The sequence below is a fragment of the Lethenteron reissneri genome, chromosome 1 (assembly GCF_015708825.2).
Source record: "Lethenteron reissneri isolate LAM-NWPU_2019-01 chromosome 1, ASM1570882v1, whole genome shotgun sequence".
Taxonomy (NCBI): domain Eukaryota; kingdom Metazoa; phylum Chordata; class Hyperoartia; order Petromyzontiformes; family Petromyzontidae; genus Lethenteron; species Lethenteron reissneri.
Window position 1 is genome coordinate 3,057,577 of NC_083779.1, and position 288,358 is coordinate 3,345,934.

General features: G+C 47.1%; 5 protein-coding genes across 10 annotated transcripts in view; 2 read left to right on the plus strand and 3 right to left on the minus strand.

Annotated features, from left to right (window-relative positions):
* Positions 1-36,357: 36,357 nt before the first annotated feature.
* SLC24A5 (solute carrier family 24 member 5) lies at positions 36,358-69,501 on the minus strand. Its single transcript, XM_061563719.1, has 10 exons — positions 69,220-69,501; positions 63,938-64,142; positions 61,282-61,461; positions 57,436-57,519; positions 56,616-56,719; positions 54,022-54,122; positions 47,811-48,154; positions 44,347-44,553; positions 37,176-37,277; positions 36,358-36,709 (listed from the first exon to the last, which is right to left on the minus strand). Exons 2-10 carry the CDS (start codon positions 64,092-64,094, stop codon positions 36,384-36,386), a joined length of 1,605 nt encoding a protein of 534 aa, XP_061419703.1. The 5' UTR covers positions 64,095-64,142; positions 69,220-69,501; the 3' UTR covers positions 36,358-36,383.
* Positions 69,502-72,434: 2,933 nt separating this feature from the next.
* STYXL1 (serine/threonine/tyrosine interacting like 1) lies at positions 72,435-88,626 on the plus strand. Its single transcript, XM_061572034.1, has 8 exons — positions 72,435-72,676; positions 76,527-76,588; positions 79,184-79,283; positions 80,106-80,239; positions 81,612-81,757; positions 84,236-84,333; positions 86,501-86,613; positions 88,355-88,626. Exons 1-8 carry the CDS (start codon positions 72,571-72,573, stop codon positions 88,484-88,486), a joined length of 891 nt encoding a protein of 296 aa, XP_061428018.1. The 5' UTR covers positions 72,435-72,570; the 3' UTR covers positions 88,487-88,626.
* A 3,941-nt stretch (positions 88,627-92,567) lies between these two features.
* On the minus strand, positions 92,568-123,941 carry LOC133344637 (protein unc-45 homolog B-like). 2 transcript variants are annotated; one of them, XM_061554783.1, is made up of 21 exons: positions 123,713-123,941; positions 121,566-121,727; positions 119,952-119,988; positions 117,738-117,913; positions 115,869-115,958; positions 115,205-115,372; positions 113,529-113,694; positions 111,784-111,954; positions 110,426-110,597; positions 107,950-108,250; positions 107,500-107,594; positions 105,576-105,717; positions 104,634-104,774; positions 102,458-102,585; positions 100,698-100,764; positions 99,268-99,381; positions 98,132-98,247; positions 97,517-97,634; positions 97,212-97,367; positions 96,385-96,670; positions 92,568-96,105 (listed from the first exon to the last, which is right to left on the minus strand). In XM_061554783.1, the coding sequence occupies exons 2-20, from the start codon at positions 121,725-121,727 to the stop codon at positions 96,392-96,394; spliced, it is 2,799 nt and encodes a 932-aa protein (XP_061410767.1). In that variant the 5' UTR covers positions 123,713-123,941; the 3' UTR covers positions 92,568-96,105; positions 96,385-96,391. The 2 variants fall into 2 exon arrangements, with proteins under 2 accessions (XP_061410767.1, XP_061410684.1); XM_061554700.1 differs by having other exon boundaries at positions 123,694-123,941.
* Positions 123,942-133,242: 9,301 nt separating this feature from the next.
* On the plus strand, positions 133,243-196,056 carry LOC133347898 (phosphatidylinositol 4-phosphate 5-kinase type-1 gamma-like). Of its 5 annotated transcripts, none has more exons than XM_061560674.1 (17): positions 133,243-134,671; positions 165,142-165,173; positions 166,356-166,436; positions 168,282-168,412; positions 169,790-169,907; positions 170,593-170,745; positions 171,888-172,187; positions 175,236-175,462; positions 176,253-176,336; positions 176,860-176,908; positions 179,157-179,241; positions 181,231-181,395; positions 182,863-183,016; positions 186,042-186,210; positions 187,974-188,042; positions 192,530-192,583; positions 195,379-196,056. In XM_061560674.1, exons 1-16 carry the CDS (start codon positions 134,596-134,598, stop codon positions 192,578-192,580), a joined length of 1,944 nt encoding a protein of 647 aa, XP_061416658.1. In that variant the 5' UTR covers positions 133,243-134,595; the 3' UTR covers positions 192,581-192,583; positions 195,379-196,056. The 5 variants fall into 5 exon arrangements, with proteins under 5 accessions (XP_061416658.1, XP_061416727.1, XP_061416816.1 ...); XM_061560743.1 differs by having other exon boundaries at positions 133,445-134,662; XM_061560832.1 differs by lacking the exon at positions 192,530-192,583 and having other exon boundaries at positions 133,452-134,671.
* An 11,348-nt stretch (positions 196,057-207,404) lies between these two features.
* Positions 207,405-288,358, minus strand: part of LOC133343849 (gamma-aminobutyric acid type B receptor subunit 1-like) — a 352,259-nt gene continuing 271,305 nt past the window's right edge. The window contains exons 8-25 of the mRNA XM_061553804.1: positions 258,729-258,863; positions 254,573-254,743; positions 249,255-249,356; positions 244,510-244,575; positions 236,540-236,731; positions 235,305-235,455; positions 234,193-234,284; positions 232,826-232,889; positions 229,533-229,610; positions 225,625-225,775; positions 223,614-223,746; positions 221,761-221,877; positions 220,894-221,001; positions 218,022-218,112; positions 211,203-211,330; positions 210,434-210,562; positions 209,008-209,151; positions 207,405-207,708 (exon numbers count right to left, since the gene is read on the minus strand). Coding sequence (XP_061409788.1) covers positions 207,412-207,708; positions 209,008-209,151; positions 210,434-210,562; positions 211,203-211,330; positions 218,022-218,112; positions 220,894-221,001; positions 221,761-221,877; positions 223,614-223,746; positions 225,625-225,775; positions 229,533-229,610; positions 232,826-232,889; positions 234,193-234,284; positions 235,305-235,455; positions 236,540-236,731; positions 244,510-244,575; positions 249,255-249,356; positions 254,573-254,743; positions 258,729-258,863 — 2,349 coding nt within the window. The 3' untranslated portion in view covers positions 207,405-207,411. The remainder of the gene's footprint in view (positions 207,709-209,007; positions 209,152-210,433; positions 210,563-211,202; positions 211,331-218,021; positions 218,113-220,893; positions 221,002-221,760; positions 221,878-223,613; positions 223,747-225,624; positions 225,776-229,532; positions 229,611-232,825; positions 232,890-234,192; positions 234,285-235,304; positions 235,456-236,539; positions 236,732-244,509; positions 244,576-249,254; positions 249,357-254,572; positions 254,744-258,728; positions 258,864-288,358) is intronic.

Sequence of the window (288,358 nt, forward strand, 5' to 3'; positions counted from 1 at the left end):
GCCGGTACATGGACCAATGGGGAAGCAGATTTTAATGTCATTTTAAGGTATTGCACTCGAACGGGAAACAGTGGCGATTCAGCATCCAATTGCTTAAACTCACCATTATATCTTGTACGTTTAACAAACGTGATTTTATTTTACGCGATAAAAGAATTGTCATCGTACGACACACGCGGCGTGAAATCAAATTGGACTTTTTAACATATCCTCCCGACACATAAGTTTGTAATTGGCGCAGCACTTACCGTTGGTGCGGTGTTTCCCATCCATTGTAATGTTCGCCGCTAAACCACAGTCAACCAAAAGCTTGTTAACTCAATGGATTTCACCGCATGCCTCGAACGCTTACGGTTTGCGTGCGAATTTAGAATCATAATTCTAAAATAGTAACGAATTGGCACAATGCACTATTCCGTTACAACGGCTTCCAGAATCCTATATCTAACGAGTCCATATAAAGACAACAGTTTGTTTAGCTATCTTCGATGCTGCGATTCTGTCAGGCCTCCTCCATAAGCACGATCATTTATCGGGTCAAACGAGGATGAGCGATTACCTTTGATTCTAAATCTTCTAATTGTTGGAAATGTTTTATCACCAATGTGAAGGCGTTACCTGGACAGGTGAAAAGAAATTGTTTTATTTGTATATATGTATGATTTGTTTACCCTTTCTATACTTTGCACTGCTGTCGTGTTTGTGTGTATTGTTGTAACGTTTTGACCTCCCCCGCCTGGACATGTGTGAAAAAGAGCTTTATAGCGCATCGGATTCCTCCGGTATGAATATTCAGATTCTGAATTGCTTTGTAAACCACGTCCAAGCAGTGTCGATGAACATAATTTTCGCGAACCGTTTCCCAGTACGCGTAACTAACGACCTATTAGCTAACATTGGTCTTCACTCTTGCCAGATAAGGCCCACTGAGCTAGGTAGCTTTGTTTCAGAAGCGGCCTGGCAATCACAAATTATAGCTCAACCAAGTGGGCTTCATCATCATCACGTGGCAATTATGGCAGCCAAAAAAAACTCTTTAAGCGCGTGCTTTATAACATCGTGGCCGAAGGTGAAAGTTGTTCATGGACCCGTTTGGACATGAAATTGTGTGGGACCTGTTGTCTTTTGAAAGTGCTCGATGCCAACCTGAGTGGAGCATTAGTCGACGGCACGGAGCATCGTTCCTGACTTTTTAACGCGAGGCCTTGATCGGTCGAATCACCGAGCTGAGTGACGTTGAGCCCATTCACGAAGGATAGAATCTCACCTGGAGGGCCTTTGAGCCATTCCCGGTTTAGATCTCCAATGACTCGATGAATCCTTCTTCTGAAGATCGCCAACGGCGGAAGCTGATCTATTCACCCCCGGCGGTGTACTCAGCCGCACTGTAAATGAAGGTTTGTTTGTCTTCTTTGTTCTTTCGGTAAAGTCACGTAGAAGGGAAGTAATAAACTAATAAAAATAAAACATAATAAAATAATTCTCACGACGTTTCGGCCACAACGCAAGCAGCCGTCCTCAGTTTGAAGGGGACGGCTGCTTGCATTGTGGCCGAAACGTCGTGAGAATTATTTTATTATGTTTTATTTTTATAATTTTATTATGTTTTATTTTTATTATTGTATTACTTCCCTTCTACGTGACTTTACCGAAAGAACCAAGAAGATGAATCCCTGCAGTCACGAAAGCTTTAAATCGAAATTTAAGGTTTGTTTGGTTGCGGGGCAAAGCGGCATTCACGGTGACTGCTTCTAGGTCGCCTCTTTTCTCAACGGAATGAGTTAGAGAGAGCGAAAGATATATAGTGCTATTTTATTGCGGATATAAATTGCAACACCACCACCACCGCCGCCATCACGACCTCTTGAACCCCCGATTTGTCTCCTCTTATTTTTATATTTATAAACTCTTTATCTCTAGGGGGCTCTGCATAGTTTTAAAAAAGCGGCCGCAAAAAAAATCGAGTGACTTAGTTGGCAGGGCCGTTCAAGGGCCGAGGAATGAGTGAATGGGGGACAGAGTGGAGGGGGAGAAGGGGGAGGGAAGAGGAAGGGAATGGGGCAATGGAAAAAAGAGGCGAGGCTTTGAGAGAGGACCGGAAGGAGGTTAAGGACGGGGGAGGGGGGGGCTGCGTAATGTACAGGGGCAGTGTTGAGTCTATGGGTAGTGTTGAGTCTATGGGTAATGTTGAGTCTATGGTAGTGTTGAGTCTATGGGGTAATGTTGAGTCTATGGGTAATGTTGAGTCTATGGGGTAGTGTTGAGTCTATGGGTAGTGTTGAGGTCTATGGGTAATGTTGAGTCTATGGGGCACGTGTTGAGTCTATGGGGCAGTGTGAGTCTATGGGGTATGTTGAGTCTATGGGTCAGTGTTGAGTCTATGGGTAATGTTGAGTCTATGGTGCAGTGTTGAGTCTCTGGTGCAGTGTTGAGTCTATGGATAATGTTGAGTCTATGTGCAGTGTTGAGTCTATGGTGCAGTGTTGAGTCTACTGGGCAGTGTTGAGTCTATGGGCAGTGTTGAGTCTATGGGCAGTGTTGAGTCTATGGTAGGTTGAGTCTATGGGCAGTGTTGAGTCTATGGGCAGAAGCAGTGTTGAGTCTATGGGCAGTGTTGAGTCTATGGTGCAGTGTTGAGTCTATGGGCAGTGTTGAGTCTATGGTCAGTGTTGAGTCTAGGTGCAGTGTTGAGTCTATGGTGCAGTGTTGAGTCTAGGGCAGTGTTGAGTCTATGGGCAGTGTTGAGTCTATGGTGCAGTGTTGAGTCTATGGTGCAGTGTTGAGTCTATGGGCAGTGTTGAGTCTATGGGCAGTGTTGAGTCTATGGTGCAGTGTTGAGTCTATGGTGCAGTGTTGAGTCTATGGTCAGTGTTGAGTCTATGGGCAGTGTTGAGTCTATGGTGCAGTGTTGAGTCTATGGGCAGTGTTGAGTCTATGGGCAGTGTTGAGTCTATGGTGCAGTGTTGAGTCTATGGTGCAGTGTGAGTCTATGGTGCAGTGTTGAGTCTATGGGCAGTGTTGAGTCTATGGTGCATGGTGCAGTGGTGAGTCTATGGTGCAGTGTTGAGTCTATGGGCAGTGTTGAGTCTATGGTGCAGTGTTGAGTCTATGGGCAGTGTTGAGTCTATGGTGCAGTGTTGAGTCTATGGGTGCAGTGTTGAGTCTATGGTGCAGTGTTGAGTCTATGGGTGCAGTGTTGAGTCTATGGGCAGTGTTGAGTCTATGGTGCAGTGTTGAGTCTATGGGCAGTGTTGAGTCTATGGGCAGTGTTGAGTCTATGGTGCAGTGTTGAGTCTATGGGCAGTGTTGAGTCTATGGGCAGTGTTGAGTCTATGGGCAGTGTTGAGTCTATGGTGCAGTGTTGAGTCTATGGGCAGTGTTGAGTCTATGGTGCAGTGTTGAGTCTAGTGGTGCAGTGTTGAGTCTATGGTGCAGTGTTGAGTCTATGGTGCAGTGTTGAGTCTATGGTGCAGTGTTGAGTCTGTGGGCAGTGTTGAGTCTATGGGCAGTGGTGAGTCTATGGTGCAGTGTTGAGTCTATGGGCAGTGTTGAGTCTGTGGGCAGTGTTGAGTCTATGGGCAGTGTTGAGTCTATGGGCAGTGTTGAGTCTATGGTGCAGTGTTGAGTCTATGGTACAGTGTTGAGTCTGTGGGCAGTGTTGAGTCTATGGTGCAGTGTTGAGTCTATGGGCAGTGTTGAGTCTATGGGCAGTGTTGAGTCTATGGTGCAGTGTTGAGTCTATGGGCAGTGTTGAGTCTATGTGCAATGTTGAGTCTATGGGTAATGTTGAGTCTATGGGCAGTGTTGAGTCTATGGGTAGTGTTGAGTCTATGTGCAGTGGTGAGTCTATGGTGCAGTGTTGAGTCTATGGGCAGTGTTGAGTCTATGTGCAATGTTGAGTCTATGGGTAATGTTGAGTCTATGGGCAGTGTTGAGTCTATGGTGCAGTGTTGAGTCTATGGGCAGTGTTGAGTCTATGGTGCAGTGTTGAGTCTATGGTGCAGTGTTGAGTCTATGGTGCAGTGTTGAGTCTATGGGCAGTGTTGAGTCTATGGGCAGTGTTGAGTCTATGGTGCAGTGTTGAGTCAATGGGCAGTGTTGAGTCTATGTGCAGTGTTGAGTCTATGGGTAATGTTGAGTCTATGGGCAGTGTTGAGTCTATGGGCAGTGTTGAGTCTATGGGCAGTGTGAGTCTATGGGCAGTGTTGAGTCTGTGGCAGTGTTGAGTCTATGGGCAGTGTTGAGTCTATGGGCAGTGTTGAGTCTATGGTGCAGTGTTGAGTCTATGGGTAGTGTTGAGTCTATGGTGCAGTGTTGAGTCTATGGGCAGTTGAGTCTATGGGCAGTGTTGAGTATATGGTGCAGTGTTGAGTCTATGGTGCAGTGTTGAGTCTATGGTGCAGTGTTGAGTCTATGGTGCAGTGTTGAGTCTATGGGCAGTGTTGAGTCTATGGGTAGTGTTGAGTCTATGGGCAGTGTTGAGTCTATGGTGCAGTGTTGAGTCTATGGTGCAGTGTTGAGTCTATGGTGCAGTGTTGAGTCTATGGTGCAGTGTTGAGTCTATGGGCAGTGTTGAGTCTATGGTGCAGTGTTGAGTCTATGGGCAGTGTTGAGTCTATGGTGCAGTGTTGAGTCTATGGTGCAGTGTTGAGTCTATGTGCAGTGTTGAGTCTGTGGGCAGTGTTGAGTCTATGGGCAGTGGTGAGTCTATGGTGCAGTGTTGAGTCTATGGGCAGTGTTGAGTCTATGGTGCAGTGTTGAGTCTATGGTGCAGTGTTGAGTCTATGGTGCAGTGTTGAGTCTATGGGCAGTGTTGAGTCTATGGGCAGTGTTGAGTCTATGGTGCAGTGTTGAGTCATGGGCAGTGTTGAGTCTATGTGCATGTTGAGTCTATGGGTAATGTTGAGTCTATGGGCAGTGTTGAGTCTATGGGTAGTGTGAGTCTATGTGCAGTGGTGAGTCTATGCAGTGTTGATCTGGGCAGTGTTGAGTCTATGTGCAATGTTGAGTCTATGGGTAGTGTTGAGTCTATGGGCAGTGTTGAGTCTATGGTGCAGTGTTGAGTCTATGGGCAGTGTTGAGTCTATGGTGCAGTGTTGAGTCCTATGGGCAGTGTTGAGTCTATGGGCAGTGTTGAGTCTATGGTGCAGTGTTGAGTCAATGGGCAGTGTTGAGTCTATGTGCAATGTTGAGTCTATGGGTAATGTTGAGTCTATGGGCAGTGTTGAGTCTATGGGCAGTGTTGAGTCTATGGGCAGTGGTGAGGCTATGGTGCAGTGTTGAGTCTGTGGGCAGTGTTGAGTCTATGGGCAGTGGTGAGTCTATGGGCAGTGTTGAGTCTGTAGGCAGTGTTGAGTCTATGGGCAGTGGTGAGTCTATGGTGCAGTCTTGAGTCTATGGTGCAGTGTTGAGTCTATGGGCAGTGTTGAGTCTATTGTGCAGTGTTGAGTCTATGGGCAGTGCTGAGTCTATGGGCAGTGTTTGAGTTTATGGTACAGTGTTGAGTCTATGGGCAGTGTTGAGTCTATGGGCAGTGTTGAGTCTATGGGCAGTGTTGAGTCTATGGGCAGTGTTGAGTCTATGGTACAGTGTTGAGTCTATGGGCAGTGTTGAGTCTATGTGCAATGTTGAGTCTATGGGCAGTGTTGAGTCTATAGGCAGTGTTGAGTCTATGGTGCAGTGTTGAGTCTGTAGGCAGTGTTGAGTCTATGGTGCAGTGTTGAGTCTATGGTGCAGTGTTGAGTCTATGGGCAGTGTTGAGTCTATGGGCAGTGTTGAGTCTATTGTGCAGTGTTGAGTCTATGGTGCAGTGTTGAGTCTATGGGCAGTGTTGAGTCTATGGGCAGTGTTGAGTCTATGGGCAGTGTTGAGTCTATGGGTAGTGTTGAGTCTATGGGCAGTGTTGAGTCTGTAGGCAGTGTTGAGTCTATGGGTAGTGTTGAGTCTGTGGTGCAGTGTTGAGTCTATAGGCAGTATTGCGTCTATGGTGCAGTTTTGAGTTAATGGGCAGTGTGGAGTCTATGGTGAAGTGTTGAGTCTATGGGCAGTGTTGAGTATATGGGCATTGTTGAGTCTATTGTGCAGTGTTGAGTCTATGGGCAGTGTTGAGTCTTTGGGCAGTGTTGAGTCTATGGGCAGTGTTGAGTCTATGGGCAGTGTTGAGAATATGGTGCAGTGTTGAGTCTATGGTGCAGTGTTGAGTCTATGGGCAGTGTTGAGTCTATGGGCACTGTTGAGTCTATGGGCAGTGTTGAGTCTATGGGCAGTGTTGAGTCTATGGTGTAGTGTTGAGTCTGTGGGCAGTGTTGAGTCTATGGGCAGTGTTGAGTCTATGGGCAGTGTTGAGTCTATCGTGCAGTGTTGAGTTTATGGGCAGTGTTGAGTCAATGGGCAGTGTTGAGTCTATGGTGCAGTGTTGAGTCTGTGGGCAGTGTTGAGTCTATGGGCAGTGGTGAGTCTATGGTGCAGTGTTGAGTCTATGGGCAGTGTTGAGTCTATGGTGCAGTGTTGAGTCTATGGTGCAGTGTTGAGTCTATGGTGCAGTGTTGAGTCTATGGGCAGTGTCGAGTCTATGGGCAGTGTTGAGTCTATGGTGCAGTGTTGAGTCAATGGGCAGTGTTGAGTCTATGTGCAATGTTGAGTCTATGGGTAATGTTGAGTCTATGGGCAGTGTTGAGTCTATGGGTAGTGTTGAGTCTATGTGCAGTGGTGAGTCTATGGTGCAGTGTTGAGTCTATGGGCAGTGTTGAGTCTATGTGCAATGTTGAGTCTATGGGTAATGTTGAGTCTATGGGCAGTGTTGAGTCTATGGTGCAGTGTTGAGTCTATGGGCAGTGTTGAGTCTATGGTGCAGTGTTGAGTCTATGGGCAGTGTTGAGTCTATGGGCAGTGTTGAGTCTATGGTGCAGTGTTGAGTCAATGGGCAGTGTTGAGTCTATGTGCAATGTTGAGTCTATGGGTAATGTTGAGTCTATGGGCAGTGTTGAGTCTATGGGCAGTGTTGAGTCTATGGGCAGTGGTGAGGCTATGGTGCAGTGTTGAGTCTGTGGGCAGTGTTGAGTCTATGGGCAGTGGTGAGTCTATGGGCAGTGTTGAGTCTGTAGGCAGTGTTGAGTCTATGGGCAGTGGTGAGTCTATGGTGCAGTCTTGAGTCTATGGTGCAGTGTTGAGTCTATGGGCAGTGTTGAGTCTATTGTGCAGTGTTGAGTCTATGGGCAGTGCTGAGTCTATGGGCAGTGTTGAGTTTATGGTACAGTGTTGAGTCTATGGGCAGTGTTGAGTCTATGGGCAGTGTTGAGTCTATGGGCAGTGTTGAGTCTATGGGCAGTGTTGAGTCTATGGTACAGTGTTGAGTCTATGGGCAGTGTTGAGTCTATGTGCAATGTTGAGTCTATGGGCAGTGTTGAGTCTATAGGCAGTGTTGAGTCTATGGTGCAGTGTTGAGTCTGTAGGCAGTGTTGAGTCTATGGTGCAGTGTTGAGTCTATGGTGCAGTGTTGAGTCTATGGGCAGTGTTGAGTCTATGGGCAGTGTTGAGTCTATTGTGCAGTGTTGAGTCTATGGTGCAGTGTTGAGTCTATGGGCAGTGTTGAGTCTATGGGCAGTGTTGAGTCTATGGGCAGTGTTGAGTCTATGGGTAGTGTTGAGTCTATGGGCAGTGTTGAGTCTGTAGGCAGTGTTGAGTCTATGGGTAGTGTTGAGTCTGTGGTGCAGTGTTGAGTCTATAGGCAGTATTGCGTCTATGGTGCAGTTTTGAGTTAATGGGCAGTGTGGAGTCTATGGTGAAGTGTTGAGTCTATGGGCAGTGTTGAGTATATGGGCAGTGTTGAGTCTATTGTGCAGTGTTGAGTCTATGGGCAGTGTTGAGTCTTTGGGCAGTGTTGAGTCTATGGGCAGTGTTGAGTCTATGGGCAGTGTTGAGAATATGGTGCAGTGTTGAGTCTATGGTGCAGTGTTGAGTCTATGGGCAGTGTTGAGTCTATGGGCACTGTTGAGTCTATGGGCAGTGTTGAGTCTATGGGCAGTGTTGAGTCTATGGTGTAGTGTTGAGTCTGTGGGCAGTGTTGAGTCTATGGGCAGTGTTGAGTCTATGGGCAGTGTTGAGTCTATCGTGCAGTGTTGAGTTTATGGGCAGTGTTGAGTCAATGGGCAGTGTTGAGTCTATGGGTAGTGTTGAGTCTATGGGCAGTGTTGAGTCTATGGGTAGTGTTGAGTCTATGGGCAGTGTTGAGCTATGGGCAGTGTTGAGTCTATGGGCAGTGTTGAGTCTATGGTGCAGTGTTGAGCTATGGGCAGTGTTGAGTCTATGGGCAGTGTCGAGTCTATGGGCAGTGTTGAGTCTATGGGCAGTGTTGAGTCTATGGGCAGTGTTGAGCTATGGGCAGTGTTGAGTCTATGGGCAGTGTTGAGTCTATGGTGCAGTGTTGAGTCTATGGGCAGTGTTGAGTCTATGGGCAGTGTTGAGCTATGGGCAGTGTTGAGTCTATGGGCAGTGTTGAGTCTATGGTGCAGTGTTGAGTCTATGGGCAGTGTTGAGTCTATGGTCAGTGTTGAGCTATTGAGCTATGGGCAGTGTTGAGTCTATGGGCAGTGTTGACTCTATGGTGCAGTGTTGAGTCTATGGTGCAGTGTTGAGTCTATGGTGCAGTGTTGAAGAGGCTTTGAGAGAGGAACGGTTAACGGGGGGGGGGGGGGGGGGGGGCTCTGCTTAATGTACAGGGGCAGTTTATTCCAGTAAAGGGGTGTTCATTACACATACGGGGAAGTTTGCCATTCTCAGGTGGTAGATGGATTGGCCCAGTGCTGCGGGATTAGAAAGCACCTTCACAGCTGATTTATTTTGGGTTAAGTCCCATTTGGGACGTAATAAATAAATGCGACATTTCACGGCGATTTTAAAGTAACAAAAAAAAATCATCATATTTATTTGCTCATTTATAAATACGGTCACACAGGTCTCTGTGGCGAAGCAATAATAATCCTTAAGGGGCTTTCTCCTGGCAAGATAGAGGGCATCAATGAATGAACCGATCGATTTATTGCGTACATGTGATTCAAGAGAAAAGCGGAATAATCAGCGCCGCGCAGAAGGGAAAATTATTCAGGCGATCCATACAATTATTGATCCCACCCTTGATATCGCCACGTCTGTTGCCCTTCGTTGTCCGGAGGTGCATTGTCTGACCCAAGCACGGATCAAGTTTTAACTTTTCTTGCAAAAATGAAATCTAGTTGTATTTTTATCGCCAATTATATCGGATGTGGAATTGACCACTGCATTTCAATAAGTCAGCAGTGTGTCGCGTCGGGAACATTGCCCCTGAAGTCGATATCACAGAAACACTTCTGAAATCACGGCAATAGATATCTGTTAGCACGTGAAAATACCAATTTAGAAATGTGTTTTGCCGCTTACAAATTTTAATTTTTTATTAAATCCACTGCTGGATGGAGGCTTACCCATACTGTGTTGGTCTTGGCGGTTGATAGACCATACTTCATTAAAAAAAAACATTTTAGTTACCTGGTACAATTAAAAAATGTTTAAGTTTAGTTTAAATATGAATGGGAAAAAAATTCTCTCCAAATAAAAAAACCCCCCAAAATTGCACACGAAAAAAAGAGTTTAACGACACATTTATATATTTACGCGATCTAACCCAAATAAAAACCTTAATAAAAACCTCTATTATAATCAACCTCTGTTAACCTACGTCATGCGCTCTGATAACAATAAAAGCGGACCGCGACGGCATCATCGATCTTGCTGCTGATATTAGCCAATCAAATGAAAGGGGGGGGGGGGTGGGGGGGAGTGTGTCACATCATAACTCGATCCACAGATGGATTAGCAATGAATGGACACGGCAATTTAATATTAACCCAGGTATTTGTTGACGTCTGTTTATTATGAGCGCGGAATCGATGCAATCCTATCTCAATTTAAAGCTCTCGTGACTGCAGGGATTCATCTTCTTGGTTCTTTCGGTAAAGTCACGTAGAAGGGAAGTAATAAAATGATAAAAATAAAACACGATAAAATAATTATCACGACGTTTCGGCCACAACGCAAGCAGCCGTCCTCACCTGAGGACGGCTGCTTGCGTTGTGGCCTCACCTGAGGACGGCTGCTTGCGTTGTGGCCTCACCTGAGGACGGCTGCTTGCGTTGTGGCCTCACCTGAGGACGGCTGCTTGCGTTGTGGCCGAAACGTCGTGAGAATTATTTTATCGTGTTTTATTTTGATCATTTTATTACTTCCCTTCTACGTGACTTTACCGAAAAAACCAAGAAGATGAATCCTATCTCAATTAAATATCTACAACTACAAATATATATATGGGCGAGGTGGGGTGGGGGGCCGCGGTGGGGGGGGGGGCAAATCTCTGATCGGTGATTTTTTTCGTCAGGTGTACGATCGTGTCTCTGTTACTGCACCGCTCTCTCCGCCCACTCAAAGTCGCCGAGGGGGGGGGGGAGGGGGGCGCAATTTTTAAAAGCCGGAGCAAAAAAATGAACAAACAACCCCTTACCAAGGCCGTAATTATAATATATTTTGGGTTGGGGACACACATCAAATATGCTCAAAATGCCCCCCCCCCAATATATTGCTATAAAATAATAATTTCTATGCTATGTAAATAAAAAAATAACAATTTGCTAAACCTTGGCCACAATATCTGGACTTGTCTTCATATAAATCAATGCACAGATTTATGTTTCTATGATTGTGGTTATGGTTTTACTTTATGAATCCCTAATCTCTGCCATTACATACAATGAAACAAGAAATGGTAAAAAAAAGTATAAAACAGAGCAATGTAATACAATACACTCCTAGACATTATTGTAAAAAATAAATAAAAAGTCCATCCCATGTGTTACTGAATTTTTTTATATTCTAGGCAGGAAATTAGTTTTCAAATGTAGATATTTTCTGGGCTGGGACCCCCAGACACCCTAGAAGATTTGCCCCCCCACCCCCCCAATATTGACTCCATGGCTACGGCCTTGCCCCCTACATCCCGAAGCAAAAAATAAATAAACACCCCCCCCTCCACGTCCCCCAGGACTAGACGATGTGTTTCCCCGGGGGTGTCTTCGGCACCGCAGCACCGATGTCGTCGCAGCTATCGACGAAGCAAGCGGCACCACGGCAGTCGAAGTTGCTCCACGCACACCCACCCACCCACGCTAATACCGGAAGGAAGAGCGTTCCAGACGGCCGCAGAAGCGCGTCTGAAAGCGCCGCGCGATGCGGTCACCGCCGCCGTCTTTGCTCGATGGCAAACAGCAAAAAGCCGCTCCTGCTGCTGCTGCTGCTACTGCTGCTGCTACTGCTGCTGCTACTGCTGCTGCGAGGATGAGCGGAGTTTGCGTGATGGTGATTTACGCTCCTGGATGAGATCAGCGAGGTGTATTATGGGTAATTTGTGGCATGAGTGCGACCTCAAAATGCACCTCGTAATTATCTCGGCCGACACGTGACGACAGCTACAACCAGGTAAACCTTCCCATCCACGCGACGTAATATATATGTATTTATACTCTTTGGTTATTTCGGTAAAGTCACGTAGGTATAAAATAAAATCCATGTATTTGCCGAATTATTTAATCATTTCTGTTTGTGTGTCCGGTGCTGCGTGTGAAAGTCACGTGTAAAAACACTCGCTAAATAAATGAATTAAAATGACCACCGTTCCATCTCACCCACGTCCCTCCCCTCCATCTCTCTCCCTGTTTCTCTCTCCCTCTCTTACTCACCTCTCATCCTCGCTCTCGTTATTACCGCCTCTCCCTGTCCAGTCTCAATTCATCTTGCCTCTCTCTCTCATCCTCCCTTCCCACTGCTCTTGTCACGTTCCCTCGCTCCCCCCTTTCAGTTTTGCTCTCTCTGTCTCTCTCCGCTCTCCGTTTCACATCCTCTCACTCTGCCCCCCCTTCCTCTCTCCTTTGCGTTCGTCTCCGTCTCTTCCTCCCTCCTCCATCAATCGGTGAACCAGGCCAATACCACCTGCAACCCCCCTGGCACCGGACAGCCCGGACTGATCAGAAGTGGTTGTGGAAGATTTGAACTCGGGGGGGTCTCGGCGGTTCTGACTGAGCGCCCCCCCCGACTCGAGTCACATCAGCCTGGGGGGGGGGGCAACCTGCACTCATCCTCTACCCCGTGGCTGCCACTCCGTCATCTTCAGCGTTACCAGCTCGGAGCTTATTCCGTGCAATCGAGTGGGGGGTGGATTTTTTTCTAAACCGCCACGAACGTGCGAAGGATGAACTGGCACTCGCAAAAGTAGGGCATCCGGTGAACGTGACAATCGGCGTCCCGCTGCCCAAATTAGCGCCGGGGTCAAAGTTCATCTCCGTCGGCGGCGATGAGCCAAGTGTTGGAAGTTCCACACCGCGATGGCAGTCGTTGAAAAAAGGGGGCAACCTCTGTTAAACTTATGCAAAAATATAACAATAGATTTGAAGCTTTCGTGACTGCAAGGATTCATATTCTTAGGTTTTTTCGGTAAAGTCACGTAGGTAAAAATTTTAAATTAATAAAAGTAAAAGTATGCACGCGCACAACCCATGAGCCAATCCACTTAGTGGATGAGGGTCTCCAGACGCCCTGTGGGTCGTTGGGGTTATTTGCCCATTCTTCACCACACTGGTCACGGTGAGGCATGATCAAACAATCCCCATTACTGCCTAGAACACCGATTAGCACGGTTGGCTACGTACGGTGCGAAAGAAGTTTAACGTACATAGGCATTGAGAGATCTTCATGCAATGGTTGATTGACAAAGGGTTGTAAAGTATTTTGTATTATGAATTTAACATGCCTTATAGTAGATAGATGCTCTAAAAAGTCATGGTATTGCTCAAACGGTCAACTAAAAATTATGAATTTTTTTTAAAGGGTCTCATAATATAACTCGAATTAATTTTGAGCATTCCACTTATCTGAGCGACCGGTGGAAACTCCACACTCCGAAGGCAAGGGAGGCTGCCCACCCCAGCGACGACCGCTGTGTTTCGTGTGTGTCCACGCGGTCATTTAGAATTTTGTTTTTATAATAACCATGACATCTGAAAATGCCACACCACCAAACTCGCGTTTGACCTCTTCAATGCTGACATCATCGTATATCACGACTGGGGGAAATTTGTTGGGGCGATGAGGCCCGTCTCGATTTGCGGGGACGGGGAAAAAATCCCTCAATGTTCAAGCACGGCTCGATTTGAAACAAGTAAATAATCATTTCGATACGCTTAAGGTCAAAAGGTCACAGTGAAATAATGTTCAGTTTGACACGTAGGTTTCGTATTCTTAGGTCTTTTCGGTAAAGTCACGTAGGTAAAAAATATAAATTAATAAAAGCAAAATAAAAGAAAAAAAATCACGACGTTTCGGAGGCAACACAATTTTCGTCTTCAGGTGGAACCGTCACAGCACGATAGCTGTATCCTCTTTACTTGATACAGTAATCGTGCTGTGACGGTTCCACCTGAAGACGGAAGCTTGTGTTGCTTCCGAAACGTCGTGATTTTTTATTTTACTTTTATTAATTTTTTTTTACCTACGTGACTTTACCGAAAAAACCTAAGAATATGAATCCTTGCAGTCACGAAAGCTTCAAATCTAGAAATATTTGGCAGCTCTACATTTCCGTATGATAAGCGGATTCGTTGAGCTTTGATTTGTGGCCAGGCCGCTTCTGAAAAGCAGCTACAAGGCTCAGTTGAGCCTTGCCTGGTAAAATAAAAATAGAAATAGTTGAATTTATCTTCTTGGTTCTTTCGGTAAAGTCACGTAGAAGGGAAATAATAAAATAATTAAAATAAAACATAATAAAATAATTCTCACGACGTTTCGGCTACAACGCAAGCAGCCGTCCTCAGGTGAAGAACAGGTCTGTCGGAAAGACAGCGTCTGAATGACGACAGACCTCTTCTTGGTTCTTTCGGTAAAGTCACATGACTTTACCGAAAGAACCAAGAAGATGAATCTCTGTCACGTGACTTTACCGATAGAACCAAGAAGATGAATGCCTGCAGTCACGAAAGCTTTAAATCGAAAGACGACAGACCTGTTCTTCACCTGAGGACGGCTGCTTGCGTTGTGGCCGAAACGTCGTAACAATTATTTTATTATGTTTTATTTTTTTAATTTTATTATTTCCCTTCTACGTGACTTTACCGAAAGAACCAAGAAGATGAATCCCTGCAGTCACGAAAGCTTTAAATCTATAATTTAGTTGAGTTTAGTTTTAGCCCGCATCTTGCTGTACCGCTTTCGCTCTGGCGAGCGCACGGGAAATGAGTGTCACACAGCATCTGTGCGGTGATCTACCAACCCTCGCTGCTACCTCCGCCGTGCTGAATTACAGCAGCCGCGTCCGCTGTAGCCGATTGAGAATCTCACACCGTACTTTCACCTGCCGAGCCGGGAGATCGAACGGGGGAGCTTCCGCTCGCAAGCCCGGTGCAGGAAACCCCTTCCCTGTACGCCGAGAGTAAGAAGCAACATTTTTCTGAACTCATCTTTACTTCACTTCGAAGGTCACGTCACCGCTTGTATTCAACTCCCATTGCAGTTACCGAGACAGTGCCGGATCATGAAAGTTGAAGGCGGTATTGTACTATAGTGATAGAGCAAGTGCAGAATCACTGAACCGGAATTGATATCTTGAAAGCATTTAGCGCGGGGCCCTTGAAAGTGCAGGGCCCATAGCTACTACACATGTAGCTACTACACATGCAGCTACTACACATGTAGCTACTACACATGTAGTAGCTACTACACGTGTAGCTACTACACATGTAGCTACTACACACATGTAGCTACTACACATGCAGCTACTACACATGCAGCTGCTACACATGTAGCTACTAAACATGTAGTAGCTACTACACATGTAGTAGCTACTACACATGTAGCTACTACACATGTAGTAGCTACTACACATGTAGCTACTACACATGCAGCTACTACACATGTAGTAGCTACTACACATGTAGCTACTACACATGCAGCTACTACACATGTAGCTACTACACATGTAGCTGCTACACATGTACCTACTACACATGCAGCTACTACTACACATGCAGCTACTACATATGCAGCTACTACACATGTAGCTACTACACATGCAGCTACTACACATGTAGCTATTACACATGTAGCTACTACACATGTAGCTACTACACATGTAGCTACTACACATGCAGCTACTACACATGTAGCTACTACACATGCAGCTACTACACATGCAGATACTACACATGTAGCTACTACACATGCAGATACTACACATGTAGCTACTACACATGCAGCTACTACACATGCAGCTACTACACATGCAGCTACTACACATGCAGATACTACACATGTAGCTACTACACATGTAGCTACTACACATGCAGCTACTACACGTGTAGCTACTACACGTGCAGCTACTACACGTGCAGCTACTACAGGTGCAGCTACTACACATGTAGCTACTACACATGCAGCTACTACACATGTAGCTGCTACACATGCAGCTGCTACATATGTAGCTACTACACATGCAGCTACTACACATGCAGCTACTACACGTGCAGCTACTACACATGTAGCTACTACACATGCAGCTACTACACATGCAGCTACTACACATGCAGCTACTACACCTGTAGCTACTACACACATGTAGCTACTCCACATGCAGCTACTACACATGCAGCTACTACATATGCAGCTACTACACATGCAGCTACTACACCTGTAGCTACTACACACATGTAGCTACTCCACATGCAGCTACTACACGTGCAGCTACTACACATGCAGCTACTACACATGCAGCTGCTACATATGCAGCTACTACACATGCAGCTGCTACACATGCAGCTGCTACATATGTAGCTACTACACATGCAGCTACTACACATGCAGCTACTACACATGCAGCTGCTACACATGTAGCTACTACACATGCAGCTACTACACATGCAGCTACTACACATGCAGCTACTACACATGCAGCTACTACACGTGCAGCTACTACACGTGCAGCTACTACACATGCAGCTACTACACATGTAGCTACTACACATGTAGCTACTACACATGTAGCTACTACACATGCAGCTACTACACGTGTAGCTACTACTCATGTAGCTACTGCACATGTAGCTACTACACATGTAGCTACTATACGTGTAGCTACTACTCATGTAGCTACTACACATGCAGCTACTACACATGCAGCTACTACACGTGTAGCTACTACACATGCAGCTACTACACATGCAGCTACTGCACATGTAACTACTACACATGCAGCTACTACACATGTAGCTACTACACATGCAGCTACTACACATGCAGCTGCTACACATGCAGCTACTACACGTGTAGCTACTACACGTGCAGCTACTACACGTGCAGCTACTACACGTGCAGCTACTACACATGCAGCTACTACACATGTAGCTACTACACATGCAGCTGCTACACATGTAGCTACTACACATGCAGCTACTACACATGTAGCTACTACACATGTAGCTACTACACATGTAGCTACTACACGTGCAGCTACTACACATGCAGCTACTACACGTGCAGCTACTACACGTGCAGCTACTACACATGCAGCTGCTACATATGTAGCTACTACACATGTAGCTACTACACATGTAGCTACTACACATGTAGCTACTACACGTGTAGCTACTACACGTGCAGCTACTACACATGCAGCTACTACACATGTAGCTACTACTCATGTAGCTACTACACATGTAGCTACTACACATGTAGCTACTATACATGTAGCTACTACACATGTAGCTACGTTTGCTACTAGGATAATCCGGCACTGTATCGTTGAAAATTCACATCCACCCTTAAACGGCAACTTCCCAGCTTCGAGTCCCAACTTTTTAACGAGTTTCTTTAAATTCAAAGTCCTTTGGTGATTACTTTGGAAGATTCCTACTCCACCTTCAATGGATTTCACCAACTTCACTTAAAAAAAGTTGCTTCACAAAGATGTCTTTGTGGTTTTTTTTCAGCTTCATAAACCACTCTACAACTAAACTAATGTTGACACCATTGGAACCTCATTTGCCAGTAAAAAATATCATAAGAGTTTTTTACCCTTCTATCTGGCAACAAAACTGACACATTTTTTACAAGGAGTCATGTTTACATAGACCATAATACCTGCAGTCATAATGCAAACAAAAAACATAACTCTGATAGTGCACATTATCAGAATTATGTTTTTTGTTTGCATTATGACTGCAGGTATTATGGTCTATGTAAACATGACTCTTTGTAAAAAAAGGTGTCAGTTTTGTTGCCAGATAGAAGGGTAAAAAAACTATTATCATAAACTAATGTTTTTAGTAGGTAAGGCCCACTGAACAATATAGCTCTTTTTCCAGAAGCGACCTGGCCACAAATGATAGCTCAACGAATTGTCGAACCATCGTGTGGAAATTTACATCAGCCAATTACGCTAAACTCGTGATTCTAAATGTGGAGGGAAAAACTGTAGGACCCGGGGGAAATTCCACGCGATTACAGGGAGAGCATGCAGACTCCAAATATACAGCAGGCGTCAGGGTCTGAATCAAACCCACGACCTCTTGTATACCAGGTGAGGTAGTCAACATCTTGCGAACACAGCACCCTGAAGAAGGCAGCAGACACTATATTAAAAACAATGTTGAATGCAAAAATGTGTTATCTAATTTATTTTTTAAAAATACCTTCCTGATAGATGCACTTGGCAACTCATCACTTCAAACACATTCGCTAGGATGAGCATTACAAACGAATCGCGTTTTACTCCTAGGCCAACACGTGATCAAATCCGTTTTTTGAAAGGAGTGTGCTAAGATTTGAAGCTTTCGTGACTGCAAGGATTCATACTCTTAGTTTTTTTTCCATAAAGTCACGTAGGTAAAACTAAATAATAAAATAAAATAATAATAAATGAAAATAACTCAATTAAATCACGACGTTTTGGAGGCAACACAAGTCTCCGTCTTCAGGTGGGACCGTCACAGTTAATTTACCTGTGGGACCGTCACAGCTAATTTACTGATACAGTAAATTTAGCTGTTACCGGTCCCACCTGAAGACGGAGACTTGTGTTGCCTCCGAAACGTCGTGATTTAATTGAGTTATTTTCATTTATTATTATTTTATTATTATTATTATTATTATTTTACCTACGTGACTTTACGGAAAAAAACCTAAGAGTATGAGTGTGTTCTTAGGTTTTTCGGAAAAGTCACGTAGGTAAAAAAATTCTATTAAAATTAATAAAAGTAAAATAAAAATAAAATAAAAATCACGACGTTTCGGAGGCAACACAAGCTTCCGTCTTCAAGTACTTGATACGGCAAGCGTGCTGTGACGGTTCCACCTGAAGACGGAAGCTTGTGTTGCCTCCGAAACGTCGTGATTTTTATTTTATTTTTATTTTACTTTTATGAATTTTAATTTTAATTTTTGTACCTACGTGACTTTATCGAAAAAACCTAAGAATATGAATCCTTGCAGTCACGAAAGCTTCAAATCTAGAAGTATGAGTGTGCTAAGATTCGGTGTCAAGGTCACCTCAAGCCACACTGGTCAGCCGGCTGCACCTCCAATCAGCACGGTTGGCTACGTACGGTGCAGAAGAAGTTCGGACCGCAGGTTTATTGTTGGGACGTCTCCATACGTCGGAAATGTGAATAACGAAAATCTCTTTACCGAAAATACAATAAAGACTCGCATCAAAGTGACGTGCACAGGCACACGTTAAGCCATCATTCCCGGGGATTTATATAGCCCAGGTAAAAAACAAAGTGGTACTTATATTATCGACCCTGACAGGATTATGGGCTGAGTCAAACCCCAGCCAGCAGTTCGAACTCCGCAACCTTCCGTTTTGCCAGCCCGCTCGTGTAACAAGACGCCAACGTTTCGATGTAAAGCTATCGTGACTGCAGGGATTCATCTTCTTGGTTCTTTCGGTAAAGTCACGTAGAATGGAAGTAATAAAATAATAAAAATAAAACATAATAAAATAATTCTCACGACATTTCGGCCACAACGCAAGCAGCCGTCCTCAGGTGAAACCAGGTCTGTCGAAGCGACAGCGTCATTCAGACGCTGTCGCCTCGACAGATCTGGTCGCCTCGACAGACCTGGTTTTCACCTGAGGACGGCTGCTTGCGTTGTGGCCGAAACGTCGTGAGAATTATTTTATTATGTTTTGTTCTTATTATTTTATTACTTCCCTTCTACGTGACTTTACCGAAAGAACCAAGAAGAAGACGCCAACAACCAGAGCGGGCACCGATTGACAAAGCGCTGCGACTTCATTGGTGTCGTTTTAATTGTCAAGTTGGCATCTCCCGTCTCTTATCACAGAACCTACCAACACGCAGGCTTGCCAGCCCCGGGTCAACGTGGACCAGAGACCACAGAATCCCATTACGCGAGCACACGACGGTTCGGGCGGCTTGATTAAAAATCCCGCTTGGAATATATCCGCACGTCGCGTGTGACCTCAATTAAATTGATGGATACATTTTGCCGCAATAACATCGGGCCACCAATTAAAAAGTGGGGACGACTTTCGCCTCCCCCGTCAGCGCGCGCGAGAGAGGCCCCCCTTGGCAATCGCGGCGTCGCCGCTGGGCAGTAATTCGTGCCGCTTGAAGCGACGACGTTGACTCTCATCCCTCCGTTGTCCGTCCCCTGTGACTCCGGGGAGTGGTTGATGTTTGCCGTGGGGGATAATGGTTAGCGCGCACAGGGCTTATACGTCAGAGACCCGACACTTCACTGTCTCTCCCCTCCACCCTCATCCATCACCTCTAACACCAACACTCCATCCAGCCAGGTGGTTATAGGATGTTAACGACCTCGCCTGGTATACAGGAGGGTCGTGGGTTCGATCTCGACCCTGATGCCTACTGTGGTATTTGGAGTTTGCGTGTCTCTCTCTCTCTCTCATCATCATCACGGTGGCTAGGAGTTGTTAACTACCTCGCCTGGTCTACAGGAGGTCGTGGGTTCGATCTCGACCCTGACGCCTGCTGCTGTATATTTGTAGTTTGTGGTCTCTCTCTCTCTCGCTCATCATCATCATCACGGTGGCTAGGAGTTGTTAACTACCTCGCCTGGTATACAGGAGGTCGTGGGTTCGATCTCGACCCTGACGCCTGCTGTATATTTGGAGTTTGCGTGTCTCTCTCTTTCATCATCATCATCACGGTGGCTAGGAGATGTTAACTACCTCGCCTGGTACGCAGGAGGTCGCGGGTTCGATCTCGACTCTGACGCCTGCTGCTGTATATTTGGAGTTTGCGTGTCTCTCTCCCCGTAGTCGCGTGGATTTTTCTCAGGGTCCTCTGGTTTTTCCCCTCCACATTTAAAAGCATGCGTGTAGAGTATTTAGCTGCTATAAATTGTCACATTGATGAGCCCCTTCGTTGAGATATGATTTGTGGCCAGGTCGCTTCTGAAAATTTGCTACGTAGCTCAGTGGGCCTTACCTGTTAAAATTTGAAAAAAAAGTTTAGATTGTAGCTCAATTTAAACGGGTTCATCACAGTCGACGGTGAGGTCGCGTGTGATGGTGGGGTAAAGTGTGGGCACTCCCACCCCTCTGGTCAGCGTGGAAGAGTAGGCACAAATACGACATATTTTCTGTATCGGCTCACCAGCCCTCCCTTTAGTCGAGGCCCATTCGCCAGCAGTGCTTTGAGAAAGTAATTGCAGGGTTGCACCTTAACCTTTTTGGTCCGAGATATTTCTGAGCGAATTCGACGCTTCAGGATGAAGCTTGTCAACCGCCGTTTTAATTTAATTACACCGTGAGAATTAATGCGCTGGTGATGTCAGTGCATCCTTCACTGTTACAAGTCCTCGATTAGAATTCCACTTTCGCCCCCTTAACGATTCATTATATGTAAAAAAAAAAATCCGCTTCTGCATTTTATGATGATGATAATACTTTTAACTTGCAACGAACTGCACAGTGTTCGCGCTGATCCTCCAAGCTCTGCGGTCCTCTATATATTAAGGTGTTTCCGCCAATTAATGAGTGCGTACTTGTGGGAGGACACTGGGACACCTGGTGAAAAACCCGCGCGCGCGAGGGAGAAACACTCTATCCCGTCTCGATGGAACAGATGGAGTTCGTACTGCACCGTCCTCTCCTGGCAAGCCAAGTTATGGGCACCTCCTGGACGCTTGCGGGAAGGCGATTTTCACAACATCTCTGCGTGTGCTCTTAGGTTTTTTTTCGGTAAAGTCACGTGGGGTAAAAAATAAAATTAAAATTAATAAAAGTAAAATAAAAAAAATCACGACGTTTCGGAGGCAACACAAGCTTCCGTCTTCAGGTGGAACCGTCACAGCAACGATTGCTGTATCAAGTAAAAACCTCTTTAAAAGCCTCTTTGCTTGATACAGCAATCGTTGCTGTGACGGTTCCACCTGAAGACGGAAGCTTGTGCTGCCTCCGAAACGTCGTGATTTTTATTTTTATTTTATTTTACTTTTTAATGTTTTACCTACGTGACTTTACCGAAAAAGCTTAAGAGTATGAATCCTTGCAGTCACGAAAGCTTCAAATCTAGAATCTCTGTGTGTGATTCACCAACCCTCGCCTCCACAGTCCTGCATTACAGGCTACGTGCGTAGCCACAACCTCCCAGCAATTCCAACTGCGCCGTCGAAATCATCACCGCACATGTCCGAGAGTGGCTGCAAACCCGAGTTATTCGTACACACATATTCAGGGAGTAATTTTAATAATAAGTGGCCGTTTTTGTCTTTACACAGGAGGACTTGCACACGCCTGCTACGAGATTGAAATGAATAAAAAAATAAACCTGGTTCTCACCTGCCCCTCACCTGTCACCACCTGGTCCTCACCTAGTCCCACCTGGTTCTCACCTGCCCTCACCCGGTCACCACCTGTCCTCACCTAGTCCTTACCTGTTCTCACCTGCCCCTCCCCGTCACCACCTGGTCCTCACCTAGTCCTCACCTGGTTCTCACCTGCCCCTCACCCGGTCACCACCTGGTCCTCACCTAGTCCTTACCTGGTTCTCACCTGCCCCTCACCCGGTCACCACCTGGTCCTCACCTAGTCCTCACCTGGTTCTCACCTGCCCCTCACCCGGTCACCACCTGGTCCTCACCTAGTCCTCACCTGGTTTCCACCGCCCCTCACCGGTCACCACCTGGTCCTCACCTAGTCCTACCTGGTTCTCACCTGCCCCTCACCTGGTCACCACCTGGTCCTCACCTAGTCCTCACCTGGTTCTCACCTGCCCCTCACCCGGTCACCACCTGGTCCTCACCTAGTCCTTACCTAGTCCTCACCTGGCCCAACGAAATAAACCCCTAAACACGGGCAACTTGGCACGTTCATCACAGTGTCACGGCCCATAATTGTACACGGGCACCTTGCTATTTCAGTGCTCGCTTGAGCAGGAGGAGTGGTTGTATTTTTTAAAGGAGGATATTAATACGGAACTCACAAAAAAAGAAACCGAACACCCGAACGGTCTCCACAATGACATTGCGCGCGTGTCTAATTGGACGCGCTAATTGCAGTCCTTGGTTTACCGCAGGGTATGCCTCCCGCAGTCGCGAGCTCTTCGCCTCTGCCAAGGACAGGGCTCGGCAAACTCGAAATGACAAGAATAGACATTTTGATTGAAAGCTTTCGTGACTGCAGGGATTCATGTTCTTGGTTCTTTCGGTAAAGTCACGTAGAAGGGAAACAATAAAATAATAAAAATATGAAACAATAAAATTCTCACGACGTTTCGACTGCAACACGAGCAATCGTCATCAGGTGTGAAATCCACAGCAAGAAACTTGAGCAGCCGATGGTTAATGCCCGACAAGAGCTTCATCCAGCAGTGGATTGATCATGACCAGGATACAGCGACGCATCGATGTATCGGCATCAAATCGCGCGTGCGAGAATCCATTCATCTTCTTGGTTCTTTCGGTAAAGTCACGTAGAAGGGAAGTAATAAAATAATAAAAATAAAACATAATAAAATAATTATCACGACGTTTCGGCCACAACGCAAGCAGCCGTCCTCAGGTGAAAACCAGGTCTGTCGAAAGACCTGGTTTTTATTTTATTATTATTATTATTTTGTTACTTCCCTTCTACGTGACTTTACCGAAAGAACCAAGAAGATGAATCCCTGCAGTCACGAAAGCTTTAAATCGAAATTTAATCCATTCAATGTTTTGTTGTTATGTATCTGTTCACGCTGCGCTTTGTGGCACAGCAAGTGATTATTAGCATGCACGGATTTCAAACAAAAACCGCGTTCCCCGTTCGGCACTCCGGTGCCTTAATAATAATAAGTATAACCCGTAAAAACAAAGTTTTTCACTATAAATCCTTTATATGCGTGGCGGCTAGAGTCCTCTCGTCCTCTGGCTTGAGATGGCTGCCACCTATGGGTCAGATGATTGTCTGCCAGTATTAAACAATTGGTAATTAAATATTTAATTTGTTTTCCCTAAACAGTGTAAAATTTTGGAAAAAAATTTTCACGAACATTAATTGTCTCGCACAACGAGTCTGTGTGCAAAATGTCAGCTCGAGTTGGATCACGGGAAGTGGGTTAAAAAACGACCGAAAGATTTGCACGGTCGTAAGCAAGCAAGCAAGCACGCAAGCACGCAAGCAAGCAAGCAAGCGAACTTAATATAAAGGATTTAAAAAGAAGTGACTTGTCATTGACACGTCGCAACATTTTTGTTTTTAACTCTTCCCATTGCAAATGTCATAACCCTGAGAGCAACTCGACTCCTCTCATCCCGAACATTTCAAAATCGGAATTTTCATTTGAATGGGGGGACGTATCACTAAACGTTGCGTTTCATTTAAAACGTTCCGAATTTCCACCACTCTCTCGCTATCTCTGTCTCTCTCTCTCCGGCTCTCTCTCTCTCTCTCGTCCGCCCCTTTATACATCGGCGCGTTCAGGGAATCCATGGGCCGTGAATCCAGCGCTGCTGTGGAGCGGCTACCTGCAGCAAGGTTTTGTCAAGGGAACACACATCCCCAGTGCACCCTCCTGCATCTGTCAGTCAATGCTATTTTTGTTCCTTTATTTCCGTTTGCCCAGAGACGAATACAAAGATCCCCCGTATAGCCTTAACAGACTGTTAGGGCAAGCGCTCATGAAGGTCTGGCACGGCGCAAGAAGGGACGAGTGAAACCAACAACTCGCCCCGGATGTCTTTGTCTCCCAAGTGGCGATGCTGTCCTTTTTTTTACGCACCGCAACCGGCTACTAATTTGAGTTCGAATCGACCTAGGGGAGGCCCAGGACCGGCTCAGACAATCGTGTCTCTCTCTCTATCACCATCACGGTGGCTATGAGATGTTAACTACCTCGCCTGGTCTACAGGGGGTCGCGGGCTCGATCCCGACCCTGGCGCCTGCTGCTGTATATCTGGAGTTTGCGGTGTCTCTCTTATTGGTCACTCCGTGCCTCTTATGAATCTCAACGTTCATCCTACAAAGTCACCATCCCAAGGGAAAAACACAAAAAATAGACAAAAAAAAGTTGCCCGTATCGAAACGGCTGTACGCCGTATGGACCTGCAACACTCGATTTCCCCGTACACGAATACGGGGTAAACCGTATGGGTTGACAGCTAGGAATTAAGATTAAAATTAAACGAATATGCACCGAATGGTACGGGCAAAGCGAACCCGCCCCCCGCGTCCCCGCCTCCCCAAGTATAGAAGTAAAATTCCACCCATGGGTTTAAATGCTCCAACACGCAACCTGTGTGCGCTGAACTAGGTAACGAATTGTCTTGCTTACGTGACAAACACCTTGCTAACTGGCCGTGTCGGTTGGCGGTGGTGGGTTTAACGACACCACGTTCACATTTACGCGATCTAACCCCACGCAACCCCCCCCCCACCCCCCTCTATTATGGAAAACAAAACGCTGGTTTATTATTGAATGTGTAATGACAGTAGAGTCAACCTGCAGTGCAAGGGGGCTAGTGGCAACGAGAATGATCGAGAATAGGGGCGTGGCCAGGTGATGTAATGGAACAGTGGAGTCAACCTGTAGTGGGAGTGGTCGAGGGCCAGTGAGAAGGTTCCGGAATAGGGGCGTGGCCACGGGACAGGGGCGTGTCCACAGGACAGGGGCGTGGCCAGGTGATGTAATGAGACAGTGGAGTCAACCTGTAGTGGGAGTGGTCTAGGGCCAGTGAGAAGGTTCCGGAATAGGGGCGTTGCCAGGTAATGTAATGAGACAGTGGAGTCAACCTGTAGGGCGAGTGGTCTCGTCCCAGTGAGAAAGTTCCGGAATAGGAGCGTGTCCACAGTACAGGGGCGTGGCCACGCACCCTATATAAGGGGAATGCGCGGGAGACTCGGGGCTGCTGCAGTGGGGTCTTCGCCGGTTCGACGGTGAGCACGTGGCTCCTTAATAAAGCATCATCTGCCGGACAAGTCCGTCGAAGTCATCTCGACAAATGTATTATTTACTCCACACGCGACCGCAGACGCGTCTGCTTGCAGAAACGACAAGAACCATACATAGAGCACGTGTTCACTCCGTCCCCGGGCTAAACAATCATTTAGTTTCGATAGGCTCACTTCAAAGTACGTTCGGGATTGTCCCGCTTGCTTGCCCATCGCCACATATATAACCTCTTGTTGTTGTAACAGCTCTCTCGCTGGTTCAGCAGTTCCACTGCCGGATTATATTTTTTTCCGCCTGAGGACGACCGCTTGTGTTGCGATCGAAACGTCGTGATTTATTTCATTTTAATTTTTACCGACGTGACTTTACCGAAAGAACCAAAGAGTATGGATCCTTGCAGTCGCGAAAACTTCCCCCCCCCCTCCCGATACGTTCCATTCATTGGCTACCACATTCTGATAAGCCCCCCCCCCTCTCCTCCCCCCCAACTTGTTTTTAAGGGCTTGCATGTTGAATCCCTGCCTCACTCGATGCAGCAAATCTGGCTGTGACGGTCCCACCTGATGACGGAGACTTGTGTTGCCTTCGAAACGTCGTGATTTTAATTTTATTTTTTATTAATTTTAATTTCATTTTTTACCTACGTGACTTTACCGAAAGAACTAAGAGTATGAATCCTTGCAGTCACGAAAGCTTCAAATCTGGAGAGTGATTGGCTGCGGTAGATTTTCCGCGTGGTAAGCCACAGACACTTCGTTGAGCTTGTCATTGCCGATAGCTCAGGTCGCTGCGGACAACAAGAGCTCTCGAGGTCCGTGGCTCTTACCTGGTCAAATAAAAAATAGTTTATAGCTTAGTTTTATTCCAGGTAGGTACATAACAGCACTGTAGTGGTTGTCCCACCTGATGAAGGACGGATGCTTGTGTTGCGTCCGAAACGTCGTGATTTCATTTATTTAAATTTCCACCTACGTGACTTTACCGAAAGAACCAAAGAGTATGGATCCTTGCAGTCACGAAAACTTCAAATATAGAATGAATACGGTACATAAATTTAAACGACACCACAAAAAGAAACCCCCGTTGCCCGAAACGTCGCCTATTATCTTGTCTATATTTGCATTATGTTTTCTTTTAAGAACACGCAAGTGCGATTTGCTCCATTCGGAGTCGGCGTTGCGCTGAACAATGAAACGTGGACAACGCGATGTCATCTGAGCAACAACAACAACAACAATAAACAAAACGCGTGCACGCGTGTGAGATTCAAACGAAACGGCTTTGGCACAAGAGAGGTCCATCTTCTTGGTTCTTTCGGTAAAGTCACGTAGAAGGAACGTAATAAAATAATAAAAATAAAACATAATAAAATAATTCTCACGACGTTTCGGCTACAACGCAAGCAGCCGTCCTCAGGTGAAGAATGACGGCTTTAAATCGAAATAAAATACAAGAGAGGTCGTTGGGACGTGCTTTCATTTTATTGCAAAGCCCAACAGGCCAAAAGGCTGCCCGCCCCTTCCCTCCCTGTATTTGTTGATTTTTTTTCTTATTTTGCAGCCGCAACGCAGATTCAGAAAAAAACCTGCGCAGCGGGAGGGTTCGATTTATGTATTTAAGCTCAGCCCCGTTCACGGGATCCCTGTGTCAATTTGGCAGGGCGGTCAAGAGATAAATGCGCAACGTTTGTGTGTACAAGATGATTTATACACACAAAGACCTCCCTGCCCTGGTGTAGCCTCAACAGGACTGTTGTGGCAAGTGATGCTATAGCGAGTAGCACCAATGAAGGCCGGCAAGGCACACTAGGGGGTTGGTAGCCAGCGTTTATATCCTAGATTTGAAGCTTTCGTGACTGCAATGATTCATATTCTTAGGTTTTTTCGGTAAAGTCACGTAGGTAAAAAAATTTAATTTATAAAAGTAAAATAAAAAATAAAATAAAAATCACGACGTTTCGGAGGCAACACAAGCTTCCGTCTTCAGGTGGAACCGTCACAGCACGATAGCTGCATCAAGGGTTCCACCTGAAGACGGAAGCTTGTGTTGCCTCCGAAACGTCGTCATTTTTATTTAATTTTTATTTAACTTTTATTAATTTTAATTATTTTTTTTTACCTACGTGACTTTACCGAAAAAACCTAACAATATGAAGCGTTTATATCCCCAGCGGCGACGTTTACGCACCCGCGGCAGCTACTCGTTTGAGGCTGAGTCGACCTAGAGGGAGACCCGGGACCGGTTCAGATCATCGTCACTGGTGTTGTTTGGCCGTGAGCGGGAATCGAACTCTGGTGGCCGGGTTCGTAGCGCAGCGTTGATCATTACCGATGCACCCACCCGCTCACACGCACGCAATTCTCGATACACAATCACAAGCACGCACGCCTACAAAGACAAAGGTCCCCCACGTATACCCACGCCGACCCTGAGGCAAGTGCTGCTAGCGAACACCACCACGGCGTGCGTGGGTAGTGTATCCAACACCACGCCCGGCCGCCTTTGTCTCTCCCCCAGCGCGACATCATCACCCGGCAGCTCAAGGTCACCCGGCAAGCTCAAGGTCACGCGGGGTTTGTGCAGCGCGATTGGACCCAACCGCTGCGCCACCACTCCCCCACCCACCCACACAGACAAGCGCTCTCTCGTCTCCCTTAGTGCACGCCAGCCGGTTGCCACGGCAACAGGCGACCGTCACCCTGGCAACAAGAGCATCTCAACCAACTCCGAACACGGAGGCGCGCTCTGGGCTATTCCCCCCCCCACCACCCCCCCACCACCCCCCCACCACCCCCCCACCACCCCCCCCCACCACCCCCCCCCACCACCCCCCCACCACCCCCCCACCCCCCCCCACCACCCCCCCCACCACCCCCCACCACCCCCCCCACCACCACCCCCCACCACACCCCCCACCACCCCCCCACCACCCTCCACCACCCCCCCCACTACCCCCACCCCATTGAACGCAGAGGCACAATCATAGGTACAGTGCTGTTTGTTTGTCTTACGGGACAGAATACAAAACGCGTAAAGGTGGTGGTGGTGGTGGTGGGAGGTCACCGATCGCCCGCCCGGTTTATTTTTTCGGACACAGTATTTTGTTGTTGTTGTTGTTGATGTTGTTGTGTTGCTGTTGTTTGAAGCCATCGTTTGTGATAGCCACGTCGCTTGCTGAACAAGAGCTATGCGTGTGTTGGGTGTGTGTGTTGTGTAGATCAGTGGGCCTGGCGTTACCTGTTGAAATAAATAAAAACCAGTTGGGAAAAATTCATACTCTTTGGTTTTTTTCGGTAAAGTCACGTAGGTAAAAAATAAATAAATGAAAACAACTAAATTAAATCACGACGTTTCGGGCGCAACACCAGCTTGTGTTGCCTTCGAAACGTGTGTTGCCTCCAAAACGTCGTGATTTAATTTAGTTGTTTTCATTTATTTTATTTTTTTCCTACGTGACTTTACCGAAAAAAACAAAGAGGATGAATCCTTGCAGTCACGAAAGCTTCAAATCGAGAATTGGGAACAATTGTCAGTCAACACAGAAAAAAAATAACCACTCCCCTTCCAGAAATGTCAAATTCGAGCCGTGACTTACACTAGCTTGCAAACTACATAGGGGTAGCACGTTGGCTAGGAGATGTTAACTACTTCGCCCGGTATTCAGGAGGTCATGGGTGCGATCCCGACCTAGCCTGACGGCTGTATATGTCTTGAGTTTGCGTGTTTTCACCGTGGTGGCGTGTATTTTTCTCCAGGCCCTCCGGTTTTCCCCCTCCACATTCAGGATAGACATCGCGCGTTTTAAAAGAAACATTTTGCCCGCTATAAATTTCCACGCGATAAGCGCGAACTCCATTGCGCTATCATTTGCGCTTCTGAAATAGAGCTATGAAGAGCTCGGTGGGCCTGAGCTGGTTAAATACAAAAAAAATTAACCCGTAAAAACAAAGTTTTTCACTATAAATCCTTCATATGCGTGGCGGCTAGAGTCCTCTCGTCCTCTGGCTTGAAATGGCTGCCACCTATGGGTCAGATGATTGCATGGCACCATTAAGCAACTGGAAATGAAATATAATATTTTTGTCCTAAAAAGTGTAAAATTTTTGAAACAAAATTTCACGAAAATTGTCACGCACAACGAGTCTGTGTGCAAAATGTCAGCTCGATTGGATCACGGGAAGTGGGTTAAAAACGACCGAAAGATTTGCACGGTCGTAAGTGCGCAAGCAAGCAAGCAAGTGAACTTAATATAAAGGATTTAAATAGTTTTAATTGTATAGTGTTAAAATCCCATCGGCTCGTCGTGCCTTTGCTCAATGTTGGGAAGTCCTCTTTCTCTCTCCCTCCCTCTCGATTCGTCAATGTAATTAATAAATAAATAAACATTTTCAGTGCTGCATGAACCCAATTAACCTCTAGCCGGTGGCATCCCAGTCAACGTGGAAGGTTGAGGCAACCACATGCCAACGTTGGGTCAACGATGGTTCAACGTTGGCATGTTTACTGGGACTGAAACGATTAAATTTTTTCTCAAAACAAACATGTTCATCGGTAAAACTGCCCTAAAGGGGTGGGGGGGGGGGTACAACATTTGACGTTTCAGGCAATTGTGCCTTCTTCCTGCTGTGGATACGGGCCAGTTTTATTGACAAATGTGTCGACTTAAAAAAAAATAGAAAACACAAGACGGGTCGATGCACAGCGGTGTGTAAAATGCGCTTATAGAACGGAGGCGCTTGGCTTAACGTTGTAATACATCCATAGTATAGGTTTTTTTTGTAAATATTGTGGATTCGCTCTCCAACACACCGGTTAGTGCTGTACCAGTAACGAATTGGCCACGTTCTGTTTACGTGACAAACCTTACTAATCGGCTCTGTCGGGTGGTGACGGGTTTAACGACACATTTATATATTTACGCGATCTCACCCAAAGAAAAACCTTCGTGATGGATATTGGTCGCGAACGCTTTGCGTGTTGTCATATATTCTTTGCATGCCTGGCTCCTTATTTACACGGAGCGATGATTGGCGTGCGGGATTGTATTTACGCAGGAAACTGGGCCATTACATCCTTTCTTTATTGCTCATCGATGGCTCTCTCTTCAAATGCGACGTTGGGACACACCCACCTCCCCTCCCCCATCACCTCAAACAGTCAATGTCCCATTTGTTAAATGGCCCTTTGAAAAGTAACCCCCATTTGTCAGGCTCAAAACTTCATTAAAGTGCCATTAGCGGACAGCTCCGTCTGACGGTGTCATTGTCCTCAATTCGCATCGTATGTCCCCACCCATCTCGTTACTCACACATCTCTTACCCACCCCTCCCCTCCTCCTCGCAAGGCTTTGCTATCCGCGGATTGCCCGAGCCGATGATCCTCCTTCTCTTGACGCTCATTTGAAAAGATCGCTGGCACGGAACGCAATGAGTCACCGCGGAGTCGTCAGAAAAATGGCATCAAAATCAATTAGCATCTTCGTTAAGGCCGCCCGGCAAATGAAGGATTTATGAAGCATCACGGTGGAGAATTCTTGATCCATATTCTTAGGTTTTTTTCGGTAAAGTCACGTAGGTAAAAAACATTAAAAAGTAAAATAAAATAAAAATCACGACGTTTCGGAGGCAACACAAGCACAAGCTTCCGTCTTCAGGTGGTACCGTCACAGCCACGATACAGCTGTCGTGGCTGTGACGGTACCACCTGAAGACGGAAGCTTGTGTTGCCTCCGAAACGTCGTGATTTTTATTTTTATTTTATTTTACTTTTTAATGTTTTTTACCTACGTGACTTTACCGAAAAAACCTAAGAATATGAATCATTGCAGTCACGAAAGCTTCAAATCTAGAATTCTTGATCGTTAACGGCGCTGATTTTAAGTCTTAAATAACGAGCGTTTGCCGGGCACGAGTTCAATTCTCAGCCAGGGTTATAACATCAGTGGCGAGTAATATCTAAACCTAATCAACTCTCTTCTCCCCTCACCCCCCCGCCCTCCCCATAACAAACTTGCATTAACCAACGTGGTGAAGTATGATCAAGTACCCCCCCCCCCCACCCCCATGATCGATTGTCGTAGGTCTGACGTCAGACCTGGAGTGAGCAATATTGGATATTGGTGAATCTCAGGAGTCTGAGCACGCTGGCTAACCAACTGATGATGCCCGGATGTAATAATCTACGCTCTGCAGAGAGATGTACAATTGGCTAACCAACTGATGATGCCCGGATGTAATAATCTACGCTCTGCAGAGAGATGTACAATTGTGACTCAACACGGTGGCTTGCCGGGAAAAAAAGAAAAAAATCCAAAATCAATTGTCACACTTGGCCACGTCACAGCTTCATTGTGAAAATAAAAACGCATCATCGGCGCATCGGATTTCTCCGACATGAGTACAGATTCTGATTCTGAGATGCTGGAGTGCTGTCGCCCGATCGATCCTGAAAGCGTGAAACGCTCCACAACGCATGAGGGCGTTTGTCTCTGCAACGTGGCTTCGGCGTTCTCTGCACGCATCGGAAATTTCTCCTGCACGGTATCCATGCCACGGGCTGAGCCCCCCACTTTCCCGGCCCCTGAAAGGCTCTCGTGTCCCCCAGGGGTGGGAGCGACGATTTTGCGCAATTGGCTACGTACGGTGCAAAAGAAGTTCAAAATACTTACTACGCACGATGCTCGCCAACGTGTGTCTAACTTATTTCGTAGCCAACGGTGCTAATCGGATGTGTGGGGAAGGACAACGAACTAAAAACATAAAAACAGTTCTACAGAAATGAGTTTTCAATTGAGATGTAAAGTGCATAGCTCCAGTGGCTTCCCAATATCGCAAGAGCGTTCCAGACGGCCGCAGAAGCACAATCCGATGCGGTAACTGTCCTTGTTCGATGGCCACCGCTGCGAGGGTGACCAAAGTTCGCGAGATGATGGTCTATGCTCAATTGACAAGATTAGCGAGGCATTGCGCCTAACTTGTGTGGCAAACGTTTTGCGTGTGACGAGCGCGACCTTAGAACGTATTCGCTCCGCAAACCGGACACGGTCGGACCTTGCAGGACCCCGTCACGGCGCGTGCCGGAGAATTGTATAGATGCTGCTGCTGCTGCTGCCAACGGCGGTGGACTCTTGCTCGCCGGAAAGTGTGAGCTGGAGCGGAAGATACCGGGTCAATCTCAGTGCGGGCGCAATTCGTTTTGAACACGGCCGGGTTAGCACCGCGCACGGATGACTTTTCCGACGATTACATCCGCGGAGCGCGCCTTCAAATCACGCTGCGCGTGATTAACTCGACGATCGCTTTCCAATGCCTCGCGTGGATGTGCGCACGGTGACATTTTTTAAACGCGATACGAATCGCGGCTTCGAAACAACGGGACTTCCCGCCAGCCCCCATCTCTCTTCCCCGTTCACGTCGAAAGTTGAGGTGGGGGTGGGGGGGGTGGTACAGCTTCAGAAAATGAACGCTGAAAACCGGAACGTTTCACGAACCGTTTCCGAGTCAAGTGATAAAACAAGTATAACCCGTAAAAACAAAGTTTTTCACTATAAATCCTTTATATGCGTGGCGGCTAGAGTCCTCTCGTCCTCTGGCTTGAGATGGCTACCACCTATGGGTCAGATGATTGCATGGCAGCATTAAGCAATTGGTAATTAAATATAATATTTTTGTCCTAAAAAGTGTAAAATTTTGGAAAAAAATTTTCACGAACATTAATTGTCACGCACAACGAGTCTGTGTGGAAAATGTCAGCTCGATTGGATCACGGGAAGTGGGTTAAAAAACGACCGAAAGATTTGCACGGTCCTAAGCAAGCAAGCAAGTGAAGGATTTAACAATAACAACAAGACAGCGAGTTTCCGCGAACTTCAAACGAAATTCCAGATTCATTGTTTCAGGTTATTTTTATTGTGTTTTTGTCCAGCAGTCGAGTTCACGACAGGTACTGTACATATTTCTTTTGTTTTTTTTCAATGAGCAACAACGATTTGCTCTTCCTGAGCCATCCAACACACGCCAAAGCTCAGAATAACGAGACCACGGGGCGTCTTCGGGCGGGCAATGGGAGAGACAGACAGTTCAAACACCAAGCGGGGAAGAGGGAAAGGTAGGAAGGTGCAAGTGAGGGAACTCAAGTGGAGGTTGTTTTCTCTCCAGCGGAAAGGCCAGGCTATGCCACTAACCTGGCAATCCTAACCAGAACAATGGTACACGCATTAGGTAGGGCGCCGTGGTGGTGAGATGTTAACTACCTCGCTTGGTATACAGGAGGCCGTGGGATCGAACCCGATCCCGACCCCGACCCCGACCCCGACCCTGACACTTGTATATTTTGGAGTCTGCATGTGTCTCTCCCCGTGGTCGCGTGGATTTTTCTCTGGGTCCTCTGGTTTTTTCAACGGTTTTACTTAACTTGATTCCTCCATTTGTCGTGGTCAAATCTTGTAATCAAAATTTCGTCCACTTCCCGTTGTCCATTCAATTTCACATTTTGCACACGTACTCAGATCAGGTGACAATTCATGCCTGTATCAAATTCGCCATCAATTAATCAATTAATTCGCTACTTTAAAACAATTTACATTTTGTGTGGACCCCTTATTATTTATATATGTGGAATCGGCTTGCACAAAACGCAGGTGCCACGTGTCTCAGGTGCCATTGACGTACTTCTCGACCATGAGTTAAACGAAGTTGTTGATAAAAAAAGTTTTTAAACGAGTATATTACCTCCGCATTTAGAAACACGCGTTGAGAGTATTTGGCTGCTGTACATTACCACGTGATGAGCCACTTCGTTGAGCCGTCATTTGTGGCCAGGTCGCTTCTGCAAAAGAGCTACATAGCTCAGTGGGCCTTAGCTGGTGAAATAAAAAAACAGTTCTAGTTATAATTTAAAAAATAGCCTAAAGCACGATTGTGACCTTGGGATTGATTCTCTGACCATGCCCTGCACATGTCACATGACCGCACTGCATTGATGACGCAAAATGCATCCCACACGCACCATGGCCATGCATGAAGCACGCAATGGATACTGCACGTATGATAGCCTTTCACATGAAGAAGGGCCATTACCCGAACCGTCGTCCGTTAGATATTTTTGTCATTGAGGGACAGTGTTGACTTTCTGTTACTTGTGCTTTGTGCACCACTGCCAACGCAGCATCGCAAACATTTTCTGCAGGGTGCAACGCACTGCGGGCGTTAAACGCACAACGCACTGCCACCTCATTGTCCGTGGATGTGACTGGGACACAATCGACAACAAGAAACTCCTGAATTCTGCCGGACTCTGGACAGGCTGCAGGCGACCGACCGAGCGACTGACTGACCGAGTGACTAATTGAACGAGCAACTGAGCGACCGACCGAGTGACTGACCCACCGAGTGACCGACTGAATGAACGAATAACCGAGCGAGCGACCGACTGACTGAATGAGCAACCGAGCGACCGACCAAGCGACTGATCGAGCGAGAGACCGTCCGAGCGAGCAACCGGGCGTCCGACTGACCGACCGACTCACCGATCAAGCGATTGACCGAGCGAGAGACCGTCCGAGCGAGCAACCGGGCGTCCGACTGACCGACCGACTCACCGATCAAGCGATTGACCGAGCGAGTGACCGTCCGAGCAAGCAACCGGGCGTCCGACTGACCGACCGACTCATCGATCAAGCGATTGACCGAGCGAGTGACCGACCGAGCGACCGACCAAGCGACTGATCGAGTGAGAGACCGTCCGAGCGAGCAACCGGGCGTCCGACTGACCGACCGACTCACCGATCAAGCGATTGACCGAGCGAGTGACCGACCGAGCGACCGACCAAGCGACTGATCGAGTGAGAGACCGTCCGAGCGAGCAACCGGGCGTCCGACTGACCGACCGACTCACCGATCAAGCGATTGACCGAGCGAGAGACCGTCCGAGCGAGCAACCGGGCGTCCGACTGACCGACCAAATCACCGATCAAGCGATTGACCGAGCGAGTGACCGACCGAGCGACCGACCAAGCGACTGATCGAGCGAGAGACCGTCCGAGCGAGCAACCGAGCGTCCGACTGACCGACCGACTCACCGATCAAGCGATTGACCGAGCGAGTGACCGTCCGAGCAAGCAACCGGGCGTCCGACTGACCGACCGACTCACCGATCAAGCGATTGACCGAGCGAGAGACCGTCCGAGCAAGCAACCGGGCGTCCGACTGACCGACCGACTCACCGATCAAGCGATTGACCGAGCGAGTGACCGACCGAGCGACCGACCAAGCGACTGATCGAGTGAGAGACCGTCCGAGGGAGCAACCGGGCGTCCGACTGACCGACCGACTCACCGATCAAGCGATTGACCGAGCGAGTGACCGACCGAGCGACCGACCAAGCGACTGATCGAGCGAGAGACCGTCCGAGCGAGCAACCGAGCGTCCGACTGACCGACCGACTCACCGATCAAGCGATTGACCGAGCGAGTGACCGACCGAGCGACCGACCAAGCGACTGATCGAGCGAGAGACCGTCCGAGCGAGCAACCGAGCGTCCGACTGACCGACCGACTCACCGATCAAGCGATTGACCGAGCGAGTGACCGTCCGAGCAAGCAACCGGGCGTCCGACTGACCGACCGACTCACCGATCAAGCGATTGACCGAGCGAGAGACCGTCCGAGCAAGCAACCGGGCGTCCGACTGACCGACCGACTCACCGATCAAGCGATTGACCGAGCGAGTGACCGTCCGAGCAAGCAACCGGGCGTCCGACTGACCGACCGACTCACCGATCAAGCGATTGACCGAGCGAGTGACCGACCGAGCAACCGACCAAGCGAGTGACCGACCGACTGCCCGCCCCGACCCCCCCCCCCCCCCAGCGGCTTCGTGCTCCAGGGCTGCTCAAGGTTCACTTTCCGCAGACGCGGGCGGCGGGGTCACCACCCAGCACGCCGACCTCGTGCAGGACGGCGACGGCGACGAACACGAGGTACGCGGCGAGGCACGCGGCTCCCAGGGGCCGGCTGAGGCGCCAGCGTGCCGCGTGGACGCACGCGAGCAGCAGCGCCAGCGAGATGAGCAGCGACGCCGCCGAGTAGACGAGGCCAGCGCTGCTCACGTGGGCCGGGCCCGAAGGGGACACGAAGCCAGTGCGCAAAAGCCAGGGAAGACCCAGGCACAGCATGTCGAACACGTTGGAGCCCACGATGTTGGACATGGCCATGTCGGCTTTGCCTGCGGCGGTAGCAGCGTGACGGAGAATGACAAGGGGAGAGGGTCGGTGGTGGTTGTGGTGGTGGTGGGTGGATAGGCGGAGGTTGGCGTCGAGCGGTCAGCCACCCAGCACGTGGCTCGCCAAAGTTGTTGTTGGTGAAGTTGTCTCGCTGGGGGGCTGGTGCCCCCCCTCGTGTAGCAGGCCGGTGCTGTGTGTGCCACACTCTGCCGCCGCTCAAATCACATTTCAAATGAAACGTGGCACGTGAATGAAAAGCATTTTCGTACAAATACATTTAAAAGCGAGTTTTGAATAAGCGTCTGCTGTCATTTTACACCGGTAGCTTTGGCCACGTGGGGGGGCGGGGGGGGCAAGGCAGCAGCCTCTTGCCCCCCACGATCGGTACGCCACTGGGCGGGCTGGCTGCGTTGTTGTTGTTGTTGTGGTCGTTGTTGTTGTTGTTGTAGTCTGGTGACAGCCACTTACCCTCTCTGGCCACCAGCAGGCTGGTGATGGTGTCGGGGAGGCTTGTGCCGATGGCCAGCAGGGTGAGACCCATCACCGTGTCCGGGATGCCCAGTGTCTCGCCTGCACAACAAGACAAAAGACAAAAATTCTCCCCTCCGCCCCCTCGCCCAATATAGCCGTAACTAGGAACAACATGTTCTACTGGTAGGAACCTCCTGGTTACACCAGCCCACAGAGGATTATTGTGTCCGTCGTGCAGCGAGGGGCTGGGTGGGGAGGGGAGGGAGGGGCTGGGTGGGGAGGGAGGGGCTGGGTGGGGAGGGGCTGGGTGGGTAGGGTGGGGCTGGGTGGGGAGGGACTGGGTGGGGAGGGGCTGGGTGGGGGTGGGAGGGGTGGGGCTGGGTGGGGAGGGGCTGGTCACCCCGTGGTGCCCTTATAAAACTCAACGTTTAACCTACTCACGCCGGCTTGTGCCCGCCCTCACAGTCGGGCATATTTGCGGAATACACCACGCCGCCGTTGACCCTGGCCATTGACCGAGCAACCCAACGTTCCTACCAGCTCCCTCCGCAGGAATGTGTTATTTTTCCACAAGCGACTGACCATCACAAATGCGAGCTCGACCAAGTGACTTGCCGTTCACGTGGCGATAGGCAGCAGCCGAATGCTCTGAAACCGCGTGATGTTGATTGTAAATGTGGAGGGAAAAACAGGAGGACCCGGGGGGAAAATCCACGCAACCGCGGGGAGAACACGCAAACTCCAAATATACAACAGGCATCTGGGTCGAGATGGAACCCACAACCTCCTGTATACCAGGCGAGGTAGTTAACATCTCCTAGCCACCGTGATGATGATGACGAGAGAGAGACACGCAAACTCCAAATATACAGCAACAGGCGTCAGGGTTGGGATCGAATTCACGACATCCTGTATACCGGGTGAGGTAGTTAACATCTCCTAGCCACCGTGATGATGATGACGAGAGAGAGAGAAACACGCAAACTCCAAATATACAGCAACAGGCGTCAGGGTTGGGATCGAACTCACGACCTCCTGTATACCGGGCGAGGTAGTTACACATCTCCTAGCCACCGTGGTGCCCCAGACTGTAGAGGCAAGTGCTGTTAGCGAGTGGCACCTATGAAGCCGGGCATTGTGACACACGAGGGGGTGGGTGACCAACATCACGACCCGACTGTGAGGGCGGGCACAAGCCGGCGTGAGTAGGTTAAACGTTGAGTTTTATAAGGGCACCACGGGGTGACCAGCCCCTCCCCATCCAGCCCCTCCCCACCCTCCCCACCCAGCCCCACCCTCCCCACCCAGCCCCTCCTCACCCAGCCCCTCCCCACCCAGCCCCATCCTTCCCACCCAGCCCCTCCCTACCCAGCTCCTTCCTCCCCACCCAGCCCCTTTTGTCACCCGAAGTGGCGATGTTTACACACCGTACCAGGTACACATTTGAGGCTGAGTCGACCTAGAGGAGGCCCAGGACCGGTTCAGATATTCGTCACTGGGGTTGGCCGTGAGCGGGAAGTGAACCCGGGTCGCCGGGTTTGTACCGCTCCCCACGCACACACACACACAGTCGTGCATTCAAGCATTCTGGGAACACTGAAATATACCAGCATGAGGCACACAGACACACACTCAAGCATGTACATACTCATGGCAACACACGCAACGCGCATGCTCAAACCCATGTGCGCACGCACGCACACACGCACATCATTAAAGACGAAGATCCCCTCCACATGCTCTTTGCGGGAAGTGCTTTTAGAGAACCCCCATGAAGACCGGTACAACACAAGGGGGGGGGGGGGGTGGTGCAATTGCCCGGGCACATTTGTCTACACCGTGCTGATGTCTACACCCAATGCACAGAGGAGGCCCAGAAACAGTTCACGCGATTTTGGACGATTTTTGACCCCCCCACCGCCCCTCGTCACACGGCGTCACAAAAAGTCAGACCCCCCCTCAAATATGACGTCACAAAGCTCTGCCCCCCCCCTCCCCAAAACCATATTTTCATTTTTTAAATAAAACATGCGTCAAATCGCTTTAAACTATTGTCATTGTAGTGCGTATTTAATGTGGTGCTGCACTCTGATGTTGTAGGAGTGTTGCTGTAACAATTAGTGTCGTTATAACAATTCTATATTTATTTAAAGTTGCGCATTTTGATGATGTGACGTCACATTTCTCAAACCCCCCCCGCCACCCCCTCCTCGTCACATTCGTCACAATTGTCTGACCCCCACCCCCCCCCTAGGTGCGTGACGTCATTTATGGACGGCCCCTTGGCCACTGATGTTGATCGTGGCCAGGGATCGAACTCGGGCGACTGGCTTCGCAGGAGCAGTGCGCTAAAACCACTGCACCAACCCTCCCCATGGCTCCTCCCACCCTCAACCAGTATATATACAAATACTGATAATTGTTTTTTTACCCTTCTATCTGGCAACAAAACTGACACCTTTTTTACAAGGAGTCATGTTTGCATAGACCACAATACCTGCAGTCATAATACAAACAAAATACATAACTCTGATAATGTGTGCACTGTCCTTGAAGTTGATTGGTCCACACCCGAGACAGCTTTCCTTAGAGCCTAGTCTCTCACATGGTGTTGGACCAGATGACGCCAAAAGGCGTGCTCCTTTATCAGAGTTGTGTCTTTTGTTTGCATTATGACTGCAGGTATTGTGGTCTATGCAAACATGACTCCTTGTAAAAAGGTGTCAGTTTTGTTGCCAGATAGAAGGGTAAAAAAAACAATTATCATATTTTTACTGGCAAATGAGGTTCCCATAGTATACAAATACTATTTTCTCGGAATTTCTCTTACTTGATGCAGCTATCGTGCTATGACAGGTCCACCTGAAGACGGAAGCTTGTATTGCCTCCGAAACGTCGTGATTTTTATTTTAGTTTTTATTTAACTTTTAGTAATTTTAATTTTTTACCTACGTGACTTTACCGAAAAAACCTAAGAATATGAATCCTTGCAGTCACGAAAGCTTCAAATCTAGAACCTCCCCATAACGCCACAGGACGAGCCCAAACACTGTGCACACGCGTGCACACAAATCTGTATGCACACACGCAGCCCTGGCAAGAGGCAACCCGAGTCTCTGTAGATGTTACAGTACCACAAATCAAAGGGCTTCCCTTTTAAGGGGCGCCAAAAAGGGACGCCCGGAGTTTCGAGTATGTCTGAAATCTTCACGTGATGTCTCGCATCCATCCCGTTTATAAACGAGATGTTAGCTCCCTCGCCCGGTATGCACGAGGTCGTGAGATCGATCCCGACCACCATGCCTGTTGCATACCGTATTTGGAGCTTGCGTGTATCTCTCTCTCTCTCTGTGGATGCGTGGATTTTTTTCCGGGTCCTCCGGTTTGTCGCCCTCCACGTTTAGAATCGACACGCGTTTAGATGATTTAAAAATGAACCTAAAAATTGATGTTACCTGTTCATCTTTTTGTTGTTAATTTCATATCAATAATGTTTTGACATTGGTCAAAAGGTCAAAAGTGATTAACTGCTCAAACGAGCACTGAGGCATCGTACTCCACTTCCGCTTACAACCCTGTGCTGTCAGCGGCTGTAAGTGCCTACAGCTGGAAATTCCACGTTCCTATGGCAAGGCCCCCGGAGGGTTTAGATGGGCTGAGTCAACCCACCCCTGTGAACGGGATTTTAATGATCATTTATCACTGACCTTACATTCATTCACGGTGGGGGTGGCCAACATGTAATGGCCAAAAGGCCCAAAACGTAACCACGAGTCCCTCAAAGCAATAAAGTATATATATATAAAAGTGTGTGTATATATACAGGGACTCCTGTACTTACAAACATTCGACTTACGAACTTTCAGAGATACGAACAAACCCTGTGCGTATGTCCAGTTGCCTGTTGGGACCGAGAGTCGTAAATTCAACCGCCGTGCAAGAGATGGCGGTGGTGGCATCTACATTTGCAGAACGTGAAGAACCAGTGGCATCTACATCTGCAGAACGTGAAGAACGAGTGGCATCTACATCTGTAGAACGTGAAGAACGAGTGGCATCTACATCTGCAGAACGTGAAGAACCAGTGGCATCTACATCTGCAGAACGTGAAGAACGAGTGGCATCTACATCTGCAGAACGTGAAGAACGAGTGGCATCTACATCTGCAGAACGTGAAGAACCAGTGGCATCTACATCTGCAGAACGTGAAGAACGAGTGGCATCTACATCTGCAGAACGTGAAGAACCAGTGGCATCTACATCTGCAGAACGTGAAGAACGAGTGGCATCTACATCTGTAGAACGTGAATAACAAGTAGCATCTACATTTGTAGAACGTGAAGAACCAGTGGCATCTACATCTGCAGAACGTGAAGAACCAGTGGCATATACATCTGTAGAACGTAAATAACAAGTAGCATCTACATCTGCAGAACGTGAAGAACCAGTGGCATCTATATCTACACATTATGCAACTTTTAAAGCCATTCCCCGTGTTTAGTGTACACGCCGTACCACACGTTTGGAATCGGCAGGAGTAAAGTTGGACTAACAACAAATCGACTTACGAACAGTACCTCTGGAATCTGGCTCGTTCGTAAGTGGAGGAGTCCCTGTATTGACAGTTTTCGGCACAGCACGAGACACATTCATTATTCTTTGCTACTACTGTGATTGCACGCTTCTACGTTATGCTCCTTCGATGGAACCGCGTGTGCTGGGTTTAATGAGCCGCATGCGGCTCGAGAAGACGCCAGTTGGCAACTGCTGATTTATAGCGATATTCATTCATTCACGTGCGTTTACAGCCCCCCTTTTTTGGGGGGGGGGGGCGAGTAGCGCAGGACTGTTTAAGGGATCGCTCGCCGTTCATTGATGTTAGTCATGGCTAGGAATCACTCATCAGGTTCATAGAGCAGTGCCCACTCGGCCACTTCTCCACCCGGACACAACCAAATCGTAGATTCCAATTTATACTGGTAGCAACCCACTGGTTCCACCAACCCATAGGGGATTATTGTGTCCGTCCATCGTGCAGGGAGGGGCTGGGTGGGGAGGGATTCTGGGTGAGGAGGGGAGAGTGGGGAGGGGCTTGGTGGGGAGGGTGGGGAGGGGCTGGGTGGGGAGGGGCTGGGTGGGGAGGGTGGGGCTGGGTGGGGGGTGGGAGGGGTAGGGCTGGGTGGGGAGGGCCTGGTCACCCCGTGGTGCCCTTATTAAACTCAACATTTAACCTACTCACGCCGGCTTGTGCCCGCCCTCACAGTCGGACATATTTGCGGAATACACCACGCTGCCGTTGACCCTGGCCATTGACCGAGCAACTCAACGTTCCTACCAGCTCCCTCCGCAGGAATGTGGCTTTTTTTGTTTTCCCCACTTGAAATTCACAACACTGCACCGGCCCGTTCACCGATGACTGCACAAATAAAAACAAAACCCATCGTACGAAGTTTCGGTCTCAGCTCTGACATTCGAAACGTCGGTTTATCTGCGACGAACACGGACGGCGCTGTCTTATGGCAAGCGGCAAGTGCCGCCCCCTTACTGCGCGCGAGGTGTCTAGAACCAGAGGCCACTTGCAAAAGGGATCTCGAAAGTGGCTCTGTGATATCCGCTTTTGTGGGCCATTCGCCAAGGCAACGGCTCGCCATTGCCCCGGGATAAAACGTGGGAGAATTAAAATGAGCGCGAACGTGTAAACAGAAAAATTAACATTCGTCATTTTGTCATACAAATTCCTGCAAGCAGCAGCAGCAGCAGCAAAAATGCCAGATTAAAAGTGCGAAAGCACTCAGCAAGAAGCTTGTGCTGTGATCCATTACACTGATAATTGCACGATTCATTTGAAGGGAAAAAAAAAGAGGGAGAGGGTTAAATGGCATTTTTATAATTTCAATGCCAGCTTACGGCAATACGGGACGGCCAATATTAATAAGGGATAAGTCGGTATTATAAATCATGCCCTTCAGAGATGTGCACCAATTTGGCCTTTTCAGCTTTCCCCACTGTTGAATTATGAATGTAGGCTTTTAAACTGCAAGCCATTGTAATAGGTAACGAAACAGATAAGCAGACAATACATCTCCTTCCCACAGTGGTCCCTCCACATGACATTTTTTTAAATATATTTTTTTGCACGCATCCAATCAGCCACACGACCTTTTATGGGAGTGCATAAATTCGCTCGCACCGATTCAGCGCAAGCAAAAAATGCCGGACCGGTTTCGACACGGAGCACGTACGTGCGTACGTCAAACTTCTTTCGCGCCGTACGTAGACAGCCGTGCTAATCGGAGAGGCGAGTGTCTCATTGGCAGGGTCAGGCTCCCTTGAATTCAATGCCGGTGAACTGACAAGGTAGGACCAAAACCCCCCTCGTTATAAGGCAACTGGATTTTAGGGAATTGGTTTCTCTTGATGGACAACTTGTCAGGAACGTATACGTTCCGTTTATATTGAAGGATGTCTGTAAAGGAAAATGCCTTCCCTTTGAAATATCGGTCTGAGTTCAAAGCAATGCTATCGGTGATCTGCAAGGAGCATCCGATCGATGTTTATATCAATGATGATCACTATCTGATGACGGTGATGATCGTAAATAATCTCACCACTATCAGTGACGATGATGGTGAGATCACTCACCCGTAACCGTAACCATCCTCGCTTTTGGCTGGTCGTCGAACAAAGAGGGTCACCGCACTTCTGTGGCCGTCTGGAACGCTCTTCCTTCCAATATGAGGAAGCCACTGGAAGCTGTGCAACTTTTAAATCATCATCTAGATTGACAACTCACTTCTTTAGAACTATATTTCGATTTAAAGCTTTCGTGACTAGCAGGGATTCATCTTCTTGGTTCTTTCGGTAAAGTCACGTAGAATGAAAATAATAAAATAATAAAAATAAAAGATCATAAAATAATGTTTTATTATTTCTTTCGGTAAAGTCACGTAGAATGGAAATAAAAAAAAAACATTATTATTTTATTATGTTTTATTTTTCTTATTTTCTTATTTCCATTCTTCGTGACTTTACCGAAAGAACCAAGAAGATTCTTTAGAACTACTTTTTGTGTTTAGTCTGTTGTCCTTACCCCCGCATATCCGATTATCCACGGTCGGCTACGTACGGCGTGAAGGAAAGTTCGACAATCGCGAGAACCCCGACTCACCCGTGACCGTGACCATCCACACGAGCAGGTAGGTGAGCGCGCTGATCCACACGGCGGCCATGAAGAAGGTGACGGGGAAGAAGCGACGCATGCGTCGCGCGCGGCAGTCGGGCACCGTCAGCGCCAGCAGCAGCAGCACGGGCAGCGAGAGCGCCCAGAGCACGCGCCGCCCGTCCCCCTGGGGCACGTGCAGCAGACCCATCGGCTCTGCGGTTGGGAGGGGGGTACAAACGCAGAGTGTTGGGGCCACGTGTTTTTTTTAAATCCTTTATATTAAGTTCACTTGCTTGCTTGCTTGCTTACGACCGTGTAAATCTTTCGGTCGTTTTTTAACCCACTTCCCATGATCCAATCGAGTTGACATTTTCCACACAGACTCGTTGTGCGTGACAATTAATGTTCGTGAAATTTTTTTTCCAAAATTTTACACTTTATAGGACAAAAATATTATATTTAATTACCAATTGTTTAATACTGCAGACAATCATCTGACCCATAGGTGGCAGCCATCTCAAGCCAGAGGACGAGAGGACTCAAGCCGCCACGCATATAAAGGATTTAGAGTGAAAAACTTTGTTTTTACGGGTTTACTTATTACCGGCTAAGGCCCACCAAACTGTGTAGTTCTCTGGGAGAATTGAGCTGGCCATCACGAATTGTCGGCCGTGGCAGAGCATGCTTGTCAACAAGGACACTCAATTGATTTTGATAACGTTGAAGCGTTGTGTAAAACTAATTATTACTGGCCAAGACTAATTAGAGAATCCGTTGAAATTGAAAGAAACAGAAATAATTTCAATCGCTCTGACAGCTACAGGCTTAGTGCGGCCTGGAAGCGTATTATCAAATAAATACAATTACAATTCCTTATAAGGGAAACAAATACCAATGAATAACAATTGAATGATTACCAATCTATATAATTACAATAACCTCCCCCCTCCTTGCCTCGAATCACTGCACCAAATTGAATTGAATGATGACGTCACCCTGATGCTGCTCTATTTAAGACCGGAAGCAACAGGAGAGCTTCACCATTCTTGCCCGATGAAGCTGATTGTAACTATCAGCGAAACGTCGAACTACTCAAATTTTAAAATGATGTTGATTCTCTCTTCAGCACACCGGTGGGCTAAAGAAGTCAATTATTTTGTCCTTTGAAAAAACGTGACACATGTTTTACTGTTTGGCCGTGTCGGGTGGTGGAGGGTTACGACACATTTATAAATAACGCGATCTGAGCCAAAAACCTTTATTGTGGACGAATGATAGCTCCAACGAAGTGGCCTGGAAATTTATTGCAGCCAAGAAACATTTCCATCAACGCGTCACGCTCTTGAGAACTCGGTTCTATACTCTTAGTTCTTTCGGTAAAGTCACGTAGGTAAAAAATGAAATTAATAAAAATAAAACAATAAAAATTGTTTTATTTAATGTTTTATTTTTATTAATTTCATTTTTTACCTATGTGACTTTACCGAAAGAACTAAGAGTATGAATCCTTGCAGTCACGAAAGCTTCAAATCTAGAACTCGGTTCTAATCACGTGCAGTGGATGAAACTCATCAACTCTTTGTATTTTACCAGGTAAGGCCCACTGAGCTATATAGCTATTTTTCAAAATCTACCTGGCTATCGCAAATGATAGCTCAGCAAAGTGGCTAATCACGTGGAAATTCATAGCAGGCAATTAATCTAAACGCCTCTTTATGTAATTAATTACATTTTAGAGGGAGTGGTGGTGGAGCTGTTAGCGCACTGCGTTACGAGTTTTCCGCTCACGTCCAAATAGCAGTTACGATTATCTGAAACGGTCCCAGATCTCCGCTAGGTCAACTCAGCCTTGAATTTAATTCGTACCCGGTGTGGTGTGTGTGTAAACATCAGCATTGGGGAGGGGAGACAAAGGCGGACGGGCGTGGTGATGACCACACCACCCCATCCCTCCTGCACTTCCCATTAGCACGGTTGGCCACGTATGGTGCAATAGAAGTTCAACAAACACACATACAACAAACATACGTGTGTGTGAGTCGATGTGTCTGTGTATGTCAGTCCATGTGTGTGTGTGGCTCCATGGAAGTGTGTAAGTCCATTTCTTTGTGTGTGTGTGTGTGTAGGTGCATGTGCGTGTGTGTTAGTCCATGTGTGTGTGTGTGTAGGTGCATGTGCGTGTGTGTTAGTCCATGTGTGTGTGTAACTCCATGTGTGTGAATATCTAAAGTCGATGTCTGTGTGTGTGAGTCCACATGTGTGTGTGTGTAAGTCGATGTCTCTGTGTGTGTGGGTCAATGCCTGTGTGTCAGTCGACCCGTGGCACCTGCTGGGTCTGCCCCATGACCTCCTGCCAGCGGGAGTTCGACACTTCACGTGGCCTCAAGGTGCACTTGGCCTGGCACAAGCGTCGTGGTGACGTCACCGCCACTTAGTGGCGAATGGCGGTTGTTGTTGTTGTTGTTGTGTGTGTAGGTCGATGTGTGTGTCTGTCGCCCGGGTACTTACCGCTAGTACATACATAAACGTGGCGGCAGTGTTCGTGCCGGCATTGTTGGTGTTATCCCTTCCACCACCGAACGACTTGATTGAATGAATAATTGTGACAATAAATTACAATCGCGTAGCGCCTCTGTGCAAGGCACTCGATGCCTTGTAGATCACAACAATAAATAAACAAATACATCGTGGGCCAACGGCCAGGCCGAGGAAACTGATAAGTTATAGGAGCCAATTATGAGAACGGGTTCGCGAGAGAAACGTAGCGCGTCTTGAGGCGGGCTTTAAACGGAATCGTGATATTTAAACAGAATCTGAATATTTATTTATCCTTGAGGAATCCGATGGATCTACGCCGCCGACAGATGTCCAGTTTGTTTTCACAGACGTCCAGCGGGTTTGCTCCTGCACGGCTACTGCCACGCGGCCACTGCGTCGATCGATATATTCTGAACCGACAACAACGAATCCCTCATCCTCATCCTCCTCCTCACGACGCCCCACTCAACTCATCTCAAACGGCCGGCACCAAACGTGTCACTACGTCCGCGTGCCCACACGAAAAAATTTAACCCGTGAAAACAAAGTTTTTCACTATAAATCCTTTATATGCGTGGCGGCTAGAGTCCTCTCGTCCTCTGGCTTGAGATGGCTGCCACCTATGGGTAAGATGATTGCCTGCCACCATTAAGCAATTGGTAATTAAATTAAATTTCTTTTGTCCTAAAAAGTGTAAAATTTTGGAATTTTTTTTCACGAAAATAAATTGCCACGCACAACGAGTCTGTGTGCAAAATGTCAGCTCGATTGGATCACGGGAAGTGGGTTAAAAAAACGACCGAAAGATTTGCACGGTCGTAAGCGCGCAAGCAAGCAAGCAAGCGAGTGAACTTAATATAAATGATTTAAAAACGACACCCGACTCGTGCACGAACTCGACGGGGGAGCGGGTGCGGTGTTCGAACTCTGACCCTCGTCCTCCAGCGACGTGAGGCCGTGCAGGCTGAGGGTCAACTGCGAGTAGTCCGAGTCGTCCTTGAGGATGACGCCGCTGTCCGACCTGGCGCGCCCGTGCAGGAAGTCGTTGACCCCCGTCGAGGAACGACGCGAGGTGCCGCCACTGTGTTCCTCGCCGGCCGCGTCGACGCCGACGAGCGGCTGCGTCTCGGGGTCGTGACCCGGCTGATGGCGGCGGTGCTGCCCGGCCGTGCGGAGGCACAAGCAGCCGCGTGTGAAGGCGCGGCGGAGGCGCGCGTCGAAGTGCAGAGCCACCACGTAGGCAGCGTAGACGGACACGAGCGAGAGGGCCTCGTACCTGCGAGAGAAGCCATTCGAGTTTTGACACGCGGGCTTCCGCGACCGATATCATCCGTGGTAAAGATTTTTTGTCGGAGGGTTTTTTTTTGTTTTGTTGAGTTAGATCGCGTAAATATAAATCGTTTGAGCTCGTGGCGCGTCGCCACCGCCGCCGCCTCCGCCGATGTACTGGAGATGATGTTTCCCCGAGGCGTTCGTGACAACAGTAGATTCGTATGTACGTTGAAACTTCTTTCGCACCGCACGTAGCCAGCCGTGACAATCGGAGGTGCGGGGGAAGGACAACGAAAGAGTTTTCTCGTCATCCGCGGAACTTTTTGGCTCTCCGCGAATCGCATCTGGAAACCCTCGCCGATGGCATGCGAGCGAGCGAGAGAGTGATAAGAGAAAGTGATGAGACAGAGTGATGAGAGAATGCTCGCGTGTGTGAGGTTAACTCAGCGGAGTAATCGCAGGAACAGAAGTTCATACTATTGTGCGAATTTCACGAAAACATTGCCGGCACTTGCGATAGATTTCACGCTGGACGATAATTCTTGAAACGCGCACGAGTGAGAATTTACATTGAGGATTTGTTTCTGTGTATAGACAAATTTTGTAATCTTATTGTAATTGCATCATCGGCGTTCACATCGTGAAACTAAGAAACTCTCGCAAAGCAAAAACAACATCCCGTAATCAGAGAACGACCCACAGAAAGAGACGTTACCGAACTACATTTGAGGCCTCGTCAGGTAACGGGTTCTCACCCGCTCCTATTGGATATCTGTGAAAAAGAACTTTATAGCTCATCGGATTCATATTCATAGGTTTTTTCGGTAAAGTCACGTAGGTAAAAGATTAAAATTCATAAAAGTAAAATAAAATAAGAATATGAATCCTTGCAGTCACGAAAGCTTCAAATCTAGAACTCAACGGATTCCTCCGGTTTCAATAAAGATTCTGGGGTGAATGTTGATGTGCACACACACACGAGGGACTGATGTTGCTCACGTACAACGCTGCAGAGAAGCGTTCACCGCATCACAGGCAAAACCAACAAATGTATTATTTTCGGCATTATCCAAGGTGAATTCTGACCACAGAAATCGGAAAACTGATTTAATATTTCATTGAAAAAAAAAAATTGGTGCGGTCATTTTTGACCAGCCTGAGACCACCACCTCCACTCCACTCGGCTCTGAACGATTTGGGGAAAATATCTAATTGCGATTTTTCTGAAAGATATTGCGGTTGCGATTTTATTTGCGATTAATGTTTTTTAAGGTCAAGCTTCAGTTCAATGTTCACTGTGTGATAGATTTAACACATGTGATGGAGCATTACCACATGATGCCATCAAAATATGAACTGCTCTATATATTCTAATGCAAGGATGAGAACTTAAAAGATATGAATTGCTTCCAACATGTATTTATTAAAATGTTTTAATTGAAATAGAACAATCAAACATAAAACAATTATTAAGTTAAATAAATAAAGTTATAATAATAAAAAATAAACAAATTCCAATAAGAAAGCAATCAAACTTTTCAAATCGCAAAAAAATCACAGCCTTTGCGATTTGCTAATCGCATTGTTTCAAATTGCGATTAATCCATTTGAAATCGATCAATCGATTTGAAATTGATCAATCGATTTGAAATCGATCAATCGATTTGAAATCGATCAATCGATTTGAAATCGATTTGAAATCGATTAATCGTTCAGCCCGACGCAACCACAGGGCGACTGAAGCCGGAAATCGCGAGCCAGGACCTCGGCGATGCTCCGACCCATGAGCCACGTGACCAACCTTATTGGTGTTGAATTTTGATCATTTTCAAGATAAGAGTAAAAAAAAAATGTTAAAGGGTCCTTCTGTTTGCATAGACCACAATACCTGCAGTCATAATGCAAACAAAAAACACAACTCTGATAATGTGTGCACTGCCCTTGAATTTGATTGGTCCACACCCGAGACAGCTTTCCTTAGAGCCTAGTCTCACATGGTGTTGGACCAGATTACGCCAAAAGGCGCACAACTCAAAGACAATGCACCATCAGAGTATGAGAGCTCGGGGTAAGCATTTACACCATTGGAACCTCATTTGCCAGTAAAAAAAGGTGTCAGTTTTGTTGCCAGATAAAAGGGTAAAAAAACAATTATCATATTTTTTACTGGCAAATGAGGTTCCAATGGGGTCCTCCTGATCATCTTATGAAGGCGACAGTCCCTGCCACATTCCTATGGCAGGGACCAGTACGTCCACAAAGGCGGCAGCTGGGCATCGCATTCTGAGAGATTGGCCGTCATTTTCAAAGGGGCCCCGGTAATCGAACACGCAACAAGAAAATAAATCTTTAACAAAAAAATAAATCTTTAATTCGATACGGTCATTTGATCGACCAATCGTCTCAGCGCCGGTTTATTTTATTGCAATCCGAGCCAACACAAAAACCATGTCGCCTGCTTAGAGGCTACATATTTAGCATTTCAAAGGTCTAATTCTGCACGAAAAACCCGTCAAATTTCGCTAAAAAACGTTGCCCTCCCTTTGAAGTTACCGGTGAGTCGTCTTCAGTCTCCGAGAGGTGGTGGTGGGGGCCGGGGGGGGGTGGCGAATCAATAGCACGGTGACACTAAACGGGGCCACGATCATTACCCATTCTGCTCACACCTGGATGGAAAGAAGAGAGCTGGGGGGGGGGGACGCATCACCCCCCCCCCTCCTCGCCCCTCTCCTTTCATTCCGTACACTCGTACAATGCGCGGTGCGAGATTTTTTTTTTGGCGGTGGCGGCGGCGGTGGCGGCCGGGTTTAATTAACTGAGTCAATGGACTAAATGGCAGCAGAGCTATCTGTCTTCTTACGTGGCCGCAGCTCGCAGAATGAGAAAAATAACTCAAAAGGACACCCCCCCCCCAGTAATTACTTCGCTATCTTTGCTATGATAGATTAAAAACGAATCTCGCCGCAGCCCAATTTTTTTTTAAAGCCCCCCACACTCGTGCACGAGGGGGCCCGGTGTCAAAATCTACTGCTGGGTGAACGCCTCCCCGACCCACAGCGTCGCTGGCCGAAAGGGAGTCAATTTGAACGTAAAGCTTTCGTGACTGCAGGGATTCATCTTCTTGGTTCTTTCGGTAAAGTCACGTAGAAGGGAAGTTATAAAATAATACAAAATAAAACATAATAAAATAAAATAATTCTCACGACGTTTCGGCCACAACGCAAGCAACCGTCCTTCACCTGAGGACGGCTGCTTGCGTTGTGGCCGAAACGTGAGAATTATTTTATTTTATTATGTTTTATTTTTATTATTTTGAAGCAGCCATCTTCAGGTTAAGACGGCTGCTTGCGTTGTGGCCGAAACGTCGTGAGAATTATTTTATTTTATTATGTTTTATTTTTATTATTTTATTACTTCCCTTCTACGTGACTTTACCGAAAGAACCAAGAAAATTTGAACGTACTTCACCACGCCGGTCAGCGCGGGTTGGCGAAAGCGGCGATGACCGACACGGGGCTGACCTCCCGTGGCCTGTAACACACGCGCCGCATGGTGCGTCCGATCTCCGAAGCTAAGCAGGGGCTAGGCAAGGAGAGTGTCTAAGTGCGTCATCAATGACTGCAGTGTAGATCAGGTGTGGGGAACGTCCGGGCCGCGGGCCGCACAAGGCCCGTGAAATCATTTGGTGTGGCCCTGCCAAGGCAACCGCAGGCGGGACTCGAAATTCAATAAATCTCGGAGCAAACCTGGAAAAGCAGTTGCGAGTAGCAGCAACATCATCATCAACACCAGCTAACATAACACGCCTCGCCAGAGAGAAGCAGTTCCAGCCCATCGCATTAGGGGCGAGTTCATTAAATGCTTGACCAAATATAACGGGCTCATTTTTAAGTTGATAATTTTGTATGGGCCGCGAATGATGTCACATAAATATCCAAATGGCCCTTGGCAGAAAAAAGGTTATTCTTTGGTTCTGTCGGTAAAGTCACGTATAAAGATAAAATAATAAATTAAATTAAATACTAGCATACGACGTTTCGATTGCAACACAAGCAATCGTCATCAGGTATAAATTAAATAGAAACACAAATCTAGTATACTTAGAAATGTAATGTCATACAACAGAGAGTCGGATAACATAACCAAAGAATAATTCCTGCAGTCACGAAAGCTCCAAATTAAGTCAGAAAAAAATTAACCCGTAAAAACAAAGTTTGTCACTATAAATCCTTTATATGCGTGGCAGCTAGAATCCTCTCGTCCTCTGGCTTGAGATGGCTGCCACCTATGGGTCAGATGATTGTCTGCAGTATTAAACAATTGGTAATTAAATATTTAATTTGTTTTCCCTAAACAGTGTAAAATTTTGGAACAATTTTTTCACGAAAATTAATTGTCACGCACAACGAGTCTGTGTGCAAAATGTCAGCTCGATTGGATCACGGGAAGTGGGTTAAAAAACGACCGAAAGATTTGCACGGTCGTAAGCAAGCAAGCACGCAAGCAAGTGAACTTAATATAAAGGATTTAAAAAGGTTCCCCACCGCTGGTATAGAAAGTGGTTCGGCTGAAAATGTACATGTACAGCCCTTTTGTAAATCCACTGCTGGATGAGGGCCTCCCGATTGCCGCATCGGTCGTGGGGGTTATTTTCCCGTACGTCACCACACTGGTCAGTGCGGATTGGTAAAGGTTAAGGAGCATAGAAGTACTGTACGATAAGAACTCGCTCGTTGCGTTGTCGCTGTGACACGGTTCTTCTATTCGGGGACAACTTTCGCACAATGCGGAATGTGGCCGTTGTTATAATGCGGGACCACGCCCGTTATAACGTGAAACGAGTTCCATTGTAACGTGAAACGAGCCCCGTTATAACGTGAAACGAGTCCCGTTATAACGTGAAACGAGTCCCGTTATAACGTGAAACGAGTCCCGTTATAACGTGAAACGAGTCCCATTGTAACGTGAAACGAGTCCCGTTAGAACGTGAAACGAGTCCCATTATAACGTGAAACGAGTCCCATTGTAACGTGAAACGAGTCCCGTTATAACGTGAAACGAGTCACATTATGACATGAAACGAGTCACATTATAACGAGGACCACGCCCCATTAGAACGTGAAACGAGTCCCATTATAACGTGAAACGAGTCCCATTATAACATGAAACGAGTCCCATTATAACGTGGATCACACCCCGTTATAACGAGGACCACGCCCCATTATAACGTGAAACGAGTCCTGTTATAACGCGGGCCGCGTCCCGTTATAACGTGGACTGCTTCCCGTTATAACGTGGATCACGCCACGTTGGCCCGCCAGGCTGTCTTCGCAGCGCGGAATGTGAATCAAATCTGCCCCCGTAATGCACATCAAGTAATTATTCACGCGTTATAATAATAAATAATAAAATAAGAAAGTAATAGGACTTTTCAAATCGCAAAAAATCGCAGCCTTTGCGATTTGCTCATCTCATTGTTTCAAATTGCGATTTCCATGTGAAATCGATTAATCGTTCAGCCCTCTTGCGTGGTATGTGTGTGTGTGTGCGGTAGTGTAGCGGTTAGCGCTACGCTGCGCTATGAACCCGGCGACCCGGGTTCGATTCCCCGCTCACGGCCAACATCAGCGACGATTATCTGAACCGGTCCCGGGCCTCCCCTAGGTCGACTCAGCCTCAAATGAGTACCTGGTGCGGTGTGTAAACATCGCCGCTAGGGAGACAAAGGCGGTCGGGCGTGGTGCTGGCCCACCCACCCCCTCGTGTACCGTTCCGGCCTTCATAGGTGCTCGCTAACAGCACTTGCCCCTACAGTCTGTTCAGGCTATACGGGGGATCTTTGTTTGTGCGGTGTGTATGGGCACGACTTACCAGTGCACCTTCCCATCGTGTATGCAGCCAATGAGCACGGCCACGCTCACAGCGTATGCCAAGGAGTCTCGCAGCAGGGGCCAATGTGAGAGAGGCGAGGCCTTGAACAACGCGGACGCACGCCGCCGATGAACGCGGCACCCAAACCAGGCATTGGGAAATAATAACAGCAACAGCAGCAATGGTCATTCACATTTCATACGGGGCAATTCGAGGCGTGTCAGTTTGCTGAATGTTACACCGGTGCGAGGCCGTGGGAAGGGCCTCGTATGTCAGCGGCAAATAACTTTTTTAATCCTTTAAATTAAGTTCACTTGCTTGCTTGCTTACGACCGTGCAAATCTTTCGGTCGTTTTTTAACCCACTTCCCGTGATCCAATCGAGCTGACATTTTGCACACAGACTCGTTGTGCGTGACAATTAATATTCGTGAAATTTGTTTTCCAAAATTTTACACTTTTTAGGACAAAAATATTATATTTAATTACCAATTGCTTAATGCTGCCATGCAATCATCTGACACATAGGTGGCAGCCATCTCAAGCCAGAGGACGAGAGGAATCTAGCCGCCACGCATATAAAGGATTTATAGTGAAAAACTTTGTTTTTACCGGTTATTTTTTTAAAGAACGTGCCTATGTTGCCCGTTTGACCGGGGGATGCAGCCAAGGCAAGCGAGCGTCGTATTACGGCCAGCCGGATAGAGGCGTATCCAGTAGAAACTCCTCTTAACGATCACCCCTGTTAACGACTAATCGCTTCACGACGGGCCCCCAGAAAGCCCGATGTGTAGTGTATAGTGTAGTGTATAGTAGTTTAGTGTATAGTGTAGTGTATAGTGTGGTGTAAAGTAGTGGAGTGTATAGTGTAGTGTATAGAAGTGTATATTGTAGTGTATAGTAATGTATAGTAGTGTAGTATATAGTAGTGTAGTGTATCGTAGTGTATAGTGTAGTGTAAAGTAGCGTAATGTATAGTAGCGTAGTGTATAGTGTAGTGTATAATAGTGTAGTGTATAGTAGTGTAGTGTATAGTGTAGTTTATAGTAGTGTATAGTGTAGTGTACAGTCGTGTAGTATATAGTAGTGTAGTGTATAGTAGTGTATAGTGTAGTGTATAGTGTAGTGTATAATGTAGTGCATAGTGTAGTGTATCGTAGTGTATAGTGTAGTGTATAGTGTTGTATAGTGTGGTGTAAAGTAGCATATGGTCTGGGACTGCTTTTGTTGTTGTTTTTGCTACTTTTCCCAAGCTTGATAACACCGGACTTATACACTCGATCAATGCATTCATCAATTTAAAAAAATAATTCATTAATTCAGTTTCGTGACTTGCTAACCATTTTCTCTATTTTGCATTCCGATCGTGTTTTTGTGTATTGTTTGCTGTTGTGACCTGCTGACCCGCCCGTACTGGAGATCTGATTCCTCCTGGAGTCTAAATAAACATTCTGATTCTGATCAACGGCAGCATAAACGTCAAAGGCGCAGCCGTCACGTCACCCGCTCGAGTGACCGCTTCTGGCAAAAGGGCCTCCACCACAGGGGGTGCTTTTGCCCACCCTTCGACGCCAGGCCAGGCGTCTTTGAAGATATTCTTAGGTTTTTTTCGGTAAAGTCACGTAGGTAAAAAACATTAAAAAGTAAAATAAAATAAAAATCACGACGTTTCGGAGGCAACACAAGCTTCCGTCTTCAGGTGGTACCGTCGCAGCCACGACAGCTGTATCAAGTAAATGAGAGATTGCAGAAGCTACCACTCCGTTTATATAATGGTTGGAGAAGGTGGTAGATTTTTATTTTATTTTACTTTTTAATGTTTTTTACCTACGTGACTTTACCGAAAAAAAAACACCTAAGAATATGAATCATTGCAGTCACGAAAGCTTCAAATCTAGAATCTTTGAAGATGTAGCAAACGCCCACTCGACACGCAGAGACGTATCTACAAACCTAACCGCCCCCAAATTGTCAAGGTTTTTGTTTTTGTTAAACAAGGCCCGATATTCACAAACAACACATTTGCCCCTATTCTTTGGGTATTTCGGTAAAGTCACGTTGATAGGTTCAAATTAATAAAAAAATTAAATAAACAAAAAACGACGACGTTTCGATCACAACACAAGCGATCGTCATCAGGAAAAAAACAGATCGCTTGTGTTGTGATCGAAACGTCGTCGTGTTTTGTTTATTTTCGTTTTATTAACTTGAACCTCTTCTTGGTTCTTTCGATAAAGTCACGTAGAAGGGAAATAATAAAATAATAAAAATGAAACATAATAAAATAATTCTCACGACGTTTCGGCCACAACGCAAGCAGCCGTCCTCAGGTGAAGAACAGGTCTGTCGAGGAGACAGTGTCTGAATGACACTGTCTTCACCTGAGGACGGCTGCTTGCGTTGTGGCCGAAACGTCCTGATAATTATTTTATTATGTTTTATTTTTATTATTTTATTATTTCCCTTCTACGTGACTTTACCGAAAGAACCAAGAAGATCGGGCGATTTGTTTCGAGTTTCTACGAGTCAAATGGGCAATAAATGCGGTGTCTCCCGGCGGCGTACGGAGCGGGGGGGGGGGCCGCGCTTATGTACCGACGGCGACAGCAGGCAGCAGATCGCGCAAATTCCCAGCAGGTTGTAGATGGCCGAACCCACGATCGTGCTGACTCCGATGTCCCCCTTGGTCACGAACACACCTGCGCGGAGACGGCAAAGGGAAACGCACGGGCACGCCGTGATAACCCGCGCGGCAGACGCACGACCCTTGCGTAGCCCCAACAGTATGTCGAGGCTATACTGGATGGGGTTATTTGTGTGTGTTTCAGTTTTCAGTTATTAGGTACCACATTCTGATGATCTCCCCCCCCTCTCCTCCCCCCTCAACTCGCTTTTAAGGGATTACATCTTGAATCATTGCCTCACTTGATGCAGCTAATCTGGCTGTGACGGTCCCACCTGATGACGGAGACTTGTGTTGCCTCCGAAACGTCGTGATCTTTGTTTTATTTTATTTTTATTAATTTTGATGTTTTACCTACGTGACTTTACCGAAAAAACCTAAGAATATGAATCGTTGCAGTCACGAAAGCTTCAAATCTAGAATTAGGTATAGCCCTGTGTGCCATTCGGCTCTTGAATCGGGTGCAACCGCAACAAAAAAAAATGTTTTTACAAAAAACATCTTAAAGTGAATATGTGACTAAGTGCAAGAAAGAACCAAGAAGATGAATCCCTGCAGTCACGAAAGCTTTAAATCGAAATGCAAAAAGAAATCCAAGAAAAGACAGCAAAACATTGCAGAAGAAAAATCACCGTACGTCAACGCCGTGTGCAAAAAAAAATCCCAGTGGGTACCGCGTCTCTCCCACTAAGTGCGCGTCCTACTAAGTGCGTGTCAGTGGCAGTGTCAGACCTAGGAATGCGGTAACCATCTCCGGTGCCGAGCTGCCAGCCGCCATGAATGTGGCTCCTGCCACATCCAGCGTGAGACCGAGGCCTGTGTCAGGAAGACAGAAAGATGGGGGGGGGGGGGGACAAAGCATGGTCAGGTCACGCAACGCACATTTGCAGCGATTTGTCGATCCACCGCTGGACGAAGACTACCCCGTGCTGTTGTTAGCCATGGGAGTTGTTTGACGATATAATGCGTTTATCAGAATGTTTATTTAGACCGGAGGAATCCGATGAGCCGTGAAGCTCTTTTACAACAGACGTCCGGTGTGGACGGGTCAGCAAGGGGGTTTTTAAAGTTCACGTTTATTTTGTTTCACCGGCTGAGAGCTCAATTTGCACGGTCGGCTACGTACGGTGCGAAAGAAGTTCAACACATACTCTTAGGTTTTGTCGGGAAAGTCACGTTGGTAAAAAATAAAATTAAAATTAATAAAAGTAAAATAAAAAATCACGACGATTCGGATAAACACAAGCTTCCGTCTTCAGGTGGAACCGTCACAGCACGATTGCTGTATCAAGTGCTACTTGATTCAGCAATCGTAGTATTACTTGATACAGCAATCGTGCTGTGACGGTTCCACCTGAATTTTTATTTTATTTTTTACCTACGTGACTTTACCGAAACAACCTAAGAGTATGAATCCTTTCCGTCACGAAAGCTTCAAATCTAAGTTCAACACACACACATACATTTGCAAGTGTGACCTGGGGAGTTAGTCTGCCAGTAGGGGGCAATGATTGCTTTGCATAGTCACATTCGAGTAATTTGCAGAAAAAGACGTTTGCTTTGTATTCCAGAGAATATGCCACGTGCATCTCTATAATCTTCATAACCACGATGACCTAGTACAGATAAATGTGAAGCCAAATTACAGCTTTTCAAAAGGTTTAATTATACCTCTTGGAACCGAGTTTCTTACAATTCTAGTTGTGAACGTACAAAAAAATGCTTCGCACGAAGCGTTTCACAAAGCAAAAATAAGTCTGAAAAGTCGTGACCGTGTGATTGTGTACTGAGCTCGCAACTGCAGAACGCTGCAGTGTATGCACTGCGATTACATGAGTAGAAAGGTAAAAGCGCAGGCCTGAAATTGCTCGCTCATGCCACTCCACCTGAGGACGGCTACTTGCGTTGTGGCCGAAACGTCGTGAGAATTATTTTATAGGTTTATTTTTATTATTTTATTATTTCCATTCTACGTGACTTTACCGAAAGAACCAAGAAGATCAATAAAGAGAGCCGTTCGAGAGGGCATTTTGTCCTACTCATCCATGCTGACGTACACACACGTGTGTGTGTGTTGAACTTTTCTGAGCGTGCCCTTTCTGGGAGTGCGAGAGACGTGGCCAGACTTTTTTGAGAAGATAAATAATCGAAAACACAAATTAAGCACGGGGCACGGAAGTACAACTAATTTGTTTCATCAAACCCTGTGTGTTTATTGACATTGTAAAAAAACATTAGCATTGAGAACCAAAGGGGTGCAAGGCTGTGGTCAAGGTGAAGAACCACTGAATTTACATCATCAAGGCAGCATCACGTGATGATAAAGGCTCAGTGAAACACTCAAGACTCAAAGTTTTTTCGGTTTGGCCATGTTTGTTTGTTGTAGTACGGAGTTAGACTGATGGCCTTAATCTAAGTTGTCTTGTGGTTGTTGTTGGTTGACTTTTATGGCTTTATTTTGGTGATTTTGAAAAGTGTTTTGCCTTTAGACATGTTTGTTTGTTGTAGTACGGAGTTAGACTGATGGCCTTAATCTAAGTTGCCTTGTGGTTGTTGTGGTTTGACTTGCATCCCACTGGGATTTTTGCACACAGTGTTGGTGGATGGTGCTTTTTCTGCAATATTTTGCTGTCTTTTCTTGGATTTTCTGTTTGCACATAGTCACTTGAAGATGTTTTCTTGTTCATGTTTTTGTTTTTTGTTTGTTGCGGTTGCACCCGATTCAAGAGCTGAATGGCTCACAGAGCTATACCTAATAAATGAACTTGAACTTGAACCAAAAAACTCAGACATCCCGATTGCGGAGTTTAAAAGCAGTGGTATTTTTTTTATCATTTAGCAGTGTTACTATTATAATGTGGGGAATTTACAATAAAAGTAGCAATGCATTATTTAAGCTGAAACAAAAGTCTATAAAATCGATTAGAAATGGAGCAAAAAAAAAGCTATTACTGTAATTGTTTTACAAATGGTGATTGCAATTTCGAGAAACAAAATTGGATCATTTAAAACTGCTGTTCTGTTTAGATTGCCATATTTTATTGTTTGCATTGACCGATTTTTACGGTTCAATAAAACTCGGCGCAATGAACAATCACGACCTTGAAGTTGTTATTGTACGAATGGACGAAGCTACAGTCATCTTTTATTGTTGTTATAATGTCCGCAAGCGGGCAAGGGTGCGTCTTGATGCACCGAACAATTTGTGGATTTGCCGCCCGTCGCAGAGGTTCGTTGTTCTAGCCCCAGCGGACACCGCCGGTCGACACTGTGGGTGAATAGAGCACACGTACGCGCCGTCTGCTTCGCAGTGGACGTTAAGGACCCCTTGATGTCGGTAAATTATTATTTTTTAAAGGGAGTATATGCCATGCCACGTTGGCTGTCGCGGTCCAAATTTGCAACAACAACAAAAAATCACTCGCAAAATTATTGAATTCGAAACAATCACATCGCCAGGTTTTTGTCAAATCTCGGAAGCTGGATGGGCAATATTTACCGGGGCGGCCACTGGTGTTAAAGCCGCGAGAATGTCTTCAATACGTGGCGTTGCTACCTACCCACTTGGCCACGTCACCAGCTTACACTTATTTTTTTTTATTGTGGGCCCCTTCTTTCGATTGTGGGCCTTGGACAATGTCCCATTTGCCCAGCCTAGGCAGGGGAGTCGGGTCGATGGGTAATCACCCTTTAGACCCTACTGGTAAATATAAACTATTTTATTGATCTTATTGATATTTACCAGCGGAAATGCATTGAAAGTATTTATCTATTGTTGTTAATTAATGTAGGTCGCTATTTGTATGTATGCATGCACGTCTGTTGAACTTCTTTCGCGCCCAGCTGTAGACTTCCTAATGTCGGAAGGAAGAGCGTTCCAGACGGCCGCAGAAGCGCATCTGACCGCCTTTGTTGCACGATTAGCCAAAATCCGCCGCTGCGTTCACGTGGTGGTTTACGCTCCTTGACGAGATCAGCGAGGTAATGCGGTTCACTTGCGGCAAGCACTTTTTATCTTCCTTTATATTAAGTTCACTTGCTTGCTTGCTTGCGCGCTTACGACCGTGCAAATCTTTCGGTCGTTTTTTAACCCACTTCCCGTGATCCAATCGAGCTGACATTTTGCACACAGACTCGTTGTGCGTGACAATTTATTTTCGTGAAAGTTTTTTCCCAAAATGTTCAACATTTTAGGAAAAATATATATGTAATTTCCAATTGCTTAATGGTGGCAGGCAATCATCTGACCCATATGTGGCAGCCATCTCAAGCCAACAAAAATGTACAATATAAACAATCATACAAAGACTGAAAACCTTATAATCCTCATATACGACTTTCCTTATATTTAATTAAAAAGACCAATGTGATAAAAATGAAATCCTTACTAAAAAAAAACAGAAATGAATAATAAAATAAAACCGATGCCACGCATATAAATATTTATAGTGAAAAACTTTGTTTTAACGGGTTAATTTTTTAACCAATCTCCCCCCCCCCCCAAACCTTACCCCCACCTCATTCGCCACCCTGGCAACCCTCTAGATCCGCGTATCCTCCGCAGCCGCGCCGACTCACGATCGCTGATGAGTTCTAGCGAGGGCAGGAAGTAATAGTCGCACACGATGGCGATGGCGAGGAGGAGGTAGAGGGCGATGAGGATGTAGATGAGGACACCGCCCTCACGCTGTTCCTCCGGAGTGAAGAAGCCGGGGGGGAACTCGTCCGAAGCAGGTCCCACGCACCCCGTGTCGTTTCCTGCGCGACGGACATCGTGACGATCACCCCCAGCACGTAGCCACTTATCGTCGGCGTCAGCCTCGTCATCATTCATATTCTTTGGTTGCTTTCAGTAAAGTCACGTAGATAGAAAAAATAATAACAATAAAATAATAAAAATCAAGTGAATTAAAAATTAGAAAAATATCACGACGTTTCGATCGCAACACAAGCGGCCGTCATCAGGAAAGGGGGTTTAGCCTCTAAAGGCAAACCTTTATAAAAAAAAAACAGTTCGCTTGTGTTGCGATCGAAACGTCGTGATATTTTTTTATTAACTTTATATTTATTATTTCTATCCACGTGACTTCACCGAAAGAACCAAAGAATATGAATTCCTGCAGTCACGAAAGTTTTCAGTCTAAATCATCATCATCATTCATTCCTGATGGTGTTTGTAGCTGCTGCTGCTGATCATCTCCGGTCGAGAATCTTTCGACCCAATCTCGGCCACTCGATTTCGAGGGGGTGCGGATATCTTTCGATTTAAAGCTTTCGTGACTGCAGGGATTCATCTTCTTGGTTCTTTCGGTAAAGTCACGTAGAAGGGAAATAATAAAATAATACAAATTAAACATAATAAAATAATTCTCACGACGTTTCGGCCACAACGCAAGCAGCCGTCCTCAGGTGAAAACGCTGTCTTTCCCACAGACCTGTTCTTCACCTGAGGACGGCTGCTTGCGTTGTGGCCGAAACGTCGTGAGAATTATTTTATTATGTTTTATTTTTATTATTTTTTTATTTCCATTCTACGTGACTTTACCGAAAGAACCAAGAAGGTGCGGATATCGTCAAGCCCCAGGCGACGTCCCTCCGCCCTCCGTGGTCGTCACACGCATCGGAAATCCCTTTCGTCTTTTCTTTTTGTTGTTTTCTTCACGGCCGAAGTCATCCGCGACCCTTTTCGCCCGATCCTCCTCCTTTTTAAATCCTTTATATTAAGTTCGCTTGCTTGCTTGCTTAGGACCGTGCAAATCTTTCGGTCGTTTGTTAACCCACTTCCCGTGATCCAATCGAGCTGACATTTTGCACACAGACTCGTTGTGCGTGACAATTTATTTTCGTGAAAACCAAAATTTTACACTGTTTAGGGAAAATTTTTGAAATATTTAATTACCAATTGCTTAATGCTGCCAGACAATCATCTGACCCATAGGTGGCAGCCATCTCAAGCCAGAGGACGAGAGGACTCTAGCCGCCCCGATGCCACGCATATAAAGGATTTATAGTGAAAAACTTTGTTTTTACGGGTTTACTTGTTATCCACTGGATGGATTATTATTGTCACCCCCCCCCCCCTCTCCCTCCCTGCGGTTGAGTTCACCTATTCACAGTGTGTAGTAATCCCTCGTTTTTTTATGAGATTTTTTTTTCTGTACACAAGAAACAAAGGCCCGGAGTAGAACGTTGGGTGACAACAACAACAACAAAACAATATCCCGCCAGTCCCGTGAATCTGACACGTCCTGATTGATGGGAGGCGGTGGGGGGAGGGTGCTAGACAATCCGTTGGAGGCGTGGATGAGAGAATTCGTTGTTTCGTTGTACATAGAAAAATCGCGTTGGTAGAAGATTCGTAATTTTTGTTGTTATAACGTCGTGGCGAGGAAGAAGAGGCGGCGGGCGGGGGTGGGGGGTGTGTTTAATATACGGCTGGGGGAGTCCCTGGCTTATATGGCCGGAGGTTGTGGTGAACGAAGAGAAGTGTTGGGGGTAAGCCAAGGATGTCGCTCCCAAAATCAGCAGCACGTGAATGCTGGACAGCCGCTCGTCAAAGCTTCCACGTCCCAAAGGAGTCTAATCACTCCCCCTAACCAGTGCGCGAACGTTCTCTCATTACACAGTAACGCATCGGTATGATTCTACAATACGATGTATAACAGCGCAGTGGTTACTTTACACTTCTACCCAAGTTTTACTCGGCAGATTGGTGAGCTGCGTTGACGTGGGTGTATAGAAGCACTGTGCACAGTGCCGGATGAAGCCCCTCCCTGCACGACGGACACAATAATCCCCTGTGGGCTGGCGTAACCAGGAGGTTCCTACCAGTACAGTATTACGCCGTCGACGTGTATTCCCTATACTCGCTTAACGACCAAATCACTTAACGACCAAATTTCGTGGAACAAATGACGGTCGTTAAGAGGGCTTCTACGGTACATACGAAATTAGTATGACTATTACCCATTTTAGATTTGAAGCTTTCGTGACTGCAAGGATTCATACTCTCATTTCTTTCGGTAAAGTCACGTAGGTAAAAAAATGAAATTAAAATTAATAAAAATAAAACAATGAAAAACAAAAAAATCACGACGTTTCGGAGGCAACACAAGTCTCCGTCATCAGGTGGGACCGTCACAGCCAGATTTGCTGCATCGAGTGTTTTATTTTTTATTAATTTTAATTTCATTTTTTACCTACGTGACTTTACCGAAAGAACTAAGGGCATTACCCGTTTCATCATCTCGTCTAACACGCATGTGGTTGGAGTGGTGGGCGCCTGTCCCAGCCTCGTGCCCCACGGCGTAGTCCAGACGGAGCAGCAACAGAAGCGTTGACGAGGCCCCTAAGATGCAGCGAGCAGCACTGCTGCCAAGACTTGGGTCCATGTCGGCTTGTCGGAAAAGGCTGCTCCCCACCCACTCCTCCGCTCTTCCCTGCCACACACGAAACACGCGCAGCCACGCCACGTACAACGCGCAAGCAGCAGCGGTCACGCACATAATCGGATGTATTCGTACTGCAGGAGGAATCCGATGAGCGACAAAGCTCACAGATGTCCAGCAAGGGCACGGGGTCAAAACGTTACAACAGCAAACAAACACGATAAGAGTGAAACGTTTAGGAAAATGTATGCAAATTATCACGAAAACATTTACAATTGAAACGAAACTATTTTTTATTTTACCAGGTAAAGCTCACTGAGCTTCTAGATTTGAAACTTTCGTGACTGCAAGGATTCATACTCTTTGGTTTTTTCGGTAAAGTCACGTAGGTAAAAAATAAAATAAATGAAAACAACTGAATTAAATCACGACGTTTCGGAGGCAACACAAGCCGAAACGTTGTGATTTAATTTAGTTTTCATTTATTTTATTTTTTACCTACGTGACTTTACCTAAAAAGACCAAAGAGTATGAACCCACTGAGATTATTAGCGTCTTCTTTAGCATGGACCTGGCCATAAATGATAACTCAATGAAGTGGCTTAACACGTGGAAATTTTGCAGAGCCATATACTCTAAACGTATGTTTCTAAACGTGGAGGGGAGAAAAACTGGAGGATTCAGAGAAGAAATCCACGCGACCACGGGAAGAACACGCAAACTCCTAACATACAGGCGTCAGGGTCGGGATCGAACCCACGATCTCCTGCATTCCAGGCGAGGTAGTTAACATCTCGCCACGTGGCACCCCTTGAATACATCATACATCAACTCGGTGTCTGAGCTGCTGGCGACTCCCATGCCATGTGCGGGTCGTGGGGGCTGTTTGACCATACTTCACCACACTACTCAGTACATGTTAGTGAAGACGACAACGTAGCCCATCCAAGCACCGTCCGAATTCAACTCTGCTTAGCTTCGGAGATCTGACGCATTGGCATCACACGATAGGCTAACCGATTATACTGGTAGGAACCACCTGGTGCCACCAGCCCACAGGAGATTATTGTGTCCGTCGTGCAGGGAGGGGCTGGGTGGGGAGGGGGGGGGGCTGGGTGGGGAGGGTGGGTGGGGAGTGACTGGGTGAGAGGGGTGGGGCTGGGTGGGGAGGGGCTGGTCACCTCGTGGTGCCCTTATAAAACTCAACGTTTAACCTACTCACGCCGGCTTGTGCCCGCCCTCACAGTCGGCCATATTTGCGGAATACACCACGCCGCCGTTGACCCTGGCCATTGACCGAGCAACCCAACGTTCCTACCAGCTCCCTCCGCAGGAATGTGTTCATTCTCACGGCTGTAATTTGGCCAAAGAAAGAGCAAACAGATTTAACGTCACGGGTTTTCACGAATTCCGCTGTGACTGAGCTGAGAAGCCATCGACTAACTGCGCCTGAGAACCTCAGCCGTGCCAGCTCAGTGGTCTGACCTCTGCGCAAATGGGGTCACTTATGGGGCCGTCCATAAATGACGTCACGCGATTTCGGACGATTTTTGACCCCCCCCTCCTCGTTACACGGCGTCACAAAAAGTCAGACCCCCCCTAATATATGACGTCACAAAGCTCTGCCCCCTCCCCCAAAACCATATTTCCATTTTGAAAATAAAAAATGCTTCAAATCGCTTTAACCTCTGATGTTGTAGGAGTGTTGTTATAACAATTCTATATTTACTTAAAGTTGCGCATTTTGATGTGACGTCACATGTCTCAATCAAACCCCCCCCCCCTCGTCACACATCGTCACAAATGTCTGACTCAAACCCCCCCCCCCCTCCCTCCAGGTGCGTGACGTCATTTATGGACGGCCCCTTATCTGTTGCAATGAATTATTAATTCTTGTAATTTCAATAGTTGCAATAGGGCTGGACATAATCGTTCGGTATTATGAGACGCGCAGGGGGGAGGTGAGGACGCGAAACTACACAGCCTACCATCAAAAGCATCACGGGGGGAAAAAATGGTGCTGCATTGCTTGTATGTGGGTAAATTACATTGAAGATTAATGTCTCTCGTTTCACATTTTTGGAAGATGTTAATCTCTTTAAAGGTGACCACGCACATTCCGAAAATGCAATGCATGCATTCCTGTATTTTTAATTTCACTTACCGAACTCAGTAATCCATATTTTCTGGATTTTAATTCGCATTTTTACCCACCTCCCCGCCCCCCCCCCCTTCTGTATTTGAAGGCAAAAATTGGGGGAGTGTCTGACAGTCTTTAGAAGACGGCATGTGCAACATGAGCGCACCATTCAACACATACGTGACCATACTTCGCCATGACTCGCACACACCGGGGTTAATACTGGCAGGAACCTCCTGGTTACACCAGCCCACAGGGGATTATTGTGTCCGTCCGTCCGTCGTGCAGGGAGGGGCTGGGTGGGGAGGGGAGGGTGGGGAGGGGCTGGGTGGGGAGGGGAGGGAGGGGCTGGGTGGGGAGGGTGGGGCTGGTTGGGGAAGGGAGGGTGGGGAGGGGCTGGTAGGAGAGGGGAGGGTGGGGAGGGGCTGGGTGGGGAGGGTGGGGAGGGTGGGGCTGAGTGAGGGGTGGGAGGAGCTGGGTGGGGAGGGGCTGGGTGGGGAGGGTGGGGCTGGTTGGGGAAGGGAGGGTGGGGAGGGGCTGGTAGGAGAGGGGAGGGTGGGGAGGGGCTGGGTGGGGAGGGTGGGGCTGGTTGGGGAAGGGAGGGTGGGGAGGGGCTGGTAGGAGAGGGGAGGGTGGGGAGGGGCTGGGTGGGGAGGGTGGGGAGGGTGGGGCTGAGTGAGGGGTGGGAGGAGCTGGGTGGGGAGGGGCTGGGTGGGGAGGGTGGGGCTGGTTGGGGAAGGGAGGGTGGGGAGGGGCTGGTAGGAGAGGGGAGGGTGGGGAGGGGCTGGGTGGGGAGGGTGGGGCTGGTTGGGGAAGGGAGGGTGGGGAGGGGCTGGTAGGAGAGGGGAGGGTGGGGAGGGGCTGGGTGGGGAGGGTGGGGAGGGTGGGGCTGGGTGAGGGGTGGGAGGAGCTGGGTGGGGAGGGGCTGGATGGGGAGGGTGGAGAGGGGCTGGGTGCGGAGGGGTGGGGTGGGGCTGGGTGGGGAGGGGAGGGGCTGGTCACCCCGTGGTGCCCTTATAGAACTCAACTTTTAACCTACTCACGCCGGCTTGTGCCCGCCCTCACAGTCGGGCATATTTGTGGAATACACCCTGGCCATTGACCGAGCAACCCAACGTTCCTACCAGCTCCCTCTGCAGGAATGTGTTTATTGGCTGCACCATCATCAGCAGCAGCCACGATCTATCCACTGCCGAATTAAAGCCTTCAGCAAGGCGTCGACAAGAACGAAACAACTATATGTGTAGTACAGTACAAACGGCACAACACATTGCATCACAATAGAACAATGCGCAGTGATTTGAAATGCTGTGCTCTTTAATAATTTTAAAATACTAGAATGTCGGCGGCCTTATTCTAGATCCTGCAGAGGCCTTCTCGGTGCTTTGCCCATCGCCCCCACTGATGTCCTCTATCCCCCCCCCCCCATATGTAGATACTACTGACCAAGGCCTTAATCCCCCCCCCCCCCCAATATTCAAATATGCTCAAAATGCCCCCCCCCCAATATATTGCTATAAAAAAAGTAATAATAATAGCTATGCTATGTAAATAAAAACAACAATTTGCTAAACCTTGGCCATAATATCTGGACTTGTCTTCATATAAATGAATGCATACATTTCTGTTTATATGATTGTGGTTATGGTTGTACTTTATTAATCCCTAATCTCAAACATTACATACAATGAAACGTGAAATGGTAAAAAAGTAAAAACAGAGCAATGTAATACAATACACTATTAGACATTATTGTAAAAAATAAATAAAAAGTCATTTCATGTGTTAGTGAATTTTTAAAATATTTGTAGACGAGAAATTAGTTTAAAAATTTTGATATTTTTCTGGATTGGGAGTCCCAGACCCCTGGAAGATTTGGTCCCCTCAATGTTGACTCCATGGCTATGGCCTTGATACTGACTCTATTGTATGTAGGGTGTGTCTGCATGTATGTAGATACCACTGACTCTATTGTGTGTAGGGTGTGTAGGCATGTATGTAGATACTACTGATTCTATTGTGTGTAGGGTGTGTAGGCATGTAGATACTACTGACTTTATTGTGTGTAGGGTGTGTAGGCATGTAGATACTACTGACTCTATTGTGTGTAGGAGATACTGCCCAATGGGTTTTTTTTACCTGCGCCAAAATAAACCAAAAACCAAACCAGCTCGCCTGTTGACAAAGTAATCGGAATTCTATTCTGTGGATCTTTAAATGGATCACAATGTACGGCATAGACCGATCCGCATCACAAAAATGAAACTTTCAACGAACGATACATAAATTTCGATTTAAAGCTTTCGTGACTTCAGGGATTCATCTTCTTGGTTCTTTCGGTAAAGTCACGTAGAAGGGAAGTAATAAAATAATAAAAATAAAACATAATAAAATAATTCTCACGACGTTTCGGCTACAACGCAAGCAGACGGCTTCTTGCGTTGTGGCCGAAACGTCGTGAGAATAATTTTATTATGTTTTATTTTTATTATTTTATTACTTCCCTTCTACGTGACTTTACCGAAAGAACCAAGAAGATGAACGATACATACGCACCCCAAGCAGAAGTGAGTTCATGAAATAGACTCCGTAACATAGCACACCTCGCAAGGCCATGCATAATGGGAACATAGATCGACGAAAGTTACCAAGATACCGTTGAACAGAAATAATTAATATCCAGGCCGATCCATTCATAGATATCCCACGCATGCGTAATGTCCATCTTCAATTCTTCTCGCACGGGTTAATGAGCGCGGTGAAAGAGATGGCTCCCACGTCTTACAATCGTCGAGTGGTGCACAGAAAAAAATGTAACGAGCTCTGTTGAGAATGGTGGCATGTAAGAGGCTCCGAAAGATCAATACATACAAATGATCGAACACGAATTTCTCCCAACAAAATCGAATGGACTATCTATAAATGCATCAACGTACACACACACACAATATTAATATAACATTCGACTTCTGTGGTTGTATAACGTACCTATCGAGCAGAGGTGACGATGGCAATCAAACTCTTAAGACAAAGCAAAAAAAATAGCAGCACAAAATCGCCTTATTATAAGTAGTATTCCTCCTCCACTCTGTCACTCTTTGATTCTTTTGCGGTGCGTGCCGGACACCGAACGAATTTTCACTGTGACATGCAGCAAAAGGCACCACAAAAGTGTTTGGGGGTGGTGGTGGGTGGTTGGGTGTCTGAGTGGTTGATTGGGTGGGTGGCGGTGAGCGAACATAGATCCCTGAACTTTCTTGTGCGTGTGAAACTGCGTGCAATGGGAAGAACTGCAAAGCACAAGACGGAGAAGCAGTGAAGCAGCAGCAGCATGAGGTTTGGTGGTGGTGGTGGCACGCGTGACGCAAGTCAGCTGATATCACGAGTTTGAGCACTCTTAATCCGTTTTTTCACTGCATACGGAGGGCTTTGTTGAGATTGTAGAACGGGGAGGGTGGGAGCAAAACGTTGAATACAGCCCAATACACTGTACTCTAGGAGTCCTAGAAGCTATAGGCTATAGAGTAGATAACGTTCAGTCATGGCCAATCCACTGTTGGATGAAGGTCGGTAGGCAGGGCCACGTGTGGTGTGTGTGAAGTGTGGATACTGCCAACTACTATTTTTATTTCGATTTAAAGCTTTCGTGACTGCAGGGATTCATCTTCTTGGTTCTTTCGGTAAAGTCGTCACGTAGTAGGGAAGTAATAAAATAATAAAAATAAAACATAATAAAATAATTCTCACGACGTTTCGGCCACAACGCAAGCAGCCGTCCTCAGGTGAAGACCAGGTCTGTCGGGGAGACAGCCTCTGACAGACCTGGTCTTCACCTGAGGACGGCTGCTTGCGTTGTGGCCGAAACGTCGTGAGAATTATTTTATTATGTTTTATTTTTACTATTTTTATTTTACCAGGTAAGGCCCGCTGAGATGTATATTGATCTTTTTCAGAAGCGACCTGGCCACAAGTGATTGATCAACATCTATAATAGAGGTTTTGATGGGTTAGATTGCGTAAATTTAAATGTGTCGTAAATCACTCCAACCAACCGACACAACCAATTAGTAAGTGTGTTACTTAGTCCAGCACACCGGTGTGTTGGAGAATACACCCAAGTTTTGGGTGTTGGTGGGTTTAAAGACACATTTATACTGGTAGAAACCTCTGGTTACACCATGCCCACAGGGGATTATTGTGTCCGTCCGTCCGTCGTGCAGGGAGGGGCTGGGTGGGGAGGGGAGGGTGGGGAGGGGCTGGGTGGGGCTGGGTGGGGAGGGACTGGTCACCCCGTGGTGCTCTTATAAAACTCAACGTTTAACCTACTCACGCCGGCTTGTGCCCGCCCTCACAGTGGGGCATATTTGCGGAATACACCACGCCGCCGTTGACCCTGGCCATTGACCGAGCAACCCAACGTTCCTAAAAGCTCCCTCCGCAGGAATGTGTTTTGTACGCGATTTATCCCAAAACATCTCTGTTATAGATGTTGAGCAATCACCTGTGGCCAGGTCGCTTCTGAATAAGATCTATATAGCTCAGATCTCACCCAAGAGCATCTATTGTGGATAATGTTGGTCGCGAAAGAACTACGTGTTAAACTGCTCAACATCTCTCACTGTGATTGTTGAGTGATGATCCACCAAGCATCTGAACACGAGCTGATTTCCATTTGCTCCATCTCCCAGCATGTACGTCCGCCTGAGCGCATGTTCCGTTCCTAATTCCTGTAGCCTGTAGTCCAGAATCGGAATATTTATTCACGTAGGCTTTCGCGACCAATATTATTCATGATAAACGTTTTTGGGTTAGATCGCGTTATTTATAAATGTGTCGTAACCCTCCACCACCCGACACGGAAGCGTGAAACCACAAAAATTGTACATGTTGTGGTTTCACTCTTCAACACACCGGTGGGCTAAAGTAGTGAACTATTTATATTCTTGGTTCTTTCGGTAAAGTCACGTAGAAGGGAAATAATAAAATAAAATAAATATAAAACAATAAAAATTCTCACGACGTTTCGACTGCAACACAAGCAATCATCATCAAGTGTGACTTTTTTCAAATTTTCTTGCTGTGGATTTCACACCTGGTGATGATTGCTTGTCTTGCAGTCGAAACGTCGTGAGAATGTTTATTGTTTTATATTATTTTATTATTTCCATTCTACGTGACTTTACCGAAAGAACCAAGAATATGAATCCCTGCAGTCACGAAAGCTTTAAATCGATATTTAGTGAACTATTTGTCTTTTGTCAACGTGACACATTTTTGCTGATTGGCCGTGTTGGGTGGTGGAGGGTTACGACACATTTATAAATAACGCGATCTGACCCAAAAACGTTTATTATGAATATGTATTCATACTGGAGGAATCCGATTAACTATAAAGCTATTTTTTCACAGATGCCCAGTAGTTTTCACAGATGTCCACAGCCGAAATTGGTTCCACCTCTAAGGTAGCAAACAGTTTCATAGTACACATCTATGGGGCCGTCCATAAATGACGTCACGCACCTAGGGGAGGGGGGGGTCAGACATTTGTGACGATGTGTGACGAGGGGGGGGGGGTGTAGAAATGTGACGTCACATCAAAATGCGCAACTTTAAATAAATATAGACAGCACGTTCTACTTAATTAAATAAACTTTTTAATAAATGTTTTCTCCTACAACATCAGAGTGCAGCGCCACATTAAATACGCACTACAATGACAATAGTTCAAAGCGATTTGAAACATCTTCTTGGTTCTTTCGGTAAAGTCACGTAGAAGGGAAGTAATAAAATAATAAAAATAAAACATAATAAAATAAAATAATTCTCACGACGTTTCGGCTACAACGCAAGCAGCCGTCTTCAGGTGCGTTGTAGCCGAAACGTCGTGAGAATATTTTATTTTATTATGTTTTATTTTTATTATTTTATTACTTCCCTTCTACGTGACTTTACCGAAAGAAACAAGAAGATGATTCCCTGCAGTCACGAAAGCTTTAAATCGAGATTTGAAACATTTTATTTTTTTGGGGGGGGGGAGGGGCAGAGCATTGTGACGTCATATTTAAAGGGGGGGTCTGACTTTTTGTGACGTCATGTGACGAAGGGGGGGTCTGACTTTTTGTGACGTCATGTGACGAAGGGGGGGGGGTCAACCCAGAGGTAAATAACCTCTGGATTGGCAACGCCCCCCAGGCCCCGTGGCGTCTCCTAGCAACCTCGGCTTGGGGTCGCCTGCTTAGGCCTCGGCTTTTTGCCTGTTGCCGACTTTTAAAACATCAACAACTACTAAAGATAAACAACAACAACACACACCACAACATCATCATCGTCGTCGTCACAATGGCCTCGTTAGCGTTGATGGAGCCGACGCGATTGTACAATTTGCTAAATCAAAAGTCGCCGCAACGCGCGGGTCTGAGCGACGCCCATCACATCCTGCTGGTCGGTAAGTCGGGCCCAGAATCAACTTCGTTGTTGTTGGTGGTGTTGTTGGTGGTGGTGTTGTTGTTGGTGGTGTTGTTGTTGGTGGTGTTGTTGCTGGTGTTGGTGTTGTTGCTGGTGTTGTTGGTGTTGCTGTTGTTGTTGCTGTTGTTACTGTTGTTGTTGGTGTTGTTGTTGCTGCTGTTGTTGTTGGTGTTGTTGTTGGTGTTGTTGTTGGTGGTGTTGTTGGTGTTGTTGTTGCTGGTGCTGGTGTTGGTGTTGTTGCTGTTGTTGGTGCTGGTGTTGCTGGTGTTGTTGTTGCTGGTGTTGTTGGTGCTGGTGTTGTTGTTGGTGCTGGTGGTGTTGTTGTTGTTGGTGGTGTTGTTGGTGCTGGTGTTGTTGGTGCTGGTGGTGTTGTTGTTGGTGTTGTTGGTGCTGGTGTTGTTGGTGCTGGTGGTGTTGGTGCTGGTGTTGTTGGTGTTGTTGTTGCTGGTGTTGGTGTTGTTGTTGCTGGTGTTGGTGTTGTTGCTGGTGTTGTTTTTGCTGGTGTTGTTGCTGCTGTTGTTGGTGTTGTTGTTGCTGGTGTTGTTGGTGTTGGTGCTGGTGTTGTTGGTGCTGGTGTTGTTGTTGCTGGTGTTGGTGTTGTTGCTGTTGTTGTTGGTGCTGGTGTTGTTGCTGTTGTTGTTGCTGGTGTTGTTTCTGTTGCTGGTTTTGTTGTTGGTGCTGGTGTTGTTGCTGTTGTTTCTGCTGGTGTTGTTGTTGCTGCTGTTGTTGCTGTTGGTGGTGTTGTTGGTGCTGGTGTTGTTGTTGGTGTTGTTGGTGCTGTTGTTGTTGTTGCTGGTGCTGGTGTTGTTGGTGCTGGTGTTGTTGTTGCTGGTGTTGTTGTTGCTGGTGTTGTTGGTGCTGCTGTTGTTGTTGCTGGTGTTGTTGCTGCTGTTGTTGTTGCTGGTGTTGTTGCTGTTGCTGGTGTTGTTGCTGCTGTTGTTGTTGCTGGTGTTGTTGTTGCTGGTGTTGTTGCTGCTGGTGTTGTTGTTGCTGTTGTTGTTGTTGTTGCTGCTGTTAACTACCTCGCCTGGTATACAGGAGGTATTGGGTTCGATCCCAACCCTGACGCCTGCTGCTGTATATTTGGAGTTTGCGTGTCTCTCTCTCATCATCATTACGGTGGCTAGGAGATGTTAACTATCTCGCCTGGTGTACAGGAGGTCTGTGAGATTCCCTTTCTGGGGGTATGAGACATGGCCACATTTTTTCGGAGGTAAATCATCCAAAACACAAATTAACCACGGGCACAAACTGCTTTCTTTCCATCGAACCCTATGTAATTTTTCACATTGTACTCTTTTTTTAAAGATTCAGAACCAAAGCGGTGCAAGGCTGCAGTAAAATGTTAAGAACCACCCAACTCAGGTTAGCTCTGTCTGTCTGCCTAGAGCAAGGGTCTCCGTAACTCTCGTAATGATGATCTAAAGTAAATCAATGGTCGGCATAAAGTTGTTTTGCAGTAAAATAATGTGTTTGTCTGTACTGTGCCCCCACGGTTATGCTGCCTGCCTTCACTAAATGACAGTAACCAGCATGGTTACCATTCTGGCGAATTGCCCGATGATGCTGGATGCAATTACCAGCGAAACGTCGTGCTACTCAAAAAATTGTAAATGTTGTGGCTTCACTCTTCAACACACCGGTGGGCTAAAGTCAACGTGACACTTTTTTGCTGATTGGCCGTGTCGGGTGGTGGATGGTTAAGACACATTCTTGGTTCTTTCGGTAAAGTCACGTGGAAGGGAAGTAATAAAATAATAAAAATAAAACATAATAAAATAATTCTCACGACGTTTCGGCCACAACGCAAGCAGCCGTCCTCAGGTGAAGAACAGGTCCGTCAAGTAGACAGAGTCGCTATGGTTAAGACACATTTATAAATAACGCGATCCAACCCAAAAACGTTTATTATGAACAGCATGGTGAAGTGTGATCAATGCCTGCACAGAGTGGCGAAAGCCTTCAAACGGCAGCGGATTGACAAGCGGGCTGTATTTTACTCACGTTTAATATTGTCATTCTAAAAATCAAGCAGCAAAAAAATATTAAAATTCAAACGTCGTAAAAAAAAAGTGATAATACAGAAACAAAAACAACATGTACATGCATCTAACAGACTCTGAAGAATAGCTGGCGTGGCCAACAGAAAAACACAAAGCTCAGCATTTTAACCAAGAGATGGTAATAACAACGGTAATAATTCAACATTATTAGGTTTGGAATTTCAGCTGGAATATCCTGCGCCGTTACTTTCCGTGAACATTCGCTATCACGATTGCCAATTAGCGTCTAGGCTTGTGAAATGTATTTTCATAAGAACATGACGTATCAAGCGCAGGGCCCAATATCATTCCATCTTATTGTTTCGTCATGCCTAAAATACCTCTTAACTGAGTTTTGTATTTATTTTTGGGACGTTCAGTTTCATGTATTAGGTATAGTCCTGTGAGCCATTCGGCTCTTGAATCGGGTGCAACCGCAACAAACAAAACATGTTCTTGGTTCTTTCGGTAAAGTCACGTAGAATGGAAATTATAAAATAATAAAACATAATAAAATAATTCTCACGACGTTTCGGCCACAACGCAAGCAGCCGTCCTCAGGTGAAGACCAGGTCTGTCGGGGAGACAGCGTCTGAATGAAACAGCACCAGGCTTGGAGCGTATATTTAAGCTAGGGGGGGGGAAGGGCGCCTTGAAATTTAAACAAAACAAGAAACATCTTAGTGACTACGCACAAACAGAAAAATCCAGGAAAAAACAGCAAAGTCTTCCAGGAAAAGAACCGTATATCAATGCTGTGTGCAAAAATCGCAATAAATAGGCCACGTTACATCTATCTGCAGCGGAATTTGACATTTATCCTCGCATTTTCATGGGCTTTTGCAAGTGTCTCGGACTACCACTTCCCAACAATCGACATAAGATTTGAAAACAAATATATTGTGCATGAATAATGCACGGAAGTGTTGACCACTGTGCATAACACAGGCGTGTTATGTTGTCAGCAGAGGGACAAGCACAGCGAAATCCATTGTTGTACTGTAGTTCTATGCTCCCAACGTCCACGCTTCCCCACCTTTGACCAATCAGTTACGGTGGAAGAAGGGTCAAATAACCACACGTGGTATCCAGGCTCTTTTGCTGCCACGCTTAGATCAACCACGCTGCATACAAGACAAAGATCCCCCGTGTAGCCTTAACAGACTGTTGGGGCAAGTGCTGTTAGCGAGCACCTATGAAGGCCGGCAGAGAATACGAGGGGATGGGTGTCCAACACCACACCCGACCGCCTTTGTCTCCCCAAGTGGCGATGTTTACTACACACCGCATCAGGTCCTTATTTGAGGCTGAGTCGAACTAGGGGAGGCCCAGGACCGGTTCAGATAATCGTCACTGGTGTTGGCCGTGAACAGGGAATCGAACCTGGGTTCGTAGCGCAGCGCACTAACCTCTACACCAACCACTACACCAACCACTACACTACACACTTAAGCGTTGTGCTTTCAGCAAGCGGCGTGCTTTCACCACTTAAGCGTTGTGCTTTCGCTAAGGTGTCCCCACCTGAAGAAGGATGCTTGTGTTGCGCCCGAAACGTCGTGATTTAATTTATTTTAATTTTTTAACTACGTGATTTTACCGAAAAAAACAAAGAGTATGAATCCTTGCAGTCACTAAAATTTCAAATCTAGAATCACTACACCACCTCTACGCACACACACGCGTGTGTGTGTGTTTTGTTGTTTTTAATAAGTGCTCGCGAACAGCACTTTCCAGGACTGCCTATGTGGCTAACAAAGGGATATTTTTTTGTATTTGTATGGTGGCCAGATGCACGGACACCATCTGCATATGAAGAAAGTCATATAATCACAGCACGACACGCTAAAAAGGTACCTCACGCTACATTTATGTGCCCTAATTGTAGTGTTTTGCAAAATTGCATGATGTGAGTTTGTAAGTATAGCATTTAATATAATTGTTGGTGTGATATTTATTTGTGAAAATCACGAATCAATGTGATTTCTGTTTCGGGGAACTGTGAAAGGACAAAGCATTTTTTAAATTCAAAAGTAAAACAAAAATGCAAACGCATGGATTATGGTAATGCTTTCTGACACGAGCTTACCATTGGAAGTATTTAATTAGTAGTATGGAAACCAACTGGGAACGGTCTGGGAAACAAGTATAACCCGTAAAAACAAAGTTTTTCACTATAAATCCTTTATATGCGTGGCGGCTAGAGTCCTCTCGTCCTCTGGCTTGAGATGGCTGCCACCTATGGGTCAGATGATTGCATGGCAGCATTAAGCAATTGGTAATTAAATATAATATTTTTGTCCTTAAAAGTGTAACATTTTGGAAAAAAATTTTCACGAACATAAATTGTCACGCACAACGAGTCTGTGTGCAAAATGTCAGCTCGATTGGATCACGGGAAGTGGGTTAAAAAACGACCGAAAGATTTGCACGGTCCTAAGCAAGCAAGCAAACAAGTGAACTTAATATAAAGGATTTGAAAATAGTTAGCATTTTGCTGACTGTTATTGGTAATTTCAGTACACGTATAAAGGAATCGCAGTACGGGTGAGTCTTGAACTTGGACTTTGTAATACAAGAACTCCTCTACTTACGGACGAGTTAGTCACCAGAGGTCTGTTCGTAAGTCGATTTGTTCCTAAGTCCAACATTACTCCTGTCGATTTCAAACGCGTTGTACGGCATGTACACTAAACACGGGGAATGGCTTTGAAAGTTGTAGAATCTCCTGGTGTTTCATGTTCTCCAGATGTAGATGCCACTGGTCCTTCATGTGGCATCTACATGACATACGGGCAGGTTTGTTTGAATCTCTGACAGTTCGTAAGTCGAATGTTCGTAAGTAGAGGCGTGTCTGTAACACGTCAGGGAATCACCTAGTTCAGACAGTGCCCCAAACCCATTCCCTCCGCTCCTTTTATCCCCATTCCACGTCCTTTCTGGAACTTTCCCTGCCTCTCCACCAATCCCCTTCGTTTTTCCTGACCGTCTTACCCCCCCCCTCCCCTCATTTGCATTTGGTTTCCACCCTTGTGCTTTTGTTAATTCACCCTAATGACCAATCAGATTTGAATGGTTCTCCACTTTCCAGTCAGATTGCGCGCCCTACGTGTCGGCTCAGACCCCCCCCCCCGACCCGTGATAGCTCCTTGCCAATGAGATTCGAGTGCGCTATTTGAACTCTAAAGGCGCTAGAACCCTGTGAGTATACATTTGTAGAGTTCATAGGGTTCATCTCTCAGTTCTAGATTTGAAGCTTTCGTGACTGCAAGGATTCATATTCTTAGGTTTTTTCGGTAAAGTCACGTAGGTAAAAAATTAAAATTAATAAAAGTAAAATAAAAATTAAAAATCACGACGTTTCGGAGGCAACACAAGCTTCTGTCTCCGAAACGTCGTGATTTTTAAATTTTTATTTTACTTTTATTAATTTTAATTTTTTACCTACGTGACTTTACCGAAAAAACCTAAGAATATTCATCTCTCAGTGTCCCCTTACACGTGTAGATAGTGTTGCTCTATACTACTAGAACTGTCTACTTTGTCTCACTAGGTATATAGCTCTTTGTCAAAAGCGACCTGGCCACAAATGATAGTCCAACGAAATTCATAACAGGCAAACACTCTAAAACACGTGATGTTGATTCTAAATGTGGAGGGAAAAACCAGATGACCCGGAGAAAATTCCACGCCGTCACGGGGAGAACATTCACATTTTCAAATATACAGCAGGCGTCAGGGTCGGGATCGAACCCACAATCTCCTGTATACCAGGCGAGGTAGTTAACATCTCCTAGCCACTGTGATGATGAGAGCGAGTGAGACACGCAAACTCCAAATATACAGCAGCAGGCGTCAGGGTCGGGATCGAACCCACGACCTCCTGCACACCAGGCGAGGTAGTTAACATCTCCTAGCCACCGTGATGATGAGAGAGAGACACGCAAACTCCAAATACACAGCAGCAGGCGTCAGGGTCGGGATCGAACCCACGACCTCCTGCACACCAGGCGAGGTAGTTAACATCTCCTAGCCACCGTGATGATGAGAGAGAGAGAGAGAGACACGCAAACTCCAAATATATAGCAGCAGGCGTCAGGGTCGGAATCGAACCCACGACCTCCTGCATACCAGGCGAGGTAGTTAACATCTCCTAGCCACCGTGATGATGATGAGAGAGAGATACACAAACTCCAAATATATAGCAGCAGGTGTTATGGTCAGAATCGAACCCACGACCTCCTGCAGGCCAGGCGAGGAAGTTAACATCTCACCACCGCGGCCCGCCCACTGGCATGCATCTCCAAGAATTGACCAACCCCTTTGACCAATGTGTTCAATTTCCAATCGGTCAATTCCACAATGAAAGCCTTCGTGAGACCTCATTCTCCCCAATGGGGACTGAATCGTTGGGTCGTTGTGAGTCAGGAATGTCCATTCTCTTGCAGGACCCGCGCGGTGTCTTCACGCTGCTTTATGAAAACGAGCTGGAGTGCAAGGAGTGGTGTGTCGTATATGACAATAAATCGCAACACCTTGATGAAGAAGGTGAGTCTCTTGTGATCAAACGTAGGCGACGGCTCGAGTTGTACAATAGTCGATCTTCTTTCGCACCCGTACGTAGCCAGCCATGCCCATCGGAGGTATTCGCGGTGTTCGTATATTCTGGTGTTACTTTGGCAAGTGCCGTCTCGTTCGCGTTTGCTCCGGTCCCCAATTGGAGCAGGTGTTCTTGTTCTCGTGTGAGTGTTGCAATGCACGATTAAGAGTCAAGTTTTGGCAACGGGGCACAAGGTACACGTACAGCCTCTTTGTTAATCCACTGCTGGATCAAGCAGGTCGTCGGGGTTCAGTTAAATTTTCTTGAAGTATCCCGTGAGCCAATAAGCTCTTAAATCGGGTCTCGTCAAGAAAAACAACAACAACAACACCGCCGCTTCTCCAACAACCGCAACAAGTCATGGCAAAATAAATCAATGATAAAACAAAAAATTTTGATTTAAAGCTTTCGTGACTGCAGGGATTCATATTCTTGAGGGTGGGGAGGGGCTGGGTGGGGAGGGTGGGGCTGGGTGGGGGTGGGAGGGGTGGGGCTGGGTGGGGAGGAGCTTAGTGGGAGCGGGTGGGGCTGGGTGGGGGGTGGGAGGGGTGGGGCTGGGTTGGGAGGGGCTGGTCACCCTGTGGTGCCCTTATAAAACTCAACGTTTAACCTACTCACGCCGGCTTGTGCCCGCCCTCACAGTCGGGCATATTTGCGGAATACACCACGCCGCCGTTGACCGAGCAACCCAACGTTCCTACCAGCTCCCTCCGCCGGAATGTGTTTATCTGTAAGTTCAACGGCTGCACATCTGTGTCCGTGATACGCAGGCCCGGGAGTGACTTGCGCTAGAATCCTGGAGCAGAGCCGTAAGAACGTGGTGTACGTTCTCAGCGGAGGATACGAGCGTTTCACCGCACTGTATCCATTCCTGCGCTCCCAAAAGATCATCTACACCCCACAGGTAACAGCAGACAATCCGGCTGCTGTCAAGTCAAGCTTATTGTGTTTAACCGGGTGAGGATTCAAAAAGAGACCAGGATAGCCTCGTGAGCAAGAGTGACCCAGTAGTCAGAATCACACCACTTTTAATTTCCTCTATTTTGCACTCATTGTCGTGTTTTTGTATTGTTTTGCCGTTGTAACTTGCCGACCCGTCCAGACCGGACATCTGTGAAAAAGAGCTTTATAGCTCATCGGATTTCTAAGTCTAAAATAAAGATTCTGATTCTGATTCAAATGCTCCTTATTTGTTAGTGGGTTAGGCTACGTGGTGGTAGCTTTATGCCAACATCCTCGTCATTAACCCCTCCATCACCCGATAAGATTTTCACGTTTACAAATATATGATTTATACCTGCCGATGTATTGATCAAATGCAGACCAATGAAGCAACGTCCGCGAGCAGTTAAAACTAACTAAATTAATCTTAATTTGGAGCTTTCGTGACTGCAGGAATTACTCTTTGGTTCTTTCGGTAAAGTCACGTATAAAGATAAAATAATTTAGTTACTCTTTGGTTCTTTCGGTAAAGTCACGTATAAAGAAAAAAAAATTATTATAAAGATAAATTAATTTATTATTTTATCTTTATACGTGACTTTACCGAAAGAACCAAAGAGTAACTAAATTAAATTGTGCGAAGCAGGCAAATGCAGGGTTGCATCTGGATTTCAGTGCCTGTGTTTTTTTCTGCATTGTGCATTCAACATGAGCCCGGTACAGAGGATGAGCCCTAACAAAAGCGAGGGGGCACAGAAACGCCATGGACAAGATTCCCCCGAGGTTTAGTGCCCTGAGGTTTAGGGGATGGGAAAAATTTGGTTCACTGCCATGCCTCTAACTATGTTTCAAGTCTGTCCCGTTGAATTTCGATTTAAAGCTTTCGTGACTGCAGGGATTCATCTTCTTGGTTCTTTCGGTAAAGTCACGTAGAAGGGAAGTAATAAAATAATAAAAATAAACATAATAAAATAATTCTCACGACGTTTCGGCCACAATGCAAGCAGCCGTCCTCAGACGCTGTCGCCTCGGACAGACCTGGTTTTCACCTGAGGACGGCTGCTTGCGTTGTGGCCGAAACGTCGTGAGAATGATTTTATTATGTTTTATTTTTATTATTTTATTACTTCCCTTCTACGTGACTTTACCGAAAGAACCAAGAAGATCTGTCCCGTTTCTTTACTCACGCTCATATTCTCTTTGCAATGCGGTGCCTGGTGACATTGAAATCGAGGAGCATATGAAATAGTTTTGATGTGTTTTATGTGTGGTAAATACTTGTATTGCTTGTTCACTGCTCTACTAAAGTTGTTGTGCTGTGAATGTTCCAACAGGAGCTGGACTCATTATTCGTGTACCCAGTGGAGTTAATAGCCGGATGCCTCTATCTGGGAGATGCTAGCCAGGCCAGCTGTGCCAGTGTTAAAAAGGCACTCAAGCTCCAAGCCTATGTTGCCATTATGGAGCAGGAGGGATTAATGTGAGTATAATAGCAGGTCAGTGGTCTGCCAATGAATCACAATTTATAATAACAATAACAATTTAGTACACGTCGCTATTTGTGCCATTCTTATTGCACAGGGCCATCACTAAAGGCTGGCACTTTGTTTCATAGACGGATATTGTCTGCCAGCAATTCTGCTTGCTATGTCTAATCCCGATTATGGTGTAGCTTTTTCAAATTTCGACCAAGACACGACCACACAATGGCCTGCGCGTATGTGCGCTGAACTTCTTTCGCACCGTACGTAGCCAACCACGCTAATCAGTTTTCATTTCATTTTTCAGTTTCATTTATTTGGTGTAGCCCTGTGAGCCTTTCGGCTCTTGAATCGGGTGCAACCGCAACAAACAAAAAATAAAAACATGAACAAGAAAACATGTTAAAGTGACTACGCGCAAACAGAAAAATCCAGGAAAAAACTGCAAAGTCTTCCAGAAAAAAAAGTACCGTACACCAACGCTGTGTAAAAATACTAGTGGGATGCAAGTCAAACAACAACAATAACAACCACAAGACAACTTAGATAAAGCCATCATTCTAACTCCGTACTACAGCAAACAAACATGGCCAAACCAAAAAACTTTTCGAAATCACCAAAATAAAGCCATAAAAGCAATGTGTAACAGTGATCATAGGAAGGGGGGGGGGGGAATGACAACAAACCGACGTCGGGAGATCCTTAACGTCACCTGTTGCAGAAAGGCAGCGCGCATTGGCATGGTTTTTTTAAATCCTTTATATTAAGTTCGCTTGCTTGCTTGCTTGCGCGCTTACGACCGTGCAAACCTTTCGGTCGTTTTTTAACCCACTTTCCGTGATCCAATCGAGCTGACATTTTGCACACAGACTCGTTGTGTGTGACAATTTATTTTCGTGAAAAAATTTTCCAAAATTTTCCACTTTTTAGGAAAAATTTTTTTCCATATTTAATTTAAAATACCAATGTGATAAAAATGAAACTCTTACTCAAGAGAAACAGAAATGAATAATACAATAAAACCGATGCCACGCATATAAAGGATTAATAGTGAAAACGTTTATTTTTACGGGTTAAATTTTTTTGTGTCATCTTTGTTTTTATTGTGGAAATGTGCAGGCCCCGTGACATCACGTCGTGACGCAGCGCGTACACACACCGTCAGCGTGGGCCGAAGCGGTTATGAAAAGCAGGGGATAGAAAGATGGGGAACGGGCTCACTGCCCCACCACCATGTGGGGCGGGCGGGGGCAGGGGGTCATGCCGAAAGCGTGGCTTTATTAAGTAAGGGGGAAGGGATGACAATGGGAGAGAGAGAAATATAACCGAAACACGGCTTACATAAAGAAAATCACGACATAAAAGAGGCGACCGAAACGGACATTTATTCTCGCCACCCCTCTCCACGCGTACCCGCGTGGTTAATGCACCCGTGGCGGTAATGACCAAGGCTGGCTGATGATTCAGGGCGCACGAAGCTTCTGCAAGGAGTGGCGATGGCACTGCCGCTGGGCCGCGTCATCGCAATGTAATGGATTTCGGTGCGGACGCAAAGTGTGGCGGCCAAGGGGGAAAAATCTAAATTGCGATGTCGGAACGCTGCAAGGTGGCCCTTATCCAGCGCACGCACAACTCTATTGTTATTGTGTACAATGCACAGCCCTTTTGTCAATCCACTGCTGGATGAAGGCCTCTGTGCGCTGTCCCGATCGTAAGTGGTTATTTGACAATGCTTCACGCCGACCAGTGCGGGTCGGTGAAGGTGGGGAGGATACACGTGGGATCATAGGAGTACATTACAATAGTACATTTTGCAGCTCTCTCCTTTTACACACTAACACCACACCCTGTTATCCATGGCGGTGACCACTGGCGGAGCCAGTGGGGGGGGGGGGGGGGGGTGGCACGTGCTCCCCCAATGATCTGATCGAAATCCCTAATTTCGATCGGATCATTGGTGTTTATTAGTAATAAATCGGCATTTTGCAACTGCCACTGTGTAGCATGTTATCACGTGCCAGGGACTCTATGAGATGATAGGACAATAGTCCGAGTCCATAATTGGCAATAAGTAACGACAAAGCGGTTATAAGTGACTCACATAATTGTGCGCAGTTGCGTATACAGGACACGACTTCCCTGAAGGCATTCACCTTCAGCGAGCGCGATGCCGATCACACAACGCGGTTCGAATTCGACCCTCGATCGATGGCCGCGCCATCGCCGCACACGCGTCGAATAAAGAGCAAGGGACAAGTCCTTACTAACAACTCTTCTATCATTGTTCATTGCTGGAGGGGTTGCCCCCTCTACCTGAAGATCCTGGCTCCGCCATTGGCGGTGACCCATGCAATCACGATCCATGCTCAATCCCACTCGGCTGTCTGAGATCTGGCGAGGTAGTGTGCATTCCATGCGATTTGGTTCGAGGTGGATGGGTTTAACGGATTTAACGGTTCCATCATTTGTCGTGGCAGCTGTTACACCAGTGACGCTGCACTACTGAGTATCCCCGTGGCTGAAGACCAAGATGCTGACCTGTTCTCCCACTTTCACAACATATGCCAGTTCATAGGTACGTCACGTGCGAGGCCCTTTTCACGCCTGCGTCACCGTGAATACACGTAAGATTCCGTTTGTGGATCTTTTTTTCGGCTGGTTCGTCCGGGTTTTCCCCTCGACATTCGGAAACAGTCGTCGAGATTATTTAGATTGTTTTTGCTGCTTTTAATTTCCACGCGATAAGCCACTTTGGTTGAGTGATAATTTGGGGCCAGGTCACTTCTGAACAAGAAGCTAATAGCTCATTGGGGCCCTTACCTGGTAAGATAAAAAAAAACATTTTAGTTTTTAATTGTATATATTTTAAAAGTTATTTGTACCTTTCCTGTACAGGGCAGTACTATCGTGTTGATGTGTTTTTCTTCTTGGTTCTTTCGGTAAAGTCACGTAGAAGGGAAGTAATAAAATAATAAAAATAAAACATAATAAAATAATTCTCACGATGTTTCGGCCACAACGCAAGCAGCCGTCCTCAGGTGAAAACCAGGTCTGTCGAGGCGACAGCGTCTGAATGAAACAGCACCATGCTTGGAGCATATATTTAAGCTGGGTTGATGTTTTGTTTGTTATTATATTCTTGGTTCTTTCGGTAAAGTCACATAGAAGGGAAACAATAAAATAATAAAAATATGAAAAATTTAATTATCATGACGTTTCGACTGCAACACAAGCAATCATCATCAGGTGTGAAAAACACAGCAAGAAAAAGCATTTTTTTCTGGCCTGGACTTTTGCAGCTGTTTTAGACTAATTTCAGGGTGCTGATTCCAAATCTGATCTCAGATTTGCTCTATCACATCTCATTTTTATGCTATCGGCATACCCCATTTTATTGTCACTTATGATTGCAAGTTGTTGCGAGTCAGTGACTGCTTTAGTGTTAAAATATGGTTGCTGTATTTTTAGGATAGTGTGTTTATAATATCATTTTATGTAGATATCCACATTTATTTAATATTTTTCTTCTGCAGTTTTGATTGAAAATGCAATATTTAATATCTCAAAAACCTGATGTGATAGACAAAAACTGATGCCAGATTTGGAATCAACACCACAAAATTACATTAAGACCGTTGGAATACCTTATGCCAGAAAAAGTGTGTTGACCAGTGTTATGCATTGTACTGTACTGCTATGCCCACACGTGTTTACTTCGCACCTTCACCAACCTGCATTGACCCGTGTGGTGATATTCTTGGTTCTTGCAGTAAAGTCACGTAGAAGGGAAATAATAAAATAATAAAAAAATTCCTAAAATTCTTGCTGTGGTTTTTTCACACCTGATGATGATTGCTTGTGTTGCAATCGAAACGTCGTGAGAATGTTATTGTTTTATTTTTATAAATTGTATTATTTCCCTTCTACGTGACTTTACCGAAAGAACCAAGAATACGAATCCCTGCAGTCACGAAAGCTTTGAATCGAAATTTCAGTGTGGTGATATCCGGTCAAACGGCACATGCAGCAGTGGGTTGACAAAGGGCTGTTAACTCCCTCGCCTGGTATGCAGAAGGTCGTGGGTTCGATCCAGACAATGAAGCCTGCTTATATAGAGCTTGCATGTCTCTCTCCCCTTGGTCCCGTGGATTTTTCTCCGGGTTCTCCAGTTTTTCACCTCCACATTTTGAATTCACACGCGTTGGGAGCATTTGGCTTCCATACATTTCCACGTCATGATAATCCACTTCGTTGAGCTATCCTTTGTGGCCTAGCTTCTGAAAAAATTAACCCGTAAAAACAAAGTTTTTCACTATAAATCCTTTATATGCGTGTTCAATGGGCCACAACCCAGCCCACATTGGTCTTTGAAACAGGCGGCTAGAGTCCTCTCGTCCTCTGGCTTGAGATGGCTGCCACCATTAAGCAATTGGTAATTAAATATAAAAAAAAAATTCCTAAAAATTGGAAAATTTTGGAAAAATTTTTTTCACGAAAATGCATTGTCACGCACAACTAGTCTGTGTGCAAAATGTCAGCTCGATTGGATCACGGGAAGTGGGTTAAAAAACGACCGAAAGATTTGCACGGTCGTAAGTGCGCAAGCAAGCAAGTGAACTTAATATAAAGGATTTTAAAAAATAGCTAAATTAGCTCAGTGAGCCTGACCTGGTAAAAATAAAAAAACAAGTTTTTTTTTAGTTTAGATTATAATTATGTTTTTTTTCTTCTTCTTCTTCCAGATGAAGCCCTCGAGTTGAAAAGACCGGTGCTGGTCTTCTCCCAATCGGCCATAAGCCGTGGTTGCACGGTGGCCATCGCGTACCTCATGCATCGCTTCAAGTGGGACCTGCAGGTAAAACGCGCGAGACAAGGCGACGAGATGCGTGTTTGCTATCCTACAAACGTTGGCCCACCCACTTTCAAAACGGCCCACGTGCCGTATATTTGTCCGTAAATGTCGGTACGTTAGTGGCTCGCACTCATCGGATATTAGCGAGAAAGGAATATTTTTCATGACTTCAAGCTTTCGTGACTGCAGGAATTCATATTCCTTGGGTCTTTCGGTAAAGCCACGTAGGTAGAAAACAATCATCAAAATAATAATAATATCACGATGTTTCGATCGCAACACAAGCAATCGATTGCGAGAGCCTCTTTATCAGAGATAGAATTGCCCCAGAAGTTGCATCCAGTGATGTGTCTAGCCAGGTGGCACAGTGGTTAGATAACAGGCCTCACATTTGGAAGGTTTGCGAGTTTATTAAATTCCATTTGGGGGGGGGGGGGGAATCTATTCAGCCCATCATACTTCCAGGGTCGATAAAATAGTACCACTTTGTGGGGAAGTCAACTGTGGGTGTCCTATGAATTTAATCACCGTTGTCGTAGGAATTAAATTGAGTTTTCCAAAATCCCTCCCACCGTGCTCTCGCTCATTCATTTCTTTATTGAATCATTTGGATTACGGTGAGAGTAATTAGGCCAGGTATGCACATTCCGTCGGATCTTCCAATTGTGGCCCCCTCCGACAAATGTTTTATTTCCTTTAAACACATTCCTGCGGAGGGAGCTGGTAGGAACGTTGGGTTGCTCGGTCAATGGCCAGGGTCAACGCGGCGTAGCGTATTCCGCAAATATGGCCGACTGTGAAGGCGGGCACAAGCCGGTTTGAGTAGGTTAAACGTTGAGTTTTATAAGGGCACTACGGGGTGACCAGCCCCTCCCCACCCAGCCCCACCCCTCCCACCCCCCACCCAGCCCCACCCTCCCCACCCAGCCCCTCCCCACCCTCCACACCCAGCCCCTCCCCACCCAGCCCCTCCCTGCACGACGGACGGACACAATAATCCCCTGTGCGCTGGTGGAGCCAGTGGGTTCCTACCAGTAATAACTTGCTTTACATGACACTTTTATTTGTTCATATTTATCTTGAGCCCGACTTTGCAAACCTATTTCGTTGGGGCCTTAAGTCATTTTCCTCGAGTTAAATCTACTTGTCGTGACATGGATCAAAAAATGGCCAATTTTTTTTTTTTTATAAAAGCTGGAAACTGTGCAGAGAAGCGTGTCGCGAGGTGTATTATGGGCATTAAACTGACATAAATGTAAGCGCATGGTCTGCCTACTGTCTGGATACCCCATCAGAGAACTCGTCTGTCTATTGTTAAACAACCCTATCACCTGCCTACAGCATTTTAAGAATATAAAAAAAAATCATGAAAAATCTACCAGGCTAATGTTTTTTTTTACACACAGAAAATAGTGCATGTCAGTCAGTTGTGGAGGACGAAAAAGAAACAGCATAACAAAGTATGAAAGTATAAATATAGATTATGTAAAAAAAACCACCCCCATCAATCTCCTTAGCATGCAAACCACAAGAGGTGTTCTCTGACAACTTGGCACAGCGATCGAACTTTAATTTCCTGAACATTAGCGTTCAGATTTTACGGACGCATCAATTTACCGTACGTCACCAACATTGCACCGTCCATAACCGTCCTTACGACGCAGCGTTTGACACGTTCAGCTTCAGCGTGGGACTCTTGCCTTGCGCCTCTGCCGATGAGCGAGTTTTGGTTTTCTCTTCGCAGGAGTCGTGGGGGCATCTGCTGCAATGCCAACGCAACGTGCGGCCGCACCGTGGATTCGTGGAGCAGCTTTCGCGTTGGGAATTAAGCCTTCACGGCCGTGGTATCACCAACATATCTGACCCCAACTACTGAAGACGCCACGTGGCTCGTCGCCATTCCTCCAGGCATGTTGTTGAGGACTGACTCGACTTCACTGGACATCTATAAAGCGAGAGTTCCATACAGCTCGTCGGATTTTTTCCCCCAGTCTAAAATAAAGATTCTGATCCTTTTGTCTTTTCCGCACTGTGTTCATTCACCACGCTGCAGCAGCAGCGCCGGATTAAGCTCGCACGGGACCTGTAGCACATGTTATAAAGGGGCACTGAAGTACAATAAGTATAACCCGTAAAAACTAAGTTTTTCACTCTAAATCCTTTATATGCGTGACGGCTAGAGTCCTCTCGTCCTCTGGCTTGAGATGGCTGCCACCTATGGGTCAGATGATTGTCTGCCAGCATTAAACAATTGGTAATTAAATATTTAATTTGTTTTCCCTAAACAGTGTAAAATTTTGGAATTTTTTTTCACGAACATTAATTGTCTCGCACAACGAGTCTGTGTGCAAAATGTCAGCTCGATTGGATCACGGGAAGTGGGTTAAAAAACGACCGAAAGATTTGCACAGTCGTAAGCAAGCAAGCACGCAAGCAAGCAAGCGAACTTAATATAAAGGATTTAAAAATAAAAAAAATTTTGCCTAAAAAGTGTACAATTTTGGGAATTTTTTTTTCACGAACATTAATTGTCTCGCACAACGAGTCTGTGTGCAAAATGTCAGCTCGATTGGATCACGGGAAGTGGGTTAAAAAACGACCGAAAGATTTGCACGGTTGTAAGCAAGCAAGCAAGCAAGTGAACTTAATATAAAGGATTTAAAAAAAAAACATAATTAAAAAAAATTACTTGCATAGTAAAGTAATTGGATTTTCCCTTTGGTTCTTTCGGTAAAGTCACGTATGTATCTTTGTGATATCTGTCTGCTTATATGTCTGTCTATAGTTTTCTGGTTAGATTTTTGTTGCTATTTCATTTATACCTGATGATGATTGCTTGTGTTGCAATCGAAACGTCGTATGCTATTATTTAATTTATTATTTTATCTTTATACATGACTTTACCGAAAGAACCAAAGAGTAATTCCTGCAGTCACGAAAGCTCCAAATTAAGATTAATTGTATTTTTTCATTTGCTATACAGCCAGATAATACGAAAAATCGCTAACCTCAAACACCCAGTCGTTCATAAAAGTTGAAGGCGGTATAGTACTATAGTAATAGAGCAAGTGCAGAATCACTGAACCGGAATTGATAGCTTGAAAGCATTTAGTGCGGAGCCGTTGAAAGTGCGGGGCCCGTAGCAGATGCTACTAGAATAATCCGGCACTGCACTGCAGGTTACAACGGCACAATCACCCACGCAGTCACTCACTCAACCACACTTGAGGTCACAACAACGCACTCGCCCACCACTCGCTCATCACACTGCAGGTCACAACGGCACAATCACCCACGCACTCACTCGCTCAACCACACTTGAGGTCACAACAACGCACTCGCCCACTCGCTCATCACACTGCAGGCCACAACGGCACAATCACCCACGCACTCACTCAACCACACTTGAGGTCACAACAACGCACTCGCCCACCACTCGCTCATCACACTGCAGGTCACAACGGCACAATCACCCACGCACTCGCTCACTCAACCACACTTGAGGTCACAACAACGCACTCGCCCACCACTCGCTCATCACACTGCAGGCCACAAACACTTCTCTTTCCGTGCACCGCTTCGCTTTCGAAATGCCTCCTCCCATCGTCTCTTTCCCCATCGTCTCTTTCCCCCCCCACCCCCAAGCTCCTACAATAACAACGTGTTACACTATTTATCTATTGTACCATCAATCGTGCTGTTTCTTTTGGGGACTTTGGTCCGGTGCTTAGAAACCGTGGTTACCAAAAAAAATAACGGCACATTTGATAATGAAAAAGCAAAAAACATATATTTGAAACCTAAAAATTTTCGTTATCACATAGGTATGCACCATGTGAGCCAATTGTTATGCAGCCAAAAGCATTGAAATGTATGCCATCTTCTTGGTTCTTTCGGTAAAGTCACGTAGAAGGGAAATAATAAAACATAATAAAATAATTCTCACGACGTTTCGGCCACAACGCAAGCAGCCGTCCTCAGGTGAAGAACAGGGCTGCTGGAAAGACAGCGTCTGAAACGTCTGAAACCAGACGCTGTCTTTCCGACAGACCTGTTCTTCACCTGAGGACGGCTGCTTGCATTGTGGCCGAAACGTCGTGAGAATTATTTTATCATGTTTTATTTTTATTATTTTATTATTTCCATTCTACGTGACTTTACCGAAAGAACCAAGAAGATTAATCCCTGCAGTCACGAAAGCTTTAAATCGAAATATCTGCCATCATCAACCACGGTCAGTCTGCTGCTGGATGAAGGCCTCCATCTGTTTTGTTGCCAGAAAAAAGGGGGAAACCTATTATCATATGTTGGTACTGGCAAAGGAGGTCCCATGATGCAGGTTGTAAATGTTGTGTATTTTCTCTCCAACACACCGGTTAGTGCTGTACTAGTGACGAACTGGCACGTTCTGTTTACGTGACAAACCTTACTAGTTGACCGTGTCGGGTGGTGGCGGGTTTAACGACACTTATATTTGCGCGATCTAACCCAACAAAAATCTATCATGGATGATATTGGCCGCGAAAGCCTGCGTGTTAAACTGCTCCATTCAATTTGTACCGCGTTCCCCAAAGGGCTTTTTTGCACGGAGCAACAACACCGCGCGCCTTGCAAGACCCCCCTGGGGTATTTCTCTAGCTGATGTAAGACCAAAGCACATTGCTTTTCATGCTATGAATTATAAAATACAAATCGGCGAATTCAGATCTCAGTCGTGGGTCAATTCAGCCTTTCACACCTCCGACGAGATCATTAAAACTAGCGCCGCTTGTATAAAATCAAGTGGCTGCCTAATGAATAAACCAGCACCGGCCATAAGAATGTGGAATTTTCACCAGACTATAAACTATACAAAACTAAACTATTTTTTATTTTACCAGGTAAGGCTCAATGAGCGACGTTGCTATTTTTCAGACGTGACCTGGCCACAAATGATAGCTCAACGAAGTGGCTGATCACGTGGAAATTTAGAGCAGCCAAATAGTCTTAAACGTGCGATGTTGATTCGAAATGTGGAGGGAAAAAATCGAAGCACCCGGAGAAAAATCCACACGACCACGGGAAGTGAGACACACACAAACTACAAATATACACTCTTTGGTTCTTTCGGTAAAGTCACATATAAAGATAAAATAATAAATTAAATAATAGCATACGACGTTTCGATTGCAATACAAGCAATCATCAGGTATAAATGAAATAGAAACAAAAATCTATCCAGAAACATATAGACAGACATATAAGCAGACAGATATCACAGAGATACATAGAGAGAGAACAAAACATAGGCACACTCTCTCTCCGCCCCCTCCCCCACCCCCTCCCCCGCATGCTCCCTTCTTTGGCTGCTATTCTGTCATCAGTCTCATCCATCAACCATTACCTCCTTGTACCAATGTATCCTCTGCCTAGGCCCGCAGACTTTTCTTAAAATAAATACATCTCTCGAGTTTGCATGTGTTCTCTCACAAATGTTTCTCTTCCACTCTTGAATTCACAACGCTACGATGCTTATTTCCGCAATTTTAATTCTGACGCAAAGATTGAAAACTTTACTCTTTTAGGCACATTGATGTGTTTCTTTTCAAAAATAAATTAAAATTTTACAACACTCGTGTATCATTTTTATCCCGGTCTGCCTTCAATAGTCGCTCTAAGCATACATACCCCTTGATTTGAAGCTCTCGTGACTGCAGGAATCCATACTCTTTGGTTCTTTCGGTAAAGTCGCGTAGGTACAAATAAAACAAAATAAATCACGACGTTTCGATAGCAACACAAGCCATCGTCTTCAGGTGAAAATCGCTACAGCCGCAATTATTTATCATGTTTTATTTTCTACCTACGTGACTTTACCGAAAGAACCAAAGAGTATACACACTCCGTCGTTACACTTAAACAAACATTGCAAGTGTTGGGAAATCACCGATTAAAAAAATATGCTGACCACACGCCAATCACATCAACATTTATTTCTCAGCTGTGCAAGGGGAGTGAAATATATTTATACGACTCTAAAGTAGAAACGGCCACGTGCCCTTTGTGGAATGCGCAAATGAACACAGCAACAATGTTCCAGTGAATGCACAGCGACAGTTTTTGCAATGAAGAATTAAGTGTGAGATTAAATAAAACTTTCAACATCAATAAAAGCAGCAGGACAGCACTGAACGGAATGCTTTTCAAACGTCCGCTCCGCGATGCGCAGACGGCAAAGAGTGCATTGATTAACAAACGTGCGATATAAATTAAAATACAAAAAATAAAATAATTGACTTACGGGCAGTGGTGGAGAAACATACACCGACACACATCGCTGCCTTGGTCGTTAACACGGCCTCAAGACAATACACCGTAAATATTATTTTACCCACTCGAAGGCAGATCCTATTAGACGCACATTTTATTCCCGTTATCCACACTTCAGAGGAGAATGTGGAAACCACGATGGACGTTCCACCACGTAGAGGTGACACTTATCATCCATGCTCGGATAACAGATGGTGATTGACGAACTTCAGCGAGACCATCGCTGGGGTCGGATCGGCTTTGGCTCAAACCCATCGGTTGGTGCGGTTAAACGGGATTCAATTACCGTCATGTTTTTTGATACAACTCATTGAATATACGTCAGAGTATCAATGGTATCAATTGTGTGCCAACTGCTGCCTGCAAAAAGTCACGAGGTTACCGCAGACAATTTAAAACGTCAAGACACCACGGAGATTCATCAGATGGGTTAAGCGAACCAAGGCCATGTCAAAGGCCTCTGAGCGGCAGAGGTCGCAAACGGGTTTTGATTCCTAACCCGTACTCGTACACGGCCGCACCAGGGTCGCAAACGGGTACCCGTACCCGGCCGGGTACGGGTACGGGCCGGCCGGGTACGGGTAGGGTACGGGTATCGGGTACCTGATTGCGACCTCTGGGATGAAGCCATGTTGCAGGCGCGGGTGGGTTGATTCTAGGAACTTGAATTGTGAGAAGAGACAAGACGTTGGGAAATGAGTGACAAACGGTTACTCACCAGTGACTCACGGCCTACCCGTACCCGTACCCGGCCGCACCAGGGTCGCAAACGGGTACGGGTAGCCGGGTATCGAGTAGGGTACGGGTATCAGGTACCCGGTTGCGACCTCTGCTGAGCGGGCACTGCTAGAGATCACGAGTTTTGATTCATCAGATGGGTTAATTGAGCCAAGGCCATGTTCAGAGGTCTGTTCTGAGGCCTCTGAGCGGTAAAGACCACGAGTTTGAATCCAGATCACGGTCGATCGTGATTAAAGCGTGGTTCTCAAGCGTAGAGAATTTACGATCTCGGTGACCAACGCCAACTTCATCTGAACGCCTGCCGTCACGATCCAGCACTGGGGATTCAAACATTTTTTTTGTTCCTTGGATTGCCATTGCGATGGACGGGGACGCTACGCAGGGGCAAGGAGAGAGAGTTGACGCCACCTACTGAGGATAAAGCGGTGGCTAGAACGAAGGGACCTTGAACACGTTTCTTGCGATCTCATCTCCTCGGAGCGTTAGCCGACCCACGAGACGATGTTACACTTTTTGCTTGTCGCCAGATGGAAGAACGCAATTCGTTAAATAAATACGTCGGTGACCCAACGCGTGAACAAAAGAAGGCGGGCGGCCAAAGCCTTCCCCTGACGTGTACAGCACTGGAAATATTTCACCGTTGTAACTAGAAGTAAAAAAAAACACACGCATCGGTGTAAAACAAACTGACGTAAAACAATAAAGTAATTGACAATCATTTGAATTGCAAGTTTGTAAATGTGCACATTATTCCCTCGTTATTCACAAACTTGCTATCCGCGATTTTGGCGATCCGCAAATCGCATCGAGAGATAGAAATTGATGAGCTAAAGTGATCAGATAAAACGAGAGAGAATGTGATAAGAGAATGTGATGCGAGAAAGTGATTAGATGAAGTGATGAGATTAAGAGATGTCTGATGACAACTGTCATGTATTTAACAGCTTATTTACGTACCTATTTAAGGGAATTCATTAATAATTAGGTTTTTGTAGGCCAACATCATCATCATCATCATCCCCGAAACGTAATGTTCACGGGCATCTCTGGAATGTATCCGTCACGAATTAACAAGCATTTGAAAGCTTTACATTCCCGCGGAATTGAGCGAAATGTTCACGAAGGCGGTGGGGGTCCCCACAAGAGAAAGACGTTCAAGATTCAGTTTCCCTTCCACTGCCGCGGAGGTTTTCGCAGCCCGTGGGGGGTAAACCGTCAGACTCCGTGCCCCAAGACAATCGGTACAAGTCGAAAACACAACAGCGAGCTGTCCGTTTAATATTTTTTGAAAATGCCGTGATACTGATGACGAAATATTTTTAAATCCTTTATATTAAGTTCGCTTGCTTGCGTGCTTGCGTGCGTGCTTGCTTGCTTGCTTACGACCGTGCGTGCTTGCTTGCTTGCTTACGACCGTGCAAACCTTTCGGTCGTTTTTTAACCCACTTCCCGTGATCCAATCGAGCTGACATTTTGTACACCGACTCGTTGTGCCTGACAATTAATGTTCGTGAAATTTTTTTTCAAAAATTTTACACTGTTTAGGGAAAACAAATTAAATATTTAATTACCAATTGTTTAATACTGCAGACAATCATCTGACCCATAGGTGGCAGCCATCTGAAGCCAGAGGACGAGAGGACTCGAGCCGCCACGCATATAAAGGATTTAGAGTGAAAAACTTTGTTTTTATGGGTTATACTTATTACGTTTTCGATCGATACACAGATAACGTGCCCTACTCTACAACCTCTGAAGTGAAGTGAAGAGAAAAAAAATGACGTTATATTTGTGAACAGTCTAGGCGCAAATGTGGCGCTTGAATTTTGTAAATATGCAATATCAATCCTGTTTGTTGGTTAAATATTGGGTGCATTCCTTTAAAAAGTGAGAAGTTTAAATAATTAGACAATCTTAGTTTTCGGAGGCTCCCAAACCTGAAAACTATTGTCTATATATGCTTGTCTGTGGTTAAGTAAAACGTTTTTATAAGTATCCGTGTGCAAACTTCGACTCCCAAATAAAACGAGCGTAGATTGACAGACGTGTTCCAATTGGAGCCAGAATGACTGAAAGTTGTATGGCAACGCCATTTACCGGTCAACCTTTGACATAAATAAAAGCGCATTTGTTTGAGAATGCGTGCTGCTAACCAACTTTGAAAAAGTACAAAAAACTGTGTACATTTTAATTAAGGAAATCAACGGATTAACTTATGAATACATTCTTAATATCCATTACTATAGGTGACGATGCTTCCAAGCACAGACTGCTTGCAATTTAAGAACCAAACGGACACACGATATTTGTACTTTGCTTGTAGATGTTATAATATATAGTCTAATGGGTGAGCTGGTACCACGAAGATCCTGGGTTCAAATCATTCCAGGCAGGAGTGAAGTAAGATGCCAAGTGTAGCGATGGTCTCTGTCCGATCACCAATTACTGCACACACACACACACAAAAACACCATCACATTGAAATAGTGTCTTGCGCTTGCTTGGCTAAACGACAGCTCTGAGAATTAAAAATATCGCTTTCACGGTCATGCGGTGAACGATTAAATCTAAAACTATTTAAACTAGTTTTTATTGTAACCAGGAGGTTCCCACCAGTAAAATGTTGGTCTAAAAGCTTGTCCGTGCAGCGGAGCACTCGTGATCTAAGCAGTCCGGTGAATGAAACCTACTTGAGAGAACGGTGCGTGGGATCCTCTTCCTCACCTGCCGTTTACGGCTGCACAGCAGCATCAGAGAAGGGTTTAATGAGTCCGTAGTTGAGGGCCTTGGACAGACACTCGCGAGCCAATATCACGTTCTGGCTCTCCGAATCGCTGCCCTCCTGCTTTGCGATCAACGACAGGATTTCCATCATCTCGCTCTCCATCAGTTTCTCGGCGATGCCCTTCTCGGCGCTCATCAGGTTGAGGGTGACGGCAAGCCCGCGCACCTGCAGGTCCTTCTTCTCGTGCATCACCAGGTGCTGCAGGATCTCTAGCCACTGCGACGTCTGCAACAGGAAAAGTAATTTCGATGTCAAGCTTTCGTGACTGCAGGGATTCATCTTCTTGGTTCTTTCGGTAAAGTCACGTAGAATGGAAATAATAAAATAATAAAACATAATAATTTTATGTTTTATTTTTAATAATGTTTTATTTTTAATATTTATTTTTACAAATATTTATAATAAAACATAATAATAATAATATTAAAAATAAAGCATAATAATTGTATTGTTTTATTTGTATTATTTTATTATTTCCATTCTACGTGGCTGAGCCGGTGGTGGAAATTCCACGTTCCTATGGCAGGTTCGAATGTCCCAAAAGGAAGACCACCGTTGTGGCTTCATCGCAGAGCGTGCGAGGGAGAAACACTCTATCCCATATTTACAGAAAAGAGTCCACATTTCTGCTGTACCGCCTTCACCTGGCGAAGGAAATTTCCAATGTTTGTGTGATAATCCACGGACCCTCGCTGCCGTCAACCCACAGCCGTGCACCTGGTGAGAAACCTGAAGTGGAGTCAGTCACGCCAAGCTTGGCACGTACCACTTGTGTGGCTTTAGCACACAGCTTCGTGTTTTCGGTCGTTAGCATGGCCAGCGCCCCAGAGGCTGCCATCTGCACCTTCTCGTCGTCCATGCCGCTGTACAGGACCAACAGCTTCATCCGATCGTTACCGTCTGCCTCAAACATCTCTTGCACCTGCGAAGGCACTCGTGGGAAAGGGGGTGGAACGAAACAGGCGCGCTCAACGATTCGCCGATGAAGAGCGTAAGAATCCGTGATCGCGCCGAGATTCTGACGCTCTCGGTGTGATCACCCGAAACCTGAAGTGTGAGGTCATCACCAACCTCCTTGTTGAGGACCATGTTGCACATGCACTCGGTGGCGGCGGCGCGGATTTGCTCGTGATCTTCGAACATGTGGCTTTCGATCATTGGGAAAGCCTTCTCTTTGAGCATCTGCTTCCTAGAGTGCAACAAACATATTCAGTGCCTCTGCAGTTTTGCTTTTACGTGCAAGTGTTCAACTTTCATGAGTAAGTTTTTTTTGTTTAATGTATCTTTCCCGCCAACCCCCCCCCCCCCCCCGCCAATTCCTTCGCGATTGTGCTTTCGTCTTGGGCAATCGCCCGCGTATATTTTTGTCCGGGTCCTCCTGTTTTTCCCTCCACATTTAGAAACATGCGTTTAAGCCACTTCATTGAGGATTTGTGGTCAGGTTGCTTTATAGCTCCGTGGGCCTTAAAATAAAATAAAAAATATATATAGGATGCTTCAAAAAATGTTAACACTTATATGGGACTATCGTTTTGAACGGAAAAAGAACGGATAACACACTGTATTATCCGCACATTTCTAGTGGTATTGTTGCAAATTCTCAGAAGTGTTAACATTTGTTTTAAGCACCCTGTATACACGATACCACAACCAGCAAACGGTGCTTCCAGCAATACGATCGCTCACCTCAGCTTGTCGTTGATTCCTGCCAGATTAGTGAGGGCCATGAGTGACTCGAAATTCTGCAGCCCAGAATTCTCCATGTTCAGGAGGCTCACGAGGGGACGCACCACCTCGTAGATCTGCGGTTACAGGAATTCACGACAATCCTCATTACAGTGATTTAAAGCTTTCGTGACTGCAGGGATTCATCTTCTTGGTTCTTTCGGTAAAGTCACGTAGAAGGGAAATAATAAAGTAATACAAATAAAACATAATAAATAAAATTCTCACGACGTTTCGGCCACAACGCAAGCAACCGTCCTCAGGTGAAGAACAGGTCTGTCGGAAAAGACGGCCGGGTACGGGTACCCGTTTGCGACCCTGGTGCGGCCGGGTACGGGTACGGGTAGGCCGTGAGTCACTGGTGAGTAACCGTTTGTCACTCATTTCCCAACGTCTTGTCTCTTCTCACAATTCAAGTTCCTAGAATCAACCCACCCGCGCCTGCAACATGGCTTCATCCCAGAGGTCGCAATCGGGTACCCGATACCCGTACCCTACCCGTACCCGGGTACGGGTAGGGTACGGCCGGGTACGGGTACCTGTTTGCGACCCTGGTGCGGCCAGGTACGGGTAAGGAATCAAAACCCGTTTGCGACCTCTGGTTGATAGGTATGACATCTGTCAAAAATGACTGGACATTCATAGGCTCATCGGATTCCTTCAGCCTTAAGTAAAAAAAATACGATTCTGATACAGTAATAAAATTAACCCGTAAAAACAAAGTTTTTCACTATAAATCCTTTATATGCGTGGCGGCGAGAGTCCTCTCGTCCTCTGGCTTGAGATGGCTGCCACCTACGGGTCAGATGATTGCCTGCCACCATTAGGCAATTGGTAATTAAATATAATTTATTTTTTCCTAAAAAGTGTAAAATTTTAGAAAAAACAATTTTCACGAAAATAAATTGTCACGCACAACGAGTCTGTGTGCAAAATGTCAGCTCGATTGGATCACGGGAAGTGGGTTAAAAAACGACCGAAAGATTTGCACGGTCGTAAGCGCGCAAGCAAGCGAACTTAATATAAGGGATGTAAAAATTAATTTACTCTGCAAAAAATAAAAAATAACCGGTTGGCATTCCCCCCAAGGTACTTACCCTCTCGCCAGGAAAGGCGATCACTGGGTTGGCCGTGATGGTGATTTTGGCCAAGGCTTGAGCGGCTTTACTCTTTCCCACTTCCGTTCCTTCCAGGGCGAGAGGAATTAAAGCCTGCGGCGAGTGGGGCGGGGGGCGGGGGTGAACGTGACAGGTCCGAGGTAAATGAAACGTTGTAGTTTCAGAACATTGCACATGAAGACTATAAAAAATATAAAGTAGACTCTCGATTATCCGCGTACGGTTTATCCGATTTGCGGATTAACCGCGCACCTTGAAATTTTAACATAAATTAGTAATTTAACACGTAGCAGGCTTTCGCGACCAATATTATTCATAATATAGGTTTTTTGGGTCAGATCGCGTTATTTATAAATGTGTCGTAACCCTCCACCACCCGACACGGCCAATCAGTAAAAAATAAATTGAATTAAATGATGACATCACCCTGATGCTGCTCTATTTAAGACCGGAAGCAATAGGAGAGCTTCACCATTCTTGCCCGATGAAGTTGATTGTAACTATCAGCGAAACGTCGTGCTCAACTTAAAAAATGCTTCTTGGTTCTTTCGGTAAAGTCATGTAGAAGGGAAGTAATAAAATAATAAAAATAAAACATACTAAAATAATTCTCACGACGTTTCGCTGTCTCCCCGACAGACCTGGTCTTCACCTGAGGATGGCTGCTTGCGTTGTGGCCGAAACGTCGTGGGAATTATTGTATTATGTTTTTTTAATTTTATTACTTCCCTTCTACGTGACTTTACCGAAAGAACCAAGAAGATGAATCCCTGCAGTCACGAAAGCTTTAAATCGAAATTTAAAAATGCTGTTGAATCTCTCTTCAGCACACCGGTTGGGCTAAAGAAGTGAATTATTTTGTCCTTTGAAAAAGTGACACATTTTTTACTGATTGGCCGTGTCGGATGGTGGAGGGTTACGACACATTTATAAATAACGTGATCTGACCCAAAAACCTATATTATGAATACATTAGTAACTCGTGGATTTTCCCTTGAGCCCAAATTAATAAATCTAAAATAGTTATTAATTTTTATTCTTTAAAATATTTATTACAATGCTTACCCCGAGCTCTCATACTCTGATGGTGCATTGTCTTTGAGTTGTGCGCCTTTTGGCGTCATCTGGTCCAACACCATGTGAGACTGGGCTCTAAGGAAAGCTGTCTCGGGTGTGGACCAATCAACTTCAAGGACAGTGCATACATTATCAGAGTTATGTTTTTTGTTTGCATTATGACTGCAGGTATTGTGGTCTATGCAAACGTGACTCCTCGTAAAAAAAGGTGTCAGTTTTGTTGCCAGATAGAAGGGTAAAAAAACAATTATCATATTTTTTTACTGGCAAATGAACTACCAATGGTGTAAATGATTTCTTGTTGCGGTTTTGTTGAAACCGACACTTCTTACCTTCCCACCGCCTTCTGCCACGATCGTTCCCCTGTTTTCAGTTTCTTCCACCAGTGCCAAGAACACCCTGAAAGCATTTCACATTTTAACAAGGCAATTAATAATGTCCAGACCACTGTAGAGACGAAAAAAAACATCGTCAATAATTAACAATGTCTAAAAAAAAGTATAAACATGATACCCTGTTCAGCCCTGCAAAAAAAAAAACGTTAAATAAATCTCGAAATATTTACGTATAAAATGTGAAGTCACGTAAAGGAAGGGGTGCCCTGAAAAACGTTACAACCCAATAAAATATTAAATCATAAAAATTCATGAGAATAGCTTTTCCCATTTTTTCTGGCAACATAAAAATGCATATTTGGGTCCGATCATGCGAGCGCGATGCAAGTTTGTGTCGTACACCCGCCTCCACCCGACACAAACGAATCGACGAAAGTTGTCACGTGAACAAACGCGCCGATTCATTTCTACTTCATTGGTACGTTGGGAGGAGCAATCCACACACTATTGACGATCAGCTACGACGTTTCCATTTTCCTTCACTCACTGTCACCATACTCTTTGGCTCTTTCGGTAAAGTCGCGTAGTTAGAAATAAAATAAAATAACATCGTGACTTTGCCGAAAGAACCAAAGAGTATGGGTTCCTGCAGTCACGAAAGCTTCAAATCATCACTGTTACCAATGAAACCAATTCTAGTTTCACACTCGTAGTGTTCAAGTGCCGGCTTGATTATACCGGCCGTTGTAGGCAGCCAATGAATGGAACGCATTCAAGAGTACGTCCATCGTAGAACCCCAATGAAATCGAGACTAACAGCCTAATGAAATAAATGAAATCTATCTAACTAATCCATCGGGGAGGGTCGAGCGATGACCATCGGAGAGAGATATCGTGTGCAAGTGTAATAAAGGTCGTTGAAGCGACTTCTGGAATCCGGTCTTTATTTGTTTTTCATTACAGCACTCCTTCACGCTGCTGACAGACAGCGTGAGAGGGATAGAGAGAGACGCGCGCAGCCACGTGGCAGCCTGGACCACGTGGCAGCCTGGACCCCGCGGCAGCCTGGACCACGTGGCAGCCTGGACCCCGTGGCAGCCTGGACCACGTGGCAGCCTGGACCCCGTGGCAGCCTGGACCACGTGGCAGCCTGGACCCCGTGGCAGCCTGGACCACGTGGCAGCCTGGACCCCGTGGCAGCCTGGACCCCGTGGCAGCCTGGACCACGTGGCAGCCTGGACCACGTGGCAGCCTGGACCACGTGGCAGCCTGGACCACGTGGCAGCCTGGACCCCCGCTCTCACGTGGCCCCCTTCCCTTCGTTCGTTCCAGTTCTGACCACGTGTTGCTCGTCTCCACCCCTATTTAATACCCGGGTCACGTGGTACGTTTCCACCAATCCTGGTTAGCCCCTATGGAATCTTCTAGATTCCACCGTAGGCTCCCGGGACCACGCCCCTGACTCGTCTCCCCATTGGCTGTGGCTAAAGCCAGCAGAACCAATCCTCTACATACAGCTGTCACCTTTCCATTCCTAGGCTTCCCCCCATTGGCTATGGACCAGGACCGGCAGAACCAATCATCGTGACGAGTTGTAATCCCTCAACGACCCGGATATAACCTCACATTTCACAAGCGCAGCAAGGCGGGTTATTACATCGCACGATCGTGACAGGTGGTTCACGGCAGCTTGGGGAGGCCTTCATCCAGCAGTGGATTGAATACGAGCTGATGTTGACGATGGATGAGTGTCTCACCTGGACATGAGCTCCTTGCTGGCGTCGGTGAGCACGGCACTGTCCGACTTCACCATGCAAACCAGCGCGGACACCAGGCCAGCCTTGAGCAGCTTCTTCACGCGAATATTAACAAACTTCTTCTTGTCCTGGAAAACATGTGCTTGCCTTAGGGTGCGTGGAAGTGTAATAAAGGTCGTTGAGTCGACTTCTGGAATCCGGTCTTTTATTCAACTTGCATTACAGCTTTCCTTCACACTGCTGACAAGCAGCGTGAGAGGGATAGAGAGAGAGACGCACCGCCACGTGGCAGCCTGGACCACGTGGCAGCCTGGACCACGTGGCAGCCTGGACCACGTGGCAGCTTGGACCACGTGGCAACCCGGAGCCCCGCTCCCGCGTGGCCCCCTTCCTCCGTTCGTTCCCGTTCTGACCACCTGTCGTTCGTCTCCACCCCTATTTAATACCCGGGTCACGTGGTACGTTTCCGCCAATCCTGGTTAGCCTCCATGGAATATTCCAGGCTCCCTCGTAGGCTCCCGGGGCCACGCCCCTGACTCGTCTCCCCATTGGCTGTGGCCAAAGCCAGCAGAACCAATCCTCTCCTTACAGCTGTCACCTTTCCATTACGTCAGGGCCACGCCCCTAGGCTTCCCCCCATTGGCTATAAACCAGGACCGGCAGAGCCAATCACCATGACGAGTTGTGATACGTCAGTGAGCCGGATATATCTTCACATTACAAAAGTAATGTGATTCACAGTGCCCTTCATGGAACATTTACAGCAACACACTCGATGAGGAATTTACCAATTTTCCCAAGCACAGCGGTCCCAGGAAAGAACTTTGATAATACTCTTTGGTTTGTTCGGTAAAGTCACGTAGGTAAAAAATAAAATAAAATAAATCCCGACGTTTTGGGCGCAACACAAGCGTCCGTCATCAGGTGGGAAAGCTTGGTCTACTGCCGATGCAGACTGTTTTAAAAAGCTTCAAATGTAGAATTAACTTTGATACTCATAAAGACCAATCAGGGCTAACAAAACATCATTATTTCTAAATATAAAACAATAAAAACAAATGTATTTTTATTATTTTATTGTTTCCCTTCTACGTGACTTTACCGAAAGAACCAAGACTATGAATCCCTACAGTCATGAAAGCTTTAAATCATTATTTCTGTGCGCACAGAAGTATTAACAGATGCACGGAGTTACAGACGTACTATGTGTGCATGTATACTCCTCGGTTCTTTCTGTAAAGTCACGTAGGCAGTTGCAAACCCTCGTGTTTTTGTACGTATGTATTTTGGACACATACCTCGGATGGACAACAAAATTACGAGCGTTGTTGTTGTTGTTGGAAAGAACCCGAAGGAGAGACAGATGACGAAATAAGAGAGTGGTGGTGCCAGAAACACGTGCACCACTTGAGCAGATTGGCACACGAGACAGAGAGGAAAGTGGAAAAAATATGGGGAAATGTGCAGGGGACACCTACACGGGCTATTTGCCCATGGATCGTGATGTGACATTGAAGTGGAACTTCTTTGGCGCCGTACGTAGCCAACTGCGCTAATCGGAGGTGAATTATATTATGATCGCGGGGTTGGCGAATATCACCCCCCCCCGTCCCGTCCCCCACACTTCACCGGGTTACAAACCTCGTGTTGTTACAAACCTCGTTCACTTGATACAGCTATCGTGCTGTGACGGTTCCACCTAAAGACGGAAGCTTGTGTTGCCTCCGAAACGTCGTGATTTTTATTTTATTTCTACTACTATAATTTCTATTATTTTTATTATTTATTTTTATTTTCACCTACGTGACTTTACCGAAAAAAATCTAACAAAAAATAATATCCAGGGCCTACCTTGGCTCCTCCCACCCTCAACCAGTATATATACAAGGACTGTTTTCTTGGAATTTCTCATTTACTTGATACAGCAATCGTGCTGTGACGGTTCCACCTGAAGACGGAAGCTTGTGTTGCCTCCGAAACGTCGTGATTTTTTATTTTATTTTTATTTTACTTTTATTTATTTAAATTTTTTACCTACGTGACTTTACCGGAAAAAACCTAAGAATATACAAACCTCGTGTTTTTTGTTAATGTGTCAAGACGCTGAGCGGGCGGGCGGGCGAGCGGCTGATCCGAGCGGGGGTGCAAGTCTGAGAGACGCGTTCGACGCGCGTACCTTGGGGTGTAGCTCGGGCACGTGCTGCTTAGCGTACTTGGCGAGCTCCACCATCTCCACAGGAGGCTCCTTCTTGTCGTAGCTGTTGGTGCAGTTGACCAGCGTGGAGGCCACCGCGTACAGGATGGTCTTATCGCTGGACTGCGTCGCCGACCGGAGACATTTCACACGTCGTCGAACGGTGAACGTCTCTCGCACCGTACGTAGAAAACCATGGTGTGATGCAACGTGTCTTTAACGAGGTGCAAAATGTGTCGTGAACTAATTGCTTTTTGCGTTTAGTTTGTTGTGCGTCCCCCCCCCCCATACCTCCAATTATCACGGTCAGCTACATTGGGTGCGAAAAAAGTTCAACATAAATACATAGCGACATACGATGTGGCCAGCCTCGATCAAAGCAAATCGGCTTACGATTCGAAATTGATTTTTATTTTTGGTCAGGCTGCGTTGACTATAAATTCCAATGTGTGTCGTACACCCTCCTCCACCCTATACGTACAAAATGGTATATATTGGTACATATTCATTCTCCGTCTTCGAAAGTGAGCGAATACTGTAAATGTTAGATTGAAATTAAGATGTATTTATTCGTACAATATTTGCGTAATGTTTGTGTAACTTAATTTTGTAATTGTCACCATGATCAGTTTGCAAATAATCCACCCGAGCTAACCCGTGTCAAAAAAGGAATACACATGAAACAACTATTCAGGTTTGCGCAATATTTTCGATTTCTCATGTGCAGCCAAATCGCTGAAGTGGAGTCTGTCTCTACGGTGAGAAACCGGTTGCGCGACCGCTCGCAATCGGTTGCATAAAACGTCTACATGTAAGCGATCAGGTTACACGCAAACCAAGTCGTGCAACTGATCGCCCGGAGTGTCTTCGGGAATGAAAGGTGGCGGCACTCGAGCGATTTGTCGCTCGCAACAAGAACGGTACCTTGGCTAATTCCAGCATGCATCGCAATGCATCTTCGTCTTCAACAAATTCATCCTTCACGTCAGCATCGAGAGTGAGATAGGCCATACCTTCTATGGCCCACTTTCGCGTTCGGATGTCGATGGTGTCATTGGTTAGCCACCTGAAATGACACGATTAATTAAGTAAACGACCGCTGTTCCATATCATCGTCAGCATCATCGGGCATGTTTAATCCACTGCTGGTCGAAGGCCTCCGCAAGCCACCGCCACTCACAATCCCATGAATGTAATCATCCACTCAGCACCTCACTTATTTTATTTCACAAGGTAAGCCCCACTGAACTATATAGCTCTTTTCAGAAGCGACGTGGCCACAAATTATAGCTTAAGAGGCCTGAAATTGCTTGCTGGTGGAAGGGCCTCAACTAGAGGGAGCTCAAGACGCCCTCGACTGGATATTTGATCTTCTCTTTCACAGTTCCTAGATATCTTGGAAGAGATGTTAACTCTCTTGCCTGGTATACAGGAGTTTGTGGGTTCGATCCCGACCCCGACGCCTGTATATTTGGAGTTTGGACGTCTCTTTCCCATTGGTGGTGTGGATTTTTCTCCGGGTCCTCCAGTTTTCCCCTCCACATTTAGAATCAACATCGCGCGTTTTAGAGTATTTGGCTGCTGCTATAAATGTTCACGCGATAAGCCACTTCATTGCGATATCATTTGTGGCCAGGTCGCTTCTGAAAAAGAGCTACATAGCTCAGTGAGCCTCATTTGGTCAAATAAATCAATAGTAGAAGTTGACAATACCCACACTTCACACCACCACACGTGGCCCTGCCTGTGGACTAACTGACACTGTACCCATGTACAGATAGTCCCCGAGTTACGATATTTCAATCTTACGATGGCGATAGCGATACGGCACAATTGTAAAATATTTGAAATTTCGCGCGGCAGGCAAAGGCAGCAGCGTACGAGGTTACGATACTGTACTTTGGGATGCTGGGCAATACAGTTTTGTAATTAATAAATACATACAGTACTGTATATAGTTTATACAATACGGTACTGTAAATTGCTCTGTTTTGCTAAATTATCACCATTCTTTAAGACTCCTGGGTAGGCTAGGCCATCTTCGACTTACGATATTTTTGACTTACGATGGGGTCGTCGTAACGCATCTCCATCGTAAGCAGAGGACTACCTGTATAGTTAGGTGGACAGAGGCGGAGTCGTCGATTTGAGAAACACGTTTACGACACTGGATCTGCCGGGAGATCGCACTTTGCGACTCCCACATAGCAAGTCCAGTGTGCTCGCATTCACAACACGGGAAGAGCATCGTAGCCTATTAGTGGACGAACACAAAAATCACTTATGAAAAAATTAACCCGTAAAAACAAAGTTTTTCACTATAAATCCTTTATATGCGTGGCGGCTAGAGTCCTCTCGTCCTCTGGCTTGAGATGGCTGCCACCTATGGGTCAGATGATTGTCTGGCAGCATTAAGCAATTGGTAAATACATATTTTTAAAAAAATTCCCTAAACAGTGTAAAATTTTGGGAAAAAAAATTCACGAAAATTAATTGTCATGCACAACGAGTCTGTGTGCAAAATGTCAGCTCGATTGGATCACGGGAAGTGGGTTAAAAAACGACCGAAAGATTTGCACGGTCGTAAGCAAGCAAGCAAGCACGCAAGCAAGTGAACTTAATATAAAGGATTTAAAAATAAGAATAGGTTTTACCCCTTCCTGGCAAGTCTATCAGATCACGTTTGTCTGCATGTTTTGCCACAAGTAATTGATTCCTTGCAAACGGTATATATTTGGTGTTTGAACATCTTAACACAACTCCTGTTTTATTGCCAGAAAGGGTAAAACCCATTCTTACTTTTCATACTTTGATACCGGAAAAAAAGGTTCCCTTAATAATCACTTACTTCCTGCATTGCTTGGCCAGTTTCTCCATTGAGCCTTCTGCAAACTGCCTCAGGCTATAGTCAGTGCCTCCAGCGGAGCCCACTTTACACAGTCCCTGTAAAAACACACGTGCATCGCACGTATTATTATGATTTGCTCATTGGTGGGTTCGCTGTTAGAAGGTCGGGGAAAGATCCTCCGCAAACAGCTATATCCAAAGGCCAGGAGAACCATCATCTGAATACAAGTCAAGACTAAAACAGCCTTTTCAAAAAGGTGAAAAAATGTTAGACGGTGAGCAGGGTCGTGCGAGCACATGGACTGGACTCGCCACGCGAGAAGCTGAGGATTGCAAAAGCTGGCAAGCGGTCCGTCACGGACGTCGACCCTTGGTTACGACGGGGATAAACACTCGGCGGAGCAGAGCGACGCATACAAATCGCCGCGAAGAAAACCGCCGCCGAACGCACCACCAGCGCGCGTATCTTGATTTTGTCGTTGGTCGTTTTCTTGTAGATGTCCTTGAGCAGCGACACGCCGTTGCCGGTGATGAAGGTGGCGCGGTTGGACTTAGCGGCGGCGTAGATCAGCGCCTCCGTGGCCACCAGCTGATCAAGCTCGCGCTCCGAGGCCACCAAAGCCACCATCGTCTCCAAGACGCCCTTGAGTTCCAGGATCTTGTTGCCCACATCAAATGGGCCCTGCAGAAGGCCCGATATGGTCTGGATGGCGTGCAGATTTCCGGCCACGTCGCTCCCACCGAAATATTTCCTGCGGCGACGCGAAAAAAAAAAACACAAAACGCACGGTTAGCGACGCGCTTGTCGGAAGTCAACGATGGCGGTCGTTTGATGGCAGTGCAGCAAAATTCATTGTTGTATTTCACTGTGCTCCTGCGCCTGAGCTGCCTGCCTCGATGTGGAGTGGGGGGAGGCCGCAGCCTACAGTCCACAGCGGGCCCACCACTTTATTACGTCACATCCTGATGGAGGCTCTCACTTCCGAATGGACTGCAAATTTAATTTGTATCCGTCACTCGAGCATTCAAGCAACGTTAGTTTTGGACACTCGCGGAGAGATATTTTCGACTGGGCAACACCGTGCTTCTAATTCTAGATTTGAAGCTTTCGTGACCACAAGGATTCATACTCTTAGTTCTTTCGGTAAAGTCACGTAGGTAGAAAATGAAATTAAAATTAATAAAAATAAAACAATAAAATTGTTTTTATCACAACGAAACGTCGTGATTTTATGGTTTTATTTTTATTAATTTTAATTTCATTTTTTACCTACGTGACTTTACCGGAAGAACTAAGAGTATGTGCTTCTAATTTATTTGTGTTTGTGAGTTTTAAACCGGCCTCGACCAACATGGCGAGGTCAAATAACCCCCACAGCCTGCATCAAGCAGCGGATTCACAGACCCGCTGTACATTTACACATACAATGTTTACTCAGTAGAGACAGCAGGCAGAGAGACTGACTGACTTATTACACTATGAGACCTCCTTTACCAGTGGCAAAATATAGTAGTAGGTTTTTACCCTTTAAACTGGTACAAAACTGACACCTTTATACAAGGCATCATGTTTGCAATAACCTCTCAATAAGCTCTCAATACTCTGATAGTGCGCTGTTTTTGAGTTGTACGCCTTTTGGTGTCATCTGGTCCAACACCAATGGAGACAAGGCTCTAAGGAAAGCTGTCTCTCGGGTGTGGACCAATCAACTTCAAGGACAGTGCATATCACTATCATCATCAGCGTTGTTTCTTTTTGTTTGCATTTTGACTGCTTGTGTTGTGGTTATTGCAAACATGATGCCTTGTATAAAGGTGTCAGTTTTGTACCAGTTTAAAGGGTAAAACCCTACTACTGACTTATTACAGTTGAAGACTGCACCTTGTAAGTGCAGCAAATTGAAAACACTTTTAAAGTTTAAGAAAGGTCAACTGGACACTTCTAAATGTATAATACGAGAAGTCTTCATTCATAAATGTTAATGTGAAAGCCACAATTGCACGGCGAGTCATCAAAAGTTTCTTTACAACCCTAACATAAAATAAAACTACACATGAATACAATTACAACCCAGACTATTAAGGAAAATCTAAAAAACAAGCGTTTCCATCTTTACAAAACAGTTAAAGGAAAAAACAATTTCATAGAACATTTTTTTTTCAATTAAAGTGCAATTGATTGCCTGCTCAAACGAGCACTGCTCATCTGCAAACTTACAGCAGGCGTTAAATATCCCCCTGAAGTACTTCACAAGATGAGGCCCATCGTGTAAAGTACTCAATTGGGACTAAGTATACAGAACGAGAATGTTTTGGTTTTAATACTTCAGAATTTTTCTTCGTCTCGGAAGAATCCGACGAGCTACGAAGCTCTTTTTCGACATGTATCAGTCATCGCCCCCCCCCCCCCGCCTCTTCAATCGGCAGATTACAAGCGCCAGTTTGCTCTTGCAAAGAAGAATACACATTCGGCGGAGTCTCCCGGGTTAGTTTCTCAAGCTGCTCGAACTAAACAAAAAGAGAGACATCTTCTTGGTTCTTTCGGTAAAGTCACGTAGAAGGGAAATAATAAAAGAATAAAAATAAAACATAATAAAATAATTCTCACGACGTTTCGGCCACAACGCAAGCAGCCGTCCTCAGGTGAAGAACAGGTCTGTCGGGAAGACAGAGTCTGAATGAAACACCCCAGGCTTGGAGCGTATATTTAAGCTGGGTTGGAGGGGGGAAGAGCGCCTGTTCTTCACCTGAGGACGTCTGCTTGCGTTGTGGCCGAAACGTCGTGAGAATTATTTTATTATGTTTTATTTTTATTCTTTTATTATTTCCCTTCTACGTGGTGACTTTACCGAAGGAATCAAGAAGATGAATCCCTGCAGTCACGAAAGCTTTCAATCGAAAAAGAGAGACGCGGAGGGGATACTTACGTGACATACTCGGCGCAAATCTTCTCATAGTTCTCCCGCTCCGCGTCGCCCCTCAGGTCCTCGTACAGCTTGTTGAGAAGCACCGCCGCTGTCATGCACGTGTTCTCCGTCGCGGCGAGACCGCCCGGCGACTCCGCGACAATCCCAGCCACTTTGAGCACGTGCTTCATCCCTACAGGGCCAAAGGCGAAGCAACGCCGCGTCGGTTAAACTTTTTTTTGCGTGTGTGTGTGTGTGTGTGACCCCCACTGTCGTGTGGAAATTTGATGGCGATTATGAAGTGGATCCATTTAAAACCTTTAAAACAGTCTGCATCAGCAACAGGCCATGCTTTCCCACCTGATGACGGAATGCTTGTGTTGCGCCCGAAACGTCTTGATTTATTTTATCTTATTTGTATACCTACGTGACTTTACCGAAAGAACCAAAGAGTATAGTTAACAGCCCTTTCTACTGCTGGATGTGCCGTTTGACCAGATTATCACCGCACTCATCAATGCAGGTTGGTGAAGGTGCGAAGCATCCACGAGGGATCAAAGCAGTAGAGTACAATGGATTTGAAGGCACTGCCCTCTTGTTACTACAGCTACATATGGGGGAGTATTGGGCGCAGTGCTTTGTGCACTGCAGCCATATACAGGCATCAGAGTCGGGATCGATCTCACGACCTCCTGTATACCAGGCGAGGTAGTTAACATCTCCTAGCCACCGAGAAGAGTTGGGAGTTTCAAAGATTTCTTAAATTTACTGGCACATGACAATCACCCATGAATGAAAGTGGTCAAATATCCCAATGCAGGATCCTCCTGAAAGAGAGCCAAAGGACTCAGTGACGCATCCCTGGGTGTGCAAATAAATAAATACCTCAATGATCATTATGGTCATAAACACATTCCTGCGGAGGGAGCTGGTAGGAACGTTGGGTTGCTCGGTCAATGGCCAGGGTCAACGGCGGCGTGGTGTATTCCGCAAATATGCCCCACTGTGAGGGCGGGCACAAGCCGGCGTGAGTAGGTTAAACGTTGAGTTTTATAAGGGCACCACGGGGTGACCAGCCCCTCCCAACCCAGCCCCACCCCTCCCACCCCCCACCCAGCCCCTCCCCACCCTCCCCACCCAGCCCCCCCCCACCCACACTCCCCACCCAGCCCCTCCCCACCCTCCCCTCCCCACCCAGCCCCACCCTCCCCACCCAACCCCTCCCCACCCTCCCCTCCCTCCCCACCCAGCCCCTCCCTGCACGATGGACGGACATACACAATAATCCCCTGTGGGCTGGTGTAACCAGGAGGTTCCTACCTGTATAACAACAAGATAAAAGTAACATTTGAACAACTATAAAATCGAACGGCACTCACCGTAGTCAATGAACTTGAGTGAGACCGAATTGTCCGGGTTTTTCAGTGACTTGCGAGGAATGATCTTGATGAGAATATTCAAAGCGTTGTCCCTCCCAAATCCAGACACGCCTTTGTCCACCAACATCTCCACCAAACGCACAACCATTCCCTTCAGGTCACTGTTGCTATCTGCAAACAACAAGTCAACCACTTCACTTGGCATGATGTTACACACAAAGAGAGTACAAGTTTCCCCCTCGCTCTACGTCAGGGGCGGGCCGTATGAGGCCCGCAAAATCATTTGATTTGCCCCTGCCAAGGCAACCGCAGGCGGGACTCGAAATTCAATCAATCTAGGAGCAAACCTAGAAAAGCAGTTGCGAGTAGGAACATCATCAACACCAGCTAACATCACACGCCTCACCAAAGAGAAGCAGTTCCAGCCATGACATTAGGAGTGAGTTAATTAAATGTTTTACCAAATATAACGGCCAAACTTTTAAGTTGATAATTTTGTATGGCCCGCGAATGATGTTATAAATATCCAAATGGCCCTTGGAAGAAAAAATGTTCACCGCCCCTGCTCTACGCGGTAGTAGATGCGTTCCAAACACAAAGGGTGCACAAAGCGACATCGCACGGGGAAGACGGCTGCCTGCCGATTAGCGCAAACACGATGCAGTTTCATATCCGAGCGCATAGCCGCATGCGAGTGAATTTCAACCGCGTGACGTAGAAATTTTTTCGGGTAAAAATAGGCGAGCCGTATACATGCGCAAAATAGCACAAACCGAACCCGGATGAAGCGAGGGAAACCTGTCCACATCAAATCGCTGCCAGGTTAAATGCCTCCACGTGCCCCGGTTCAGATATTCGGTCACCGATTTTAAGCCATGGCCGGAATATCGGATTCAGGCCGCCGGGTTGTGAGCGCAGCACGCCAACCACAACGAGACCGCTATTCCACTGTACGCATGTGTGAACCTACAAAAACAAAGATCCCTCAAACTTCTAGATTTGAAGCTTTCGTGACTGCAAGGATTCATATTCTTAGGTTTTTTCGGTAAAGTCACGGAGGTAATTTAAATTTAAATTTTTTACCTACGTGACTTTACCGAATAAACCTAAGAATATGAATATCCCTCAGACTGTTGGAGCAAGGGTTGTTAGCGAGCGCCTATGAAGGCCAGCACGTGATAGGAGGGGATGGGTGGCCAGCTTCACACCAGCACCAGTTTGTCTCAATAATGGCAATGATTACACACCACACCAGGTACTTATTTGAGGCTGACTCGACCTAAGGGAGGCCCAGGACTGGTTTAAATAATTGCCACTGGTGTTGGCCGTGAGCGGAGATCGAACTCGGGTTGCTGGGTTCGCAGCGTGGCTCACAAACCGCTGCACTCCCCACAAATGCAAAGATCCCCCATATAGCCTTGACAGACTGCAGGGACAAGTGCTGTTAGCGAGCACCTATGAAGGCCGACACGGCACACGAGGGGGTTGGTGGCCAACACCACGCCCGACCGCCTTTGTCTCCGCAGCGGCGATGTTTACACACCGCACCAGGTACTCATTTGAGGCGGAGTTGACCTAGGAATGGCCTAGGACCGGTTCAGATTATCGTCACTGGTGTTGGCCGTGAGCGGGAAAGCGAACTCAGGACGCCGGGTTCGTAGCGCAGCGCGCGAACCACTAGACTACCGCTCCCTACACGTATGTTCACACATGTTCACATATTGACGCGGGGGAACGACCGTTACCCAGCAGAAGCGACTGCGGCTTGTCATGATCCTTGGGTAGGCTTTCCACAATGGACTCCCACACAGCCTGCACCACCTTGCAGGTGGCGATGGAGATGCCCTCATCGTCGCTGGCCATCACCCTGCACAGGGTCTCCATGCCGATCGCTCGCAGGATGGCGGTCGCCTGAAAGAGGACACGCAACGTTCATTTACCACTCGTAATTTCGTAGGTCTCTGGCAGACGGGAGTAAGTGACGGGCGCTTAAAAGCCAAAGTTACAGTAAAGAGGTAAACTGGATGCGGCGTGCAGGGTGCAAGAAATATTTTCCAGGTCGCTGGCCTGGACACACACAACACGCACGCTTCTCGCTGGAGCATAATTTAATATTTTGGCCATGACTGCAGCATTAGATAAATTACCTACCGATCTTCAACCATAACTATTAGTTTTTTTATTGAGTGCCCTTGATAAGCTACGTGTAATCCCAAATGAGCAATTTGCAGATATATTTGTTTCTAATTTGACATTCTTGGACCATGACGCTGGCACACATCTACTCTAAAGTAGCCAGCGCGTGTTACGCAGTTAATACACCGGCAGTAATAACTGGGGCTGCCTGTCAGATTCGAAGCTCTGCAACAAAGCAGTGAACAGGCTAAAGCTGGGCACCGTCACATTTGCCTGTCTGCACGTCTCTTTTCGCATCCCCCAGTCTGCCTTGTCTGCCTGTGTGTCTGTCTTCTGACCATGCTGCCTCGCTTGTCTGCCTCTCTGTCATAACGTCTGTCTGTAAGTAATTGCCCATATGTATAACTTCTTTTGCACTGTACGCAGCCAACTGTGCTAATCGGAGGTGCGGAAACAATCTATCATCGCAGGACTAACTCCAGCTCCCCACTCACATACGGTGCTCTAAACACTGTGCCAACACTCCCCGCTCACACACACAGTGCGCTAAACACTGCGCCAACATTCTAGATTTGAAGTTTTCGTGTCTGCAAGGATACATATACTCTTTGGTTTTTTTGGTAGAGTCACGTAGGTAAAAAATTAAAATAAATTAAATCACGACGTTTCGGAGGCAACACAAGCTTCCGTCTTCGGGTGGAACCGTCACAGCAAACGTCGTGATTACATTTTTATTTTTTACCTACGGGACTTTACCGAAAAACCAAAGAGTACTGCGCCAACACTCCCCACTCACATACACAGTGCGCTAACCACTGCGGCACCACTCCCCACTCACACACACGGTGCGCTAACCACTGCGGCACCACTCACACACACACACAGTGCGCTAACCACTGCGGCACCACTCCCCACTCACACACACGGTGCGCTAACCACTGCGGCAACACTCCCCACTCACACACACGGTGCGTTAACCACTGCGCCACCGCTCACACACACAGTGCGCGTACCACTGCGGCACCACTCACACACACGGTGCGCTAACCACTGCGGCACCACTCCCCGCTCACACACACAGTGCGCTAACCACTGCGGCACCACTCCCCACTCACACACACGGGGCGCTAACCACTGCGGCACCGCTCCCCACTTACACACACAGTGTGCTAACCACTGCGCCAACACTCCCCACTCACACACACGGTGCGCTAACCACTGTGGCACCACTCGCGCACACGGTGCGCTAACCACTGCGCCACCGGTCCCCGCACACGTCACTTACCCTGGCTTCGTGCGCAGTGCACAGCCCCACCAGCGTGCGCATGACCGCGAGGACCATACTGGGCTTGTCGGTGCCGATGAGGCGCTGCAGTTGCCGCACCCCGTCGCTCTGGAAGATGCTATCGGCGCCAGCGGCATCCCGAGCGAGGATCACCATGTTCTGAGCCGCCTGGGGTAACGACGGAGCAGACGCGTTTAAAAGACCGTGCCATACGCGACCCGCCCTCACTGGGTGGGCAACGCAGAACGCCAAAACGAGGAATAAAAGTCACGTCCCATGATGTAGCTGCTCACCACCGAGCTCTCATTACTCTGGTAGTGCATTGTCTTTGAACTGTGCGCCTTTTGGCGTCATCTGGTCGAACACCATATGAGACTAGGCTCTAAAGAAAGCTGTCTCTGGTGTGGACCAATCAGTTTCAAAGACAATGCATAAATTATCAGAGTATTGTTTTTTGTTAGCATTTGACTGCAAGTATTGTGGTTAATGTAAGCATGATTCCTTGCAAAAGGTGTTTTTGTTGCCAGAAAAAAGGGGAAAAACCCTATCAGTATATTTTGGAGACTGCACGCGATGCATTAACCCAGGGGAGGCCGTTGAGCTCGAACCTTGAGCCCCGCCTGCAAGCGGAGAGGCCCGAACGTGCGCACGGGAGCAAGCGTACCTTTTCCTTGTCGCCATCGGGAATGTTTTCGTCGAACAATATCTTGAACATCTGTTCGACTTTGCTCTCCGTGGAGAGGTTTACCTTCAGCTGACAGAGAAAACCAACGTCCGGTCAAGGGAGGGGAAAATCCCAGAGGCACGGGGCAGTTGTGCCGTCATAAAAAAAAACAACGTGCATGTATTTTTCGATTTAAAGCTTTCGTGACTGCAGGGATTCATCTTCTTGGCTCTTTCGGTAAAGTCACGTAGAAGAGAAGTAATAAAATAATACAAGTAAAACATAATAAAATAATTCTCACTATTTTATTATGTTTTATTTTTATTATTTTATTACTTCCCTTCTACGTGACTTTACTGAAAGAACCAAGAAAATGTGCATGTACACACACAGACCTTTACTCAATATTCTGCTGGATAAGGGTCTCCCCCCCCCCCATGATGTGTGGGGCTCATGGGGTTTAATGGCAACGGTTCACCATGCTCGTCAGTGCGGGTTGGGCAAGTTGGGCAGGTGTAAACATTGTACCAAAGCAGAGTAAAACAATAGATTCTGCCGCACTGGACTATACGTGCCCATGACGTAGCTCTGCAGCAGCCTCCTAACACCTGTGTTATACCTGGTAGTCCCCAATCCAAACACCATCCAGGCTCAAACCTTCTTAGCATTACGAGATCCGATGAGGCTAGGCATATTCTAGGGTGATTTTGGTAATCATAGCAGCAATAGCCCAAAGTGTTACTGTACTATAAACTCTTTGGTTCTTTCAGTAAAGTCAAGTAGGTATGAAATAAAATAAATCACGACGTTTCGGGCACAACACAAGCGCCCGTCATCAGGTGGGAAAGCTTTTCCATCTGATGACCGACGTGACTTCACCGAAAGAACCAAAGAGCATGGATTCCTGCAGTCACGAAAGCTTCAAATCTAGATTGTTACTTTACTTAAAATGAGCAGAGCCAGCACTCACTATGTCTGTGGCCTTCAGCCAGTGTATGGAAATTCCACATTCCCATGAAAAATACAGCTCATTCATAGGCTTTCCACAGTTAACTTCCCACTACGTACGAATTGTATTAAATCTGGTAGAATGGTGGCATGAGTGGACCTCCGAGACTCAAAAGTCAAGTGCTCTAAATAACACAATGCTATCTTGCCAAATCACCAAATCGATGGCCCCTTAGTCAAAACCGGGGTGCCGAAATGCCATCCTGGTCGTTGAGGGTTCTTTAACCAGAGTTGGAGGGTTCTTTAACCAGTGCGTGTTGGTGAAGGGGAAGCTCAGGGCCGGTTCAGATACCCCTCTAAGTCACGGCGCAGTGCACAAAACCCACTTTGCTATCAAAATATTCCAAAATATTATTACTTGCTGAAATCCATTGCTGGATTGCAGAATGCTCCAGGTGCCCTACACTGCCCACCTTCACCAACCCTCCACGGTGGTAAAGTGTGGTCGATTAACCCCCATGACCAGTCGTGTAGGCACGCCCTCATCCAGCAGTGGATCGATGAAAGGTCTGCAGTATGTTAGACAAAGAAAGCTCCCCCGTATAGCCTTAACAGACTGTTGGGGGCCAAGTGCTGTTAGCATGAACCTATGAATGCCGGAACGGCACACGAGGGGGTGGGGGTGGCCAGCACCACGCCCGACCGCCTTTGTCTCCCCAGTGGCGATGTTTCCACACCGCACCAGGTACTCATTTGAGGCCGAGTTGACCTAGGGGAGGCCCAGGACCGGTTATAATAATCGTCACTGGTATTGGCCATGAGCGGGAATCGAACTCGGGTCACCGGGCACATAGCGCAGGCGTGCTAACCACTAGACTACACTACCTGCACCCCACAAGACAAACATCCACAGACACGCACCTTTTCCTGCATCTGAATGCTCAGTTTTCTCAAGGTTTCCACAAACGCCTTGTTTTGCGGTTCGATGGACGAACACCTCTGGGCATCTCTGAATGCCTGGTCCAACCTGCCCATCTTCTCGTAAGCCTGGCAACGCCGATAGAGGGCTTTCACATCGCTCTCGTTGTCTTCAACAGCTGCGAAGAGAGCGTGCGTGTCAATCGAAGCCATTAAGAGACATTGACGTCATGGCACGTTGACGATCGTGACGTCACAGGGACATGAATGAAGATGTAAAAGGATGTGCACTGTCGTCACTTCAAAGTCCCAAGGACTTTACTCTTTGGTTCTTTCGGTAAAGTCGCGTTGGTGAAAATAAAATCAAAAATAACTAAATCACGACGTTTTGCACAATAGCCCTTCTTCGCAGGCCAGAGGTTGGGTGAAAAAAACTAAAACCGGAAATAAAACAGGTGTTAAGTTGTTAAAACATCAAATAGAAACCTTAGAAATCAAGTTCGCATTAACCACACGTACTTGTGGTGAACATGCAAACAAACATGCTCTGATAATATATGCATGAACATCTTCCCACACCTTGTTTTATTGCCAGAAAGGGTAAACAACCTATTCCTATTTTTTCATACTTTGAAACTGGCAAAAAAGGTCCCATTTTGTAGCAATACCCTCCACTTGTGACTATTGCTCCAGACGACAGATGGCGCCACTGTCCAAACATTCCACAAAGACAGATTCTATTGAAGCAGCAAGGCCTGAAAAGTCTCGCACTGTCAGTCTCTTCTCTTTTTTACCATCAGTGGAAACAAGAAGATGCTCGGTGTAGTCGGCACTTTGCTTCGTTCATCATTTCGTTCTTTTTGTTTTTTTAAATCTTTGCTTTATGTACCCCCCCCCCCCCGCTCTCCCTCGCTCTCTCTCTTTTTTTCATTTTTGTTTAACTACGACAAGTGCGGCATCTGCACGCAGCCCTTCTCGCAGTCCAACGGCCTCCGACGGGTAGCTCATATCAGCATGCAGAGCTCCCCGTCATCTGCCACCGAGCACACGGCCTCCTCCATCACCCACTGCTCCTTGAAGGCCGGCACGGCGTGGGTCAGCCGCGCATGGCGGAACTCCGGCCTACACACCCTGGCTCCGACCAGAGCGCGGAAGATGCCCAGGCTGCTGGCCGGATGTTTCCCCTCCAGGGCCACCTTCATCGCCCTGTATATGGCGAGCTTGGCGCAGTCCCTTCTCAATCCAAACAGAGTACGACGTTTCGCCAGTAATTACTGCCGAAACCTCGTACACCGTTTGTAAATGTTGTGGCTGGGCTCTCCAACACACCGGTGTGCTGTACTAGTGACGAATTGGCCACGTTCTGTTTACGCGACAACCCTTACGAGTTGGCTGTGTCGGGTAGTGGCGTGTTTTAACGACACATTTATATATTTACACACGATCTAACCCAAAAACCTCTATTATGGATGATATTGGTCGCGAAAGCCTACGTGTTCAACCGACTAATCTTTATCTTGTTGGCGAGCGATATCTCTCTACAAGCCACTCCAAGAGCCGCAAGGTGAAGGACCTCGTGCTAAAACATTGGAGCTAGGAGTTGAGGCACAAGCCTAGAAATATTCCATCGCCTTGGAGGCAAGGGTTGGCGGAACGTAGATTCGTCAAACCTGCTTGTATGGTGAGGCAGCCAACAAAAGGCAGCACAGCAAATGGGTTTGTGAAGCCACTGGTATTAAACTTTGAACATTATTCTCTCACTGGTGGTGAAAACAGCACTCTGGATTCCTCCCACATGCAGACGCTGTGTGGTTTAACCCCATAAAGGACATTATTTTATTGTTGACCTTTCCTCAGACATGCACTCTAGCAGCATAGTCCAGCTCTGGACAGGACACTTTTTCACTCCTCCAAACAGACCACGCTACAGTGCCAAAGCAAGCATCTAGCGGCATAACAAAAGACCAAGCAAGTCCACGCACGCAAGCACGCTCTTGCATTGCGACACGACCATCCGCACTGAAAGCACTCGCACAGGCACAAACACACGAAACTAAACACACCGATACAGTCTCACCCGCGCCTCCGATTACTAAGGGTTGGCTACGTACTGTGCGAAAGAAGTTGAACATACATAAACATAAGCGCGCGCACACTCTGTCGGCATTATCGTTAAGTGCAGTAGCTTTGGTTATGGAATGATGGATGGGACGTCACCTTTAGAAGCATCTTCCACAGCTCGTGTGTAATCCTCCTGGGTTCGGAAGAGAGAGGGGAAAGGAAATGTTGCATCAATATCTTTTGGACATATTATATTCAATCCAACGCTTGGGTTTCCGTAGACAGTTACGATTCGTAATCGATTTTTGGGTTTGGCCATGTAATGATCTGACCATAGCTATATTTGGTTGTGAGAATTGCTCTTCAACTGACTGGCGAGCTGAAAGAATAATAGGTTGGGGTGTTTAAACGTTTGTACCCGTGACAATGTAATGTGTACAGCTATCAGGTGGAGCTTGGATCACGACACATATTACATGGCCTAACCAAAAAAAAATTACTTCAATTATGAATATCATTCAATGCTGTTCACAATCAATGTCGCCATTGATCCTGTAACAAGAGGGATACAAGGTAATGCCGATTGTAATTTTTAAAAATTAAACATATATAAAATATTCTGTATTTATCCAAGGCACTTTGTAAACGATTGTCAGATGGCACAAGCCCTCCTCCTCCAACACGACAATGCCAGACCCTACTCGAGCCAGAGAACATTGGAGAAGCTTGCAGTGTAGGCGGACTGTGCTACCCCACACCTGCCACCTTGTCCAGATCTGGCATCCTCACACACTGTCATCTGTTCAGCCCTCTGAATGACGGACCTACGTGAGCTACATTTGTAAAATGACATTGCTCTTTTTACAAGACGGAGCCATTCATAAATAGCCACGTCGCGGGTCGCACTAAGTCACGGGTCGCATCAAGTGAAGTCGTGGGTAATATTAAATTAAGACGTGACCCATACGCTGCACACCACCGCTGCTTTATGTGCTATGAAGAAGACACAATTGCCCAAAACGTCACCTTTATATATATATATTTTTTAAGCAGCGTTATTCACGCAAGTGTTGATTTTTTATTTTAGTTAATTGTGCTTGTGTAGAGGTGTTACGGGAGGGCGAACAAACACACCAGGGGTGGTTATGCCCGCACGCGGAAGGATGCTTACATCCACGTCCGCATCGTTTAGCCTGGGGGGCTGAAACGGCGCTGTGATCCCCCACGACCCCACCCCTCGTGGGGGGAGTTGCTATATAAGGCGGTGAGCCGGTGGGCTCGGGGTTCAGTGTTTAGCTTAAACCAGCGAACAAGGAAGACCGGCTAGATAGGCCCTGGGACTCCCCTGGATCTCCGTTCTTCTAAGGACCGACCAGGGCAAGCCAGTGGCGTGGCCCCGAGAGCCCAGAGCCGATGCTCTTGTAAGAGCCGGTCTGGTGACTAAGGGTGCCGTAATCCCAGCTTGACCAGAGCTGGATCAGCTAGCCTCCCCTAGCTCCGTAGTGGAGGACCTGGGAGTAGGCTAGCCGAGATAGAGATTGTGGGATCTCCCTGTTAGACGGGTGAAGGGGCCGATATCCCTTCGAGTGTCGTATACCTTGGCCTGTATATAGTGGAACGTTTAATAAATAAGTGTGCCTCCGACTACGTCGTCCAAGTCTCTTTGAACCTACTACACTTGCGCACCGCTGCCAGTGGCAGCAGCAACACCAAATAACTTGTTTTAAATGGAGTGGGAAGCCTTTCAAGCACAGACGCTCGCTCACTCACCTGCTTCAGGTAGCAAGCCGCCCTGTTCTTGTACAGGACTGCCAGGTCTCGCTTGTCCTCTGTGCACGCGATGGCTTTCGTGTAGTACACCAGAGCGTTCGCGTAGTCGCCTGCGTTGAAGCATTTGTTCCCTTCGTCTTTAAGTCCAGTGGCGTTCTCCATCTGAAACGATCAAACGTGAAAGTACGTCAAACTTACTAATAGGGTTTTCCCCTTTTTTTCTGGCAACAAAACTAACACCTTTTGCAAGGCATCATGCTTACATTAACCACAATACTTGCAGTCAAATGCAAAAAAAAACAATACTCTGATAATTGTTTGCATTTGACTGCAAGTATTGTGGTTAATGTAAGCATGATGCCTTGCAAAAGGTGTCAGTTTTGTTGCCAGAAAAAAGGGAAAAAAAGGGGGAAAACCCTATTAGTATATTTTGGTACTGGCAAAGGAGGTCCCATGATGATACGTCAAACTTATTTCGCGCCGGACGTAGCCAACCGTGCTAATCGGAGTTGCCGGGAAAGCCACAACAAACTAAACACAAAAATGCATTTCTAACGAGACGAGTTTTCAATCTAGATTTAAAAGCACGAAGCTCAGTGGATTCCTAACATCGGAAGCACGTTTCTGACAGGCGCAGAAGCGTATCTGAAAGCACGGGATGCAGTGACCGTCTTTGTTCGATGGTTAGCCAAACGCCGCTGCGAGGATGACTGGAGTTTGCGTAATGGTTTATGTTATTGTGGTTCATTTGCGGCAAGCACTTTGTGTGCAATGAAATCTCAACATCTTTGCAGCACGAACGATAATATGGCCAACCCTTGCTGGATGAAGGTCCCCCCTCGCCTGTTGCGGTTTGTTTCACCATAATTCACCACTTCAATGTAAATGCGAAGAGAAAAATATGGCCTGTAGTAACAGCTTGTGGTGGTTACCCACAAACTGCTGCTTCTGTCCACCCTGAAGTATAAATGGGATCACCACAGACAAGCGGGCCGATCGGCAGGTTTCATTTCAGTTTCAGTTTCATTTATTAGGTATAGCCCTGTGAGCCATTCGGCTCTTGAATCGAGTGCAACCGCAACAAACAAAAAACATGATCAAGAAAACATCTTAAAGTGACTATGTGACTCTGTGCAAGCAGAAAATCCAAGAAAAGACAGCAAAATATTGCAGAAAAAACACCGTACACCAACGCTGTGTGCAAAAATCCCAGTGGGATGCAAGTCAAACAACAACAACAATCACAAGACAACTTAGATTAAAGCCATCATTCTAACTCCGTACTACAACAAACACAAACATGGCCAAACCAAAAAACGTTGTCGAAATCACCCAAATAAAGCCATAAAAGCAATGTGTAACAGTGATCATGGGAAAGTGTGGTGAAGGTAAAGTGTGGCTATTCCCACCTCTACCAAGGCGTTTGGCCAAGCCACATTTCCTCTGACAGTGGCGTAAATACTTAGGTTTTTTTCGGTAAAATCACGTAGGTAAAAATAAAAATCAATAATAAAAATAATAGAAATAATAATCGAAATAAATGTATTATTTTATTTCTATTATTAATAAAAATAATATAAATAAATGTATTATTTAATTCCTATAATTTTTATTATTTATTTTTAATTTATTGTTCTATTTCTATTATTTTTATTTTATTTTAAATATATGGTTTTATTTATATTATTTCTATTATTTTTACCTACGTGACTTTACCGAAAAAAACCCTAAGAGTATGAATCCTTGCAGTCACGAAAGCTTCAAATCTAAAAAGTGGCGTAAATAAGCAATTGCAGGGCTGCGCTTGTACCTGATATTACACTACACAGTCTGCAGGAGACGATATTGTAATACATAATAATGTTGCACGTACGTTACAACATATATCTCAATAATATCATTATTTAAAACACGACAGCGATTACTGAATTAGTTGCAGTAAATGCAGCACACGTGACGATCTCCAATAGTCTATCGTTACTAGCGGTTAACACGATCACTACCAAAACTACAAAACATTACAATCACGTAGGAATAACGCACATTTAAACATAATATTTCAAACAAATTCACAATTACGACGCAGTATTTGCGCTTTCGTACGGTAAATAGGTGTGGCGTACAGTACCGTGTACAGTGCTACAAACACTTGTTATTGTTGTAGGACCGAGGCTAAATGGATGTGTCGGAGCCACGCTTTTGTAGGCCGAGCGTCGCGAATCGAAGACGAAGACTTTAATTCGATCGTCGTCGAGTGAATTGTGTTGATGAAACAATGAGAGTAGCAGCAGCAGCAGTAGCAGCAGTAGGCCCTGCCAGTGATGTCAGCCGCGTCACGATCCGAGCCGTTTCCGCCCCCGGGTCTCGAGACGTGAGACTCCGCGTGCCCTAAGATCGCCTCCCCCACCACTACTCCCACCACTCCTCCCACCAACACCACCACTCCCCCCCACCACCACTCCCCCCCACCAACACCACCACTCCCCCCCACCACCACCACCACTCCCACCCCACTCACCCCCCACCACCACCACCACTCCCCCCACCACCACTCCCCCCCACCAACACCACCACTCCCCCCCACCACCACTCCCCCCCACCACCACTCCCCCCACCAACACCACCACTTCCCCCCACCACTCCCCCCCCACCACCACCACCACTCCCCCCGCCACCACCACTCCCCACCAACACCACCACTTCCCCCCACCACTCCCTCCCCACCCCCACCACCACTCCCCCCCACCACTCCCCCCCCACCCCCCACCACTCCCCCCCCCACCACCCCCCCCACCAACACCACCGCCCCCCACCACCAACACCACCACTCCCCCTCACCACTCCCCCCCACCACTCCCCCCCCCCCACCCCCACCACCCCACCCACCCCCCACCAACACCACCACTACCCCCCACCAACACCACCACTTCCCCCCACCACCCCCACCACCAACACCACCACTCCCCCCCACCACCACCACTCCCCCCCCCCCACCACTCCCCCCACCAACACCACTCCCCCCCACCACTCCCCCCACCACCACCACCACTCCCCCCACCAACACCACCACTCCCCCACCACCACCACTCCCCCACCCCCCCCACCACTCCCCCACCCCCTCCACCACTCCCCCCCCCACCAACACCACCACTCCCCCCCCACCAACACCACCACTCCCCCCCACCACCACCACCCACCCATCCCTAACACCCACCCCACCCACCACCACCGCACCCACCCACCCCACTCACCACCCACCCCTAACACCCACTCCCATATAAGGCACCGCGGTCATTTGTCTAAACTCAAGTTCCCATCGCATGACATTCATCGATAATACAGGAGGGGGGGAGAGTTAGATCGTGTAAATATATAAATGTGGTGTCGTTCAACCTTCCACCACCCGACACAGCCAGTTAGTAATGGGTTTCTCACGTAAACGGAACGTGTCCATTTGTCACTTAGTACAGCAACACCGGTAGTGTGTTGGAGAGTAAAATCCAGATATGGCTGTCGCCTGATGGTGCCGGTTGTAATTACTGGCGAAACGTCCGAATCAAGATTGTAAAGTTGTAGTGGATTTGCTACTCTTAGTTCTTTCGGTAAAGTCACTTGATGCAGCAAATCTGGCTGTGACGGTCCCACCTGATGACGGAGACTTGTGTTGCCTCCGAAACGTCGTTGTATTTTTATTAATTTTAATTTCATTTTTTACCTACGTGACTTTACCGAAAGAACCTAAGGAGTATGAATCCTTGCAGTCACGAAAGCTTCAAATCTAGTGGATTTGCTCTTCAACACACAACCGGTGTGCTGTACTAGTAACTAATTGGCACCTTCTGTTTACGTGACAAACCTTACTAGTTGGCTGTGTCGGGTGGTGGCTGGTTTAACGACACATATATTTACGCGATGTAACCCAAAAAAATTAACCCGTAAAAACAAAGTTTTTCACTATAAATCCTTTATATGCGTGGCGGCTAGAGTCCTCTCGTCCTCTGGCTTGAGATGGCTGCCACCTATGGGTCAGATGATTGCCTGCCACCATTAAGCAATTGGTAATTAATATATAATACATTTTTTTTTTCCTAAAAAGTGTAAAGTTATGGAAAAAAAATTTCACGAAAATAAATTGTCACGCACAACGAGTCTGTGTGTAAAATGTCAGCTCGATTGGATCACGGGAAGTGGGTTAAAAAACGACCGAAAGATTTGCACGGTCGTAAGCGCGCAAGCAAGCAAGCAAGTGAACTTAATATAAACGATTTTAAAAACACCCTCTATTATGGATGATATTGGTCGTGAAAGCTCCCACTAGATATTAAACTGACATCACATTCATACCCAGCTCTATTTAAGACCGACACAGGATAATTTTGTCTCTACAACTCTCTGGCTGTTGGTGTAATTAGTACCGACGAAACGTTACTCTCCAACACACAACCGGTGGTGCTGAACTAGTAACGATAACGAGAACATCTTCTTGGTTCTTTCGGTAAAGTCACGTAGAAGGGAAATAATAAAATAATAAAAATAAAACACAATAAAATAATTCTCACGACGTTTCGGCCACAACGCAAGCAGCCGTCCTCAGGTGAAGACCAGGTCTGTCGGGGAGACAGCTTCTGAATGAAACAACACCACCCTTGGAGCGTATATTTAAGCGTCTCCCCGACAGACCTGAGGACGGCTGCTTGCGTTGTGGCCGAAACGTCGTGAGAATAATTTTATTATGTTTTATTATTTTATTATTTCCATTCTACGTGATAACGAGAACGTTGCAAGGAGTTAATGTCTTCCTTCCGAGCTATGCACTTTTAAATCCAGATTGAAAACTAATTTCTCTCGAATTGATGTTTGTGTTTAGTGTGTTGTTCTTCCCCCCGCACATCCGATTAGCACGCTTGGCTACGTACGGCGCGAAAGAAGTTAAACACAAGTTGAACGCAAGGGCCCTGAGTGCGCACAGGGCAAGCTGACCACGAGGCCCCTGGGTGTTTACAGCGTGAGCTGACCACTAGTGCCCCCCAGACCCCTTAGCGCTTACAATGTGAGGGCCCCCCAAACTCCTTGGTGTTTAAAACGTGAGCTCACCACTAGAGCCCCCCAGACCCCTTAGCACTTACAATGGGAGGGCCCCCCAAACTCCTTAGCGTTTAAAACGTGAGCTAACCACTAGGGCCCCCCAGACCCATTAGCGCTTACAATGTGAGGGCCATACTCTTAGTTCTTTCGGTAAAGTCATGTAGGTAAAAAAAATGAAATTATAATTAATAAAAATAAAATATTTTAATACATTTTATTAATTTTAATTTCATTTTTTTACCTACGTGACTTTACCGAAAGAACTAAGAGTATGAATCCTTGCAGTCACGAAAGCTTCAAATCTAGAATGTGAGGGCTCCCCAAACTCCTTGGTGTTTAAAACGTGAGCTAACCACTAGAGCCCCCCAGACCCCTTAGCGCTTACAATGCGAGGGCCCCCAAACCCCGTGGTGTTTAAGTGTATTAAGCATTTAACGATGTATTCATGAATTGATTAAAACCAAATGGAACACTCAAGATACATGCATTGAGCCGTGTGTATAATAACTATTTTTGTCCCTAAGCAACAAAAATATGCCAATTCAAAACAGTTCGTGCCAACTTCTTGGTTCTTTCGGTAAAGTCACGTAGAAGGGAAGTAATAAAATAATAAAAATAAAACACAATTTTATTATGTTTTATTTTTATTATTTTATGACATAATTTTATTATGTTTTATATTTATTATTTTATTACTTCCTTTCTACGTGACTTTACCGAAAGAACCAAGAAGATGAATCCCTGCAGTCACGAAAGCTTTAAATCGAAATGTTCGTGCCAATTTAATATCTGCCGAGGTACAACAGCACACGTCTTTAAATATTTATTGTGTGCTGGGCAGAAGCTCCATCTTTATTCGAAACATTACCACTGAATGTGTGTGATTATATCAGAATCCTCTTGGTGTGTAGACATCAAAGGGGGTATGTTTTTTTATATACAGGCTGTCTAGTTTAATTGCAGGCATATGTGAGAGTGGCTTTGGAATCATACGATACGTTTCGCTGGCCGTTCCGCACTTTTTTTTTCTGCACGTGTGCTGTTAACTTAAAATTTCCACCGTGTAAACACGTGGCCTTGTTAGGTCAGGATCGCATTGAGCAGTGTGGCTCATGACCATATTCAGCGTTGTATTTAAATGTTACTTTCTCCCAGTAGTATTCCCGTTTGGCATCAGAAGTGATGTCTAACGTTCTCAAATCACACGCAATGGGACTGCTCTTGTCACACCTAAGAAAGCTCAACGGATGTTGAGCCTGGATAATGGCTGGGGCGATAATCATTGATAAAAAAAACAGGTGTTATAGGCTGCACGGGGGTCTACGTTCCAGGCCACAGAAGGTAATACAAACGAAACCAATTGTTGTTCTGTACAATCAGTGCCGGATTATCCTAGTAGCAAAAGTAGCTACATATGCTACGGGTCCCCGCACTTTCAAGGGCCCCGCGCTAAATGCTTTCAAGCTATCAATTCCGGTTCAGTGGTTCTGCACTTGCTCTATTACTATAGTACTATACTGCCTTCAACTTTTATGAACGACTTGGTGTTTAAGGTTAGCGATTTGTCTATTATCTGGCTGTATAGCAAATGAAAAAATACAATTACTTTATTATGCAAGTAAAAAATGTATGTATTTTAATATTTATTTAGGGCCCCTTTATAACACCATGATACTAGCTTCATCCGGCGCTGTGCGCAGAGATTCTATACACCCACGTCTACGCAGCTCACCAATCTGCTGAGTAAAACTTGGGGGAAAGTGTCAAGTAACGACTGCGCTGTTATACATCGTATCGTAAAATCATACCGATGCGATAATATATAATGATAATATATAAAACGGTCGCGCAGCGGTTAATGCGCTGCACCATGAAATCTGTCCACCCGAGTTTGATTCTCGACCAAGGCTATAGCAACATTTTGCCCGAAGATGCTGGATGTAATTTCCAGCGAAACGTCGTACTCCTCAAATTGTAAATGTTGTGCATCCACTCTTCAACACACCGGTGGGCTAAAGTAGTGAACTATTTGTCTTTTGTCAACGTCACACATTTTTTACCGATTGGTCGTGTCGGATGATCGAGGGTTGTGACACATTTATAAATAACGCGATTTAACCCAAAAACCTATATTATGAATCATCGTATGCCGTAGCCTCCCACACGGACTAAATATACTGGTTGGAACCTTCTGGTTCCACCAGCCCACAGGGGATTATTGTGTCCGTTCGTCCGTCATGCAGGGAGGGGCTGGGTGGGAAGGGAGGGGCTGATTGGGGAGGGGAGGGTGGGGAGGGGCTGGGTGGGGAGGGTGGGGAGGGGCTGGGTGGGGAGGGGCTGGTCACCACGTAGTGCCCTTATACAACTCAACGTTTAACCTACTCACGCCGGCTTGTGCCCGCCTTCACAGTCGGGCATATTTGCGGAATACACCACGCCGCCGTTGACCCTGGCCATTGATCGAGCAACCCAACGTTCCTACCAGCTCCCTCCGCAGGAATGTGTTCATGCACCTCTGACGTCAGCTGCCAGAGTCATCATCGGTGGCAACGTCTCTTCCCTGGCGCTGAGAGATCTACATCTGGTTTGGTGGTCTACGACTCATTGACGGTGTTTGAATTTTATATTTGGAGGCGGGGGGGGGTTTGCTTTGTCTCTAACACAGGACCGACCTGCCTGGAGAAGAAAAGTACAGGATGGTGCAGTCCTCTGTGAGAGGAGGAGAAGCTCCTGTGCTATCTTGAAGAGGCAGCAGCGCAAATCTACCAAGGAAGGACGTGTGGCTGCACCTCAGAGCTCTACATCCACCCTGACCTGTCCAGTGTGCCACAGAGAATTCCGGGCTCGGATTGGCCTCTTCAGCCATCTGCGCACTCATAAAAACCCAACAAAATGACAAACGTGCCATGGTCATCATCAACTTTGATGGACGAACAACAAGAAGAACATTAGGCATCGCACGTGCATAGCCATTTATATTAATTGTAAACTACGCTCCAACTAAGATGGCACGTGTTCTGTTTTCCTCTCTGAACTTTCAGTGGGGCATGTCACCTCCTACCAGAAGTCTCAAGGTCTGGAATATAACAGCGCCACCCTTGCCTCCACAAATTATAAATCAGAGGCATGTGCCACCACGCCCTGTTAAAATCTACATGTTTTGTTTAAGCCGTGCACATTTTGAAACAGGTGAGTGATTGATGGCACCTGCGTCATCGTAGGGCAATGACGCAATGAATTCCGGCACACTCCCTCCAAGACATACAATGGCATGCGTCTCGTGGGTAGCTGGCACTACTATATTTAGATGATTTGGCTGTTATAAATATCCATATTATAAACCACCTCGTTGAGTTATCATTTATGGCCAGGCCGCTTCTGAAAAATAAGCTAATAGCTTAATGGACTTCACCTGCTAAGATAAAAAACATACTCTTGGTTCTTTCGGTAAAGTCACGTAGAAGGGAAATAAGAAAAATATAAAATAATAAAATTCTCACGACGTTTCAACTGCAACACAAGCAATCATCATTGATGATTGCTTGTGTTGCAGTGACTTTACTCCTAACGTGTGTTCGTATTTTTGTTGTAACATTCTGACCCGCCCCTACTGGCATCTGTGAAAAAGAGCTTCATGGCTCATCGGATTTCTCCAGGGTAAAAACACATTCCTGCGGAGGGAGCTGGTAGGAACGTTGGGTTGCTCGGTCAATGGCCAGGGTCAACGGCGGCGTGGTGTATTCCGCTAATATGCCCGACTGTGAGGGCGGGCACAAGCCGGCGTGAGTAGGTTAAACGTTGAGTTTTATAAGGGCACCACGGGGTGACCAGCCCCTCCCCACCCAGCCCCACCCCCCACCCAGCCCCACCCTCCCCTCCCCACCCAGCCCCACCCTCCCCACCCAGCCCCTCCCTCCCCACCCAGCCCCACCCTCCCCTCCCCACCCAGCCCCTCCCTGCACGACGGACGGACACAATAATCCCCTGTGGGCTGGTGTAACCAGGAGGTTCCTACCAGTATAACCTCTTACCACGGAAACTCTCTCTCCCATGACGTCACACACCTGGAGGGGGGGGGGGTCAGACATCGGTGTGACGATGTGTTACGAGGGGGGGGCAGGGGGGATTGAGAAACGTGACGTCACATCAAAATGCGCAACTTTAAATAAATATAGACAACACGTTCTGCTTAATTAAATAGACTTTTTAATAAATGTTTTCTCCTACAACATCAGAGTGCAGCGCCACGTTAAATACGCACTACAACGGCAATAGCTTAGAGCGATTTGAAGCATGTTTTATTTTTTGGGGGGGGGAGGGGGCAGAGCTTTATGACGTCATCTTTGAGGGGGGGGGGTCTGACTTTTTGTGACGCCGTGTGACGAGGGGGGCGGTAAAGCATCGTCCAAAATCACGTGACGTCATTTGTGGACGGCCTCTAAACCCTCTGACCTGACACTAGCACTCCAGACACCCTCCATCGAATACAACAGCACACGTCTAGAGGGAAACCCTCTGACCTGACAGCACCTATTCAGACGCAACCTCCTGTATATTTAACATGCGTCTAGAGGGAAACCCTCTGATCTGACACACACGCACACCCTTTAACAACCGGCCCACAATCTCAACACAGTCCATCGGCAATCTTGATTTGAAGCTTTCGTGACTGCAGGAAGCAATACTCTTTGGTTCTTTCGGTAAAGTCACGTGGGTAGAAAAATAAAATAAATCCTCACCAAAGGCGACATCGTCGACCCAGACGCGAGTGAGACTAACAACGCGGAGTTCTTTTAGAAGGTTACAAACACACTCCGGGCCCAGACAACCACCCACCTCGAACCCCCCCCCCTCTCATCCCCCCAGCCCCTCCCCTCGTCCCCACAGCCCCTCCCCACTCGTCCCCCCAGCCCCCCCCTCGTCCCCCCAGCCCCCCCCCTCGTCCCCCCAGCCCCTCCCCTCGTCCCCACAGCCCCTCCCCACTCGTCCCCCCAGCCCCCCCCCACTCGTTCCCCCAGCCCCTCCCCACTCGTCCCCCCAGCCCCCTCCCCTCGTCCCCCCAGCCCCCTCCCCTCGTCCCCCCAGCCCCTCCCCCCTCAGCCCCCTCCCCTCGTCCCCCCAGCCCCCTCCCCTCGTCCCCCATGCCCCCCCCCCCTCGTCCCCCCAGCCCCTCCCCATTCGTCCCCCCAGCCCCCCCCCACTCGTCCCCCCAGCCCCCCCCTATTCGTCCCCCCAGCCCCCCCCTATTCGTCCCCCCAGCCCCCCCCACTCGTCCCCCCAGCCCCCCCCACTCGTCCCCCCAGCCCCCCCCCACTCGTCCCCCCAGCCCCCCCCCACTCGTCCCCCCAGCCCCCCCCTACTCGTCCCCCCGTCCACTCCCCTCGTCCCCCCAGCCCCCCCCTCGTCCCCCCAGCCCCCCCCCACTCGTCCCGTCCACTCCCCTCGTCCCCCCAGCCCCCTCCCCTCGTCCCCCCAGCCCCCCCCCACTCGTCCCCCCAGCCCCCCCCCCCACTCGTCCCCCCAGCCCCCCCTCCCATTGTCCCCCCAGCCCCCTCCCCTCGTCCCCCCAGCCCCCCCCCCACTCGTCCCCCCAGCCCCCCCCCACTCGTCCCCCCAGCCCCCCCTCCCATTGTCCCCCCAGACCCCTCCCCTCGTCCCCCAGCCCCCCCCCCCACTCGTCCCCCCCAGCCCCCCCCCACTCGTCCCCCCAGCCCCCTCCCCTCGTCCCCCCAGCCCCCTCCCCTCGTCCCCCCAGCCCCCTCCCCCCCCCAGCCCCCTCCCCTCGTCCCCCCAGCCCCCCCCCACTCGTCCCCCCAGCCCCTCCCCTCGTCCCCCCAGCCCCCTCCCCTCGTCCCCCCAGCCCCCTCCCCCCCCCAGCCCCCTCCCCTCGTCCCCCCAGCCCCTCCCCTCGTTCCCCCAGCCCCCCAGCCCCCTCCCCCCCCAGCCCCCTCCCCTCGTCCCCCCAGCCCCCTCCCCTCGTCCCCCCAGCCCCCTCCCCCCCCCCCACTCGTCCCCCCAGCCCCTCCCCTCGTCCCCCCAGCCCCCTCCCCTCGTCCCCCCAGCCCCCTCGTCCCCCCACTCGTCCCCCCAGCCCCTCCCCTCGTCCCCCCAGCCCCCCTCCTCGTCCCCCCGGCCCCCTCCCCTTGTCCCCCCAGCCCCCTCCCCTTGTCCCCCCAGCCCCCTCCCCTTGTCCCCCCAGCTCCCTCCACTCGTTCCCCCAGCCCCCCCCTCGTCCCCCCAGCCCCCCCCCCTCGTCCCCCCGGCCCACCCACTCGTTCCCCCAGCCCCGCCCCTCGTTCCCCCAGCCCCCCCCCTCGTCCCCCCAGCCCCCCCCCCTCGTCCCCCCAGACCCCCCCCCTCGTCCCCCCAGCCCCTCCCCCCACACAACACGTGACCACGCCGGTGACGCACGGCGTCCGCATCCCCAGGAAGGGAAAAGGGAGGCACCACCACCACCTCCTCCTCCTCCTCCATCATCATCAGCAGCCAGCGTTGTTAGAGCAGCAGCAGCAGCTGAGGCCAGCGAGACAGACCCCCCCCACTAACCACCACCATCATCCAGCATCATCAGCCAGCGTTGTTAGAGCAGCAGCTGAGACCAAGAGAGACCCCCCCCCCCCACTAAACAACAACAACCACCACCACCACCATCATCCTCCTGCAGCAGCAGCTGAGACCAAGAGAAACCCCCCCCACTAACCACCACCATCATCCTCCTGCAGCAGCAGCAGAGATCCCTCCCCCTCCTCCCCACTAACCACTAACCACCACCCACCACCACCCACCTATCCACCACCACCACCCACCTATCCACCACCACCCACACCCACCCACCACCACCACCCACCCACCCACCACCACCTTCCACCTATCCACCACCCACCCTCCTCTCGACCCGGGCCCCACAGTAAACGCCGCCGCGTCACCCTCCAGCCGAGCTCAGCTTTCGTCAGTCGGCCTTCTGCCGCCGTTGTTGGGACGGCGAAACAACAACAACAACAACAGCCAACAACAACAACAGCAGCCAACAACAACAACAGCAGCCAACAACAACAACAGCGGCGGTGGTGGTGGGAGTGATCGCTCATGCCGCCTTACTGATCGCTCCCTCCTCCTCTCTCGCTTGTCAGCCCGTGGTGGCGCTGCGGCTGCTGCTGTTGTTGCTTCTTCTTCCTCATCATCATCATCCTCCTGCCGCTGTTCGCACCCCGCCCTACCGACTGCCTCTGTCACCACCATCATCACTACCACTACCATCACCACCATCACCGACTGCCGCTGTTACCATCACCGCCACCACCATTAATCTGACAGCAACAATTCACCATCACCATCACAACCACTACCACCATCACCACCACCATCACTACCATCACCACCACTACGGACTGCCTCTGTCACTACCACCATCACCACCACCACTACCGACTGCCTCTGTCACCACCATCACCACCAACGACTGCCGCTGTTACCATCACCGCCACCACCATTAATCTGACACCACAATTCAGCATCACCATCACCACTACCACCATCACCACTACGGACTGCCGCTGTCACCACCACCATCACCACTACGGACTGTCACCATCACCACCACTACCATCACCACCACCGACTGCCGCTGTCACCACCACCACTACGGACTGTCACCACCACCACCGCCACCACCACCGCCCCTACCGACGCCGCGGGTTGACCGGGGTGGTCTGACAAAGGCCGGCGGAGGGAGGGAGGGAGGAGGAGGTTTGGTGGCGGTGGTCGCGGAGAGAAGGAGGAGGAGTGGGACAAGACGGGTCCAAGTTGCGCGTCTCTCTCTCTCTCTGCTGAAGAAGAAGAAGCTCCGGCAGCCATCCACGACGACAACAACAACAACGACAACAACAACAACCACCACCCCACAGACGCAGACGCCACGAGGAGGAGGAGGCCGGGCTGAGTCGTAATGGCGGCGGCGGAGGCAGTGGAGCTCGCCCTGAGCGACGCCGCCCGTGCTGTTGCTGCTGCTGGCGGTGAGGATGGTGAGGATGGTGGGGGTGGTGGGGGTGGTGAGGATGGTGGGGGTGGTGGGGGTGGTGAGGATGGTGGGGGTGGTGGGGGTGGTGAGGATGGTGAGGATGGTGGGGGTGGTGAGGGTGGTGGGGGTGGTGGGGGTGGTGAGGATGGTGGGGGTGGTGGGGGTGGTGAGGATGGTGAGGATGGTGGGGGTGGTGAGGATGGTGGGGGTGGTGAGGGTGGTGGGGGTGGTGGGGGTGGTGAGGATGGTGAGGATGGTGGGGGTGGTGAGGATGGTGGGGGTGGTGGGGGTGGTGAGGATGGTGAGGATGGTGGGGGTGGTGAGGGTGGTGGGGGTGGTGGGGGTGGTGAGGATGGTGAGGATGGTGGGGGTGGTGAGGATGGTGGGGGTGGTGAGGATGGTGGGGGTGGTGGGGATGGTGGGGGTGGTGAGGATGGTGGGGGTGGTGAGGATGGTAGGGGTGGTGGGGGTGGTGAGGATGGTGGGGGTGGTGAGGATGGTGAGGATGGTGGAGGTGGTGAGGATGGTGAGGATGGTGGGGTGGTGGGGGTGGTGAGGGTGGTGGGGTGAGGATGGTGGGGGTGGGGGGGTGGTGAGGATGGTGAGGGTGAGGATGGTGGGGTGGTGAGGGTGGTGAGGATGGTGGGGGTGGTGGGGGTGGTAGGGGTGGTGAGGATGGTGGGGGTGGTGAGGATGGTAGGGGTGGTGGGGGTGGTGAGGATGGTAGGGGTGGTGGGGGTGGTGAGGATGGTGGGGGTGGTGGGGGTGGTGAGGATGGTGGGGGTGGTGAGGATGGTGAGGGTGAGGATGGTGAGGATGGTGGGGGTGGTGAGGGTGGTGAGGATGGTGGTGGGGGTGGTAGGGGTGGTGAGGATGGTGGGGGTGGTGAGGATGGTAGGGGTGGTGGGGGTGGTGAGGATGGTGGGGGTGGTGAGGATGGTGGGGATGGTGAGGATGGTGAGGATGGTGGGGGTGGTGGGGGTGGTGAGGATGGTGGGGGTGGTGGGGGTGGTGAGGATGGTGAGGATGGTGAGGGTGGTGGGGGTGGTGAGGATGGTGGGGGTGGTGGGGGTGGTGAGGATGGTGAGGATGGTGGGGGTGGTGAGGGAGGTGAGGGTGGTGGGGGTGGTGGGGGTGGTGAGGGTGGTGGGGGTGGTGGGGGTGGTGAGGGTGGTGAGGGTGGTGGGGGTGGTGAGGGTGGTGAGGATGGTGGGGGTGGTGAGGGTGGTGAGGATGGTGGGGGTGGTGGGGGTGGTGAGGGTGGTGAGGATGGTGGGGGTGGTGAGGATGGTGGGGGTGGTGAGGGTGGTGAGGATGGTGGGGGTGGTGGGGGTGGTGAGGATGGTGGGGGTGGTGAGGATGGTGGGGGTGGTGAGGGTGGTGAGGATGGTGGGGGGTGGTGGGGGTGGTAGGGGTGGTGAGGATGGTGGGGGTGGTGAGGATGGTAGGGGTGGTGGGGGTGGTGAGGATGGTGGGGGTGGTGAGGATGGTGAGGATGGTGGAGGTGGTGAGGATGGTGAGGATGGTGGGGGTGGTGGGGGTGGTGAGGGTGGTGAGGGTGAGGATGGTGGGGGTGGTGGGGGTGGTGAGGATGGTGAGGGTGAGGATGGTGGGGGTGGTGAGGGTGGTGAGGATGGTGGGGGTGGTGGGGGTGGTAGGGGTGGTGAGGATGGTGGGGGTGGTGAGGATGGTAGGGGTGGTGGGGGTGGTGAGGATGGTGGGGGTGGTGGGGGTGGTGAGGATGGTGGGGGTGGTGAGGATGGTGAGGGTGAGGATGGTGAGGATGGTGGGGGGTGGTGAGGGTGGTGAGGATGGTGGTGGGGTGGTGAGGGTGGTGAGGATGGTGGTGGGGGTGGTAGGGGTGGTGAGGATGGTGGGGGTGGTGAGGATGGTAGGGGTGGTGGGGGTGGTGAGGATAGTGGGGGTGGTGAGGATGGTGAGGATGGTGGGGGTGGTGAGGGTGGTGGGGGGTGGTGGGGGTGGTGAGGGTTGTGAGGGTGGTGAGGGTGGTGAGGGTGAGGATGGTGGGGGTGGTGAGGATGGTGAGGGTGAGGATGGTGGGGGTGGTGAGGGTGGTGAGGATGGTGGGGGTGGTGGGGGTGGTAGGGGTGGTGAGGATGGTGGGGGTGGTAGGGGGTGGTGGGGGTAGTGAGGATGGTGGGGGTGGTGAGGATGGTGAGGATGGTGGGGGTGGTGAGGATGGTGAGAATGGTGGGGGTGGTGAGGATGGTGGGGGTGGTGAGGATGGTGAGGGTGAGGATGGTGAGGATGGTGGGGGTGGTGAGGGTGGTGAGGATGGTGGGGGTGGTGGGGGTGGTAGGGGTGGTGAGGATGGTGGGGGTGATGAGGATGGTAGGGGTGGTGGGGGTGGTGAGGATGGTGGGGGTGGTGAGGATGGTGAGGATGGTGGGGGTGGTGAGGATGGTGAGGGTGGTGGGGGTGGTGGGGGTGGTTAGGGTGGTGGGGGTGGTGAGGGTGGTGAGGGTGAGGATGGTGGGGGTGGTGAGGATGGTGAGGGTGGTGGGGGTGGTGGGGGTGGTGAGGATGGTGGGGGTGGTGAGGGTGGTGGGGGCGGTGAGGGTGGTGAGGATGGGTGGGGTGGTGAGGGTGGTGGGGGGTGGTGGGGGTGGTGAGGGTGGTGGGGGTGGTGAGGGTGGTGAGGGTGAGGATGGTGGGGGTGGTGAGGGTGGTGAGGGTGGTGGGGGTGGTGGGGGTGGTGAGGGTGGTGGGGGTGGTGAGTGTGAGGATGGTGGGGGTGGTGAGGATGGTGAGGTGGTGGGGTGGTGGGTGGTGAGGGTGGGGGTGGTGAGGATGGTGGGGGTGGTGAGGATGGTGGGGGTGGTGAGGATGGTGGGGGTGGTGAGGATGGTGGGGGTGGTGGGGGTGGTGAGGATGGTGGGGATGGTGAGGATGGTGGGGGTGGTGAGGGTGGTGAGGATAATGATGGTGGGGATGGTGAGGATGGTGAGCGTGGTGGGGGTGGTGAGGGTGAGGATGGTGGGGGTGGTGATGGTGAGGATGGTGGGGGTGGTGGGGGTGGTGATGGTGGTGAGGATGGTGGGGGTGGTGGGGTGGTGATGGTGGTGAGGGTGGTGAGGATAATGGTGGTGGTGAGGATGGTGAGGATGGTGGTGGTGGGGGTGGTGAGGGTGGTGAGGATAATGGTGGTGGTGAGGATGGTGAGGATGGTGGGGGTGGGGGTGGTGGTGAGGGTGGTGAGGATAATGGTGGTGGTGAGGATGGTGGTTGTGGTGAGGATGGTGGTGGTGGTGAGGGTGGTGAGGATGGTGGTGGTGAGGGTGGTGAGGATGGTGGTGGTGAGGGTGGTGGTGGTGTTGGTGAGGATGGTGGTGGTGGGGGTGGTGGTGGTGAGGATGGTGGTGGTGGTGGTGAGGATGGTGGTGGTGGTGGTGAGGATGGTGGTGGTGAGGATGGTGGTGGTGAGGATGGTGGTGGTGGTGGTGGGGGTGGTGAGGATGGTGAGGATGGTGGTGGGTATAGATGGTGGTGGTGAGGATAGTGGTGGTGGTGATGATAGGCTGCTGCTGGCGGTGAAGATGGTGAGGATGGTGGTGGGTAGAGATGGTGGGGGTGGTGGGGGTGGTGGTGATGGTGGTGGTGGTGAGGATGGTGGGGATGGTGGTGGTGGTGGTGATGATAGTGAGGCTGCTGCTGGCGGTGAGGATGGTGAGGCCTGTTGGTAATTGTCGGTGGTTGTTGTTGTTGTGGGGTGGATGTGTGGTTAATTGTCGGGGTGGTTAGCGATGGTACAGTAGTAATTGTTGTTGGTAGTTGTGGTGTTAGGGTGGTGGTGACGGTGAGGGGTGGTTGTTTGGTGGTGAGAATAGTGGGGGTGGTGATGGTGGTGGGGGTGGTTGGGGTGGTGAGGATGGTTGTGCGTAGAGGTGGTGAGAATGGTGAGGATGGTGGGGATGGTGAGGATGGTGGTGGGGGGTGGTGAGGATGGTGGGGGTGTTGAGGATGGTGGTGGTGGTGAGGATGGTGAGAATAGTGGGGGTGGTGAGGGTGGTGCGGATGGTGAGGGTGGTAGGGGTGGTGAGGATGGTAGGGGTGGTGAGGATGGTGGTTATGGTGAGGGTGGTGAGGATGGTGGGGGTGGTGAGGGTGGTGGGGGTGGTGAGGGTGGTGAGGATGGTGGGGGTGGTGATGGTGGTGAGGGTGGTGATGGTGGTGGGGGTGGTGAGGATGGTGGTGGTGAGGATGGTGGTGGTGGTGATGATAGTGAGGGTGGTGATGGTGGTGAGGATGGTGAGGGTGGTGAGGATGGTTCGGGGTGGTGAGGATGGTGGGGGTGGTGAGGATGGTGGGGGTGGTGAGGGTGGTGAGGATGGTGGGGGTGGTGAGGATGGTGGGGGTGGTGAGGGTGGTGAGGGTGGTGATGGTGGTGAGGGTGGTGATGGTGGTGGGGGTGGTGAGGATGGTGGTGGTGGTGAGGGTGGTGAGGATGGTGGGGGTGGTGAGGGTGGTAAGGATGGTGGGGGTGGTGAGGATGGTGGGGGTGGTGAGGGTGGTGAGGGTGGTGATGGTGGTGGGGGTGGTGGTGAGGATGGTGAGGATAGTGAGGATGGTGGGGGTGGTGAGGGTGGTAAGGATGGTGGGGGTGGTGAGGATGGTGGGGGTGGTGAGGATGGTGAGGATGGTGGGGGTGGTGAGGGTGGTGATGGTGGTGAGGGTGGTGATGGTGGTGAGGGTGGTGATGGTGGTGAGGGTGGTGATGGTGGTGGGGTGGTGGTGGTGGTGAGGATGGTGGTGGTGGTGATGATGGTGAGGGTGGTGATGGTGGTGAGGATAGTGAGGGTGGTGATGGTGGTGAGGATAGTGGGGGTGGTGAGGGTGGTGGGGGTGTCGAGACTGGTGACGATTATCTGAGCCGGTCCTGGGCCTCCCACAGGTCGACTCGGCCTCAAATGATTAACCTGGTTCGGTGTGTAAAAAAAAAAACATCGCCACTGGTGAGACAAAGGCGGCCGGGCGTGGTGTTGGCCTACCCATCAGATGTGCCGTGCCGGCCTTGATAGGTGCTGCTACTCGCTAACATCACTCGCTCCCTACAGTCTTGTTGTTGAAGGCTACGGGGGGAGGGCATCTACGCCTTGTCTTGAGCATGCTTGTTGTCGTGCTTTGTGTGATGGTGAGGTGTGGTTGGTAAATAGTGAATAGTGATCGTGTAGTGGTCGTGATGAATGAGACCACTGGGTGGTTTTAAGAGAGAGACAACATCGGGGTGATGTCACATGTGAATTCTTAGGGCCTCCGGGGAGACTGGGAGACTTTGAGTGGATTCGTCATCACCACCATCACCACGTGGAAATGTCGATGGAAAATGGGTAGCACCCATCCCATAATCGTGATTAACTTCATGAAATTGACCCAACACTGTTTAGCATTTAAAACTAGCAAACACGCACGAGATTTGGTGGTGACCGGTTCGTCCCTATGGATGTGGAAACCAGCCCGTAAAAACTTTCTTTTATAATATAGTAATGATAATTAATGATCATCACAATGGCACGTGGGAAACTTACATCGTCATAATCTATATAACATCCTCATCTCTGTCATTGCCACCACCGCCAGCATCACCATCTGTCATTTCCAACATCACCACTTTTAATTATTTGTCATCACCATTATAATTGGCATCACCACCGCCCACCTTCATCAACACCATCATCTTCAAACATGATGCTGCTATACGGTACTCTAATTACAATCGCCATCACCGCTACTATCATCATCATCATCATCACCACCACCACCTCTCATGCCTCCACTGCTTCATCCCCCGAAGGTCAGAAACCCTTGCAAAGCAACCCGTAAACATGTGAAATATTCTTTGTTTCATTTGACATGTGGACATGCGAGTCCTACCTTATCCTATCCACGTTCTCCTGGCCTTATTATCCATCACCATTGCCACAATAACTACCCCTCAACATCGTCATCATCACGATCATCATCACCACTATTATCAAACAACATCATCATCATCACCACCACCGTCATAATTGAACATCTGTGGAAAAAAAGCGCTTCATAGCTCATCGGATTTCTCCAGTATAAATGAATATTCTGATTTTGATAATTACCACTTCAATAATTACCATCACCACGGCTTAACATCACTACTACAATCATTAACATCGACAACATTTAAACCCTCATCAACAGCATCATCAACAACCATCGTTAACGTCGTTGTAGTTTTTATTCACCACCGATATCATTCAAACACGACCCAACAAGACCATGTCACCTGGCAGTCACCATTCCAATGAAAACCTGGTACAGCAAATCTGGCTGTGACGGTCCCACCTGATGACGGAGACTTGTGTTGCCTCCGAAACGTCGTGATTGATTATTATTTTATTTTTATTCATTTTAATTTCATTTTTTTACCCACGTGACTTTACCGAAAAAACTAAGAGTATGAATCCTTGCAGTCACGAAAGCTTCAAATCCAGAAAACTTGCACCCCCATCGTGGGTCCAGCATTATTAATTGTTGTTGTTAACCACACGTGGGCGGAGTGCTCATGTGTTTGGGGGGGGTGGTGCGGGTTATGTATGGTTGTGTATGTTTGCGCGTAGTCACTTTAAGATGTTTCTTCTTCTTGGTTCTTTCGGTAAAGTCACGTAGAAGGAAAATAATAAAATAATAAAAATTAAACAAAATAATTCTCACGACGTTTCGGCCACAACGCAAGCAGCCGTCCTCAGGTGAAGAACAGGTCTGTCGGAAAGACTATCTCATTCAGACACTGTCTGTCTGACAGACCTGTTCTTCACCTAAGGACGGCTGCTTGCGTTGTGGCCGAAACATCGTGAGAATTATTTTATAATGTTTTATTTTTATTATTTTGTCATTTCCCTTCTACGTGACTTTACCGAAAGAACCAAGAAGACGTGTACATGCTTGATCAAGTAACAGGACTGGGTTCTGTCAGACGAGTCCCCTTGACTGGGTGGGAAGACGATTGAGAGCGAGTGTCCGAGAGGAGATGGAACCGTGAAATCTTCTCGTGTACGGCTGCGATGCCAGGCTGATCCATTACTTCAGAATGAGAAATATTTCTATTGGAGGAATCCGATGAACTTTAAAGCTCTTTTTCACAGATTGCCAGTAGGGGCACGTGGTCAGAGTGTAACAACAACAACCAAGGGTGGCCAAGTCGGGTTTTTTACAATTGGGTTTAATTGTCTTATATTAAACCCGATCATTTGAGATTGGGAGAAATCCGGTTTAATTGGTTCTAATTGCAGAACCGCACATTGCCAGCTTCTCAACGATGGGCTTCATCCATTCCAAGCTAAGGAACTCACTGGCGCCCACGATTGTGGAGGAGAAGCTCGTGTTCATCAAGACCAACCTGCCCGCCGCATTCTACGACTACCCCGTGCCCGATGGCCCCGAGTACGATAGCAGCACCGACGAGGAAGCAGCCTAAGTCTTGGATCAGAGTTTCGTATTCATTAAACCAGGTTTTAATTCCCCAAAATCGGGTTTAATTGTATTAAAGAAAAAACCCGATGCCTGCCGCTGGAAAAATCGGGTTTTTTCCACCCATGAACAAAACAATACGAAGACACGAATGGAGTGCAGGGTATAGGAAAGTTAAATCAATATAAATACACATTTAAAAAATATATTTTTCCAGGTAAGGGCCTCACTGAGCTTATTGGCTTCTTTTCCAGAAGCGACCTTGCCGCAAATGATAGCCCAACGAAAAGTGGCTTATCGTGTGTGGAAATTTATAGCAGCATCCAAATTACTCTGAAACATCTCAGGATGATCAGAATCCCAAAAGGTGGCCGGCGCCTTGGGGGTGTGGATGGGAGGTCTTCCTCCAGCAGCGGATTGAACATGGCATTTGATGGCTTTTTCACCATTGTGGTTGTAGGTTGCGTGTAAGATGTTGAAGCTGTTTGTATGTGTAGCGTAGTTAGAGTGTAGCAATTTCCTTCACAATTTTGATTTAAAACTTTCGTGACTGCAGGGATTCATCTTCTTGGTTCTTTCGGTAAAGTCACGTAGAAGGGAAATAATAAAATAATAATAAAAATCTTAATAAAATACAATTCTCACGACGTTTCGGCCATTCAGATGCTGTCTTTCAGACAGCCCTGTTTCTTCACCTGAGGACGGCTGCTTGCATTGTGGCCGAAACGTCGTGAGAATTGTATTTTATTATGTTTTTTTTTTATTTCCCTTCTACATGACTTTACCGAAAGAACCAAGAAGATGAATTCCTTCACAATATTTAACCGTTTAGCAAGGGTTGGTATGCAACAGCAATGGCTTATACATTGCATACAGTTTGGCAGAGTGCACAAACAGCAGTTTGTAAAGTGCCCTTTATTTAACCATTTAGCAAGATGATATGCAACTATTGGATTGCACAGAGCCATAGTGTAGTAGTGTATTAAGATGATTTCACCATTTAGTAATGGAGTATATGTAACATTATATATGGACGGCACAATGCACCTCGATCATTGTACTTTATTTAACCACTTAGCAATGGAAGTTTGTAACGTTACTGATTTACAGTGCATCAGTGTCCTTTATTGAACCTTTGGCAAGGGGGGGGGGGGGGGGGTGGTGTGTGGGTGGGTGGGGATGTGACGATTGGATTGTACATAATCGCAGAGAACAGTGCATTAGCGTCCTGTACGTTGCCAAATAACGAGAGAGGAAATTCAGGATGTGTGTTAAACGTTAAATGGCTAAGTGAAATTTCGTTCTTTATTTAACCAATTCCGTCTTGGTGGCAGTTAACAGCCGTGCATTTCGCAATGCGTCTGTGTGTGCTAATGCAGCTTTTGTTCAATTTCCTTTGCGTTCCTGCTCCGTACGGGTCACATAGATTGGAGAACATGCACGTGAGGTGAGAGAGATGGTATTGACTTTGAAGAAAGGTAAATTGGGCTTTGACAGGATGCGTCTCTGGAAGGGATTTTAGACGGGTGGTCGAGACTAACAATGGAATTACAGCCGGAGGAGGGAAACACCGCTGAAAATATTTTCTCGCTGCGGTGGCGAGATGTTAATTACCTCGCCTTGTATGCAGGAGGTCATGGGTTCGATCCCTACCCCTGACGCCTGCTGTATATTAGGAGTTTGCGTGTCTCTCCCCGTGGTGGCGTGTATTTTTCTCCGGGTCCTCTGACTTTGCCCTCCACATTTGGAATCCACGTGCGTTTAAGACTATTTGGCTGCTATACATTTCTACGTGATAAGCCACTTCATTGAGCTGTTACTTGTGGCCAGGTCGCTTCTGAAAAAGAGCTATGTAGCTCAGTGCGCCTTACCTGCGAAGATAAAAAAATATCTAGTAGTTGAGTCCATGACAGAGATTAGTGATGAAATAATTTTGTGTGCTGGTGCCATACTAGATGGATTGTTGCTTTTGCAGCCTTGCAGAGGCCTTCATCCAGCTGTGGATTGATTATGGCTGATCTGGAATTAACTGTGATGGATTCATAACATCAAATACGTAGCATAAACGTTTGAACTTAATTTTACCAATTTATAAAGGGATTCGCGTAGAAGTGATGGCGGTTATGAAGTGTACTGAATTTATAAACGACGTAGTAATGTGCAGTGTATTCATGTCCGTTACTTAACAACAAGGTGGGTGACAATTGACGCAGTGACTGTCTTAACAGCGGAAGTACGGACACACTACTGCACATTTTAAGCAGAGCAGTGCCGCAAACTCAACTGTTGTACTGCACTTCGATGCTCCAGGGTGTATGCTCATCACCTAAATCAGGGGTTGGCAAAGCGAAGTAACAAGAGGAGCAAATTTTTTTCGAAATTGGTAAAAAAAAAAAATCCCCCCTCCAATATTTAAAAGTGCCGCGCAATGCACTGTGGTGAATATGAGACGGTGGTCGTGGTTCCGTCATAAATATCGTGATGAAACGGTCACTTATAGAGCCACTTGCATCTCTGGAGCCGTGGGTTGCCGACCCCTGACCTCAACCAACCAGAGGTCGCAACCGGGTACCCAATACCCGTACCCTACCCGATACCCGGCTACCCGTACCCGGCTGGGTACGGGTACGGGGAGCCGTTTGCGACCTTGGTGCGGCCGGTTACGGGTAGGCCGTGAGTCACTGGTGAGTCACCGTTTGTCACTCATTTCGGGTAGGGTACGGGTAGGGAACAGGTGCCCGTACCCGGCCGGGTACGGGTACCCATTTGCGACCCTGGTGCGGCCGGGTACGGGTAAGCAATCAAAACCCGTTTGCGACCTCTGCAACCAACCCACACTGATCAACCGGCAATGACCAGGGTATGATCAGGGCTTTATGATCATATCGTTGGCATGCGATGTCTGAGACCAATGGTGGGGCCTCCCCTTCACCAACCCCACACTACTGACTGGCCTGGAGAAGTATGGTCAAAAATAATGGTGGGTTTGCGCATGTTCAACAATATTTTAATGCCGCGTGTGTACCAGTTGAAAGCAAATTGAGACGTGCCGATCTGTGAGAGTGTCCTCGTGACTTGAAAGCACACTTTTGTTTGAGCAAGCGGGTTGCAATTGAGAAAGTCTATAATTTTTAATTCATGGGTGCATTGGTTAAGTGTGCTCATTTACATACAGTAGGGAATACTTTGCAGTGTCATTTCATCGGGTGAGAGCCAATTGGGATGGAAATCTGATGTATTTATAGATGTACTGATTTATGTATAGCTTTCGACATCACAGCCGTGCTTCTTAACTAGGTCAGGGCCAATTCGGACAGGGATTATGTAAAATCTTAATTTGCTTGAAAAACATGGATAGCGTGTGTTTAAGTTACGAACTCTTCTTTGCTTTCTTTTAAACACTTGGTCAAGGAGGGGGGGGGGGGCAGGCGAAACAAACTGCACTCTGAAAGTTGTAAATAGACATGAGCGTGAACGCGTTTCTCGAATTGAGCCATAGTTATTATAAGAGCGTGGGAAAATAGATCATGGGAGGGGAATTCCAAAGTTGAGTAGTGCTATGGAGGAGGAGGAAGAAGAAAGATGAGTGGTTATGGACCTGCAGTGTCGTGAGTGGGTAACAGAGGTTTTTGTTTGGGTTAGATCGCGTAAATATATAAATGTGTCTTTAAATCCGCCACCACCCGACACAGCCAACTAGTAAGGTTTGTTACGTAAACAAAACTTGCCAATTCGTTACTAGTACAGCACACCGGTGTTTACTAGTTTGTAAATGTTGTGGGTTTACTCTCCAACACACCGGTGTGCTGTACTCGTAACGAATTGGGGTGTTTTGTTCACGTGACAATCCTGAATAATTTGCTGTGTCGGGTGGTGGGGGGTTTAACAACACAGTTACGCAATCTAACCAAAAATCACCTTTCGGATATTGATCTTCTTGAAATCCTACGTGTTAAACTGGTGAGTGAGTGTTTTGTTCTGTAGTGTGTTGGGTGAGTGAGTTTTTGTTCAGGAGTGTGGTGAGTGGGTGAGTGTTTTATCCTGCAGTGTGGTGGGTGAGTGAGTTTTTTTGTTTACTAGTTTGTAAATGTTGTGGGTTTACTCTCCAACACACCGGTGTGCTGTACTAGTAACGAATTGGCATGTTTTGCTCAGGTGACAATCCTTAATAATTTGCTGTGTCGGGTGGTGGGGGGTTTAACAACACAGTTACGCAATCTAACCCAAAAAACACCTTACGGATATTGGTCTTCTTGAAATCCTACGTGTTAAACTGGTGAGTGAGTGGGTGAGTGTTTTGTTCAGCAGTGTCGGTGGGTGGGCGAGTGAGTGTTTTGTAGTGTGGTGTGGTGTTTGAACCCAGTTATGAAAAGACAAAATAAATAGTCTGTCAGGTTCACCAAGTCCGCAGGTGATCGGGAAACAGCAGAGAGATTATTGGTGTGACCTGCAATGTGGTGAGCGGGTGAGTGAGTGTTTCATCCTGCAGTGTGGTGGGTGAGTGAGTTTTTGTTCAGCAGTGTGGTGAGTGAGTGTTTTGTCCTGCAGTGTGGTGGGCTAGTGAGTTTTTGTTCAGGAGTGTGGTGAGTGAGTGTTTTATCCTGCAGTGTAGTGGGTGAGTGAGTGTTTGTTCAGCAGTGTGGTGAGTGGGTGAGTGAGTGTTTTATCCTGCAGTGTGGTGAGTTAGTGAGTTTTTGTTCAGCAGTGTGGTGAGTGAGTGTTTTGTCCTGCAGTGTGGTGGGTGAGTGAGTTTTTGTTCAGCAGTGTGGTGAGTGAGTGTTTTGTCCTGCAGTGTGGTGGGTGAGTGAGTTTTTGTTCAGCAGTGTGGTGAGTGGGTGGGGGTGAGTGTTTTGTTCTGCAGTGTGGTGGGTGAGTGAGTTTTTGTTCAGGAGTGTGGTGAGTGGGTGAGTGAGTGTTTTGTCCTGCAGTGTGGTGGGTGAGTGAGTTTTTGTTCAGGAGTGTGGTGAGTGGTTGGGTGAGTGTTTTGTCCTGCAGTGTGGTGAGTGGGTGAGTTTTTGTCTAGGAGTGTGGTGAGTGGGTGAGTGAGTGTTTTGTCCTGCAGTGTGGTGAGTGAGTGAGTTTTTGTTCAGGAGTGTGGTGAGTGGGTGAGTGAGTGTTTTGTCCTGCAGTGTGGTGAGTGAGTGAGTTTTTGTTCAGCAGTGTGGTGAGTGGGTGAGTGAGTGTTTTGTCCTGCAGTGTGGTGGGTGAGTGAGTTTTTGTTCAGGAGTGTGGTGAGTGGGTGGGTGAGTGTTTTGTCCTGCAGTGTGGTGGGTGAGTGAGTTTCTGTTTAGGAGTGTGGTGAGTGGGTGAGTGAGTGTTTTGTCCTGCAGTGTGGTGAGTGAGTGAGTTTTTGTTCAGGAGTGTGGTGAGTGGGTGAGTGAGTGTTTTGTCCTGCAGTGTGGTGAGTGAGTGAGTTTTTGTTCAGGAGTGTGGTGAGTGGGTGAGTGAGTGTTTTGTCCTGCAGTGTGGTGAGTGAGTGAGTTTTTGTTCAGCAGTGTGGTGAGTGGGTGAGTGAGTGTTTTGTCCTGCAGTGTGGTGGGTGAGTGAGTTTTTGTTCAGGAGTGTGGTGAGTGGGTGGGTGAGTGTTTTGTCCTGCAGTGTGGTGGGTGAGTGAGTTTTTGTTTAGGAGTGTGGTGAGTGGGTGAGTGAGTGTTTTGTCCTGCAGTGTGGTGAGTGAGTGAGTTTTTGTTCAGGAGTGTGGTGAGGGGGTGAGTGAGTGTTTTGTCCTGCAGTGTGGTGAGTGAGTGAGTTTTTGTTCAGCAGTGTGGTGAGTGAGTGAGTTTTTGTTCAGCAGTGTGGTGAGTGGGTGAGTGAGTGTTTTGTCCTGTAGTGTGGTGGGCGAGTGAGTTTTTGTTCAGGAGTGTGGTGAGTCTTTTATCCTGCAGTGTGGTGGGTGAGTGAGTTTTTGTTCAGGAGTGTGGTGAGTGGGTGGGTGAGTATTTTATCCTGCAGTGTGGTGGGTGAGTGAGTTTTTGTTCAGCAGTGTGGTGAGTGGGTGAGTGAGTGTTTCATCCTGCAGTGTGGTGAGTGAGTGAGTTTTTGTTCAGCAGTGTGGTGAGTGAGTGTTTTGTCCTGTAGTGTGGTGGGTGAGTGAGTTTTTGTTCAGCAGTGTGGTGAGTGGGTGAGTGAGTGTTTTATCCTGCAGTGTGGTGGGTGAGTGAGTTTATGTGTGGTGAGTGGGTGGGTGAGTGTGTTTTGTCCTGCAGTGTTTGGTGTTTGAACCCAGTTATGAAAATACAAAGTCCACCAAGTCCTCAACAAGGGTGGGAACGACAGTAATTACGCGAGGAGCAATACAAACAGTGGTTGGGAAGCAACTCACCACCGGTGAGGGAGTGAATTGCTGATTACTGGATCATCATTTCAACCCTTGAATTATATCAATTGCAGCGTGGTAGGAACTGAGTGTTCCACCCAGGTGTGTGCGTGTGTTTTTGCCGTTGCCTATTCGCCGCTGGCTGAAAGCCCTCCCTACGCTGTCGCGCGAGCCGATTTCTCGGCTCCGTCTCTCCTTCGGCGGTGCCCTCGCCTCTCGGACGCGGCCTCGTCTCGCCTTCCGTTTGCGTTGCCAGTCTCGTCCGTTGGCGCAGGAACATCGTTGGCGCGCATCGCGCCGTGTTACGTTCAACCAGCTGAAGCCAGTGGGGGACATTGCCCCCGAAACGGTTGAAGATTTGAGCCATTGGAAGTGTCCTGGTATATAGTTGTGTGTGTGTGTGTATATAGTGTTACAATTGTGTATTTATAGTTAAGAGAGCTGTTGTCGTGTAATATTACAGGTGGTCTAAATTGTCCTCCCCCCCCCCTGCCCGCACACCTCTGATTCGCACGGTTGACTCAGTACGGTGCGAAAGACGTTCAGCATGTAAACATACAGCATCTTCTTGGTTCTTTCGGTAAAGTCACGTAGAAGGGAAGTAATAAAATAATAAAAATAAAACATAATAAAATAATTCTCACGACGTTTCGGCCACAACGCAAGCAGCCGTCCTCAGGTGAAACCAGGTCTGTCGAGGCGACAGCGTCTATTCAGACCTGGTTTCACCTGAGGACGGCTGCTTGCGTTGTGGCCGAAACGTCGTGAGAATTATTTTATTATGTTTTATTTTTATTATTTTATTTACTTCCCTTCTACGTGACTTTACCGAAAGAACCAAGAAGATGAATCCCTGCAGTCACGAAAGCTTTAAATCGAAACATACAGCATGTAAACATAAAGCATATAAACATACAACAAGATTGAGAGCCATCCCTCGCCGTAATGTTTTAAGTGACGCATTAAGCTCTGGCTTAACACACACATGTTATACATAGCAGTCTGTACAGTATTTCAGGGGACCTTTTTTTAATTGCCAGTATCGATGTGTATAATATTTGGTGTTTGCCAGAAAGGATACAACCCTATTCTTATTTTTCATAATCTGACCAGTGTGACTTGATTTTTCAGCCCTTTATCAAAATCGGAATATTCATACTGGAGGCATACGATGAACTATATATATAAAGATCTCCTTTCACAGATTTACCCCGAGTGTTTTTTTGTTTGTCCCAAGACGGGATGAAGGGGCCGCCCCTTGCCGTGTCGATCGTGACGGTTGTTTGACCATTACTCTGACCGGCCTATGGGCAGTGCGAGTTGGTACAATTGTCAGGTTCGTAGAGGCGGTGAGCGAGCGATTCACCTCGTAACTCCACCGCCGCTGTGTATTTACTGTGTTGTCGATACAGTTATTGACGGTTCCTGAGCGTAGTGCAGTGTAGACCATCGCGAACTCTATATTTAAGCGGGTGGGATAGCATTGTGAGACAATGTGTCCGTTTACAAGGAAGACCGATTTGTGTTTTGTATACTGATCAGCGTTCTTTATTTAAGTAGGTGCAGGCCAGTCTAAGCCTTATCTGTTTATTATGGTAACCATGGACACGATGTTCAGTCGTGTATAGAAATATATTTCAGGGCAGGACTGTGAACAGCAGTCAGGCTTGCTTGAACCAATCTTGTTGACCGAGCAGATGTTATAGGCAAGGACCCTCTATTTTTTGGTGTACGGTGCTTTTTCTGCAATATTTAGCTGTCTTTTCTAGGATTTTTTGTTTGCACTTAGTCACTTTAAGATGTTTTCTTGTTCATGTTTTGGTTTTTTTGTTTGTTGCGGTTGCACCCGATTCAAGAGCCGAATGGCTCACAGGGCTATACCTAATGAATTAAACTTGAAACTTGAAACTTTAAGACGCGGGTCCTGCTGATGAGACATATGTTAAAATCTGTCCAGAGTTTGTCTTGAACCCAGTTCTGCTGAAATATTTAATTCCCAGAAGGCCTTGCAGTTGACCGAAAGTGTAAAAATGCAGGGTTTTTTTTACATGGAGTGACAGATCTGTGAAAGAGTTAGCGTCTTGACTTATTTTTTCCAACACTGGATAAGGAACCAAAGAGTATGGATCCCTGCAGTCACGAAAACTTCAAATCGAGATTGGATAAGGCTTTTTTCACACACTGTGTGGTTATTTGACCAAACGTTACCTTGAACTGCAGCGCTGAATTGCTGGCAATGTATTCTTTATATACACGAGTTGTTTGTTAAACAGAAAATGTTGGAGGGATCTTCAACAGACACATAACAAACGCAGCTGAGGTGCAGGGTTCACCACCTGTGTGGGTTTTGACCCGGGGTGTCTGGGACTTGTGCAACTCTGTTTTGGTGGCAGGAATTGAATTGTACTAAGATCTGGTGTTAATACTGGTAGGAACCTCCTGGTTACACCAGCCCACAGGGGATTATTGTGTCCGTCGTACAGGGAGGGGAGGGTGGGGCTGGGTGGGGAGGGTGGGGAGGGGCTGGGTGGGGAGGGTGGGGAGGGGCTGGGTGGGGAGGGGCTGGGTGGGGGGTGGGAGGGGTGGGGCTGGGTGGGGAGGGGCTGGTCACCCCGTGGTGCCCTTATAAAACTCAACGTTTAACCTACTCACGCCGACTTGTGCCCGCCCTCAGTCGGGCATTTTTGCGGAATACACCACGCCGCCGTTGATCCTGGCCATTGTCCGAGCAACCCAACGTTCCTACCAGCTCCCTCCGCAGGAATGTGTTGTGTTGAACTTCATTGCAGTGAACTGCACGTTCTTGATGGACCTGGTGCTGACCGAGAAATGTCTGCGATTGGTTTGCGCAAAAAGGTGGCAAAGCTAAACCCACCCAGCTCACTCGCTCATTCACTCGCCCACCGACGGTTGCGGAATTGGCACCTGTGTGTTTTTTGGGTGGCGGGTATCAATTCGTACCGGAATCTGCAGGGTAGTGTTGAAACTTTCATCATAATGCACTGCAGTTTTTTTTGCTACATCTAGGCTGACTGATAAATGAGAGCCGGTTTGCTGTGTGGCAGGAGTGGCTACCCAAGGTGTGTGAACATCTTGAACCCCTCTCTCATCTCGATGCGATGTGTGTTGGCAGAATCAGAATATTTGCTTGTAAACGGATATATTGGTGGACCACTTGGAGGGATTAGAGACCCGTACGATACAATTTCGTCAACCTCGACAAAATTGTAATGTTAAATTTCGATTTAAAGCTTTCGTGACTGCAGGGATTCATCTTCTTGGTTCTTTCGGTAAAGTCACGTAGAAGGGAAATCATAAAAATAAAACATCATGAAATACAATTCTCACGACGTTTCGGCTACAACGCAAGCAGCCGTCCTCAGGTGAAGACCAGGTCTGTCAGGGAGACAGCGTTTCAGACGCGTGGCCGAAACGTCGTGAGAATTATTTTATTATTTCCCTTCTACGTGACTTTACCGAAAGAACCAAGAAGATGAAAATTGTAATGCTTTAAAAATGTAAATATCTTCACGGGCACCTTGTACAAATGTCGTGTGTGTATATATATGCTAGTTGGCACAGTAGGGGGTACAGGTGGTGCATCAGCCAGTCATCTCGGTCATCTCAGTCAGTCGACCCGTGGCACCTACTGGGTCTGCCCCGTGACCTCCTGCCAGCGGGCGTTCGACACTTCACGTGGCCTCAAGGTGCACATGGCCTGGCACAAGCGTCGTGGTGACGTCACCGCCACTTAGTGGCGAATGGCGGTTGTTGTTGTTGCTATCTGTAGTTGCAAGGAATTCTCAGACGTGACATTTGACCTACTGTATTTATGATGGGCATCCCGTTACAACTTTGTTCTTGAAGAGGGTGCGTGAATCATGCGAAAACTATTTTCTCTGATTTGTCGTCTGATTGGCTTGGATCGCATACAACCAAAATAATATGTATAGCCCTTTGTCAATCCACTGCTCCATGTAGACTTCCAAAGGGCGTATCAGTTATAAGGGGGTTGTTCAGCCATACTTCACCACGCTGGTCAAGGAGAATTGGTTGAGGTATAATTCATCGATGACGTTAGCTGTGCCCAGGACTCGAACTCGGATCAGTGGGTTCATAGGGAAGCCCGTTCATCACTTGCGCCACCGCTACACTTCTGAATCGCACACAATCAGTGATGTTCCGTCTAACACTGGATCTAATTGGAATCAAAGGTAAATTTTCTTCAGCGTATAAGGGGCCGTCATTAATGACGTCATGCACCTGGGCGGTGGGGGGGTCAGACATTTGTGACGATGTGTGACAAGGAGGGGGGTTTGAGAAATGTGACGTCACATCAAAATGCGCAACTTTAAATAAATATAGACAACACGTTCTACTTAATTAAATAGACTTTTTAATACATGTTTTCTCCTACAACATCAGAGTGCAGCGCCACATTAATACGGACTACAATGACAATAGTTTAAAGCGATTTGAAGCATGTTTTTTGTTTGGGGGGGGGGGCAGAGCTTTGTGACGTCATATTTGAGGGGGGGTCTGACTTTATGTGACGCCGTGTGACGAGGTGGGGGGGGGGGGGGGTCAAAAATCGTCTAAAATCGCGTGACGTCATTTGTGTACGGCCCTCTAATACAAAATATGGACAGATTTCCAGTTCAGTCAAATGGGACCATTACGGACAAGTTCTGTGAAGAAGCAATTCCAGGTATTGCATGTGAGTGGGTGGTTTTGGCAGGAAACCACACCCCAGCCACCTTTATTTGCCAAGTGTCGATGTGCACACAACACACGCCATGTGTTCTTTTTTTTTTACTTCTGCGGCGAGGGAAAAGGCCCAGGGTAGATCTAGATCCATGTTAATTTGCTGGAAAAAAATGACAATTCATGATGAAAACGTTGGCCAATGATGCGGTTTATTTTAGCAAAGGACTTGTTTAATGAAAGTCCTTAAACGTGATTACTAGAATTATGACTTTTTTTATCCAGACCATTACTGACAAGACGAAGCTTACGAGTTTGAAGACGTGCACTAAGATACCATATTCTTGGTTATTTCGGTAAAAATATTTTTAATTTTATTACTTGCCTTCTAAGGGTATTTAACCGAAAGAACCAATAATATGAATCCCTGCAGTCACGAAAGCGTTAAATCTAAATTTAAGATACCATAGTCATGTTTTTCGAGGCTGCAGTATATACAGAGGAAAACCACATGGTTAAATTGGCTCTACATATGTGAATATAAAAAGATTGGTTGACTTCGCTCAATACATTTTGCCCTTATCATCCCACATTTTTTTATAACTAACAGTATTTGATTACATGTTGACTTGTTATTGACTAGACTAAGAAAATTACTCAATGAAATTCACCGACTAGGACTGCCACTAAACTTCTACATTTTGTTGTCCTAATACAAGTACTGTATCTACGCATACGTTTCAAGATAAATAATATTATCTCGCCTTCTGTCAATCCACCGCTGGATGAAGGCCCCCTCTCCTTGCCCCGTCAAGTTATGGGGGTTGTTTAACTATACTTCACCACGATAATTGGTTTTTTACCCTTCTATCTGGCAACAAAACTGACACCTTTTTACAAGGAGTCATGTTTGCATAGACCGCAATACCTGCAGTCATAATACAAACAAAAGACATAACTCTGATAATGTATGCACTGTCCTTGAAGTTGATTGGTCCACACCCGAGACAGCTTTCCTTAGAGCCTAGTCTCACATGGGTTGGAGGAAAGCTGTCTCGGGTGTGGACCAATCAACTTCAAGGACAGTGCACATTATCAGAGGTATGTCTTTTGTTTGTATTATTATTGCGGTCTATGCAAACATGATTCTTTGTAAAAAGGTGTCAGTTTTGTTGCCAGATAAAAGGGTAAAAAACCAATTATCATTTTTACTGGCAAATGAGGTTCCCATAGTATACTTCACCACGTTTGTGAAAGCAAAGAGAGGGGGGGGGGGCGGGGAGTGTAGGAAGAGACCAGCACCGGTTTCAGGACATGTTCATACATCACTCGCCGTTAATGTTAACCGTGGCCCGAAATCTAACTCAGGTCACCAGATTGATAGCGAAGTGAGTTCACCGTAACGATAGCGCTATTGTAATCAACCAATTACAATTCGTGTGATGTAAAGGATTACTGTAGAAGGACGTGAGAATGCTTTCATCCAGCAGTATATAGATGGTGGCTGATGATGATGATTAAGTAGTTTCAGTTGTACAGCGACAGAATTCTCTCTAACTAATGAGAATATCCCCGTTCACTGAAACATATGGGCAGGCCGACAACAAAACATCAATAAATGTGTCCAGAGCAATCACAGTATTTTACTCAAGTCCACTCCACCTGAGCGGGTATTGATGTTTTGCCTCGGCTCCCACGCCTGCTCCAGCCGATTGAGATTCACATCGCTGCGGTTTGTAGCCCTTGTCACGTGTGCAGCCGTAATGCTTGCGTTTTTGTGAGAATATCGTGACGATATTGATAATGCTCTTTGCACAACATTCCACATTGTGGCTTCCTGTGTAATGAAGTAATTATTATATTACACTGGTCAACAAAAAAAAACATTTTTTCTGGCCTGGACTTTTGCAGCTGTTCTAGACTAATTTCAGGGTGCTGATTCCAACTCTGATCTCAGATTTGCTCACATCTCATTTTTATGCTATCGGCATACCCCATTTTCATTGATTTTACCCGAAATTAACTCTGTCACTTATGATTGCAAGTTGTTGCGAGTCAGTGACTGCTTTAGTGTTAAAATATGGTGCTGTATTTTTAGGATAGTGTGTTTATAATATCATTTTATGTAGGTATCCACATTCATTTAATATTTTTCTTCTGCAGTTTTTATTGAAAATCCAATATTTGATATCTCAAAAACCTGATGTGATAGAGAAAAAAACTGATGCCAGATTTGTAATCAGCACCCCAAACTTACCTTAAAACCGTTGGAATACCTTATGCCAGAAAAAAGTGTGTTGACCAGTGTTATTCATTTCGTATAGGTGAAATATACGTGAAAAGTTTAGATATGTTAACGGCAATGTAAAATGACAGTCATAGCGTTTATAAATACTGCACTGGGTGAAGGTTTCTTCGCCAGGGCAGATATGTGATGGTTGGATAAGCGGCGTTGTATATTGTATTTATCTGGGTGGCAACCCGTTATAAACATGCTGGGCAGTGCAGTAACATCAATTGTTTTTTACTACTTCTATGCTTCTGTGGTTATGTTTCCCTGCCTTCACCAACCCGCGCTGGCCAGCATGGTGAAGTGCGGTCAAATAATCCCCAAAGGCCACACGGCATGGGCAGGCCCTCACCCAGCGGTGGATTGACAAAAGGAGTGTTCATGTACATTTTATTAAATCGAGGAAATCCAAACTCTATCTTCTTGGTTCTTTCAGGCATTCAGACTCTGTCTTCTCGACAGACCTGTTCTCCACCTGAGGACGGCTGCTTGCGTTGTGGCCGAAACGTCGTGATAATTATTTTATCATGTTTTATTTGTATTATTTTATTATTTCCCTTCTACGTGACTTTACCAAAAGAACCAAGAAGATGAATCCCTGCAGTCACGAAAGCTTTAAATCGAAATCCAAACTCTAGTTTCTCATGACCCACTACTGTGTCTTTCCATGTTTACCAGCTTACCTCTTTTCAAACTATTATTGTTTTAGATTTGAAGCTTTCGTGACTGCAAGGATTCATACTCTGAGGTTTTTTCCGGTAAAGTCACGTAGGTAAAAGTAAGTAATGAAAATAAGTAATTAAATGTATGGAAATAATAATAGAAATACAAATAAAAGAATAAATCACGACGTTTTGGAGGCAACACAAGTCTTCGTCATCAGGTGGAACCGTCACAGCTAAAATCACTTGATACAGTAAATTTTAGCTGATGACGGAGACTTGTGTTGCCTCCGAAACGTCGTGATTTATTATTTTATTTTTATTTTAATAGCAGCAAAAATCATTATTTATTTATTATTATTTATTTTTACCTACGTGACTTTACCGAAAAAACCTAAGAGTGTTATTATTTTCTCATTTACTGACTTATTTTTATTTAACCAGGTAAAGCCCACTGAGCTCTATAGAGCTCTTTTTAAGAAGCGACCTGGCCACAAATGATAGCTCAACGAAGTGGCTCATCGTGTGAAAATTTATAGCAGCTAAATACTCTTAAATGCGTGATGTTGATTCTAAATGTGGAGGGGAAAAACCTGAGAACCAGGAGCAAAAAGCCAGGCGACCACAGGGAGAGAAAGACGCACGCAAATTTCAAATATACAGTCGTCAGGGTCGGGATCGAAAGAACCCGTGTGTCCTCCTGCATCCCGGCAGAGGTAGTTAACATCTCGCCATCATGGCACCCATTCAAATACAGATTGTCATTGCATGCTGCACTAACTACACTTATTTAGCCAATCTTATTTGACAGACAACTATTACAGGTTTACCATGTTCAGTTGTTTTCTCCTTGTCACAGTTTGAGTCACAAACCGTACCTCTCCATAACAAAGGCTCACCCTCTTAAGCCTCACCTTACCATATGAATAAAAAGTGTGCTGTACTTGCCGCTTCCCCCCCCCCCCTCTCCAACCATTATATAAACGGAGTGGTAGCTCCTGCAATCTCTCATTTACTTGATACAGCTGTCGTGGCTGTGACGGTTCCACCTGAAGACGGAAGCTTGTGTTGCCTCCGAAACGTCGTGATTTTTTATTTTATTTTACTTTTATTAATTTTAATGTTTTACCTACGTGACTTTACCGAAAAAAACCTAAGAATATGAATCCTTGCAGTCACGAAAGCTTCAAATCTAGAATTAATGCTGCACTAAGTCGGATGACTGCCAAAAAAACACCTCAAGTGACGTAAAGAGGGGTGATAAATTCGAGTCGTCTTTCTCGATCACATGGAACTAAAGACAAAGGTCCTCCGTTGTAGCCTTTCGTAGGCCGTTGTGGACAAGTGCTGTTCACAACGCACATGCACGCACGCGATCTCATACCTGTAAACCCATACAGTTTACCTGTATTCTTGTACAGGGAAATTGAGTTTTCAGGTCCGTACGGCGTACATCTGTTTCAATACGGGCAAAACAAAATGTGTCTTATTTGTTTGTGTTTCTACCTAGGGATGGGACTTTGTGGGATGAACATTCAGATTTATCAGGATACGGGGTGACCAATAAGGTCTGAATTGGTCTAATATGGTAGGCACTGATAAGGGTTTAGCAGGTGTGCGATAACTATCTGAAAATGATTGTTCTCCACCGCACGTGGGGCGTGTTTACCAATCATCGGGCAAATGCAGTGTGTAGCAGCGCTGGAAGGAGCTTGCCTCAACTACGGGGGAGACATGCTGATGAATTTGATGCCGACCTTATCTCATTCTCACAGGCCATGCCCGTCAATCATCATAATAGGTGCTCACTAACAGCACTTTATCAGCCACCAAACAAAAACGGGTCACTGCATCGCGCGGTGCTTTAAGATGCGCTTCTGTGGCCGTCTGGAACTCTCTTCCTTTCCGATATTAGGAAGTCATCGGGAGCTACGATGCACTTTAAAATCATCTACATTGAAAACGAATTTCTTTAGAACTGCTTTTTGTAATGAGTTTGAGTCATGCCCCCCCCCGCACCTCCGATTACTTACGGTGTGAAAGACGTTCAACACACATCAGTTAGGTCATGGCAGTAGAAATACATCTTTGTATAAATGTTTTTTTGGGGGGGGGGGGGGAGTGATGGCACAGTGGTTAGCATACAGCGTTGTGAAACCAGTGACTCGAATTAGATTCTCAGCCATGCCCGAACCAGTTCTGGGCACTCCATGTTTACCTATCAACCCACGCTGACCAGTGTGGCGTATGTATGAGCAAACAACCCCGACCACCGTAACTTCCTGGGATAATTCTTTACATAGTCGTGGGTTGATAAACGACTGTAAATTATTACGAATTATTAATGTATGTGTGTGTGTATATATGCACGTGTCTTTTATGGAGACAGTAACATGTCCCTGGTTGCATGGATACGTTTTGTTTAGGCTTGAAGGGAGGCAGTTACCCAAGATGTTAACATTCATTTCAACATTCTATTCGGCAACTAGGGCTCTGACGCAAGTATTTATTGCGGTCATAGGTGTCTTGCATATGCTGAATTATACTCCAGAAATCCTTTGACAAACCCCTTCGACCAGCAGTGATGACGTTTGATGAAATAGTTCCACGCATCGTCGCGAAGCCCTCGTCAAGCAGTGAATTTACGAAAGGGGCTGTACGTGTCACTACATTAGGCCAGCGTTGACAAACCCGTCGAATAAAACGAACAAAAATCTGTGTACACGTAATATATATTGTAAGGCCTCGACATCGGCGAGGGTTTTGATCTTGAAAAAATTCGCGAATGTAAATATTTTGTTTTTATGGTTGAAATGGGGGGGGGGGGGGGGGGGTTAGTTTGGGTTTCTGTGTCCGACTGAACATAAGTGAGAAAATTTAAATGGTTCGTAACATGAATTCTGTACTGTACACACAAATGACAGGCTTACACTTGAGTCAATTGTACAGTGATAGAAATAGATAAAAAACACATAATGCAACAAAATAGAATAAAGAAAATAAAAACCTAAATAAATACAGTAAACGTGGAAGTATTTTTTATTTAACTTGCGCTAAAGTCATCCCTTTTTCTGACTTTTACTCTCACTTCCTCCTCTCACTCGACGCTTAGACCCCATGATCAAAATAAAAAAAGACAAAAATAGCACCAAAGACAACGACCACTTCCAGCGGCAAAAAGCTTCATCACAACTGAGAACAATTGCTTGGGTGCGGACACAGGCTACAATCCGCTACTGGACCGCACAAGCACAAGCACCACTCCGCCACGATGCGACGTTTCGGAATCGCGAGCAGTCGAAGGAAAAGGGGCGCGGAACTTTAAACTGGCGTACTAATTTTAAATCGCGAAGAAATCTTAATTTCGCTCGTAAAATCCGCGAATTCAAAGAGGGTTTTTGCTGTACTCGTACAATCTGCGTTGTCGCTCAATTTTTTAATCTTTTATATTAAGTTCGCTTGCTTGCTTGCGCGCTTACGACCGTGCAAATCTTTCGGTCGTTTTTTAACCCACTTCCCGTGATCCAATCGAGCTGACATTTTGCACACAGACTCGTTGTGCGTGACAATTTATTTTCGTGAAATTTTTTTTCCATAACTTTACACTTTTAAGGAAAAAAACCTATAGGTGGCAGCCATCTCAAGCCAGAGGACGAGAGGACTCTAGCCGCCACGCATATAAAGGATTTATAGTGAAAAACTTTGTTTTTACGGGTTAATTTTTTTGCGGATGAAGGCCTCCTCCCCCGTGCCGTTTTAAGGTCGTGGGGGGTCAATTGACCGTAATTCACCGTGCTGGCCGGCATGGGTTGGCGAAGGTGTGGAGTAGAGCCGCAGAGGCATGGATCGATGTACATTACGGCAGTGGATTTTGCTGCACTGCTCACTAAGTAGGACGTGCGGTTACCAATCCAAAATACTTTCCATACGAAAGTCTTTCTTGGCTTCTGAGATCTGGAGAGATTGGGCACACGGGTTGCCATTGATTTTGACGTTTAAGTGCTCTCTTCACCACGGATGGTGTTGATTTGATGGCGGTGTCTCATCGTTGCAAGCGAGGTTCCTATCATGTGCTGCATGAAGATGAACGTCTGACTTTATTCATAAAAATGTATGCATTTGTATTGTTAGGCATGCACGTTTTAATAAGTGAAACACCTCCATCAATTTTCAGAGGCGATATGAAAACATATAATTATTTACACCATCGGAACCTCATTTGCCAGTAAAAAATATGATAATTGGATTTTTACCCTTCTATCTGGCAACAAAACTGACACCTCTTTTTACAAGGAGTCATGTTTGCATAGACCACACTACCTGCAGCCATAATACAAACAAAAAACATAACTCTGATAATATATGCACTGTCCTTGAAGTTGATTGGTCCACACCCTAGACAGTGGCAGACCAGGAATGGAACGTGTCCCGAGAGGGGTGACCCGCCGGAGCAGATGAAACGATGATATCAACTCGTGTGCAGGCGCTACGCGGATTACATTGCAGGACCGTGATAGATGGTGGCGGACTGGGGAGTGTGAAGCCTTCGTCCGTCAGAGGATCGATCGTGGCCGATGATGATGATGACGATGATGATCGGTCCACTGCTAGATGAAGGCATCTCCACAGTTTGTGTTTTATAGAGGGTCCAAATACACATGATTCTCGAGACGCAGTACAGCAGCAAGCGGTGTGATGTGCGCATCAGTGTAATAAATACAGGAATGTGGATATAGTCTCGAGAAAAGACAATCGGTCGGGCCAGAAGAGAAGATCTTGAGCATGGAGAGTGTCTCCACATCAGAATCTGAATATTATATATCCTGGAGGAATACGATGAGCTCTAAAGCTCTGTTTCACAGATGTCCAGTAGGCGTGGGTAAGAGCGTTACTACAACAACAAACAGTACATAAACATCACAGGAGTGCAAAGTACAAGAAAAGTAAACACATCACCCAAACACACACAAATGAAACTAAACCATCATCCCCATCCTACCAGGCAAAGCACACGGAGGTAATAACTTGTTTTTCAGAAGCGACCTGGCCACAAATGATTGCTCAACAAAGTGGCCCATCATTTGGGCAGTGATAGCAGCCAAAATAATCTAAATAATCTCAATGCACGTTTATAAGTTTGGAGGGGAAAAACCCGAGGACCCGGAGGAAAAAAATCCACGTGACCACGGGGAGAGAGGACATGCAACCTCCGGGATTGAACCCCAAACTTCCTGCGTACCAGGCAAGGAAGCTAACATCTCACCAAATAAGTAACCCGGCACGTGAGGGTTATTTGACCATTCCTCACCGCAGTGATTCGGCTGTGGGTTGGTGAATTTGCGTTGGAGTATTACTGCCTCCTGTGTGCGCTTGCTTCTGGATGCCTCATCCACGCCAAACATCGCAACGCAGGATCCCTCCCAATAAAGAAGTCTTGAGACTCGGTGACGCTTGCCTGGATGAAGAAAAGGGCAGAATTGCCGTGATATTTCTGTACGTGTCCGCATAATAAGACGTCGATGGAATTTTTAAATCCTTTATATTAAGTTCGCTTGCTTGCTTGCGTGCTTGCTTGCTTGCTTATGACCGTGCAAACCTTTCGGTCGTTTTTTAACCCACTTCCCGTGATCCAATCGAGCTGATATTTTGCACACAGACTCGTTGTGCGAGACAATTAATGTTCGTGAAAATTTTTTCCAAATTTTACACTGTTTAGGGAAAACAAATTAAATATTTAATTACCAATTGTTTAATACTGCAGACAATCATCTGACCCATAGGTGGCAGCCATCTCAAGCCAGAGGACGAGAGGACTCTAGCCGCCACGCATATAAAGGATTTATAGTGAAAAACTTTGTTTTTACGGGTTAATTTTTTCAGCTTTAGGATGCTTGGCCAACACCAGGCACAGTGTCCATTTTTTTTATTAAGCTATGCGATGAACCCAGAGAACCGGGAGGACACCCATGCAGAACAGGAGACGATACAAATCCCGTGCAGAAAGGCGCCCGATTTGTGACTTGAACCCAGACGCTTCTTGATGCGACGGCGCAAGTGGTAGCCACTGCGCCACCCTGCACTCTCAAAATCACGACTGTCCACAGCAATTGACTGTAAAGGTCATCTCGGACCATGTCTTCTCTTCCTGCTAAGCATGACAGCACGCTCTCGTTAATACGGTCACGCCACATTTCCGCAGTGTCCCTGCTGGACTCAGTGGGAGCGGGGGGAGGGTGTGTTAAGGGAGGTTAATTGAGGCAGACGAGTCTGTTGTGTCGTTGATAGTTGTATGTGGTTGGGTTAGAAAGAGGGGAAAGCCATTCATTGGTCAGAATCTCTTGAGGACTGCATTGAGAGGAAGCTGTGTGCAGAGTTGTTGCTGTGGCATGCTTAAACAACACAACGGCTTGGCAATAATGCTTTGACAAAGTGAAAGTATCTCTCGTCGTCGTCGTTGGTGTTGTTGTTGTTGTAGTATGTGTACATTTGTTTTTTTTAAACACAGGTGCTGAGCACAGGCTCAAAAGGTCCAGAACAGAGGTCGCAAACGGGTTTTGATTCCTTACCCGTACCCGGTCGCAAACGGGTACCCGATTGCGACCTCTGGGATGAAACCATGTTGCAGGCGTAGGTGGGTTGTTTCTAGGAACTTGAATTGTGAGAAGAGACGTTGGGAAATGATTGACAAACGGTTACTCACCAGTGACTCACGGCCTACCCGTACCCGGCCGCACCAGGGTCGCAAACGGGTACCCGTACCCGGCTGGGTACGGGTAGCCGGGTATCGGGTAGGGTACGGGTATCGGGTACCCGGTTGCGACCTCTGGTCCAGAACCTCAAGCGGCCACCGACAAAATAGTACACTCAAAAATTGTGATAAATAAGAGTTAACGGCATTTGTTTTCTTCAACATGGTTATTATTGTAGTAAGAGCTTGGGGGGGGGGGGGGGGAAGGCGATGGCAAAGTGGAGCAGTGTGAGGAAATAAGCATAAAGAGAAGTGAGTTGACCTGCAAGCGTGGTGGTTGAACACCGTGCGTGCATGTAACGGGCCAATCCGTCAATCCATCGCTGGATGAGGCCTCGGCATGCCATTCTGGGTCACGTGACCATACTTCACCATCCCGGCCAGCGGGCATCGGTGAAGGCGGAGATCGTGGACTTGGGAGAGCGTGCAAGTGTGCGCGTCTTTGTACGTGTGAACTTCTTTCGCACCGTACGTGGCCAACCGTGCGAATCGGAGGCGCGCGATAATCAAGTGCCGTGACGTATTTTGTTGCGCTGCCCCTCTGCTGCCCTCCGCGTCGCCCCCGCAACAGCATCTGACGTCTGCCCGGCACGGTGCTCGCCAGAGGTCGCAAACGGGTTTTGATTCCTTACCCGTACCCGGCCGCACCAGGGCCGCAAATGGGTACCCGTACCCGTACCCGGCCGGGTACGGGTAGCCGTTCCCTACCCGTACCCTACCCGAAATGAGTGTCAAACGGCTACTCACCAGTGACTCACGGCCTACCCGTACCCGGCCGCACCAGGGTCGCAAACGGCTACCCGTACCCGGCCGGGTACGGGTAGCCGGGTATCGGGTAGGGTACGGGTATCGGGTACCCGGTTGCGACCTCTGGTGCTTGCCCACCCAAGCAAGCACTGTTCCACGCTCGGCTCTGGGTTAGCGTCCGAAATGTAACGATATTGAGCGCCGTCCCGAGTGATTTTTGGTCACGGGTATTAATACAGTAGAGATAAGCCCCAATCGTAATAGATTTGGACCCGACCTCTTCTGGATCTGCGAACGTTTTGGGATTAGCCAGCCTCACTCTGCACGGACTCATTGTGATTAGCGTCCAACTGTGTGCGTAACTGGCACACTCCTGCACACGCCGCATGTGGTGACAGCGCCGCGGATGTTTTTTGTACGCTGTCGCGGACAATTTAATTTGTTGCCATTTAAAAATTGCATCCTGCAGATTGGCCTGCCCTTATTATATAATCTCTCGTTAATAAATAAATGAAGCGGCACTTCTTCCTCGGCTTGATGCATCCGCCTCAAAAGTGATGGCCCGTTTGAGGCAGGGAGGTGGGTCGTCCGGGAGCCGTATATCCGTGTACGTTGAACTTCTTTCGCGCCGTACGTAGCCAACCGCGCTAATCATTCGGAGGTGCGGGCTAAGGACGACAAACTGGATGCAAAGAGCAGCCAACGAACTGAATGCCAAAAAGCACAGGCACACCTTAGCGAGCGGTGGTGTCCCCGTGTTTACGCCTTGTCACCCCTGCTCTCTGATAATAAAATGAATACACGTTTTAATTGCTGCGAGTGGCGATGAGCCATTTTTTTTTTATATTCTCTCTGATATTATGGCTGGTGACATGCCCAGCGGATAGGATGCTCAACTTGTTTGCACACGTTGGCGGATTGAATCCAATTGCCCCTGGTTTAATACTCTGGGGGCATTAACTATAATTACGCTCGGTCTGCTTTAAAAGTGGAACAATAAAGATTACCTCCACCCCCCCCTCACTCCGATGTCGTGCAAAACAAAAGTAATAATAATCTAATTTTAATTCTAAGCGCCGTTAAACAATCGTTCTCGGGGCTCTATGCGTGGAAAGGCAGAAAATAGTTGAACATCACCCCAGTAAAGAAGAAGCGAGAAAGACGTTTGGAAATAATTAGACGGGAGACATTTTAGACAGATGCGTTTTTAGTGGAGATTTGAAGATTTGTAAGTGGCTCTGCATGTCCCCCCTGACCTCGAAGGGACGTGGGGTTCCAGAGGTGTAGGTGCCACAATTGCAAAGGCACTGTCATCACGCCCAAGTGTGAAGCCTCAAGACCGTAGGCCTTTGTGCTTCAGCGTCATGATCCAACATTGCCAAATTCTAACTTGTCTTATGTTCATACCAATGTACTCTTGCATGAGAAGCAGGCCACCCTATTTTTTTTTCCAGTTGGCCTCTGCTTTTCCCTTAGCCATTGTCGGTGTTCACTGTACATTCAAGCGCGTGTTTCTCACGGTGTTTTGGTTCTTTTCTCTTTTCAGGTGGGTTCAATGAGAAGAAATCCAGCACAGAGGTAAGACACCTGCTCTGTGTGATTCATCTCTTCTTGAACCGCTTTCCAGCTAAGGTTAGACGCACTTGTGCACTATAATCGGCCGTCCGTCCATCTGTATCTGTAAAGAAGAGTTGGGATAACGAGCAAAGATGGCCCAACACAAACATAATGTTCAGCATGAAGTTGCTTTGCTATTCGAGACTTTGTCTCGCTAAAACCGTCCAATTTGTTGATGAAAGATTTGCCTGAAAGTTGGCGACAGACACATTGGAGAGCGTTACAGAATTCATCCTTTTGCTTGATTCTTCATCTTCAGGGAATGAAACTTGTTCCACAAAACCAACCCAAAATGCTACTTGACATCCGAGGGGTTCCGTGTTCTCACACTAAGCGAATGCGTGGGAGCTGTCGGGATAAAATGGGGTTGTTTTTGCCCTTTGCGTGAACTTTGTGATGCACCGGTTATAAAATTACGATGTTTTACTACTGCAGTGTAAAATTGAATGACGGGGCACACAGCACAACCACGTCTCGAGCGCTCCTCGCTGTCTCGCGTGCGAAGGGGCTGAACGCAAGTCGCAAGCCTAAAGGGCTCTGACGTTTAGTGAACTCTCCAATCTGACGGTCAACATTGAGAGGTTAATGCGACCAATACCCAGTGATGTCACCACATTTCAGCATCGCTTCATTCTTTCTAGGAGATCTCAGGAACGTTGTTCAGTTGACAACCGACTTAAGTTTTAGGAGATACGTGATGCAATGAGACTGATTTCCCACGTCTGTGATGAGGGCTTTGCACTCACTGTCTTCTCGACAGACCTGTTCTCCACCTGAGGACGGCTGCTTGCGTTGTGGCCGAAACGTCGTGAGAATTATTTTATTATTTTTTATTTTTATAATTGTATTATTTCCCTTCTACGTGACTTTACCGAAAGTTATTGTCATCAGTATGACATAAGTATACCAAGTTTGCAGTCGATACCACATTGGGAAGTGGGTTAAAATCGAGTTACAAGATGTGAGGATACAACAACAACAGACACAGTGAGTTAAATAAAAGCGTGTAAAAAGGGCTGTGTAGCTCGGTGGGCCTTACCTGGTAAAATAAAAATAGTTTAGTTTCGACTGACCGCCGGTGAGCGATTGCGGTGAAATCGGTGGGTGGTGGATCATCAATCCCGTTGTGTGCTGTGTTTCCAGAATACTACAGCCACAGGACCTGGTGCCAAGAAGATCGGTCACAGAGGGGTGGACGCTTCTGGAGAAACCACTTACAAAAAGGTAAGAAAAAAAGCACGAAATTGTCGTTGACTTAAAAATAACAAAGCCGTTTGTGATTGAGCTGTATGTGTGGGTTTATTAATTACAACGTGGGGAAGCGGTAGTGCAGTAGTTAGCGCTGCTGCGCTACGCTACGAACCCGGCGGCGAGAGTTCGATTACTGCTTGCGGCTACCAGCACCAGTGATGATTATCTGAACCGGTCCTAGGCCTCTTGCCCCTAAGTCGATTTGGCCACAAATGAGTACCTGGTGCGGTGTGTAAACATCGCCACTGTGGAGACGAAGGCAGTCCGGTATGGTGCTGGCTATCCAACCCACTTGTGTACCGTGCCAGCTTTCATAGTTGCTCGCTAAGAGAACTTGCCCCAACAGTTGATTAAGGCTATACAGAGATCTTTGTCTATATTATAGCATATGTGTTTGTTGAAAAAACTGGTAGAAAGTGGTATCTAAACCTGTCCTAGACCTCCCTTAGATGGACTTGGCCTTAAAATAATGAGTACTTGGTGTGATATGTTAACATCAGCAGTGGGGAGGCAAAGTTGGCTGGATGTCCTGCTGTGCAATTTGAGCCTTAATAGGTGCTCGCTAACGACGCTCGCCTCAACAGTCTCTGATAGCATTCATGGCAAGTGGGATCCAAGCCTCTTCTGGGCCTTCCCTAGATTTACTCGGTCATTGATTTTCAGCCCTTCCACTTCTGGATGCAGGTCTATACGCACTGTTATTGGCAGTAGATGTTTTGTGATCTTATTTCACCGTGCCTGTCGGTGTTGGGTTGGTGAAAGGGACTCGTGGACTGGTTTGGATATCCACACACTTGTGCTGTTAGCAATTTCAGGTGTCTGTTTCATTTATTTGGTATAGCCCTGTGAGCCATTCGGCTCTTGAATCGGGTGCAACCGCAACAAACTAAAAACATAAACATGAACAAGAAAACATCTTCAAGTGAATTTCTATTTAAAGCTTTCGTGATTGCAGGGATTCATCTTCTTGGTTCTTTCGGTAAAGTCACGTATAAGGGAAATAATAAAATAATAGAAATAAAACATAAAAAAATAATATAATAATATAATAATCTAATAAAATAATATAATAAAATATTTTATTATGATATAATTTTATTATGGTTTATTTTAATTATTTATTATTTCCCTTCTACGTGACTTTACCGAAAGAACCAAGAAGATCTTAAAGTGACTATGCGCAAACAGAAAAATCCCAGAAAAAACTGCAGCGTCTTCCAGAAAAAAAAGCACTGTACACCAACGCTGTGTGCAAAAATCCCAGTGGGATGCAAGTCAAACAACAACAACAACCACAAGACAACTTAGATTAAGGCCATCATTCTAACTCTGTAGTACAAGCAATGGGAGGGAAGTGAACTCAAATCAGGTTCATAACACAGTGCGATTACCGCTGTGCCACCAATCCTATTTTAATTGTTCATCATCAGCCACGCTCTCTCCGCTGCTGGATGAAGGCCTCTTTAAGCTGCCACCATCTATGTATGTACGTACGTAGCCAACCGTGTTTATCGGAGGTGCAGGGGAAGGATAAACCAAACACAAAAAGCAGTTCTAGAGAAATTCGTTTTCAATCTAGGTGATTTAAAAGTGAATCGCTCACAGTGGCTTCCTAATATCGGATTGAAGAGCATTCCAGATGGCCGCAGAAGCGCATCTGAAAGCACGCGATGCAGCGATGGGGGTGGGAATCCCTTCTACAGCTTGAGTACTAATTATGCCGCATGCCGTTGTGTGGTTTATCGTCAGCTCTGCTGCTACTGCTGCTGCTGCTGGTTGCAATGATGACCGAGCGGCTGTTGATTTTTGTTGTGGCAGACCACATCGTCAGCCCTGCGAGGAGCAATCGAGCTGGGCATTGGCTACACGGTGGGCAACCTGAGCTCCAAGCCCGAGCGAGACGTCCTCATGCAAGACTTTTACGTAGTGGAGAGCATATTTTTCCCAAGGTAAGTTTCAATAGGCCATCAACCACGTGGTGGAGAACGTACGTGCGTGCGTGCGTGTGTGTGCGCGTGAAGCATCGCCACTAGGGAGACAAAGCCGGCCGAGTGTGGTGCTGGTCACCCACCCCCTCCCTCGTGTGCCGTGCCGGCCTTCATAGGTGCTCGCTAACAACACTTGCCCCACAAGTATATAAAGGTTATACGGGGGATCATTGTCGTTTGTTTGTGTGCCTGTTTGTGTGCGTATACATAGTTGGAAGCACTCGTATCGCGGTTAGCAATGCTTCCCTATGAACCCCGGCGACACAAGTTTGATTCCCAGCCGAAATGAAGCCCTGACAATAGTCCTGTGGCCAAATTTCTCGGAATGTGCCTGATGGGTGACCACTATTCATAAGATAGGTGTTGCAAGGCTGCGTTTTCAAGAGAGGGCAGTGCAGCTTGAACATATATGCACCCCACATTCACCAACCCATGCTGACCAACGTGGTGAAGTATGGTTAAATTACCCCTTGGAACCACACGGTGTGAGGAGGCCTCCACCCATCAGTACAATACGTATCTGCACGGTGCATTCACTTACATTTCATATGCTCAATTATAACTTTGTATTTCGATTTAAAGCTTTCGTGACTGCAGGGATTCATCTTCTTGGTTCTTTCGGTAAAGTCACGTAGAAGGGAAGTAATAAAATAATAAAAATAAAACATAATAAAATAATTCTCACGACGTTTCGGCCTACAACGCAAGCAGCAGTCTTCAGCCTGAAGACGGCTGCTTGCGCTGTAGCCGAAACGTCGTGAGAATTATTTTATTATGTTTTATTTTTATTATTTTATTACTTCCCTTCTACGTGACTTTACCGAAAGAACCAAGAAGATATAACTTTGTATTGCATGTATATTAAGTGTAACATGAGGTTGTATGTGTGCATTGCGATGTGTTTATAATTGGTGAAATTTTTTGTACAAATTGGACTTCCATTCCTTGTTATAATACTAAAACCATTTTCCCACCGTGCATTAAACGTCAATGTAGTCATCGAACAAAGATGGTCACTGCATTGCGCGCTTTAAGATGCGCTACTGTGACCGTCTGGAACGCTCTTCCTCCAGTTCTTTTGAGGCCTCTGGGAGCTTTGGACTTTCACATCATCGAGATTGAAAACTCACTTGAGAACTGCTTCTTTATGTGTTAGTCCTTCCCCCACACTGCCAAATTAGCACGGTTGACTGTGTATGGTGCGAAAGAAGTCAAAATACGTACAGTGCGTGTGTTTACGGTGGTGTGTTTTTCTTTATCTCGCTCCTGTGCGATCGGGGACTTGCTCGTGCCACCGTGTTTTTGTTGATCGATTCCCCTGCGTCCGTGTGTTCACAGCGAAGGAAGTAATTTGACGCCCGCTCACCACTACTCCGACTTCAGATTCAAGACCTACGCGCCGGTGGCTTTCAGATACTTCCGTGAACTGTTCGGGATCAGACCCGATGATTATTTAGTAAGTTGCGATCACGTTTCTTTTTGACAATAATATTCATTTCGATTTAAAGCTTCTTCGTGACTGCAGGGATTCATCTTCTTGGTTCTTTCGGTAAAGTCACGTAGAAGGGAAATAATAAAATAATAAAATAAAGCACAATAAAATAATATACTAATGTAATAATAATATAATAAAAGTTTTTTATTATGTTTTATTTTTATTATTTTATTATTTCCCTTCTACGTGACTTTACCGAAAGAACCAAGAAGAATAATATTAATTGGGAACATTCAACTGTACAGATAGGTAGTAAGTATATATGTAGTTTTTCCTCATCGTTTCGAATCTTTCATTTGGCTCAAAAGAAAGCCGTCCCTTGGTGTGGACCAATCAGTTTCAAGGACAATGCATATATTATCAGAGTGTGTTTTTTGTTTGCATTTTGACTGCAAGTATTGTGGTTAATGCAGACATGAATCCTCGTAAAAAGGTTTCAGTTTTGTTGCCATAAAAAATGGGAAAAACCCTATTATTATATTTTGGTACTGGCAAAGGAGGTCTAATGATAAAAATGACTTTACTTGACATTCTGTCATTCTGACCACAGGGTCAGAATTCCATCAGAGGGTTGGAGAATACCATGTCTCGCACGGCCACTTCTGACTGTGCGCGCTGCTGTCATTCTGCTTGTGCGCGTGGACAGTACTCGCTGTGCAGTGAGCCGCTTATCGAGCTCACAAACCCGGGCGCCAGCGGCTCCGTGTTCTTTGTTACAAGCGATGATGAGTTCATCATCAAAACGGTTATGCACAAGGAGGCGGAATTCTTGCAGAAGCTGCTTCCTGGATACTACATGGTAAGTGTTTCTCTGCAGGCGCTCTGCGCTCGTTAATTGCCGCGCTGTTTGCGGCCCTGTCCCCCTGCCTGACGACGCGGTAGGATGTCGCGAGGTCGTAGGATTGGATTTTGTGATTGATATTTGCGAGAAACAAAACCGTGGCAATGTTCCCCCGAAAATCGTGTTCAAGGGTGGTCCTGCTTTTGGATATTTTGAAGCTGGGGTTGTGAACAATTGAAACATTTATTTTTCGGTGGTTTTGTGCATAGATGTGGTAGCGTAGAAGTCCAGTACAACAAATTATTTTACTGGACTTCCCAATGCTGCCCCATAGTCGCAGCCTATAACGCCTGTTGTGCAAAGCGGTCACCAGAGGTCGCAAACTGGTTTTGATTCCTTACCCGTACCCGGCCGCACCAGGGTCGCAAGCGGGTACCCGTACCCGGCTGGGTACGGGTACGGGTATCGGGTACCCGATTGCGACCTCTGGAATGAAGCCATGTTGCAGGTGCGGGTGGGTTGATTCTAGGAACTTGAATTGTGAGAAGAGACAAGACGTTGGGAAATGAGTGACAAACAGTTATTCACCAGTGACTCACGGTCTACCCGTACCCGGCCGCACCAGAGTCGCAAACGGGTAACCGTACCCGTACCCGGCCGGGTACGGTTAGTCGGGTATCGGATAGGGTACGGGTTTCGGGTACCCGGTTGCGACCTCTGGCGGTCACCCGTCCAAGTACTATCCTGAATCAAATCCCACTTAGTTTGCGTGATCTGACGAGATCTGACGTTTTTCCAAGTGATTTGGTAAGATGTACGACCAGGGCTTTATTCCTCACTGAATATTTTCCTAGTCGCTGGCAGACCAGGAGTGGCCGGTGACTTGCAGCCACAGGCCACATTCCGAGAGGTATACTGGATGACTTGCACCTGTGTGTGGGAATATTTTCTTGGTCGCTGACCCCGCACATACCCAACTCAACAGGTAATAAGCCCTTGACTTTAAGCCTATGACCAAATCACCGTGGAATTAATTCGATCTCGTGAAGTTTCAGAAGCAACGCAGAGTTCAGGCCGGATCACGCTTGGGATGGGCTGCTTGATTTTTTTGTAAAAATAAACAAAAAACGACTGCTTTGTTTTCTCCACCCCCACCGCAGAATTTGAACCAGAACGTGAGGACACTACTGCCCAAGTTTTACGGCCTGTACTGTGTTCAGTCGGGAGGCAAGAACATCAGGCTGGTGGTGATGAACAACCTGTTGCCACGCGCAATGAAGATGCACATCAAGTTCGACCTGAAGGGCTCCACGTACAAGCGCCGTGCGTCGCGAAAGGAGCGCGAGAAATCGAACCCCACATTCAAGGACCTCGATTTCATTCAGGACCATCCCGATGGACTGCTCCTTGACTCGGACACATACAGCGCCATGTCGAAGACCTTACAGCGCGACTGTTTGGTAAGGCGCTATTCCAACGCTTTCTGTGAGCTGTGAAAGCTTTAAATGTCCGAATGATGGGTCACTTTTGTTTCATTTGTGGCGAGGTCACCTGAAAAATAAGTTCATACCTCAGTGGGCTTTGCCGGGTAGGATAGGGATGTTTGAATTGTATGTATTTGGGTGATTTTGTTTACCTTTGTATGATGTGTTTGTACTGTTTGTTGTAACATTATTACCCGCCCCGGCTGAACATCTTTGAAAAAGAGCTTTACAGCTCATCGTATTCCTCCGGTACAAATATATATTCTGATTCCGCTTCTGTGAGCGATGAGCACACCCCGACACAACAGGAGATTGCGTTGTGGCAGGCCGGAAACAAAAGAGATTTAACACCACGCAAAGGTCACCCTGCCGCTCCATGAGCAGAGGAGGACGTCACATCTCCCCATCACGCCTTGCATGCCATGTGACCACTACATTGCACGTGCAATGCTCTCGGGCCTTGGCAAAGCCATCAGCTCGCAATATCTCAACGTGTGTGGCCTTATTATTGATAGTTGCCTTGTAGGCAAGTGCTCATGCGGGCTCTCGGAGGCGTAGGGCAGCACAAGATCATCACGTGTGCATTTGAAAATACAAATACCTCGTGAAGGGAAACTGATGTTGTGATGAAATAACGTGTGGGTCTTTCCCACCTCTTCCAAGATGATTGCGCAGTGTGAAGGAGTCGTCCAACATTCCCTCCTCTATCTTGAACTTCCTCTAGTTGCAGGTCCCTCCGCCAGCAGCGGCTGGTACGTATGCACATTGAACTTCTTTTGCACCGTACGTAGCCAACCGTGCTAATCGGCGGTGCAAGGAATTTCAGGGTTGCTCCTTTACCTTCTCTTACCTTGACCGCACACTTACATGTTGGCTGCTATCCAGCTTTGGCCAGTGAAGGGGGATGGGGGTAACACAAAAACAGCCCCACCCACCCACCCACCCACCCACATGGCCACATGCTCTGTAAGCCCATTATGAACAAGTGGTTAGGTTTGCAACGAGTACACGCTGCTTGCAAAAAAGCAGATTATCAATGTTTGGTTGTTTTGTTATTCCGTAGAGGGATTACACGTGCGGCTATTAGCACGGGGTGCTCCCACACACACATACCCAGTGCTGTTGAGTGCCAGATTTGTGCAAGTGATGATGTAACAGAGGTCGCAAACGGGTTTTGATTCTTACCCGTACCCGGCCGCACCAGGGTCGCAAACGGGTACCCGTATTCTACCCGTACCCGGCCGAGTACGGGTAGGGTACGGGTATCGGGTACCTGATTGCGACCTCTAGGATGAAGCCATGTTGCAGGCGCGGGTGGGTTGATTCTCGGAAATTGAATTGTGAGAAGAGACAAGACGTTGGGAAATGAGTGAGAAACAGTTACTCACCAGTGACTCACGGTCTACCTGTACCCGGCCGCACCAGGGTCGCAAACGGGTACCCGGTATCGGGTAGGGTACGGGTATCGGGTACCCGGTTGCGACCTCTGTGATGTAATGATGCATGTGCCCTTGTGAAAAAAAGAGCTTATATCCTTGGGAGGTGAAAAGAACTACGCATTTTTTGAGTTTGTGTAACAGCGCTAATGTTGTCTTAGATTCGCAATGCTTCTTTGCGAAGGCAGAGGTAGCGTTACACGTGGAGGAAAGCTTAATGATGTTGGGTTTTTTTTCCCGGGCTACCCAATTATTCAAATAATGGGGTACATTTTTTACCAGGCCATTGGGTTCATACTCTCCAGTAATTAGATTACAATGGGGTGGGGTGGGGAGGAGAAATTATGGACCTCTCTACTTGCGTGTGCGGCTGGACGGGAGGAGACAATCAAACTATCAGAGCCGATGCTGGACAGGACGTCCCCATCGGCTTCCACCAAACCGGCACTGACCAGCGTGTTGTGAAGTATGGTCAAACAAACCCCCCCACGACCGAAAGGGGTCGGGATAACTTAACTTTCCCCAGACAGTGTTCCCACGCAGTTTCTCATCCAGAGTACTATCCTAACCATGTGCGTGCACACTCTTCCCCCAGTGCCCGCCAGCCCGCTAAACTTTTGTCTAAATGTAGCATGACCGTATAACCCGTTTCCCATTCCAATGACGTACGTGTACGTCATCGCAACGGAATCGGAAGAAAATCTCAAATAAAATAACTTCATCAATACCAAGGCTCCCACAAGGCCATGCAGGAGGGCGTGTGGCACAGTTTTACCGCCAGCTGTCATAGAGTGCGGTCGTGTCGCTACAGTTCTTTGCGGTGAGTACACAATGTCTTTTAAAAATAGCAACGGCGCTATGCCTCGGTAATTAAAATTAACGCTCAACCGCTTGCACGTTCCGATATTCATCGGTGAACGGGACCCACCCTGCAGCTTGAAGACGTCTCGGAAATGGAAAAGAGGGATAACAGCGAAACCCACGGAAAGGAAAGTGCTCGATACTTGGTGCGTGACATTGTCAGCTCGACTCAGGAACCCAGCTCAACGCTGTGGAATGCGGTAGACGTCATGAAGCAGACGTGTGCGGTTACGTCACCAACGAGCACGTGCGTTTGGGCGTGTGCGTTGATAATGCAGCCAGTAAAACTTTGCCTCCTATAGTAGGACAGCAGTGACTGCTCGCCACCCAAGACCAAAAAGCTCAACTTACTCACGTGGCAAAGTTAATGAGTCTGAATGAAGATGCAGAATAAGAGTTGTAGTTTTTACCTGCCGACTGCTTTATTTGACGAGACTAAAAATCTACTTAATGGAATCCACAGACTTGGACGACCACTAAAGTGACGTAGCTTGTCGACGACAAAACCAAGACTTTGACCGAAAAAAAACAATGCCGACCGCATTAGCCGAGGAATGCAAACGCGCCTGACACCACGTCACGTGCAGGTGCTCGGTGGATTATAACGCCGCAGGATCGCGAGAGGTGGCGGCGGCGGTGGCGGCCACTTCGGGGAAGGCCTCCATCCAGCAGTGGATCGACCGTGAGCGCCGACGGTGACCTCATTAAAGTCCGGTGTCCGTTGCAGGTCCTGGAGAGCTTCAAGATCATGGACTACAGCCTCCTGATCGGTGTCCACAACCTCGACCAGGCGCAGAGGGAGCGCGACGCCGAGGGGCTGGTGATGCCGGGATTCGGCTTGGGGGCCTTGGACCCGCGCAGGCCCCCGGGGCAGAAGGCCCTCTACTCCACCGCCATGGAATCCATCCAGGCCGAGTCGCGCACGGGAGCCACCACGCACCAAACGGAGGACTGGTGAGTCGGTGGACGCACGCGCGCACACCGCGCGCGCCGCGCAGGGCTGCCAAGTGGTGTCGCGCACAGCACACTGGGCTGGTGAGTGGTATGTCACTCGCCCAACAGAGGAATGGTGAGTGGTATCTCACTCACCAAACAAGAGGGCTGGTGAGTAATGTTCATAGTACTGCTTGTTGCTGTCCACTTGCTTTCTGATCCTTTAGGCCTGTGCTCACTAACCGTTATATATGTGTGTATATTTTAAAAAAAACCTTGCACAAACCACATCCCCCCCCCCCCCCTCCTGGCAATTTGCCCCATCGTGAGTGATGGGAGACATTGGTTTTGCTTTGCCCGTAAATTGGACGGCGAGGAACATTCGCCGGCACATAAATCGGAGCCTCTTTGTTTGTGGCAGCTGGTAATGATTTCTATTGCGCTTGGCCCGTGTTGTGCGCCGTGCGTGCGGACGTGCTTTTCTGCAGAGTGGCATCGGTTAGCGCGCTGCATTGCGCTACGAACCTGGTGACCCGAGGTTCGGTTCCCGCTAACGGCCAGCACCAGTGACGATTGTCTTAACCGGTCCTGGCCCCCACCCCCCTAGGTCGACTCTGCCTCAAATGATTAACTGGTGCGGTGTGTAGTAAACATCGCCACTCAGGGAGACAAAGGCGGTCGGGCGTGGTGCTGGCCACCCCCCCCACTCCCTCGTGTGCCGTGCCGGCCTACACAGGTGCTACTCGCTAACAGCACTTGCCCCAACAGTCTGTTAAGGCTACACGGGGGGTCTTTGTTTTGTCTTCTGCAGCATGGGAGGAGTTCCAGCCAAGAACAGCAAAGGGGAACGACTTGTCCTTTACTTGGGCATCATCGACATCCTTCAGTCTTACAGGTTCGTGAGAACACGCCAATGAGAAAAACAACCAGATTTCGAACAGCGTTCAAATCAACCACGCGTTTTTATCATAACACTGAATAATAGTAATGAGCATTGTTGTGTAGAATGTACGTCAACAACCCTAATAAAGCCTTCTTCACCGATCGGTTCCTCTACATGAAAAGCAAACTTTTTTTTCTTTACACAAAGGGCTTTCGTTATCACAGGGCGACACGACCACACTCTGACAGCTGGCGTCAAATTGCCACACGCCCTCCCGCATGTCCTTGTCGGAGCCTCGGTGAACCGATCAAGTTATTTCGTTGTTTCTTCCAATTTCGTTCTGGTGACGAACGCGTACGTACACGTACATCATCGGAACGGAATGGGAAGTAAGACTGATGACGTATAAATACGTCATCAGAATTGTAAAGGGTTAAGTTACTAAATCTTGCGGTTTCTCCGCTTACGGTTAAACTGCTTGCATTTTATGGAGTTTGCGAGACCAAACGTTGTCTGCCCCTCCCTCCCCCGTCAGGTTGATCAAGAAGCTGGAACATTCATGGAAAGCATTGGTGCACGATGGGGTGAGTCAATCGGTCGATCTTTATTCCGTGCGCCAACGTCGCCCTCAATGAAGGAAGGCATCCGGTGCGCGTGGGAATGGAACGGGAGCAGTACGGAGAGTGGAGGGTGGGGGGGTGGAGCAAACAGGAATTTAAAATAAACCCCGTCACGCCGTCGGCAGCTAACACCGACTGAGCAAAATAGAATAAAAATACAATAAAATGTTCCACAATAGAGGTTTGTTTTTGGTGGGTTGGATCGCGTAATTATAAATGTGTCGTCAAAGCCGTCACCGCCAGACACAGCCAGTTAGTGAGGTTTGTCACCACGTACACAAAACGTGGCCAATTCGTTACTATACTCTTTAGTTCTTTCGGTAAAGTCACTTAGGTAGAAAAAATAAAGGATCACGACGTTTCGATCGCAACGCAAGCAAATCGTCAGCAGGTGTGACAACCACAGCAAGAAAAAAATTGTCCCACCCGATGACGATTGCTTGCGTTGCGATCGAAACAGTCGTAATCTATTTAATTTTTTCTACCTACGTGACTTTACCGAAAGAACCAAAGAGTATGGAATTGCTGCAGTCATGAAAGCTTCAAATCAAAATTCGTTTCGAGTTCAGCCCAAACCGGTGTGCTGGAGAGTAAACCCACAACATTTATACAATTTTACTCTCCAACACATCGATGTGCTCAACTGGGTAACGGACTGGCACATTTTGTTAACGTGACAAACCTTATTAATTGGCTGCGTCTGGCAGTGGCGCGGATTACACTGATATTCACGTGATCTAACCCATAATATTGGTCGCAAATGCCTAGGTATTAAACCAAAATGGATTGAGTCAATCATTGGTGGATGGAAGGAAGAGGGGGGGCCTATCATCCCCCCCCCCCCTGACCCAACCCCTCACAAGACCCTGACAATTGGTATTTTCTCAATATTTACCAGCGAGATTGCATTCCCCGTCCTTTATTATTAATGTAGGGCCCTGTTTAGAAAAGCTTAACTTTTAACCCTTGGATTCCACCTCTGGAGTAGGCTTGACTTTTTTTTTTCCCCATTAAAAAAATTATCTGCAGATATACCGATGTGTTTCATCGGCGTCTTCTCACGAGATGAAAAACAAAAGTTACGTTGAGCGCTCACGGTGATTTAACGTCGAGTCCTGGCCATGGAAGGTGGCATCGCAAAATATCTGTCTCTCGTGCGTCTGTGCGTGCGCGCATGAACACATCTGGGTGTGTGGGGAGCGGTAGTGTAGCGGTTAGCGCGCTGCGCTACGAACCCAGCGACTCGAGTTCGATTCCCGCTCACGGCCAACACCAGTGACGATTATCTGAACCGGTCCTGGGCCTCCCCTAGGTCGACTCGGCCTCAAATTAGTACCTCGTGCGGTGTGTTAAACATCGCCACTAGGGGGACAAAGGCGGTCGGGCGTGGTGCTGGCCACCCACCCCCTCGTGTACCGTGCCGGCCTTCATAGGTGCTCGCTACCAGTACTTTACCCAGCAGTCTTTAAAGACTATATGGGGATTCTTTGTCTTCGTATCTGGGTGTGAAATGTATGCTTGTTTGTGCACACATTTGTGTGTGTTTAGGATTGAGTTGTGCATGGGGGTATGTTACATGCATACGGTTTGTCCTTGTAGTGTATACACATCTGGTAATGTATATGTGCGTGCGTGTAATGAAACATTCATGCTGGCCTGCCTATAAATCCACTCTGGGTTAAATTAAAGTGGAATGTTTGAGGAGCTCACTGATCCTTAATAGATCTGGATCCATTCCCATCGGTGAACTCCTCCAACAGGAGAGGCTGTCTTCTTGGTTCTTTCGGTAAAGTCACGTAGAAGGGAAATAATAAAATAATAAAAATAAAACATAATAAAATAATTCTCACGACGTTTCGGTCACAACGCAAGCAAACTGTTTATAAAGGTTTGGTTTACCTGAATGGGTGTGAAATGTAGGTGTGTGTGTGTACATCTGTGCGAGTTGAGAATGGTGTGTTATGGGTGTTATATTGCGTGTGTACACATCTGTGTGTTTAGTAGTGCATTACATCATAATGTAATTTGTTATCATGCTTAACATTGTGTATGCATACACTTGTAATGTTTTTGATCTGTGTATTATATGTGTGTGTGTGTATGTGCACTTCTGTGTGCTTATGGCTGTCTTGCGTGTATTGAATGTGTGTTTAATGTACGTATGTACGCGCGCGTGTGCGTGTGTACGACTTTTTTATGTGTCTGCGTTTAGGACACCGTTTCGGTGCACAGACCAAGTTTTTACGCCGAACGGTTTTTGAAGTTTATGTGCAATCAAGTCTTTAGGAAAACTCCATGTAAGTAATATTGCCTTGCACACACATTTAATCCGCACATGGTTGTGTTTATAAACGTGACGAAGCACATCTTAAATAAATTACAGCACCGTATGTTTTAGAAAGATTTTACACTTCCATCCGCCCCTCGCCTCTTTATTTTTTTTTATCAAAAGTGAGCTTGGGGCATCTCATAATCTGGATTATTCATGCCACACCGATTACATGACCACCCACCCCAGAGCACAGAAGACCCCAGAATAATCTGCGCGCAGTCATCATCATCATCATCACAGCCTTCCCCCGTTATTCGCGAGGAATACGTTCCTCAGATGGCGCGTGAATAGCAAATTTCCCGGATGATGATATTGCCCCTACGAAAACCTGTCTCTAAAATGAATTGCCTCAATTAAATGCGTTAATAAGCTATTAAATACGTGGAAATGATCATAACGCAAAAATCTGAAAATTGGTAAATGCAAATAAATATTAATGATTATACGTAAATGTTCAAGTATCTCATCACTTTATCTCACCACAATAGCACGCTTCGCTAAATACGGTGCGAAATAAGTTCTATATACATACTTTATCACGTAACGTTACCTCGTCACTTAACCTCGTCACTTTCTCACGTCACATTCTGTCTCTCATCGTGTTATCCTGTCACTTTCTCTCGCTGTCGACGCACTCGTGTAGAGTTCCAGACGCGATTCGCGGATAGCCAAAATCGCGGACCGCGAATGACGAGGGGTATGCTGTACCGCATTCTGCAGATTATAATTTTTTTTTTTATCCACGGCACCCACTCTATACATTTCGTTAACTTTACATTTTACACCCTTGTCTCCCGCTTTCTCTGGAGCGTATTTTCTAAAATTACCCTAAAGTTTTTGTGGGGTGTGCTTCTTAACTTTCCCGGCGTCTTTCATAATCCGGAGAATGCGGTCGGCTCGTCGCCGATGGTGTGCAAATGCCGAAGAGCCCCAGTGAATCATCTTCTTGGTTCTTTCGGTAAAGTCACGTAGAAGGAAAATAATAAAATAATAAAAATAAAACATAATAAAATACAATTCTAACGACGTTTCGGCCAGAATGCAAGCAGCCGTCCTCAGGTGAAGAACAGGTCTGTCGGAAAGACAGCGTCTGACAAGCAGCCGTGCTCAGGTGAAGAACAGGTCTGTCGGAAAGACAGCGTCTGACAGACCTGTTCTTCACCTGAGGACGGCTGCTTGCGTTGTGGCCGAAACGTCGTGAGAATTATATTTTATTATGTTTTATTTTTATATTATTTCCCTTCTACGTGACTTTACCGAAAGAACCAAGAAGATGAATCCTTGCAGTCACGAAAGCTTTAAATCGAAAAGCCCCAGTGAACTTTCTGAGCTTTGCAAAAATTCCCGACGGGCAACCCATTTGTGTCTGTGATTAGTGCCCGGCTTACATTTTCACCGGACGCTGCAGCAGCTTCAATCCGTTTTACGTACGGAAGCGTGCTGGCGCGGCGCAGTCTGTGCCCGCCGCCGCTATCTTTTAGCGGTTCACGGAAAGAGGAACGAATGGAAAGCGGTTTGACGCACGACCGGAAACGATTGTTGCCCCGGGGGGGGGGGAGGCGGGGAGGGAAGCCGTCTTTCCTCGATATAAAAATACGTTCCAAGTTCGTCCGCCAGTGTGCTCTCTGGGCCTGCGGTTAAAGGAATGGTCCCGATCTCGTCGGTTGTCGGAAGCTAAGCAGGTTTGAGCCTGGGTAGCGTTTAGAAGGGGGGGGGCGAGCATTCTGCACAAACGGGTTGCCGCCTGGTGGGCAGCAGAGGGAAGTACAGCAAAGCCCATTGTTGTACTGCAATTCCATGCCCCCTAAAGCCCCGTTATGAACAAGCTCCCGATCGCAGAAAAAGCCCCCTTTCTGCCAGCGGTGGCGGTTTCAGGGGCTTGCACTGCCCCGCTGTTAACTTGTTAACTTGGCATCCGCCGCCCCCCCCCACCCTCCTCCCGTGCCGTCGCCAGCGCTGAAGTCGTCGCCGTCCAAGAAGGGGCGTGGCGGCACCGGCCCTCCGCGGCGGCAGACAACTGTGACCACGGCGACCTCCATCACCGCCAGCCAGCCGCTGGACGAGAAGGAAGACAAATACTTTCGTGGGGCCTCCAGTCTTCCCAACCTGGACGATGAAGGTGGTGTTCTATCCCCTCCTCCTTCCGCGCCCGCCCGCCATATTTCTCCCGTGTTGTTCATATTTTGTTTGTTGCGGTTGCACCCGACTCGAAGAGCCGCATGGCTCACTGGGCGATACCTAATAAATGAAACTTGTGTTTAATTGTTTTTTTTACTGGCAATTCCGTGCCGGGCCCACGCTGCGCCCTCTCGCGCTAACGGGCTGGTTTCTTCCACTGGCTATTTCGCCGAGCCGAGCCAGAAGCGTAACTGATAACACTGGTCAACAACAAAAAAAATTCTGGCCTGGACTTTTGCAGCTGTTTTAGACTAATTTCAGGGTGCTGATTCCAAATCTGATCTCAGATTTTCTCTATCACATCTCATTTTTATGCTATCGGCATACCCCATTTTCATTGATTTTACCCGAAATTAACTCTGTCACTTATGATTGCAAGTTGTTGCGAGTCAGTGACTGCTTTAGTGTTACAATATGGTGCTGTATTTTAGGATGGTGTGTTTATAATATCATTTAAGTAGATATCCACATTTATTTAATATTTTTCTTCTGCAGTTTTTATTGAAAATGCAATATTTGATATCTCAAAAAAACTGATGTGATAGACAAAAACTGATGCCAGATTTGGAATCGGCACCCCAAAATTACCTTAAAACCGTTGGAATACCTTATGTCAGAAAAAGTGTGTTGACCAGTGTAATTAATTGCCGGGCCTCACAGGACAATGGAGGCATCTAGCTCATGGCCGATCCAGGACCCCAGGGGTGACGCTGACAAAACGTTCGCTGCTGCGTGTGTTGCGAGTTGGCACACCATGAGGCCGTATCTGTCTTTGTCAGCACCGATGAGGGTTCCGATTGTCAGATGGCGACACTGGTTGTGTGTGGTATGCCTGTTGGACTCCTTTCGCACCGTACGTAGCCAACCGTGCTAATCGGAGGTGCGGGGTGAAGGACAATTAAATTATTACAAAGAGCAGTTCTAAAGAAATTAGTTTTCAATCTAGATTTATAAGTGCATTGCTCCAGTTGCTTTCTAATATGCGAGTGAAGAGCATTCCAGACGGCCGCGGACAGTGCATCTGAAAGCCCGCGATGCGGTGGCCACCGTCTTTGTTCGACGGTTAACCAAAAGCCGCTGCGAGCATGACCGGAGTTCACGTGATGTAGTTCATTTGTGGCAATCACGTATGTAATGAGTGCAACCGTATAATGTACTCGTTCATGTTGTATGGTTTTTTTTTGCATCGTACAGACCCAGCCGTGCTAATAGGTGCAGGGGAAGGACATCAAACTAAACACAAAAAGCGATTCTCAAGAAGTGAATATTCAATCTACTGCTCCGTTCTATTGACAGTACCAATGAGAGTTGTGTATCAAATTGGGGGCAATAGTTCTGTGCTTGACACTGCTAAGCTGCTGACACTGTTGTTGTGTTGTTGTTGTTGTTGTGGTGCTGCTGCTGCCAGGTCTGCCACATGGTCGACCGGACATTCTGCCCAGCACCCCTCCATCGCTGGAGGATGCCACCACTGCCTCCATCGCCACCACTCTGTCCTCCACGTCGCTGTCGGCCAGCGAGCATTTCCCAGTGGAGATCGCGCCCACACACCCTGCCAACCGGTAATATACAATGTGTGAACCGGAATCAGAATTAAAATCTTATTTATCCTGGAGAAATCCGATGAGCTGTGAAGCTTTTGAAAAAAAATTTTTTACAGATGTCCAGTAGGGGCGGGTCACAGAGTTACAAAAACAAATCGTATTTTTAAAAAACGACAGTGCAGAGTATAGGGAAGGTGAGCAAATCACTAGAAATTAATGAGTAAATTAACATACAAAAACTAAACGGTTTTTATTTCATGATCTACAAGTCCACTGAGCTATTCGTTATTTTTCAGAAGCGACCTGGCCACAAAAGCTCAACAAAGTGGCTTATCATGTGCAAATCTATAGCAGCCAAAAATAATCTATATACCGCTTGCAACATGCGCTAATCTGGTCTCACGCACGCGCACACACACCAGATTATAAGCCACCCATCTCATTCCCACGTGCCGCTATCCAGAAGCCGTAATAACCATAACCTCGCGGTTGTTATATGACGCACCAGCAACATTTGCTTTAAAAGACGGGGGCGGGTGAAAAATGCACGTCTTGATTTGGATAGGTTTGTCAACTTGGGGGGTCATGCAGCGCCCTTTCATTATTCTGAATGGGAGGCAGTGACGTTTTTATTTAAAGGGCACAGATGCCGCCATAGGGGACGCCACGAGATGGGACGTCTGTGGCGCACGCAACATGCGGTTGGCTTCGAGTGCTTCGCTCTGCAAATGAAACGGCACCGAGCCTCAGAGACGCTCGACAGACGGACGGGCGAGTGCGTGGAGAGGAAAATGGGGTGGAGCGTCATCGGTTTGAAGTCTGGCTGTTGATTTTTCAGCGTTTAATTCCATGTTATATTTCTGTATTCAATTACCTGGTAAGGGTTGGTGGCTTTGTGCGAGACAGATGGTGTTTGCTGTTGACAGTGCTGTGCAAACTGCCCAGCCTGATGCTGAGTGGAACAGCGCTGAGGTCAATGTGCTGCCGCTTGGCAAACATGAGGGTGGGGGAGGGCGAGGGGAGAAGGGGGGGACGCTCTGCATTCGTCCCAATACAGTACGACTAAAATATCAGCTATGGAGGTGGCCAGGTGGCTCAAGAGGTCAGAGCCTTGAGCTCACACCGCTGAGAACCCCGAGTTCGAATCCAGGAAGCCCAACCCGTGTAGCGATTACATTTTTTGTTCTAATTCTAGATTTGAAGCTTTCGTGACTGCAAGGATTCATATTCTTAGGTTTTTCGGTAAAGTCACGTAGGTAAAACATTAAAATTTATAAAAGTAAAATAAAATAAAAATCACGACGTTTCGGAGGCAACACAAGCTTCCGTCTTCAGGTGGAACCGTCACAGCCACGACAGCTGTATCAAGTAAATGAGAGATTGCAGGAGCTACCACTCCGTTTATATAATGGTTGGAGAAGGGGGGGGGGGGGTAAGGGCCAAGTGCAGCACACTTTTTATTAATATGGTAAGGTGAGGCTTAAGAGGGTGAGCCTTTGTTATGGAGAGGTGCGGTTTGTGACTCAAACTGTGACAAGGAGACAACCACTAAACATGATAAACCTGTAATAGTTGTCTGTCAAATAAGATGGGCAAATAAGTGTAGTTAAATCTTTTTTGTATGGTTAATCACATCTTTCCAATGATTACTCAGTTTGTAACCGTCATCACGGTTGAAATTATGTCTGTGTTTGTATATTTGTATGGCTTCGTGTACAAACCTTTGATGACCTTTTTTGTTCTAGATTTGAAGTTTTCGTGACTGCAAGGATCCATACTCTTTGTTTTTTTCAGTAAAGTCACGTAGGTAGAAAATAAAAATACAATTTAAATGAAAAGCTTACTACAGTAATTTTGCTGTAGCAGTTCCACCTGAATACGAAAGTTTGTGTTGCCTCCGAAACGTCGTGATTTAATTTAGTTGTTTTTTCATTTTTATTTTATTTTTATTTTCACCTACGTGACTTTACCAAAAAAACCAAAGAGTATACATTTTTTGTCTCAGCCCCTTGGTCACCAACCCCGTCAACATAAAGTGTTTGGGCACATCCAACCTTTGCCCAGTGCCTTGCCAAGTCAGGCTGACGCTGCTCCAGGATGCACGGCTAGGTTTTGTTTTCCACCCTGCAGAATGCCAAGCCGCTGACGTGCCACACTGCACTGCGTGGGCAGTGCGGCGTCTTTGACGAGCGTGGGCGATGCCGTGATGCTGCGTTTGAATTAAGTTTAAAAAAAACTAAACTATTTTTTTATTTCACCAGGAAAGGCCCACCGAGCGTCTTAGCTTCTTTTCCAGATGCGACTTGACCACAAATGATAGCCCGACGAAGTGGCTTATCATCTTGATTTAAAGCTTTCGTGACTGCAGGGATTCATATTGTTGGTTCTTTCGGTAAAGTCACGTAGAAGGGAAATAATAAAATAAAAAAAATCTATAACAATAAAAAAAATTCTAAAGCAATATTGTTTAATATTTCTTTTATTTTATTATTTTCCTTCTACGTGACTACACCGAAAGAACCAAGAATATGAATTCCTGCAGTCACGAAAGCTTTAAATCGAAAAATAATAAATGATGATTGCTTGTGTTGCAATCGAAACGTTGTGAGAATTTTGTTTTATATTTGTATTATTTTATTATTTCCCTTCTACGTGACTTTACCGAAAGAACCAAGAATATGGCTTATCATCGTGTGGAGATTTATAGCAGCCGTATACTCTGAATGCGCGATTCTGGTTGGACAGGCCTCTGGGCCTACCTTGGCTCCTCCCACCCTCAACCAGTATATATACAAATACTGTGTTCTTGGAATTTCTCTCACTTGATACAGCTATCGTGCTGTGACGGTTCCACCTGAAGACGGAAGCTTGTGTTGCCTCCGAAACGTCGTGATTTTTATTATATTTTTTATTTTACTTTTATTAATTAAAATTTTTTACCTACGTGACTTTACCCAAAAAACCTAAGAATAGGCCTCTGTGTCTCTCTCGGACTCCTGATTGGCGAGCGAACGTGCGTTTGTTGCTGTGCCCGTCCGTACAGACGAGTGGTGATGCCGGAGGAGGTGGAGGTGACGATCGAGAGCGGAGCGGAGCCCGAGAGTGCAGACCCCCCCGGCGCGGCCAGCTACAGGCCCCATCTGTTAAGGGGGGCCCCCTCCGCCACCCCCCCACCCGACGGACAGGATAGCGACATCTCCGAGGTTTACTTTGTACGTTCGCCACACACGGGGTGGGGTGTGGGGCTAGGGCTGAACGAATTGGGGAAAATATCTGATTGCGATTTTTCTGACAGATATTGCGATTTGATTTGCGATTAATTTTGACTGTCTTTGTGAAACTGGCACTATCCCAGCCACACCAGAAGATGTGGAAGATTTTAGCGGGGGAAAAAAAAACTGTGTTTTTATTTAACCAGGGAAGGCTTCGCTGAGCTATGTAACTCTTCTTGAGAATTGACCTGATCACAAATGATAGCTCAACCAAGTGGGCTTATCACGTTGAAATGTATAGCAGCCAAATACTCTAAACGCACGTTCATAAATGTGGAGGGAAAAACCAGAGGACCCGGAGAAAACTCCACCCGACTACGGGGGCGAACGTGCAAGCTCCAAATAATCAGATGCCACGGTGTGGCAAGTTTAAGGGGCTCTTTATGCAAAAGGCAAGTGGGAAACACTGGTCAAAAAAATAAACATCCATTGATGCCTTTAGGGTTATTGTTGCGATTTATCAAACCATTTCCTGGTCCATTTGTATTGTTATCGCTTATTGGGAGGAGCAGTCGCACAATGGTTAGCGTCGCACTGCGCTATGAAACCAACGATTCTCGGCCACGGCCAAACATCAGTGTGGCGAGTGACTGTCACAGCCTGTCGAGGCGTTCATCCAACAGTAGATTTGACAAATGGTTGTCAACAAACAATCGCTCAATCTAGATTTGAAGCTTTCGTGACTGCAGGAATCCACGCTCTTTGGTTCTTTCGTTAAAGTCACGTGGGTATAAAATAAAATCAATCGCGACGTTTCGATTGCAACACAAGCAATCGTCATCAGGTGGGAAATCACAGCAAGAAACATTTTTGCAGCCCACACGCTGGTATGGTTTGTATCAAACACGTGTTTGCTGAGTAACATTGATCTGCAAGAAGCCAATGGTCGATCCACTAAACATTACTACGTGTGCGCCTTTTGGCGTCATCTGGTCGAACACCATATGAGACTAGGCTCCAAAGAAAGCTGTCTCTGGTGTGGACCAATCCGTTTCAAAGACAATGCATAAATTATCAGAGTATTGTTTTTTGTTTGCATTTGACTGCAAGTATTGTGGTTAATGTAAGCATGATTCCTTGCGAAAGGTGTCAGTTTTGTTGCCAGAAAAAAAGGGGAAAACCCCTATTAGTATATTTTGGTACTGGCAAAGGAGGTCCCATGATGTAGCTGCTCACCCCGAGCTCTCATTACTCTGGTAGTGCGTTGTCTTTGAACTGTGCGCCTTTTGGCGTCATCTGGTCGAACACCATATGAGACTAGGCTCTAAAGAAAGCTGTCTCTGGTGTGGACCAATCAGTTTCAAAGACAATGCATAAATTATCAGAGTCTGGTTTTTTGTTTGCATTTGACTGCAAGTATTGTGTTTAATGTAAGCATGATTCCTTGCGAAAGGTGTCAGTTTTGTTGCCAGAAAAAGGGGAAAAACCCTATTAGTATTAATACGTGATTTAACAGTGGCTGGCCTATGGAATCGATGATGCCTACCATAGGAATGTGGAATTTCCACCACTAGCTCTGGGCAGAAAATTAACACCGCTGCGCCACCGACACACTTTGGCTGTTGATTTAACAAGCGCGTACCGACTGTTTGTTTCGTTATGATCTGCTGCTGCCGTTTTAATTTGCTGACATAACCCGGCAGAAGCACAGCCATGCATCCGCGAATTGAATTTAACCCCCCCCCCCCCCATCCGCTTGACAGTTTTCTCATGGAAAGCAGTGGATTTGCTCTCCTCTGTTGCGCAGAGCGGTCTCTTATAATCAGAGTAAAGTAAGTTTGTGGTATCAGCATTTGGTCCATGGTCTTCTCGGCCACTGGACTATATCTGCTTGCCACCTGCTGTAGTTAGCGTTTCCACTCTCCCCACCACCCAGCTGTACTGAACCTGCGTGTGTCTTCTAGCTTAGACGGCTTTTCCCAAAAGAACGTAGGTTCCCCCCCCCCGCCTCCTACTGTCGTTGCATGCAGATAGACCCTGCTCGTATCAGAACCACCTCCTCAAAGGAATTGTTGGGATGCCCGCGACGATTGTTAATGCTGAATAATAATAATATGGATGCGGTGAATTTCGATTTAAAGCTTTCGTGACTGCAGGGATTCATCTTCTTGGTTCTTTCGGTAAAGTCACGTAGAAGGGAAGTAATAAAATAATAAAATTTAAACATAATAAAATAATTCTCACGACGTTTCGGCCATGACGCAAGCAGCCGTCCTCAGGTGGAGAACAGGTTTGTCGAGAAGACAGAGTCTCTGTTTTACGTGACTTTACCGAAAGAACCAAGAAGATGGATGCGGTGGTTCCCAACTTTGTGTTTCTAAGTTGTTCATGGGTCAGGGTCCCTGAAAGGCTAAGGGGGGGGGGGGGGGTATAGTAATATGTTTTTACCCTTTTATCTGGCACCAAAACTGACACCTTTATACAAGGGATCATGTTTGCAATAACCACCACACTTGCAGTCAAAATGCAAACAAAAAGAGACAACGCTGATAATGATATGCACTGTCCTTGAAATTGATTGGTTCAAACATGATCCCTTGTATAAAGGTGTTAGTTTTGGTGCCAGATAAAAGGGATAAAACCTATTACTATATTTTGCTACTGGCAAAGGAGGTCTCATAATGTAAATGTTTACCCCAAGCTCTCAATGCTCTGATAGTGCGCTGTCTTTGAGTTGTACGCCTTTTGGCGTCATCTGGTCCAACACCATGTGAGACTAGGCTCTAAGAAAAGCCTTCTCGGGTGTGGACCAATCAATTTCAAGGACAGTGCATACATTATCAGAGATGTCTCTTTTTGTTTGCATTTTGACTGCTTGTGTTGTGGTTATTGCAAACATGATCCCTTGTATAAAGGTGTCAGTTTTGGTGCCAGATGAAAGGGTTAAAGCCTCTTACTATATCTTGCTACTGGCAAAGGAGGTCTCATAATTTGGGGGGGGGGGGGGGGTTAGTTTAGTTGTCCTTCCCCCGCACCTCCGATTTGCACGGTTGGCTCCGTACGGTGTGAAAGAAGTTCGAACAAAAGAAAAAAAGAAGCTAGAGACGAAACAGTCGGGCAGATGGACAGAGTCATCGTCGTCGGCAATACCCGAAGGAATCGCCAAGTGAAGTTCATGGGAACGGCAACGAGAAATAAAACGGTGGAGACGCCACAGTGATTTAGAATGAATCCCCTCTCTTCTCAACAGGCACTCGAATTTCGATTTAAAGCTTTCGTGACTGCAGGGATTCATATTCTTGGTTCTTTCGGTGAAGTCACGTAGAAGGGAAATAATAAAATAATACAATATATAACAATACAATTCTCACGACGTTTCGACTGCAACACAAGCAATCATCATCAGGTGTGAAATCAAGTCACGTAGATATAGAAAAAATAAATAAAAGAGAAAAAAAATTGCTGTGGATTTCACACCTGATGATGATTGCTTGTGTTGCAGTCGAAACGTCGTGAGAATTTTTTCGCTTTATATTTTTATCATTTTATTATTTCCCTTCTACGCGACTACCGAAAGAACCAAGACTATAGGCACTAGAATGTTGTCAAAGCGATGTCTGCAAATGTTGCAGTGGTAACATCGAACACAGGCAGCCGTGTGTATCAGGAAAGTGTTAAAGTATTTCAAGTTCAAGTTCATTTATTTGGTATAGCCCTGTGAGCCATTCGGCTCTTGAATCGGGTGCAACCGCAACAAACAAAAACCAAAAACATGAACAAGAAAACATCTTAAAATATTGCAAAAAAGCACCGTACACCAACACTGTGTATTGAGATTGGTGGGAGACGTGGTACAGGCTTTGAGACAAAATGCTTTTTTTTTCTCTCGAATTTCTCCCTTTTTATTTTAGCGGGGTGTCTATGAATGGATCGCCCCCGTGTATAATATATAATTGTGATTTGTACGTCACGTCTAAATGCAGCTACATCTCACCCCAAAAGTAAAAAAAAAAAGTTTGCAGTGCAACCCGGCAAATTACTTGCACGCATTATGATTTGTGTAAAAATATAATACTATACGCGTTGTCAATCTAACAGGAAAACTAAAAAAATGTGGATGCATGTTGTGTACACGTGATAAGCCACTTCGTTGAGCTATCATTTGTGACGAGTTCGTTCAGTGGGCCTTAGCCGGTAAAATAAAAATAGTCAACAGTTTAGTCTCAGCGGTAGAACGAGCGGAATGTGGCGAGTTCTCAAATCCTGGTGGCGCATTGGCTCAGCCCATCATGCCTTTGGCTAGGGCTGATAAAATACGAACCACTTTGTTGGAAAGTCAGCGGCGCTTGACTCATGGGAAGACTTTCCCCCCCCACGCCATAGCAAGGAGTTTTGAGGATAGTGGATCGCGTCTATAGGAGTAGACACGTGAACATAGCGTTCACCATGAAGCAAACTGCCACATGATCGTCAATGTGAACTTAAGATCGGCATTACGCAATTGCGGTCTGATCTTGCTATGAAGCTTTCGTGACTGCAGGAATCTATACTCTTTGGTTCTTTCGGTAAAGTCACGTAGGTAAAAAAATAAGAAAAAATATATAAATCACGACGTTTCGATCGCAACACAAGCGGTCGTCCTCGGGCAGTGGAACTGCTGAACCGGCGAGAGAGCTGTTACAACAAGAGGTTATTTACGTGGTGATGGGCAAGCAAGCAGGGTCTGAGCTGGAAAGGAATTCCATCCACGGACGCAAGCACGTCAGTTGTGTTGATGCGGTCTGCTTGGTGGACGAGTCGCTTGCTGACTACCGTTTGGGACGGCTTGCCCCCTCTGCCGTCGGAATTTAGCTAAAGTGAAACGGGGGGGACCACTCCATGTCCAGCGTAGAGACTGACTACTACCGCCATGGGAATGTGGGATGTCTTACCGGTTGGAGAATGCTCAGCTGGTGGAGATGAGCGTGGCGTTGCTTGAGGGGACAGTGGTTCTTAACTTGGGGTGCCCTTTCTGGAGGTGCGAGACACGGCCAGATTTTTTCAGAAGGTAAATCATCGAAACACAAATTAAGTACGGGCACTTTAGTACGACTACTTTGTTTCATCAAACCCCAATGTATTTATTAACATACTTTTTTTTTTACGATTGAGATCCAAAGGAAGGGGGGTGCAAGGCTACAGGTGAAGGTTAAGAACCACTGCTTTAGGGAGTCCAATCTAATCTGTCTCCCTTTCAATCTGTAAACAAAGCAGGTGGCTCGGAGGTCAGAGCCCTGAGTTGGGCCCCACTGGGATCATGGGATCCAAACCAGGCAGCCGCTTGTGATCAAACGGAGTGAGTCAATGTATCGGCCGGGTCACCGATTTGCTTTTACAACTCGTGTTGAAAAAAGTTGGGAACCACAGTCGTGAAAATTGTTCTTCCGGAACGGTGTGTGCTTTTTTTTTGAGTTGAGAATAATTCTTAGTTTATCCAGGAACTTTTCACCGAGTCTCAAGACTCATGTTCAAGAGGGGGGGGGTTGTTGTAAATCGGTATTGTTTGGCTTTGTAACTGTTTAAAATGAACACGTTTGCACTTTGGGGTAAACCGGAGCACCTGGAGAAAACCCACCCCGTACAAAGGGACATGAAACTCTGGTAATCCGCGTAGACACATCAGAAACCTGCTTGCTGTACTGTAGTTGTCTTGCCACCTTGCAGCCCCCACCAGGTGTTGTTGAGTCTCACGAAGCATCTCCACAAAGCACTGGATTACAGGCGTGACACTGATAGCATGTGCTGTGCGTGCGTCTTATAATCTGGAGTGTCTTCTAATCACGTGTTGCCCGGTGAATGGCATGCGCAGAGCTGTTGTCTATTCTGGCCTCGCGTTAACATCGCCAAGTGAAGTGCATGGCAATGTCTTCTTGGTTCTTTCGGTAAAGTCACGTAGAAGGGAAGTAATAAAAAATAAAACATAATAAAATAATTCTCACGACGTTTCGGCCACAACGCAAGCAGCCGTCCTCAGGTGAAGACCAGGTCTGTCGGGGAGACAGCGTCTGAATGAAACAACACCACGCTTGGAGCGTATATTTAAGCTGAGTTGAGGACGGCTGCTTGCGTTGTGGCCGAAACGTCGTAAGAATTATTACGTTTTATTTTTTATTACTTCCCTTCTACGTGACTTTACCGAAAGAACCAAGAAGATGAATCCCTGCAGTCACGAAAGCTTTAAATCGAAAAATGCATAGCATTGGTAATGAGAGAAAGAAAAAAACCATAGAGACTCCCAACAATGATTTTTATAATGACCCCCTCTCTCTTCTCTCAACAGGCACTTGAATGTTGTGAAAGCGATGGCTGCCTCTGGTACAGAGGAACATAGAAGGCAGGTGGTCGTGTGCATCAGGAGAGCGTTTTAAAGTATTTAATAAGTCAGGGCATTTTTAAATCCTTTATATTAAGTTCACTTGCTTGCTTGCGCGCTTACGACCGTGTAAATCTTTCGGTCGTGTTTTAACCCACTTCCCGTGATCCAATCGAGCTGACATTTTGCACACAGACTCGTTGTGCGTGACAATTTATTTTCGTGAAAATTTTTTCCCAAAATTTTCAACATTTTAGGAATTTTTTTAAATATTTAATTACCAATTGCTTAATGGTGGCAGGCAATCATCTGACCCATAGGTGGCAGCCATCTCAAGCCAGAGGACGAGAGGACTCTAGCCGCCACGCATATAAAGGATTTATAGTGAAAAACTTTGTTTTTACGGGTTAATTTTTTACATTTGACGAGCAGCTACATCTTGCCAGTATCAAAATATCAGAATAGATTCCTTGCGAAAGGTTTCGGTTTGATGTTTTGAAATCTTAACACCTGTTTTATGGCCAAAAAGGACAAAACCTTTTCTTATATTACATTTGATGCTACATGAAATGCTGCTAAATTGCAGGTCCTTGAAAATAAAAATACTAATTTGACTCGTACGACAAACAATTCCACTTCGTGGCGAGTCAGGTTGGAAGGTGCTGCACTCTGTGGATCGGTGGCAACTTTAAGGAATCTCAGCAGTAGTTCTGTGATGTCCGTATCCGCGTGCCACATTCTAACAAGGCGTTACACTGTTCTGCGACAGATGCCAATGGATTATCACTCATGATTTTGACCTTGATAGCATGGGCGTGCGTCTTGTAATGTGGACAATTACATGAGTACGCATCCAAATAGTGGAGCATAACCAACACGGAACGATTTTTATTTGACCCCAGCTAAGGCCCACTGAGCAATGTAGCTATTTTATGGAAGCGACCTGGCCGAAAATGATAGCGCGATTAAGTGGCTGATGTGCACACATTTACAGCAGCCGAATACTCCTAAACGCATGGTATGGCTGGTTCAGTGGGTTGTAGAAACACGGAGTTCGTAATATGCGAGAAACCCATCTGCTGGACAATGAGGCAGTACAGCAAGTAGGACGTGAACCTGCCAGCGTGGTGTCTGCGTGTTGCCTGGTTATGTGGGTTTTCTGCAGGCATTTCAATTTTCTACATAGAATAAAAACGAAATAAAGAAGACCAAACATCACGAGTAGGACCCTCTTGAAAAGAATCTTGACTCAATGAGGGAATTTTTGAGTAAACAAAGATGTTTAGTAGTAGCAGTATTGTCCGTGTGTTGAACTTTCGATTTAAAGCTTTCGTGACTGCAGGGATTCATCTTCTTGGTTCTTTCGGTAAAGTCACGTAGAAGGGAAATTATAAAATAAAACATAATAAAATACAATTCTCACGACGTTTCGGCCACAACGCAAGCAGCCGTCCTCAGGTGAAGAACAGGTCCATTCAGACGCTGTCTTTCCGACAGACCTGTTCTTCACCTGAGGACGGCTGCTTGCGTTGTGGCCGAAACGTCGTGAGAATTGTATTTTATTACGTTTAATTTTATTATTTTATTATTTCCCTTCTACGTGACTTTAATGAAAGAACCAAGAAGATGTGTTGAACTTCTTCCGCACCGCACGTAGCCAACCGTGTCAATCATGTGTATTATTAGTAAGCGTGTGTATTCGGAACAATTGTGTGTCTTCTGGTGTTGCTTTGCAAAGTGCCATCTTCATATTTGCTCCATGGCCAATGTGCGTTGAGATTTTCACGGGATAGGATGCGGCGCGTTTTGTTTAATTGTAGCTGGCCAAATGTAAATTGGTGTGCAACAATGACGAGGTGGGTGGCTCTGTGAGCGGCTTATGCGTCAAAAGCAACGGGCCAGCCCCGCTGGGTTATGAAGCCGCCTATGATTACACCAGGTTTTGTCCAGTGTAGCGAAACTGGTCTCTTATCCTCGGCATCGGTGTGACTGCGCCAAGAGAATATGAAAAAATTGTTGGAATTTATTTGGTTAAAAAAATTAGAGGTCTCAGAATTATTTTCTTGGTTCTTTTGGTAAAGTTACGTAGAAGGGAAATAGTAAAATAATAAAAAAAATAAAACAATTCAATTCACACGACGTTTTGATTGCAACGAGAAAATGTTCTTACTGTGGTTTTCACACCTGATGCCGATTGCTTGTGTTGCAATCGAAACGTCGTGAGAATTATTTTATTATGTTTTATTTTTATTATTTTATTATTTCCCTTCTACGTGACTTTACCGAAAGAATCAAGAATATGAATCCCTGCAGTCACGAAAGCTTTAGAACTAATTAAAAATAAATTCGTTTGACCGCCAACTGGGAAATATCTCCAGCAGGAGGCAATGGCAAAGCGAGTTCCCCCCGTGCGTGTCGCTTAAAGGGATCTCAGAAATACTTCTGTGATGTCTCTTGTGCGCCATTCTCTCGACACGTGGATACAATACGTTGCTGCGAGTTCCGAATGGACCCTTCACTTTGTGGGACAATGCCGATGGCAAAGTTGTCGTGAAATCGGGAGCAAAACGAAATCTACTTTCGACACATGATCGTACCGTGGTTATGTTGGCGGCCTACTTTATAAATTGGTACTTGCCATGAGAATGTGGAATGTGCACCACTGGATCAGTATAGATGAGTACTGGCCCCAATGCTTGATTGAACATGGACACATTGGAGTGTTGGCGTTTGGTGACAGAGCTGCTGCTTGTTTAAATGTCATAGTCTTGTACGTCACTAAAATGTGTTTTTCCTGTGTGTTTTTCTCCTTCAAGTGAACTGGATGAAGAGGAAAAGTGCGAAATCTTGCGGTGAAGGATGGAACACAACTGTCATGCTTGTAAAAAAATGTTTCACATTTGTGGGAAATGCATAATTTGGAGTCATTCTATGATCGTTTAAAGAACTATTCTTGAACGCAGTATTTGAGAGGGGGAAAGAAAATTGTAGTAAATACTGAACCTTTTCTTATACGAATGGAACTATGGGTCTTATACAGATATTTTAATTGTTTCAGCTCTCGAGCAATGATTACAAAGTCTGGATCATTATTGTTAGACTTATATTTATGTTGACAGGATGCAATTGGTATTTCTTTGCCCAGGGATGGTTATATATTTATGAACATCTCATTAAAACAAACTTTTCATAGGCTGCTTAACTCCTTAGTAACTTTGGCTTTGTCTATATTAGACCAACAGTTTTTATTATCGGATGCCCAGTTTAGTTTTAAACATAGCTTCGCGTGAATGTTCTCGTAATCATCAATGCCTAGAGCTGTGTCATCACCGATGGTTGTTCTACCCTCGTTCCTTCTGCTGCCCTTGAGATGGCCATCTGTTCAAGGTCACCTGCTGCATAGTGCTGCTGTTCACGCAGCGGGCTATCCCAGGTTTGTCTTATAGTGGTGTAATTCTGATATTTTCATCTGTAAATAAAAGTCACAAACAATGTTCACGACGCTTTGTGTTTTTATTTTTGTGGTTGTTGAGGCCTGTGGGTCCAGTCGCCTGCGATGTCAGATCTGGGCAGTTGAAGCAGGGTTGGGCCTAATTCTAGATTTGAAGTTTTTGTGACTGCAATGATCCATACTCTTTGGTTCTTTCGGTAAAGTCACATAGGTAGAAAAAGAATAGATCACGACGTTTCGATCGCAACACAAGCAATCGTCATCAGGTGGGTCAACCACGGCAAGAAAAAAACTGCTGAACACTTCGTCTGGATGGTGGCACTCTTTCGGCATACTTCAGCGATTGTTTTCGCTGTGGGGGTCCCCACCTGATGGAGGACGCTTGTGTTGTGCCCGAAACGTCGTGATTTAGTTTAGTTTTAATATTTTATTTTGTTATTTTCACCTACGTGACTTTACCGAAAGAACCAAAGAGCTGAGTTGAGCCTGCTTTGATTTCGAAATGCAATCGCAATGGGCTTTTGTAAAATTACAAAAAAATTGTCAAAGGAAGTTTATTGAACTGGTATAGGTAGTACTCTTAGGTTCTTTCGGTAAAGTCGTCACGGAGGTAGAAAATACAAGAATATATATCACGCCGTTTCGATCGCAACACAAGCAGTTGTACTCAAGCGAAAAAAAATAATCCAGCGGTAGAACTGGTTCAGAAATTCGATTGAAACGTGATATCTAATTTTAATTTTATTTTTCTACCTACGTGACTTTACCGAAAGAATCAAAGCGTATGGATTCCTGCAGTCACGAAAGCTTCAAATCAAGATCGGTATAGGTAGTGTTAGATTTTGAGTAATGGTGAAAATTGTAAACAAATTAGGGATAGCACTTGGGGTGCAAAAATCTGGACGTATGGGGGAAGGATGTTTTGCATTATCATCAATCGCCACTGTTGCTAGCCGTGACATGGAGTCGAACTTTCTCGTTGCAATGCGCAAGCCACCGCCGCACAACTCTTCAGGGCCGTATCTGCCGACAAGGCAAGGGGCTGCCTTCAAATCGACAAGCTCAGTGTCGTGCGTCAGTGGTGCCACCTGGTGGCTATGTATGGAATAACGTGATTTAAATCTGGCTATGTATGGAATAACGTTATACTGGTAGGAACCTGGTTACACCAACCCACGGGATTATTGTGTCCGTCGTGCAGGGAGGGGCTGGGTGGGGAGGGAGGGGAGGGGCTGGGTGAGGTGGGGAGGGGCTGGATGGGGAGGGGCTGGATGGGGAGGGGCTGGGTAGGGAGGGTGGGGCTGGGTGGGGAGGGTGGGGCTGGGTGGGGCTGGTGGGGAGGGGCTGGTCACCCCGTGGTACCCTTATAAAACTCAACGTTTAACCTACTCACGCCGGCTTGTGCCCGCCCTCACAGTCGGCCATATTTGCGGAATACACCACGCCGCCGTTGACCCTGGCCATTGACCGAGCAACCCAACGTTCCTACCAACTCCCTCCGCAGGAATGTGTTAACTACTTCGCCTGGTATACAGGAAGTCGTGGGTTCGATTCTGACCCTGACGTCTGCTGTACATTTGAAGTTTGCATATTCTCCCCGTGGTCGTGTGGATGTTTCTGCCGGTCCTTGGGTTTCCCCATCCACATTTAGAATCACGCGTTTAGAGTATTTGGCTGCTACAAATGTCCACGTGATGATGAGCCACTTCGTCAAACTATCACTTGTGGCCAGATCGCTTCAGAAATAGCTAAATAGCTCAGTGGTGAAATAAAAATATCTTTACGTTTTTAGAGCAGGGAGACACTGAATCTACTCGAAATCAGACACTGACAAATGCAACACTTTCAAAATTTGTACCTACATACGTAGGCCCCTTTATCGTGGTGGAGATTCCACTTTACCCGTGTAAAACATGGACATTTTCCCTCGGCAACGCGAAAATATTCGGTGAGGAATGTGAAATATTTCATTTGACTTTTCCATGCAACGGCAAACTGCCTGAAACATTAGCCTGCTGTTTATAAGGCAGTGTTGATGCGGCCCTTGGGATGATGTTTCCCATGCTATTGCTGCAAAGCCGATCTCGGTGGTTTGGGTCACGTGCCCGCCGCAGTAGTCCCAGCACCTGCATTCATGACCCCACACGGCACAGGAGAGGAACCTTCTTGTCACGCCACATCGTCTTCACCATCTCGTCGAGCGAGGTCGACTTTTGCGACCTAATCGAGGAGGGTCAGCCACGAAGAATAATCAGGGCGGCCGCTGGATTCGAACCAAGAAGAGTCCAGTAGTTTTCCAGATGTCCCAGTAGTTTCACAGATGTCCCAGTCGTTTCACAAATGTCCAGGAATTTCTCAGATGTCCAGTAGTTTCTCAGATGTCCCAGTAATATCACAGATGTCCCAGTAGTTTTATAGATGTCCCAGTAGTTTCTCAGATGTCCCAGTAGTTTTATAGATGTCCCAGTAGTTTATCAGATGTCCCAGTAGTTTCACAGATGTCCCAGTAATACCACAGATGTCCCAGTAGTTTTATAGATGTCCCAGTAGTTTCTCAGATGTCCCAGTAGTTTCACAGATGTCCCAGTAATACCACAGATGTCCCAGTAGTTTTATAGATGTCCAAGTAGTTTCTCAGATGTCCAGTAGTTTTATAGATATCCAGTCAATGTTAGGCTCACACCTTTACATGTTACTCTATCCCGTTGAATATAATCGTTTTCATAAATTTTATAACATAAACATCTAGGGAAAAAAAACATCCACGGACAAGCTTGTAGATGAATGCACAAGGTGGCATTGCTGACGGATGGGCGGATGTGCTGAGCTCTTACCAATTCCGTACACGTGTTCTAAAATAGGAGTGAAAACCCACGAACAAGTGTGGAAGATATAACACGCAAGAGACAATCACGTTTATTATAAATTAGTTTTATTTATTTTTATTCCAGTTTAATTAGACACAGCCACTGGTGGTAGTATTACAATACGTTTAAAAACTGGCAGCAAACGGAGAAAGCTCAATAAGCAAGTTTCAATTGCGCATATTTGGACATCCACACGACCGCATAGGCAGTCGTGGACAATCTTCACGACTTCCCACACCACGGAAGCAGAACTGTCAAACACCTTACGCTCGAGTGACATCACAGCGATGGGAATTACGAAGCGTGTGAGGGACATAGCGGAAGCAGCAGCAGCGGATGCACTAAAAGAAAATGATGAACGAAAAACGACGGGTGCTAAATTACAGCTGTGTGCAAACGCACGAGCAAAACAAGTTACGTGATAAATGCCCGGAACTGGTAAACGCCCGAGATTTTGTGTTATTTACAGAGCACTCTTTTGTTCTCAGCCATCCAATCGATTATCCAAATCCACGTTCTCTGGATGGGGATATTGCCCTCGATGTGTCACGGACCGGCGAGATGTCAACTACCTCGCCTGGTGTACAGGAGGTGGGTGTGTTCTATCCGGAGCCTGACGCCTGCTGTGTATTTGGACTTTGCGTGTCTCTCTCTCTCTCTCTCCCCGTGGTCGCGTGGGTAATCCCTCCACATTTAGAATAATCGTGCGTTCAGAGTATTTGGATGCTATAAATTGCCACGCGATAAGCCACTTCGTTGAGGTATCATTTGTGGCTAGGTCGCTTCTGGAAAAGAGCTACATCGCTCAGTGGGCCTTGCCTGGTAAAACAACAAAAACGTTAGTAATAGTTGAATAGTTATATCGTCTGTTGGTCTTCAACTCGTACCACCCCAGACATCAGTTATGCCGACTCCATGCCCACCTTAATCAAGTCTTGGCTCAAGACCTTCCCTTTGTCATCTGTATACGAATACATTCCCTTAACTATGGGAACCTCATTTGCCAGTAAAAATATGATAATTGGTTTTTTACCCAATTATATTTTTACTGGCAAATGAGGTTCCCATAGTGTAGATGCTTGCCCCGAGCTCTCATACTCTGATGGTGCATTGTCTTTGAGTTGTGCGCCTTTTGGCGTCATCTGGTCCAACACCATGTGAGACTAGGCTCTAAGGAAAGCTGTCTCGGGTGTAGACTAATCAACTTCAAGGACAGTGCACATTATCAGAGTTATGTCTTTTGTTCGTATTATGACTGCAGGTATTGCGGTCTATGCAAACATGACTCCTTGTAAAAAGGTGTCAGTTTTGTTGCCAGATAGAAGGGTAAAAAACCAATTATCACATTCCCTTAATTTGAATAAATATCGGTTGGAAAATTGATAGGCTGGAGCAAACTGCAGACGACGTAGAAAACGAATCATTTATCCAACTTGTGAACAGCACAGTAAAACGTATACACGTCCTTTTATTTTCTTTTGGAACGAATCTCTACTTTGGCTCAGAGGTCGCAACCGGGTACCCGATACCCGTACCCTACCCGATACCCGGCTACCCGTACCCGGCCGGGTACGAGTACCCGGCCAGGTACGGGTACGGGTAGGCCGTGAGTCACTGGTGAGTAACCGTTTGTCACTCATTTCCCAACGTCTTGTCTCTTCTCACAATTCAAGTTCCGAAAATCAACCCACCCGCGCCTGCAACATGGCTTCATCCCAGAGGTCGCAATCGGGTACCCGATACCCAGCCGGGTACGGGTAGCCGGGTATCGGGTAGGGTACATGTACCCGTTTGCGACCCTGGTGCAGGCCAGGAATCAAAACCCGTTTGCGACCTCTGCTTTGGCTACAGTGACTACATGTTACTCGCTACAGCGTGACGGGTCATACGCAATCTGGAACAAAGTCTAAAACTTCCTAATAAATCAAAACTAAAACGAAGCAAGCGGTGGCCGTTGGAAGGGAAACTAATTCATGTTTCGAAAACTTAGAGTTAACTCAATTTACACGGATACGTTTTTTAATTAGAAAAAGCCACGTTGTTTATTCAACTCTACTAGGAAATTTGCCTTGAAATGTATCGGCCGGATTATGTTCACGTATTTTTAAATCAATGTTGGCCATATTCTATTGATGCGTTCAGCCAGTGGTTCTTAATTTTTTTCTGTAGCCTGCACCCGTTTGGTTCTCAATTGCAATTTTTTTTATCATGTTAATAAATACGTAGAGTTTGATCAAACAGAGTAATTTGCACTTACACGCCCGTGCTGAATTTGTGTTTTCGATTATTTACCTTTAACGAAAATATCTCTGGCCATGTCTCGCGCCCCCAGAAAGGGCATCTCGCACCACCAGGGGGGGGTAAATGCACCCCAGGTCAAGAACCACCGCATTAAACCCATCGTTATCAACAGCAATGATTGGTTGTGTTGCAGTCAAAACGTTGTGAGAATTTTTTTGTGTTGCAGTCGAAACGTCGTGAGAATTTTTACTGTTTTATTATTTATTATTTATTATTTCCCTTCTACGTGACTTTACCGAAAAAAACCAAGAAGATGAATCCCTGCAGTCACGAAAGCTTTAAATCGAAAAATGCAACATAAAGTTAGTAAAAATAAATATAAAAGTATTAAACAATAGTTTATACGTGAACTTTCATTGAATTATGATTACGTGCGTCATCAGTTTATCGCATCACATTTTCTCTCATCACTTTATCTCTCATCATTTGACCTCTTCATCACTCTCTTTCTCTCTCTTTCTATCTCGATGCAGCAGTCGTGAAGCGTTCTCGACGCTACTCCGCGGATAGCGTAACTCGCGGATGTCAAGTTCGCGAATAACGAGGGAATACCGAACTGCATTTGTTACAATGCACGCGCGACGTCAGGAGCTCCCAGTTCACAAACAAAAAACATTTTTTTCTGGCCTGGACTTTTGCAGCTGTTCTAGACTAATTTCAGGGTGCTGATTCCAAATCTGATCTCAGATTTGCTCTATCACATCTCATTTTGATGCTATCGGCATACCCCATTTTCATTGATTTTACCCAAAATTTACTCCGTCACTTATGATTGCAAGTTGTTGCGAGTCGGTGACTGCTTTAGTGTTAAAATATGGTGCTGTATTTATAGGATAGTGTATTTATAATATCATTTTATGTAGATATCCACATTTATTAAATATTTTTCTTTCGCAGTTTTTATTGAAAATGCAATATTTAATATCTCAAAAAACTGATGTGATAGACAAAAACTGATGCCAGTTTTGGAATCGGAACCCCAAAATTACCTTAAGACCGTTGGAATACCTTATGCCAGAAAAAGTGTGTTGACCAGTGTAATAATAATAATACTACATCTTTAACATTGCAAGTGCACACGTGCAAATCATCCCTGCTATTTAAATCATGTGAGTACGAAAACAAAACATTTTATCTACCAGGTAGAGCCCACTAAACTATTTTTTTTAAGAAGCGACCTAGCCGCAAACGATCGCTTTACATGCATAGCGACAAATGACTCTCAAACGCGTGACGATGATTCATTCTAAATGTGGTGGGAGGGGAAAAACCCGAGAAGCCGATGAAAAATCCACGCGACCATGGGGAGAGAGACACGCAAACTGCAAGTATACAACAGGCGTCAGGGTTGTGATTGAACCCATGACCTCCTGCATACCGGGAGAGGGAGATAACATCTCGCCCAAGGGCTATGCGTACCACATGTTGGGACCGACTGATCTAGGAAGCGGTGGTGGTTAACGCATCGTGTAGGTACGTTATGAACCACATATATTTCTAGATTGGAAGCTTTCGTGACTGCAAGGATTCATTTTCTTAGGTTTTTTTCGGTAAAGTCACGGAGGTAAAACATTTAAATTAATAAAAGTAAAATAAAAATCACGACGTTTCGGAGGCAACACAAGTTTATTTTATTTTACTTTTATTAATTTTAATGTTTTACCTACGTGACTTTACCGAAAAAACCTAAGAAAAAAAAACACATATATGTTAACCATCACCCCTTCCAAGTTGAATTATTGGGTGCTGGTTCAGCGCGGCAAGTTCTACCGACATCTCTGCTCAATGTGGTCGTGAGAATTTTCTTTAAACTCGTTCTCGTAACATTACACACCCCTTGCCATCGAAATAATTATTGCCGTTTTTCAAAACAGAATGAAACTGTGGTAAGCGGTCTTGAACAACGGCTCTCTATACATTTTAAATAGGATAATAGTCGTCGCGTTGTTAACCGCTTGCGCGCGTGACAAGTGAATTAAAGTTTGGCTGTGTCGGGTGGTGGAGGGTATTCACGACACAACTTTTATCACATCGTGGCCTTATTAAAATAACTGAAAACAATGAATCAGAGGTGACGGAGTTAACAAACCTACATATCCGTTTTATGCGACGTACGCAGAAACTAATGCACTTCATAAATATATAAAAAAACTATTAATAAAATAATAAATAGGTTCTTAAGATATGTAATCATATTTAAAGACAACATCAATTAATGTCACGATTGATATTATAATTGTTTCAGTTTTTAGTCATCGCAACCACAACAAATGTGCAAATATTATACGTAATAAAAAATATTCCTTTTTGTAGAAAAAAAAAACACCAACTCCCTAACCACGTGACCAGTGGCTATGCACAGGTCACCAAACAATCCAAACCACAATTTCTGCAGCATTCTTGGGTTGTGAACACGATAAGCCACACAAGACCGTGTCATTTGCTGTAACACTGAAACAAACACTGAAACGTTAGCAGACGGCTCCCAGGCGTTCAAAAAAATCTCCACGATTATTTTCCAGTTCACGGACCTGTACGTGGAGAGTGTGGCGTTGAGTGGCCACGCAGTGGCCCCCGGCCACGGCTCGCATATCGGTGGTGGGTCAGAACTCAACCCGTCAAATAATCGCCACGACTGACACATTATGGGAAGGCCCCCCACCCAACATCGTATTGACAGAAGATCCGTCAATTAAAATGATTTTATTTAGTACTAGCGGTAAGTACCCGGCGTTGCCCGGGCGAAAAAGACAGACATACACATTTTAGTATAAAAGCATTGTACCATATTTAGTACAAGGGTGTCAATTTACCGTTGAGGTCGGTGTGTGTGTGTGTGCGTGCGTGCGTGCGGGGTGCATCTGCCATTCGCCAACCCTCGGACAAAGCTGAATCACTTACAACGGAATCTCAAGTCGATGGGTCTGTGTACGCGACACTGAAGAGGATGATGATGTTTTCCCCACCACATCACGACAACTCCAGGCATCCTCGCAGCAGCAGAAGCAGCAGTAGCTGCTCCGGCTTTTGGCTGCTCGCCATCGAACAAAGACGGTGGTCACCGCATGATCGCGCGGCGCTTTCAGATGCGCTTCTGCGGCCGTCTGGAACGTTCCTTCATTCCGATATTAGGAGCTGTGCACTTTTAAATACGTACATATTCCGATGATTCTGATTAAATCTAGATTTAAAACTCATTTCTTTAGAACTGCTTTTTGTGTTTAGTTTGTTGTCCTTCCCCCGCGCCCCCAATTAGCACGGTTGGCTACGTACGGTGCGAACGAAGTTCAATGTACATACACATGACAGAAAATGAGTTTGAGTTTTACGCAGCACTGCGATTGAAGACGTGGAGAGTTTCTTCATGGCAATCTCTGTGTCTCTATTTAACTTCAGGCATTTCTCCATTTCTCTCTCTCTCCTTTCCTGTCTCCCTGTTATCCTTCTGTGTCTGTCACAATGTCTGAGCATGTGTCTCTCTCCTGTGTATGTGTCTGTCTTATCAATCCCTGTTTCTCTGCGTTGTTTTACTCTGTCCTCATGTCTCAGCGTGGGTTTCCATGTGTTTGTCCTTGTTGCAGTGCATCTGTCTATCGCTCCATGTCTCCGTGTCTGTCTCTGGCCACGTTTCCCTCCTATAAACTATTTGTGCATCTTACAAGGTAAAGCTCACTGAGCTATTCGCTTTTTTTTCAGAAACGACCTGGCCACAAAACGATAGCCCAACGATGATACTTCGACAAAGTGGCTCATTGTGTTGAAATTAATCGCAGCAAAAAACGTCGAAATCATCTAAACGCGTGTTTCTCAATGAATTTCAGGCTGCGAGCAGAAAAAATGCTCCGGTCAGATCCGGCCGAAGGTCAAGAGGTCACCCTCCCTGTGTCACAAGCGCCGGTGTCACAGGACTGCTGAGATGCCAGAGCCCAAATCCACGCTCCCAGCCAGGATGCCCCAAGGTGACACAGTCGGCCACAGCTTGGCGCTTACAAGACAATCGATACATTTTGGTTTTGCTCTCAATTGTCCGTGCTCTTATACTCCCTTCCCAAGTCTTCCAAATTTCAAATATAATTTAATTTTTCGATTTAAAGCTTTCGTGACTGCAGGGATTCATCTTCTTGGTTCTTTCGGTAAAGTCACGTAAAATGGAAATAATAAAATAATAAAAATAAAACATAATAAAATAATTCTCACGACGTTTCGGCCACAATGCAAGCAGCCGTCCTCAGGTGGAGAGCAGGTCATTCAGACTCTGTCTTCTCGACAGACCTGCTCTCCACCTGAGGACGGCTGCTTGCGTTGTGGCCGAAACGTCGTGAGAATTATTTTATTATGTTTTTTTTTATTATTTCTATAATTTAATTACCGAGAATAATAAGAAGTGCAGAAACGAGGTTCAATCAACAAGTTCCAAGACCGATTTTCGTTTGACGAGCTGCTTTAAACCCACCGACGATTTGGATATTAGCTCCTGCGCGGTCGTATCCTGCATGGAGACGCCTTCCCGTAACTTCTATCAGCACCTCTCTTGCCGTTCTCGATCGCAGATGCTCTGTGCCGTTGCCTTCGTGTTTGAAATGAGCGTTGGGAATGTCATCGATCCACCTACCTACCTATCGGAGCCGCTTAAAAAAAAAATGGGAAAAGGAAAAAAAAAGCAGAAGCAAGTCACGTGGTGCCACACTGGGAAAGAATTTTGGTGGTGCCGAACAAATATATGTACATTTGGTATTCGCGCCGCTCACACGAAGGCGTTATTTTTAAAACACGCAAACTCACGGTCCCCGGCGGTGTCACGGTAAGGGGGGGCACGGCGATACATGTGTGCAATCCCAATCGAGTCATTTGCGGATAATTCACTTGTTGAATTTGGCAAAGTTGGAGCGTGACGCCGGCACCCAGGGGGAATCTTTAACGTCCACTCTGAAGCAGACGGCACGTGCTTCGTTGGTTAACGCGCCCGCTTGTATTAACCGGGGCGGCCTGGCGGAGCCGAGCCATCTGTGACGAGCGGCTGTCGTACTCCCGCCGGGCCGCGTCAAAGCACCGGAACGTGCCGTTGCTTGGCGACAAACTGGTGGCGCAGAAACCGGCGGTGTGTTGCCCGTGCCAGATCCGCAATCCGGACGTCCGTTCAGGGAATCACCTCTGCGCCGTCGCTCGCCTGCGCGCCGATGAGAGTTCCAGGTTCACCGTCTCGCCGATTGGGGGCTGAGTCACGGGGTTCTCCTTTGCGATTGATCTCTGCCAACACAGTGAACCGGGCCGGCGTGTTTTTTTCCACTGCGAGATTTGACGCTTAGGTGTCAGCATCGCAATGCGTTCCGCCCTCCGTTTTTATCGCCGGCGACGTGATGTTTCGAGCGAAAAACCAACGTGGACCATTGCTCAGCATTTGCACGCGCACACCTTGCTCTCCTTTGCTCAGCCGTCGGGTGGCGCTGCTGCTGCTCCTGCTGCTGCTTTCTGTGCGGTTTCTCAGCAGGCTGCTTCACACGGCCGAAGAATGAAACTCATCGCAGTGCCATTCCGAAGTCGGAATTGCCTCGGCGCGTCGTCCGCATTTCGGCTGAACGCTCGTCGCCGCGTCGAACAAAAAAAAACAGCCGCGGAGAATTTCGACCGGCGCGCGGAATCGACACGACAGCAACACGCGAACAAATCACCGACGCCACCCCAACGCCTCTTGTTCCACCGCACAACCGAGGCACGCCCGGGTGCGCCGTGCCGAGCCAAGCCCAGTGACGCGCCGGTTTTTTCCACCGCAGGAAGCCGAGCCGTGCCGCGGGGCGTCACGCGCAACGAACCGAATTGAGATGCGCACACGGATGGCGCAATGACGCACGCAGCGTTAACGCGACGGACGTCACGTGACGACGCGGCGAATCTTCTCCCTCCTCGAGCGATGACGTCGCCCCTGCAAGGGCCCCCCCCCCACCCCCCCACCCCCCGAGCAGGAAAAAATTCAGATGTCTTTCGTAGACCACAGCATCCTACGGTTTGGTGAAGTCTCGGCGCGGGCAGCAGATAGCCGGCTCGGCCCGGTCGTGCCGGTGCACGACCGGTATCGCGTCACGTCGCTCGGGGCCGCAGGTCACGTCCATCACGAGGAGGGGGGTCTTGGATTCACGCGTGCGTTTTGTTGTTGTTGTTGTTATTGCCCCCCCACCACCCCCTGCCCACCCCTCCCACCCCACCACCCCCCCGACACTTCGCCACGACGTCCGTCAGTTGTACATGAGCTGCACCCTCTTGGCGGAGAGGGCGTTGTCCGGGCGCGCGCTCCGCTCCGCGTTGGCGGCGTGCGTGGGCACCAGGCACGAGACGGCCGCCACGTTCTGCTTGTACCGCGCCTGCGGACCGGGGCTGGGCACGTGGTTCCCGTGGGGGCTGTCGCAGCCGCCGCCGCCGCCGGCCGGCGCAGACGACGCAGCGGCGGCGGCGGCCGCGGCACTCGGCTTACGGGCTCGGAGCTGCTGCCGCTCGGTGAGTTGTCGTCGGAGCTCGCGAACCCGCTCCTCTTTCTGCGAGCGGAGGGCGAGGGAGGAGAAGTTAGGCGGGTGGGGACAACAACAACAACAACCGCCATTCGTCACTAAGTGGCGGTGACGTCACCACGACACTTGTGACAGGACCATGTGCAACTTGAGGTCACGTGGAGTGTCGGGTGGGATCATCACGTTCTAACCCGCGCCTACTGGACATCTGTGAGAAAGAGCTTCACAGCTCATCGGATTCCTCCGGTGTGAATAAATATTCTTATTCTGCAATCGCTGATCTTGTGCCGCGTCGTCTGAAACAGCGCAGTTGAGCGTCAGTCGTCCGGGGCACGGCACGACAAATTAAAGCGTACACGTGTGTGGCACATTAGGAATGAATCACTCTTTTAATTATGTCCTTGTGCAGCAAGGGAGTAAAGTGTGGTTCTGTGCAAGTCCTGATATGCTGTGCTGTGCATCAATGCATGTGTGTACAGCAGCATGTGATGACTGAGTTGGGCCTGTAGGTGGCTGGCAGGGTTAATGAATAACCGCACTTGGACACCAGTCACGTGGTTAATGGCGGCTCGGAAGAATTGCTGTTTGTAACACGTGCTGGTGCATTTTACAGGTAAAGGACCCAAAGGTTGTTTTTAATCGTTATATAAATGTTCTAGACTTGTTCTAGACTTTAAGCTTGGCTTTGAATTGTTCGTTTGTGATATATGCAATTAGAGGCGTTTTAGCACTGTGCATTGTAAAGGGATGACGCACTGTAATTACCTACTGTCATTGTAATTATCTAACCCTAATACTGTTTAGGCTATAACCATGCCCATGTACCCAGAGTATGACTACTTGCAATGCTATTGAGAATAGAACACATGTAAAGTAGTAAGCTGTACAATGGTGATATACAGTACGTATACTGTACACATACAGTACATATAATGGGTGTAAGATACCGATATAAGTAGATAGTATAGATAAACAAACAGCTTAGGATTAAAGGAATATTCGAATAGTGATGTGCAAATGTGATTGTCAAAGACAAAGATGGATTATAAGTAGTAGAATTGGGTTTAAGAGAAAGCTGTTAATGAATAACCGCACTTGGACACCAGCCACGTGGTTAATGGCGACTCGGGAGCAAGGCTGGTTGTAACACACGTGCTGTTGCAATTTACAGAGTGACGGTGCTGTTCTTCACAAGATTGCTATTAACCACAATAAATAAATGTGCTTGCCCTCGATTTGGAGCACCTGCCCACGTCCTTCATTTCGAGTGTGCAATACGTGTACGCACCGAGCCGCAAAAAAAAAAATTCTGATCGCCCTCCGCACCTCGGCGATGATGCGCTCCAGCTCGCGGTTCTCACGCTCCAGCTGCCGCGACTTCTCCTCCTCGTTGTTGAGCGTCGTCGAGATGGTCTTGTTGGCGTCGTGCTGCTCCGTCTGCCACTCGCCGCGCGTGATCAGCCTCCGCATCTGCAGCGAGGGCCGCGGGGCAGACAAGGCAGCGACTCTCGGTGACGGACCGTATGTCCCCCCGTTCTACGTCCCAGTCCCTACCCACCCCCCGCCACCAGGGCTGAGATCGCGGATTCATCGTTGTGCTCCTGTAGTGACTCAACTCGGACGCATACTCTTAGTCTTAGGTTTTTTCGGTAAAGTCACGTGGGGTAAAAAAGTTAAATTAAAATTAATAGAAGTAAAATAAAAATCACGACGTTTCGGAGGCAACACAAGCTTCCGTCTTCAGGTGGAACCATCACAGCAACGATTGCTGTATCAAGTAAAAACCTCTTTAAAAACCTCTTTACTTGATACAGCAATCGTTGCTGTGACGGTTCCACCTGAAGACGGAAGCTTGTGTTGCCTCCGAAACGTCGTGATTTTTATTTTACTTTGGTTAATTTGAATTTTATTTCTCATCAAATCCTTGCAGTCTCGAAAGCTTCAAATCTAGACTCAACTCGGAGACAGTAAGACTTGGAGGCACTTCGTTATTTAACAAGCACCATCGGGATAACACACACAACACCCTACGTGGGTGTACACTATTATTATTATTAAGACCATCTATTGTGGGCGGCACTACTTAGTTAGAACAGTTGGTAGCCTGTCTGACTTGCAGCGCCCCGGGATGGTGAAGACGGAGATGACGACGACGAGATTGTGACGACGACGAGATTGTGACGACCATGGACTTGAACAACAGTCCCAAGGTCCCGCTCAGGGGCCCACGCCCCCTTTCCGGAACCTCCCAGCAGGTTCCTGGGGCTTCCCGATGGGCCCCTTCTGTGACCTTTCCCCTTTAGATGTCCCCCCTCTCGTGTCTATCGTGGCCTGCTGACCCGAGCACTGCCGTACACCACAGTTACCCTTTTCCGCCAGCAGCCAGCGTCTATGCCACTACACTCCTCAAGGGCTACTGTAGTAGGTATGGGGTTGGGGGGGGGGGGGGCTTCAGCACGGTTCGCCAGTAAGATGTTTAGTTTTGCTCACCAGCCCCGGGTAACATCGGCGGCAGTAAAATCTGCGCTGGTCCTTCCAGGCGCTGGTCAGTGGTGCACCCCCCTCCCCCCCGCGCGCTCTTGTACCTTGCACGTTACGTCACGTGAATAAATCACGCTGCGGAGCGAAATGTCGGACGTGGTGCCGAACAAGTGGCGGTGCGAAAAACCCCGAAAACGCAGCGGAGAGCTGTGGCAAAGGTGATTATCGTCAAGACGACGGAGATGATTCGGTGATATCTCCGCCAGCTTACCTTGGGCACAAAGAGGACGATGAGGGTGATGTAGGAGGAGAAGATGACGGCCAGCGCGGCGAAAGCAAAGGAAGCGTCCTGCTGCTTGCTCACGATCATGGCCACGGGCGCCGTGATCATGCACAGAACCTGCACGGGGCCCACAAAGACAAACGTCCCCCGTGTAGCCTCGACCGACTGTTGGGGCAAGTGCTGTTAGCAAGCAACCAATGATGGGTCGGCATGGCACACGAGGTGGGTGGCCAGCACCGCGCCTGGCTGCCTTTGTCCCCACCCAGTGTGCGATCGTTTCACACCACACCAAGTACTCATTTGAGGCCAAGTCAACCTAAGGGAGGCCCTGGATAGGTAAATATAATCGTCACTGGTGACGGCCGTGAGCGAAAATCGAACTCGGGTCGCCAGGTTCAAAGTGCAGAGCGCTAACCGCGACACTACCGCTCCCCAAACTCGGGATGAGTTATATTAAAGTATTAGAGATTTCGATTTTTAAGTGTAATTTTGGATGATCGGATTACGTCCACAATACATACTCTTTCCAAGGCATCTGTCCAGCGTGAAGACCAGGCCAAAACTACCACACTCTGTGCTTTGGATAGACTCGCCCCCGCCACACGAACATGGAATTCCCGCCAAGGGCTGTAATCAAGTGGCATCAATGGCTCAAAGCTCATTCGAGCCGCATTCACATCGCTTTGACCTTTAACCTCCGAATCGCTTGCTAATCAACCAATGAGACAGCGGCCGCTCCGCCCGCGGGGCCCATTACCGAGACATTGTAGATCGCCATGCCCACGGAGCGGTGGTCGTTGATTTTCTCCGTGGAAACGCTCTTGGTCTCGTATGCCAGGAAAATGCCCAGCAGCAGCAGGAGGCCCTTGTACGTGTACACGATGCCTGCGCACGCAAACGTGGAGTTCGTCACGCGCGCCAAACTCACTCAGGGCCTAACTTGGCTCCCCTCCCACCCTCAACCAGTATATATACTGTTTTCTTGGAATTTCTCTGACTTGATACAGCAATCGTGCTGTGACGGTTCCACCTGAAGACGGAAGCTTGTGTTGCCTCCGAAACGTCGTGATTTTTATTTTATTTTTTATTTTACTTTTATTAATTTTCAATTTTTTACCTACGTGACTTTACCGGAAAAAAACCTAAGAATATGAATCATTGCAGTCACGAAAGCTTCAAATCTAGAATTCACTTTTTTTTGAACGATTGTTGCGACTTCGGAGCCGCACCGGCTCTGCCAATTAGCACGCTTTGCTATGCACGGTGTGAAAGAAGTTCAACGTGAGAACGTGCGTACACAACTCCCTTCTCCCAATAATCAGCGTTTTTGGGTTTAGATCGCGTTATTTATAAATGTGTCGTAACCCTCCACCACCCGACACGGCCAATCAGCAAAAAAGTGTCACGTTGACAAAGACAAAGAGTTCGCTGCTTTAGCCCACCGGTGTATTGAAGCGTGAAACCACAACATTTACAATTTTTGAGTAGTACGACGTTTCGCTGGTAATTGCGATTTAAAGGTTTTTATTAACTTCTCAGCGGGTACAAGGAAAACCAAAGAGAGTACTGAAAACCACTCCTTCCCAGGCGCCCCGGTTGGCCCCTTCGAGTCTCCGTCACATCCGCGGGCTCCACCCACATACAATGCAACAAAAAAGCTCGCCGCCATAACGCACACCGCCCCGTTCCCCTTATTTACATTCATCACCACCATTCACCCATGCGCTGCTCCATCACATCGCCTTCCCCCGATCGAACACGTACATTCCTCGCCCACACGACTTAGCAGGCCGGCTAAAATGTGCATGGCCATCCTTCACTATCCCTTCCCTATACCCGCTGGTCCCCTTGCTACCCCACCCCGGGTAGGGGCCACTTCCACTTCACACCTGCGGCCTTGTATCCCAGCCTAACCCGGTCTACTTCCATCACCCTTTCTAGCAACCTCCTCGCCCAGTAGCACACCTCCAACGGTGATATAGGGGACCCATCCAACTCTTTTCTGCGAGCTCCCCACAAGGCCTCCTTTGTCGCGCCTATTATGGCCCACGTTCGATCTCTGTCATCTCCCCGCACCTCCCTTAAGACTCCCCACATAATGTCCCGACTGATCACCTGCGACGGGTAAAACCAGGACAACAGCGGACTGCTCAGTCTCCACACCTCCTGTGCGAAGGGACACCTCACCATGACGTGCACCGCGTCCTCATCTGTGTTGCAGCCCCTCGGGCATTTGGGCGAACGTGCCATTCGGCGAGAAAACATGAAGCCCCTCGTCTCCAATCTATCCCACACCGCCAACCAGGACAGATCTCTCTGTTCTTTTGTGAGCGCCGTTGATGAAGTGTTCCTCCACACTTGACGGTACATAGTCCTCTTCGCGCCCATCACCCCCTCGCAGGCCTCCCCTTCGTTTACTTTGGCCAATACCTCCTTGGAGTTCCACGATCCCCCTCTCTGACTCAAATTGTACATCTTTTATGTAGTCACCCACCGCCGCATTCAGCCATCCTTGTGGCCAGGCCAAGGGCGTGCCCGCCGGTAATTGGGTCATCCCAAGCCCCCTCAGGAGCCACATCAGGCGATACCTTAAATAACATGCGGCCTTCCCCCGGGGCTCTTCGGAAAAGAATAACCTCAAAGTGTTGCACACAAAAATTGAGGACAGCACACGTGCAATATTTGGGGCACCCTTCCCCCCGTTCTCGATACGTTTACACATCACCACTCTCTTCACTCTATCCATCCCGCCTCCCCAAATGAATTTAAACAACATCGATTGCAGGATTCTTGCCTCCCTCCTACCTGGCGGGTACACATATGCGAGGTAGTTGAGTGTTGGTAAAACCACCACCCTCACTACCAGAATCCTCCCTTCCATCGTGAGCCGTCTCCCGGCCCACTTGCCTAACTGTCCCTTTACCTGCTTTATCCTCCCGTCCCAGTTTCGTTCCGCCGACCTTTCTCGGCAAAAGGACACTCCCAAGACCTTGACTTCCTCCGTCTTTATCCCCAACTCAGGCGGCCGACCCTCAAATAGTCTCGGGTCCCCGAAGGCCATCAATTCGCTCTTCCTCGCATTCACCTTCAAGCCGGAGGCCAGGCCGAAGCGGTTTGTCTCCTTCATGGCCCCCCACACTGATGCCACGTCCCTACAGAGCACGACTACGTCATCCATATATAGCGCCACCTTCCCCTGTTCCTTATTCCCGGGGATGGTCACTCCCTTAATCTCCTCATTGTTTCTTATTGCCTGTGCAAGGGGTTCCATACACATTACAAATAGAACCGCGGACATCGGGCACCCCTGTCTCACCCCTGACTCTACTGGAATTGTCCCCGAGAGCTCCCCATTTATCAGTAGTCTGGTCTTGAGCCCTTGGTAAAGACGCCTCACCCAATCGACCAAGGGTCCCCTCACTCCTATTTTTTCCAACACTGCTGAACATATACTCGTGCGAGAGGCGGTCGAAAGCCTTCTCAAGATCCAGGCTAAGAAGCCCTAGGGGGCATCCCCTCTCTCCTTCTACCTCCTATTGCCTCCCTTAATAAAATCAGGGAGTCCGAAATCCTTCTTCCTGGCACCGCACACGTCTGGTCGGGTTCGATTACTCCCTCCACCACCTTCCCCAGTCGCGTCGCAGCTATTTTTGCCATAATCTTGTAGTCCGAGTTCAGGAGCGTAACTGGACGCCAGTTTCCCAACTCTCTCCGGTCCCCCTTCTTATACATCAGTATGATGAGCCCCTCACACATTTCTTCTGGCACCAGTCCACCCTCCAGCATTTCCCTATACATCTGCAGCATGTCCCCTTTCATTAAATCCCAGAATGTAATATAGAATTCTGCTGGAATTCCATCCAGTCCTGGCGTCCTATTCTTATTCTGCCTCCTCACTGCCTCCTCCACTTCCTCCATCTGGATCCTCCCTCCCAGTACCTCTGGGTTCTTAACCTCATGTCTTAGCTCCCCTAGTAGTGCCTCCCTTATTCCCTTATCCGTTCCCTTCCTCCCATACAACTCCCCATAGTACTCCTCCGCTATCTCTATCATACCCTCTGTCGTTGCCTGCCTGCCTCTGACCGGACTCACCAATTCCCTAAGTGTGTTGTCTCCTGCCTTGCATTTCTTAAAGAAGAAACTCGTACATTTCTCTCCCTGTTCCGTTGCCCTGACCCTTGCCCTGTATGCCATTTGTTTGACTCTTTTCTCCAATACCGAGGATAACCTTCCCTTCAATCTTCGTATATCCTCACCCACCGGGAATCCCAGCTCAAGTAACCTGTGCTTCTTCTCGATTCTAGCGTTCCACAGCTGCAGTTCCCTGTTTACACTCCTCCTTCTACTATGCGTCTGGAAGAGGGCCTTTATCCGGCCCTTCACCATGCTCCACCACTCCACCCTCGTGGCAAAGCATTCCTGCAGGGTCGTCCAGTCTTCGTACTTCCTTACAAAGTCTTCCACGACCCTTCTGTCTTCCAACAGGCTTACATTCATTTTCCAGGTTCCCTTCCCCATCTTCAGGCCACCTGGAATACCGAGCTTTGCCTTCACCAAATTGTGATCTGACAAGGGGAAGGGTTCCAGGTCAGCTCCATCCACCTTCACATTGGCAGACACAAAGATGAAATCTATTCGTGATTGCGTTCTACCAGCCCTTATCCGACCACGTGTATCCCGGTCTCACCGGGTGTACCTTTCTGAAGGTGTCAGTCATTTTAAAATCCTCTATCATCTCCTTCAACTTCCTAGAGGAAGGGTCGAGCCTCCTCCCAGCCACCGATAATAGGTCTGCCAGGCACAACGGGCAGTTAAAATCACCCCCCATTATGACTTGCCTTCTCGTCACGAGCAGGGTCGCTACATTATTCCATAGGTCCACTCTTTCTGTGCACGTCGTGGGGGCGTACACATTTATTAGTCTCAGGTTTGCCTCTCCATAAGACACGTCCACATAATGGAGGCGGCCCGGGACCACCTCTTGGGACCCGACTATCTGTATACCCCTCCTGCCTAGGAGGGTAACTACCCCCGTGCATCGATTTTCATTACTCCCGGACCAAAAGTAGTAGCCATCCCAGCTCTCCAACAGCTCCTCCCGGCCCAGGGTGTATGGTAGGTGGCATTCCTGGAGGAAGACCACCTCCCACTTGGTAGCCTGTAGCAGTTGTATTATTGCTCCTCTCCTCCCCTTTCCCTTCAAGCTCCTCACATTTACGGACGCCACAGAAAGTTCCATGTTAGGATGTGTCTCAGTCCGAAGTGGCCTTCTCCGCTCGCCCTCCGTAACCATCTTCATTCGCCAGTTCCCGCAATTTCATTTTGCCCCTTGTTCTCAAGGGTTTCCCCCTGCGCGGGCTCTCCACCCTTTCCTCCATCCCCTCCCTCGAGGCCTCTGTGTCCAGCGAGGAGTCCGAGGATTCCGTGCTGCCTAAAGGGGCGCCTCTTTTTGGGGCTCTCCGTATCCTCCTTTTCCTTCCGATTGGTCCCTCCCATGTCTCGCTACCGCCTTCCTCCTGCTGTTGTTCCCCTTTTCCTTCATCCTCCTCCACCGCCTCTGCCCAGTCTTCCACGGTCGTCTCGGAGATGCTGCCCATGCCGTCGCTCCCCTCCCCCGCCAGCCCCTCTTCCTGCTCGCTCGATGTTGATTCTGCTCTTTTTGCATGCCTCTCCCCTTCTCCCCCTCCATCCGTCGCTGGTGGCTGCTGCTCAGCCACCTCCCCACGTCCTTCCCTCACCAGTTCCTTATCCAGGTCCAGTTTGGTCCCACCCCCTTCCTCATCCCTCGCTCCTCCTACCCTATACGCCCTAACCTTGTTGGCGTACGACTCCGGACAATTTTTGTACAGGTGTTCTCGGCTACCGCAGAGGTTACATTGTGCCGGAACACTGCATTCTTCTACCTCGTGGTCCAGTGCCTTGCATCTATAGCAGACTTTTGTCTTGCACACTGCAGCCAGGTGACCGCTGCCCCCACACCTCCTACACAGTTTAGGTTGTCCGGCATACACCACATATCCCCGGTTGCCTCCTATGTTCAGGGCACTCGGGATGTGTCTCAAGGTCCCTCCTTCTGTTTTCAGCCGCACCCTCCATTGTCTTGCCCCTGTCCATATCCCCACTGAGTCCCTCACCTTTTTACAGCCCGACAGTACCGAGCAGTGCTGTCTTAGCCAGACCTCCACGTCGTGGTCATGTAGGGCTTCATTGTATAGGAAAATAGTCACCACCTTCGTGTCCAGCTCTGATAACAGTTGTAGCTTCATTGACATCAATGGCTTCTCCTCCGCCTTTTCCTCGAAGCGGGTCATAAATCTTTGTAGCAGGGGGCTTGAGTTGAAGCTTACATCAAACGCCCTCCCTCCCGGCAGAGTTATCAAACAGTACAAGTCTGTCGGCTCTATTTGTAGCAAGCCCATCATTATTGACCGTACAAAGGTCGCTCGGTCGATGGTCACTTCTTCTGCTACCTCGTCCTTCATCATTACTCTGACGCAATTATGTCGTTTGACATGAGGTGGTGTCAGACTCACCCCTGCCCCGCCTCGCCATTTCCCGTCTCGTTCCCGGGGCCTCCCAGCTCCCACCGGTCCAGCGTCCACTGTCACGTTCCCCCTCCGGGCCTCCCCTTGCCCCAGGGTTGCTGGGGTCTCTCTGGCTTCATTCCACACCCTCCACTCGGGGGCCCCCGCATCTCTGCGTCCGGACACCGTACCTTTTTCTCCTCGGCCTCCCTCACCCACTCCATCAGCTCCCGCCCTCCCATCCAGTTCCTCCATCCTCTCCTTCTGCCGTGCCTCCGCCACGTTCCCCTCCATCCATCTCCCTGCCTCCTCCACGCATCCCCCTGCTGCCAGCGGGTCGGTCTGGTTGCCCCAGTCCCCACCGGCAGCGTAGGTGGTGTCGGTGGCCCTCTGCTTTCGCCGCGTCTTCTTGTCTCCTGCAGTCACCGTCTGGCCGACTCTGTCGTCCCAGGCTCCCTCAGCAGTGCAGGTGGCATTCATTTCTCTTGACGCACTCCCTGCTTCCTTTTCATCTGCTGCGAGCATAAGCTGGGCGGCTCGGTCATCCCGGTCTCCTTCAGCAACTCGGGTGGCCCTCGTGGTCCTTGACTCTCGCCATTTCCCCTCTTCGTCTGTTGCGATTTCCGTCTCCATTCTCCAGCAGTCCCCACTTCTTGGCAGCGTGGTCATCCCTGGCCACACTGTCAGGGCCCTCGCAGGCCTCGGGGCTGGTGGCTAGGTCTCACTTGAGATCCGGACGGGCTGGAAGGATCACCTCGATGCTCCTGGTGTCTCCCCTGGCGAGCCAGGGCGATTTCCCCCTCATCGGGCAATTCGCCAGAATGTTGAGGCTCTGCTCTGTCTCCCGTTCTTATATAGAGCAGCAGCAGCAGGGTGACGTCATCATTAACTCATCAACTCATCAGGTGCAACGATTTGAGGAGGGGGGGGGGGGTTATTGTAATTATATACTAGATTAGTAATCAGGCAGTTGTTACGATGCGAGTTGTAGATTAGTAATCCCTTCTCCCCGCAGGTGCTTCGTGCGGTGTGTGTGTCTGTGTGTGTCTCACCCAGCCACGTGGTCATCTTGCGCGAGCTGCAGTGCTCCAGCTGTGGGAGAATCTCAACGTCGTCGCCCACCAGATTCTCCTTGCCGAAGCCCTGCGTGGTTCCAATTCAAGTTCAGTTATTATGTACAGCCCTGTGAGCCATTCGGCTCTTGAATCGGGTGCAACCGCAACAAACAAAAAAACTAAAACACGAACAAAAAAACATCTTAAAGTGAATATGTGAAAATCCAAGAAAAAACAGCAAAATATTGCAGAAAAAAACACCGTACACCAACGCTGTGTGCAAAAATCCCAGTGGGATGCAAGTCAAACAACCAACAACAACCACAAGACAACTTAGATTAAGGCCATCAGTCTAACTCTGTAATACAACAAACCAACAAGGTTTGGGAGCACGCGCGCACAGACCATCGGAGCACCAAGCAGTCGAGGGTTGGGGCCAGGGTGCGTGCCATCGTCCCTATTTCTGTCGCAGTGACTAGGAGATGTTAACTACCTCGCCCGGTACGCAGGAGGTCGTGGGTTTGATTCCAACCCTGACGCCTGCTGCTGTTTATTTGGAGTCTGCGTGTCTCTCTCTCATCATCATCACGGTGGCTAGGAGATGTTAACTACCTCGCCCGGTACACATGAGGTCGTGGGTTTGATTCCAACCCTGACGCCTGCTGCTGTTTATTTGGAGTCTGCGTGTCTCTCTCTCATCATCATCACGGTGGCTAGGAGATGTTAACTATCTCGCCTGGTCTACAGGAGGTCGTGGGTTCGATCCCGACCTGACGCCTGCTGTTTCTTTGGAGTCTGCGTGTCTCTCTCTCATCATAATCGCGGTGGCTAGGAGATGTTAACTACCTCGCCCGGTATACAGGAGGTCGTGGGTTCGATTCCAACCCTGACGCCTGCTGCTGTTTATTTGGAGTCTGCGTGTCTTTCTCTCATCATCATCACGGTGGCTAGGAGATGTTAACTACCTCGCCCGGTACACAGGAGGTCGTGGGTTTGATTCCAACCCTGATGCCTGCTGCTGTTTATTTGGAGTCTGCGTGTCTCTCTCTCATCATCATCACGGTGGCTAGGAGATGTTAACTACCTCGCCCGGTACACAGGAGGTCGTGGGTTTGATTCCAACCCTGACGCCTGCTGCTGTTTATTTGGAGTCTGCGTGTCTCTCTCTCATCATCATCACGGTGGCTAGGAGATGTTAACTACCTCCCCCGGTACACATGAGGTCGTGGGTTTGATTCCAACCCTGACGCCTGCTGCTGTTTATTTGGAGTCTGCGTGTCTCTCTCTCGACATCATCACGGTGGCTAGGAGATGTTAACTATCTCGCCTGGTCTACAGGAGGTCGTGGGTTCGATCCCGACCCTGACGCCTGCTGTTTCTTTGGAGTCTGCGTGTCTCTCTCTCATCATAATCGCGGTGGCTAGGAGATGTTAACTACCTCGCCCGGTATACAGGAGGTCGTGGGTTCGATTCCAACCCTGACGCCTGCTGCTGTTTATTTGGAGTCTGCGTGTCTCTCTCTCATCATCATCACGGTGGCTAGGAGATGTTAACTACCTCGCCCGGTACACAGGAGGTCGTGGGTTTGATTCCAACCCTGACGCCTGCTGCTGTTTATTTGGAGTCTGCGTGTCTCTCTCTCATCATCATCACGGTGGCTAGGAGATGTTAACTACCTCGCCCGGTACACATGAGGTCGTGGGTTTGATTCCAACCCTGACGCCTGCTGCTGTTTATTTGGAGTCTGCGTGTCTCTCTCTCATCATCATCACGGTGGCTAGGAGATGTTAACTATCTCGCCTGGTCTACAGGAGGTCGTGGGTTCGATCCCGACCCTGACGCCTGCTGTTTCTTTGGAGTCTGCGTGTCTCTCTCTCATCATAATCGCGGTGGCTAGGAGATGTTAACTACCTCGCCCAGTACGCAGGAAGTCGTGGGTTTGATTCCAACCCTGACGCCTACTGTTTATTTGCAGTCTGCGTGTCTCTCTCCGCCTGGCCGCGTGGATTTTCCTCTGGGTCCTCCGGTTTCTCCCCCCCACATTTAGAATCGACGTCACGTGTTTAAGAGTATTTGTGACAGCCAGAGCACTTCTTAACAAAAGAGCCATACAGCTCAGTGGGGCTTACCTTGTTAAATAAAAAATTTAGTAAGTTTAATTGAGCGAAATTTTTCGGTTTGACCCGAGTTAAAGACATCATTAAGACCGTGAAAGAAAGGTAAGGGGGGTTTTTGGGGAAGATGGTCAACGGAGTGGCAGCCAAGGGTGGCGAACACGCACGAGAGAGCAAGGACGTCCACCGTGGAGATGGAGCGGTAAAATCAGCATGCACGCCAGTGGCTTGATGGAGTGTTATAGCGTGGGACCGCGAGAGATGTTTGATGACCCAGGGCTTGGCCTTCCTCCAGCAGTGGAATGACCACATATGATGATGATCTTCTTGGTTCTTTCAGTAAAGTCACGTAGAAGGGAAATAATAAAATAATAAAAATAAAACATGATAAAATACAATTCACACGACGTTTCGGCCTCATGTCGTGAGAATTATTTAATTATGTAAATTTTTATTATTTTATTATTTCCCTTCTACGTGACTTTTACCGAAAGAACCAAGAGATGAATCCCTGCAGTCACGAAAGAAGCTTTAAATCAAGATGATGATGTATTCATATTCTTAGGTTTTGTCGGTAAAGTCACGTAGGTAAAAAATTCAAATTAATAAAAGTAAAATAAAATAAAAATTCACGACGTTTCGGAGGCAAAAAAAAAAGATGTTGATGTTTATCATGATGACGACGAGCTGATGATGATGATGACGTTGTTCATCATGATGATGACGACGAGCTGATGATGATGATGACGGATTACCTCGACGGTTCTCTGCAAGGGGTCGACGAGCTGCCAGATGAGGATGGTGACGGCATCGATGAAGATGAGAACCCCCGCGGTGACGTAGAGCTTCCATTGCTCCAGTTGCTGCGGGGGTGGGACAGGGGTGAGGGGCAGGGGTGTTAATTCAAGGGCAATGCTCACGAAGCCTCAACTCTTCACATCCATTCTAAGAAGCCACCTGATGCTTAGGTTTTTTTTTTAAACCCAATCCCAAGCGAGTAATTTTTATTTTTATTGCTACATTCAATGCCACTCCGTTTGCTGCACAGACATTCCTCCATAATACAGGTGGTGGGGGTGGTGGGGGGGTTTAAGGACACATTGATATATGTACGCGATCTAACCCAACAAAAAAACCTTATTAGGGATGATATTGCTCGCGAAAAGCCTAACACGTGCTAAACAAAAATTCCTCGTTTAACGAAGAAGCAGATGCGTGCCGCGTTAAGCGAAAATGCGTAAAGGGAAAAAAAAACGTCCCCAGAAGAAATCACGGAATGGTAACGTCTGGCAAGGTACAATAAATGCGCACGCAGCGTGGTGGTGGGAGACACTCCGCTCATCCTCGCAGCGGCTTTTGGCTGGCCATCGAACAAAAGATGGTCATCGCATCGCCCGTCTGGAGCGCTCTGCATTCCAATATTGGGGAAGCTACTGGAGCTATGGCACTTTCAAATCATCTAGATTGAAATCTCATTTCTTTATAACTGCTTTTTGGTGTTTGTTGTCCTTCACCCGCGCGCAGCGACCGATTAGCATGGTTGGCTAACGTGCGTATGCGAACCAAGCTCGACACGCGGAACACTCATACCACGCGTTAACGCGAGGCGCTGCCGAACGTACCGGTCTCATCTCCTTCTTGTCCTCCTTCTTGGTGAATAGGGTGTGCACCCACCAGATCTTGGTGAACATGCTGCCGTAGCCCATGCCGAATCCAATGCTCAGCAGCCACACGCGCACCTGCACACCGCGACCACGACCATGCTCACAGTTGGGATTCATCGCGGCAACATCGCTCCTGCTGATGGGTCTCTGCATCCGTCACGCGCGACGGAGAGCCTTCCGCCGCGATAGACCCGCCGCTGTGGGAACGGCGCGAGTGCTAAAATATTCAATCTCGATGTGAAGCTTTCGTGAGCGCAGGAATCCATACTCTTTGGTTCTTTCGGTAGAGTCACGTTGATAGAAAAATAAAAAAAATATATAAAAAAAAATGTATCACGACGTTTCAATCGCAACACAAGCGGAAAAAAAAAATGTAGCAGTTTTTCAAATGATTTTTTACGCTTGAGGACGACCGCTTGTGTGTTGCGATCGAAACGGCGTGATGAATTATTTTTTGTTTAATTTAATTTTTTTACCCACGTGACTTTACCGAAAGAACCAAAGAGTATATTAAAAGGGGATTTTGCCTATTGGGTTTCTGTGGAAAAGAGCTTCATAGCTCATCAGATTTCTCCAGGATAAATACAGATTCAGGTTTTAATGTGCATTGTTTAAATTTGTATTTTAGTATTTATTGAGTGATTGCGTGTTGTCTTCGTGTGAAATTTGAACTTGTATACTTTTAGTCGAAACGTCATTATATACTAAAATATTATTGTTTTTGTTATTGAGAATCAGAATCTCTGTTTATACTGGAGGAATCCGATGTCCAGTCGGGACAGGCTCATGAAGTTACAACAACAAACAAACACAACAACAAACAAACACAACAACAAACAAACACAACAACAAACAAACTCAAACACGAGAGGAGTGCAAAGTATAGGAAAGGTGAACAAATTACACAAAAAAAGTTAAATTTCGATTTAAAACTTTCGTGACTGCAGGGATTCATCTTCTTGGTTCTTTCGGTAAAGTCACGTAGAATGGAAATAATAAAATAATAAAAATTAAACATAATAAAATTTCGATTTAAAGCTTTCGTGACTGCAGGGATTCATCTTCTTGGTTCTTTCGGTAAAGTCACGTAGAATGGAAATAATAAAATAATAAAAATAAAACATAATAAAATAATTCTCACGACGTTTCGGCCACAACGCAAGCAGCCGTCCTCAGGTGAAGAACAGGTCTGTCGAGAAGACAGCGTCTGAATTTTTATTTTTATTATTTTATTATTTCCATTCTACGTGACTTTACCGAAAGAACCAAGAATATGAAAAAAGCTATTTTACCAGGTAAAGCCACTGAGCTAGCAACTTCTTTTTCAGAAGCGACCTGGCCACAAACGATAGCTCAAAAATTAGGCTCATCACGTGGAAATGTACAGCAGCCAAATAATCTAAATTCACTTTGATTATAAATGCGGAGAGAAAAACCAGAGGACCCAGAAAAATAAAACCCACGCTGCCACGGGGAGAGAGACACGCAAAACTCCAAATATACAACAGGCGTCGGGATCAAACCCCTGACCTCCTGCACACCAGGCGAGGTAGTTAACATCTCCTAGCCACTATGAGACCTCCTTTACCAGTGGCAAAATATAGTAGTAGGTTTTTACCCTTTAAACTGGAACAAAACTGACACCTTTATACAAGGCATCATGTTTGCAATAACCGCAACACAAGCATTTTGACTGCTTGTGTTGCGTATATTGTAAACATTATGCTTTGTATAAAGGTGTCAGTTTTGTACCAGTTTAAAGGGTAAAAACCTACTACTATATCTCCTAGCCACCGTGTTGTTATTATTACCTGGCAGATGAACGGGAACTGACTCTCGCTGATGTGGAGGCCATCCAGACCAAGTGGCAGCACCACGGCCAGCGTGAGGATGCATCCCAGCGCCGTCAAGTTGTTGAGGTTGGGCTGCGAGTTCTGGATGTATCTGGAGTCACAGAGGCGGGAAACGCGCAAACCAAGGAGTTATCTGAACCACAAGACCTCGGCTGATCCTGTTAAAGGAGCATGGACCAGGGGCGGTTTCTTCATTAGGGCGATTGGGCGACGCACCACCAATGTCATTGAACCACAGAGTCACGCGAGCCGTTACTGTGCCTCTGGATATAGTCCAATCAGCGTCATGTCACGTTCTGTGGAGTACCGCCTCTTTTTGGGCGATTTCACTCCGGCTGAGAATCGCCCCGAGTGGCCCCATAGACTTACATTCAAAGATGTTTTTTTTCGAACGGCGGGCGCTGCAATGCATTCTCTATGGCTTCCGGGAGGGCTCGCACTAACGTGCTTACGTCATCAGACGTAAGCACGTTTCAGTCAACAATATTATTTGTCGCCACCTAGTGGAATCTTTAATAAAAGAAACTGAGTGGATTGTAATAATAGTGAGTATAGAAACAAACAAGATGTATTGTAAGAGTCACTTTATTTTTCATTAATATTAAAGAAGTGAAGTTGCCTTTACATGCTTAAACTGTTAATTTATCCATTGCATGAGTGGACCTTATCCTTATCAATCATCCAGACATTTTCCCCCCCTGAGAGATTATGCAGGAGCCGCCACTGGCATGGACCATGACCGGAACTCCCGTCGTCCTCGCAGCAGTGGCTCTTGGCTAACCATCGAACAAAGGCGGCGCTCACCGCATCGCGCGCTTTTCAGATGCGCTTCTGCGGCCGTCTGGAACGCTCTTGCTTCCGATATTAGGAAGCCACTGGAGCTATGCACTTTTAAAACATCTCGATTGAAAACTCGAAATGTTTTAGAATTGTTTTTTGTGTTTGGTTTGTTGTCCTTTCCCCGCGCACTACCGATGAGCCAGGGTTGGCTACGTATGGCGCGAAAGAAGTTCAACATATATCTGCGTGGAGCTCTTGACACAGCCCCCCCCCCCCCTCGTATGCACGGTGGGTTCTCTCTCGGCTCTTCGGTTTCCTACCATGGAAAGCCAAGCACTCGTTCGCGGAATTTGGCCAGACAATTTTGCATTTTCGAAATCGCGCCTTTCACAATGTGGCATTCAAGAGCACTTTGCACACCTTTTCACCTTTTTACAGCGATGAAGGAAGACATTGAAAAGCAAAGCAAAAAGAACGGCGTTAAGGGGCACGTCGCTTGACCAAACCACGTCGCTCCGCACTCGCCGTGTCTGTCCGCACGTACCCCCACGTCACTCCACACTCGCCGTGTCTGTCCGCACGTACCCCCACGTCGCACCGATGACACTCGCCGTGTCTGTCTGCACGTACCCCCACGTCACTCCGATGACACTCGCCGTGTCTGTCCGCACGTACCCCCGCGTCACTCCGATGACACTCGCCGTGTCTGTCCGCACGTACCCCCACGTCACTCCACACTCGCCGTGTCTGTCCGCACGTACCCCCACGTCACTCCGATGACACTCGCCGTGTCTGTCCGCACGTACCCCCACGTCACTCCGATGACACTCGCCGTGTCTGTACGCACGTACCCCCACGTCACTCCGATGACACTCGCCGTGTCTGTCCGCACGTACCCCCACGTCACTCCGATGACACCCGCCGTGTCTGTCCGCACGTACCCCCACGTCACTCCGATGACACTCGCCGTGTCTGTCCGCACGTACCCCCACGTCACTCCGTGGACACTCGCCATGTATGTCTGCACGTACCACCCACGTCGCACCGCACTCGCCGTGTCTGTCCGCACGTACCCCCACGTCGCACCGAGGACACTCGTCTGACTGCACGTACCCCCACGTCGCTTTGCACCCGCCGTGTCTAACCGCACGTACCCCCACGTCGCACCGATGACACTCGCCGGGCTCACCTGACGTTCCGGTTGTAGATGTTGAAGACAAGGCACACGCATCCGAAGATGATGCCGATTCCGGCGAGGACGGAGAGGGAGATGAAGAGCTTCTGCGAGAGGTAGCGGAACTGGATGACCACCTTGGTTCGGTCGGGAGGAGGTGAGCCTCCTGGAGGTCACACGGCACACGGAGGACTTTCAGTCGGAATTCTTTATTCATCCTCGAGAAATCTCGTGAGCTACGAAGTTTTCTTCGTTTTTTTCCCCACAGGTGTCCAGTAAAGGGTCATAAAGTTAGGAGAACAACATAAAAAAAACAAGAGGGCAATCTATAAGGTAGGTAAATCACTAAGATAAATAGTATGTAACTAAAAGTATACAACTTCTTGGTTCTTTCGGTAAAGTCACGTAGAATGGAAATAATAAAATGATAAAAATAAAACATAATATTTTATAATATTATGTTTAATTTTTATTATTTTATTATTTCCATTCGGTAAAGTCACGTAGAATGGAAATAAAAAAAAACATAATATTTTATTATATAATGTAGTATTTTTATTATTTTATTATTCCCATTTTATTATTTTAATAATAAAAATATAACATAATATTTATTATATTATGTTGTATTTTTATTATTTTATTACTTCCATTCTACGTGACTTTACCGAAAGAACCAAGAAGTTGTATACTGAATGGAAATAATAAAATAATAAAAATAAAACATTATATTTTATTATATTATGTTTTATTTTTATTATTTTGTTTTATTTTTATTCTTTTATTATTTCCATTCTACGTGACTTTACCGAAAGAACCAAGAAGATGAATCCCTGCAGTCACGAAAGCTTTAAATCGAAATTTAAAAGTATAAAAGTTCAAATTTCACACCAAGACAACACACAATCCCTTAAATGAATGTTCAAATACAAATGTAAACAATGCACATTAAAACCTGAATCTGTATCTATCCTGGAGAAATCTGATGAGCTATGAAGCGCGTTCCCACAGAAACCCAATAGGCAAAATCCCCTTTTAATAAACTCTTTGGTTCATTCGGTAAAGTCACGTAGGTAGAAAAATAAAATATATATATTTTACGACGTTTCGATCGCACCGCAAGCGGTCGTCCTCAAACGGAAAAAATAATTAGAAAAACTGCTGGATAATCTTTTTTCCGGATTATTTTTTTATCCGCCTGAGGACCACTGATTGTGTTGCGATCCAAACGTCGTGATTTGTTTGAATTAATTTCTAACTACGTGACTTTACCGAAAGAACCAAAGAGTATGGAAAAAAGGATGGGGCTGGGTGGGGGGTGGGAGGGGTGGGGCTGGGTGGGGAGGGGCTGGTCACCCCGTGGTGTCCTTATAAAACTCAACGTTTAACCTACTCACGCCGGCTTGTGCCCGCTCTCATAGTCGGGCATATTTGCGGAATACACCACGCCGCCGTTGACCCTGGCAATTGACCGAGCAACCCAACGTTTCTACCAGCTCCTCCGCAGGAATGTTTCCATACTAGATTTGAAGCTTTCGTGACTGCAAGGATTCATATTCTTAGGTTTTTTCGCTAAAGTCACGTAGGTAAAACATCAAAATTATTTTATTTATTTTTATTAATTTTGATGTTTTACCTACGTGACTTTATCGAGCCAGATTTAAATCACGTTATTCCATACATAGCCACCAGGTGGCACCACTGACGCACGACATTGAGCTTGTCGATTTGAAGGCAGCCTCTTGCCTTGTTGGCAGATACGGCCCTGAAGAGTTGTGCGGCGGTGGCTTGCGCATTGCAACGAGAAAGTTCAACTCCATGTCACGGCTAGCAACAGTGGCGATTGATATCTGAATCGGTCCCACTCATGCCCCAACACCCCAAACATTTTTTCCCAGCCAGTACTGACCGGCGTGGTGCAGTATGGCCAAGCAAACACCGATTGCCAAAAAAAGGCATGTGGGGAGGCGTTCACTTAGCAGTGGGTTGAGAAAAGAGGGCTGTAATTTGTTGATGCCGAATTAGGCGCCAGCGTGCTAATTGTCAAGTGTCTGAGCCAAAGTCGAAATCAACAGATGGGATCTCTGCGGGAGCGACACTGTCGACAAATGAACTAATGATCAATGACTTGTGTAAAAAAAAAAAACCGCTCATTAAAAAAATATTGGTCACACGAGCGCAACACGTGACCCTCCCTCCCCCCCATGAGAAAATCCTTGGCTGGGTGACAACACGTGGTACACTGTTAATATTGGGGTGTTAATGGTGCATCGATAAATACAATGAAAACAATTCATTAACTCTATTGGAACCTCATTTGCCAGTAAAAATATGATAATTGGTTTTTACTCTTCTATCTGGCAACACAACTGACACCTTTTGGCGTCATCTGGTCCAACCCATGTGAGACTAGGCTCTAAGGAAAGCTGTCTCAGGTGTGGACCAATCAACTTCAAGGACAGTGCACATTATCAGAGTTATGTTTTTTGTTTGCATTATGACTGCAGGTATTGTGGTCTATGCAAACATGACTCCTTGTAACAAAGGTGTCAGTTTTGTTGCCAGATAGAAGGGTAAAAAAACAATTATCAATTCATTAACTGGCAATATGCATAGTTTTCACGATTGCTGCACCGTGCAAAAAATAAAATAAACGGACGGTATATTTTGATTTAAAGCTTTCGTGACTGCAGGGATTCATATTCTTGGTTCTTTCTGTAAAGTCACGTAGAAGGGAAATAATAAAATAATATAAATATAAAACAGTAAAAATTCTCACGACATTTCGACTGCAACACAAAAAAATTCTCACGACGTTTCGACTGCAACACAAGCAATCATCATCAGATGTGAAATCCACTTTACCGAAAGAACCAAGAATATGGACGGTATATTGTTTTACACATCCTATCAGCGTCATGGCCCTTCGGAACGGAATCATTTCAGCAGCATTGATTCAGCACACGCAAACTCTGGACCGGTTTTCGACATGAAGTGTCTCATCTGCAGAGTGCCAGAGTCAGGCGTTCTTAACTTATTCCGGTGGACTTTTTGATGTCAATAAACGAAAACCTTTTTCTAGCTATCCCTCTTAGTTTGATGGGGAATTATATCATACGTAACAGTGCTAGATGTTACGTATGAAAAGTTTACATCAGTGGTTTCCAAATGTTTGCTTGCCGTATAACTCCCTACCACAGCCACCAACTGTCCATACACAATCTATATTTCAACAAGCCATATTTTATTCAATCTTTCAATTATTCATATATGCTACATATATTAGTAGAATGACAACATTTGAGTTACATTTACAAGTAATTAACGCCTAATACATTTATTTAGCGCTTAATAACTGCATTTTTGTTTTTCGATCTGATTTGTAGCTGAATATTTGGTTCAACATTGATTTGAAGCTTTCGTGACTGCAGGAATCCATAACTCTTTGGTTCTTTCGGTACAGGCAGTCTGCCTCAGCAGCAGACCACGCTTTCCCACCTGATGATGGGACGCTTGTGTTGCGCCCGAAACGTCGTTATTTATTTGATTTTATAACTACGTGACTTTACCGAAAGAACCAAAGAGTATTTGGTTCTAGATTTGAAGCTTTCGTGACTGCAAGGATTCATACACTTAGGTTTTTTTTCGGTAAAGTCACGTAGGTAAAAATAAAATTAAAAGTTAATAAAATTAATAATGGAAATAAAATAAAATAATTAATCACGACGTTTCGGAGGCAACACAAGTCTCCGTCATCAGGTGGGACCGTCACAGCTAAAATTACTGTATTTGGTTCACCAGTCCGGTGGGACCCCTTGAGCTCTTTGGAGCTCTTAGATTTTGCCGAGTTTGCTACTGTCCAGCACCACACACACCACTGTTTTGCGAAGGCTCGGACCACACGCACACACACACGCACACACCGATCCATCGGTCCGTGTTGAGCCAGGAGAGATTGTTGTTGTTGCTGTCGTAGTACCCGATCTTCACATACTTCCCATCTAGAGCGCGCACAGACGGGCAGAATGAACGAGTCAAACACAACCGCAAACAAACGTCAACGTCTGCCGACCCGCGGTCGATTTTCCCGGCTACGGCCAAAGATCAGTGTGCGAGTGATATTCAAACCGGTCCTGGTCAACCCGCCGCCCCCCGCTTCACCAGCTCACACCGGTGAGTGTGGTGAAGTATCAAGTTCAAGTTCATTTATTAGGTATAGCCCTATGAGCCATTCGGCACGTGAATCGGGTGCAACCGCAACAAACAAAAAAACATGAAAAAAAACATCTTAAAGTGACTATGTGACTAAGTGCAAACAGAAAATCCAAGAAAAGACAGCAAAATATTGCAGAAAAAAACACCGCACACCAACGCGGTGTGCAAAAATCCTAGTGGGATGTAAGTCAAACAACAAAAACAACAACAACCACAAGACAACTTAGATTAAGGCCATCAGTCTAACTCTGTACTACAACAAACAAACATGGCTAAACCAACACAGCCAAACCAAGTATGGTCAAACAACTCGTATAACCAGCATGTGGAGACCTTCATCCAACAGTGGATCGGCAAGGTCTGCCAATAATAAATCATAGTCACCATAATATAGGTTTTTGAGTCAGATCGCGTTATTTATAAATGTGGCGTAACCCTCCACCACCCGACACGGCCAAACAGTAAAAAATGTGTCACGTTTTCAAAGGACAAAATAATTGACTTCTTTAGCCCACCGGTGTGCTGAAGAGAGAATCAACAGCATTTTTAAATTTGAGTAGTTCGACGTTTCACTGATAATTACAATCAGCTTCATCGGGCAAAAATGGTGAAGCTCTCCTGTTGCTTCCGTTCTTAAATAGAGCAGCCTCAGGGTGACGTCATCATTTAATTCAATTCAGTCTGGTGCAGTGATTAAAATGCGTCGTACTCAAATTTAAAATGCTGTTGATCCTCTCTTCAGCACACCGGTGGGCTAAAGAAGTGAATTATTTTGTCCTTTGAAAACGTGACACCTTTTTTACTGTTTGGCCGTGTCGGGTGGTGGAGGGTTACGACACATTTACAAATAACGCGATCTGACCCAAAAACCTATATTATTAACAATATTGGTCGCGAAAGCCTACACGTGTTAAATTGATCATAGCTGCCCAAGCGATGCAGAGGTAGAGACTGTGGCTCGCAAAAACTCCACGAGTTAAAATCACGATTATATTATTAATCCGTTTCCCACTCCGAGATGTGTGTAAATTTCAGGGTGGCTCCCGTTGATTTTATTTAGAGAGGCGTAGAAGCGCCGCTGTATTTAAAGACATCGTTACTCACCGCATAGGGTTGTAGCAACACGACCGCAACTCTATGGTAGCTGGTGCCAAACTGTGTCACATGCCCTCCCGCATGGCCTTGCGGGAGCCTCGGTGTACCGATAAAGTTATTTTATTTTAGTTTTTCTTACGATTCCGTTCTGATGACATACACGCATAGTACGTCATCAGCATGGAATCGGACAAAAAACTGATGGAATGGAAAAGGGTTAAAATTCCACGTATTTACACAGAAACCTCACCGAGTCTCAAATATTTTTCAGGAGGGGCCTGCCAAATTTTCACATTCGGGGAAATGTTGCTTTGTGTAATTTCAATGGAGTAATTTGGGAGGAATTTTTTTTATTTCGCATTGGGGATGTTTATCAAATACCTGTTTACATTGTATGATTGTTGTTATTTTTATATTTTTTTAGCTAAGGGAGGAAACTGGAGAAAGGGCGGCAGTAAATACACACTCCACACAGGAAGGTGTCTGAGTCGGGAATCGAACCCATGGACTTCTTGGTGCGAGGCACACGTGCAACCAACCTGCCACCCGATTGATCGATCAGGGTTCGACTCTGCCCTTTTTAACCTTCCAGAAAGTCAATAAACTGAGTACAGCTCCTGTCATCATTACTGTAAAGTTCTACAAATTCCCACCGCCGTAGATATTACCTGGATCAACCTTGCAAACGTGGCTTATCATCAATAATTCACATTTGTAAAGTGGCGCGTGCCATCCGTAGATCACAACGCGCCATTGTGTATGGAAAGCCAGGAAATAAACAGGGCCTGCACAGGGTAATCGGCCAGAACTAGGCGGTGAAGAAGGCCAATTTAGAGAGGTGAGTTTTCAAGACAGAGACGTCAATAGCTCTCACGACTCTGATGGCATTATTAGCAAAGACAAAGTGTTATTCCAAAGCCTGGGAACTGCACGGTCACCCCTGCAGGAACAGAGGCTTGCCCTCGGAGTACTTATGCAATATGAGGATGCACCCGGGGGTAACTGGGCGATGGTGATAGGCTCTGCCGGACTCAGCCTGCAGCCAATGGGACGTCGAGCCAGGGGCGTAGCCCTGTGGCTGCATAGCAACATCTAGAATGTTCCAGGGGTGAGGCTGATGATTGGCTGCGTGGCATCACGTGAGCCAGGTTTTATAAGGAGTGGAAAGAGACAGCTCAGGGTCAGTGTGGAGAGGTTTGAGGAGAAACCACGTCTGTGCCTCAGGCACGCCAACGGCCACGTGGCAGGCCGGAGGCTATCTCCCGAACGCCGTTAGCCAGCGGCGTGGGGGGGAGAGGGAAGCGAGCGAATGCCATGCTCGGGTAACGGGAGTAACGGGAAAAAAGGAACCCAGAGATGTGAGAGAAAGCTGTGTAACGAAGAACGAATAAAGACAAGACACGAAAATACGATATCGTCCGGAGTGGGTTTATTACACTTATACTCTTAGTTTTTTCTATAAAGTCACGTAGGTAAAAAATGAAATGAAAATTAATGAAAGTAATAATAGAAATAAAATAATAAAACATCACGACGTTTCGGAGGCAACACAAGTCTCCGTCATCAGGTGGGATCGTCACAGCCAGATTTGCTGTATCAAGTGAGGCAGGGATTCCAAGATGCAAGTTCTTAAATACAAGTTAAGGGAGAGGAGGGGGGGGAGCTTATCAGAAGAGACTTGTGTTGCCTCCGAAACGTCGTGATTTATTATTATTTTATTTCTATTACTTTTATTAATTTGAATTTCAATTTTTTACCTACGTGACTTTACCGAAAAAACTAGAGTATGAATCCTTGCAGTCACCAAAGCTTCAAATGTAGAATTATTACACTTAACAGAAGGAGATCCGAAGATCTCAGGGTGCAAGAGAGTTCGGAGTGAACCCGCAGTGGTGCCCCCCCTCACCTTGAAGCTGCTCTATCAGAGTCCAGGCCATTCTCGCGCCGCTTGCGTCAAACACCACGTGGCCCTGTGTTGCAAGCAGGGAATGTTAAAAGACGGAATGTACGTTCACAAACGTTTCGGCACAACACAACATGCAATGTAATCCCGATCACGATATCGGCATCGTGTCACTAGGCGGTTAAATCCTCTTGCTGAGCAGCGCCGTCGCCCCCCCCCCCCCCCACCACCGTGAATGGTCCATGGAAGGTGATGTCAGAGAACTAAATCTGAGATGCCGTCGAATGACCTTGACGTTCCGCAGAAGGTGATGTGACAGAACTAAATCTGAGACGTCGTCGAATGACCTTGACGCTCCGTGGAAGATGATGTCACAGAACTAAATCTGAGATGCCGTCGAGTGACCTTGACGCTCCACGGAAGGTGATGTGACAGAACTAAATCTGAGATGCCGTCGAGTGACCTTGACGCTCCACGGAAGGTGATGTGACAGAACTAAATCTGAGATGCCGTCGAGTGACCTTGACGCTCCGTGGAAGGTGATGTGACAGAACTAAATCTGAGACGCCGTCGAGTGACCTTGACGCTCCACGGAAGGTGATGTCACAGAACTAAATCTGAGATGCCGTCGAGTGACCTTGACGCTCCGTGGAAGATGATGTCACAGAACTAAATCTGAGACGCCGTCGAATGACCTTGACGTTCCGTGGAAGGTGATGTCACAGAACTAAATCTGAGACGTCGTAAAGTGACCTTGACGTTCCGTGGAAGGTGATGTCAGAGAACTAAATCTGAGATGCTGTCGAATGACCTTGACGCTCCGTGGAAGGTGATGTCACAGAACTAAATCTGAGATGCCGTCGCGAGACCTTAACGTTCCGCGGAAGGCGGTGTCACAGTGACCTCGACGGCATCGGAACGTGCATTTAGTATTTGGCTGCTGTAAATTTCCATGTGATAAGTCAAACTTCGTTGAGATATCATTTGTGACAGCCAAGTCACTTCTGAAAGAAAGCTATATTTAGCTCGGTGGTATAATTTAAAATAGTTTAGCCGAGTAGTGCTCGAGAAGGAGACTGTCGCGGGACTGGATGCCTATCAACCCCTTATCGGTGCCCTACCTAATTACAGACCAATTCAAACCTTGTCGGTCACCCCGTGCCCCTTATCAATGTCAATGTTCATCCTACAAAGTCCCATCACAAGGGAGAAACACAAACAAATAGACAGAAAAAAATTGCCCGTATTGAAACGGCTGTACGCCGTATGGACCTAAAACTAAATTTCCCTGTACAAGAATACGGCGTAAACCGTATGGGTTGACAGCTGTGGGACTGGTTTCATCGGCAGTGGTGGAGCGACTCGTTTACCGAAACGCCGTCGAACGAGGACGAGTTGAGCGCTTTGTAGATCTCGTTGGTGATCGTGTTGTCGGAGTAGTTGAAATCCTCCAGCCGCATCCCTGCAGGCGCCAGACCCGACACCGAGGTGACCACCATCGCCACCAACAAAACAAACAAAGATTCACCCCCCCCCCCCAAACCCCCGTGCAGCCTTAACAAACTTTCGGGGCAAGTGCTGTTAGCGAGCAGCGGCTATGAAGGCCGACGATGTTTTACACAACGCACTCATTTTGAGGCTGAGTCGACCTAGGAGAGTCCCAGAACAGGTTCAGATGACCGTGATTCGAACGCAATCGAAGGGAGATCCGAGAAACCACAGCCAGGCAAAACAAAAAAAATATCCCCCAAGCTCTGTGATCCTCTATATATTAAGGTGTTATCGGTCATTTAAGGAATGTTTTTTATACACGTGGGAGGAAATCGGAGCACCCAAAAGGAAACCCACGCATAGGAGGGGCCAACGCTCTATCCTTTACAGACGGGACAGATTGAGATTAGTCTACACTTGCTGTACTGCCTTCTGCTGGAGAGCCACGGTAATGCAATCTTGATGCACGTGGAAGGAAAGATTCCCAACATTTTCGTGATCCACCGACGCCTCGCTGGATTCGGGGCTATGTGCGTAGCCACCACCCAACGGCCACCACCACAACGAGTAGAAACGTGCGTTTAAGAGTATTTGGCTGCTAGAAATATCCACGTGGTAAGCCACTTCGTTGAGCTATCATTTGTGGCCGAGGCCGCTTCTGAAAAGGAGCTTTATAGCTCAGTGGGCTTTACCTGGTAAAATTAAAAACAGTTCATAGTTTTTTGTCAAGGCGCCCTTCCTCCCCTAACCCAGCTTAAATATACGCTGCCAAGCTTGGTGGTGTTCATTCAGACGCTATCTTTCCGACAGACCTGTTCTTCACCTGAGGACGGCTGCTTGCGTCGTGGCCGAAACGTCGTGAGAATTGTATTTTATTACGTTTTATTTTATTATTTTATTAATTCCCTTCTACGTGACTTTACCGAAAGAACCAAGAAGATGAGTTTATAGTTTGTTTTAGAGTACTCGACAGAAGCTCCGGGTGGCACACCTTTCTTCGCGAGCTCCTGAGCTGTCTTGTTCAGGGCCAGTGCCAATGCCCAGATGGCGTCGTAGGCCAATGGGGCCTCCTGGAAGCCTCCCGTCTCCTCCGGAGTCTTGGTGAGGTTCTTCACCAGGCGACTGATGAACTCGTCCGACGTCTGCAAGGGAGAGTCGCGAGAGACTTAGGGCAGCAGCTTCCCGCAGTGCGACAACAGAGTGGCGGCCATCAATAGGCCCCAGCGGGGCCGGGCCTCCACTAGGCCCGATTGATGGCCGCCACACGGTCGCTAGTAGGAGCCGGGCCGGGCCTTACTAGCGAACATGTTTGAGACATCTTCTTGGTTCTTTCGGTAAAGTCACGTAGAAGGGAAGTAATAAAATAATAAAAATAAAACATAATAAAATTATTCTCACGACGTTTTGGCCACAACGCAAGCAGCCGTCCTCAGGTGAAAACCATTCAGACGCTGTCGCCTCGACGGACCTGGTCTTCACCTGAGGACGGCTGCTTGCGCTGTGGCCGAAACGTCGTGAGAATTATTTAATTATGTTTTATTTTTATTATTTTATTACTTCCCTTCTACGTGACTTTACCGAAAGAACCAAGAAGATGAATCCCTGCAGTCACGAAAGCTTTAAATCAAAATGTTTGAGACATTTCCACATTTCGGTATGAGACACACGCACTCATCTACTCCGTCAGTGGAAGATTAAAAAAAGCAGCCCAAACGCTGTCACCGTGGAAGAGTAACAAACGATGGGCCACACCTCGTCTATTTGCGTGCCTCTCCCGCTCATTCGGAGGAGGTAAACAAGCCGTCCCACAGCCTCACCCCAGAGGCCCTGGGCCTGGCTGTGACAAAAAACCTTTGGCAACTTGCCGCTGCCCTACAATAAGTCTGCGATTCTCCAGCAAACCACACGGCAGAAGAAGCACACAACACTCGGGTGGCGAGATGTGAACTACCTCGTCTGGTATACAGTAGATCGTGGGTTCATGGGTTCGATTCAGACCCTGACACGTGTTTATTTGGAGTTGGTACGTTCTAACCGTGGTCAAGTGGATTTTTCTCAGGGTCCTCCGGTTTTTCCCTCCACGTTTAGAAACATGCGTTTTGGAGTATTTGGCTGCTATACATTTCCACGCGATAAGCAACTTCGTTTAACAATAATTCGTGATAGCCAGACCGCTTCTGGCAACGTAAAACATTATTTAGTTTATAGTTTAGTTCACGCTGTTACCATGTTCGAGACGCCGCGGGTGTTGGCCAGGTCGACCATGAGGATCTCAGTGGTGACCTGACCCTCGACAGCCTCCTGCATCTGCTCGGCCGTGCAGTTGATGGCCAGGTCGGGCTTGAGGTACCACTTGTCGGCGTACCAGCCGATGATGAACCACACGTGCTTCTTGCCGTAGAGCTTCTCTTTGTAGACCTGCATTGCGGCGCGCACACACACGGGGCTCATCGGCGTTGCCACCTCCCGAGGTACGGGTAAGGCCGACACGTATCACGGGCAGATGACCATCTCGAGACACCAAATAGCGATTCGGCTCGATGTTAACTCGCCGCACGGAAAATGCCGCGTTCGCTCGTTAACCGGTTTGAAAAAGGGAGATCCGTTGGCGCATCGGCACAGAGCAAGAACATTGTCAGAGCGGTCCCCTACGGAGGAACAGACAACGTCGGAACAGAACGAGACAAAGGCACATGCAAAAAAAAACGTGTAACCAACTATAATTAACAACATCAACTATAGTGTTCTTGGTTCTTTCGGTAAAGTCACGTAGAAGGGATGTAATAAAATAATAAAAATATAAAACAATAACATTCTCACAACGTTTCGACTGCAACACAAGCAATCATCATCAGGTGTGAAATACACAGCAAGAAAATGTTCTTACTTCATCCACAGCAAGAACATTTTCTTGCTGTGGTTTTCACACCTGATCATTATTGCTTGTGTTGCAGTCGAAACGTCGTGAGAATTTTATTGTTTTATATTTTTATTATTTCATTGTTTCCCTTCTACGTGACTTTACCGAAAGAACCAAGAATATGAATCCCTGCAGTCACGAAAGCTTTAAATCAAAATCAACTATAGTGTTTGAGCAACCTGCTCGTCCTTCGGACGTGACCGCATATTTATCCCTCCCAGTCAGCCAGCAAAGTGTTTTTTAACTGATATAGAGCCCTGTCTCTCTCCACCTTTCTTGAGCCTTCTCTCTATTGTATAACCTCGCAGCTCTGATTATCACGGTAGGCTACATACGGTGCGAGAGAAGTTCAACATACATACACACTGCACATAGACTCAACACTGCCCATAGACTCAACACTACCCATAGACTCAACACTTCACCATAGACACAACTCTACCCATAGACTCAACACTGCACATAGACTCAACACTGCCCATAGACTCAACACTATCCATAGACTCAACAATGCCCATAGACTCAACACTTCACCATAGACTCAACACTGCCCATAGACTCAACACTGCCCATAGACTCAACACTGCACCGTAGACTCAACACTGCCCATAGACTCAACACTGCCCATAGACTCAACACTAACCCATAGACTCAACATTGCCCATAGACTCAACACTACCCATAGACTCAACACTTCCCATAGACTCAACACTGCCCATAGACTCAACACTAAACCATAGACTCAACACTACCCATAGACTCAACACTTCCCATAGACTCAACACTAACCCATAGACTCAACACTACCCATAGACTCAACACTTCCCATAGACTCAACACTGCCCATAGACTCAACACTGCCCATAGGCTCAACACTGCCCATAGACTCAACACTAACCCATAGACTCAACACTACCCATAGACTCAACACTTCCCATAGACTCAACACTGCCCATAGACTCAACACTAACCCATAGACTCAACACTGCCCATAGACTCAACACTTCTCATAGACTCAACACTGCCCATAGACTCAACACTAACCCATAGACTCAACACAACCCATAGACTCAACACTTCCCATAGACTCAACACTGCCCATAGACTCAACACTAACCCATAGACTCAACACTACCCATAGACTCAACACTTCCCATAGACTCAACACTGCCCATAGACTCAACACTGCCCATAGACTTAACACTGCCCATAGACTCAACACTAACCCATAGACTCAACACTACCCATAGACTCAACACTTCCCATAGACTCAACACTGCCCATAGACTCAACACTAACCAATAGACTCAACACTACCCATAGACTCAACACTTCCCATAGACTCAACACTGCCCATAGACTCAACACTGCCCATAGACTCAACACTGCCCATAGACTCAGCACTACCCATAGACTCAACACTGCCCATAGACTCAACACTAACCCATAGACTCAACACTACCCATAGACTCAACACTGCCCATAGACTCAACACTGCCCATAGACTCAACACTGCCCATAGACTCAGCACTACCCATAGACTCACACTGCCCATAGACTCAGCACTACCCATAGACTCAACACTGCCCACAGACTCAACACTACCCATAGACTCAGCACTACCCATAGACTCAACACTACCCATAGACTCAGCACTACCCATAGACTCAACACTGCCCACAGACTCAACACTACCCATAGACTCAACACTGCCCATAGACTCAACACTAACCCATAGACTCAACACTGCCCGTAGACTCAACACTACCCATAGACTCAACACTGCCCATAGACTCAACACTAACCCATAGACTCAACACTGCCCATAGACTCAACACTAACCCATAGACTCAACACTGCCCATAGACTCAACACTGCCCATAGACTCAACACTAACCCATAGACTCAACACTGCCCATAGACTCAACACTACCCATAGACTCAACACTGCCCATAGACTCAACACTAACCCATAGACTCAACACTGCCCATAGACTCAACACTAACCCATAGACTCAACACTGCCCATAGACTCAACACTTCCCATAGACTCAACACTGCCCATAGACTCAACACTAACCCATAGACTCAACACTACCCATAGACTCAACACTTCCCATAGACTCAACACTGCCCATAGACTCAACACTGCCCATAGACTTAACACTGCCCATAGACTCAACACTAACCCATAGACTCAACACTACCCATAGACTCAACACTTCCCATAGACTCAACACTGCCCATAGACTCAACACTAACCAATAGACTCAACACTACCCATAGACTCAACACTTCCCATAGACTCAACACTGCCCATAGACTCAACACTGCCCATAGACTCAACACTGCCCATAGACTCAGCACTACCCATAGACTCAACACTGCCCATAGACTCAACACTAACCCATAGACTCAACACTACCCATAGACTCAACACTGCCCATAGACTCAACACTGCCCATAGACTCAACACTGCCCATAGACTCAGCACTACCCATAGACTCAACACTGCCCATAGACTCAGCACTACCCATAGACTCAACACTGCCCACAGACTCAACACTACCCATAGACTCAGCACTACCCATAGACTCAACACTACCCATAGACTCAGCACTACCCATAGACTCAACACTGCCCACGACTCAACACTACCCATAGACTCAACACTGCCCATAGACTCAACACTAACCCATAGACTCAACACTGCCCTAGACTCAACACTACCCATAGACTCAACACTGCCCATAGACTCAACACTAACCCATAGACTCAACACTGCCCATAGACTCAACACTGAACCCATAGACTCAACACTGCACCCATAGACTCAACACTGCCCATAGACTCAACACTACCCATAGACTCAACACTGCCCATAGACTAACACTAACCATAGACTCAACACTGCCCATAGACTCAACACTAACCCATAGACTCAACACTGCCCATAGACTCAACACTGCCCATAGACTCAACACTGCCCATAGACTCAACACTGCCCATAACTCAACACTAACCCATAGACTCAACACTGCCCATAGGACTCAACCACTACCCATAGACTCACCAACACTGCCCATAGACTCAACACTAACCCATAGACTCAAGCACTGCCCATATACTCAACACTACCCATAGACTCAAACACTGCCCGCATAGGAGCGCAACACATGCCCATAGACTCAACACTCTAACCCATAGACGCAACACTACCCGTAGACTCAACACTGGCCCATGAGACTCAACACTGCCCATAGACTCAACACTGCACCATAGACTCAACACTGCCCATAGACTCAACACTGCCCCATAGACTCAACAACTGCCCATAGACTCAAACACTGCCCATAGACTCAACCTGCCCATAGACTCAACACTGCACCATAGACTCAACCTGCCCATAACTCAACACTGCCCATAGTCCTCGACACTACCCATAGACGCAAACAACTGCCATTAGACTCAACACTAACCCATAGACGCTACACTAGCCCATAGACTCAACACTCTGCCCATAGACTCAACACGGCCTCATAGACTCACACACTAACCATAAAAAGACTCATAGACTCAACACTGCCCATAAGACTCAACACGAACCCATAGAACTCAAACACGGCCCATAGACTCAACATTAAACCCATAGACTCAACATTAGACCCATAGACTCAACATTAAGCCCATAGACTCAACATTAAACCCATAGACTCAACACTGCCCATAGACTCAACACTACCCAGAGACTCAACACTGCCCATAGACTCAACACTAACCCATAGACTCAACACTGCCCATAGAACTCAACCTCAACCCATAGACTCAACACTCCCCATAGACTCAACACTGCCCATAGACTCAACACTAACCCATAGACTCAACACTGCCCAATAGACTCAACACTACCCATAGACTCAAACACTGCCCATAGACTCAACACTAACCATAGACTCAACACTGCCCATAGACTCCACACTACCCATAGACTCAACACTACCCATAGAACTCACACTTCACCATAGACTCAACACTTCACCATAGACTCAACTCTACCCATAGACTCAACACTGCACATAGACTCAACAACTGCCCATGGACTCAACATATCCATAGACTAACATGCCCATAGACTCACACTTCACCATAGACTCAACACTGCCCATAGACTCAACACTGCCCATAGACTCAACACTGCACCGTAGACTCCAACACTGCCCATAGACTCACACTGCCCATAGACTCAACACTAACCCATAGACTCAACATTGCCCATAGACTCAACACTACCCATAGACTCAACACTTCCCATAACTCACACTGCCCATAGACTCAACACTAAACCATAGACTCAACACTACCCATAGACTCAACACTTCCCATAGACTCACACTGCCCTAGACTCAACACTACCCATAGACTCAACACTACCCATAGACCACACTTCCCATAGACTCAACACTGCCCATAGACTCACACACTGCCCATAGACTCACACTGCCCATAGACTCAACACTAACCCATAGACTCAACACTACCCATAGACTCAACACTTCCCATAGCTCAACACTGCCCATAGACTCACACTAACCCAATAGACTCAACACGGCCAATAGACTCAGCACTTCTCATAGACTCAACACTGCCCATAGACTCAACACTAACCCATAGACTCAACACTGCCCATAGACTTAACACTGCCCATAGACTCAACACTAACCCATAGACTCAACACTACCCATAGACTCAACACTTCCCATAGACTCAACACTGCCCATAGACTCAACACTAACCAATAGACTCAACACTACCCATAGACTCAACACTTCCCATAGACTCAACACTGCCCATAGACTCAACACTGCCCATAGACTCAACACTGCCCATAGACTCAGCACTACCCATAGACTCAACACTGCCCATAGACTCAACACTAACCCATAGACTCAACACTACCCATAGACTCAACACTGCCCATAGACTCAACACTGCCCATAGACTCAACACTGCCCATAGACTCAGCACTACCCATAGACTCAACACTGCCCATAGACTCAGCACTACCCATAGACTCAACACTGCCCACAGACTCAACACTACCCATAGACTCAGCACTACCCATAGACTCAACACTACCCATAGACTCAGCACTACCCATAGACTCAACACTGCCCACAGACTCAACACTACCCATAGACTCAACACTGCCCATAGACTCAACACTAACCCATAGACTCAACACTGCCCGTAGACTCAACACTACCCATAGACTCAACACTGCCCATAGACTCAACACTAACCCATAGACTCAACACTGCCCATAGACTCAACACTAACCCATAGACTCAACACTGCCCATAGACTCAACACTGCCCATAGACTCAACACTAACCCATAGACTCAACACTGCCCATAGACTCAACACTACCCATAGACTCAACACTGCCCATAGACTCAACACTAACCCATAGACTCAACACTGCCCATAGACTCAACACTAACCCATAGACTCAACACTGCCCATAGACTCAACACTGCCCATAGACTCAACACTAACCCATAGACTCAACACTGCCCATAGACTCAACACTACCCATAGACTCAACACTGCCCCATAGACTCAACACTACCCGTAGACTCAACACTGCCCATAGACTCAACACTGCCCATAGACTCAACACTGCCCATAGACTCAACACTGCCCATAGACTCAACACTGCCCAACTGCCCACTGCCCATAGACTCAACCACTGCCCATAGACTCACACTGCCCTAGACTCAACACTGCCCATAGACTCAACACTGCCCATAGACTCAACACTGCCCATAGACTCAACACTACCCATAGACTCAACACTGCCCATAGACTCAACACTAACCCATAGACTCAACACTGCCCATAGACTCACACTGCCCATAGACTCAACACTGCCCATAGACTCAACACTAACCCATAGACTCAACACTGCCCATAGACTCAACACTAACCCATAGACTCAACACTGCCCATAGACTCAACTGCCCATAGACTCAACACTAACCCATAGACTCAACACTGCCCATAGACTCAACACTACCCATAGACTCAACACTGCCCATAGACTCAACACTAACCCATAGACTCACACTGCCCATAGACTCAACAACCCATAGACTCAACACTGCCCATAGACTCAACACTGCCCATAGACTCAACACTGCCCCATAGACTCAACACTGCCATAACCACCATAGACTCAACACTGCCCATAGACTCAACACTACCCATAGACTCAACAATGCCCATAGACTCACCACTAACCATAGACTCAACACTACCCATAGACTCAACACTGCCCATAGACTCAACACTACCCATAGACTCAACACTAGCCCATAGACTCAACACTACCCATAGACTCAACACTGCCCCATAGACTCAACACTACCATAGACTCAACACTGCCCATAGACTCAACACTACCCATAGACTCAACACTGCCCATAGACTCAACACTGACCACTAGACTCAACACTGCCCATAGACTCAACACTGCCCATAGACTCAACACTGCCCATAGACTCAACACTGCCCATAGACTCAACACTGCCCCATAGACTCAACACTGCCCATAGACTCAACACTAACCCATAGACTCAACACTACCCATAGACTCAACACTACCCATAGACTCAACACTGCCCATAGACTCAACACTGCCCATAGACTCAACACTACCCCATAGACTCAACACCCATAGACTCAACACTGCCCATAGACTCAACACTGCCCATAGACTCAACACTGCCCATAGACTCAACACTGCCCATAGACTCAACACTGCCCATAGACTCAACACTGCCCATAGACTCAACACTGCCCATAGACTCAACACTGCCCATAGACTCAACACTACCCATAGACTCAACACTGCCCATAGACTCAACACTAACCCATAGACTCAACACTGCCCATAGACTCAACACTGCCCATAGACTCAACACTGCCCATAGACTCAACACTGCCCATAGACTCAACACTGCCCATAGACTCAACACTGCCCATAGACTCAACACTACCCATAGACTCAACACTGCCCATAGACTCAACACTGCCCATAGACTCAACACTGCACCTCCGATTAGAACTGTAGGCCACGTACGGTGCGAAAGAAGTTCAACATCCATCCATAGAGGTGCGGTAGCGAGAGAGTCATTGTGAATTCCAGACCGTGGGGAACCGCAGCAGAGGACGGGGCACCTCTCACGCGAAACTAAACCGGCGAGCGTCACTCACCTGACAGAACACCTTGCGCGCTTCCGTCTCGTAAAAGAGCCCGACGATAATCCTGGCATCCTGACGCTGAAAAGCAACAAAAGCGTGTCGGTAACGTACGCGTGTATGCTCAACTTCTATCGCGCCGTACGCGACCCAACCGTGCTCATCGGAGGCGTTCATCGGTAACGCGAGAGGGTTCCCTCGTTTGGTCGGGCGGCGAACGCGGCCCGGGCGGCGGGGGTAGTGCGACCGGTCACGTGCCGCAGAGGCTCGCGGCTCGGCTCCGGTAGGCAGCCCTGGTCAATGCCGCGGGGTGAAGTAACTGTAAAATACTACTCGCCGTCTGCTTCACAGTGGATGCTAAAGATCGCACCGACGTCGTTCGAAACGACGTGGGTTTTCGTGCGACGGCACCTCCGGTTGGCTAGGTGCGGCGCGAAAGAAGCGAAACGTACATGCATGCACACGTACGGCGTCACGGTCTACATTTGCTAAATTTGAAGCATTTAAAACCTAAAGTTGCTCAGTTGGGATCGCACATAGCAGCAATCCTCGCACTTTACTGGCGGACTGCAAAGGGACAGCTGCCACTTGGGGGGGGGGGCGGTAGCGGCCTTTTAAATAATTGGAACCTCATTTGCCAGTAAAAAATATGATAATAGTTTTTTTTACCAATTTCTCTGGCAACAAAACTGACACCTTTTGGCGTCATCTGGTCCAACACCATGTGAGACTAGGCTCTAAGGAAAGCTGTCTCGGGTGTGGACCAATCAACTTCAAGGACAGTGCATACATTATCAGAGTTGTGTTTGCATTATGACTGCAGGTATTGTGGTCTATGCAAACATGACTCCTTGTAAATGTTTGAGATGTGGTGCAAGCCGCCGCCGTCACGTGTAAAGCGCTCTGAAATGCCCCGGCGTAGAGAGCGGCTCTATCGAATCGTTCTCATTGCTGTCGCACGATCGTTTCCGAAAGCAAAGTAAAAGCTGTTACTCGGTAGGGTTTCTGTTCAAGTAACTTCAACTGAGTCCTCATTTTTGAAGCTCAAGACAACGGAGGAACTAGCTACGAGAATAGAAGCAAAAAGCAGATGCAATTCATACTCTTAGGTTTTTTCGATAAAGTCACGTAGGTAAAAATAAATAATAAAGTAATAGCAAATATTCTTTTATTGTAATCACAGCTGTGACGGTCCCACCTCATGACGGAGACTTGTGTTGCCTCCGAAACGTGGTCGATTTATTATTTTATTTCTATTATTATTATCATTAGTTTATTATTTTCTTTACCTACGTGACTTTACCGAAAAAAACTAAGAGTATGAATCCTTGCAGTCACGAAAGCTTCAAGTCTAGATGTAAATCAGCCACCGTTATTTTGATTTCTTCCGTATGTGTGTTGAACTTCTTTCTCACTGCACGTAGCCAACCGTGATCATTGTCGTCTTTTCACCAGTTTCATTTCGGCTGTGCCATCGGCATCGTGTCATCAGCTCGTCACAAAATAGATCACCAGGAGGGAGATATCACCGACCAATTTCTCAGATACCTTCCGGTGACCTCATCCACACTTACTGGGAAACTGAACGCTCCAATGCAGCCCGATAAACAGACATGTTCGTTGCATGGCGGCAAAACCCAATCGTGTAATTCTCCAGAGCTGCAGTTGTGCCAATTTAAAGTGAAAAATTCAAATTGAACGGTGAAATCTTTTTTGTGCGGTCACTGGTGGCCAGCCTGGGACCATCAACTCACTACTCCACCTGAGAAGTCGCTTTAATCATCGGTAGATGAAACATGGATTCTAACCTACGGTCCCCTGCGGTGGCGGCTCAAGAGCCCTGACCCTGCCCGCATCCCTCGCGATAAAGATTTCGAGAAACATCGTTCGCTGAATTTTTAAATCCTTTATATTAAGTTCGCTTGCTTGCTTGCTTGCGTGCTTGCTTGCTTGCTTACGACCGTGCAAACCTTTCGGTCGTTTTTAACCCACTTCCCGTGGATCAATCGAGCTTACATTTTGCACACAGACTCGTTGTGCGAGACAATTAATGTTCGTGAAAATGTTTTTTCCAAAATTTTACACTGTTTAGGGAAAACAAATTAAATATTTAATTACCAATTGCTTAATGGTGGCAGACAATCATCTGACCCATAGGTGGCAGCCATCTCAAGCCAGAGGACGAGAGGACTCTAGCCGCCACGCATATAAAGGATTTATAGTGAAAAACTTTGTTTTTACGGGTTATACTTGTTTCATTCGAATCTCACGACTGCCCCGCAAGGGGAGAGCGCACCAGACCGTTTGATGGAACGGCCCGTCAGCCACGGCAACCGAGCTTAAACGCATGGGACATGAACCAACCGTACGGCGGTAAATATAAAGATTTAATGCGGCGTCATAAACATCATAATCACCATTGTTGCCGTGGGATTAGCTTGACGGGGGGGGGGGGGGGAAGGGTGGCGGGGGACCAGAAGTGTCGCGGTTTGATTAATTGTATTTTGTTTTTCGCGCTCGGCTCTGTTACCTGGGGAGGAGGGCCCCCACCTGTTCTCTGCATGCACGTGGTGACAATTTAGCGACGAGCGAAAATTGTCGCGTTTCATCTGGAGTCACTTTACCCAACCGCGCACTTCCCCTAAATACTCGAGATGCAGGTAAAACAAAAATGACGCCGCTATCGTCTCTGTCCCTGTGAGCCGCGTCCTTTCTCGAAGACGCTGGCGATGACGGCCTCCAATCCAATTTCCAGGATCTTAAACACCCAAGAAAGAAAGGTGGCAAGGTTGCAACAATGCATCGAGGCAGAGGGCTTGTGGGTGTGTCCCATGATGCTTTGCAACAATGTTTCATCTTGTTGTGTATTGTTTATCAATGTCGTTGCCAATGACGGAAATGTCACCGGTTGCAAGGTGTGCACAGTAAGAATGCGGAATGGAGGTACGAGGCTGCATTTGGCCAACGATGTTGCCGTGCATTCGTCCACATTTGTCGGTGGGTATTGCTCGTCTGGGAGTGGCAAGCGACGGTGATGGAACGTGTCCCGGGGTGGTTACGTCCACGGTGTAGACGTAGCGACGAAATCGGTTTAATGCGCACGGTCGAGAGCACTGGACTGCGAGGAACGTGCTAGCAAGATTATTACATTGCAGGACGGTGAGTGGTGGTAGTGGCGGTGGCTTGTATATATGTTTAACGTCTTTCGCACCTGTACGTAGCCAACCATGCTAATCGGAGGTGCGCAGGCGGCTCGGGGAGGCATTCATCCAGCAGCGGATTAACCATGGCCGATGATGATGTGTGGTCGTCTGATCTCGATCCAAGTGGCTTCTCCAGACTTAATTATCTCCGCCAAAGCCAATCGCGCCTCTAATCCTCGAGTGAGGATTAACACACAGCGGGCCTTGCTTCAGTTCGATTGACTTGGAGGCACGAGAAGGCGTAAAAAAATCAATCCCGCGCTGTTAAAGAGAGATAAAAACATTTTGTCTGTACAGCCACAGCCTGGTTTACGAAGGGATCTCGGGTTTAATTAATATTGGGACATTTAGCGAACGCCGCAGGATGGGAGCTTCGCAGGATTGCAAATACCTTGAGCGAGAAAGACTTCTAACCGACCCCCCCCCCCGCCGCCGCCTTTCGTGCTCTACAATAAATGAGTAATACGTAGTAGGCTTTCGCGCCCAATACTATCCATAATAATAAATGTTTTTTTTTGGGTTAGATCGCATAATTATAAATGGTCACGTTTGTCACGTGAACAAAACGTGCCAATTGGTCACGACTCCAGCACACCGGCGTGTTGGAGAGTCAACCCGCAACATTTACAATTTGGGCGATTTTGCCAAATTTGTTTCAAGAAGTCTTCTTGTTTCTTGTCTTAAATCGAGTTAAAAGGGATGTCATCACCGTGAGCCCATCAGGAGCGAAGACCAGATAGGGGTTAAACGAAAAGGCGAATAAGGATGCCGCAGCTGCCGCCACCACCACGGAGTAACGGTTAGCCCCCTCTGGGCTTAGAACGCGGCGTTCAAGCGACCGTAATCGCAGCTGGGCAGGCAAGCACGATTGGCTCGCAGCTACGATTCGCGCCAGCCGTCAGCGGCCCCGCAGACTTGTGGAGGTGCACGGTTGAGGCTCGATTCGGGACTCGGATCTTTCACGTCTCCTTTTACTGACGTCTCCATTGGATGGTTTCAATGTTTTTTTTGCGATCTTGAAAATACTGCCCCTCCTATTAGGCTTAGGCCCCTCCAATTATCTTCAGAACAATTCTATTAGCTTTAGGCTCTTCCATATCCTTAGTTCCCTCCTATTAGCCGAAGGCCCATCCTAAAGCCTTAGGCCCCTCCTATTAGACTTAGGCCCCTCCTATTAGGCTTAGGCCCCTTTCAATTATCTTCAGACCAATTCTATTAGCTTTAGGCTCTTCCATATCCTTAGGTCCCTCCTATTAGCCGAAGGCCCATCCTAAAGCCTTAGGCCCCTCCTATTAGACTTAGGCCCCTCCTATTAGCCGAAGGCCCATCCTAAAGCCTTAGGCCTCAAGTATTAAACTTAGGCCCTTCCATATCCTTAGGCCCCTCCTATTAGCCAAAGGCCCATCCTAAAGCCTTATGCCCTTCCGATTAGACTTAGGCCCCTCCCAATAATCTTAGACCTCTCCTATTAGTCTCAGGCCCCTCCTACTAGCCTTCTAATGGGTGCGCCCCAGGTAGTCTATCGGCAGGGCGCGCGTGACCTTCAGTGGGACTGACCTTGAGGTTCTTGACTGCGATGGTGGGGTCGGACAGGAAGCTCTGGCGCACACTGATCTCGATGCCGGCCTTCTTCACCTCGTCCTCCAGGTCGTCCAGCGTCTGTGAGAAGCGGTGACAAAGCTCACGAGGGCACACGGGAGGTCTTGATTGGTGAGCAGTCCCTCGTGGGGGGCCACGCCTGGCCCACAGGGGGTCCTGGGAGCGGCTGAAGCCGAGCTAAACTAAAAATGAACTATTTTTTTCTTCTTTGGTTTTTTCGGTAAAGTCACGTATAAAAATAAAATAATAAATTAAATAATAGCATACGACGTTTCGATTGCAACACAAGCAATCATCATCAGGTATAATGAAATAGCGACATAGAATATAACCAGAAAACTATAGACAGACATATAAGCAGACAGATATCACCAAGATACATAGAGAGAGCAACCCAGGTACAGAGAGAGGTGATCGTCTCTGTGGGGTGGCCTTAAATAGACAGAGGGGGGCGGAGGCAGAGAGAGGGAGGGGGTAGGGAAAACATTTACATGTCAATGAGTACGAAAGGAGGGGAGTAAGGTAAGCAGGCTTAGAGGGAGATAGAACACACTAAATTAAATAACCTAGCAAAGTATCGAAATGTTATGTAAAACGACACAGAGAGTCGGTCAACACACAATTAATGCATTGCCTGGTCGATTACGTATTTCAAAGATTGCTAAGTTAGAATTTAAGTGTGAAAATTCCAAAGAAAGACAAAACATAAAAAAAGAGGAACGGAGACACACAGACAGAGCAGAACCTAAGAACGATACAAAACGAGTGTAGACAGAGAAAATTACACTAAATATACAGGCAGAGAGAGAGAACAAGAAACCCAGAGAGAGAGAAAAAGGTATCGAAATGTTATGATACTTTGCTAGGTTATTTAATTTAGTGTGTTCTGTCTCCCTCTAAGCCTGCTTACCTTACTCCCCTCCCTTCGTACTCATTGACATGTACATGTTTTCCCTACCCCCTCCCTCTCTCTGCCTCCGCCCCCCTCTGTCTATTTAAGGCCACCCCACAGAGACGATCACCTCTCTCTGTACCTGGGTTGCTCTCTCTATGTATCTTGGTGATATCTGTCTGCTTATATGTCTGTCTATAGTTTTCTGGTTATATTCTGTCGCTATTTCATTATACCTGATGATGATTGCTTGTGTTGCAATCGAAAGGTCGTATGCTATTATTTAATTTATTATTTTATTTTTATACGTGACTTTACCGAAAAAACCAAAGAATAATTCCTGCAGTCACGAAAGCTCCAAAATTATTTTTTTCTTCTTGGTTCTTTCGGTAAAGTCACGTAGAATGGAAATAATAAAATAATAAAAATAAAACATCAACTCGCCATGCCCTTGAGAACTTAGTTCTAATCACAGGTAGTGGGTGAAAACTATGAACTAATCAACTATTTTAGGCCCACCGAGTTAAATGGTTATTTTTCAGAAGCGAACTGGCCACAAACGGATAGCACAACGAAGGGGAAATGTATTGCAGCCAAATAATCTAAATCCATGTTCATTCTAAATGCGGAGGGAAAAACTGGAGGATCTATATTCTTTGGGTCTTTTGGTAAAGTCACGTAGATAGGTTCAAAGAAAATAACAAAAAACAAAACTGGAGGATCTGCAAGAAAAATCCACACGGCCACAGGGAGAGAAACATGCAACCTCCAAATATACAACAGGCGTCAGGGTTGGAATCGAACCCACGACTTCCTGTATGCCAGGCAAGCTTTTTAACATTTCGCCACCGTGGCACCTCTGAGAGATAATATACGGCTCACAGAGACATTGAGATGCTGATTAGTAAAGATGAGCGAGAGATAATGAGGGATGAGAGATGACAGGGATGAGGATGAACGAGATGAAAGAGTTGAACAAGATATGAAAGTCATGTAGAAAGATGGAGATAACGGAACTGGAGACGAAGAGATGAGAGAGATTAGCGGTCACATTCACGAATCGTAATGGCATCATTCTGACTGTTAACAAGAGCAAGCGGGGCTTGGACAGAACATAACCACTGCGTGAAGGGCCATGCTTCCCTTTTTTTTCTTTTTTTTACATTCAGTGGAAACAAGAAGATGCTCGGTGTAGTCGGCACTTTGCTTCGTTCATCATTTTGTATTTTTTTTTTAATAATAACTTTGCTTTATGTAAAACCCCACCTCTCGCTCACTCCCTCGCTCACTCTCTCGCTCACTCTCTCGCTCACTCTCTCGCTCTCTCTCTCGCTCACTCTCTCGCTCACTCTCTCGCTCACTTTCTCGCTCACTCTCTCACTCACTCTCTCGCTCACTCTCTAGCTCACTCTCTCGCTCACTCTCTCGGTCACTCTCTCGCTCATTCTCTCGCTCACTCTCTCGCTCACTCTCTCGCTCACTCTCTCGCTCACTCTCTCGCTCACTCTCTAGCTCACTCTCTCGCTCACTCTCTAGCTCACTCTCTCGCTCACTCTCTCGGTCACTCTCTCGCTCATTCTCTCGCTCACTCTCTCGCTCACTCTCTCGCTCACTCTCTCGCTCACTCTCTCGCTCACTCTCTCGCTCACTCTCTCGCTCACTCTCTAGCTCACTCTCTCGCTCACTCTCTCGGTCACTCTCTCGCTCATTCTCTCGCTCACTCTCTCGCTCACTCTCTCGCTCACTCTCTCGCTCACTCTCTCGCTCACTCTCTCACTCACTCTCTCGCTCACTCTCTAGCTCACTCTCTCGCTCACTCTCTCGGTCACTCTCTCGCTCACTCTCTCGCTCACGCTCTCTCTCGTTCTGCACGCAGCCCTTCTCGCAGTCCGACGGCCTCCGACGGGTAGCTCATAACAGCATGCAGAGCTCCCCGTCATCTGCCACCGAGCACACGGCCTCCTCCATCGCCCACTGCTCCTTGAAGGCCGGCACGGCGTGGGTCAGCCGCGCGTAGCGGAACTCCAGCCACAGCCTGGCTCCGACCAGAGCGCGGAAGATGCCCAGGCTGCTGGCCGGACGTTTCCCCTCCAGGGCCACCTTCCTCGCCCTGTGCATGGCGAGCTTGGCGTAGCCGACGAGCACGTTGACCAGCCCCTGGAGATGTTGGGGTCCGTTGCCCTTTTGCAGAGCCGGCCCAGCCACTAAGTGACCCTTGCAATTGCAAAGGGCCCCGTGGCCAGCAGAGGGCCCCCTAGAGTCACTGCTAGCTAGTGGGTGAAAAAAATCAAACATCAAAGGGGCCTCCAACCAAATTTTGCTTAGGGCCCCCAAAGGTCTAGGGCCGGTTCTGCCCTTTTGGTATCCAAAGATGAGGACCGTCGGGGAGAAGTGGAGGCTGAACCTTAGGAGGATGTTTTCCTCTTGCTGTGAAGTGCAGGCTTTGATTCAAAGTCCTAACCAATGACCTTTTGCCGTTTCGATTTCTCACGCGGCATGCTGTTATTTATTTGACTGAATTGCTGAGTAAGCCAGGTCGGTGAAATGGGTGAGGGGTGGTGGTCGGATGGGAATTTGTGGATCTCCAAAGTGTCATCTCATCTGATGAAAGTGCAGAGCACAAACGCTTCCCCTCCCTCATTGTTCGTAAGCTGTGGAATTCGACTCTGACTGCCCTGTGACAGAGTCAATCAATAAGGACGCTGTTATTATGCCAACTGGCTCAACTGAGTCGCTCGCTCTCTCTCTCTCTCTCTCCCTCTGAGGGATTAATTGCTTAACATTTTTTCTTACCTGCTGCTAATACCTAATTTCAGACGTGTATGCTTAAGGGAAAAGGCGCGATTGGAAGAACATAAAAGAGTGCGATACTTCCATTTTTAAATCATTATTACGTTCCCCAACCGCAAATACAGTACGTCAATGTTGCAGAGGTTCACGGTTCGAATCTAGTGGCCACCCTGGTAGTTACCGCGGTTGCTATAACCATTTGCCAAATTCGAAAAAGTGCCCCCATGTTATTAGCGATTTGGATTATACGGAACAAAGCTCGCTCCCCTATTGGTGGACTAGCGCGCCCCATTGCAGACCAGGTGCTGAGTCACCTTGCACCGCACGGGGACAGCTGCTTCTGGGGGTGCCCTTTCCGTGTTTGAGAAGAGATGAGTTCCATGTCCATTATCGCGTGTATGCCCCGATGCGGGAACGATGCAAGGATCGATGAAGAGATGATGAGAGAACGATGCGAGAATAAGGGAACGAAGAATGGAATGATGTGGGACCAATGAAGAGAATGATGCGGGATCGATGAATGGATCGATGCAAGATCAATGCGAGAATGATGAAGGGAACAATGCTGGATCGATGCGGGATCAATGCGAGACCGATGGAGGAAACGATGAATGGCACACAATGGAGGGAATCATGATGGTTCAGTTAAATTAATTTTACTTTGAATTACCCTGTGAGCCAATAAGCTCTCAAATCGGGTTTCATCAACAACAAAAACAACACCGGACGCTACCCCGGCATCCGTACAAGTCACGGTAAAATAGGTTAATAATAATTCTAGATTTGAAGCTTTCGTGACTGCAAGGATTCATATTCTTAGGTTTTTTCGGTAAAGTCACGTAGATAAAAAATTAAAATTAAAATTAATAAAAGTAAAATATAAATAAAATAAAAATCACGACGTTTCGGAGGCAACACAAGCTTCCGTCTTCAGGTGGAACCGTCACAGCCACGACAGCTGTATCAAGTGAGAGAAATTCCAAGAAAACAGTCCTTGTATATACTGGTTGAGGGTGGGAGGAGCCAAGGTGGGCCCTGGATATTATTTCTCTTACTTGATACAGCAATCGTGCTGTGACTGTTCCACCTGAAACGTCGTGATTTTAATTTTATTTTTATTTTACTTTCATTAATTTTAATTTTTTACCTACGTGACTTTACCGAAAAAACCCAAGAGTATGAATCCTAGAATTAATACCCTCTACGGGGATGAATTCCACCTATCTGTTAGAGTTTTTAACAGACAACGAGACAAGAAGTCACAGTCTTCTCGAGACGCTGGCCTTCCTCAAGAGATGCCGAGATAACAAGGTAATGCAAGGACGATTTTCTTGGAATTTCTCTTACTTGATACAGCAATCGTGCCGTGACGGTTCCACCTAAAGACGGAAGCTTGTGTTGCCTCCGAAACGTCGTTATTTTTATTTTATTTTTATTTAACTTTTATTAATTTTAATAAAAAAATTTTTTATCTACGTGACTTTACCGAAAAAAACCTAAGCATAAGTTAATAATGAACAATAACAGTTAACGCGAAACACTAAAACTGACAGCAACTCATAACCGCAGGGGAACGATGAAGGGCAACGCTCACCGACGTGAACACCTCGGATGTCTGCTGGATGGTGGCGATGCGGGTCCAGCCCCACTTTTTGAAGAGCTGCACGCGTGTCGGGTTATGGAGCGTGGCGGAGGGGTGCGTGCGGAAGAACGTGGGGAAACGCTGGCGGTTGGACAGCGCCGGGGAGCTGGATCCGTACGACAGCTGCGGAGAAAAAGAGAAAAAAATAAGTATAACCCGTAAAAACAAAGCTTTTCACTATAAATCCTTTATATGCGTGGCGGCTAGAGTCCTCTCGTCCTCTGGCTTGAGATGGCTGCCACCTATGGGTCAGATGATTGCATGGCAGCATTAAGCAATTGGTAATTAAATATAATATTTTTGTCCTAAAAAGTGTAAAATTTTGGAAACATTTTTGTTCACGAACATTAATTGTCACGCACAACGAGTCCGTGTGGAAAATGTCAGCTCGATTGGATCACGGGAAGTGGGTTAAAAAACGACCGAAAGATTTGCACGGTCCTAAGCAAGCAAGCGAACTTAATATAAAGGATTAAAAAACACAGCGGATTTTATTTCACAGAGTCCGTGACAGCCCGTCGCTTGATTCACATGTGCGGGAGGGGGAGATGAGTATTTAAATGTGGGTGGGGTGTGGGGGGGGCGCATTCATAATTTTGATGTAATGATCCCTTGCTGGCCAGGTGGCTCAGCAGCAGAATGAGCTGCCCTGAAAAGTTGCGAGTTCGAATCCTGGTTGAGGAGTTGACTCGGCCCAGCCTACCGACCGGGGTCGATAAAATAGGTACCACTTTGTGGGGGAGGGTAACAGCGAACGTACAACGGATGGAGTCGCCACCGCCAATAGGAATGTGGAGTTTCCACCACTGACCCAGGGCTGTAAAGGAAATTTGAGCCACAGCCTTCGATGCTCACTTGAACTGGAAATTACTTTTACTTTAGCATAATAGCAATAACAGTTTGTTAATCTCTTTTATTTAACCCGGAGATGACATCATTCTGAAACACTGCCCCTTTTTTTTTTAAAAGAAACCTAGGGTTATATAAAGACATTTTAGGGACATTTGAAACGTAACGAATATCGGCTACGTTGAACAATAATCGGGTCAAGCAAGTAGGTGAATCATCCTTAAGACACCTTCTTGGTTTTTTCGGTAAAGTCACGTAGAAGGGAAGTAATAAAATAATAAAAATAAAGAAACCTAGGGTTAAATCATTTTTTATTATGTTTTATTATGTTTTATTTTTTATTATTTTATTACTTCCCTTCTGCGTGACTTTACCGAAAAAACCAAGAAGATGAATCCCTGCAGTCACGAAAGCTTTAAATCCTTAAGACACTTTACATTTTCAACAAATATAACAAATTATGGAAGGGAAAGTTACGATAATTCTATGATATTCTTGCGTGTGATGGCCATGTGTTCAGCAGCTCGATGTCAATGTCGAGGTCTGCTGCTGCTGACCATGACGAGAGGACTTCAGCAGAGAGAGATAGTTCGTGTCGTAATAGTAACAGGTTTTTACCCTTTCAACTGGTACAAAACTGACACCTTTATACAAGGCATCATGTTTGCAATAACCACAACACAAGCAGTCAAAATGCAAACAAAAAGAAACAACTCTGATGATGATAATGATATGCACTGTCCTTGGAGTTGATTGGTCCACACCCGAGACAGCTTTTCATAGAGCCTAGTCTCCATTGGTGTTGGACTAGATGACGCTAAAAGGCGTACAACTCAAAGACAGCGCACTATCAGAGTATTGAGAGCTCGGGGTAAGCATTTACACTATGAGACCTCCTTTACCAGTGGCAAAATATAGCAATAGGTTTTTACCCTTTCAACTGGTACAAAAACTGACACCTTTATGCTCTGATAGTGCGCTGTATTTGAGTTGTACGTCTTTTGGCGTCATCTGGTCGCTCTAAGAAAAGCTGTCTCGGGTGTGGACCAATCAACTTCAAGGACAGTGCATACCATTATCATCATCAGAGTTGTTTCTTTTTGTTTGCATTTTGACTGCTTGTGTTGTGGTTATTGCAAACATGATGCCTTGTATAAAGGTGTCAGTTTTTGTACCAGTTGAAAGGGTAAAACCCTATCACTATATTTTGCCACTGGTAAAGGAGGTCTCATAGTGTAAATGCTTACCCCGAGCTCTCAATACTCTGATAGTGCATTGTGTTTGAGTTGTACGCCTTTTGGCGTCATCTGGTCCAACACCAATGGAGACGAGGCTCTAAGAAAAGCTGTCTCGGGTGTGGACCAATCAACTTCAAGGACAGTTCATATCATTATCATCATCAGAGTTGTTTCTTTTTGTTTGCATTTTGACTGCTTGTGTTGTGGTTATTGCAAACATGATCCCTTGTATATAGGTGTCAGTTTTTGTACCAGTTGAAAGGGTAAAAACCTATTACTATATTTTGCCACTGGTAAAGGAGGTCTCATAGTGTACATGCTTACCCCGAGCTCTCAATACTCTGATAGTGCGCTGCCTTTGAGTTGTACGCCTTTTGGTGTCATCTGGTCCAACACCAATGGAGACTAGGCTCTAAGAAAAGCTGTCTCGGGTGTGGACCAATCAACTTCAAGGACAGTGCATATCATTATCATCATCAGAGTTGTTTCTTTTTGTTTGCATTTTGACTGCTTGCGTTGTGGTTATTGCAAACATGATGCCTTGTATAAAGGTATCAGTTTTTGTACCAGTTGAAAGGGTAAAAACCTACTACTATATTTTGCCACTGGTAAAGGAGATGTCTCATAGTGTAAAGAGTTCGTGTCGTTTTGCTGTTCATCCTCCTCCTCCGTTGAAGGAGGGCTGACCGCATTTGGTTTAATTCAACGGTCTCAAATTTGGGTTACGTGGCCACAATCGCACACCTGTGGCCCGATTGTCATGTTTCCCTCTGTATCTACACGAGTCTGTGCGCACCTCTTGGAGTCTCTATGTATCTCTGCGCGTCTCCGTGGGTTCACGGATTACATCGTCAAGAGTTGGGTTTGTCGAGGTGTCGCTGTTGTCAAGAGTGCGTGAATCACTCGCGCAACTGGTGCGATGTGCCACAGCTGACACCCGACGCGTGAAACAACACTTGCAAATGAAATGTAAAGTAAGAACGGCTTTGCAAGTGTCTCGGTTTGCCACGGTCGATCTTGGTTTGTACGGAGCGTTAACATTTTCACTGTAAGCTGTTATCATTGTGAAACCTTGCCACGTTCGCCAACGGCACATTGCCGTCACGATGCGAGCGGAGGTGATTGGGTGGCCCAGAGGTCAGAGCACTCAGCCGGCACCGCTGAGAGCCTGGGTTCCAATCTAGGTCGACAGGAGGAATACAGGAGGTCGTGGCGAGATGTTAACTACCTCGCCTGGTATACAGGAGGTTCATGGGTTCGATCCCGACCCTGAACCCCGTAAATTTGCAGTTTCTACGTTCTCCCCGTTGTCGTGTGGATTTTTCTCCGGGTCCTCTGGTTTTTCCCTTCCACATTTAGACTTAACATGCGTTTTTTGGACTATCATTTGTGGCCAGGTTGCTTTTGGAAAAGAGCTAGTTCGCTCGGTGAGCCTTAACTGGTACAATAAAAATAGTTCGCTAACCATATCCGATTCCGAGACGTCTGAAAGTTGCAGGGTGGGTCCCGTACGCCGCTGAACCTCGGAATGCGCAAGCGGCTAGCGTTAATTTGATTTACTCACCGCAGAGACCTGTAGCAACACGACCGCATTTTCTGAAAGCCAGCACCAAACTGTGCCACACGCCCTCCCGCATGGCCTTGTGGGAGCCCCGGTATGACTTCCCCACGTGTACGTCATCGTGACAAAATCGGAAGAAAAACGAAAAACGTTTGTTCCGATGGCGTACACGTATGAAATAATGTTATTTCATCGGTACGTCTTCTGACCTGAACACGTACCGAGGCTCCCACACAAGGCCACGCGGGGGGAGGCGTGCGGCACAGTTCGTCTTCCCTAAGTGCACCTCATCGGAACAGAATCGGAAGAAAAAAACTGATGACGTACACGTACACGTACGTCACCGGAATGGCAAAGGGGTAATAGTTTTCAGCCACTGCCTGTCATTAGAACCGAAGTCTCGAAGGGCATGGCGAGTTTCTGGCCAGAGCTGGGTCACCAACGATCGCCCTCGGCTCACCACGATGATGTTGAACATGCGAGCCGCCTCGGCCACCAGCGTGGAGACGCTGCTGCAGCCAGGCAGCAGTACGAGCTTGATGGGGTCCTTGTAGAGCAACTCGTAGAGCAACTTCGTGGCCAGGCCTGGCTGGCACTGCGCTCCACACAGCACACACACAGCACACACACAGCACACACACAGCACAGACTATTAGCACGGTTGGCTATGCATGGTGCGAAAGAGGTTCAACACACATTTCTACATACGGACGTAACGCGTTTAATCGATGATACCCTGCGTACGACACACACACACACACAGCACAGATGCATCGTGTAGGCCAATGATATCCTGCCTATGACACACACAGCACACACACAATACACACAGCACAGATGTATTCTGTGAGCTAATGATAGCCTGTGTACGACACACAGCACAGACACATACAGCACACGCAGAGCACAGATGCATCGTGTAAGCCAATGATATCCTGCCTATTACACACACAGCACAAACACAATGCACATAGCACAGACGCATAATGTGAGCCAAAGATACCCTGCGTACGACAAACACAGCACACACATACACAGAACACACACACAGCACAGACGCATCATGTGAGCCAAAGATACCCTGCATATGACACACACACACAGTACACACAGGACAGACGCATCATGTTTAGGCAATGTTACTCTGCGTACGACACACACAGTACACACAGCACAGACGCATCGTGTGAGCCAATGTTACCCTGCATAATATACATTTAATTTACAAATATATGAATATTATTTGTGTATTATACTCCCCCAAAATGGTATCCCGATTATCTTACCAGTGTCACGTAATGGGGATGAGATCGATTATCTATTCGGAAGTCTTGCAGAGCGGTGTCAACCCGTTCGTGTCCAGAGAATATCCCACAGAAGCAGACATCACAGAGTTACTTCTGAGCTCCTTTCAAGCGACCTCTGTACTGCACCACAGCTGGTGGCACTATCCCACCCATCCTGATAGGCAAAACTGGTATGCTTGATCTTCTTGGTTCTTTCGGTAAAGTCACGTAGAAGGGAAGTAATAAAATAATAAAAATAAAACATAATAAAATAATTCTCACGACGTTTCGGCCACAACGCAAGCAGCCGTCCTCAGGCGTTGTGGCCGAAACGTCGTGAGAATTATTTAATTATGTTTTATTTTTATTATTTTATTATTTCCCTTCTACGTGACTTTACCGAAAGAACCAAGAAGATGAATCCCTGCAGTCACGAAAGCTTTAAATCGAAATGGTATGCTTGATTTTCAAAGGTGGAATTTTCACCGACTTTCAGTTCAGAACCAAAATACAATGCAATGCCATTATTTCGCGGAGTCATTGGCAAACGGCATGTGACCATCGACCCACTGCATTTGAGAACGCGGTTCAAACCAGAGGCTGCTGTGACCTGGGTCCGAACCGAGGCCCTGACCTCTGAGCTACCCGTCTGCCTCCCCCGGCAGCTGTTGACGCACATCGAAATGCACGTAATTTTTTAAATTCTTTATATTAAGTTCACTTGCTTGCTTGCTTGCGTGCTTGCCTGTTTGCTTACGACCGTGCAAATCATTCGGTCGTTTTTTTAACCCACTTCCCGTGATCCAATCGAGCTGACATTTTTCACACAGACTCGTTGTGCGTGACAATTAATGTTCGTGAAATAAAATTTCCTAAATTTTACACTGTTTAGGGAAAAAAATACATATTTAATTACCAATTGCTTAATGCTGCCAGACAATCATCTGACCCATAGGTGGCAGCCATCTCAAGCCAGAGGACGAGAGGACTCTAGCCGCCACGCATATAAAGGATTTATAGTGAAAAACTTTGTTTTTACGGGTTATACTTGTTTTTTGTTTCAAATTCCGCGAAGGTGTTTTTTTCACATGTCCGGCCTTAGCTTTTGGCGCTGCCACATAATACCGAGGTGTAGTGGCGCACGCCTCTGATCCGGAACTTCAAAGGCAAGGGTTGGTAAATCACACAAAGACAACAATTCACATTTGTAATGCGTCCCAGAATGCGACGAGCATCTCACAGAGTGCAGATTTTACGCACGAAGAATGGGAGAGAACGAGAGAGCGAGCGCGGCAAGGGACAGCGATACAGAGCAAGTGAATAACTCTGCGAGTCATCTAGTAACTCACAGAACCACTCGCTCATCTGTCCACCACTCGTTCATTTTTTTCTCTCCGCCTTATGAAGACCGCTTGCGTTGCGATCGAAACGTCGTGGGTTTTTTTGCTTTCATTTAAGATTTTTTGTTTTCTATTTACGTGACTTTACCGAAAGAACCAAGAAAATGAATTCCTGCAGTCACGAAAGTTTTAAGTCTAAATGCACTCGTTCATCTCTTCAACCAACCACTCGTTCATCTGTTCACCCAACCACTCACTCATTTGTTCACCCAACCACTCGTTCATGTGTTCATCCAACCACTCGCTCATCTGTTTCCGAACCACTCGCTCATCTGTTCACACAACCACTCGCTCATCTGTTCACCCAACCACTCGTTCATCTGTTCACCCAACCACTCGCTCATCTGTTCACCCAATGACTCGCTCGTCTCTTCAACCAACCACTCACTCATCTGTTCACACAACCACTCACTAATCTCACCCAACCACTCGCTCATCTGTTCACCCAACCATTTGTTCATCTGTTCACCCAGCCACTCGCTCATCTGTTCGCCCAACCACTCGTTCATCTGTTCACCCAACCACTCGCTCATCTGTTCACCCAACCACTCGTTCATCTGTTCACCCAACCACTCGCTCATCTGTTCACCCAGCCACTCGCTCATCTGTTCGCCCAACCACTCGCTTGCTCACCCACCTACTCACCCACCCACTTATCACCTATAACACAACCTGCTGTGCCTGATGGTCACCTATCCAACCACTATCCGAATTAATTTGTTCATATGATTTTTTAAAAAGTCAAAGTGATTTCTTTCTCAATTAGCATCGAGGCGGTGCTATTATCTCTTCGATAAAAAAACAGCGAAGAGCTCAGTGGGCTTTCCCTGCTAAAGAACATTTCGTTCAGTTTTAAACGAGTTCACAAGCATGCGTTAGCAATGAGAGAGGTATGTTTCAGTCTGTATGCACAAGTGAGGAGCCGGTTAGCAGACCGCACTGCGCTACGAACCCGACGACCCGAATTCCGATTTTCTCGCTCACGACCAAATTACAGCGGCGAATATTTGTGCAAGACCTAGGCCTCCCCTAAGACGGCTCAGCCTTAAAAAAAGCTTGACCCCCCCCCACCACCACCCCCCCCCCTTTATACAACATCTGAAATAAGTTATCGGGCAGGAGGGTCGGGAGACATGGACCGAGGATAAGGGATATGATCCCTGCATATCAGACTCGGACGGGTGGAAGGAAATCATGCTCATATTTTTATTGTGTTTATGGCAGGCGTGTTTTGGTTATATCCCTATCTCAGCATCCCCCGCCCCCCTTACTTAACCAAAGCACTACCTTTACCATACTTCTTGGTTCTTTTGGTAAAGTCACGTAGAATTAAAATAATAAAGCAATTTCGTTCAGTATTTTATTATGTTTTATTTTTATTATTTTATTATTTCCATTCTACGTGACTTTACCGAAGAACCAAGAAGATGAATCCCTGCAGTCACGAAAGCTTTAAATCGAAACTTTACCATACTCTTTGGTTCTTTCGGTAAAGTCACGTAGGTAGAAAAAATAAAGCGACCGTCTTCAGGTGAGAGAATCAGACTGCAGTCTGATTCTGTCACCTGAAGACGGGCGCTTGTTGTTGCGATCGAAACGTCGTGATCTATTATTTTTTTTTCTACCCACGTGACTTTACCGAAAGAACCAAAGAGCATGGATTCCTGCAGTCACGAAAGCTTAGAATCAAACGACCTTTACCCCCTTCTGCTGGTTCGGGGCAGTGGGTCCATCCCACCATCTGTTCATCACCTGCCTGGTAGAAGCGTTCGAGTTTATGTTGACGGTGCATCCGTGCGTCGCGACGCCCCGATGCATCGGGCCCGCGCATCGCCTTGATACAACACGAATAGATAATAGTGGTTCTAGATTTGAAGCTTTCGTGACTGCAAGGATTCATATTCTCAGGTTTTTTAGGTAAAGTCACGTAGGTAAAAAAAATGTAAATTAATAAAAGTAAAATAAAAATAAAATAAAAATCACGACGTTTCGGAGGCAACACAAGCTTCCGTCTTCAGGTGGAACCGTCACAGCACGATTGCTGTATCAAGAGAGAGAAATTCCAAGAAAACAGTCCTTGTATATATACTGGTTGAGGGTGGGAGGAGCCAAGGCAGGCACCTGGACATTATTTTTGTGAGGTTCGGTGCGGCTGAAGCACGCTGCTAGAAATGAGCCTTTGTTGTGTAGACTGATTGAAATGGGAGGTTCCAAGAGTTGTTAAGGTGCCGGAAGCTTGTGTTGCCTCCGAAACGTCGTGATTTTTATTTTATTTTTATTTCACTTTTATTAATTTTAAATTTTTACCTACGTGACTTTACCGAAAAAACCTAAGAATAAGATAATAGTGGTTCGCGGCGGTGTGCAAACGTCAGCACGAGGAAGACAAAGGCAGCCGGGCGTGGTGCTCACCACCCACCCCGTCACGTGCCGTGCCGGGTCTTCATAACGCGCACGCCAAACAGCACTTGCCCCAACAGCCTGTTAAAGGCTACGCGGGGGATCTGTGCCTGTCTTACCGCACGGCCACAATCATCGCCATTCCCCAATGCTACGCTGCGTATTTCCCCCCGCTGTTTACTCGCGACGCGGCATGCATGGAGACGTCGTTTGCTCAGCTTGAAGCCAACAACCCCTCTCTGAAATGGAAGCCGATCACCGCTGCAATGCACGTCCGCCCGAGTTGAGCCAGTGACTGAAATAATGACAGTCTGGAGAGAGAATCGCAGAAGCGAAATAAAATAATAAAAACAAAACATAATAAAATAATTCTCACGACGTTTCGGCCACAATGGCTGCTTGCGTTGTGGCCGAAACGTCGTGAGAATTATTTAATTGTTTTATTATTTATTATTTTATTATTTCCCTTCTACGTGACTTTACCGAAAGAACCAAGAAGATGAATCCCTGCAGTCACGAAAGCTTTAAATCGAAATTTTATCGCAGAAGCGTTCGCGCATTATGAAATGGGACATGGTTGACTGACTCATACACGATAATTACCGGGATGGAGGGTTTTTTTTTCTTCCTTTCTAATCATTTTCTTAATGACACTGCGGAACTGAGCGGGCGGGCGGCAGGCGGGGCGTCAAAGAAAAACCTCTTAAGGTAGAGAGAGCTAAGTGGTTGTTGAGGTGGTTCAGTGACCCAGCAAACCATCGACATTGAGGAAGGTTCAAATCAGTAGCTGTCGAGTTTACAGGAGATGCCACGGCTTCCAGTGCCCACGCAAGTGCCGGAGAGCTTCAGGCGTTGGGCTACGAAGTGGGGGGCAGAGAAGGGGGGGGGGGGGCGAGGGAATTGAACAACAGGCTCCACTTGATATCCTCACACCAGGGCAAGTCCGTGCCAACCTGCGCTACTGAGCCAATGTGGCGGCCTCAATGCCCGTAATGAGAATGAAGAAGAAAAAAAAATCTTCTTGGTTCTTTCGGCAAAGTCACGTAGAAGGGAAGTAATAAAATAATAGAAATGAAACATAATTAAAATAATTCTCACGACGTTCCGGCCACAACGCAAGCAGCCGTCCTCAGGTGGAGAACAGGTCTGTCAGACTCTGTCTTCTCGACAGGTCTGTCGGGGAGACAGCGTCTGAATTCAGACGCTGTCTCCCCGACAGACCTGGTCTTCACCTGAGGACGGCTGCTTGCGTTGTGGCCGAAACGTCGTGAGAATTATTTTATTATGTTTTATTATTTTTATTATTTTATTACTTTCCTTCTACGTGACTTGACCGAAAGAACCAAGAAGATGAATCCCTGCAGTCACGAAAGCTTTAAATCGAAAAAGAAAAAAAAAGGTTATAAAAGTGCCGCATGGAATTAAATTGGTTATCAGCGGCTGCGTTGCGAGACCTCACGTTGCCATGGCTACAGTGTAAGGGGTGTAGCGGATACGTCTATTTTTTTTATTGTTTTGCTCCTGAATTTAGAGGAGAGGGGGTAAAAAAAATGTGCGCTCATTGCCCCACCATGATGTGAGTGCCGCGAGCGGGAAGATGGATTTTTATATGTGAAAACGATGGAAGAGGAACCTAACAACGTAAAGGGATGGAGGGGGCGAAGGGGAAGGCGAGAAAATGGGGCGGCATTAACGCCGATTCTGACACCGATGGACACGCTCATTGAGGCTTGCTCGTGTAAAGCACGCGTTGCCAGAGGTCGCAAACGGGTTTTGATTCCTTACCCGTACCCGGCCGCACCAGGGTTGCAAATGGGTACCCGTACCCGTACCCGGCCGGGTACCCGGCAGCCGTTCCCTACCCGTACCCGTACCCTACTCGAAATGAGTGACAATCGGTTACTCACCAGTGACTCACGGCCTATCCGTACCCGTACCCGGCCGGGTACGGGTAGCCGTTCCCTACCCGTACCCGTACCCTACCCGAAATGAGTGACAAACGGTTACTCACCAGTGACTCACGGCCTACCCGTACCCGGCCGCACCAGGGTCGCAAACGGCTACCCGTACCCGTACCCGGCCGGGTACGGGTAGCCGAGTATCGGGTAGGGTACGGGTATCGGGTACCCGGTTGCGACCTCTGCGCGTTGCCCTTTTACTCGAGTCTACCGTATGGCGCGTCGCCGGGATAGAGTCGTTCGAGAGAAAGACGCTGCTGTATTCACCGCGACGGACGGTAAAATAAAAAAATGACACGCACACAGACACAGCGAATTGGTTCTAGTTCGAGTTGAATCACAATGCGCCAATTCACGACAACTCACGGCATCGACTTCTTTCGCACCGTACGTAGCCAACCGGAGGCGCGGTGTGTTGGTCAAGCCGCCGTCTAAGGGAGGCGCAAAGGAACTCACCATCCTAAACATCTGGAACAAAAGCACAATCTGGCCACTGTGTCAGGCGGCTCCTTGAAGGATGCTGGGACGTGCAAAAATGTCACTCTCGGGGAAATCCACAACACCGCGCTTGGCTCTGCTGTCTGTGGCATGAGCTGGAATGGAAATAAACTCATTACAGGTGCCACGCGGATTTCACACTGGGAGTATACAGCACTTGTCTTCTTGGTTCTTTCGGTAAAGTCACGTAGAAGGGAAGTAATAAAGTAAAAAAAATAAAACATAACAATTACTATATAATATTCTTTTATTATTTTATTATATTATTTTATTATGTTTTATTTTTATTATTTTATTACTTCCCTTCTACGTGACTTTACCGAAAGAACCAAGAAGATGAATCCCTGCAGTCACGAAAGCTTTAAATCGAAATATACAACACTTAGTCAAGCAGAGAACAGGTTAGGGTGCAGCCCTCGCAATTTCTTGCTCGGTGCTGGCAGAAAGCCTCTCCACTCTCGGAGGCTGTATAGAGCTCCCTCTCTAGGAGGTCATTTGGCCAACTCCTCCAAACTGACCCTGACCATGTTGCAATGGGTCAGGGTGTGTGCAACACTCTACCCCAGCGCACGCGACCCGCCGATGGACTGACCGTGGCGTGACCCACTTACGCCGCTGCGTTGACAAGAGGCCGGGGAGAACTCGTACACTCACAGCGTCGTTTTAGCTGCCACGTGCTGAGAGATGGAAACCGATGACCTATGGATGGCCAAGTCCCAGTGTGCCAACCATTACTCGCACGGGGCAGCCTTCCCAGCGGCATGACCAATTATCGATTTAAAGCTTTCGTGACTGCAGGGATTCATCTTCTTGGTCCTTTCGGTAAAGTCACGTAGAAGGGAAATAATAAAGTGATAAAATAAAACATAATAAAATAATAAAGTAATAAACATAAAACATAATAAAATGATTCTCACGACGTTTCGGCCACAACGCAAGCAGCCGTCCTCAGAACAGGTCTGTCGGAAAGACAGCGACAGACCTGTTCTTCACCTGAGGACGGCTGCTTGCGTTGAGGCTGAAACGTCGTGAGAATTATTTTATTATGTTTTATTTTTATTATTTTATTATTTCCCTTCTACGTGACTTTACCGAAAGAACCAAGAAGGTGTACAATTATTTTTGAAAATGGAACAAAAAGTATAAAGGTTGCCCAACCACGATTCGTGTTACGCAACGCCCGCCGATGACATTGCGGGCGAAAGCAATTCAGCCGAAACGGCCCCAGCGAAAGTTGACGATCAACCCCCCCCCCCGCCCCGGTGTACAATTAATCGTGAGCTCGCCGTCAGAATATTCACTCCGAAACTTCGCGAGGGCCATTGATGCCGTTGGACGGAAAGCGCTCAGCGGGACACAGGCTTCCGGGCGCTGTACCCCCCTCTCGATAAATGAAATGATAAAAATTACAACAAAAACGTAAGCCCCGATATACCGCGTCGAAACGTTCCGGCAACGGGGTAGAAAAAAAATCCGCGGTTAATCCATTCCGGCGCGACGGATCCGCGCGCAAAGGGGGAGGAAAGAAGCGGAATAGGGTCCCCGCTGCCTCAGTGGGGACCTGGGGAATATGAAGATTTAAATGGGGAAGGGAAATGATAAGAATAACCAGCATGCTCAGGAAAAGCCAGAGATAGCGGGGGGGGGGGGGGGGGGGAGTGTACCCATCCAGATTGTAAAACTTTGCAGATTAATCTTCTTGGTTCTTTCGGTAAAGTCACGTAGAATGGAAATAATAAAATAGTAAAAATAAAATAATAAAATAATATAAAATAATATAATATTATATTTTTATTATTTCTCTTCTACGTGACTTTACCGAAAGAACCAAGCAGATGAATCCCTGCAGTCACGAAAGCTTTAAATGGAAATTTGCAGATTAAATTCAGCGAGTCAGATGGCGAACCCAGAACTGGTCAGCATTGCGCTCACTACTGGGGTCGGCAAATGGATCTTGGGAGGTGGCCAGGTGGCTCAGAGAGGTCAGAGCGTTGAGCTGGCACACGCCGAGGTCCCGGGGTTCGAACCCATGATCAGCAGGTTCTCAGGTAGGTTGAATTGATGATCTAAGCCCGGTAAAGCAAAGTCTGCACACAAAACCACTACCACGTTAAAGTTTGGTTCCGCACTTAAATTGGCGAACTTTCGGCATTGAGAATTAAAATATATCGGTTTGACCGTCCACCTGACAAACACTGAGAATTGCTGCCCCCCCTACTGCGTGTGTACCTGCACCAGAGGTCACTGGAAGAGATCTCAGTGGTAGCTCTGTGGTGTCCGTTTCCGCGGGCCTGTTCACCAACACGGAGGCGAGCCAGCACTGCCCAGCGACGAGTTTGCCGTCTCGTGACGAAGCGATGGCGATAAATTGCGATGAAAGGGTAAGGAAAACTTGACATCAGGATGAGAAAATCAATTGTGGAACTCATTAAATGAAGCACCGGTGGGATGCCTTGCAGCTCCGCTGTTGTGCTTTTATATTACTTGCCTCCCAGAGGTCTCGTGTCCTGGTGAGTGTCGAGTTCCCGTAGGAAGCACACGCAAACCAAACAACGGAAACTCTCACCCCGGGAGTGCCGCTGGTCCTGTCCCACTCGAGATGCGGGTGCTCACGACTATACCAAAGACAAAGATCCCCCGTGTAGCCTAAGGAGACTCTTGGGGGCAAGTGCTGTTAGAGAGTAGCACCTACGAAGGTCGGAATGGCACACGAGGGGGTGGGTGGTGATCACCACGCCCGGCCGCCTTTCTCTCCTTAGTGGCGATGTTTACACACCGCACCAGGTACTCATTTGAGCCTGAGTCAACCTAAGGGAGGCCCAGGACCGGTTCATGTTATCGTCACTGGTGTTGATGGCTGGGAGCGGGGAATTGAACTCGGGTGGTCGGGTTCATGGCACAGTTTGCTTCAACAAATAAAGTAAGTGTAGGGAAGTCAATTGTGGTTGCCGTATGGATCGTATGAATGAGGAATTTCCATCAGTTCAGTTTCAGTTTCATTTATTTGGTATAGCCCTGTGAGCCATTGGGCTCTTGAATCGGGTGCAACGCAACAAACTAAAACGTAAAAACATGAACAAGAAACATCTTAAAATCACTGGCTCCAGGCTGCATACGGAGGATGAATACCGACTCATTGCTCATTCGGAAACCACTTTACCCTTTTTAATTGATGGTAGGGCACAGGTTCGTACACTTGCGACCTGAGTTCCATTCCTAACTTACGGCCTTTGCTTTTTATTTATTTATTATTACCCATGCAGTGCCGTGTGTTTTGAAGGTCCCACACATTCCTCCCGATATTTCAAGCAGCTTAAAATTCGTGAACGCACGAGTCGCTCGATTACGAAAAAAGTCAAATTGGACAATTCTAGATTTGAAGCTTTCGTGACTGCAAGGATTCATATTCTTAGGTTTTTTCGGTAAAGTCACGTAGGTAAAAATTTTTAAATTAATAAAAATAAAATAAAATAAAATCACGACGTTTCGGAGGCAACACAACGTCGTGATTTTTATTTTATTTTTTTATCAATTTTAATTTTTTTACCTACGTGACTTTACCGAAAAAAACCTAAGAATATCAAATTGGACAAACCCGGTGAATATTTGTGCACCTCCAGGTCGAGAACGCCGACGGGAAAAACCTTGAAGTTTTTTTTTTTTTTCCCCCAGTCAAATCTCGTGCATCCGTCGGTTTCCCCTACTTGTTCAAGGCAGCCGCCGTCACGTTAATGTGTTCGCGCCCGCGTGGGAAATAAGCGCCGGAGCGCGGCGCGTTAAAGTGGCCCTCGCGGGGACCCCCCCTTCGACACGGGGCCTGACAGCCCGAGCCACCGGTCTGCGCGGAGACCGGACTTCAGCGGCAACGAGAGAGGCATGTTTCAGGCTGTACGCGCAAGTGGAAGGTCACGGTTGTTTGTGCGTGTGGGGAGTCGGCAAGCGCACACTGCGCTACGCTCCGAATCCCGACTTCCGATTCCCGCTCACGACCGATAACAAGTGAGGAAGATTTGTCCTAGGCCTCCCCTGCTCAAGACGACTCAGCCTTAACAAGTATAACCCGTAAAAACAAAGTTTTTCACTCTAAATCCTTTATATGCGTGGCGGCTAGAGTCCTCTCGTCCTCTGGCTTGAGATGGCTGTCACCTATGGGTCAGATGATTGTCTGGCAGCATTAAGCAATTGGTAATTAAATATTTAAATTTTTTTCCCTAAACAGTGTAAAATTTTGGATATTTTTTTTCACGAAAATAAATTGTCACTCACAACGAGTCTGTGTGCAAAATGTCAGCTCGATTGGATCACGGCAAGTGGGTTAAAAAACGACCGAAAAATTTGCACGGTCGTAAGCGCGCAAGCAAGCAAGCAAGTGAACTTAATATGAAGGATTTAAAAAAAAGAGAGACCGTCCAAACGAGAAGTCACTCAGAACGGGACGTCAAAGATCCGATTCCCGATTCGAGTCCTTGCCACGAACCGCGACAAGTCGGCGGAGACGCCCCCAACGGCGAGAACCGTTGCACGGCCTACGTGGTAGCCGCGAGCCCGTCGCGCTCGCCTGCCCCGCTGCGATTAAAGCCTCATCCTCTGGCCGCTCAATGCTAATGTAGTGCCATAAGAGGGGAGGGGCTGCTGGAGGCTCTGGGATCCTAGACAGATAAGCCCCTTGGCGCCAGGCGCTAGGATCCCAGGCACCCCAGACAGCTTAACCCCTTGGCGCCAGGCGCTGGGATCCCAGTCACCCCAGACGCTTAAGCCCCTTGGCGCCACCAACGGGGGGGCTGTGTGTGCTCTGTGGGATATCTGGGGGCGCACACAACCCCACCCCTCGTTGGGGACGAGGCATAAAAGGGCAGCTCCCTGGCCGATCGGGGCCAGTCGCAGCTAAAGACCCAAGACCAGCCAGCTTAGGACCCTGGACCCCCTCGTCCCGCTTGTCCTTGTAAGGGCCGGGACGCTGTGAGGGCCAGTGGTGGGACTCTGGGACTCCCGGCTCTACGTCCTTGTAAGGGCGAGTTCCGAGGAAGCCAGAGTCCAGACCCGCACCTTGGCTGGGTCGGGTCTGGTAGCCTCCCCTAGGGTAGTTGTAGCCGGAGGACCCCAGAGCGTAGCCAGAGTAGTGTATCTAGGCTGTGTACCTAGGCTGTGTCCCTAGGCTGTGTAACTAGGCTGTGTATCTAGGCTGTGTCGCTAGGCTGTGTACCTAGGCTGTGTATCTAGGCTGTGTACATAGGCTGTGTACCAAGGCTGTGTATCTAGGCTGTGTACCTAGGCTGTGTACCTAGGCTGTGTACCTAGGCTGTGTCGCTAGGCTGTGTACCTAGGCTGTGTATCTAGGCTGTGTACCTAGGCTGTGTACCAAGGCTGTGTATCTAGGCTGTGTCCCTAGGCTGTGTACCTAGGCTGTGTACCTAGGCTGTGTCGCTATGCTGTGTACCTAGGCTGTGTACCTAGGCTGTGTACCTAGGCTGTGTACCTAGGCTGTGTCGCTAGGCTGTGTACCTAGGCTGTGTACCTAGGCTGTGTACCTAGGCTGTAACAGAGTATCAGGACTGTTGGAGTGTTGGATTGTAATAAAGAAGTTACCTCTACAAGTGTCTCCGGAACCCATTACACTAACACTCGGCCGCCGATGCTGCGTCAGTGCTAATGCCACGCTGATGCATGCAGTGCAGCCGCACGAGCGTCCTTGCGTGCGTGACTGCGTGGGTGAGTGCCCGCGCGTAGGGAATTTTTTGAAGACGAGGGGAAGAAACGGAGCGTCGTGTTTTCCCCACTCGGGCCGACACACGGTGCCACGTGGCGTCAATCACCCGACACGTTGCTCTGTCGCTCGAAGCGAGAGTTTAAATTACATTTTCCCAGCAACGCGGCGGTGGCTTTAAATTGATTTGAACCGTGCAAACGCGGGGGGGGGGGGGGGGGGGTTAGAATTTAAAAGAGCGTTAGCGATGAGGTCATAGTTATGATTCGAGACGTACGTGTGTATGTACGGTGCACGGTCCTTCCGTCACATCCACTGCTGGATGAGGGGGGGGGGGCTCCCCACGCCGTGTAGGGGCGTCGGGGAGGGGGCAGGTTTGTTTGACCATACTTCACCACACTGGTCAGTGCGGGTTGGTTAATGTGGCCAGCATTGATGCGGGCACACAGAATGACAGTAGTATTATTAATTTGTCTGCACTGCCTATAACACCAATACAAACAATTTGGGTTTTAATTTCGATCTATAAATTCAGGGTCATCGTGTTTTTGAGCCTCTAGAATAACTGTAAAATAAATTCACTGTATTCATTATTTTATATTTTAAAACCGGAGGAGCTGGACAAAAATCCACGCCACCACGGGGGGCAATATGCAAACCCCAAATATACAGCAGGCACCAGGGTCAGGATCGAACCGATGACCTCCTGCATACCAGGCGAGGTACTAAACATCTCGCCACCGTGGTGCCAGGAGGGTGCACCCACACTTTACCCCACCACACACGGGATTTAAGAAGCTCGCAGCGTTGTTTCAACCGAACCAGCGACCTCTGGATTGCGAGTGCAGTCGGCTGACCAACGGGCAACCACCGCGGCACCCAATCCGAACACATTAAACCGCCGGCGGGCAAAGCTTCGTTCACGTCTGCTGCACAGCAGAAGTATAGGCCTGCATATCAGAGGACTGAGACCCAATGACCCCCAAGACAGGCGTTCAATGTCAGCTGCATTCATTTACATGCAGATCAGGTACTGAGCGACTTACGGATCGGTCAACATGCGCAGCGCGCGTTTGCTAATAGTCTCAAAGCTGCGCGATGAACAGGCTTGCTGCGCATATATACTATTACCGTATTCTCTGTATTATTAGACGCTCTGGGAAGTAATACGCGCCCCCCCACACTTGTGCCCGGTAGATTTGAAGCTTTCGTGACTGCAAGGATTCATATTCTTAGGTTTTTTCGGTAAAGTCACGTAGGTAAAAAAATTAAATTCATAAAAGTAAAATAAAAATAAAATAAAAATCACGACGTTTCGGAGGCAACACAAGCTTCCGTCTTCAGGTGGAACCGTCACAGCACGCTTGCTGTATCAAGCACGCTTGCTGTATCAAGTGAGAGGATACAGCTATCGTGCTGTGACGGTTCCACCTGAAGACGGAAGCTTGTGTTGCCTCCGAAACGTCGTGATTTTTATTTTATTTTTATTAATTTAAATTTTTTTACCTACGTGACTTTACCGAAAAAACCTAAGAATACTTGTGCCCGGTGTCAAGAAAGTTATACAAATCTGGCCGCACACACGCAGAGACACATACTGGATTATAAGACGCATGCCCCATCTTTGCTTTTAAAATACAGGGGTAAATAAAGCGCGTCTCGTATCCTCGAAAATACGATCTGTTGTTTGTATTTTTTTTCTTTCAGGCCATCCGTCCGGGTAGCCTCATATTTCCCCAGCTGTCTGGCAACCACTGGATCGGAAACATGAAGAAATTGGACGAAAAATCCGATGCAGCAAAGAAAATATCCGATCTATAAAAGTCTTCTGCGAATCAGCGAGCCTTTCCTGGATGAACTGAGGTTGGGCATTATTATAATTGCTGGCAGGAAATGAGCACTCGCTTCGTTGCGTACGCAAGGAAGCACAGCGAAATTCTCGCTTGGAATTACACTGACACACTGAAAGATAAATGCACGAATCAGGGAACTAACACAAATGAGATTAACATTAATATTGACTGGAAGAAAAGTGAGTGGGCTTGGGCACGACACATCCCTGGAATGTATGTACGTTGAACTTCTTTTGCACCTTACGTAGCCAACCGTTGCTAATCGAAAGTGATGTTTACACACTGGACCAGGTACTCATTTGAGGCCGGGTCGACCTAGGGGAGGCCCGCCCAGGACCGGGATGATGGTCGATGGATGAGACTGGGGTCAGTGTGGCAGCAGAGGCAGCGAACGTGGCCGTGGAGGACCACCACTGTGGAGATGGAGCGGTGAAATGAACACATTCCTCCTGCGGAGGGAGCTGGTAGGAACGTTGGGTTGCTCGGTCAATGGCTAGGATCAACGGCGGCGTGGTGTATTTCGCAAATATGCCCGACTGTGAGGGCGGGCACAAGCCGGCGTGAGTAGGTTAAACGTTGAGTTTTATAAGGGCACCACGGGGTGACCAGCCCCTCCCCACCCAGCCCCATTCCTCCCACCCCCCACCCAGCCCCACCCTTCCCACCCAGCCCCTCCCCACCCAGCCCCATTCCTCCCACCCCCCACCCAGCCCCTCCCCAACCAGCCCGTCCCTTCCCACACCCCACCCAGCCCCTCACCACCCTCCCTAACCAGCCCCTCCCCACTCTCCCCACCCCACCCAGCCCCTCCCCTCCCCACCCAGCCCCTCCCCACCCTCCCCTCCCCACCCAGCCCCTCCCCACCCTCCCCTCCCCACCCAGCCCCTCCCCTCCCCACCCAGCCCCTCCCCACCCTCCCCTCCCCACCCAGCCCCTCCCCACCCAGCCCCTCCCCACCATCCCCTCCCCACCCAGCCCCTCCCCTCCCCACCCAGCCCCTCCCCACCCTCCCCTCCCCACCCAGCCCCTCCCACCCCAACCAGCCCCTCCCCACCCAGCCCCTCCCACCCCACCCAGCCCCTCCCTGCACGACGGACGGACGGACACAATAATCCCCTGTGGGCTGGTGTAACCAGGAGGTTCCCACCAGTATCACTTTGTCTCCACGGTGATAAGACAGAGCAACGATTTCAGCTGGTGTGCATGCGTGCAACAGACCATCATGGCATTACGGGACAATGTGCAATCGTGAGCGTGGGGGAGGGGGGAGGAGGCTTTATCCAGCAGCGGATAGAACATGCATTGATAACACTTCTTACAATGGTGAATAGAGGACTACAGGGCTTGGCCATTGTGGGCTGATGTCATAATACGAATTTAAAATGAGATACATGAACAGAACTCGGTTCAACTGAAGTCCACGTGAAAAATAAAATCTGTTTTTGCCCCAACAGCCATCTAAAAAAATGGCATTGAGTCGTATATTTTGAAGCAAACTCTGCACTGGTTTCAACGTTTCTCGGACTCATCGGCAGAGTTAGGCTTGCAAAAGGAAATGCTACTCATCTACAAGACATAATTTGTTGGAACAATCTTGATTTGAATCTTTCGTGACTAAATTGTTATTTTATTTTATTCTGGAGAGATGAACAGAAGTTTTTTTTTCCTTTTTTCATCCGCAGTCACCCACCACAACAAATCATGGTTTTTACTCAAATATGAAAACTGGCCTTCGCTAAACTACATTTCATAACAATGCAACTGCGATAATAGCAACCGTCGATATATAATTACAAACAACTTAGGGCATCCTTGCAAAACAAATCATTTATCTCGACGATCTCTGCCTCGATTAAGCGACGGACATTAAATTTAATTGGAAATAAATGGTCCGTGAAAAAAGCAAACATCGAACAGCTTTTTGCAAAGTAGCAAAATCAACGCAAATGGATTCTGTCGCAGTGGTTGCAACGGTGAGCGGAGCCGCTGGGACTTGCAAACCAAGAGGGTGCCGGTTGGATTCCATCTCCCGGGTCGAAAACACGGTGCAAGTTTCTTAAACTTAACCCCGAAACTAAACTTTTTATTTGACCACATAAGGCCCACTGAGCTATATAGGTACATTTTCAGAAGTGGCCTGGGCCACAAATGAGAGCTCAACGCGAAGCGCCTTATCATGATCTGGAAATTGATAGCAGTCAAATGCTCTAAAACACGCGTTGATTCCAAATGTGGAGGGAGAAACTGGAGGACCGAGAGAAGAATCCAGCGTCTTGAGGACACGGAGAAACAAAAACAAGCCAGGAGACGAGGTTTTTTTTTTAACAGGCCTGACTATATTCTTGGTTATTTCGGCAAAGTCACGTAGAAGGAAAAACAAAACAATAATAAAAAGAAAACAATAAAATTCTGACTACGCTGATGAGACTAGAATTGCAGCTTTTGTGACTGCAGATATTATACTCATTCTATATTTGAAGCTTTCGTGACTGCAAGGATTCATACTCTTAGGTTTTTTCGGTAAAGTCACGTAGGCAAAAAAGTAATAAAAATAAATAATAAAAATAATAGAAATAATAATATTTTATTTATAAGAGTATTATACTCATTGGTTTTCCGTTTTTTTCGACTGGCTTGCATCACATGATGTTTCTAAGGTCTGTTGAGTTCTCGTCTCCCATCTTCTTGCTGTATTTGCCCCCGTGCAGTTTGCCATTCTCTGTGTGCTCTGTGTGTGATGTCCCGCTGTGTGTTTTACTCAATTTCCACCTGATGACGGGCGCTTGTGTTGCGTTCGAAACGTCGTGATTTATTTTAATTTTATTTATTTTAATTTTATTTTATTTCTACATACGTGACTTTACCGAAAAAGCACAATGAGTATGTTGATAAAACGTTTATATATTTACCAGATAATGCTCACGGAGCTATGTAGATATTTTTCAGAAGCCACCTGGCCACTCATGATAGCTCCACGAAGTGGCTTGTCGGCACGTTGAAATGCATCGCAGCCAAATACTCTTAAACGCAAGTTGATTCTAAATGTGGAGGGAAAAACCGGAGGACCCGGAGAAAAATCCACGCTACCACGGGGAGAACGAGAGAGAACGTGCAAACTCCAAATACACAGGCGTCAGGGTTGGGATCGAACCCACGACCTACTGCATATCAGGCGATGGAGTTAACAATTCGCCACCGTGGTGCCCCTGAACACATTGATCACAAATGTCGTCCAAAATGAAACAAAGGCATGAAAATGGGGACGTTTTCCGGCTGCAGTACTTTCGAGGCTTTGGTAACGCCTAGTGGAGGCACTTCCACCGGCAGCGGGCGTGAGCGAGCAATTGTGGGGCTGCGTCTTTGACCCTTTGCCTCGCGACAAAAACCGAGAACCTTAGAATCTGTGAGCAGCGTTGAATTGGAAAGCTTTTAATCAAGCCGAGTTGAGAGCACACTTGCGGATTCAACACGCATCTCACGATGGAGTCCTTACAATAGGTAAGCTCGAGTTACCTGTTTGACCCGAGCTAGATTGAGTAAAGGACGTAACGAACCTGATGGGGAGGAATTGAATCAGTGGGTGGTGAGGATTGGTACAAGGTAGGAGGGAGACACATTACAACGTGTTAAACGTTACTGGCATCGCCCCGGCCTCCAAGCTCGATATAAGGCAATTATTAACTTGCAATCTATTCAGCTGCTTAATTATCGGGGTTTCTTTACTCGGACTGATAATTATTAGTTGCTATTTCCAATTAAGTTTGGCGGGCCTACGGCCAAGTCACCTCGAGTGCACCCAATCTCTTAAAGAGAAGTCGGGGATACAGTGTAGGTCAGAATCAGAATGTTTATTTAAAGCGGAGGAATCGATGAGCTATGAAGCTCTTTTTGACAGATGTCCAACAACAAACAATACAAAAACACGATGGAAGTACAAAGTATATGAAAGCTAAGCAAATCATAAAAAATATATATGGAAGTAAAGGTAAAATATTTTATTTTACTCGGTAAAGCCGATTCAGCCATTAACTTATTCTTCAGAAGCAACCAGCCACAAATGATAGCTCAACAAAGTGGCTTATCACGTGGAAATTTATAGCAGCCAAACAATCTATAATACTAGCGTTGCTTGCAGCATAACCCACTACTGAATCGTAAAAGTAATTAACAGTGATTTATGAATCCAGCAAAGTGCAGACTAATATCTTCTGTCCGTTCTGTTTGGGATATGGCGTTGACCCAACTCACACGCGCGTGGGTTTCCTCCTACATGTGTATTGACATAGAATCGGTCACTTAGCAGCATAGCGCTGGCTGCTGGCAGGGAAGGGGATCTGCAGCTACAGCAGCTCTGACTGACAGCAGGTCACGTGACAGACCAGAGAGGGACGTAGGGGAAAGGTCATGGAAGGGGCACACCGAGAACCCGCTAGTAGGTTCCAGAAGGGGGGCGTGGCCGGGGGGCGGAGCCAGGCCACGCTGACGGTATAAAAGGGCCCCGGGAGGGGAGCTCGGGGCTGTCGTGTGGAGTGGGGGGGGGTCACCGTAGTGCTGCTGCCGGAACCTTCACCGTCTCGGCATCGCCAGTCAGGCAGTCTACCGGCTGTCGTGACTGGGAGCCGTAGTTACTAAGTGTGAACTGTTAAGGCCGTTTAATAAACACAGTGCCTCCTACTCTTAGTGTCTCTGAGTCAATCACTACCAGAGGTCGCAACCGGGTACCCGATACCCGTACCCTACCCGATACCCGGCTACCCGTACCCAGCCGGGTATGGGTATGGGTAGCCGTTTGCGACCCTGGTGCGGCCGTGTACGGGTAGGCTGTGAGTCACTGGTGAGTAACCGTTTGTCACTCATTTCGGGTAGGGTACGGGTAGGGAACGGGTACCCGTACCCGGCCAGGTACGGGTACCCATTTGCGACCTTGGTGCGGCTGGGTACTTGTACGGGTAAGGAATCAAAACCCGTTTGTGACCTCTGGTCACTACACATGTATAAACATCGATTGGCTCAAAGCATCTTAATATATGGAGGGGATCACAGAGCTTAGGCAACTGTTGGTGCCAGCTCACCGCTTGGGCGCATTTCCCGCTTGTTTTGTGGTTCCTCGTGTCTCCGTGTTGTCCTCTATCGGAGAGCGAGCGATTACTGCGCGTTGTACGATTACAAATACACCCTTTCCCATTCCGATGACGTCCACGTACTTGAACGTAGGTGCACCTCATCAGTTATTCTTCTGATTCCGTTCCGATGATGTACGTGTACGACTTCAGGTCGGAAGACATGTACCGGGGGCTCCCACAAGGCAATGCGGGAGGGGGCGTGTGGTGAAGTTTTGGCGCCAGCTATCATAGAGTGCGGTCGTGTCGCTACGGTTTTCTGCGGTGAGTACAATGTCCTTACAAACAGCGGCGCTACGCCTGTCCAAATAAAATGAACGCTGAACAGCCTGTGCATCCGAGATTCAGCGGTGAACAGGATCCAACCTGCAAACTTGCAGGAATCTCATAGCTGACTCCCATCACGTTCTGTTATACATGTGAATCCATATTGTACATATTCGTCCGACCACTTTCTTTTTTTGCTCGACATGGTTAGTATGAAGGGATTAAAATATTAAGAAAGAAATCACACGACGTACCATCACGACAGTCACAAGTCGACTACCGAGCGCACCAAATTCCCTGCAGCACAGACAGGCCAAGCGATGTAGCGTGATCACTTGCAGCCAATGATGGCCAAGCTGGATGTGTCATCACGAATCATATGAGTCGGGTGTGTGTCTTGACCTCCACCGAAACCCTGAGACTGACTCACCGAAAAGCTGGGGTTCGATCGAACCCAGGTTAAGAACCACTGAATTAGAGAAAATACGTTACAAAGTGAATGTGATCAATTTATCGACAAATTTGAATATCATGGCAAGGTCCATTTCTCTCTGGTGCGACACAGGATCTTTAACATTTCGTGTATATATATAGCCGTGGGCTAAGTAGAACGCCGGCAAATGGGATTCTAGGAGCACTATGTTCAAAACACGAGAGAAAGGCACGCCGCTATTTAAATCGATTCTCAATGCGAACCGGGCCCACTCAATCGTCACCAAGTGAATTATGCGAATTCCAATTCTGTTGAAATGAGAATTGAACTGCAGGAACGCATTGCTAAGTGGATTACATAAAACACCGTTATCTTCTTGGTTCTTTCGGTAAAGTCACGTAGAAGGGAAATAATAAAATAATACAAATACAACATCATTAAATAGAATTCTCACGACGTTTCGGCCACAACGCAAGCAGCCGTCCTCAGGTGAAGAACAGGTCTGTCTTCAGACGCTGTCTTTCTGACAGACCTGTTCTTTACCTGAGGACGGATGCTTGCGTTGTGGCCGAAACGTCGTGAGAATTTGATTCTATTATGTTTTATTTTTATTATTTTATTATTTCCCTTCTACGTGACTTTACCGAAAGAACCAAGAAGATGAATCCCTGCAGTCACGAAAGCTTTAAATCGAAATAAAACACCGTTAGTCAAAATTTTTTTTTTTACAATTAAATTCTTCTCAGACCACTCTATCTTGTCTCTCTGTGCTCTGAAGGAGGTCCAGTGCCTGAAACGTTCCCTATTCTGATCAAGCTCCACGCTACTGCCTCAGACCTGTACGCACCCTGCGTCTTTTGGCTTCTCTCGCCGTGTTGTGAAGGAACATTGTCTGAAACGTTCCCTATTCTGATCAAGCTCCGTGCTACTGCCTCAGACCTGTATGTACCCTGCGTCTTTTGGCTTTTCTCGCCGTGTTGTAAAGGAACATTGCCTGAAACGTTGCCCGCGATGAACTCTCTCTCCGTGAGGCCACGGTGTTATTGACGAGGGCGTTGAGTCTCTCTGTTCTCTACATAACAAAAAGGCTCAGTCCCTTTTACACGCACGTTTACATCATCCGCACCTAGTTTACACAACAAAGGCTCATTCCTAACAGCGTGCTTCAGCCGCACCGAACCTCACAAAAATAATATTATTCAGAGCCTACCTTGGCTCCTCCCACCCTCAACCAGTATACATACAAATACTGTTTTTTTGGAATTTCTCTCACTTGATACAGCAATCATGCTGTGACGGTTCCACCTGAAGACGGAAGCTTGTGTTGCCTCCGAAACGTCGTGATTTTTATTTTTATTTTACTTTAATTAAATTTTTTTTTACCTACGTGACTTTACCCAAAAAACCTAAGAATATACTCTCCGTTCTTGTTCAGACGAACGCACGCAGCCCGATAACAGCGCAGTTTGGTGCGCGAGCGCGATGACGTCGGTAAGGAGACACGCCGTTCATTCCAAATTAATAATTAAATAAGACCCTGACCTTCGGCAATGGCATTTGACGTAAATTAAAAAAAAATTTGCACGACATCAGCGGGCGAGATACGGGAACGAGACGGAACGTTACGGAGGTCCGTCATGAATATCTCGGGGGTTGGCGATAAGGAAGAAAGAACGCCGCGCCGATTCACAGAAGCATTGCGGAATTTTTGAAAGAAAAAAATAATCATTCTCGGCAGCACAATGAAATATATATAAATGAAAATTAGGAAATCAATTAAGCCAAAACTCTTTTTTTCATTTGAAACAAGCGTCGATAGTACTGTATGTAAATGTATATTTTCTTCTCATTGTTTAGAATTAAAAAAAACATTACTTTGGGAGTATTAATGTAAGTTTACGACGGCGCTTTGAGTGGCTGATTTGAGCCAGAAAAGGCACCACCGTCGACAGAATGTGTGAACAAAACTAAAATTTACTTGACAACACAAAAATAATATAACGCATTCATTCTAGATTTGAAGTGCTGTGTGTGTGGTGCGAGACAGAAGCAAACTCGGCACAATCTAAGAGCTCCAAATAGTCCTCTTCTTGGTTCTTTCGGGAAAGTCACGTAGAAGGGAAATAATAAAATAATAAAAATAAAACATAATAAAATACAATTCTCACGGCGTTTCGGCCACAAAGCAAGCAGCCGTCCTCAGGTGAAGAATAGGTCTGTCGGAAAGACAGCGTCTGAATGAGAAATTTAAATCGAAATTTAGCTCCAAAGAGCTCAAGGGGTCCCACCGGACTGGTGAACCAAATACTCTTTGGTGTTTTCGGTAAAGTCACGTAGGGAAAAAAAATTAAATAAATTAAATCACGACGTTTCGGGCGCAACACAAGCGTCCTTCTTCAGCGGTGTGCTTTCGCTAACCATAAAAAACCAGACGGTACAACAATCAATCTTTTTCTTTTCCACACTGCCCTCTGCAGCAGCCGTTTGGCTCACGGGCGAGTCTCGGCGGGCGGGGAAAAGTGGCGTGGTCGTATCGTCATGTCCCAACTTATAAGCCAACCACGTCCTCCAGCTGCGGCGGAAGATGAATGCGAAGAACACCGGGACTTTGTAAATCCCGTTAGCGCTGCCCAGCGGGTCCGCAGAACGGCGAGCGAGCGAGCGAACGAACGAGCGCGGTCCCAAATGTCGCTACCGCTGCTACGGCAAGTCAAGGACATCTGATTGGTAACACGTCTCAGACAGACCCCACGTTTCTTGCCCTCCTGGGGGCAACGCACGCTTGCTGCGCGGAGTGTGGTCTGGCTGGCTGGCTTGCTTTAACTGCCGGCTCACGTTTGTGAACGCTGGGTGGCGAGTCGTTTCGAAGCACTCTTGAATTAAACGTCCCCCCCCCCACCCCCATGGACGAAACGCCATTCGTCACGGGGTTTTTTTTTTGTACGCGAAATTAAAATGAAATCGATCCCAGTTCGCCACACGCTTTTTTTGCCACTTTGAAATACTCGGGTTAAATCAGCTCCCCGAGTCACACGGTTGTTGCAAAGCCCTTTTATCAATTCTAGATTTGAAGCTTTCGTGACTGCAAGGATTCATACTCTAAGGTTTTTTCGGTAAAGTCACGTAGGTAAAAAAAATTAAAATTAATAAAAGTAAAATAAAATAAAAATCACGACGTTTCGGAGGCAACACAAGCTTCCGTCTTCAGGTGGAACCGTCACAGCCCGACAGCTGTATCAAGTAAATGAGAGATTACAAGAGATACCACTCCGTATATATAATGGTTGAGGGGGGGGGGGGAAGGGGCAGGAATGGCCCACTTTTTATTATTGTAAGGTGCGGTTTGAGACTATGAATAGACTGCATAACAAAAGACTGAGCCTTTATTATGGAGAGGTTCGGTTTGTGACTACGCCTAGCCTACATAATAAAAGTGTGAAATAAGTATAACCCGTAAAAACAAAGTTTTTCACTCTAAATCCTTTATATGCGTGGCGGCTAGAGTCCTCTCGTCCTCTGGCTTGAGATGGCTGCCACCTATGGGTCAGATGATTGTCTGCCAGTATTAAACAATTGGTAATTAAATATTTAATTTGTTTTCCCTAAACAGTGTAAAATTTTGGAAACATTTTTTCACGAACATTAATTGTCACGCACAACGAGTCTGTGTGCAAAATGTCAGCTCGATTGGATCACGGGAAGTGGGTTAAAAAACGACCAAAAGGTTTGCACGGTCGTAAGCAAGCAAGCAAGCACGCAAGCAAGCAAGCACGCAAGCAAGCAAGCGAACTTAATATAATGAATTTAAAAAGAAAGCTAAACCGCTGAGGGAGGGAGGGGGGGTGTCGTTTGACCATACTTCACCACGCTGGTGAAGGCGGGGAGCATACACGTGGGAGCATAGGGGTACAATACATTTCTCAGCACTGCCCTTGCTCCTGATCACGTAGCAGTCACCCACCCAAGCACGATGGGAATGGATATGACTGATGCATGCATCAATTTACAAAAGCCCTCGCACCAATGTAGCGTGCAAGAGCGTATATCTGTTCAGACATCTCAAAGTTTTTCGCTATCAGCTTCCTGGCACACATGGATAAGTCCATTATTGATATTCTATATCCCACCACAACAAGGTGCTGTGATAATAACAAGCCTCATTGTCTCAAATAATGGAAGGAGAGCTGAACATACTCGTAGGTTTTTTTCGGTAAAGTTACGTAGGTAAAAAAAAGATAAAATAGACCCGTAAAAACAAAGTTTTTCACTATAAATCCTTTATATGCGTGGCGGCTAGAGTCCTCTCGTCCTCTGGCTTGAGATGGCTGCCACCTATGGGTCAGATGATTTCCTGCCACCATTAAGCAATTGGTAATTAAATATAATTTATTTTTTCCTAAAAGTGTAAAGTTATGGAAAAAAATGTTTCACGAAAATAAATTGTCACGCACAACGAGTCTGTGTGCAAAATGTCAGCTCGATTGAATCACGGGAAATGGGTTAAAAAACGACCGAAAGATTTGCACGGTCGTAAGCGCGCAAGCAAGCAAGCAAGTGAACTTAATATAAAGGATTTAATAATAATAGATGAAAATAACTCAAATAAATCACGACGTTTCGGAGGCAACACAAGTATCCGTATTCAGGTGGCACCGTCACAGCTAATTTACTGCGCAAAAAAACCTTATGATTGTTATTGACACAGTAAATTAGCTGTGACGGTCCCACATGAAGACGGAGACTTGTGTTGCCTCCGAAACGTCGTGATTTAATTGAGTTATTTTAATCTATTATTATTTTATTTTATTATTGTATTTTTACCTACGTGACTTTACCGAAAACAACCTAAGAGTATGAATCCTTGCAGTCACGAAAGCTTTAAATCGAGAGCTGAACACTTGACGCCAAGTAGGTTTTCTCAGTCAATATTACAGTTCATAATTGCTTTTTTGGAGGGGGGTGGGTGGTTTAGGCCACTACGTAATGATCTTGCCAGATCCGTGCCATGAAGAACCCTCTCAGCCACTCGAAACCGTCAAACAATAAAAATTGGCACGCCGTATACAACACAAACGTTTAACAGGACGCGCCAAAAAACATTATTATTGTTCTTCTTGGTTCTTTCGGTAAAGTCACCACGTAGAAGGGAAATAAGAAAATAATAAAAATAAAACATAATAAAATAATTCTCACGACGTTTCGGCCACAATGCAAGCAGCCGTCGTCAGGTGAAGAACAGGTCTGTCGGAAAGACAGCGTCTGACGCGTCTGTCAGAAAGACAGCGTCTGACGCGTCTGACGCGTCAGACGCTGTCTTTCAGCTCAATGGAAAGTTTGAGAACAATTATCACTTTGTCACCTTGACCCAGCTTCCTTAAATAGGTGTCCTACAATGTACGTATGTAAGGTGAACTTCAGTTTAACACGAATTGCCCGATGATGCTGGATGCAATTACCAGCGAAACGTCGTACTCAAATTGTAAATGTTGTGGTTTCACGCTTCAACACACCGGTGGGCTAAAGCAGTGAACTATTTGTCTTTTGTCAACGTGACACTTTTTTACTGATTGGCCGTGTCGGGTGGTGGAGGGTTACGACACATTTATAAATAACGCGACCTAAACCCAAAAAACGTTGATTATGAATTATAAGGTGAACTTCTTTCGTACCGTATGTAGCCAACTGTTGCTAACACTGGTCAACACACCTTTTCTGGCATAAGGTATTCCAACGGTTTTAAGGTAATTTTGGGGTGCTGATTCCAAATCTGGTATCAGTTTTTGTCCATCACATTAGGTTTTTGAGATATCAAATATTTCATTTTCAATAAAAACTGCCAAAGAAAAATATTAAATAAATATGGATATCTACATAAAATGATATTGTAAACAAACTATCCTAAAAATACAGCAACCATATTTTAACACTAAAGCAGTCACTGACTCGCAACAACTTGCAATCATAAGTGACAGAGTTAATTTTGGGTAAAATCAATGAAAATGGGGTATGCCGATAGCATAAAAATGAGATGTGATAGAGCAAATCTGAGATCAGATTTGGAATCGGCACCCTGAAATTAGTCTAAAACAGCTGCAAAAGTCCAGGCCAGAAAAAAATGTTTTTTTTTCACCAGTGTTATCAACGTTTGAAAGAGGAGTTCTAGAATTGTAATTCATTTCAAAGCAAACGTTCAGCCGTCCCAAAAAGAACGTTTTCACTCGCCGCCAATATGCTGCCATTTGCTGGACAGCTCGTACATAGCCCTGTGGGGTTTCACGAATCTCGGTTTGATCCACCAAACCTCGGCTGCCTTCCTTCCAAAAGCGGTGGAGCGTAGGCGTGCGGGTCCCTATTAGCGACGAAATTAAAACGTCTCCAGCTGTTCGAGCACTGGCCTGAGAAACCCTGACTCTAGCAAGGGGGCCCAGGCGTAATTAGGGGAACCGCGGTGGTGAGATGTTAACTACCTCGCCTGGTATACAGGAGGTCGTGGGTTCGATCCCGACCCTGGCGCCTGCTGCTGTATATTTGGAGTTTGCGTGTCTCTCTCTCATCATCATCATCACGGTGGCTAGGAGATGTTAACTACCTCGCCTGGTATACAGGAGGCCGTGGGCTCGATCCCGACCCTGGCGCCTGCTGCTGTATATTTGGAGTTTGCGTGTCTCTCTCTCATCATCATCATCACGGTGGCTAGGAGATGCTAACTACCTCGCCTGGTATACAGGAGGCCGTGGGCTCGACCCCGACCCTGGCGCCTGCTGCTGTATATTTGGAGTTTGCGTGTCTCTCTCTCATCATCATCATCACCACGGTGGCTAGGAGATGTTAACTACCTCGCCTGGTATACAGGAGGTCGTGGGCTCGATCCCGACCCTGGCGCCTGCTGCTGTATATTTGGAGTTGGCGGTGTCTCTCTCCCTGAAATTAGTCTAAAACAGCTGCAAAAGTCCAGGCCAGAAAAAAATGTTTTTTGTTGTTGACCAATCTTATTGGAGGTGGGAGGGGAAGGACAACAAACCAAACACAACAAGCGTATGAAGGCGCGCCAATTGTTACGGTTGAGAACAATTTTCTGAACCAAATTTAGCAATGAGATGCCACGACTTAGAGCTTGAACCTGCGTCAGGCATCATGGGGATTACTGCACAGAATGAGTAACGACCCAGGGAGTTGTCATCACTTTGTCACCTTGACCCCGGCTTCCTTAAAAAATAGGTGTCATGACCTCACAGGAACAACCAATCAGATTTAAGCCAGTTATCAACCTATTCCCAGCTTGATTAGCCCCCTTTTTAAATCCTTTATATTAAGTTCACTTGCTTGCTTGCTTGCTTACGACCGTGCAAATCTTTCGGTCGTTTTTAACCCACTTCCCGTGATCCAATCGAGCTGACATTTTGCACACAGACTCGTTGTGCGTGACAATGTATTTTCGTGAGAAAAAAAATTCCCAAATTTTACACTTTTTAGGAAAAAAAATAGATTATATTAAATTACCAATTTCTTAATGGTGGCAGCCATTCATCTGACCCATAGGTGGCAGCCATCTCAAGCCAGAGGACGAGAGGACTCTAGCCGCCACGCATATAAAGGATTTATAGTGAAAAACTTTGTTTTTACGGGTTAATTTTTTACATGCTTTAATTTAACTCACTTCGTCTGTTGTATCCTCAAAAAAGAAATCTTGTAACTCATTTTTTACACACTTCCCAATGTGCTATCGACTGCAAACTTCGTATAGCCGTGTCATACCGATGACAACACGATATTCTATCATAAACATCCAAAACATATATTTTTTTACTTTAACACGCTTTTATGTAACTTACTGTATGTGTTGTCGTATCAAAAAATCTTGTAACTCAATTTCAACCGTATTCCCAATGTCGTATCGACTGCAAACTTCGTATAGCTATGTCATACTGATGATAAGACTATATTCTATTATTAAGCCCAAATTAAGAATCCAAAAACAGATATACATTTTTGTTCTTGGAAATGTTTATTCCAAGTCACGTGCTTAAATCGAACGAATAAAGTGCTCCGGTTAATCCGAAATCCACGTGATCGCCTCTGCAGTACAGTAGTTGCATATTTTTTACAACGGTGGGTGGAGTTTGATTGATTTTGATTGCCGTGCCTCTGCTGTCATCCACTTAGTGGGCCGAGTCTTCTGCGCGGGAGCAGGTAAATGTTATCATTGACCACGCGCATCGATCAGTCGATCATTAATATTCGTTCTAAATCGAAAGAGTAGCAATCCAAATCGTCAGTTGTGCTTCATTTTGAGCGATGTATCCGATCATTTTTTTCGCGAGTTTCAATTTACGGAAACTGTGCAAATTAAATATCATTTGTACCTCATATTAGTGGGTTTTTTGGCAATGAAAGTTAGTTTTACATTCACACTTCCATCACGATGCCAGAGTCAGCTCTGTCTCCCTGCCGCTGACGCATACATTCTACCACCTCAGTCTGCTGTAACACTGGTCTACAGCCAAAATGCTTCCGAAATAAATGTAGCCCAACTTTACTAATTCTGGGTCACCGAGAATGAAAATGATGCTTACAGTTGTCGATTGAATCTTGACTTGAAGCTTTCGTGACTGCAGGAATCCATACTCTTTGGTTCTTTCGGTAAAGTCACGTAGGTATAAAATAAAATAAATCACGACGTTTCGGGCACAACACAAGTCTCCATAATCAGGTTTTAAAACAGTCTGCCTCGGCAGCAGACCGTGCTTTCCCACCTGATGATGGACGCTTGTGTTGCGCCCGAAACGTCGTGACTTATTTTATACCTACGTGACTTTACTGAAAGAACCAAAGAGTATTGTTGATTGGCTCTAGTTTTCAAGATGTGCTGCTGGGTCAGTATATCCGACCCTTGGATTGGGAATGGCGGAGGATAAGTGAGCTATGAAGGGAAGGGATCTCAATTTAAACCAGAAATGACTAAAAACACATCTTTGACTGGGTCTATGAATAAATCTACGACTGGGTTTGGACAGTACTTGTTTTTTTGAGCAAAACAATGAATGATGCAATCTGAACCTGGTATTGCGTCATACATGATACGAATTGCATCATGTTATTCCTTGAAATCATCATAACTAGGCTTACATCCCTCTGCTGAACAAATTGCCCTACATCAGCTCTATAAATCAT

What these genes read in the sequence shown, in the direction of transcription:
- SLC24A5 (XM_061563719.1), bottom strand. Translation starts at nt 64,094, where the DNA reads ATGGACCCAAGTCTTGGCAGCAGTGCTGCTCGCTGCATCTTAGGGGCC. An exon ending in TAGACGAGATGATGAAACGG is followed by an intron (nt 61,462 to 63,937) that starts GTAATGCCCTTA and finishes TCCGTCGCGCAG; the next exon opens with GAAACGACACGGGGTGCGTG. An exon ending in CACGATGGGAAGGTGCACTG is followed by an intron (nt 48,155 to 54,021) that starts GTAAGTCGTGCC and finishes CTTCTCTCGCAG; the next exon opens with GTACGAGGCCCTCTCGCTCG.
- STYXL1 (XM_061572034.1), top strand. Translation starts at nt 72,571, where the DNA reads ATGGCCTCGTTAGCGTTGATGGAGCCGACGCGATTGTACAATTTGCTA. An exon ending in CCATCACATCCTGCTGGTCG is followed by an intron (nt 72,677 to 76,526) that starts GTAAGTCGGGCC and finishes TATGGTGGCCAG; the next exon opens with ATGCACGGACACCATCTGCA. An exon ending in GCAACACCTTGATGAAGAAG is followed by an intron (nt 79,284 to 80,105) that starts GTGAGTCTCTTG and finishes CGTGATACGCAG; the next exon opens with GCCCGGGAGTGACTTGCGCT.
- LOC133344637 (XM_061554783.1), bottom strand. Translation starts at nt 121,727, where the DNA reads ATGGAGAACGCCACTGGACTTAAAGACGAAGGGAACAAATGCTTCAAC. An exon ending in GCCGCAGTCGCTTCTGCTGG is followed by an intron (nt 111,955 to 113,528) that starts GTAACGGTCGTT and finishes TGTTGTTTGCAG; the next exon opens with ATAGCAACAGTGACCTGAAG. An exon ending in CTGGCCAAGCAATGCAGGAA is followed by an intron (nt 105,718 to 107,499) that starts GTAAGTGATTAT and finishes GTGTCATTTCAG; the next exon opens with GTGGCTAACCAATGACACCA.
- LOC133347898 (XM_061560674.1), top strand. Translation starts at nt 134,596, where the DNA reads ATGGCGGCGGCGGAGGCAGTGGAGCTCGCCCTGAGCGACGCCGCCCGT. An exon ending in GACATCCTTCAGTCTTACAG is followed by an intron (nt 176,337 to 176,859) that starts GTTCGTGAGAAC and finishes CTCCCCCGTCAG; the next exon opens with GTTGATCAAGAAGCTGGAAC. An exon ending in CCCACACACCCTGCCAACCG is followed by an intron (nt 183,017 to 186,041) that starts GTAATATACAAT and finishes CCGTCCGTACAG; the next exon opens with ACGAGTGGTGATGCCGGAGG.